General features: G+C 49.2%; 1 protein-coding gene across 1 annotated transcript; it reads left to right on the top strand.

Annotated features, from left to right (window-relative positions):
- Window positions 1–242: 242 nt before the first annotated feature.
- Window positions 243–225,588, top strand: LOC144487246 (kazrin-like; the record flags this gene model as incomplete). The annotated part of the gene is made up of 5 exons (XM_078205330.1): window positions 243–539; window positions 87,139–87,183; window positions 186,824–187,015; window positions 217,391–217,467; window positions 225,393–225,588. Coding segments are annotated over exons 1-5 (673 nt in total), but the record flags the coding sequence as incomplete, so codon positions are not given.
- Window positions 225,589–231,011: the final 5,423 nt, after the last annotated feature.

Consider the following 231,011-nt stretch of genomic DNA (forward strand, 5'->3'; position numbering starts at 1 on the left):
AGAGGCAGGGGGAGAGGCAGAGAGAGTGCCAGAGAGAGCAGGGGCAAGGTGAGAGTGCCGGGGGGGAGGCTGGACCCCTGCTGAGAGTGGGGGCACAGGGTGGTTTGATTGAGTGTGTGGGGAGCTGGGGCAGGCTGGGGAGGGAGTTTGGGAGGGTTTGTAACCACTGGCTTTCCCTGGCTGGGGTTGGTAGTGTCCATTTAAAGAGGCTGGCGTGTCTCCAGCAGCAGCGGCAGCAGTCTGAGTCTGGATGGAGAGAGTGTGAGAGGGAGGGAGAGGGAGAGTAGCTGTGTCTGTGCATGGCACCCCCAGCCCCTGTCAGCTCACCCCCCCCTGACCAACATGTCCTTCTCCACAGGCCAAGATCCTGAGCACCATGGACGAGAATAAGCAGCTGGGCGGCCGGATCGATGGGGCTGTGCAGGCGGCCAGCCGCCAAGTGAGCAGCCTGAGGGCAGAGCTGAGCGCCACCAGCCGCAGACTGAGCCAGCTTAGCGGAGACAAGCCCGCCATGGACAGCACACTGCAGCACAGCGCAGGTACCGGGCCGGGGGAGAGGGGGGGAATGGGGGAGAGGGGGAATCTGTGTGTGTGTGTGGTGTGGGGGGGATGACAGAGGGGGGAATGGGGCGGAATCTGTGTGTGTGTGTGTGTGGGGGGGGGGGGGAATGAGAGAGCGGGGATGTGTGTGACAGAGAGGGAATGAGAGAGGGGATGGGGGAGAGAGAAAGGGGGGAATAGGAGAGAGAGGGGGAATCTGTGTGTGAGAGGGAACGAGACAGAATGGGGAGAGAGGGGGAATGTGGGGGGGGGGGGGGTGGATGACAGAGGGGAGGGGGGGAATGAGAGGGAGAGGATGTGTGTGACAGAGAGAGGGAATGAGAGAGGGGAGAGGGGGGGAATGTGTGTGAGAGAGGGGGGAGAGAGAGGGGGGGAGGGAGAGGGGGGAGGGAGAGTGCAGGATGTGTGTGGATGGGGAAAGGGGGAATGAGGGAGGGGGGGCGAGAGGAAGGGTGTGAGGGGACAGGGGGGAGGGGGGGGAGGATGAGAGTAAACTCAGGAGAAAGATGTTGCAGGAAGAGACACCGGGACAAGCAGAGGAGAAACCGATCCCAGAATTAACTGTGAGGGGGGGGGAGGGGGCTGAAGGGAGAGGGGGAAGCTAGGGGGTGATGGGAGGGGTAAACTGGGGGGTGAGGGGGAAGCTGAGGGGGGTGAGGGGAGGGGGAGGCTGAGGGGGAGTTGGGGTTGAGGGGGAGCTGGGGATGAGGGGGGTGAGGGGAGGGGGGGGATGAGGAGGGGAGGGGGGGGATGAGGGGGGGTGAGGGGAGGGGGGGATGAGGGGGGGTGAGGGGAGGGGGGGGATGAGGGGGGGTGAGGGGAGGGGGGGGGTGAGGGGAGGGGGGGGATGAGGGGGGGTGAGGGGAGGGGGGGGGTGAGGGGAGGGGGGGGGTGAGGGGAGGGGGGGATGAGGGGGGGTGAGGGGAGGGGGGGGGGGGTGAGGGGAGGGGGGGGGTGAGGGGAGGGGGAGGCTGAGGGGGAGTTGGGGTTGAGGGGGAGCTGGGGATGAGGGGGGGTGAGGGGAGGGGTAAACTGGGGGGATGGGAGGGGAAGTGAGGGGACAAACGGGGGGAAAGCTGGAGACTAATATCAGGAAAGGGGAGATGTGGAGGAAAAGTGGGAGAGAAATGAGTGAGGAAGTAACCGGTGTGGTGGGTTCGAGTGAGGAGAGGCTGAGGAAGGTTCAGCTCCGTGTGGAACCGTGGAGCTGGGACTGAGTTCAGTGTCTGCTGAAGAATCTGTGCTCGTGGTGTGACTGAATCTGGGGCAATGTGCGGGGGGGGGGGGGGGTTTCTGGGGCAATGTGCGGGGGGGGGGGGGGGGTTTCTGGGGCAATGTGCGGGGGGGGGGGGGGGTTTCTGGGGCAGCGTGCTGCGGGGGGCAATATTTGAATGTTTTCACCCTGTTGACTAGTACCATCAAAATTAACCTTTTGGCTGCTGAACCCCTTGTGTGTGAACCCCAGCTTCTGATGCAGCGCTCTCGGACAATGTTCTGGTGATAGTCAGGGATTGCTGATGTATTTAGCCTGGTGCCGGTAGGCTTTTCCCTGTTGTGGGTGCGCTCAAAGTATTTGACCCTGAAAGGGTTAAAAAAATAGAAGAGCTGATTAAATATGGCATTAGGGGATGATGGTGGCTTGTATATTTACATGTTCACTGTCTCTCCCCCCGCCCCCCCCCCACCCAGAATATCAGAGGATATCCTCATTCTTGTATGTGTAAAAAATAAATGTTCCTGGAGTCTCCCAGGATTTTGAAAGGAAATCCTATGGAATGGTTGGGAGCAGTTGGAAAGTGCCATTTGGAATAGTGCCCAATGGATGCTGGAATCCAATTGGCGTGTGTGTGTGTGTGTTTTTGTCTCTCTCTGGTGTTGCTGTGGGTTTAGTTTGCTCTCTGCAATGGACACTGCAGTCATTAATGAGGTGTGGGAGTGAGCAGTTGGCGGCGGGGGGGGGGTGGGGTGCGGGGGGTTAGATATCATTACCCTGTGGTCTGCACTTACTGCTGCTCTGAGTCTCTGAACTCCTCCTCCTCCCTTCCCTTTTTGTTTTGTGGGAAAGTGTTCGGAAAAAGGAAGTCACAAATTACGAATTCCAGTGTGCAGAGGGACATTAGGGGACTGGGATTCCATTGTCATCCCCTTCCAGTCCAGACAGCATTCCCGAGTGCCAGCAGTTGCTGCTCACTCGCATGTGGTATTTTTGAATGGGTCTGTACTCTGCCCTTCACCGGTGCCTTTCGATAAGTAGGTGTCCCGCAATTCGAAAGTGAAATGAGGGTTTGTTTAGTAACCCCGATAGCTTATGCCTGCCTTGTTCAGCCCCTTTTTCTGTGTGAATCAGAGAATCCCTACAGTGCAGAAGGAGGACATTCGGCCCATCGAGTCTTGCACCGACCACAATCCCACCCAGGCCCCTATCCCTACAACCCCACCTGTTTACCCTAGCCGGTCCCCCTGACACTGAGGGGCAATTTAGCACGGCCAATCCACCTAACCCGCACGCCTTTGGATTGTGGGAGGAAACCGGAGCACCCGGAGGAAACCCACGCAGACACGGGGAGAATGTGCAGACTCCACACAGGCAGTGACCCACGCCGGGAATCGAACCTGGGACCCTGCACTGTGAGGCAGCAGTGCGAACCACTGTGTTACAATGCCGCCCTGCCACCATGTACAAGGAGACTTTGGAATAACTTTAATAATCCCCAATTATCTACACATTTATATTATGTCTTGCTTCATTTCACTGTGTCAACCACTCCTGCACAGTTCTGACAGTTTGTGAACACTGGAATTATGCCCACCCACTCCCTCCTGATGCACAGTGTTGAGCTCAGAGGAGCTTGTGCCTGTAATGTTTGATTGTTCTGTGTTTGATTATGCAAGTCTGTTTACTGGCAATGCTCACTGGGCTTGATTAGTTAAGCCTGGGTGCAGATTCAGAGAAAGGTAAATAAACTAAGAGAGGCTGAAAGCTAGAACTGTGAGCACGAAGCAGACATTTCAAAGCACTGCGTATAAAACAAACCTGTTACACACGCTGATACTAATGTCATCTCTGCGTAGCTCTTGAGATATAAAATATCTCAGCACCCACCTTTCCCTTAAAGTAAACCACAGTCCTTGTGATAATCTGACCCAGTAGGGCGGCACAGTGGTCAGCACTGCTGCCTAACAGCGTCGTGGAATCGGGTTCGATTCCCGGCTTGGGTCACTGCCTGTGCGGAGTTTGCACGTTCTCTGCCTGGGTTTCCTCCGGGTGCTCTGGTTTCCTCCCACAGTCCGAAAGATGTGCTGGTTAGGGTGCTTTGGCCGTGCTAAATTCTCCCTCAGTGTACCCGAATAGGTTCCGGAGTGTGGCGACTAGGGGATTTTCACAGTAAGTTCATTGCAGTGTTAATGTAAGCCTACTTGCGACACTAATAAATAAACTAGAAGCACATGCCCAGGGTTTAAGGTTCGAGAGCCAGCCCTTCTGAACTAGAGCGGTGTCTGGAGAGAGCACTTTGAGTGGGGAAGTTCCAGCATCTACAAACCTGTCAGTGATGATGGGAATAAGTTAAGGTGGGGTGGGCGGGGTGGTGAAATAAGGGGCACCCAAGAAAATCGCAGAACATTGAACTTACTATTTGACGGTGATCTAATGCAAGCTCTATTGGTCGCAATACTAAAGAAGTCTCCCAAAACCAGGTTAAAATCCAACAGTTTTATCTGGAATCGCGAGCTTTCGGAGTGCCGCTCCCTCATCAGGTGAAGGAGCAGCACTTCGAAAGCTCGTGATTCCAAATAAACCTGTTGGACTCTAACCTGGTGTTGTGAGACTTCTCACTGTGCCCCACCCCCAGTCCAACGCCGACATCTCCACATCAGGAGTACACCAACAACAACATTATGGACGACACAATCTTCCCAGGGACTCAAAGGTCGGCCTTGCACAGTCTCTGATTTCGACGATGGTGAAAGCACTCGCATTGGTGTAGCGCCTAATTGCATCCTTCAAAAGATGTCACGTACAATTAATTCCTTTGAAAAACTCTTCCCAACAATGCTGCAACAAATAGCAATGAGCTGAATGGCCAGCACGTCTTTATTTTTGTCTTATCGATGGAGACAGGCTTGTTGCTCCTCCGATAGCTGCCACGATATTTAATTGGAACAGGCATACTGGGCCTTGTCGCCCCCACCCCCCCTCTCCCCCGGACGACACCTTCCCCAGTGCTTCATCTGAGTGTCAGCCCAGGCTATTCGTTCAGTTCCTACAGTGGGACTTGAAGCTACGACTGTCTGATTCAGATAACCCAGCTACTCGCTGAGCTGAACTGACAGTTGCAAGTGTTCCTTCTGGGCAATGTTCTAGGAGTCTAGAGTTGGCGGGAGGTGGAAGCAGGGAGCAGTGTTCAAGTGTAGACCCACAGCCATCTGAAGCTCTTGGAGGGGTGTGGTTCGCAATTCCCAAAACCAAAAGGGCAGGAATCCCATCTTGCTGGGCTCAGACCTGATGGGTCGCTGGCAAGGTTGGCAGGTCCTGTTGCGGAGAGGGGGCATTCGTCAATGATGCCAGCTTCCTGAGGTCGAGAGCCGTGTGTATGGTATCAACAAGTCTCCCTCAGCGTGCTCAGATTATCTGGACTCGGGCTCCCCAGCTGTTACTGACCTCGAATGTTAGTGATCTTATTTCATAAACCGTGCATTCCTTTGCATTGAGAGAGTTCTTGTTGAAGTGTACAGACTGGGACCTCACATAGTTGTCTGTTTTGGGAGGCTGGGGTAGTTAGCAAAGTGTTTTTTGAAAAGCAATTTTACACCATCGAGGATTGCGTCTGTGAAAGTACGTTATAATTACACCCTGTGTCTGGATGTGCATTTCAATGTACCTCTGGTTTAAAAAAAGTGTGATCGTTCAAATTTGATCTTGCTGCTGTATAATCACACTATTAGTGACAAGCCGATGATTCAGCTAGCACTGAAATAGATGCTGACTTATTTGAAGATTTGAGGACTTTTTTTTAACACTCTTCCCCAATCAGCTTAATCAATGGGGTCACAGTGCTGTTACACACAGAATAACCCCTGTGTGGAACCGTCAATATTACCCTGCTGAATAAGTACCATATCTAAATTACAATTAGTAACTCGTACCCTGCTGAACAAAACAGTTACAGTGTGTACCTTACCCTGCTGAATACACAATCTCTGTACAGTTACACAGTGAGTGATCCTTACCCTGCTGAATACACAATCTCTGTACAGTTACAGTGTGTACCTTACCCTGCTGAATACACAATCTCTGTACAGTTACACAGTGAGTGATCCTTACCCTGCTGAATACACAATCTCTGTACAGTTACAGTGTGTACCTTACCCTGCTGAATACACAATCTCTGTACAGTTACACAGTGAGTGATCCTTTTCCTGCTGAATACACAATCTCTGTACAGTTACACAATGAGTGATCCTTATCCTGCTGAATAACAGTGTCTCTGTACAGTTGCACAATGAGTATTCCTTACCCTGCTGAATAAACAGTCTCTATACAGTTATGCAGTGAGTGATCCTTACCCTGCTGAATACACAATCCCTGTACAGTTACAAAGTGAGTGATCCTTACCCTGCTGAATACACAATCTCTATACAGTTACACAGTGAGTGATCCTTACCCTGCTGAATACACAATCTCTATACAGTTACACAGTGAGTGATCCTTACCCTGCTGAATACACAATCTCTATACAGTTACACAGTGAGTGAGCCTTACCCTATTGAATACACAATCTCTGTACAGTTACACAGTGAGTGATCCTTACCCTATTGAATACACAATCTCTATACAGTTACACAGTGAGTGAGCCTTACCCTATTGAATACACAATCTCTGTACAGTTACACAGTGAGTGATCCTTACCTAGGGGGTTGGTTTAGCTCAATTGGTTCATGGTGCAGTGTGATGCCAACTCCCATACTGGTGAGATTATTCATGAAGGCCTCGCCTTCTCAACCTTGCCCCTCGCCTGAGGTGCGGTAATCCTCAGGTTAAATCAGCACCAGTCAGCTCTCTCCCTCAAAGGAGCCTGTGGTCATTTGGGACTATGGCGATTTTGTTACTTACCTGCTGAATAAACAGTCTGAAGACAGTTACACATGAGCAATATTACTAAATTGCACAGATGCTGGAAGCCCATGAAGTAAAATTGGAAATTGTCAGTTCGGTCGGCTAGTGTAGGCTCACAAATCAGTCAATGGCTGTTTGTTCTGTGAGGGCCCCGTTACAGGATTATCGACAGGTGGAAACTCCCCGAGTGGAATTGTGGAGCTTGGATGCCATTGGTGGGGGTGGAGGAGGGGTTTGATGCCAGGGGTGTGGGGGGTAGCGAAGGAAAGCAGAAGGTCAATATTGATCCAGGAAATGATGACTAGGTGTTCGGTAGTGGTGAGGGGGTGGGGGGTTGATGGGTGTTGTTGGAAATTTGGCTGTTGGGGCCTAGACAAGATTGAGACCTTCCCACTGCCCTTGCCCACCCGGTTTGATAATGATATTTGGATGTGAAAGATGGGCGCATGTTCAAATAGGTTACCATGAGTGAAGGGAGTGACACAGCCACCAACAGCATAGAATCATAGAATCCCTACAGTGCAGGAGGCCATTCGGCCCATCGAGTCTTGCACCGACCACAATCCCACACAGGCCCTATTCCCGTAACCCCACATATTTTGTCTGCTAATCCCCCTGACACTAAGGGGTAATTTAGCACGGCCAATCAACCTAACCTGCACATCTTTGGGCTGTGGGAGGAAACCGGAGCACCCGGAGGAAACTCATGCAGACATGGGGAGAACGTGCAAACTCCACACACACAATGACCCGAGGTCAGAATTGAACCCGAGTCCCTGGTTTTGTGAGGCAGCAGTGCGGGCAGTTGTCAATAGAAGGATCAAGAGAGGGACAGTGGCTCTGTTGGATTGATTTGATTTATTATTGTCACATGGATTGGGATACAGTGAAAAGTATTGTTTCTTGGGCGCGCTATACAGACAAAGCATACCGTTCATAGAGTACACCGGGGAGAAGGAAAGGAGAGAGTGCAGAATGTAGTGTTACAGTCATAGCTAGGGTGTAGAGAAAAATCAGCTTCTCTGAGCTTTCTCTGAAAGGTAGGTCCATTCAAAGGTCTGACAGCAGCAGGGAAGAAGCTGCTCTTGAGTCGGCTGGTACATGACCTCAGACTTTTGTATCTTTTTCTCGACGGAAGAAGGTGGAAGAGAGAATGTCCGGGGTGCGTGGGGTCCTTAATTATACTGGCTGCTTTGCCGAGGCAGCGGGAAGTATAGACAGAGTCAGTGGATGGGAGGCTGGTTTGCGTGATGGATTGGGCTACATTCACAACCCTTTGTAGTTCCTTGCGGTCTTGGGCAGAGCAGGAGCCAAACCAAGCTGTGATACAACCAGAAAGAATGCTTTCTATGGTAGACTGGGGAGGCTGAAGATGAAAGGAAGGATCAAACGTGCAGGTAGGGCTGGGAAATTTCCTGGTTGAAAAGAGTAGGTGCAAAGGGGGCAAAAGGAGAACTCGGCATGATGAGGAGATTGAATTTAGCTGAGGTTAGAATTTTAAGGGAATATAACTGAAGGAAGAGGAGGGAGTGCAGGTAGGGGAGCGGGAATTAAATGTGTTCATCCAGACTCTGCCAGTTACACCATTAGTGTCAACCCTGCAGGAGACGGGCCTGGTATGGTGGCACAGTGGTTAACACTACTGCCTCACAGCGCCAGGGATCCGGGTTCGATTCCCGGCTCAGGTCACTGTCCGTGTGGAGTTTGCACATTCTCCCCGTGTCTGCATGGGTTTCCTCCGGGTGCTCCGGTTTCCTCCCACAGTCCGAAGATGTGCGGGTTGGGTGGATTGGCCATGCTAAATTGCCCCTTAGTGTCAGGGAGGTAAGCAGGTTAAATATGTGGGGTTGCAGGAATAGGGCCCGGGTGGGATTGTGGTCGGTGCAGACTCGATGGGCCGAATGGCCTCCTTCTGCACTGTGGGGATTCTATGGTTCTATGATTCTATGGAATTCCCACTCACCTGAAGAAGGGGCTTGGAGCTCCGAAAGCTTGTGTCGCTTTTGCTACCAAATAAACCTGTTGGACTTTAACCTGGTGTTGTTAAACTTCTTACTGGGATTCTATGGTAGCAGGGAACTTGCAGATGGTAGAATCAGGAGTTGGTGTTTGGGAAAGGGCGTACACTCTTCATCCGACAGTGAAGGACCAAAGAACACCAGGAATTTTCTGAAGGAGCACGGAGGGTTTGGCATTTTGGGCAGGATTCCGGGAATTTCTGCAGAGGCTGCAGGAGTTGGCGGCCTTTTAGAAAGGGCTGCTTGTTGGATGTGATCAAGCTAAGCTTTGTTTCAGGCCCTCGCTCGCACGGGGTGAGTGTCCTTTTGCTGAATTATCCGTCATTTGCGGAACAAGTCAGCAGGTATTCGACAATCTGACTGACCCTCATAAGGTGTAAGAGATGAAAATCTCCGCTCGGTGTACCTCTGATCGGAGGTGCCTTTGCGAGGCTCTTGCTGATGATACTGTACACCTCTTAACTTTAGATTTGACCCTCGCTGAGTTTTGCAGTATTGCCGTCCAAAACCCTTGCCATGCCAGCCTCGAAGCCTCGCCGTTAATCTGCTGCTCGCTCAGTATACAAAATAGGAGTAGGCCAGTCGGCCCCTCGAGCCTGCTAGGCCATTGGATAAGATCATGGCTGATCTGATTGTGACCTGAGCATGTTGTGATGGAAGACTGGAGGTAATGTGGGCCAGGCCTCAGGCTTCGAGGGAGGCCGACTTAATCCGTTTCCTGCTCCCATCTGGCCCTCTGCTCTCCTCTGCTGAAGATCCTGCCTCTTGCTGGGGTGTGGCTGCTCGACTGTGAGGCTAAACAGCGAGAGGCAGCTAGCTATTCGATCGTGGTGCCTTCACCCAGTCCCTGGGTCGCAGTCGGGTCGGGGGACCCTGTCTGATTCTCTTCTCCCCCTCTTTCGAGCTGGTGCCCAAGTCTTGCACTAACAGAGAACCTGGAAGAGAGCAGGGACAAGCCTGGGGCCTTCCTGTGATTAAATCTACTCCTGGAGCTTTCACCACATGCCTTGCCCCCACTCTCCAGCCGTTATTCGGCCGATACATCCATCCGTGTGACACACTGCCTTCCTACACCAAGCGGAAAGCAAAAAAGACTCGTTATCCAATTGGATGATGTTTGATGTCAGCCAATCAGCCCTCTTCCCCCCATTTTTAAGGTTGAAAGTAAACGACAAAAAGAGAAGCATCTTTTTAAACATTATAAAATGAAAACAGAAAATGCTGGGAAAACTCTGCAGGTCTGACAGCTTCTGAGGAGAGAGAAAAACAGAGTTAACGTTTCGAGCCTGTGCGACTCTTCATACAAATCTTTTTGTTAATGCCCCATTGAGGATAGCGGCACGGTGGCACAGTGGTTAGCACTGCTGCTTCACAGCTCCAGGGACCTGGGTTCGATTCCCGGCTTGGGTCACTGTCTGTGTGGAGTTTGCACATTCTCCTCGTGTCTGCGTGCGTTTCCTCCGGGTGCTCCGGTTTCCTCCCACAGTCCAAAGATGTGCAGGTTAGGTTGATTGGCCATGCTAAAATTGCCCCTTAGTGTCCTGAGATGCATAGGTTAGAGGGGTTAGCGGGTAAATATGTAGGGATATGGGCTAGGGCCTGGGTGGGATTGTGGTCGGTGCAGACTTGATGGGCCGAATGGCCTGTTTCTGCACTGTAGGGTTTCTATGATTTCTATGATTCCTCTCCAGAGACGCACACAGCAAGTGTCCTTCCATTCCTGGAGGCGCAGGCCAATCTTGGAGGGGTGGGCAACCCTCGTGCTGAGTTGCGCAACCGTTGCATGGAATCTCTGATCCCCAATCTTCATTCACTATCTTCTGCCTAAAGGTGTGCGGGTTAGGTGGATTGGCCGTGCTAAATTGTCCCGTAATGTCGGGTGGCGGGGAGGGGCGGTTAGCAGGGTAAATACATGGGATCACGGGAATAGGGTCTGGGTGGGATTGTTGTCAGTACAAGCTCGATGGGCCGAATGGCCTCTTTCTGCACCGTAAGGGTTTTACGATTCTATTCTATGATTCTGAAGTATGTGTCGGAGCGTTGTGGGAAAAGTAGACACAGCTAAACTTTGTGCCAGTCTGAATTCCCCTGGGCAGTCGCCGCCCCCATCGAGATATTAGTCTAGAGGATGGCAGGATTTGCTGTGTAATTATGCAGCATTGATCTCTCAGTGATGTCCCCTCTCTCCTCTGTGAAACATCAGCGCCACATTCACCCCGTGTTTCATCCTTAATTCATATCCACCCCGAGTGAAGAGGTTTGGATTATCCGGTTCGTTTTTAACCTGTCCCGTTGCGATGTGAATGTTGACACGCCACGCAGACTGAAGCTGCCTCGGGAACGATCAGCGTGGGGCCCCAGCGATGAGTGCTGTCGTTGAGTCTCCGTGAGCTGAACTTTAGTTCACGGGCAGTTGTGGCTGCAACTGAAAAGACACAGAATCGATGTCTCATTTGAGGACCGTGGTGCCTGCAATCGATCATTTCCCGCTGCCGGGGTTTGTTCCTCCTGCGATGGGTGTGCCCTGGACGCAGCCACCGGAATGATGTGTCATTACCCGAACACGTCCTCAGTGCGGACCTTCTGTAATTAAAGATTAACCCTGATCTCATTGATTAAACATGCTTGAGGGGCTGAAATGCCAGTTCCTGTTATTCCACCCCCCCCCCCCCACCCCGTCCACTGCATCGCACCGTGATGCATCACTGCCCACAATGCATCCAAACTACCTCCCGTCACGGTAATGTAACTGCCTCCCATCATTGTAACACATTGCACTGGTACCTATTCCAAGGTGATCATGTCGTCGTCACTGATTCAGCACTCCTTGCCTTTCGGTGGCACAGTGGTTAGCACCGCTGCCTCACAGCGCTAGGCACCCGGGTTCGATTCCCGCCTTGGGTCACTGTCTGTGCGGAGTCTGCACATTCTCCCCGTGTCTGCATGGGTTTCCTCCGGGTGCTCCAGTTCCCTCCCACAAGCTGAAAGACGTGCTGGTTAGGGTGCATTGGCCATGCTAAATTCTCCCTCAGTGTAACCCGAACAGGCGCCAGAGTGTGGCGACTAGGGGATTTTCACAGTAACTTCACTGCAGTGTTAATGTAAGCCTTGACTCAAATAAATTTTAGAACGGTGTTTATTTCAGGGAACTTGGAACCGATCGCCATTTTGTGTCTTCCGTTGCTCCGTTTAAAGTTTGTGTGGGAGAGATTGCGTCAATCCTGGCTCCAGAGTCAACAATGCGAAGGGAATCTTAATTGTAGCTCCTTTTTTAAATGCTTTATTTTCAAATTAGGGGGTCTCAAATTTCCAGGACTAAAATCCCTTTTGGTTTGACGAGTTCTGTTGACGGCCTCACAGGTGGCTGTATTGTTGGGAGGATTGGAAATGGTTCCACTGGGTTAGCCGGCAGTCTGTGCAACATCCAGCCATTGTGTCCGCGGATTACCAACGGCACAGCAACCGCTTGCTGAGCTCAAGGTGGGGCTGCTCTTGGTCTGAAGGTCAGTGTTGAAGGTCAGAACTATTCACATGTCTGAGAAGCAGCCCCAATTTCGGGATGGTGGGGTGGGCAGGGGGATGGTGGGGTGGATGGGGGGGGGATGGTGGGGCAGGCGGGGGGATGGTGGGGCGGGCGGGGGGTGGTGGGGCGGGGGGACGGTGGGGAAGCAATTTTAATTCAAGCCACTTGTATGGAAACCAATAAGCTCGGGTGCGACATGTCCTTTGCGTTGTATCTGATTGTCCTGCACATTGAAGTTAAAGGGCGAGTTATCGGGTGGGGAACGGGTGTTAAACTGGATTTTCACCCAATCCAATGGGTTTTCCGTCCACCACAATAGGTTAAAATTACCCCCAGAGGGATTGTACAGCAGACAAGCAGACCATGGGGCCCATCCTGCCCTTCCTAGCTCTTTGAAAGAGCTGCTGCAATAGTCGCTCTCGCCGCCTCTTTCCCCAAGGCCCTGCCACTTGGATTATTTCCTTTTTGAGTGGAGCTCACATTCCCTTTCTGAAGAGTGTGATTGGATCTCCTCCCAGCTCCCTGTTACAGGCAGCACATTGCAGGCTGAGAATTACAGCTCGATTACAGTTGGACGGCAGTGTGAAGTGGGAGCCGCAGGTTGTTCCGTGCTGACCTGCCCCGTCCTTCATTGATGATGTAGTTCGCGTCCTCCTGCCTCCAGCGAGTACTCAGCTTCACAAACCGGCAAAGATTCTCCTCCTCTTCCCCACACCGTCACCTCCAGTGTAACCCAGCACTCCATCCCAGACCCTGTCCCCTCACTATCTCCATCTTGGAGATGTCAGCCGGGATTGTACCGAGGCTTGCAGAACGGCATTCTCCGTTAGCCTCGGGCAGGGAGCCTCGAGCGGGCGAGGCGGTAAAATTCCGGCAGTCACCCAGAAGCTTGTGGCTGAAGCAGCCAGCTCTGCTTGTCTGCCTCCTCCTCAAATTGGGACCTTGTGCAATTCCAAATGTCTGTTAGACGTGGTGCTGACCTCGGGCCCGGCGTCGCCGCGTGTCTCGGGCCTGGCGCCACCGCGTGTCTCGGGCCCGGCGTCGTCGCGTGTCTCGGGCCTGGCGCCGCCGCGTGTCTTGGGCCCGGCTCCACCCCGTGTCAGGCCTGGCTGTGTTGGCCTCAGGGTAATGGAACATGAGTCAAATATTCCCACCACATTCCCCAAAGTGGCACCTTGGTCATGCCTACAATACCCAGATGCCACCTGTCATTTTGTCTGCCAGCCACCTCTAGTTCTGCCGGGCGGTGTGGATTTGTAGTGGATTGTTTCACTCCCCAATCTCCACATTGTCCCCTGGATGGACCCTGTTGCATGTTCAGATATCTTCCACCCCTGCTCGGTACACTTTAGTGTTTCTCCATTGTCCCTTCCCTCTGAACGCCTGAAAGAGTGTTTTCCATCACGTTTTGCGGAGCGGTGGAGAAAAGTGAGCTGTTGTCCATGAAACAGTGACACGGTCATCTGAAGATAGGCTGCAGCTTGTCAAACATTTGCGAGTCTCGGCCTCCTGTGTCGCTTTGCGCTGCCAACTTCAGGGCTGGATCGCTGGCTGTGGGTTACAGCGTTGGGAGTTGGTTTTGTCATCACAATCTCTGCTTGTTGTGCTGCTTCAGACGCTAAGTGACGGAGAGTCGTACAGGCCAGGGAAAGGAGAGGCCTAGCTTCTGTCTGACACTGAGGGAGCTGATCTCAGCCAAGACAGGAGCAGCCACTCTGAAAATTCCCTTCAGAGTTGGAATGATGAAAAAAATCAGCACTGATTCCTTCTGTTCTTCACCAGTTTCTACTATCTACTGGATACTGCGGGAATTTCAGATGTAATGTTACTGAGTTTGGCAACAATGTCCTCCTTGGTTGACTAGCTTGGTGGAAACACGGGCTGAGGCTTTCTGTCGCTATGCTGCTTGCAATCATAGAAATCATAGAAACCCTACAGTACAGAAAGAGGCCATTCGGCCCATCGAATCGGCACGACCACAATCCCACCCAGGCCCTACCCCCACATCCCACTACGCATCCCAGGACACTAAGGGACAATTTTTAGCATGGCCAATCAACCTAACCCGCACATCTTTGGACTGTGGGAGGAAACCGGAGCACCCGGAGGAAACCCACGCAGACACGAGGAGAATGTGCAAACTCCACACAGACAGTGACCCAAGCCGGGAATCGGACCCAGGTCCCTGGAGCTGTGAAGCAGCAGTGCTAACCCACTGTGCCATCGTGCCGTGCTTGCAACCTCAATACCACTTCTTAAAATAGAAAAATATAGCGGTACCCCCTCGCCATCCAACGCCAGCCCAATGCACTGTCAACAGATAAGGGGTCCAGACACAATAGTGAAAAGCTGTTGCGTCTCCACTGACGTTCGGGAAACAGTGGATACCTGAGGGAGCCCTGCACCCAGGCCTCAAAGAAATAAAATAGTGGGGATACGTCGCAGGAGGTGGTTGGCTGCTTTTTCATATGCCTACCCATATTTTGGGGAGAGGGTTGGCAGCACCAAGTGTCACCTCAAGGCATTGGGGAGTGTGACAGGGCAGAAGCAAAATGACTAGGAGACAGGATAGTGTAGTACGTCACTGGGTACATTTCTGCCCGCCCTTCTGAGATCCACTGACAGATTAGAATGCAATTGTAGATCTTCCTACCTCAGTTTACACATGAAGAGCCGCAGAGAGATGTCCTAGAGATTGCTTGCCTGATGTCCTTGGAACCGTATTGCAGCTGGAGCAGGTTGAGGGGAAAGTGAGATAACGTTACATTGGATGTATATTTTATATTTCTCAGAGCATCGCAGCGATGCCACTAGATTCTAAATGCACAACAGGTTTATTTACCAGAGTTTTAAAATATCTCTGTATTAACAAAATGTCTGTCTGTTTACTTTGCTCTGAGTCCACACCCAGGCTGAACCAGTCAAGCACGCTGAGCATAGATCTGTTATCAGGCTCACGTAATCAGGCACAGAAAAATTAAACACTGCAAGGATGCCCCGTTGCTAAACTGTGAGAGGAAGGTGAAGGGTGGTAGAAGCAGGAACCCCCTCAACATTTAAGAAGCATTTAGATGAGCACTTGAAACGACGTAGCATGCAAGGCTACGGACCAAGTGCTGGAAAATGGGATTAGAATAGACAGGTGCTTGATGGCCAGCGCAGGCATGATGGGCCGAAGGGCCTCTTTCTGCCTCTGTCGAGTTGACACCTAGAGGCAGGGAGCTATGGGTCTAGACATTCAGCCTTGTCTCTTCTTGGTGGCGAGGAGGGAGATGCGATGGGAACCCTGCCTGAATAGTGAGGTTCAAAGTGCCCCTGTGGGGTGGACGGACGATGGGTAGTTGGGAGGGTGGGGGAAGCGCAGTTAGGATTTGCCAACGCGCAGTCTGAAGGGGTGGTGATTATGGAGTCAGGAGGAGCCTTCAGAAGAATAATGGATAAAGACTTGAAGGAGAAAAGAGTTGCGGGGACACGGGGAAGGAGAGGGGTGCAGGATTAACTAGATTGCCCTTCAGAAGAGCTGACATAGACCCGATGGGCCGAATGGTCTCCTTCTGGGCTGCACTTTTTCAGGAAGGGGTAATTCACGGGGAGGATACGTAGACGGGGCGGAGAAAAGGTTAAATGATCCCTCGCCCACCCTCCCAGCTCCAAACCCCCCCAGTTCCCACTGATCCTGCGTCTGTTGAGTTTGCCCGACAGCTGCAGTGAGAGATTCGGAAAATCTAGACTTGTGTTAACTGGCTCAGCGAAGATTAAGCTGGGATCAAAAAGGCGTTTTTGAAATTTTGAGAGCGTAAATAGAACAGATTATTTCCACTAATCAGTGACTCTGTAACAAGGGCCGTAAACACAGGATTAGAAGGCAGAGCAGGATATTTTTTGAAGAAAGCTTTTGGAATGGAATCTGGAGGCTTAGCTGCAATAAATTGTGAGAAAATATTATCTAAAGAGAGAGGGGTAAAGAGTCTTGGAAATTGTGATTGGTAATCCTGGAACAGGAGATAACAAAATGTCAAAATAAAAGGTCAATGTCCCAAAATCTCAGAGTCAGGCTGGAATGGTATGTAAATAATTGCACAAAGCACTCAAAACCCAATTAGAGAGTTAGGAGCATTAATAGCAAAGGCCTGGGGTGGCGTCGCAGCTATTTCTGTTCAATATGTTCATGGGATGCCGCTTGGCTAGCATTTATTGCCCATCCCTAATTGCTCACGAGAAGGTGGTCGGAGCTGTTTTCTTGATCCGCTGTAGTTTGTATAGTGTAGGTACATCCACTGTGCTGTTAGGTTTATGCAAACTTCGCACTGTCTGTGTGGAGTCTGCACGTTCTCCCCCTGTCTGCGTGGGTTTCCTCCGGATGCTCCGGTTTCCTCCCACAGCCTGAAAGACGTTCTAGTTGGATACGCTTTTGATTTGAATTATTATTGTCACGTGTATTAGTGTGCAGTGAAACATATTGTTCCTTGCACGCTATACAGACAAAGCATACCGTTCATAGAGAAGGAAATGAGAGAGTGCAGAATGTAGTGTTACAGTCATAGCTAGGGTGCAGAGAACGATCAACTTAGTGCAAGGGAGGTCCATTCAAAAGTCGGATGGCAGCAGGGAAGAAGCTGTTCTTGAGTCGATTGGTACGTGACCTCAGAATTTTGTATCTTTTTCCCGATGGAAGAAGGTGGAAGAGAGAATGTCCGGGGTGCGTGGGGTCCTTAATTATGCTGGCTGCTTTTCCGAGGCAGTGGGAAGTGTAGACAGAGTCAATGGATGGGAGGCTGGTTTGCGTGATGGACTAGCTTTTCTCCCTCAGGCACCAGAGTGTGGCGACGAGGGGATTTTCACAGTAACTTCATTGCAGTGTTAATGTAAGCCTTACTTGTGACACTAATAAAATAAACTAAGCTGTTGTCAAAGTGGAAAATACTGTTCAGGCAGGAATTTCAGTACAGTTCCATTGTTAGAGTTGCCCTCTTTGGGACAAAATAAAACAGACACTTCGGGTGGGATTTTCCAGGCACGCTCGCCCCAAGACCGGAAAATCCCGCCTGAGGTCAACGGACCTTTGCACGGTCCGTGTCTCGCCCGCTACAATTCCCAATGACGGGCGGGACGGGAAAATTCCAGCCATCGTTTCTATTTGTTGGAACTTGCTGTGTGCAAATCAAATGCTGTGTTTGCTAAGTTCACTTCTAAAGTGCATCATTGGGCTGCAAGCTGTTTTAGCACATCCCGAGAGGCGCTATACAAATGCCGCCTTCTGTTTTTAGACAGCATCGGTATTTTTCAAGTCAAGGAGGAAAGAGCTATCGTTCAGTTTGGGAAATGAATGTTGGCACGAATCAACAGGCAAGAGGAGCAACTGGGGAACAGACCCCAACAGAGTAGGGTGCAGTATGTTAGCAGAACATGTGGAAGGGGCAAAAGATAAGCCTGCTGGCCTTGGGAAGGGAACTGCTTAGTTAAATAATAAGGGATCTGACCAAAGCAGAAAGGTTAGCAAGTGAGATAATGGATCAGCACCGGGGAATTATTAAATTGTAAGATGGATTGAGTAGAATGAAGATGTATTCCTTTGAGGTATTGTCAAAGAATTGCACTATCTTTGGAAACATAGGTATGGCATCTTCAAAGACAGGCAACCGCTAAGTAGATTAATTAATTAATAAATGGTTTCTTACAAGGAAATAATTATTTACAGGGAGTGGTATAAAGGATCCGGTACCCCACAACTCCAGACTCGTAACTGCAGGGTTCAGGATTCACGCACTCTGCTCCGATTGGCCAGATGGGTCACTTGACCCTCTGAGAATTCACCCCTAAAAGAGACATGCGAGCACAATACAGGGTAGAATATTTGCGTGCACGAGGAGAACTAAGAAATTGTTATCCCCTCTCTGAATTCCTTCTCCAGAGTTATCGGGTAACGTTTTTTAACCTGAGTTCACAATATCATAGAATCCATACAGTGCAGAAGGAGGCCATTCAGCCCATCGAGCCTGCACCAACAGCAAGGCCCTATCCCAGTAACCCCATGGTATTTACCCCACTAATCCCCCCCCCGACACTAAGCGGCAATTTAATCTGGCCAATCCACCTAACCCGCACATCATTGTAGTGTAGGAGGAAACCGGAGCACACAAAGGAAGCCAACGCATACGTGGGGAGAACGCACAAAGTCACCCGAGACAGAGTTCCTGGCGATGTGCCACAAAGTCAAATTCTGCCCGAAAGAGATTAAGCTGAACTGCAGCTTAAGAAAGGCGACAAACCCAGATCTATCAATAATAACGTAAATCTCAAGGAATACAAAAGGTGCAGTGCAGAATGAGAGGTGGAAGGGCAGATTAGAAGGGATTTAAGAAAGGCCAAATGATAATGTAAAAGGAAATAAGTGTTTCTGTAAGGATTTGAAAAGTTGGAGCTGGTAGGATCACTCACTCAGGAATGAAGAGGATAGCTAACTTTAGTAGCTGGAGGTACAGTGGGAATATGTTAAATATTTAATGTCATAAGTGATGGTGGATTTGCGAATTTAGTTATACTAGAGAATGATATGAAACAATTGTTAGATAACTAGAATTGGTTCTGGGAAAAGAAGTAATAGAACTATTTGGCACAGTGGTTAGCACTGCTGCCTCTCAGCGCCGGGGACGCGGGTTCAATTCCGGCCTCGGGGTCACTGTCTGTGTGGAGTTTGCACTTTCTCCCCGTGTCTGCGTGGGTTTCCTCCGGGTGCTCCGGTTTCCTCCCACAGTCCAAAGGTGTGCGGGTTAGGGTGCATTGGCCGTGCTAAATTGCACCTTAGTGTCAGGGGGACTAGCAAGGTAAATACGTGGGATTGCGGGGATAGGGCCTGGGTGGGATTGTTGTCAGTGCAGGCTCGATGGGCCAAAAGGCCTCCTTCTGCACTGTAGTGATTCTATGATTTTATGAACTCAAGTTAGGAAAGTTACTCTTGAGAAGAAAGTCAGAGGGGAGATAACAATTTATTTGCCTTCCTCGTGTAAGCAAGTTATTCCAGGGAGCTAGAAGTAGCCAATATATACTATTGGCAACTGAGGACAATCAGCACAAACTTATTAAAAGCAACAAAAACAGAAAACTGGAAAATCTCAACAGCTCTGGCATCTGTAGAGAGAAAACCGAGTTAACGTTCTGAGTCCTCATGACCCTTCCTCAGAACTGAAGAGAGGAAAAATTGTGATTCTGTATAAGAGAGGGTGGAACAGCGATTAGTGGGAGCTGGGAGAGATTGCAACAAAAGCTTCAGAACAAGTGACAGATGGCCCAGTGAGGGAGGGAGAGGGATGGTTTTTGCATAAGGACCAGAAATGTTTGAGATATTAAAAAAGGTAAAGATGGAGGAGAAAGGTCAGAGTCTCAAGTTGCTGAAGTCATTGTTGAGTCCTGAGGGCTGTAACGTGCCTAATCAGAGGATGAGTTGATTCTCTTCCAACTTCCTGGAAGGGTAGGGGGTTTTAGTTCAGTCGAGCAGCATGGTCGGTGCAGGCTTGGAGGGCCAAAGGGCCTGTTCCTGTGCTGTAATTTTCTTTGTTCTGAGCTTGCATTGGGCTTCACTGGAACATTGCAGCAAGCCAAGGATGGATGTGTGTTCATGAAAGCAAGGTGCTGAGTTAAAATGGCGTGCAACAGGAAGGTTGGTGGTATGTGGGACTGAGAGAAGGTGTTTCACAAAGCGGTCACCCAGACCGTGTTTAGTCCCCACGATGTAGCGGAGACCACATTGGGAGCAGCAAATACAACAGACCAAACGGAAGGAGGTGCAAATGAAATGCTGCTTCACCTGAAAGGAGTGTTTGGGGCTTTGAACAGTTACTCAAAACATTAGCTGTGTAAACTCCCCCTACAGAGGCTGCCAGACCTGCTGAGCTTTTCCCAGCTTTTTGTTTCAGATTCCAGCATCCGCAGTATTAAAAAAATTGGAAGAAATTTGGATTTGGCCAAATGTTGAGAGATTTAACCAGGTTCATATGAAGGAGAGTTTGATTGGATGGCTAATGAAAATGCAGGGAAGAAATGCATTTATATAGCACCTTTCCTGAATGCAAGACATTCCAGAGCACTTTACGGCTATAGGAGTAGCTATGAGATATAGTCAAAGAACAAAGAAAATTACAGCATAGGAACATGTGCTCTCCAAGCCCTCTAAGGCTCTCCAAGCCTGCACCGACCATGCTGCCCGACTGAACTAAAACCCCCCACCCTTCCGGGGACCATATCCCTCCATTCCCATCCTATTCATGTATTTGTCCAGACGCCCCTTTAAAGTCACAATCGTATCTGCTTCCACTACCTCCCCCAGCAGCGAGTTCCAGGCACCCACCACTCTCTGTGTACAAAAACCTGCCTCGTCCATCTCATTTAAATCTTGCCCCTCGTACCTTAAACCTATGCCCCCTAGTAATTGACTCTTCCACCCTGGGAAAAAGCTTCTGACTATCCACTCTGTCCATGCCCCTCATAATCTTGGAGACTTCTATCAGGTCCCCCCTCAACCTGCGTCGTTCCAGTGAGAACAAACCAAGTTTCTCCAACCTCTCCTCATAGCTGATGCCCTCCATACCAGGCAGCATCCTGGTAAATATTTTCTGTACCCTCTCCAAAGCCTCCACATCCTTCTGATAGTGTGGCGACCAGAATTGAACACTATATTCCAAGTGCGGCCTAACTAAGGTTCTATAAAGCTGCAACATGACTTGCCAATTTTTAAACTCAGTGCCCCGGCCGATGAAGGCAAGCATGCCGTATGCCTTCTTGACTACCTGCTCCACCTGCGTTGCCACTTTCAGTGACCTGTTTCCCTGTACACCCAGATCCCTTTGCCTATCAATACCCTTAAGGGATCTGCCATTTACTGTATATTTCCTATCTGTATTAGACCTTCCAAAATGCATTACCTCACATTTGTCTGGAATTACAGCAATTAGTCATTGCTGTAATGTAGACAGTGCGGCAGTCTATAGATACATAGCAAGCTCCCACAAACAGTGATGTTGGTTGAGGGATAAAGCTTGATTGGAACACCAGAGAGAGTACCCCTGCTGCTCTTTGCAATAGTGCCATGGGATATTTTATATTTATTTATTAGTGTCACAAGTCGGCTTACATTAACACTGCAATGAAGTTACTGTGAAAATCCCCTAGTCGCCACACTCCAGCGCCTGTTCGGGTACACTGAGGGAGAATTTAGCATGGCCAATGCACCCTAGCCAGCATGTCTTTCGGACTGTGGGAGGAAACCAGAGCACCCGGAGGAAACCCACGCAGATACGGGGAGAACGTGCAGACACGGGGAGAACATGCAGACTCCATACAGACAGTGACCCAAGCCGGCAATCAAATCCGGGTAGGAATGGGAGGGTCACAAGACAAAGATCCTGAAGGTTGGGGAGGGACAGGAAGATCTGCTGGGAAAAAACCAGAGAATTACTGGAAAGTATGAATGCAGATAGCTAAAGCTATAAAAAAGGGAAATACGTGAATGAAGAGGTAAAGGAAGCTTACGTCTGGCAATAATTAGACCACAGTTAGAATCCTGAATGCAGCTTTACGTACCCTGTTACAGCAAGAATATTGAAGCCATTGAGGGTGCAGTATAGGTTTATCAGGATGATACCAGGTGTGAGAAATGATAGTAGAGGCTCGACAGATTGGCGCTTTCCACTGAAGCAGAACAGCTTCCTTATCAGAGACCATCAGATAGGAGTTTGTAAAATTAATAGCTAAACCAGGAAGAATGAGTCGAGGAGACAGTGACAAAGGCTCATTCGTTTAAAATGGACACAGAACGAGAAAGAGGTTAGGAGAAACGTGTTTACACTGAGAATTGTGAGGAAGTGGTTGAGGTAGAAGCCACTGCACTCGCTAAAGGGACAAAGTGGAAAGTTTAAGCTGAGGAAGATACAGCACGACAGCAAGAGATAGTGGAGCCCAGAAACAGGGGCTGAACGGCCTCCTTCAATGGGGTTTACCTCTGGTTAAAGGAGGATGATAGAAAATGGGCAGAATTTTACCGGCACGTCCACCCGTCGTACGACCCCGCCCGAGGCTGACAGAGAATGCTCTTGTCCGAGCCTTGCCCGCCCCCGGAATCGGGGCGGGTGTGCCAGTAAAATCCCGGCCAATGTGTTTTCTGCGTGGTGATGTTAGGCTGTGGAATACATGACTACCAAGTTCAAAAACACAAAAATGCTGGAACATCTCAGCAGGTCTGACAGCATCTGTGGAGAGAGAATAGAGCCAACGTTTCAAATCTAGATGACCCTTCATCAGAGCTCTGACGAAGGGTCATCCAGACTCAAAACGTTGGCTCTATTCTCTCTCCACAGAGGCTGATAGACCTGCTGAGATCTTCCAGCATTTTTCTGTTTTTGTTTCAGATTCCAGCATCCGCAGTGATTTGTGTTTATATTACATGACTACCAAGTTGCTGTTGAATGAGTCCTGACATTTAAGAAGGGTTTAGATTTGATGAAAAGTATTAAAATGAAAGAGCAGGGAATTAGGGATAGATGGAAACTTGCCAATCGCCGTGAGCCACATTGTGGCCTTCTCTGTTGAAGTGTAATTGTTGGACCTGTTCCCCACACTTACCCACCAGTTTGGTCGATCGAGCAGTGGGTGTTTCGTTCAGCTGAATACAAACTGCTCAGGAGGCCCGTTTACTCCCGGCTTCCTAACTCTCCTCGGACAACAGGATGGAACCTGGCGGCTTGTGGACCTTGTGATCAGACAGCGGCCAGTTCCCATTGTCTGAACTCCCTGAATTGGGTTCAGCAATGTTGTAAAGGGTACTCTATTCCTCAACGCTGCTGGGCACCATCTCGCTCAGGGTAATGCAGAGACATTGAGGCTTGGTGCCCAACTCTGCCATCTTTTTAGGGCACTGCTGATGATCGAGCAGCCAGTCTGACTCATTGCCCCCCCCCCCCCCCCACCACACACACACACACACACACACAAAACGGGGTAGGGCCTATCAGTGCCCACACACACACACACACAAAACGGGGTAGGCCTATCAGTGGGTAAGCACTGGCAAGGTGGACTAGTAATCCAGAGATCCAGGGTAATGCTCTGGGGACCCGGGTTCGAATCCCATCACAGCAGATGGTGAAATTTGTATTCAAATTAAAAAGAATCTGGAATTAAAAGTCTAACGATGACATTGGGACCATTATCGATTGTCACAAGAACCTACCTGGTTCGCTAGTGTCCTTTTAGAGAAGGAAATCTGCCGTCCTTACCCGGTCTGGCCTACATGTGACTCCAGAGCCGCAGCCAATGCGGTTGACTCTCAAATGCCCTCTCGGGGGACATGCTTTCACTTGGCTCCAGATAGCCAAGCCTGGGCCCCAGTGGGCAGGCCGGAAACACGGGGTGCTGCCAAGCTCTATCGCACTAAACTCCAGTAGATCAGCTACGCGCTACTCGAGACTTGCTAAGCATTGACTCATGCACCGGACTCGTGTGGACCTGGGGGCCGGCCGCGTGCAGGGAAAATGTCCGCCATTCCGTATCGGGTGGCTTTCTCGGTGGTTTGGTTTTAAAATCGGGGGCGGCTTCCTGTGCTTGCGGCTGGGCTGACCAGATCATTCTGAGCAGACGCGGCAGACAAATCCATTACCGCAGAAACAGGGCACGTGGCTTTAAGAAACATTAACTATTATAAATGATATCAGTGAGTATAAGATTGTAATTTAATGAGAGGATCAGATGTCAGGCTTCATCACATCATCTCAATTGTTGAATTTGATTACTGGCTGGTAATTCACTGAAGGGTGTCTGTTCATCTCTGTACACTGCCTGGTGTGTGATTTATTATTTATTTTAGGCTGTACGCTTTCTGTGTAACACAAAAGCAGTATTACAGTAACACCTGGCAGATAGTACTTGCAATTAACTCCAAGCTCATCTTAATCATATCTCCCTTTTACCGTGTTCCTTTTCTGTGCTAAGGAACTCTGCTACTGCAGAGCCCTGACTGAAAACAGATTTTCTTTCATCGAAGTTTATTTTCTCCTGTGTTTTTTCTGTTTGTTTTGCTGCTTTTTGGTGACTCTGTTGTACAAGCAGCCAACTGCTATTTCCAAGGGGACCCAGAGAATGAAGACAACAGGAGTGCATTATTACAGTGGAGATCCTTCTGTCTCCATCTCCTGTCTACAACATCCTGGGGGCTACCATTGACCAGAAACTAAATTAAACTAGCCATATACCTGCCGTGGCTACAAGGGCAGACTGGGAAATCTGCGGCGAGTAACTCACCTCCTGACTCCCCAAAGCCTGTCCACCGTCTACAAGGCACAAGTCAGGAGTGTGATGGAATACTCCCCACTTGCCTGGATGGGTGCAGCTCCAACAACACTCAAGAAGCTCGACACCATCCAGGACAAAGCAGCCCGCCCTTTAAAGGGCTGTCCCTTTTACGTTGTCACTCAGTTTATTTGATTTAACTTATCTGGTTTTGGTTTCAGACAAAATAGTTGGCATCCCTTCCACAGACATTCACTCCCTCCACCACTGATGCACAGTGGCAGCCATGTGTACCATCTACAAGATGCACAGCAGGAACTCGCCGAGGCTCCTTTAGGCAGCACCTTCCCAAACCCATGATTCTCTACCATCTAGAAGGACATGGACAGCAGATACCTGGGAACACCACCACCTGGAGATTCCCCTCCAAGTCGCACACCAATCTGACTTGGAAGTATATCGGTTATTCCTTCACTGTCGCTGGGTCAAAATCCTGGAACTCTCTCTCTAACAAGATGATCAGAGGATTAGATAGGTGGATAGTGAGAGCCTTTTTCCTCGGATGGTGATGGCTAACACGAGGGGACATAGCTTTAAATTGAGGGGTGAGAGATATCGGACAGATGTTAGAGGTAGGTTCTTTACTCAGAGAGTAGTAAGGGCGTGGAATGCCCTGCCTGCAGCAGTAGTGGACTCGTCAACATTAAGAGCATTCAAATGGTTATTGGATAAACATATGGATGATATTGGAATAGTGTAGATTAGATGGGCTTTAGATTGGTTTCACTGGTTGGCGCAACATCAAGGGCCGAAGGGCCTGTACTGCGCTGTAATGTTCTATATTCTAACAGTACTGTGGGTGCATCCATGTCACAGAGGCTGCAGCGGTTCAAGAAGGCAGCTCACCACCCCCTTCTCGAGGGCAATGTCCGCTGGCCTAGCCAGTGACATCCACACATCCCATGAACAAAGTTTTAAAAACATATGGAAGATATGGATGGAAATTGGGCAGTGTCCTTGACTTACCCGAGGCTGATGTGTGCCCATTACAACTCTGTGCCCATTCAGCAACTTACTGTGACCACCCTGCAGCGCCCTAGGCATAACCCTCCCCCCTCCACCCCAACCCCAACCCCACGCCATCTTGGAATTTTCTTTTATTCATTCATGGGACATGGGCATCGCTGGCTGGGTCAGCATTTATTGCCCAATCCCTCGTTGCCCTTGGAGGGCAGTTGAGAGTCAACCGTATTGCCGTGGCTCTGGAGTCACAGACCAGGTAAAGATATCAGATTTCCTTCCCTAAAGGACATCAGTGAACCAGACAGGTTTTTCCAACAATCGACAATGGTTTCATGGTCATCAGTAGATTCTTAATTCCAAATTATTTTTTATTGAATTCAAATTCCACCATCTGCCGTGGCGGGATTCGAATCCGGGTCCCCAGAACATTAGCTGAGTTTCTGGATTAATAGTCTAGTGATAATCCCACTAGGCCATCGCCTCCCCTAAATAATATAATAGATCTTTGATGAACGTATCGGGGGGGGAGAGAGTGTAAGGGGAACCGGTGAAGGAAGCAAGATTAGAAGGGTGTCGGAAGCTGTAACTTTGGAAGTGTAACCTGTTCACATTTGAATTGAAATGTGACTGGCATGTTCTCGAGATGTCACGGGCAACGATATTAAGACAGAAATTCAACTCTCAAATTCTGCCAAAGCTCAGAGATTTCTGGAGCTCCGTTATTCACAGAAGCACTTTACTCAATTACCTCCTTCAGTCACTTGCAGCATCCCACTGCGCAGCCTTAAGTCTGGCTGTTAACCCTTTCACTGCTGACAATACTCTTCCATTTTCCCAGTGATGCACAGCCAATGTTTTATCCAGTGCCTAATGATGTTTTCCTCCGGAGCTTGCAAGTTTTTAAAAAGAACGTTTCCAATGGAGCGAGGTTGTACACCAGCACGGCACGGTGGCACAGTGGTTAGCTCTGCTGCCTCACAGGCCCAGGGAGCTGGGTTCAATTCCTGGCTTGGGTCACTGTCTGTGCGGAGTCTGCACGTTCTCCCCGTGTCTGCGTAGGTTTCCTCCCGCAGTCCGAAAGTCGTGCTGGTTAGGTGCATTGGCCATGCTAAATTCTCCCTCCGTGTACCCGAACAGGCACCGGAGTGTGACAACTAGGGGACTTTCACAGTAACTTCATTGCAGTGTTAATGTAAGCCTACTTGTGACACTAATAACTTTAAACCCAATGTTTCATATAGATTGATGATCGCCTTTTTTCATTCATGGAATGTGGGTCTCGCTGGCTGGCCAGCATTTGTTGGCCAACCCTGACTGTCTTTGAACTGAGTGGTTTGCTCGGCCACTTCAAAGGGCATTTAAGAGTCAACCACCTTGCTGTGGCTCTGAAGTCACGTAGGCCAGACCTGGTAAGGACGGCAGATTTCCTTCCCTAAAGGATATTAGTGAAGCAGATGGGTTTTTACAACGATCAGCAATGGTTTCATGGTCATCAGTAAATTCTTAATTCCAGATTTCATTGAATTCAATCCCATGGTGGGATTTCAACCCGGGCCCCCCAGATCTTTCTCTGGCTCTCTGGATTACTAGTCCAGTGACAGTACCACTACGCCACCCCTCAGTGTCCCTATTTATAAAGGCCAGGATCCTGAATGCTTTATTAACCTGCTCTGCTGCCATTAATGATTTGTGTACTTTTGCCCCCTTAAGTCACCCCCCTTTCAAATTGTACCCATCAGTGGTCGGCACTGCTGCCTCACAGCGCCAGGGACCTCGGTTCGATTCCCGGCTCGGGTCACAGTCTGTGCGGAGTCTGCACGTTCTCCCCGTGTCTGCGTGGGTTTTCCTCCGGGTGCTCCGCTTTCCACCCACAGTCCGAAAGACGTGCTGGTTAGGGCGCATTGGTCATGCTAAATTCTCCCTCAAGTGTTACCCGAACAGGAGTGTGGCGACTAGGGGATTTTCACAGTAACTTCATTGCAGTGTTAACGTAAGCCTACTTGTGACACCAATAAATAAAGTCTTAAAAACTTTTTATTTTATTGCCTCTTTCATCTGACGGAAATGAATCACTTCTCAGCTCTCTGCATTAGGCTGCAGCTGTCACTTTCCACCCATTGCACCAGTCTGTCTGTGTTAGACGCCACCCTTCAACACAGTTCACAATGCCCGCAAGTATTGTGTCGTCCTCAAATGTTGATGTAGTGCCCTGCACACCAAGGTGTGGAGCAGTTGTCTTCACACCCACCCCTGGGGAACAATTGGTGTCCGTGGCCCTGGATCTGGGCGTGCGGGGGGAGAGAATCTGCCAGGTTTCCTGCTCCTGATCACTGTATAGCATCTGTTGTTGAGCTCGAAGCATCCTTCATTAGCAGGCTCCAGGACTGTTGGAGATGGAAACACTAAGACAGCTAGCCCCAATGGAACGGTAACACTGATCAATTCATATCAAAACACAGCGTTCCTGAATATTTAATATCGCCCGGCTAGATAACATTCCAATCTGAAGCGATCTGTTGGGATTGCTAGGTGTGCGGCTTCGGGGAATTTTCTTGTGCGTTTGCTTTTCCTTTGATTTCTCACCTCTTTCCCTGAGGATAATGTTTCACGGACACTGTCAGCCTTCAGGATTCTTCGCTTAACCAGCCGGAATATTTGCAATGATTCAGTTGCCACGGGACAGGGACTGTCGGGATGGAATCGGATTCTGTCTCCCTCCCGCACACATGGAGTTTATGGCAGAGATGACTGCGTGGTGAGAGGCAGCGAGAACCCCTGGCTGCTTTCTCCCTCAGCCCCGGCCCAGATAATTATCCAATTCTCTTCCGAAAGCCACGATTGAATCTGTCTCCGCCGCGCTCTCCGACAGGGTGGGCAGAATTCCCCGGCTGAGTTGGTCTGAAAGCCGGAAATTCACGTCCGGCTGTCAATGGGGTTTCACATTGTCCGCAACCCGCCCCAGTGGAGGAGGGGACGGGAGAATTCCGGCCAGTATTCCCAGTCACCACTCATTGCGTTTAGAAAAACCTTTTTCTTCATGTTGCAATTTCACCTTAACCAATGAAGACAAATCAAACCTAGCTTGATTTGATTTATTGTCACATGTATTAGCATACAGTGAAAAGTATTGTTTCTTGCGCGCTATGCCGACAGAGCACACCGTTCACAGGGTCCGGGGAGGAGGAAAGGAGAGGGTGCAGAATGTAGGGCGGGATTTTACGGCTTTGCTCGTCCTGAAACTGTAAAATCCCGGCCAAGGTCAACGGACCTTTCCATGGTCCGCCCCTCGCCCGCTCCGATGCCCGTGGCAGGCTGGGCAGTAAAATCCCGGCTGTGGTGTTACAGTCATAGCTAGGGTGTAGAGAAAGATCAACTTAATATAAGGTAGGTCCATTCAAAAGTCTGATAGCAGCAGGGAAGAAGCTGTTCTTGAGTCGGTTGGTACGTGACCTCAGACTTTTGTATCTTTTTCCCGACGGAAGAAGGTGGAAGAGAGAATGTCCGGGGTGCGCGGGATCCTTAATTATGCTGGCTGCTTTTCCGAGGCAGCGGGAAGTGTGGACGGAATCAATGGATGGGAAGCTGGTTTGCGTGATGGACTGGGCTACGTTCAGAATCCTTTATAGTTCCTTCCGGTCTTGGGCAGAGCAGGAGCCGTACCAAACTGTGATACAACCAAAAAGGATACTGTCTATGGTGCATCTGTAAAGATTGGTGAGAGTTGTAGCGGACATGCCAAATTTCCTTAGTCTTCTGAGAAAGTAGACGCGTTGGTGGGCATCTCAAGTCTGTGCCTGTGTCGGGGGCTAGACCCCAAATGTAAACAGGAGGCCTAAACCCTCATTCAGGCCCCCATTTATGGTTGGTTTACAACTATTGGTTTGCCCCGAGTTCCACTCGGTAAATCCAGACCCCGGGATCACTTACCCCACAAGGCAAGTGTTCTGTATTTGCTTATCTTGAAGGAGCTGAGAGGAGCATTTAAAGAAAGCCCTGGGCCGAATTTTCCCATCTCGCCCTCCACGGGAATTGTAGCGGGCGGAACACGGAACATGCAACGGTCCATTGACATCGGGCGGGATTTTCCAGACTTGGGGCGAGCGCGGCGAGAAACTCCCACCCCCCCACCCCCACCCAACATAACCTCCTCTCTTAAACCACCCTCACCCTGAAACCCTAGAAACCAGCTGATTTTGCTTTAAGTTCAACTTATTTATTAGTGTCACAAGTAGGCTTACATTAACACTGCAATGAAGTTACTGTGAAAATCCCCCAGTCGCCACACTCCGGCACCTGTTCGGGTAACACTGAGGGAGAATTTAGCATGGCCAATGCACCTAACCAGGACGTCTTTCGGATTGTGGGAGGAAACCGGAGCACCCGGAGGAAACCCACGCAGACACGAGGAGAATGTGCAAACTCCACACAGACAGTGACCCAAGGCCGGGAATCGAACCCAGGTTCCTGCAGCTGTGAGACAGCAGTGCGAACCACTGTGCTACAGTGACCCAAGCTGGGAATCGAACCCGGGACCCTGGTGCTGTGAGGCAGCAGTACTAACCACTGTGCCGCCCTTACCGGGTGGGGTTGAGGTGGCGATGTGGCAATATTACGGCAATATTTGGCAGAGGAGATGTAGTGACAGCTCGAGATCAAATAAAACCAGATATTGCAAACAGTCTGGAGTCTGCAGCAGTCTTTAATCTAAAACGTCTATTCCATAATAAAAGGGTGGAGCCCCAACATTTATTCCATGGACACCTACAAATCTGAGTTAACCAGAATGGTTTAATATAAAAGTACTGTTCCGTTTTTGGTTTAGTGCCTTGCAGTTTCTGTACTTTTGTCTCTGACTACCCACACCCTTCTGGCATTGCATGCTGTGTGTACACTCCATTGGCCCACCGTTCTGCTGAGCTGCTAATGCATGATGCAGCTAAATGGTCAGTTCTGTTCCTTGTAAACAGTCCCACACAGTCAGCCTCTGGCCCAGTCTTCCCTGTAACAGCCGGCCCACCGGACATTCCCAAATCCCAGTTATGCTTTCAATTGCATCCACGGTCTGTGACCGTGCGCGTGCGGGTTGTTGAATACTGAGTCTCAGTTCCACCCTGTGGTGATTACCCGTAGGCACCTGAGGAAGGCTGCAGTGGTTCAGTAGGTGAGTGAATTGCTGCCTGTCTGGGTTACCTCACAGACCAGATGCAAGCCAGCATTCCTATTCAGCGCAGGGTAACCCATACTTTTTTAATATTCATTCATGGGACATGGGCATCGCTGGCTGGCCAGCATTTATTGCCCATCCCTTGTTAAGAGGGTAGTTAAAAGTCAGCCATATTGCTGTGGCTCTGGAGTCACATGTAGGCCGGACGGGTAAGGATGGCAGATTTCCTTCCCTAAAGGACACCAGTGAACCAGATGGGTTTTTTTAACAATTGACAATGGTCATCATTAGATTCTTAATTCCAGATTTTAAAAAAAATTGAATTCAAATTCCACCATCTGCCGTGGCGGGATTCGAACCCGGGTCCCCAGAACATTAGCTGAGTTTCTGGATTAATAGTCCAGCGATAATACCACCAGGCTATCGCTATGCTGCCTGTGGTTGAATAGTTCACAGACATGCTGGACTCAGGTGTGGGGAAAGATATCCACGCTTGCGAGGTTCCTGGAGTGTGACAGGTGACTGCTGACCTGTACCCTAACGTGGATTGGCCTCTGTAATTGAGGGCATGAAAGGTCAACAGCATCCTGTGTGGAGTCTGCACGTTCTCCCCATGTCTGCGTGGGTTTCCTCCGGGTGCTCCGGTTTCCACCCACAGTCCAAAGATGTGCGGGTTAGGTGGATTGACCATGAGAAATGTTGGGGGTTACAGGGATAGAGTGGGGGAGAGGGTCTGGGTAAGATACTCTTTGCGGAGCGTCGGTGCAGACTCGATGGGCCGAATGGCCTATTTCTGCACTGTGGGGATCCTATATTCCGATGGTCCACGCTCCTCATGGCCGCCCAATGGCTGCGGTTGGAAAGAGTGAGGACGTGTGGACGTTGGGTGAGGACTGGAATGGGGAACAGCAGGGATTCCAAAGGGAAAGCTGACAGACCTCTGGAGCATTAGGATTCTGTTGAAGTGCTGCCTTTGGCAGACGTTACCGAGTGTGTTTGAAGCTACCCAGAGCATTGGCCCAGTAATCTCAGCACGATTGATCACACAGCAGGATGATCAGCGGGTCGCTCAGTAAATCCAGGATGATTATGATTGATTCAGAGGAAAGAACTTTTTCATGTAGCCATTCATAGACATTCACATTTCTGTAACTTCATTGTGAATGTAGGGTTCACACCCGACTGAAGTGAATGTCGCCTCACCGTCTCTCGGTACCAGTCCCTCCCTGGAGCTGGCACTAACTCTTTTTCCTCAGAATCACTATTGACATCAAGCTTGTTAACAAAGAAAATTACAGCACAGGAACAGGCCCTTCGGCGCTCCAACCCTGCACCGACCATGCTGCCTGACTGAACTAAAACCCCCTACCTTTCCAGCGACCATATCCCTCTACTCCCATCCTATTCATGTATTTGTCCAGACGCCCCTTAAAAGTCACTATTGTATCTGCTTCCACTACCTCCCCCAGCAGTGAATTCCATGTTCTTAACCATGTAAAGAAAAAGTATTTTTCCTTCCTTTACCTTTTCCCAGCTGCTGAAATCATATATTCACCTCTTCTATCTCTTCTCGATATTAGTGTTCTGACTAGCCCAGACATGAGTGCTAAGTCACCGCTGTTTGATTTGATTTATTATTGTCACGTGTATTAACACACAGTGAAAAGTATTGTTTCTTGCGCGCTGTACAGATAAAGCATACTGTTCATGGAGTACATAGAAGGAAAGGAAAGGGTGCAGAATACCGTGTTGCAGTCACAGATAGGATGTAGAGAAAAATCCGATTAATATAAGATAGGTCCATTGAAAAGTCTGATGGCAGCAGGGAAGAAGCTGTTCTTGAGTCGGTTGGTACGTGACCTCAGACTTTTGTATCTTTTTTCCGACGGAAGAAGGTGGAAGAGAGAATGTCCGGGGTGCATGGGGTCCTTGATTATGCTGGTTGCCTTTCCGAGGCAGTGGGAAGTGTAGACAGAGTCAATGGATGTTTGTGTGATGGTCTGGGCTACGTTCACAACCCTTTGTAGTTTCTTGTGGTCTTGGTCGGAGCAGGAGCCATACCGAGCTGTGATACAACCAGAAAGAATGCTTTCTATGGTGCATCTGTAAAAATTAGTGAGAGTCGTAGCGGACATGCCAAATATCTTTAGTCTTCTGAGAAAGTAGAAGCGTCGGTGGGCTTTCTTAACTCTAGTGTTGACATGGGGGGGAACCAGGACAGGTTGTTGGTGATCTGACAGCTTGTTTGAACACCTGTTTGTAAGCTCTGTGGTTACGCTGACCCGTGTGGGGCAGCATTTTTGGTTACACAGGCTCGGTCTCCATTGAAATCCCGCTCTGCACGGCAACCTGTTAGACCCACGTGAAGAGAACGGACCTAAGCATCTGTGGACATGGCGGGAGGATGGGCGGGGTGGTCTTCAGAGAGAGCTGTGTGTGGGACGTAGAGGGTAAGGGCGCCATCCGTCAATCCTTCCGCTGCTGTCTGGGTGGGTACAGTAAGAGTTTTAACAACACCAGGTTAAAGTCCAACAGGTTTATTTGGTAGCAAATGCCATTAGCTTTTGGAGTGCTGCTCCTTCGTCAGATGGAGTGGAAATCTGCTCTCAAACAGGGCACAGAGACACAAAATCAAGTTACAGAATACTGATTAGAATGCGAATCTCTACAGCCAACCAGGTCTTAAAGATATAGCCAATGTGAGTGGAGGGAGCATTAAGCACAGGTTAAAGAGATGTGTATTGTCTCCAGACAGGACAGCCAGTGAGATTCTGCAAGTCCAGGAGGCAAGCTGTGGGGGTTACTGATAGTGTGACATAAACCCAGCATCCCGGTTTAGGCCATCCTCATGTATGCGGAACTTGGCTATCAGTCTCTGCTCAGTGACTCTGCGCTGTCGTGTGTCGTGAAGGCCGCCTTGGAGAACGCTTACCCGAAGATCAGAGCCTGAATGCCCGTGACTGCTGAAGTGCTCCCCCACAGGAAGAGAACAGTCTTGCCTGGTGATTGTCGAGCGGTGTTCATTCATCCGCTGTCGTAGCGTCTGAGAGCAGATTTCCACTCCATCTGACGAAGGAGCAGCGCCCCGAAAGCTAATGGCATTTGCTACCAAATAAACCTGTTGGACTTTAACCTGGTGTTGTTAAAACTCTTACTGTGTTCACCCCAGTCCAACGCCGGCATCTCCACATCATGGGTACAGTACCAGCCCACAACCCCCGCACTCTCATCTCTTTAAGTGAAAGGATGGTAGACCTGTTCTTCTCCTCTGAAGGAGTTTGGTTCTCTGCTGACGTGAGCCAGTCTTGCCCACGCTGCTTAGCTGCTCAGTGATCTTAGCGTGAGGTTGCCCTCCGATTAGCGGCAGCCGCTTCCTCCGTTAAGGGTTGGCTGACAGGAGCTGGGCGCGTAGTTTTTGCCTCACTAACTTCACTGAAGCGCAATGTGTTCTTTCAAATCCCATTTGCCAATCCACGGGTCAATAAATTTTCAGTCTGGATTTCTCATTGTGCTGCAGCTCAGTTCCTGCCGCACTCTGCCCCACCCCCCCCCCTCCACCCGCCCCGCCCCCCACCCCCCCCCCCTCCACCCCCCCTCCCGGACCCTGACTTCAGGTCACCTTGAATTCACCCGACTGATTTCAGAAATGTCATCTGGGACCCTGCACAGAGCAACATTTGCTAAATGATGCCAAATAGACGTCGTAGTCCTGACCCTTCCACCCTCGCTGCGTGGTTCCGTGCTGCCACTGTTATTTGGCCGCTTTTATCTTTTGTTGCAAAGACCAACCACAGCGGAAGAACAAATGGAGGTGCAGGCCATTCCGTAAACTGACGGCTCAGTCTGGCAAAGTGAGAGAGTTCCCCCCCAAAGGCAAATAAATACCTGGATGAGTACTTGGCACGCCATAACATTCAGGGCTATCTCTGGGCCAAGTGCTGGTAAGTGGGATTAGGTGGGCAGGCCTTTCATGCGTCAGTGCAAACTTGATGAGCCGAAGGGCCTCTGCTGCACTGCCGTATTCTACAGATGCTGGGATCCGAAACAAAAACAGAAAATGCTGGAAAATCTCAGCAAGTCTGACAGCATCTGTGGAGAGAGAATAGAGCCAACGTTTCGAGCCTGGATGACCCTTTGTCCGAGTCCCCACAGGCACGATGGATTGAAGTTGAACCATACCCTTTTTACTCATTTATGGTATGTGGCATCGCTGATGATGATGCCAGCATTCATTGCCCATCCCTAATTGCCCTTGAGAAGATGGTGGTGAGCTGCCTTCTTGAACCCCTGCAGTCCCTGAGGTGTAGGTGCACCCACAGTGCTGTTGGGGAAGGAGTTCCAGGTTTTGGACCCCGTGTTGGTGAAAGAACAGCAATACATTTCCAAGTCCGGATAGTGAGTGACTTGGAGGGGAACCTCTAGGTGCTGGTGTTTCCAGTTATCTGCTGCTCTTGTCCTTCTAGATGGTAGCTGTCATAGGTTTGGAAGGTGCTGCCTAAAGAACCTTGGTGAGTTGCCGCAGTGCATCTTGTAGATGGTACATACGGTTGCCACTGTTCGTCGGCGGTGGAGGGAGTGGATGTTTGTGGATGTGGTGCCAATCAAGTGGGCTGCTTTGTCCTGGATGGTGTCAAGCTTGAGTGTTGGAGCTGCACCCATCCAGGCAAGTGGAGAGTATTCCATCATACTCCTGATTTGTACCTTGTAGATGGTGGACAGGCTTTGGGAGTCAGGAGGTGAGTTCACGACATAGCATTGTTGATTGTTACAGCAGAAAGGAGGCCATTTGACCCATCATACTCATGCTAGCTCTTTATTATTCCCACACCCCTGTCTTTTCCTTCCAGCTCATCAACTATTTCTCTGTTAAGTATTTATGTAGTAACTTTTTGAAAGTTACAATTGAATCTGCTTCCAGGCAGGAAGTCTTGTGGTGCAGTGGGTAATGCCCCTGGCTCTGGATCAGAAACTCCAGGTTCGAGTCCCACTCCAGGATTTGCTGGCCATGGAAGGAGCATTTGTAACATGGTTCTAACAGGTTGATAATCGACCTACTAATCCTCCCAACAGTTCCCCAAAGAGGGAAATATTGTGTGTGAAGATATGGAGCGAACAAACCCTTTTGGGCAATGCTCTAAAACCAGTGATAATGGGATAGTTGCAATTCATAGAATCATAGAATCCCTACAGTGCAGAAGGAGGCCATTCAGCCCATCGAGTCTGCACAATCCCACCCAGGCCCTATTCCCGTAACCCCACATATTTACCGTGCTAATTTTCCTGACACAAGGGACAATTTAGCATGGCCAAACAACCTAACCCGCGCAACTTTGGACTATGGGAGGAAACCGGAGCACCCGGAGGAAACCCACACAGACACGGGGAGAACGTGCAAACTCCACACAGACAGTGACCTGAGGCCGGAATTGAACCCGGGTCCTTGGGGCTGTGAGGCAGCGGTGCTAACCACTGTGCCACCGTGCCACCCACCACTGTGCCGCCCATTCATTGCATTATAAATTAAAGACGCACTGCCCCACTCCATTCTCAACTCCTGCCAATGTTCCTCCATCCTGGCCCCTCTTGCTAGCCTCCCCTCTTGCCTCACCTCACCACACCCTGACAGCAATTCCCCGTCCCAACCCCTCCCTCTTTTCCTTTCTGCAACACTCGCTGGGATTCCCTTCCATTCCGTGCTCCCCATTCCCTGTTTCGCTCGAGTGGATATTATTGTGGGTGAGTGGCCTCAGACTATTCAACTATGGACAATGTCACCACTAACTGAATCAAGCCCTCACTTCATCCCGCATGTAGCAGCGGCAACAGAATAGATAATTAGATAATTGGTTCATTGGAATAGTGCTGAGGAGCAAGAATCCCCAGCTTTATATCTCCATACTTAACACTGCCTTATGGACTGTTATAGTCTGCCCTATCAGAGCACCATTCATAGAATCCCTATAGTGCAGAAGGAGGCCATTCGGCCCATTGAGTCTGCACCGACCACAATCCCACCCAGGCCCTACCCCCACAATCCCAAGTATTTACCCTGCTAATCCCCCTGACACTAAGGGGCAATTTAGCATGGCCAATCAACCTAACCCGCACATCTTTGGAGTGTGGGAGGAAACCGGAGCACCCGGAGGAAACCCACGCAGACACGGGGAGAACATGCAGACTCTGCACAGACAGTGATCCAAGCCAGGAATCGAACCCGGGTCCCTGGCGCTGTGAGGCAGCAGTGCTCACCACTGTGCCACCGTGCCGCCCAATCAGGAATCAAAGATCCTGAATTGTCCGATCAGCTCAGGGGCAGAGACCACCCCAATCAGGAGCTGAGCTTATCTGGTTATGTTTGTTACCCTTAGTTACTGTTTGTTGCTCTGTGGTATTGTGTGCTGTCCTGTGCCTTAGTGAATGTACACAGCATTGTGCAGGATACAGCCGCATTCTATACAATACTGCACTGTGCAACTATGGTTCTGATTCTCTATGCGGTGTGTACTATACCTGAACCGACTTTTTAATATTCTTTCATGGGATGTGGGCATCACTGACAAGGCTGACCCAACCCAACCCTAATTTTTAAAAATTCATTTACGGAATGTGGGCACTGGCCGGGTCAGCATTTATTGCCCATTGCAGAGGGCATTTAAGAGTCAACCACATTGCTGTGGCTCTGGAGTCACATGTGGGCCAGACCAGGTAAGGATGGCAGACTTCCTTCCATAAAGGACATTAGTGAACCAGATGGGTTGACAACAATCAATGATGGTTTCGTGGTCACCGTTACTGAGACTAGTGTTATATTCCAGACTTATTCACTTGAATCCCCAGAGTATTAACCTGGGCCTCTGGATTACTAATCCAGTGACATTGCCACGATGCCACCATCTCCCCACGACTCTGTAAATTGCAACCAGTGTAATAAATGATTTAATTTTGTTAATATTTTTAATTCTTCATTTATATTGTAATTAAGCAATCAGCTCAGTCTTGATTAGAACCGTCTGCTGATTTTGACTGTCACTCAGATGGGAAGTGAAGTGTGAGTGTGTATGTGCTTGTGTATGTGTGTGTGTGTATGTGCTTGTGTACGTGTGTGTATGGTTGTGTACGTGTGTGCTTGTGTACGTGTGTGTGTGTATATGCTTGTGTGTGTGTATGGTTGTGTACGTGTGTATGTGGTTGTGTATGTGTGTGTGTGTATATTTATGTTGTGTGTGCATGTATTTATTTGTGGTTTTGCATGTATGTGTATATTTGAATGTATATGAATGTATGTATGAGTATATTTATGCCTTGTGCATATGTATGTGCATATATTTATGTTGTGCGTGCGTGTGTGTGTATATTTGTGGTTGTGTGTGTGTGTACATGTGTGTATGTATATTTATTTTGTGTTTGTGTGTGTGTGTACATGTGTGTATGTATATTTATTTTGTGTTTGTGTGTGTGTGTACATGTGTGTATGTATATTTATTTTGTGTGTGTTTGTGTGTGTGTGTACATGTGTGTATGTATATTTATTTTGTGTGTGTTTGTGTGTGTGTGTACATGTGTGTATGTATATTTATTTTGTGTGTGTTTGTGTGTGTGTGTACATGTGTGTATGTATATTTATTTTGTGTGTGTTTGTGTGTGTGTGTACATGTGTGTATGTATATTTATTTTGTGTGTGTTTGTGTGTGTGTGTACATGTGTGTATGTATATTTATTTTGTGTGTGTTTGTGTGTGTGTACATGTGTGTATGTATATTTATTTTGTGTGTGTTTGTGTGTGTGTGTACATGTGTGTATGTATATTTATTTTGTGTGTGTGTTTGTGTGTGTGTGTACATGTGTGTATGTATATTTATTTTGTGTGTGTGTGTGTGTGTGTACATGTGTGTATGTATATTTATTTTGTGTGTGTGTGTGTGTGTGTACATGTGTGTGTGTATATTTATTTTGTGTGTGTGTTTGTGTGTGTGTGTACATGTGTGTATGTATATTTATTTTGTGTGTGTTTGTGTGTGTGTGTACATGTGTGTATGTATATTTATTTTGTGTGTGTTTGTGTGTGTGTGTACATGTGTGTATGTATATTTATTTTGTGTGTGTTTGTGTGTGTGTGTACATGTGTGTATGTATATTTATTTTGTGTGTGTTTGTGTGTGTGTGTACATGTGTGTATGTATATTTATTTTGTGTGTGTGTTTGTGTGTGTGTGTACATGTGTGTATGTATATTTATTTTGTGTGTGTGTGTGTGTGTGTGTGTGTACATGTGTGTATGTATATTTATTTTGTGTGTGTGTGTGTGTACATGTGTGTGTGTATATTTATTTTGTGTGTGTGTTTGTGTGTGTGTGTACATGTGTGTATGTATATTTATTTTGTGTGTGTTTGTGTGTGTGTGTACATGTGTGTATGTATATTTATTTTGTGTGTGTTTGTGTGTGTGTGTACATGTGTGTATGTATATTTATTTTGTGTGTGTTTGTGTGTGTGTGTACATGTGTGTATGTATATTTATTTTGTGTTTGTGTGTGTGTGTACATGTGTGTATGTATATTTATTTTGTGTGTGTTTGTGTGTGTGTGTACATGTGTGTATGTATATTTATTTTGTGTGTGTTTGTGTGTGTGTGTACATGTGTGTATGTATATTTATTTTGTGTGTGTTTGTGTGTGTGTGTACATGTGTGTATGTATATTTATTTTGTGTGTGTTTGTGTGTGTGTGTACATGTGTGTATGTATATTTATTTTGTGTGTGTGTGTGTGTGTACATGTGTGTATGTATATTTATTTTGTGTGTGTGTGTGTGTGTGTGTGTATATTTATTTTGTGTGTGTGTGTGTGTGTGTATATTTATTTTGTGTGTGTGTGTGTGTGTACATGTGTGTGTGTATATTTATTTTGTGTGTGTGTGTGTGTGTACATGTGTGTGTGTGTATTTATTTTGTGTGTGTTTGTGAGGAGACTACAGGGGGAGTCAGGGTCCTGGTTGGGGATCGCAGCACAGTGGTGAATGGCAGTGGACTGGCGCTGGCCCTGTAGTTGCTGCAGAGACTCACTGAGATTCACTGCTTTTCCCCAACATCACTCATCAGCAGTGCCATGGGTGGGAAGGACATCACCTTTAGCAGGCTTTCTGATGGTGTTTAATGGCCAGTTAGTCCAGTGACGCTGTTCACATTGTGTGAGGATTGTTCGCCCAGCAGAAAGGGGTCACCTGGCTTGAGGAATCAATTAGGATGAAAGTGGGTAATCGCCCCGGGGGGTGGAGCTCTCTCCTGGGTAGAAGACAGTCTGAAGACATGTGGTGGTAGTGTAGGGACTGGGACAGCTGGGCTGGGGGGTGCGGTGCGGGAAGGAGAGTCTGTTGCTCCAAGGCAGCAGCGAGGCTGCCGGACTCTGTACAGTTTTTCCTCGTTAATAAATACCTTTGTGTTCCTGACAAAGTTTGTAGTTTGCATCGTTACACATTGGAAAAATTATCTACCGTTTCCATAATAAAACATAAAGTGGTGGAAAACCCCTGTGGGTCTGGCAGCATCTTTGGAGAGAGAAGCAGAGTTAATGGTTCAAGTCCAGTATTGACTTCCTTGCAGAAGGGCCATATTGGACTCAAAACATTGACTCTGCTTCTCTCTCTGCCAGATGCTGCCAGACTGGCTGAGGTTTTCCAGCATTTGCTTTCCCTTAAATTGCAGATCTCCAGCACCTGCAGTATTTTGCTTTTACTGCTGCCATGAGCCATTCCTCCCAATGATCCTAAGGTTTTCCTTGCCAAATGGGAGCTACACATAGGCCAGGATTTTACAGCCCCACCACAGCGTGTCTTCCCCCCCCCCCCCCCCCGGTAGGTGCGGTGGGCGGTTTAAATTGCCATTTCCTTTGGTGGGACAATAATATCCCACTGGACAGGAGGGGCGGTAAACCCCTGGCCATAGTTACTGGCAGCCCCCATGTGGCCGCTCCCCATGCATTGTCAGGCTCTCTGACACGACCCCTTGTACCTGTTCCACCAATCAGGTCAATTACGGCAGATCTGCCTTCATTCTGTTTTCCTTAATGTCTGCCACTAACAAAAAATCTCAACTTTCAACGATCCCCTGCACCTTGCACCCTGAACCCTGCACCCTGCCTCAGAAGCTTTCTGGGGGGAGAGTTCCCAATTTCCACTACCCCATGTTTGAAAACTACTCTGGCTTTCATTTGCTATTTCTGTTGCTGTTTTATCCAGGAGTAACGCAGTTAGTCATTGGGCAATACCGCTGAGTAATTGAATCATAGAATCAATCCCTACAGTGCAGGAGCAGGCCATTCAGCCCATTGTGTCCACACCGACTCTCCAACAGAGCATCCCACCCAGCCCCTAACCCTGTAACCCCACGTATTTAGCCCTCTAACCATCTTTGGACACTAAGGGGCAATTTAGCATGGCCAATCCACCTAACCTGCACATCTTTGGAATGTGGGAGGAAACCGGAGCACCCGGAGGAAACCCACGCAGACACGAGGAGAATGTGCAAACTCCACACAGACAGTGACTCAAGCTGGGAATCGAACCCAGGTCCCTGGGCCTGTGAGGCAGCAGCGCTAACCACTGTGCTACCGTGCGACACACAGTTGAACCTGCATTCTTCCTGATCCAGCATCATTCACAACTCCTCAGATACTGAAACTGTCCATGTCCAAATGCGGAAAAATGTGGACAATATCCAGGTTTGGGCTGACAAGTCACAAATAACATTCGTGCCACACAAGTGCCATGCAATGACCATCACCAACAAGAGACAATCTGAATGTTGCCCCATGGCATTCAATGGTATTACCATGGCTGAATCTCCCACTATCACTATCCTGGGTTTAACATTGACCAGAAACTGAACTGAACTGAGTCACCTTGACATTAAGGGGCAATTTAGCATGGCCAATCCACCTAACCCACACGTCTTTGGACTTGATGGATTTCATGCCCTTTTTCTAATGAATCCCTCATGTGTGTCCCATCCATTCCATTGTTGAACCTCTTTACTGTAATACTCGACAGCACTATTGATAAATCCAGACTGGCTGGTTTTATCCACCTGCACTCACTTATAAGGAATTCTATATTTGAAACTCAAGATCTTTTTGTTCATTCGAGGGTGTAAGTGATGCTGCAAAGACTATATTTACTTCCCATTCCACATTGCCCCAGTAAGGTGATTTTGAATCTACCTTAACCGCTGCAGTTCCTGTGCTGATGGTGTTGAGTAGAGAGTTCCAGGATTCTGACTCTGTGAGGATGGATGGGGCTGCAACATGTCCAGGTCCTGGTCAGGTTGATGTGTGTGACGTAGAAGGGAGGCAATGATGTTCCTATTTGCCTTTATTGTCTTGGTGACAGGAGGCCATGGATCTGGAAGGTGCTGTTGAATGAAGCTTGGAGAGCAGTGCATCCTGTAGATTGTGTACACTGAAGCCACAGCGCACCGACAGTGGATCACTCCTGAGTCCAGTGGCACAGAGGCCGATCCAGTGAATTGCTCTGCCCTGGTTGGTAAAGAGTTTCTTGAGTGTTTGTTGCAGCTGTACCCGTTCAGGAACGTGGCGAGAATTCCGTCCCGTTCCTGGATGTGCCGAGATGATGGCGGAGAGGCTTGGTGGAATCAGCTGAGCCACTTCTGCTGAAGCTGCTCCGTTTTTCCAGCCATGCTGTTGATATAGGGGCCAGAATTTTACCGGCACGCCCGCCCCGATCCTGGGGGCGGGAAAGGCTCGGAGATCGGCGTTCAACGTTGGCCTCGGGCAGATTGTACGAACCTCAGGCGGACGTGTTGATACAATTCTGCCCGGGGGTCCGGTTAAGCTTTCAATAACTTCTCCACAACCTTCAGTATTTTTCCATTAAGTGAACACTCCCAGTCTTTGGGATTTTCCTGCTGGAAGTCAATGGGCGTTTTGCTGCTTTGCCAAGTTTTACGTCCCACCCGCCTTGGGGCCCCATCATGGGTGGGACTGTAAATTCCATGTTTGTAAATCTCATTCTGATAACCTCCCCACCTCGTCCTGCGGTGGTTCTCATTTTATGGTCATTGCCAGATTTGGACATCATGCGGCCCAAACCAGAATCATAGATACGGACAAGGGAGTGAGTACACCACGTCTAATCCTTTGTTGCCCAAACAACCGCCAAGACTCTATGGCCTCCCTGCGGTGTTTTTCTTGGTGGCAGGAGGTGGCACACCATTGTCTGGTTCCTGGACCTTCTGGTCCCGTCGCTGTCAATGGAATTTCTCACTGATTCCACCCCACGCCGCTGGGATACTCGTGACGGGGGGCGTGTCTTTGGTGAGAGCTGAAGATCCCACTGGTGTAAAGAGCTGGAAGATTGCACCTGACATCTATTAACCTGAAACCTTTGCATCTTATCCATCAACCAACATTCTATCCATAACGCAGCATCCTTACTAATAGCATACTCCTAACTATTTATAAGAAATCTCATGGGTGACATCTTATCAAACACCTTTGCAAATCCATATACAAGACAACCCATTTTACTCTCTCATCCATAATTGCCCACTTTACCCTTTCTTTTTAAACAAGTATTACTTTGTCTCCTCTCCCAAGGACATCATTTGCATATCTAAGGAGTATTGAAAAATCGAAGCCCCTGTTCCGGCTTTCTGAATCTCTTCTTAGCAGCCTGGCTTTCGTGCCATCAGGAAACAGTGACTTATTTAATCTTGGGTTCTGCTAATCTTTACAGAGCCAGTTGTGTTTCTGCCGCTGTCTCCGTCAGTGTTCTCCGGTGCACCCACGTTCTCGCTTCCACCATCATTGGCGATGCGGAATGTGTATTTAATTTCCCTGCCACACACCTTCACAGCCACTGTTCATTGTCATTGTGAAAGGGTCCCACCTTCTCTCCAGCCCTCCTTTCAGATTCAATATGCTTCCAACAGCCCTTTCTACAAGATTTCCTTCTTGCAGTTATCCACAATTTCATATTTCCGTTTATCTCTTCCAATCTCTTTTTCATCCCTTCACTGTCTGACATACTTGTGATTTTCTTTCTATACCAAGTCCTATTTTTTTCACTTGCCTCCTTTTCAAGTTTTGGGTTAGTTTCTGCCTCTTTCTCCATGAGATTCTAAGCTCTGAGGAATTGTCTTTTTGCCTTGTTTTTGGTTTGATTTATTATTGTCGCATGTATTGGGATACAGCGAAAAGTATTGTTTCTTGCGCGCTACACAGACAAAGCATACCGTTTATAGAGTACATAGGGGGGAGGGAAAGGAGAGAGTGCAGAATGTAGTGTTACAGTCATAGCTAGGGTGTAGAGAAAGATCAACTTAATATAAGGGTAGGTCCACTCAAAAGTCTGATGGCAGCAGGGGAGAAACTGTTATTGAGTCGCTTGGTACGTGTTTTCAGACCATTTTGTATTTGTTCATGGGACGTGGACGTCGCTGGCTGGGCCATCATTTATTGCCCATCCCTAGTTGCCCAAGGGCAGTTGAGAGTCAACCACATTGCTGTCGCTCTGGATTCACATGTAGGCCTGGATTCACATAAGGACGGCAGATTTCCTTCCCTAAAGGACATTGGTGAACCAGATGGGTTTTTGCGGCAGTCGACAATGATTTCATGGTCATTAGTAGACAGATCCAGGTTTTTATTGAATTCAAATATCACCGTCTGTGGTGAGGTTCGAACCCAGGTCCCAAGTGATAACCCTGGGTCTCTGGATTACTAGTCCAGCGACAATACCACTACACCACCGCCTTTTGTATCTTTTTCTCGATGGAAGAGGGTATGGGGTGGGGTGCGTGGGGTCCTTGATTATGCTGGCTACTTTCCCGAGGCAGTGGGACGAGTAGACAGAGTTAATGGATGGGAGGCTGATTTGTGTGATGGGCTGGGCGACACTCATGACCCTTTGTAGTTTATTGCGTTCTCGGGCAGAGCAGGAACCCAGACCAAGCTGTGATACATCTGGAAAGGATGCTTTCTGTGGTGCATCTGTAAGAATTGGTGGGAGTAACAAGGGAGTTATAACGGCACAGACTCCATGCTGACTCTGGCGAGCTTTCCAGCTGGCCACATTCCCCTGTTGTGTCCCTCCAGCTTTATTCTCCTCAAGTCCCTATCCAACCTTCTTTTGAAATTATTCCATGTTTTCCGCATCCACCACCCTCACAGGCAGCAAACTCCGTGTCATTACTACTCATTGCGTAAAAACATTCTTCTTCATGTTTCCTCACTGCAAACCGCCCCCCCTGCAAACCAGCCCCTTAACTCTCTTCTAAAAATCTGTGCCCCCTTTGTCTCTACACCAGCAGCCAATGGGCACAGCTTTTCTTTATCTATCTTTTCTAAACCTGTCATAACCTTGTGCCCCTCGATGAAAGGGCCCCTCGACGATAGGGCCCCTCGACGAAAGGGCCCCTCGACCAAAGGGCCCCTCGAACAAATGGCTTCTCAAGTTCCTTTGCTCCCGGGGTAACAACCCCACACAATTGGGGGAAAAAACAGTTCAGACCAGTATTCATATTTCTCCATTTTTACTGTTTATTTTTCCTTCTGGGCAGCTTCTCCAAACTGATCTTGTTGGCAAATTCCCTCATCCCTGGAACCAGTCTGGTAAATAAATCTCCTCATTCTGCATCCTCACGAGGGTTTTCATGTATTGATCTGGTTAATACGTTTTGAACTAGAACATTTGGCTCACAAAGAGAGCTGGCCGATTGAAGAAGGTCCCCTGAGCCATTTGATCTCCTCTCTGCAGAATAACAATGCCCTCAACTCCCTGTTTCAGGAGCTGTGAAAGGTGAGACGGTGTCCTGGCTCCGATGTCCCTTCCTGGCAGGCCAGGCTAACTAATGTGTGTCTGTGAATGTTGCCCAATGTTTGTTCTAAACCTTCTCTTCAAAAGCCTGACCTTGTGAACTCCTGCTTCACTGCCTGGTGTACGGGAAAGTCTTGCTCCTGGGCTGATTCTTTCAAGCTTATTAAATCTCTTTGATAAGGTCTCCACTGAAAGATCTTTTTATTTTTGAGGAAGATGACTGCTAGCTTTTAAAGTTGCACTTCCAAGAGGCTGGGATCATCCTGGTTAGCTCCTCTCTGCAATTCCGTGCCCGTTCTTAAATGTGTACAGCTTGCTAATCAAATCACAGGGAAAAGTCTGGCTTCGCAAAGTGTAGCTTGTGGATTAAGCACCAGGAACTGAACACTGGGTATCTCACTCCAATTCCTTGGGTGTATTCCTCTGTTCCTCGTTTTGTGCTGCTGGAGTTCTGTGCGCCCGGAAGTTTGGAAACCGGAGGTGGGAGCTTTTTAGAATTGGTGGATGAGTCCTAAATCTGAGCAGCGTGCTGTGGCGGCAACCCAGGATCCAGGGCGACGCAGAGTGTTGGCAAGGGAGCCAGCACTAAACACGACGGGATGAATGGCCTCATTCATTCTGCCTTATCTTCAATGGCTGAGAGTGTGGAATTGCCCCATGTTCGAGCTCCTGGTTGATGTATTATTTACTCGATCTGCTCAGTAGCTGAGGAAGTGTGTTCAATTGTGCAATTTGCAATCGACGTGCCCCTGTTCGAAATGAGGAGGCTGCTGTCCTGATATTCTCTCTGACACACAGCAGAAAAATCAATAATAAATGGAGCTTCCAGAAGTGAGCCTCTCCTGCATTAACGCTGTTGGCCTTGTGCTGAATCTAATCCCAGCCAAGGTGATATTTACATTTGTTGCCACTGGGCTAGGGAGTGGGGAAAAGGAAGCCGCGTCAGCCAGAGTCTCTGCTGTTGATCATTAGCCAGTGATTTGCTGGAAAGTATACTTGTAGATATCAGCGGAGGGCAGGATCATCTGTAACACAATAGAAAAGCCCAAAAAAATAAACTGTCTGGAACAATAGAACCCCGACAGTGTAGAAGCAGGCTATTCGGCCCATTGAGTCCGTACCTTACCCAGGATCCCTACACCCCCCCCCCCCCCTCCATCCCCCTAACTCCACACATTTAACATGTCCAATCCACCTAACCTACATATCTAACCTAACCTACATACACCAAGGGGCAATTTAGCATGGCCAATCCGCCTAACCTACATATCTTTGGACTCGATCAGTGGATGGGCAACCTAGGCTAGTGAGTGGGCCGCACGAGTGGCCCTCCTTCATCTCAGGGGGCCGCGAGATTAAAATCGAGCTTGTTCACTAACCATGACCCCATGAATAAGATGAAATACATCCTAAAATGTGCGGGTTAGGTGGATTGGCCATGCTAAATTGCCCCATAGTGTCAGGGGGACCAGCTAGGGTAAATACATGGGGTTACAGGGATAGGGCCTGGGTGAGATTGTAGTCGGGGCAGACTCGATGGGCCAAATGGTCTCCTCCCGCACTGTAGGATTCTATGATTATAACGAGTTATAGAAAATGCTTTTATCTTTTATATATTAGAACTAATCATCGACTTCAAAAACAAAATGAATATTTACACTTTGGACATAGATAGAGTGCACGGTTCTCACAGTCAATGTTGTGAGCAACCAACACACATCTCACTTCACTTACCCTGGCTTTACCTGCAAATCACTTGAGTCACACCGGCAGGAAAAATACTCCAGGGACGGATATCAGTGGAATGTGGTGACCCTGCACTTGGGCAACGGTCAACAAAATGTCTCATGGGCTGCACTCAGAACCCAGATGGGCGGCGTGTGGCTCCCAGGCCACAGGTTGCCCACAACTGGTCTAGGTTCCCAATTAAACTAGAAAGAGCACGGAGAAGATTTACTAGGATGCTCCTTTGAGTTATATGGAGAGGCTGGATAGACTGGGACATTTTTCCCTGGAGCGTAGGAGGTTTAGGAGTAATCTTATAGAGGTCTATAAAATAATGAGGGGCATAGATAAGTTCAATAGTCAACATCTTCCCCCAAAGGTAGGGGAGTCTAATACTGGAGGGCATAGGTTTAAGGTGAGAGGGGAGAGATACAAAAGGGTCCAGAGGGACAATTTTTTCACACGGAGGGTGGTGAGTGTCTGGAACGAGCTGCCAGAGGTAGTAGTAGAGACAGGTACAATTTTGTCTTTTAAAAAGCGTTTAGACAGTTACGTGGGTAAGATGGGTATAGAGGGATATGGGCCAAATGCGGGCAATTGGGACTAACTTAGTGGTTTTTTTAAAAAAAGAGTGGCATGAACAAGTTGGGCCGAAGGGCCTGTTTCCATGCTGTAAACCTCTATGACCTCTTTGGACAGTGGGCATTGAGTGATATCCAAGGATGGCCAATGGCCTCAGAATTGTAACCCGGCACTTTCAGGAGAGGAGGAAAGAAGAGAGCAACTTTAACAAGAACTGTCAATTTAAATAAAGTGTTGGAAACACACCCACGCTGGAAGTAACCATCATTCATTTGGGTTTTGCCAAATTTGACGGGTTGCAGTCCAGCTGGTGATTATTATTGATGCCCCTTTGTCAAGCGTTCATTAGTTTGGAATCTGCTCTTCATGTCGACACAAAACGGGAACGGTGTAAAGCAGCCTCCGAGTGGGACACGAGCTGTACATTGCTGGACAATTAAGAAAACATACACGCACCTTAATATGAAATAGTGAGGCTCTGTGGAATGGGACTGGGAAGTGGAACTCCCAGAGAGGCTATTGTTATCGCGGCGAGGGACTGTTAGATTGTCGCGCCTGCTTGTACTCCATTTTAATAGCTCACCCCCCCACCGCCCCCAAATAATGCTTAACTCCCTGGGCTAACAAAAAGCATTTCATACACCAACTGTCTTTAGAGAGAAAAAAATCTCCTCATCTTTGTTTTAAAGGGAGACTTCTTATTTTTAAACTATGCCACTTAGTGTTAGACTTGTAGATGGTGGACAGGCTTTGGGAAGTCAGGAGGTGAGTTATTCGCCGCAGGACTCCTAGCCTCCGACCTCCTCTTGTAGCCACAGTATTTAAATGGCTAGCCCAGTTCCTTATCAATGGTAATCCTCAGGATGTTGCTAATTAATTTTTAATTTATTTACTATTGCCACAAGTAGGCTTACATTAACACTGCAATGAAGCTACTGTGAAAATCCACACTCTGCTGCCTGTTCGGGGTACACTGAGGGAGAATTTAGGCCGATGCACCAAACCATCACGTCTTTCAGACTGTGGGAGGAAACCAGAGGAAACCCACGCAGACACAGAAAGAATGTGCAGACTCCACACACAAAGTGACCCAAGCCAGGAATCGAACCCTGGTCCCCGGTGCTGTGAGGCAGCAGCGCTAACCACCGTGCCGCCCAGGGATTCAGTGGGGGTTCAGCGATTGGTAATGCCATTGAATGTCAAGGGGCGATGGTTAGATTCTTGGTGTTTGGAGGTGGTCACTGCCTGGCATGATTGTTACTTGCCACTTGTCAGCCCAGGCCTGAAGGTTGTCCAGGTCTTGCTGCATATGGAGGCTGGATCATTAGAAGTATTTAAAGTGCAGGTGGATAAATATTTGCTAGATTGAGGAATAGAGGACTCTGGGAAATGACACAGATAAGGAGCTGAGGCTGGCATAGATCAGCCATGATCGTATTGGATAGCAGGGCAGGCTTGAAGGGCCGAATGGCCCACTCCTGCTTCTATTGCTTGTGGTCTTGCTGCTTATGGACATGGACTATGTCAATATCTGAGGAGTTAACAATGGTGCTGAACATTATGTAATTATTGGCATGTCATTGTGTTTTGCTGTATTTATCCACACAAACGCCGTTGTCCACACTCTCGACACTGGAGAGTTGTGAAACTCTTATCGAACATCTGGAGAATGTGAAAGGCGCTATATAAATGTTTCTGTTCTGGAACTGAGCCTCTGGAGGACTCTGCTCCATCTGAAACCTTTCGTTCCTCGATGCTGTTGCACCATTGAGTTCCGATGATGTAAACACAAAGCTCGGTTTGCCAAAGAAAATCTATTTAGCTTGCATGAGGGCACATCGGTCCCCGGAGTAAATGATGGCACTTTATTGCGATTTTATGTATATAATTCCTGCATGAATTTTAATGACTCTGCTGCATTGCAACTAATGAAATATAACTTCCCATTTTAATATTGGTGATGTGTGAAGGGTTTGCAAATGATTTCATTGTGGCTTGCATAAAGGGTTCATTCATCATTCAGAGTATTTTGATAAGCAGGCATGCATCCTTAATATTCAACTCTTAACTTGCTTCAAGAAGAAAGGAAGTTGACTGACAGCCCAACGCTTCATTAAATGCTCCTGTTTTCTTTTCCCAATGTTTGGAATGAATAGAACACAAGGGAGATGCAATGTGGGACCTTCCTGTCCATAGTCCTTGTAGTCACAGCTGTGAGTATCTGTGGTAGGGAAGGGTTTAAGCATAAGTTTTTCAAAAGATTGGGTTTCTTTTTTTAATGTTTGTGCCCCAATTCCCTCCCACCTTCCCGTCTCTCGTCTCTTTTTCTAAAGATGCAAACTTTTGCCGGGTTGTATAAGAACATAAGAAATAGGAGCAGGAGTAGGCCATCTAGCCCCTCGAGCCTGCCCCGCCATTCAATAAGATCATGGCTGATCTGAAGTGGATCAGTTCCACTTACCCGCCTGAGCCCTATAACCCCTAATTCCCTTACCGATCAGGAATCCATCTATCCGTGATTTAAACATATTCAACGAGGTAGCCTCCACCACTTCAGTGGGCAGAGAATTCCAGAGATTCACCACCCTCTGAGAGAAGAAGTTCCTCCTTAACTCTGTCCTAAACCGACCCCCCTTTATTTTGAGGCTGCGTCCTCTAGTTCTAGCTTCCTTTCTAAGTGGAAAGAATCTCTCCACCTCTACCCTATCCAGCCCCTTCATTATCTTATAGGTCTCTATAAGATCCCCCCTCAGCCTTCTAAATTCCAACGAATACAAACCCAATCTGCTCAGTCTCTCCTCATAATCACATAGACGTTGCCCGAATGTCCTTCATTTCTGAGTGGAGCCAATGACCAATGCAAAGCTCTGGACCACAGCCCGAACCTGCTCTCAGTTGACATCTACATGTGTTAACTTTCCCCTGAGGATCCAAAGGCCCAGTAGGCCGGGAGACCAGTTTTAGCAATCTCTCTGAGACGGGATATCCCAGCCTGGGCCAGGAATCAAATCTGGCACCTTCCCGGTTTATATGGCTCTGTTTCATAAGAGTAAAAGAACTAGAAGCAGGAATAGACCATTTGACCCCTCAGCGGGCTAGCCACTCAATACAATCATGGCTGATATAGCATCCCTACAGTGCAGAAGGAGGCCATTTGGCCCATCGAGTCTGCATTGACTCTCTGACAGAGCATCTTACTCAGAGGCACCCCCGTCCTATCCCCGTTAACCCACGTATTTACCCTGCTAATCCCCCTAACTGACACATCTTTGGACACTAAGGAGCAATTTAGCCAATCCGCCTAACCTGCACATCTTTGGAGTGTGGGAGGAAACCGGAGCACCCGGAGGAAACCCACGCAGACACGGGGAGAACGTGCAGACTCTGCACAGACAGTGACCCAAGACCTGAGTTGAATCCGGGCCCCTGGCGCTGTGAGGCAGCAGGAGCACCGTACTGCCCACTCCCCATATTCCCGAGGTACCAAATATCCCAGCCTTCAATACTTTCAGTGATGGAGCATCCACAACACTCTGGGATAGAGAATTCCGAGGGTGGCATGGTAGCACAATGGTTAGCACTGCGGCTTCACAGCTCCAGGGACCTGGGTTCGATTCCCGGCATGGGTCACTGACTGTGTGGAGTTTGCACATTCTCCCCGTGTCTGCGTGGGTTTCCTCCGGCTGCTCCAGTTTCCTCCCACAGTCCAAAGATGTGCGGGTTAGGTTGATTGGCCATGCTAAAATTGCCCCTTAGTGTCCTGAGATGCGTAGGTTAGAGGGATTAACGGGTAAATATGTAGGGATATGGGGGTAGGGCCTGGGTGGGATTGTGGTCGGTGCAGACTCGATGGGTCGAATGGCCTCTTCCTGCACTGTAGGGATTCTATGATTTCCCCCAGGTCCCTGGCCGAGCTGTGTCTGCTGAGACTTTGCTGAGAAACGTCTCTCAGACCAACTGACCGTCGCAGGGCTTCTGGTCTCCAGAACCTTCAGGCGAATTCGAGTTGGGAGGGCCAAAGAGTTAGATCCCCTGAATTCTAAAGTCCGCATTCCCCAGGGCTTTTACAAGTAACCAGTTGATGATTCTTCGCCCCAGTTAGAGGTTAATCATTCGCTGTCTGATTTTAATTGACACCAAAATGAAAATGTTGAACGTGAAGAGGATGAATTTGTAGCAATTAGATTAGTAAACATGCTGCATTCCCCTGAGCTTTTATTGAAAGCATTAAAATTCAGATAACTGGGGATACATTGGGTTGGATTAGGGACCATAAGATATAGGAGCAGAATTAGGCCATTCGGCCCGTCAGGTCTGCGCCATCATTCAATCATGGCTGATAAGTTTCTCAACTCCATTCTCCTGCTTTTTTCCAAAACCTTTGATCCCCTTGCCAATCGAGGAACTATCTACCTCTTGACCTAAAAACACTCAATGACCTGGCCTCCAAAGCCTTCTGTGGAATGAATTTCACAGATTCCATTGGGTTGAATGGGAGGAGTTAGTGTCCATCCACGTGCTTGCATTGGGCTGTGTTTACCTGCAGCAGTTACATTCTACATGTGGATTTAATAGATGCTTGGATTTTATGAAGGTATTTGATGAGGTCCCACATGGAGAATGGCGTTGGTGGCAGGGCACTGACTGACTGGCTGATGAGGCTGAAAGGTTCCTGTGAATAGGGAGTATCCTCGATGGAGCGATGTGGCACATGGAGTCCCAGAGTGCTCTGGGGTCCGTGCCCTTCAACATTGCAGAGATCTGGAAGAGGGAGGTAGAGGGGGTCACCAAAGCAGGAGTGTTGAAGAGAGTGATGGAAAAGTCCCTAGTAGTTACCTCAGTATCCCTGTGTGCGTATGGATGTGGAATACCAACGGGATTGAGCTGGCCGAGACTGTGATGTCTCCCTCTCTTTGTCACCTGGAATCAATCCCTTACCTACACTCTGATTAACAACAGAAATCGGTTGGTTTGTGTAATAGTCGGGCCATCTCTCTCTCTCTCTCTCTCTGTCACACCCCCCACCACCACCAACCCCCACCCCCACCCCCACGTGCCTCGATGAAGAATGATCATGTGAAGCAGGCTTAGATGAGTAAATTCCTTCAGCTGGGGAAAAGATTGAGACATAGAACATAGAACAGTACAGCACAGAACAGGCCCTTCGGCCCACGATGTTGTGCCGACCTTCATCTGAAACCAAGATCAAGCTATCCCACTCCCTACCATCCTGGTGTGCTCCATGTGCCTATCCAATAACCGCTTAAATGTTCCTAAAGTGTCTGACTCCACTATCACTGCAGGCAGTCCATTCCACACCCCAACCACTCTCTGCGTGAAGAACCTACCTCTGATATCCTTCCTATATCTCCCACCATGAACCCTATAGTTATGCCCCCTTGTAATAGCTCCATCCACCCGAGGAAATAGTCTTTGAACGTTCACTCGATCTATCCCCTTCATCATTTTATAAACCTCTATTAAGTCTCCCCTCAATCTCCTCCGCTCCAGAGAGAACAGCCCCAGCTCCCTCAACCTTTCCTCATAAGACCGACACTCCAAACCAGGCAGCATCCTGGTAAATCTCCTCTGCACTCTCTCCAGCGCTTCCACATCCTTCTTATAGTGAGGTGACCAGAACTGCACGCAATATTCCAAATGCGGTCTCACCAAGGTCCTGTACAGTTGCAGCATAACCCCACGGCTCTTAAACTCCAACCCCCTGTTAATAAAAGCTAACACACTATATGCCTTCTTCACTGCTCTATCCACTTGAGTGGCAACCTTTAGAGATCTGTGGATATGGACCCCAAGATCTCTCTGTTCCTCCACAGTCTTCAGAACCCTACCTTTGACCCTGTAATCCACATTTAAATTTGTCCTACCAAAATGAATCACCTCACATTTATCAGGGTTAAACTCCATTTGCCATTTTTCAGCCCAGCTTTGCATCCTATCTATGTCTCTTTGCAGCCTACAACACCCCTCCACCTCATCCACTACTCCACCAATCTTGGTGTCATCAGCAAATTTACTGATCCACCCTTCAGCCCCCTCCTCTAAGTCATTAATAAAAATCACAAAGAGCAGAGGACCAAGCACCGATCCCTGCGGCACTCCGCTAGCAACCTGCCTCCAGTCCGAAAATTTTCCATCCACCACCACCCTCTGTCTTCGATCAGATAGCCAGTTACCTATCCAATCGGCCAACTTTCCCTCTATCCCACACCTCCTTACTTTCATCATAAGCCGACCATGGGGGACCTTATCAAACGCCTTACTAAAATCCATGTATATGACATCAACCGCCCTACCTTCATCAACACACCTAGTTACCTCCTCAAAAAATTCTATCAAATTTGTGAGGCACGATTTGCCCTTCACAAATCCGTGCTGACTATCCCGGATTAATCCGCATCTTTCTAAATGGTCGTAAATCCCATCCCTAAGGACCTTTTCCATCAATTTACCAACCACCGAAGTCAGACTAACCGGTCTATAATTACCAGGGTCATTTCTATTCCCTTTCTTAAACAGAGGAACAACATTTGCCACTCTCCAGTCCTCCGGCACCATCCCCGTGGACAGCGAGGACCCAAAGATCAAAGCCAAAGGCTCTGCAATCTCATCCCTCGCCTCCCAAAGAATCCTAGGATACATTTCATCAGGCCCAGGGGACTTATCGACCTTCAGTTTATTCAAAACTGCCAATACATCCTCCCTCTGAACATCTATTTCCTCCAGCCTATTAGCCTGTAACACCTTCTCTTCCTGAAAAACATAGCCCCTCTCCTTGGTGAACACTGAAGAAAAGTATTCATTCATCACCTCGCCTATCTCTACTGATTCCATACACAAGTTCCCACCACTGTCCTTGACCGGCCCTAACCTCACCCTGGTCATTCTTTTATTCCTCACATAAGAGTAAAAAGCCTTGGGGTTTTCCTTGATCCGACCCGCCAAGGACTTCTCATGTCCCCTCCTAGCTCTCCTCAGCCCCTTTTTCAGCTCATTCCTTGCTAACTTGTAACCCTCAATCGAGCCATCTGAACCTTGTTTCCTCATCCCTACATAAGCTTCCCTCTTCCTTTTCACAAGACATTCCACCTCTTTTGTGAACCACGGTTCCCTCACTCGGCCATTTCCTCCCTGCCTGACAGGGACATACCTATCAAGGACACCCAGTATTTGTTCCTTGAAAAAGTTCCACTTTTCATCAGTGCCTTTCCCTGACAGTTTCTGTTCCCATCTTATGCCCCCTAATTCTTGCCTAATCGCATCATAATTACCTCTCCCCCAATTGTAAGCCTTGCCCTGCCGTCCGGCCCTATCCCTCTCCATTGCAATAACAAAAGACACCGAATTGTGGTCACTATCTCCAAAGTTCTCTCCCACAACCAAATCTAACACTTGGCCCGGTTCATTTCCCAGTACCAAATCCAATGTGGCCTCACCCCTTGTCGGCCTATCCACATATTGTGTCAGGAAACCCTCCTGCACACACTGCACAAAAAGTGCCCCATCCAAACTATTTGACCTACAAAGGTTCCAATCAATATTTGGAAAGTTAAAGTCCCCCATGACAACTACCCTGTGACCCCCACACATATCCATAATCTGCTTAGCAATTTCTTCCTCCACATCTCTATTACTATTTGGGGGCCTATAGTAAACTCCTAACAACGTGACCGCTCCTTTCCTGTTTCTAACTGCAGCCCATATTACCTCAGTGTGCATATCCCCCTCAAAGTGCTTTTCCGCAGCCGTTAAACTATCCTTGATTAACAATGCTACTCCTCCACCTCTTTTACCAGCTTCCCTACACTTACTGAAACATCTATACCCCGGAACGTCCAACAACCATTCCTGTCCTTGTTCTACCCACGTCTCCGTAATGGCCACAACATCGTAGTCCCAAGTACCAATCCACGCCCCAAGTTCATCCACCTTGTTCCGGATGCTCCTTGCATTGAAGTAGACACACTTCAACCCACCTTCCTGTCTACCGGTACCCACCCTTGACACCTTCCCCAATACCTCACCACCCTCAACACTGACTTCCGGACTACAACTCCTTTTCCCACTCCCCTGACAAATTAGTTTAAATCCCCCTGAAGAGCCGTAGCAAATTTCCCTCCCAGGATATTGGTGCCCCTCTGGTTCAGGTGCACCCCGTCCTGTTTGTAGAGGTCCCACCTTCCCCAGAACGTGTTCCAATTATCCACGTATCTGAAACCCTCCCTCCTGCACCATCCCTGCAACCACATGTTTAAGTGCACTCTCTCCCTGTTCCTCAACTCGCTATCACGTGGCACCGGTAGCGTACCAGAGATGGGGGAACTGTAAAGGATAAAAGCAGAATACTGCGGAGGCTGGAATCTGAAACGAGACCTGGGTGTTCTTGTACACCTGTCGCTGAAAGTAAACACGCAGGTGCAGCAGCTGCAAAGAAGGCAAATAGTACCAAAACAGAAAACGCTGGAAAATCTCAGCAGAGCTGACAGTATCTGTGGAGAGGGAATAGAGCCAATGTTTCAAGTCTGGATGATCCTTTTGGAATGTTAGCTCTATTCTCTCACCGCAGATGCTGCCAGACCCTCTGAGATTTTCCAGCATTCCCTGGAATTGTGAAGGATCCTGGATTTTGTGTTGCTCAAGATCCTATCTTGTTCTGCAAATACCAATCACCATCTGAGAAAATGATTGATAAGACAACAGATTACTGTGTCTGGGAAAAGGGGACCGAGTGGGAAGGTGGGATTGGACTATCAGATCAGTCATGATCATATTGAATAGTGATGCAAGGGTTGAATGACTTATTCTGCTCTTATGTTCTCATTGTCACATCTCAGGCTGAAAAAGCAACATCTGAAGTCACAGATTTAGCTGTCCTTTGATCCACCATTTTGGCTACCATCCAATCGTGTGCTATCTGAGCTTAGTTGACATTCATTGGTATGCACAATACGAGCCAACCCAAGCATCCAAACACACATCCTCTTCTCAATATCAGGTTGAAGTCCAACAGGTTTATTGGGAACCATGAGCTTTCGAAGCTCTGCTCCTTCATCAGGTGAGTGGAGGAGCGCTCTGAAAGCTCGTGATTCCCAATAAACCTGTTGGACTTTAACCTGGTGTTGTGAGACTTCTTACCGTGCCCACCCTAGTCCAACGCTGGCATCTCCACATCATCTCATCACGACATCTCTCCTCTACCAAACTGAACAATATTATCTTTTATTTTGCTTGTGTTTTCTTTCCTCCTTCTTCCAAACAATGGGGTGAATTCTCAGAATCTAACAATAACGCTTCAGTCAAACCTCCACCACACCACTCCAAATTTGAAAATGACATTTACATGCCATTCAAATACTCTTTCATCACTTCCTACTCAGTGGAGCTTTGACTCCATCCCTTACTAAACATGCTGCAACGAATGTTACAACAGGCTTAACAAGTCATTATTTTCCTAACTCTCTGATGGCGAGTTTGAATAACGCATGTTCAGTGCACCACAATTCAGGACACTTTCCGTTCTTTATTCCACTTTCTGGAATTGTTATTCTCCTGTTTCCTCAACCAGCTTAAACCCAACCTCAGAATTGCCTTTCACTGTTTAACTGTGGCGTCCTGTGTGCTGATCATCGCTCTGTCAGCGATCCACCTCAGGATCCACTCTAACTGCTTCCTCCTATACCAGCGAACATCACAAACAGGGAACTCTAATATCACAAGGGCAGTATCCAGCATACACCCTTTTTGTTTTCAATATAATCGGAACACACAAACCTCCGCACATGCTCTGTCTCAAGGTTTGCTCTTTTTCAATTTAAAATCACAAATCATTGCCCCCAAACTGATTTCCAATTCATAGAATCCTGACAGTGCAGAAGGAAGCCATTCAGCCCATCGAGTCTGCAGCGACTCTCCAACTGAGCCCTATCCCCGTAACCCCACATGTTTTACCCCGTTAATTCCCCTAACCTATACACCGGGCGGCATGGTAGCACAGTGGTTAGCATTGCTGCTTTCACAGCTCCAGGGACCTGGGTTCGATTCCTGGCTTGGGTCGCTGTCTGTGTGGAGTTTGCACATTCTCCTCGTGTCTGCGTGGGTTTCCTCCGGGTGCTCCGGTTTCCTCCCACGGTCCAAAGATGTGCGGGTTAGGTAGATTGGTCATGCTAAAAATTGCCCCTTAGAGTCCTGAGATGCTTAGGTTAGAGGGATTAGCGGGTAAATATGTAGGGATATGGGGGTAGGGCCTGAGTGGGATTGTGTTCGGTGCAGACTCGATGGGCCAAATGGCCTCTTTCTGCACTGTAGGGATTCTATGATCCACCAAGGGGCAATTTAGCATGGCCAATGCACCTAACCCGCACATCTTTGGACTGTGGGAGGAAACTGGAGCACCCGGAGGAAACCCACGCAGACACGAGGAGAACGTGCAAACTCCACACAGTGACCCAAGCCAGGAATCGAACCCGGGTCCCTGGCGCTGTGAGGCAGCAGTGCTAACCACTATTAGTAATTGTGCACGTTCTGTTGCCCTCCCTCCACCTTGGGAACAGATTTATTTCCCCTCTGGTTAGATAGCAAGCTGCTGTCTCTGGCTCGGACATCTGGATTGTGGGATGTCAGCTTCCCCTCAGCCCCAACATCTGGTTCATCAGCTGCTGGTCCTGACACATGAAGAATTTCAATTGTACGGTACTCTTCCTGGTGACTGCGGCCTCACACTGTTTCCTTTCTTGGCGATGACTGTGTATGGTTTGAGGTAAAACAGTGAGTCCATCCTACTCAGACTCTCCTGGTTCGGCAGTAATTCCATCACCTGGCATCACTCTCAAGCTCCCCGTTCTGTGGCTGCATCAACCCTTTCCTCAGCAGCGTGATCTGGAACCCCCCGATCATAAGGCCATCAAATATCGGAGCAGAGTTAGGCCAATCGGCCCATCAAATCTGCTCTGCCATTCGATCATGGCTAATACGTTTCTCAACCCCATTCTGCCACCTTTTCCCTGTAACATTTGATCCCCTCACCAATCAAGAACCTATCTATCTCTGATCAACGCAGGTGTCCCTCACCTCTGACATCTTGCTGCGTATTTGGCATCCAGATAGCAGCCCAGCTAAGGTCTTTCCCATCGCAGTATGTGGAGTTGCTCTGTACATGGCCACAGATGAAGTAACACCTTTTTCCAATCCAGACCCTCAGCCTGAGCAATGTTCAGGAAATCGTCCATTTCCCCATTTGCCTTTGGTCACTTCTGAGTCGCTCTGTGATGGTGAGTGCCCCTGACTTGCATATCACCCGCAGAGGGCTGTGAACTGAATTGTGGCCCTCTGTCTGAATGCATAGTGTCTGGTAGACAGTGCTTTGCAAATATTTTAATTACCGCAGACACCGTTTTCTCTGCTGCTGTGAACTTGATCACAAAATACTCATTGTAATAGCTTTAGTAATCAATCACTCATTGTAATAGCTTTAGTAATCAATCACTGGCTGGACTGTGCGGGGGGTAGCAGTAAGCCTAAGAAGTCAACTGCGACATCCTCCCATGGTCCAGCCAGTAATAATAAGCTGTGGACTGCCCCTGATGGATTGGGTCTGCTGACAAGTTGACAACCATGACATGTTTTGACAAACTGCTCCAGATCCTTCTCCATCCTTGGCCACCACGCTTTGTTTCATAAGTTTTGCTTCGCACTAACCTCTCCCAAGTGACCCCCGTGAGCTAACATCACGAGTCTCAGGCCGAAGCTTTTGTGGCCGCCTCTTGGAGCACACTTCCCAGTGGTGTGCGTTTCATCGCGTTTAGCGACGTGCGCCCAGAACTGGCAATTCTCCCAGTTTCCAGCCTGATGTCATCCAATTCTGGACCTTTGTCTGACTCCCATTCAATCTCTCAAGTTGTTATTGCTGTGGAGGTAACGTGAGCTGCCACACACTGCACCGATGGTTCCTTCTCTAGTGAGGGTCTGAGTGTTTGATCCTCCCGCAGTTGTCGTGACAGTGGGCCAGCGATGCCCATCTCTCCAGCAACACCACCCATTGTGGACTTGTACAACACCAGATCCAAAGCCCATCTTTCGATTTGGGCAAATGGTTAGGATGTGGGAAAATAAATAATTGCTGATGGCTTGTGACCTGTCACTAATTGAAACTCAATACCAAACAAGGATGCACAGGATCTTTCATACCCACACCAATCCTGCGTTAATGTCGGAATCGTGCTACAGTGGAGTAGCTGCTTTTAAGTTTGTAATTGAGAGCAGCTTCCATCAATTGGGGAATGATGGCAAGTGAATAAGAACTGGTTCACACTGGGTACAGGGGGGAGGAAACAGGAGGGATCTGTACCTTAACTCTGTCGTCTTGGGAATAAACCTGGATTAAGGAAAAGCCTGGTTTCAGATTCATTCTTTCCTCAATGTGTGGTGATTTTAACATAGACATCTTTCTCTGTCTGAATATATCTCCTTGCCACATCTGTCAGAGACCTCCTCATGCTCAGAGGAACATTGGGGTGCATGTCCAAAGATCCCTGAAGTCTGCAGAACAGATAGATCAGGTGGTTAGGAAGGCATATGGGGTCCTTGCCATTTATTAGCCAACATGTAGGTCCTCAGTGTACATTTGCACCAACACTGCTTCTCACACAACTAGCATCTGCTGTGACTTTTGTGTTGCATTTTGATTTATTTTGATTTGATTTATTATTGTCGCGTATTAATTATACAGTGAAAAATATTGTTTCTTGCGCGCTATACAGACAAAGCATACCGTTCATTGAGAAGGAAAGGAGAGGGTGCAGAATGTAGTGTCACAGTCATAACTAGGGTGCAGAGAAAGATCAACTTAATGCGAGGTAGGTCCATTCAAAAGTCTGACGGCAGCAGGGAAGAAGCTGTTCTTGAGTCGGTTGGTACGTGACCTCAGACTTTTGTATCTTTTTCCCCCGATGGAAGAAGTTGGAAGAGAGAATGTCCGGGGTGCGATTGGTCCTTGATTATGCTGGCTGCTTTTCCGAGGCAGTGGGAAGTATAGACAGAATCAATGAGTGGGAGGCTGGTTTGCGTGATGGACTGGGCTACATTCACAACCCTTTGTAGTTTCTTGTGGTCTTGGGCAGAGCAGGAGCCATACCAAACTGTGATACAACCAGAAAGAATGCTTTCTATGGTCATATCTATGGGATCAGAGTATCCCAGGGTTCAACCAATCAAGCTGTCTTTCAAAGTCCTTCATCCAATCTCAACCGTTCATTCTTTCTGGTCAATTTCTATGGTTCAGTCAGGGTAGCGGATTTAGGGATATACCTCGCACAGTAGTTCACAAGTCCCAGAACGCATCTTTGCTGTCATTTTGTGGTTGATTTGTCGTCTCTGCTATTGCTTCTATCTTGTCTTTGGCTGGATTGGGTTTCTGCCCCGTGAACATTTAGCTCTGTCACACCCAGCAAGCACTTGTCTGCATTTATCCCAAGTCCTGCTGACTGCAATCAGCCAATACTAACCTCTGCCTCTCGCTATGTCCCTCTCCACTGGCTCCATGAATAGTGATGCAATTGAGGGGAGGCGATGGCCTAGTGGTATTATCGCTAGACTATTAATCCAGAAACTCCACTAATGTTCTGGGGACCTGGGTTCGAATCCCACCACGGCAGATGGTGGAATTTGAATTCAATAAACAATATCCGGAATTAAGAATCTACCGATGACCATGAAACCATTGTCGATTGTCAGAAAAACCCATCTGGCTCACTAATGTCCTTTAGGGAAGGAAATCTGCTGTCCTTACCTGGTCTGGCCTACATGTGACTCCAGAGCCACAGCAATGTGGTTGACTCTCAACTGTCGTCAGGCAACTAGGGATGGGCAATAAATGCTGGCCAACCAGCTATGCCCATGTCCCGCAAATGAATTTTTTAAAATCGGAGACATTGGCAGTTCCTGGGGTCCCTTATGGATTTCATGTTGCTAAATCCCTTGTGTGAGTGAACGAAACCATGAGTGACAAAAGTTGTCACCTTCCTTGATTTGGAGTGAAGCTACGGCTGGTGGTATCCCACTTTGGAAAATACCTTGCTTATTGACAACTCTTGGAAGACTTTGTCCGCAGTGGGAATTGGGTGTCGTTCCCTCGCCGCTGCTTCCCTCACCTCTCACATATCAGCATAGACGCTGCGATCACCATTTGCTCTCGGCACAACGGCAACAGGGGCCCGGCTGCAGTGTCGGCCGTTCACCAGGCTCCATGATGTCTTGGCCGACCAGTTCCCCTCGGGCTAAAAGGCGTTCTGTATTCAGGCTGAGGACACGGGCTCCACATTCTCGTCAATGCCGAGTCTCAACTTGTCGACGGTGCAACTTCCCAATTCCATGACAGACTGATCCAAACTCCTCTCTGCACCTCAGGTGTGATCACAGAATTCACTGATGTGTAAGCAGCCCCTCCCCCACCCCGCGAGGCTGGGGGGGCGGCGGTGTCTCTGTTCGGAAGAAGCACGCCACTCTCCACAATCACTACAAACTCTGCCTCTACATTCCCATCCCCGGCTCACACGTCCGCATTGAAGCACCCGACAGTTTTGAAGTGGATTTTTAGATGTGTGAGTTTTCTGACACATTTTTGAGATGTGCGCGTCATCCTCTTTGTCTTCCGTTCCTCCCACAGCGCTCTGTCGGTGACATTGCTGTCACTCTTCCTGCATCACTGCAACTTTCTCACGCTTGCTCGTGTTGACACAAAACATGTCTCCAGGATTGCAGTTCCTGTGCTCGCTCTCTGCAGCTTTGTCTCACGGTGCTGCGACTTTCCTCTCTCTCTCTCTCCTGTCTGTGAATTGCTGGGCTTTGCTCTCTGTTCAGCTTTACCCCTGCACTCCTTGGCAAAATAGTCTACATCCACCCCCCCCCCATTTCCACGTATCGTTCTCTTGGCCGAGCAGCAGTCATTTTTTTTCCTTTGTGCCCCATGTTGTCACATCTGAAACAGTCTCCCTCACGTTTACAGAGACCTCGATTCCGCTCTGCCTCTCGGTTTATTTACCTCAGTCTTTTACACAATGAATGGTAGGACACTAGGAAGTACAGAGGAACATTAGGGCGGGATGCACCATCAATTGAGCAAAGACTAGTTTGTATGCAAGAACAAATAGGCTTTTATTAGCAAAAGACTTGGAGCACACCCATGCCGATGAACTGGTCCAGAGACTGAGGCAGGGGGGTTGGGGAGCAGTCGCCTTTATACCTGGACCAGCGGGGGGAGGAGTCCCGGGCAGGGCCGGCAGGAGCATGTCACACACACACAGGCAATAAGCTAACAGTGGTTTACCACAGGGCGCATGTCCAAAGATCCCTGAAGGCTGCAGGACAGGCCGATCAAGGGGTTAGGAAGGCATATGGAGTCCTCACCTTTGTTAACCAACGCGTAGAATATAAGAGTAGGGAGGTGATGATGGAGCTGTATAAAACGCGCATTAGGCCACAGCGAGAGTACCGTGTGCTGTTCTGGTCATCACTCTATAGGGAGGATGTGATTGCACTGGGTGCAGAGTAGACTCACCAAGATGTTGCCTGGGCTGGAGCGTTCCAGCTATGAAGGGAGGCCGGATAGACCTGGGATTGTTTTCCTTGGAGCAGAGAGGGCTGAGGGGGAACCTGATCGAGTTGTGCAAAATTATGAGGGACATGGATAGGGTAGATACTTTTCCCCTCAGTAGAGGGATCAATAACCAAGAGGCTTAGATTTACGGTAAGGGGTAGGAGGGGATTTGAGGAAAAACCTTTTCACCCAGAGGGTGTTGGGAATCTAGAACTCACTGCCTGAACGGGTGGTGGAGGCGGGAACCCTCACAACATTGAAGAAGTATTTAGATGGGCACTTGCAATGCCACAGCGTACACGGCTACAGACCAAGTGCTGGAAATTGGGATTAGAATGGATAGGTGTTTAATGGCCAGTGCAGACACGATGGGCTGAAGGGCCTCTTTCCGTGCTGTAAAACTCTGATTCTATGAGCCATGTTGTGTTGCTGACAGAGGTGGGAGCTAGTTTGATGCTGCGAAATTGTCCCACCTGCTGCTCCCAATGCAGCTGCGATTTTTCAAAGTGTGATCCAACATTGAGTCACCCGCTCTTTCCAGCAGCCAATGCCTCGCGTACTCGACTGGCAATGTTGGACCAACCAATCCGGTATCTGGTTATTCAGATTCGGCACAATATAATTGCATCCTCTGCCGCCCGCCTCTAACGGGTCACCAATTGCCTCTTGTTTCCCCCCGTGTCTCGTCTGATGGAAACCTGCCTTTGGAATGTGGTATTTGGCGTCACCCACACAACGGTTCCTAAAGCTTCCACTGAACGTTAGTGATCCCCTTTTACCCCGTGTCCCGTGTCGGGCAATGTTTTGAAAGTTTCCCTTACTGAAACGCCCGCATTACCCCACCACCACCCTGTCCAAAAACAGTCAGCATACACTTCGAGCTCCTCCTCCAGCCGCGCTTTCCACTTCATAGAATCCCTACAGTGCAGAAGGAGGCCATTCGGCCCATCAAGTCTGCACTGACTCTCTAACAGAGCATCTTACCCATGCCCACCTCGTCCCCGTAACCCCACACATTTACCCCGCTAATCCCCCTAACCTACACATCTCAAGGCAACTTAGCATGGCCTATCCACCTAACCCGCACATCTTTGGACTGTGGGAGGAAACTGGAGCACCCGAGACATGGGGAGAACGTGCAGACTCAGCACAAACAGTCACCTGAGGCCGGAACTGAACCCGGGTCCCTGGCGCTGTGAGGCAGCAGTGCTAACCACTGTGCCACCGTGTCGCCACCAGGGCTCTGTGAAAGCAAACAAGTTATAGGGGTCCTGTGGGGGAGGGGGTTGGGGAAGAATATCAAAATGGAGGAGAGAGTTCAAAGCTGCTGTGCCGCCCAAAGAAGGGGCTTTGCATTGGCCGGGAACTGAACCTGGGTCTCCCACATGGTAGGCAAGAGTTCTACCACTGAACCACCAATCTCCCGGGATTTTCAGTAATGGCTCTGGGGGCTACACGGAGAGGCATTGGCCGCAGGTTGGGGAAGCTGGCACTAAGCGATTACAGGAAATTTCCAAACATGCCTCCCCCGCCAACCCCCCGACCCTGGCATCTGTGTGCTTGATCAAGAGAATAGTTACCGTGCTGTAGGCACAAAGCTTGTGTTTATATTTCACTTGGTCACATTGGGATCTCCACACAGTGAACAGCTTGTTGGTGCGGTGTGTGTTATTACAGAGGTGAATCCGGCAGCCATTCCGCAGCACTGGCACTGAGCTGCTCACACTGAAGGGATACTGAGCAGGGCGCCGGGAGAGAGCGCTGGATCTGATTCAAACTGTGCTGTGGGATGGTTAATATGCACCGCCACCACCAGAGGAGGAGGACAGGCACGGCTTTAATATCTTACAGAGGGCAGTGTCTGTCAGCATCCCTCCCAACAATCCTCCGTCAACCAATACGCCTCCCTCAATCTGCTCCCCACATACACACACACACACTGTTTCTTTCTCCTCTCTCACACTCTCTCACACACTCTCTCTCACACACTCTCTCTCACACACTCTCACACACACACTCTTTCACACACTCTCTCTTCTCTCACACTCTCACACGCTCTCTCTCACACGCTCTCTCTCACACGCTCTCTCTCACACACGCTCTCTCTCACACACGCTGTCACTCACACGCTGTCTCTCACACGCTGTCTCTCACACGCTGTCTCTCACACGCTGTCTCTCACACGCTGTCTCTCACACGCTGTCTCTCTCACGCTGTCTCTCTCACGCTGTCTCTCACACGCTGTCTCTCACACGCTGTCTCTCACACGCTGTCTCTCACACGCTGTCTCTCACACGCTGTCTCTCACACGCTGTCTCTCACACGCTGTCTCTCACACGCTGTCTCTCACACGCTGTCTCTCACACGCTGTCTCTCACACGCTGTCTCTCACACGCTGTCTCTCACACGCTGTCTCTCACACGCTGTCTCTCACACGCTGTCTCTCACACGCTGTCTCTCACACGCTGTCTCTCACACGCTGTCTCTCACACGCTGTCTCTCACACGCTCTCTCTCACACGCTCTCTCTCACACGCTCTCTCTCACACGCTCTCTCTCACACGCTCTCTCTCACACGCTCTCTCTCACACGCTCTCTCTCACACGCTCTCTCTCACACGCTCTCTCTCACACGCTCTCTCTCACACGCTCTCTCTCACACGCTCTCTCTCACACGCTCTCTCACACGCTCTCTCTCACACGCTCTCTCTCACACGCTCTCTCTCACACGCTCTCTCTCACACGCTGTCTCTCACACGCTCTCTCTCACACACACTCTTTCACACACACTCTTTCACACACACTCTCTCACACACTCTCTCTCACACACTCTCTCTCACACACTCTCTCTCACACACTCTCTCTCACACACTCTCTCTCACACTCTCTCTCACACTCTCTCTCACACTCTCACACACACACTCTTTCACACACTCTCTCTTCTCTCACACTCTCACACGCTCTCTCTCACACGCTCTCTCTCACACGCTCTCTCTCACACGCTCTCTCTCACACGCTCTCTCTCACACGCTCTCTCTCACACGCTCTCTCTCACACGCTGTCTCTCACACGCTCTCTCTCACACGCTGTCTCTCACACGCTGTCTCTCACACGCTGTCTCTCACACGCTGTCTCTCACACGCTGTCTCTCACACGCTGTCTCTCACACGCTGTCTCTCACACGCTGTCTCTCACACGCTGTCTCTCACACGCTGTCTCTCACACGCTGTCTCTCACACGCTGTCTCTCACACGCTGTCTCTCACACGCTGTCTCTCACACGCTGTCTCTCACACGCTGTCTCTCACACGCTGTCTCTCACACGCTGTCTCTCACACGCTGTCTCTCACACGCTGTCTCTCACACGCTGTCTCTCACACGCTGTCTCTCACACGCTGTCTCTCACACGCTGTCTCTCACACGCTGTCTCTCACACGCTGTCTCTCACACGCTGTCTCTCACACGCTGTCTCTCACACGCTGTCTCTCACACGCTGTCTCTCACACGCTGTCTCTCACACGCTGTCTCTCACACGCTGTCTCTCACACGCTGTCTCTCACACGCTGTCTCTCACACGCTGTCTCTCACACGCTGTCTCTCACACGCTGTCTCTCACACGCTGTCCCTCACACGCTGTCCCTCACACGCTGTCCCTCACACGCTGTCTCTCACACGCTCTCTCTCACACGCTCTCTCTCACACGCTCTCTCTCACACGCTGTCTCTCACACGCTGTCTCTCACACGCTGTCTCACACACACTCACACTCTCTCACACACTCTCTCTTCTCTCTCATACTCTCTCACACTCTCTCACACACACTCTCTCTCACACACTCTCCCTTTCTCTGTCACACACTCTCTCTCTCACACACTCTCTTTCTGTCTCTCTCACAAACACTCTCTCTCACACATCCCACCTCAACCACAAAGAAATCGCTGAGATGCTCATTCTGCAGATTGTGTTTAATGAGATGTTGCTTTGATGCCACTTTTATCTCCATAACAATATTTACACTTCAAGACTAAGTAATTGCTTTCGAAGTGTTTTGGAGCATCCTAAGGAGGTATTAAGGTACTGGGTTATTGCAATAGCTGTTTTGCTTTCTGCCTGGGATGTTTGCCCAGTGCTTGTTTGGCCATGAGACCCGTTATGTAGCCTTGGTTAACTGTTGAGACGGTTAGAAGCTGTGTGGGATTTATTGGAACACTGATCAATAGCAGAGCGATGGTTAGAATTTATATGTGTGTTTGAACAATTCCCCTCCCTAAGGTTCACTTGTTTGCACAGACTAATAAATATTATTGGACTGGCCTTGGAAAGAGGCTGCCTCATTCTGATCAGAAGCTAGTGCAGTGAGTGCGGTCACATGGAATTGTTGCAATGTAACATTTAGCCTCGAAAGTGTGAAGGTGCAAAGCGTTATCACAGAGTCACGGACCTTTCGGCCCTGGGGATAGGAGATAGAATCCAAGGGACACTAATGGATGGCGCACCCCTCTGCAGTGTGGCACTCCCAGGGGGAAACATGGCTGTATTCTGAGTTATGGGCCCACAGCACACTGCTAGCTACACTGCCTAGCACCGTCTGCCTTGGTGGTAATCTGAAACAAGTAATTATCACATCACAGGATTCAGTGAGGTGATTCTTTAGGATTAATTTCTGTTGAAGCCATGGGGTGGGCTGGGGGGCGGGGGGGGATGCCTGATCTCCCCTCCAGCTAATTGGACCATATTTGCCTCTCCGTTTGACACTTGGGTACAGCTCATGCCCTGTTCGCAGGTCGGCTGTGGCTCAGTTGATGCCACTTGCGGTGAGCTCCAGGTCCAGAGCTCCGGGCGCAGCTTTCAGACAAAATTCTACACTCGGGTAAAAGATCCCATGTCACTGATCAAAGAAAGCCTGGGGTGGAGGAGGAGGAGGGGGAGGTGGGGTGGGGGGACACACGTACAGGCGCCGGAGGGTAGCGACTCGGGGATTTCCACCTTCTTAAAAAAAGAAGACAAGTTAATAAGTTTTACAAACAACACCACCATCGGACCTGGAGTGCGAATGAAGTAGACAAAAACCGGCACGTCAAAATAAAAATAACAAGAAATAAATCCAAGCAGCCAGGAGACAAATAAAACTCCAGAGATCGCTGAAATGACCTTCCTTCAGGAAAAGTGGAAGGTTTAAAAATTCACAAAAAGAGCAGTCAGGTTCGCCCCAAAACTCCTAAAGTGCGGGAAAAGCACAGAGAGAAAGCTGACAGCTGAGTGAAACAGGATAACTGTCTTAAAGAAGCAATAGCCTTAAAGAGGTAATACCCTTAAAATGGTAATACCCTTAAAGAGGTAATACCCTTAAAGTGGTAATACCCTTAAAGAGGTAATACCCTTAAAGTGGTAATACCCTTAAAGTGGTAATACCCTTAAAGAGGTAATACCCTTAAAGAGGTAATACCCTTAAAGTGGTAATACCCTTAAAGAGGTAATACCCTTAAAGAGGTAATACCCTTAAAGTGGTAATACCCTTAAAATAATGCAATGCACTTAAAGCAGCAACCACAAGAAAGAACAAATGGTTATGGCCAGGAAAATTAGAGTATCGGGCAACTCTTTAAAACAAAGGTCCATAAACAATGAAGACCCCCAAGAAGGAGGCAAGGGAAGACCTCAGAGGAGGCAATGAAGAATTCAGAGGACCAATGAAGACCTCAAGGGTGGGGCAACAAAGACCTCAGAAAGGAGGCAATTGAATGTCCCAAAAAGAGGGCAAAAGACAGACTCCAGATAGAGGGCAACTCTCAAAAAAGATCCATAGGCGGCAAAGACTTCAAAGAGGAGGCAAAAGAGCACCCCGGAAAGTGGGCAACGAAAGACCCCAAAAGGAGGCCCACAAGGGCAATGAGAGAATTGCAGAATGGAAACAAGTCAACATTTCGTCAGAGACAGACCCAATCAACAGAGAAGCCAAAAGGTTTAGCTGAAGTTAAGACGAGTAGAAATGAAGATTCCATTTGTGAAATGTGTGTGTCCAGCAAGAACATGATGGATTCACCGCGGAAGAAATGCAGAAATTAAAGACTTCAAAAGGAAAGGAAATATTGAATATAAAGAGGAATCAGCAAAAAGAATTAAAGCTCTAAAGAAGACATTAAAACAACAAGATGAAATGGCTGGCAGCGAACTTGGAGAATGAAGAGGTTGAAAAAATTCCAAAATGAAGTTAAGAAGAAGAAGGAATTAATAAGACAATTGGATAACGAGCTGAAGTCCCAAGAAAAACAGCCAGAAGATAGGAACACGTCCAGTGAAGAACTGAATCAGAAGAATAAGAGCTTGAGGGAGGAAGCTGGGTAATGAGAAATTAACTGAAGAGATAAAAACAATGAAATTGACAGCAGAATCAGCAATTCAGACAGAAAGAGACTGAGATTGTGGGTGGGATACTCCGGCCACGCTCGCCCCAAACCCGGAGAAGCCCGCCCAAGGTCAATGGACCTTGGTGTGGTCTTCTGTCCCACTCGCCACGCTACCATCCCCGTGGCGGGCGGGACGGGAGAATTCTCCCAACGTGTCCGAACAGGATTGCCGAAACGGTCACACGAACAGAAAAGCCACAAGAAGCAATGTGAGCAAATGATCGATGAAAAAGATGCTGAATTGAAATGCTGGAAAGGGAAGAAATTTTATCTCAGGGCCCAAGTAGCAGGAACAGAGAACCCCGACCATTCCTTCACACGTGACAGACCGAAATTGTGAAAGAACTGTCAAGGCATCAGGCTGTGTGGAATTGTGATGATATGTAGCGGCACGGTGGCACAGTGGTTAGCACTGCTGCTTCACAACGCCGGGGACGTGGGTTCGATTCCCGGCTAGGGTCACTGTCTGTGTGGAGTCTGTACGTTCTCCCCGTGTCTGCGTGGGTTTCCTCCGGGTGCTCCGGTTTCCTCCACAGATGTGCAAGTTAGGTGCGTTGGCCATGTTAAATTCTCCCTCAGTGTACCCGAACAGGCGCCGGAGTGTGGCGACTCGGGGATTTTCGCAGTAACTTCATTGCAGTGTTAATGTAAGCCTACTTGTGACAAATAAATAAAAATTAAATTAATATGCACCGTATACACTATAGTGTAAGGCAGAGCAAGGGTCAACGTGTGACTGGAGAGTGGCACCACACACAGAGTGAAATACGTAGTCACGGACTCAGAGATGAGTCTAGAACAGAACTTGTTAAGCAGCAAGCCTACATGGAACAGTTCCATGCAAAACCACAGTTGGAACTGTACATAGTTAAAGCCTGCCAATAAAAGTGTTTATGTTTAAACATATAAATCTCAAGATTTTATCAATGAGCCTTCATCACTGCAACATTAAAAAAAAAGTCATATTAAATTGCATAACTTGGAACTTCATTCGTGGATCAAGTGATCCTCCGGAATCCTAAGACCAGACGGACCCCTGTCATACCAAAACAGATGTTGAGGGATGGATCATTCATAAATATAAGGATCATTTGAGGAATAGAGAGACTTTCCAGCAGTCAGTGTTGCCGTGAAGAAATGTTTTTGAAACCGTACGCACCAAAGTACCTGATCGACCTGTTATAGACATAACTGATATCTCTGAGGAAGCAAAGATTCACTAGATTGATTCCAGAGATGAGGGGTTTGTCGTTTGAAGAGAGATTGAACAGTTTAGACCGACACTCTCTGGAATTTAGAAGAATGAGGGGAGATCAAATTGAGGTATACAAGATGATAAAAGCTATGGATAAAGGAGACGTGGAGCAGATGTTTCCTCTTGTGGGGCATTTTAGGACGAGAGGTCTTAGGATAAGGGGTAACAAATTTAAAACAGAGTTGAGGAGAAACTACTTCTCCCAAAGGGTTGTGAATCTGTGGAATTCGCCGCCCCAAAGTGTGGTGATGCTGGGACACTGAGTAAATTTGAGGAGTTAGACAGATTTTTAATTGGTAATGGGTTGAAGGGTTATGGGGAGAAGGCAGGAAAATGGGAATGAGGAACATATCAGCCATGATCGAATGGCGGAGCAGACTCGATGGGCCGAATGGCCTAATTCTGCTCTTATATCTTATGAACTTATAAATAGCAATGAACTGCCTGTGCCAGAGGAGGTACCTATTATTGCAATACCTGTTAATGTTGGTCGTGTGGAAGTATCTCAGATTACAGAATTACACAACTTTACAAGAAACAGGAAAACCCCCTCCCAAAGATTCGATTTATAATTGTCCAACTCATGTACATAATGTTTCGTTAACATTTAGCGCCGAGTGAGTTAGTTAGTGAAGATTGTATCAAGGACTTAAAGTGGGAGGGGTGTGGTGATTGTCCCCGGAAAGGACACACAGCAGAGTAAGGGTCACTCTTTTCTCTGCTCCCCCGGGCCTCTGTATCTGGCTTGGTAAAACCGAGCTGGGCGAGAGTGACTAATGAGAGGTCGGAGATGAGAAAGAGATGGAAGGGCCTCATGTTGCGGTTTCTAATTGTGTGCATCTGTGAGCCAGACAATTAAAAACCCCAGTTCACTGAACACTATTCATACCTTCGTTGGGTAATAATTTCCCACTTACCCACTCTGGACAGACATATTCCTGGAGATTTCATCACATTACACCCACATTCAATCGCCCCACCTGGTCAAATAGCACTTTTTTCACCCATTCCCAATATCTTTTAAAATAAACAATCAATGAAAATGATCAAAGAAAATGAAACTTAAAAAAAAAATAACCCAATGATTTTTCTTTAAAGTTTATTTATTAGTGTCACATTAACACTGCAATGAAGTTACTGTTGAAATCCCTAGTCGCCACACTCCGGCTCCTGTTCGGGTACACTGAGGGAGAATTTAGCATGGCCAATGCACCCTAACCAGCACATCTTTCGGACTGTGGGAAACCAGGGCATCCGGAGGAAACCCACGCAGACACGGGGAGAACATGCAGACTCCACACAGTGACCCAAGCTGGGAATCGAACCCAGGTCCCTGGCGCTGTGAGGCAGCAGTGCTAACCACTGTGCTACCGTGCCGCCCTCTCCACACAGCAGAATCCAGGCATTTAACATTTCAACTATTGGAGAGCTCTGGGCAATGTTGGAGTATGAGTAACACTAGCTGGAATTAAGAATCTACTGATGACCTTGAAACCATTGTCGATTGTCGGAAAAAACCCATCTGGTTCACTAATGTCCTTTAGGGAAGGAAATCTGCCGTCCTTACCTGGTCTGGCCTACATGTGACTCCAGAGCCACAGCAATGTGGTTGTCTCTCAACTGCCCTCCAGGGGTAACTAGGGATGGGCAATAAATGCTGGCCAGCCAGCGATACCCATGTCCCATGAATGAATTAAAAAAACGACCGTAGACATATCATGATATGCACTGGGGGGGGGAGAGGGCACAGTGGTACAATGGTTAGCACTGCTGCCTCACAGCGCCAGGGACCCGGGTTCAATTCCCGGCTTGGGTCACAGTCTGTGTGGAGTTTGCACGTTCTCCCCGTGTCTGTGTCCTCCGGGAGCTCCGGTTTCCTCTCTCAGTCCGAAAGGTGTGCGGGTTAGATGCATTGGCCATGCTAAATTCTCCCTCAGTGTACCCGAACAGGAGTGTGGCGACTAGGGGATGTTCACAGTAACTTCATTGCAGTGTTAATGTAAGCCTACTTGTGACACAAATAAATAAATTTAGACTTAAACTGAGGGTGGACAAGGGGATGGCCCATTTTAAGTGAATGGGTTGAAAGCACAGCAGGGCGCGGACGGGCACATAACTCTTCACATCCAATATTCCAACACACTCAATAAATGCAGAAGCAATTGTTTTCCTGTTCTGCGCCTCACTTGCTGCATTCTCCGAAGGCGAACTCTCTCGCACATCACTTTCAGAAGTTTTTTTTTGGTTATTTAAATAAAAGCACTTAAGGATCCTCGGGCCTGGTTAGCAATTACTCCTGTATCATTTCGTGGCCTCACTGTGTCAATTCTACATGAATATTTCAGCTCCACGCTCTATAATTACACCATCGCAAGTGTTCCACAAACCAACCGTGTTAGGATCTCCAGCTCGGAAGCAGATGTCGGAGGAAAAGCATCTCATTTCCAACCCACTTCCGGGCTCACAGATGGCATGTGGCAGAGCCAAGAAGTGCAAACATGTCTGTGTGTGGGAGGGGGATGGGGAGGGGGAGGGGGCTGAGGTGACAGCATTCGATGTAGGATCTGGAGTTTTGTTGGCAGGAACGCTGCCGGGCTTTTCCTTACAACAGGATGGTGCAGGAACATTCCTCGTCCGTCGGGGAATCCTGGCAGATCCACCCCTGCCCCTGCAGGATGGCACTCAGCTCCCGGACCGAGTGTACCATCAGTGAGTGGCTTGAAGACAGAGGTTGATGGATCTTTGGATACTGAGGGGATTAAGGGATGTGAGGACAGTGCAGGAGGGTGTGGTTGAGTCGGAAGATCAGCCATGATCATCTTGGATAGCAGAGCAGGCTCGAAGGGCCGAATGTTCTCTTCCTGCCCCTCTGTCTTCTGTTGTTATTACTCCACACCATTAACACGGAGTTAAAGCGTAACCAGCAGAGAACTCAGCCTCATGTGTCCTGATTTGCTGACCCCCTTAGGTGGAAAAGTCAGCAGCGAGGAGAATGCAGAATGGTTGCAGAGGGAAATAGGTTGAGTGACTGGGTAAGAATGTGACTAGTGGGTGGCACAGTGGTTAGCACCGCTGCCTCACAGCGCCAGGGAGCTAGGTTTGATTCCTGGCTTGGAGTGTGGAGTCTGCATGTTCTCTCCATGTCTGCGTGGGTTTCCTCCGGGTGCTCTGGATTCCTCCCACAGTCCTAAAAGACGTGCTGGTTAGGGTGCATTGGCCGTGCTAAATTCTCCCTCAGTGTACCCCGAACAGGCGCCGGAGTGTGGCGTCTAGGAGATTTTCACAGTAACTTCATTGCAGTGTTAATGCAAGCCTACTTGTGACACTAATAAATAAACTTAAGCTTTGTGGCATCTGCAAATGTTGGAATGCTGCCTCCTGGACCAAGTCCAGGTTAGGAACATGTATTGAAGTGTGAGTTCATATCATGAAAGCAAAATACTGCAGGTGCTGGAAATCAGAAATAAAAAAACAGAAAATGCTGGAAAAACTCTGCGGGTCTGGGCAGCGCCTGTGGTGAGAGAAACCAGAGTTAACATTTTGAGTTTTCAGAGCCCCTGGAGGAGAGTGGTAGAGACTCGAAGCGTTAACTCTTTCGCTCTCCGCACTTGCTGCCAGAACTGCTGGGAATTTCCTGCTTTTATTTCTGATTTGCTCGTGTTTCACCTGATCTGGGAGCTCTGGAGAGAGGGAGGGAGGGAAGGAGCGTTACCTTATACCCAGGTTGCTGCACCTGACCCGTTAAGGGCAGCTGAGCCCTGTGCCCCCCAGTAAATATGAAAGGGAAATAGTTTCTTGCAGAAACTGAGGAGGAGCTGGATTTAAACTGGAGCAAGCCCTGTCAGAGTCCTGGAGGGTGTGACACGGAGCAGGTGGAGTCTTGTCACCGGATACTGAATGCCTGAAGCAGCAGGTGTGTTGAAAGGCCGGTTCCCCGCACTGCATCTTTCAGAGACTCTGTAATCGTCAGACACCTAATGAGATATTAGTCCCAGTACCTGGCACCTGCCAAGCAAGGATCACCTTTCTTTGCTTGCAGAATCTATCGAATTAGACACTAATGAACCTGTTAGAGTAAAGCTCTTGATTCTCTTCTGTCTCTCAAAAATATATCACGCTAATTTTCTATCTACCTGAAGCCTCTGATCCATGGCGTCATGCAGTGGGGCATTGAGCCCCCGGTGGGGCACAGACATGATGGGCCGAAAGGCCCCTCTCTCCCTCTCTGCTGTTAAAGCTCTATGAGTCTAAGGGCGGGTTTATCCGGCCACGTTCGCCCCAAAACCGGAAAATCCCGCTCAGGGTCAACCGCCCTTTATGCCTGGTCCGTGTCCCGCCCACTGCAATTCCCGTGGTGAGGGGAACGGGAAAATTCCTCCCCGTGACTCTAAAACGCTCGCCGTCTGTCTCACCACAGGCTCCACGGGAGTCGGCGCTGTCTCCAAGTGGCCAGTCTTCATGGCGCGAGTGGCAGATAATTCCACCACAAAGAAAGTTAAACAAGCTCCAAACAAACCTGAAACATTTGCATTTCCTCCCCACCTCCCTGATTTTAACCCCCTCTCTTCTCAGCATCAGTCCTTGAGCAGGAAGGCAGGCTCACGGCCTAGTCTCTTCCCATGCTGCTGTGTTGGCACCGCCCTTCAGGAGCTCAGGCAGTGTTGCAGGGCGCATTCCGGGATTACTTTCCCCCGGTTTATAGCAGCCGACAATCTGTCGAGGATTTGTTAATGTGAGGTTGGGTGTCAGCGGCCTGACTACGGATTTGAATCCCGGCTGGTGCTGCGGCATGGGGCCGGAGAGGAGCATGAATCGCAGGCCGAAGCCTGAGGTGCACTTGGCAGGAATCCTGTGGACAAATGAGGCAACTCCATGCAGAGGCACGGGAAGCCAACTCTGAGGCAAGTGAGAAAGAGAGCTGAAGAGGACGGAGCTGCGCAGAGTTATCCCCGGAGTTGGTTCGAATATTCGGCAGTGTCAGATTGGGAAAGGGATGGAAAAAGTCAGAACTGGAATTACAATCCCAGTCAAACCCATGGTTACACTCACAGCAGCACTTGAAACAGTCACGGCGACAGTCACAGCCCGAGTCACGGCAACAGGCACAGCCCGAGTCACGGTGACAGTCACAGCCCGAGTCACGGCAACAGGCACAGCCCGAGTCACGGTGATAGTCACGGTGACAGTCACGGCAACAGGCACAGCCCGAGTCACGGTGACAGTCACAGCCCGAGTCACGGTGACAGTCACAGCCCGAGTCACGGTGACAGTCACGGTGACAGTCACAGCCCGAGTCACGGTGACAGTCACAGCCCGAGTCACGGTGATAGTCACGGTGACAGTCACGGCAACAGGCACAGCCCGAGTCACGGTGACAGTCACAGCCCGAGTCACGGTGACAGTCACAGCCCGAGTCACGGTGACAGTCACAGCTCGAGTCACGGTGATAGTCACGGTGACAGTCACGGCAACAGGCACAGCCCGAGTCACGGCGACAGTTACAGTTGGAATCTGAGCTGTAGCTACAGCCAGTACAGATACAGTCAGAGCCATGGTCACAGTTATTGTCCCTGTCCCTGCTGATGCTGTTACCAGCTCTGACTGATGTGCTCTGTGTTCTGTGTGGTGGGGATTTGACCTGATTTGAGTTTGTTCTCGAAGCCAAGGGCAGTGAAAGGCCTGGAGCTGCGTCTGTCTATTCATCAAAGCCAGCTCCACTCTGCTGGATTTACACAGAGGGCCATCAAGGAATCAAATGATTGCGCTCTGTAAGAGGAGAAATCTGCATTTTTTTTCATCCCTTGTTCTCTGTCTCTCTCATTTGCTGCCTCCCTCTCCACCCACTCTTCAATGCAGCCTCAGTATCTGAAGCTTAGCCCAGGAAGCTGCTAGCTGGGGGTAGAGGGTGACTGCCACCTGTCCTGCCAACCCAGAATGGGTCTCCAGTGCACCCAGCTCAATTAAGCTCTTGTTGGAATGGATATAAATTCTGTGCATGCTTCACAAGCTCTTCATCTCTCCCTCTCCACCTCGCAGTCCTGTGAGCCACATAAGGTTAGATTCAGTTTCAAGTGACACGGCTTTGTTCTGCTGTGTCGCTCATGCTTCCCTGACTTGCAGCCGCCTTAATGTTTGTGTAATTTTTGATTTACGCTTAATTAACGTGGCCTTGTGAGTGAGGCGAGGCACGGCATTGTGGTAATTCTCTGTACATTTCCCTGCGGGGGGGTTCACAGGGTCAAGTATCCAAACGCCTGTGTTCCACTCCACGCCCTCGCCGTGTAGTCAACCGTGAATTAATGACATCTGCCGCTGCTTCTCCCCATTTGCACAGACCAGGGTTGGCGGCCCTTCCCTCAGCGCTAACAGTGTACATCGGCTGGAGGGGGCTGGCTCTCGGATCCTCCTGAGCCTTGGTGTTTCTCCCTCAGTGCCCTGGGCACAGCCTCAGCCGAACAGTGCCCTGTGCCAATGCCCCTTCTTAATCAGCGGATACGGGGGGGGGGGGGGGGGGTAGGGGCAGAAAATTAAGCAGCAAATCCTAATGTAAAGGACACCAATTGCACAGATTCCAGAGAGATTGGCTGATCCATTGGATTCCAGATTCCAGAGAGATTGGCTGATCCACTAGATTCCAGATTCCAGAGAGCTTGGCTGATCCACTGGATTCCAGATTCCAGAGAGCTTGGCTGATCCACTGGATTCTGTGATCCACTGGATTCTGCTCCATGATATCTAAACAAATCAGTTCAAGGGACAGCGTCAGTTCTGGTCACTCATGCATTCTGGGGACTTTTAACTTTTAATTGACTTGATGGACCAAATCCTGGATATCTGATTGAGGGAGGGTTCAGAGACCATTCTCTCTCGCAATTTCTTTCCCCTCTTTCTCTCTCTTCCTTTCTCTTTTCTCTTTTTCTTTTCTCTTTTCTTTCTCTGTTTCTCTCTTCTCTCTGTCTCCTTTCTCCCTCTCTTGCTCCCCTACTCTCTCATTTTCTTTCTGCTCTCTTTCTCTCTCTCTTTCTCTCCTCTCTCTCCTTTCTCTTGCTCCCTCTCTCTTTATATCTCTTGCTCCTTCTCTCTTTCTCTTTTCTCTCTGTCCTTCCTTTCTCTCTCTTTTCTCTCTCTCCTTCCTTTCTCTCTCTTTTCTCTCTCTCCTTTCTCTCTCTCTCTCCCTTACTCCACCTCTTTTTCTTCTTTCTCTTTTCTCTCCCACCTTCCTTTCTGTCTCTCTTGCTCCTTTTCTCTCTCTCTCTCTCTCTTTTCTCCCTCTCTTTCTCTCTCTCTCGTGAATCTTCGAGGCAGCGGAAGTTGAACACCAGCCGCCCTCAGAGTGAGCTTTACAGTGGCTGTAGTCAGGGACATTATAGAATTATTTGGTGTTTTTTTTTGTTTTAAAAGGCAGTAAGGAATAGAATGATCTCAGTGGAACAATGTCTTTTGTGCATTCATTAATTTCATGTAAACAAAAGGGGTTTTGCTGGTCTATAATCATGCCTCACCTCACTGGAATGATTCTGGGTCAGTCTTTTGTAAAGACAGGAGAGCACGCAGGGCGACACGACAAAAGCCTCTTTGTAGCGTTGGTCTGCCGTGATCACTTAACGAGGTTTTAGACAGGAAAGGAACTCTCCAGATCCGAGGGGGCAATAGGTCCATTTACAGCGAGTGGCTGGGGTGCTGAACTCTGGAAAACACTTGCGACAGACTTGTGAAAATTGTAGCAAGCGTCTTTCATTCAGCAATCGCTCGCCAAGGAAAGCAAAACAGCCGGTAATGAGCCTGGAGCACCAGCTCCTGTTTCTCCATGTCAGTGTGTTTTGCTCTGATGCTGCCACTTTGCCTCAAACTTCAGTCAGAGTTGGTCACAAGTCCTGAGAGGGTTCGCTCCCTGAGGTAGTTTCAGAGTGAAAATGTGATGTTGGCTGTTGTGTCGCCCAGTCAGAGAATCATACAATCCCTACACTGCGGGAGGAGGCCATTCGGCCCATCGGCTCTGCACTGACTTGCCAACAGAGCATCCCACTCAGGCCCTGTCCCCCTAACCCCACCAATCTCTGTAACACCACCAATCCCCCTAACCTACACATCTTTGGACACTAAGGGGCAATTTAGCATGGCCAATCCATCTAACCTACATATCTTTGGACACTAAGGGGCAATTTAGCATGGCCAATCCATCTAACCTATATATCTTTGGAGTGTGGGAGGAAACCCACGCAGACACGGGGAGAACGTGCAGACTCCACACAGACAGTGACCCAAAGCCGGAATACAACTCGTAGAGAATGTCATAGAACCCCTACTCGATGGGCCGGATGGCCTCCTTCCGCACTGACTCTTTAACAGAGCATCTTACCCCAAGCCCATCCCCCTGCTCCGTTCCCCTAACCCCACGTACTTACCTCGCTAATCCCCCAACCTCCACATTTTGGGTCACGAAGGACAATTTTAGCATGGACAATCCATCTAACCTGCACGTCCTTGGAGTGTGGGAGGAAACCGGAGCACCCGGAGGAAACCCACGCAGACACGGGGAGAACGTGCAAACTCCACACAGACAGTGACCCGAGGCCAGAATCGAATTCTGGTCTGTGAGGCAGCAGTGCTAACCACTGTGCCACCCCCAGACATTGCCCTGACTGGATACGGAGACCTTTCCCTATCATTAGATTAGGTTTGCTGAGGAGGGCTTGTTGGTGGGGATTAGTGGGGGAGTGAATGCTTCCACATTCCTATAAATATCTTTTTTAACCCCACTTTCTCCCCAGTTCTCTGAATCCTGACTCTGAAAGCCACACAACCAAGCATTTTTTTTTTCGTTGACGAGTCTAGGCAATGACTGTTGGTTGGCTATTCAATTATGAGGGGCATTGCAGCTGAACAAGTTCTACCTTTCATTCAACACCTGCACTTGTTCCAGACACTTAAGTGTTACTAGGAGCTGGAGTGCTGGTTAATGTCATCTCCTCCCCAGCCCCAGGGTGCTGGAACTCCCCTTCGTTACCCCGACAGAGCTCAACTCAGCATAGATCGGGACTCAAGCTTGTGCAGGGGTTCGATTGAAGCAAACAGTTTAAAGGGAGTGCTCGTGGCCACCGGAATGTTCTCTCATCTCAAATCCAGCCAGGATGGATGCTTGATGGACGAGTCCTTAAGGAGTTTAGTGGAAAGATTGGTCACTTCAATACAGATAGATAGCCAGAGGGTCAGAGGTGTCCAATAATTAGCAAAATAACTCTCTCAGTCTGAGTGACCTGGACAGCTGAGAGAATAAGGGAGATGTTTTAAAACAAAGACAGGAAGTTGTTCATGGAAGTCATGTTGAGCCTGTTCTGCAGTACTTTCTCCATGGCAACACCACAGCCAATCAGTGTTGACTTGCCAACCAAATCCGCACCCTTTTCTCCTGCAGTAGAAGTTGTTGTGTTTGTTGGAAATTTGGTATTCTTGTGTTTGTCCTGATGAGCACCTAGAGGAAAGATTTCAGCAACAAGTCTCTCTTTTCCGCAATAACTCTGATGAGGAAACAGTAATGCCAGCCTGTGTTCTCCTGAGATCAGTACAGTCACATTGTTAGGGCCTTATCGAGTGTTGGAATTGTCAGGCTGCCCTGTGAACTCTGTCCTTAATGGACAGGCCGTAAGCCTGGGCTCCAGAAAGGTCAGCCTTAGGCCGTATGTGCAGTACCGTCCAGTCACCCCCCTCCTGAGGGCCAGGGCTCCCTGCTCTGCCTATCCACACCTCCCCGCATTGGCAGCTCACACCCCACACTGGCAGCTCACACCCCACACTGGCAGCTCACACACCGCACTGGCAGCTCACACCCCGCACTGGCAGCTCACACCCCGCACTGGCAGCTCACACCCCACACTGGCAGCTCACACCCCGCACTGGCAGCTCACACCCCACACTGGCAGTTCACACCCCACACTCGCAGCTCACACCCCACACTGGCAGCTCACACCACTGCACTGGCAGCTCCCCCCACTGCACCGGCAACTCATAACTCCCCACACTGGCAGCTCACACCACTGCACTGGCAGCTCACACCACTGCACTGGCAGCTCACACCCCGCACTGGCAGCTCACACCTCCCCGCACTGGCAGCTCGCACCTCCCCGCACTGGCAGCTCGCACCTCCCCGCACTGGCAGCTCGCACCTCCCCGCACTGGCAGCTCACACCTCCCCGCACTGGCAGCTCGCACCTCCCCACACTGGCAGCTCGCACCTCCCCGCACTGGCAGCTCGCACCTCCCCGCACTGGCAGCTCGCACCTCCCCGCACTGGCAGCTCGCACCTCCCCGCACTGGCAGCTCGCACCTCCCCGCACTGGCAGCTCGCACCTCCCCGCACTGGCAGCTCACACCTCCCCGCACTGGCAGCTCGCACCTCCCCGCACTGGCAGCTCGCACCTCCCCGCACTGGCAGCTCGCACCTCCCCGCATTGGCAGCTCACATTTCCCCGCACTGGCAGCTCACATTTCCCCGCACTGGCAGTCACACCCCGCACTGGCAGCTCACAGCCCCCCGCACTGGCAGCTCACACCTCCCCGCACTGGCAGCTCACACCTCCCCGCACTGGCAGCTCACACCTCCCCGCACTGGCAGCTCACACCTCCCCGCACTGGCAGCTCACACCTCCCCACACTGGCAGCTCACACCTCCCCGCACTGGCAGCTCACACCTCCCCGCACTGGCAGCTCACACCTCCCCGCACTGGCAGCTCACACCTCCCCGCACTGGCCCTGGCAGTTTGGTCTCAGAAACAGCTGAGGTGACCTTTCCCTCTGGTGTTTCGGTATGAAGCGTACTGATTCCCCGAGGAGAATGTGGGCCCCACTCGGGAATCCAGGAGAACAGTGGTGCTGGAACCCATCCATTCCCGCAGGTGAAAACCGTTTTAAAGATAAAGTTACGAGAGGGATCCTGCAGTTCCCTGCTCTCCTCTCTGGCACCGGGGGCAGGAAGTTGGCATTAGAGATTTACTGTTATTGGAATAGCGGCCTGCTACCCCCACGGAGATTAGGTGTCTTTCCCCCAGTCCTACATGACCCAGCCATGGGGGGGGGGGGGGGGAAGGGGGCACTGATGGGCATGACCCTGGCATGAGTGCCGGGCGCACAGCCTGTGCCGTGCCTGACCTGGGAGCACTGGGTAGGCCGGAGCCTCACTCTACCCGATCCCCTGTCTCTCTGAGCTGGGAGTGATTGGGACCGAACGCGGTTGTTCCATCCACTGGTGCGGCTCCTTTCCCGATCCGAACACAGACCTCGCTGGAAATGTGAAAGATTCTAATTGACTTGTGTGCCTGTGGTCAGGACCAGCAGAAGGCGAGGCGTGGGCGGCCTCTCTGTGCCTCTGCTACATTCTGACAAGCGGCTTCACGGCTGGAAGGAGAAATATTAGTGAGGGTGGGGTTTTTATGCGACTACGTTTGACTAATTTCTGGCTATTACTGACAAAATGTACCATCCAAGGACACATGCATTATTGAGTAGATGGGAAGGAAGCAGCGGGGGGAGCTGGTGTGTGAACCAGCTTTCAGGCAAACAGCTGCTGGCCGCAGTGCAGCTGACCAGACACGGCAGCTCCCTCCTCACCATCCCTAGGGTAACCAGGTTGGGCCCGGCGGCAGGCTGGGTGGGCGGGGGGATTTATTAAGAACCGTCTCACTCCTCACTCCATAGGCTGGATTTTCACCCCCAGGCAACCGTAACATGTCTCCCCCCCCCCCCCGCCCCCCCCGCCCCCCACCCTCCCAGTTAGTGGGCTGTGTGTGGGGTTGGGACCTTGCGAGCGTCAGTCAAAATGTCACCCACTTTCCTTCCAGAGGATGGAGCCCTACGCCCCCCCCCCCCCCCCCCCCCCCACATGCTCCCCCCTCGACCATAGCATTCATTCCCGTGAGACAGCAATCATTTTTTTTCAGTTTTAAAGTTTATTTATCAGTGTCACAAGTAGGCTTACATTAACTCTGCAATGAAGTTACTGTGAAAATCCCCTAGTCGTCACACTCCTGCGCCTGTTCGGGTACACTGAGGGAGAAGTTAACATGGCCGATGCACCCTAACCAGCACGTCTTTCGGGGCAGCACAGTGGTTAGCACTGCTGCCTCACAGTTCCAGGGACCCGGGTTCGATTCCCGGCTTGGGTCACTGTCTGCGTGGAGTCTGCACTTTCCACCCGTGTCTGCGTGGGTTTCCTCCGGGTGCTCCGGTTTCCCCCCACAGTCCTGGGAGTGTGGGACAGGGGCATCGCTGATTGGCTGCAGAGCAGGGGAGCTGGAAGATAGATAGTCCATTATAATGGGCCGGATATCTCACTGAGGAAATGGGCCTTCCAGTGTGAAGCCGAGAGAAGGTTTAAGCTTTTGGTCACCAGGTAGTGATGAGGTCCAGGGAGCTTTAACTGCCCTTTCCATTGGCGGGCCAAGGATGAGGAAAGTCAACCAGGATGCCAGTTCCTGATTGCGATTGAGTGATCCCAGTTTGGAAAGGGCTTGCATGTGGAGTCCGTGTGAGGCAGCGATGGCCCCTGCAGCCAAATAGCCGGCCATCTTTTACTCTGAATTGGCTACTTGACCACCAGCAAGTTAGGATTTTCTGGAGAGATTGCGGGGAGTGGGAGGGAAATGGTAGGAAAAATTAAAATAAAACCGTGTCGGTAAATAGAGAATGAAAGGCCTTTTGAGCTGGTGGATTTTGGTGCTTCCCCAGTTCCCTGGGCCTCACCGACCTAGAGGGGCAGAGTGGACTGGCAATTTTAACCACCTCCTCTTCCATAGAATCCCCACAGTGCAGAAAGGGGCCGTTCGGCCCATCAAGTCTGCACCAACTCTCCCATCCAGGCCCTCCCTCCCATCCTATCCCCGCAAACCCACACATATATGATAGCCAATCCCCCTAATCTACACATCTCGGGACACTAAGGGGCAATTTAGCATGGCCAATCCCCCTAACCTGCACATCTTTCGGACTGTGGGAGGAAACCGGAGCCCCCGGGGGAAACCCACGCAAGCGAGGCTGTTTGCAGAGGCACCCACTGTGACTGAATTTACTCCCTAACTGTTTAATGTTGTCGTCCAGTTCTGCTGCCAGAGGTGGCCTGACATTCTGGAACCTGCAGTTCAAGGGAACGAGCTTTTTCTTCCGGGTCAGAGCCAGTGCTCCCAGATCAAGTAAATAAAGCCCCATTAGCGCTGGTAGAAGGGGCAGAATCTCTGGCGCCAGGCATTTCCAGTAAAGGTGATCGCCAACTATCTGAGCCACACTGGGGTGCACAAGGATTGATGTGGCCCAGCCGTGATTTTATTTCTGAGGTAATTTTGCAGTAACTGGGTATTATCCATCACGGCCTCTGTGCTCACTCTCTCCTCTCTTGGAAGATGCGGTGAAGAGTTTCCGCAGTGCCCTTTGCCATGGCAACGGGGCCTACCAAGAGATTCTGAGCTGAGCCTGAGGGGAGTAGGCTGTGTGCTGGCAGCTCAGCGCAGTGTGGAATAGGTCAGTCTGCGAACAGTAATCTGTGTGAGGGCCTCCCTTCAAACAAGATAGCCCTGCTTCAAGAAAATCGGCCTGTCCCATTTGTAAATTGCTTCCGTCTCCGTCCAGCTTAGAGAGTTACCAGACGTCAGCACCGCAAGTTAACAGATAGCGACAAAAAGAAAAGGCCAAGTTTCTGTTGGTAACTGAAAAGCATAAAGCCAAATTTTTGTACAGCAGTAAGCTTTTGCAGTGCACTCCTATTTATGAAGAGAAAAACGTATTGATTTGAAAAGCCTTTGAACCGTTAGAACCTTTCCATTGGAATGTATCATTTGTCAATTCTGCAAATGGCTGCCTTTATGGAGTAAATTGTCGGTAATGTGGAAAGAGCTGGCTATCCTTCAGAATAAGAGTTTGAACAACACCAGGTTAAAGTCCAACAGGTCTATTTGGTAGCAAATGCCATTAGCTTTCGGAGCGCTGCTCCTTCGTCAGATGGAGTGGAGATCTGCTCTCCAACAGGATCCTTCAGAACTCATGGCATGTGTCGGTTATTCTGGTTTAATCTCTGGATTTGATAGCTTCTCACTCCTGAAGAGATCTTGCTGGAGGCAATGGTCTTTTGTTGAAAGCATATTTATTTACATTCTATTTCCAAAGGTTAAATAAGACCCAGACTTGGCTGGAGCTACCCTCATAGAATCATGGACTCCCTACGGTGCAGAAGCAGGCCATTTGGCCCATCGAGTCTGCACTGACTCTCTCCAATAGAGCATCTTACCCAGGCCCTATCCCCGTAACCCCATGTATTTATGCCACTAATCCACCTAATCTGCACATCTCGGAACACTAAGGGGCAATTTAGCATGGTCAATCCACCTAACCTACACATCTTTGGAGTGTTAAGCCTCTCAGCTGCAGTCCAGTAATAAAAGATGATGCAAGTCCAGCTTCTTCACAAACACATTTTATTCTCTTTTACAACTCCACATATACACACCCGACACCCAGTGCCGCCTGTAACCCCTTTATATATTCCAGTGAGTACTATTAAGCAATTAACATACAAATTAGATCTAAAGTGGAAGGTTGCAGTTAACCCATTCCTAACACGGACTGTGGGAGGAAACCGGAGCACCCGCAGGAAACCCACGTGGACACGGGGAGAATGTGCAGACTCCGCACAGACAGTGACCCGAGGCCGGAATCGAACCCAGGTCCCTGGCGCTGGGAGGCAGCAGTGCTAACCCACTGTGCCACCCCCGCCCCAGCAAGATGCCTCTCCGTCATCTTCTCTCAGTGAGTGACATCACGGTGACATAGCTCCTTACACACTTGCTCTGTAGCTATTACTAGAGTCAACCGTTTGCTCTACGTTCTTGCCCCAGGTTCACTCTTCCCACAAACTGTTAACCTCATGTACTGTTTACAATTTTGGACTGTGGGAGGAAACCGGAGCACCCGGAGGAAACCCACGCAGACATGGGGAGAACGTGCAAACTCCGCACAGACAGTGACCCGAGCTGGGAATCGAACCCGGGTCCCCGGCGCTGTGAGGCAGCAGTGCTAACCACTGTGCCACCGTGCCTCTTGGCGACTTGGCTCTTCATGACTCTACATTACCCCGCAGCTCACTCAGCCACTGTGATGAGGGTACAATGTCTCTCTTTCACTTTCTCTCTTACGTCTGACCCTTTATCCTGATTCAGTGTGGTGAATGAGACTCCAATTTTATGTGCCAATGTTCCCCCTAATCCAATAAACATTTTTAATCTTTAAGAACATCGGAAAAAGAAGAGGATTTGTTTAGTTACACAGATGGTTGTGTGAAATTGGAATGATTTCTCAGAAGCTGAATCCTTGATTGCTTTTCGAAAGGAAATTACTGCAGATGAAATCTTTGAAGGTGAAGCATTTAAAATGAGATGTGGAGAGAGTGTGGACAATTGCAATAAGAGAAAGCTCCTTCAGAGGGCCAGCACAGTGAGTACTCCAGACACCGGAGATTAGAACTTGGTTAAAGTCCAGGGCTTGAGACGTGTGCTGGCACTGAATAAAACAGCACTCTGTAAGAGGCCTGTCAAAGTGTTACCCCCTCCTCACCCAAGTGAAGCCCAGTGACCAGCACATGGAACAGGAGCAGCCAATGAGCGTACTCTCAGAGTTGAACGTGGGAATGATCTGGTCTGTAACTGGCTTGGACTGGTTAGCCTGGTGTTGTTAAAACTCTTAGCGTGTTGGACTGGTTAGACCAGATGGCCTGTTGATTTTACTATATATTCTACCTAGTGGTGTACCCGGTAGTGTATTTGCCATGTGAAGCACCAGCAGCACTTCCTAACAGTGAGTCCTTGTGTTTGTGTATATGTCTGAATGTGCGCGTAAGACTCTGTGTGTGCACGTGTGTGTGTGCCTGTGTGTGTGTGTGCATGCATGCATATGGGCTTGTGTGTGTGTACACAGGCTTGTGTATGTGCGTACGTGTATATGCAGGTGCGCATGCCTGTGTGTGTATTCATTCAGGTGTTTATTTTGTTGAACACTATTAATAGTTTTGTTTTTCTGTTGCAGATGATTGTGACGTTCGATCTGAGGAGCTGCAGCAACATGTGACAGGTACAGTCAGTTCTTTGACATTCCCAATTCCGTGTTCTGGAAGCAGGGTCACTGCTTAGATCTGGTTGGCGTCCGGTTTCCCTTCAGCAGTCTGCCGAAACCCATTCGGGATGTTTGGTCTTGTTCCCTCCAGTTTTATCTTTGTTAGTCCCCCCACCCCCCCACCCCCCCCCCCCCATCCCCCCGCCACCCGACACCCGCCCCCTCTCCCCCAGAGTGTCGACGGAGGGCAGGTTCGGGACTGTAATAAAAGCAAAATACTGCAGCTGCTGAAGATTTGAAATAAAAACAGAAAATGCTGGATCAAACTCCGCAGGAATGGAAGGCATTGGTGGAGAGAGAAACAGAGTTAGCGTTTCAAGTCCTAAGTTCTTGACCGAAGAAGAGACAGTCAGTGGTTATTGCTGCTGCCTCACAGCGCCAGGGATACAGGTTCGATTCCCGGCTTGGGTCACTGTCTGTGTGGAGTTTGCATGTTCTCCCCATGTCTGCGTGGGTTTCTTCAAGGTGCTCCGGTTACCTCCCACAGTCCAAAGATCTGCAGGTTAGGTGGATTGACCATGCTAAATTGCCCCTTAGTGTCAGGGGGACTGGCAATGTAAATACGTGGGGTTACGGGGATAGGGTATGGGTGGGATTGTTGCCGGTGCTGACTCGATGGGCTGAACGGCCTCTTTCTGCACTATAGTGATTCTCTGATTCTGTAATTCTCTGCTTCCACTTTGAACCAAACATATAGCAGAAGAAGTCCTTGACCAAGGCCTCCACTGGGAACTTTGATGCCCTCTCTGGGCTGCTTCTGGCTTTCCCCAGATCCCCCCGTCCCATCTCTCGGAATTGCTTCCTGGGAGGTGGGAATCCCGGTAGGACAGTCTGTGCAGCTGCAAAGATGCCCCACCCAGGAAATGAGCCGGGGAAGGGCAGATTTAAAGGGACAGGCACAAGCCCCGGTGCTCGAGCTGCCCCGACAAGAAGAATCCCAGCCAAGGCCGACACTTGTAATGGGAGCGCCGACAGCTCGCTTCCTCTGTGTACTCACAGAGCCACGGGAAAGTTATCATGAAATACTCACCCCCTTTTCTCAGCTCAACCTGGGCATTTGCAAAAGCCCTTTGCGGTAAAATTGTCAGCAATGCTTAAAGACTCCAGCGTTTCTATGGCAGCAGTGAGCATCGAGTTAAAGAGACAGGGAGGCAGTGTGTGCATACCTGCTGTATGCACCCGTGTCATTCCATACATCTCTCAAATCAACAATCTCTCTTGAAGACGGAACAATAGATTTTCATTGAGTGAACATCATGATCCAGCTCCAATCAGAATGACTGATCCTCAGTCCATTTCCATGGAGATATCCAGATTTTTCTTGTTAGCAGTGCAGCTAATTCTATCATTTGAATTAATTTGATTTGAGTTGATTTATTATTATCACATATATTGGGAAAAGTGTTGTTTCTTGCATGCTATACAGACAAAACATATTGTTCATAGAGCACATAAGGGAGAAGGAAAGCAGAGGATGCAGAATGTAGCGTTACAGTCACAGATAGGGTGTAGAGAAAGATCAGCTTAATATAAGGTAGGACCGTTCAAAGGTCTGATGGCAGCAGGGAAGAAGCTGTTCTTGAGTCGGTTGGTACGCGATCTCAGACTTTGGTATCTTTTTCCCGACAGAGGAAGGTGGAAGAGAGAATGTCCGGGGTGTGTTGGGTCCTTGATTATGCTGGCTGCTTTTCCCGAGGCAGCGGGAAGTGTAGACAGAGTTAATGGATGGGAGGTTGGTTTGCGTGATGGATTGGGCTACATTCACAACCCTTTGTAGTTCTTGCAGTCTTGGGCAGAGCAGGAGCTATACCAAGCTGTGATACATCCGGAAAGGATACTTTCTATGGTGCATCTGTAAAAATTGATGAGAGTTGTAGCGGGCGTGCTGAATTTGCTTAGCCTCCTAAGAAAGTAGAGTTGTTGGTGGGCTTTCTTAACTATAGCGTATGAAAAAGCCACCTGATGATTCAGTGGGTAACTGCACCATTGAAGGTGGGTCATTCAGACCAGGAAGATGCTCAGTTTCGCCCCCTGTAGGGGTGACTGTGAGCTCTAGGTCCCTGGGTCAGGGAGAGGTGGGGGGTAGGAACACACAAACAGGAGTAGGCCATTCAGCCCGTCAAGCTTGCACCGCCATTTTGATACGATCATCGAAGACTTCAGTGCCCTTTACAGCCACCATCCCCATCCCTTGAGTGCCAAAGGGACCAGGGCCAATCCCATGCTGCTGTACCTCTGTCGCACTGATGGTCGGTCACTGGAAAGGCAGGCGGGGCGGGGGGAGGGGGGGGGGGAGCATCTTATCCGGGGCCACACAGCCTCCTTATCCGGCTGCCTCCACGTGAAATCTGTGGCTGATTCCCCACCCTGGAGAGAGAGAGGATTTATATGCTGCTTTTCCTGACCTCGGGATGTCCCGAAACATTTGCAGCCACTGTAGGGAATGTGGCAGCTATTGGTGCACAGCAAGATCCCACAAACGGCAATGGCCGGATACGCTGCGGTAGGGATGTTGATTCCGGGTTCAACCTTGGTCAGGGCGCCAGGAGGAACTCTTTGAAATGGCGCCCGGGCATCTTTTACCATCCACCCCGGAGGAGAGACGGAGCGTCAGTTTAATATTCCATTCAGAACACAGCGTCTCTGGCAATGCAGCACTCCTTCAGTGATTCTGAGACATGGACTGAGTGGATAAGGAGCAGCTGTTCCCCTTAGTTGAAGGGTCAGTCATGAGGGGACATAGGTTCAAGGTGAGGGACAGGAGGTTTAGGGGGGGATTTGAGGAAAAACTTTTTTACCCACAGGGTGGTGATGGTCTGGAATGCGCTGCCTGGGAGGGTGGTGGAGGTGGGATGCCTCACATCCTTTAAAAAGTACCTGGATGAGTACTTGGCACATCATAACATTCAGGGCTATGGGCCAAGTGCTGGCAAGTGGGATTAGATAGGAGTTCAGGTGTTTCTAATGTGTCGGTGGGAATCTATAGGCCAAAGGGCCTCTTCTGTGCTAAATGATTCTATGATGTGCCGGAATGTCAGTATACAATATATACCCAGGTCTCTGGAAGGGAACTTGAAACCCATCACGTTCTGACTCTGCAGCTGAGACACTGCAGATACCTACTCCACTGATGCTCCCCACAACGGGAGCTAGCAGCACTGGATCACACAAAACTGACCCTCCCCTTCCTTACCTTATCCCTCTGCTCTGAGAAGACTATAACCCCATTTCCTCCCGCTTTCTCTCCTGCGCATTACTCACTCGGGGTTAGTTGCCTGCTGTACCTATCCCGGAAAATGTCAGCAGGATGTTCAACCGTGGGGAGCGTCACAGCCGCGTCCAATCCTGTCGCTGCTGCATTTCACTGTCAGGGGCGCTGGGTCAGAAATGGAAATTACGTTGACACTGAGGGCGGCACGGTGGCACAGTGTTAACACTGCTGCCTCACAGCGCCAGGGACCCAGGTTCGATTCCCGGCTTGGGTCACTGTCTGTGTGGAGTTTGCACATTCTCCCTGTGTCTGCGTGGGTTTCCTCCGGGTGCTCCAGTTTCCTCCCACAGTCCAAAGACGTGCGGGTTAGGTGCATTGGCCATGCTAAATTCTCCCTCAGTGTACCCGAACAGGCACCGGAGTGTGGCGACTAGGGGATTGTCACAGTAACTTAATTGCAGTGTTAATGTAAGCCTTACTTGTGACTAATAAACATACTTCACTTTACTTTACTTCCAGACTATTCCATTGGTTGGAAAACAATTCTGTGGTTGTGAAAGGCTCTATATAAATGCACCTCTTTTTCATCCAATCATGTTTCTGACTCCTCCCTGTCCTCCGAGCTGTGCCAACTCAGCATAGAAACTAGAAGCAGGAGGAGGCTATTCGGCCCTTCGAGTCTGCTCTGTCATTCATTTCGATCATGGCTGATCATCCAACTCAATAGCTTGACCCCCACCCCCATAATCTCCAGGAACTTTAACTTGGGTTTATCTTGTCCAGTCTCCCCCAACCCCCGCCAAGGGCATTGATTTGGCTGCAAGAAACGCTTTAGTGAGGGATAAATCAATGGAGTGGCAGCTTTCACTCTCGATGGGTCTTTCTCCAGCGGCGTGGGAGCCTGCCTCTGGGACCTGTTAGATGGTTGGTGGTGGGAACACAGAGTGCTGCGCAGCTTGAAGAGCGTAGCGTGTCTGTGTCAGCGTGCGACGCGCCTGATGTTCTTTCTTTCCAATAATTGATGTGTTGTTCTTTTAAGAGCTGCAGTTTGCGTATCACTGCCTGCGAGTGTGTTGTGGAAATCAATCCCTTCCATCTCCTCGGTGCCGTCCATTTCGTATCCAGCGCAGCGAGAAATCCTTCAGTTTCTCGGGAGCCTGGCTGTTACAGCGGCTGTCGATATTACAGCATTAAAGCCGCAGCCCAGTTCATATCCAACCGGACTTCAAGCACCGAGCCTGAGGGGCTGTCACTCTCTCCATCTGCGCCTCTCTTGTCTGTCTTCCATTCTTCTTTCTGTCTCACACTGCAGATTCTTCGCTCTTGATCATCTCTCTGAGTTCCCATTGTCAGTTAATTCTCTTAGTGCCGCCTCTCATCCTCTCTCCCATCCTTTCTTCTCCCTCTCTCTATCTTTCTCCCTCACATTTTTCTTTGTGTCTCTATCTTTCTGCTCTTGCTTTTCTCTCTTGCTTTCTTTCTCTCTCCTCCATCCCCATTCCTGTTAAAGTTTGAAGTTTATTTCTTAGTCACAAGTAAGGCTTACATTAACACTGCAATGAAGTTACTGTGAAAATCCCCTAGTCGCCACAGTCCGGCGCCTGTTCGGGTTACACTGAGGGAGAATTTAGCATGGCCAATGCAACTAACCAGCACGTCTTTCGGACTGTGGGAGGAAACCGGAGCACCCGGAGGAAACCCACGCAGACACGGGGAGAACGTGCAGACTCCGCACAGACAGTGACCCAAGCTGGGAATCAAACCCGGGTCCCTGGCGCTGTGAAGCAGCAGTGCTAACCACTGTGCCACCATGCCACCCTGGCTTGGATCCATTTGACTCCCATTCTGTTTGACCACCCCATGCTGCACAGACTTAACACAGCTCTGACGAAGGGTCATGCAGACTGGAAACGTTGGCTCCATTCTCTCTCCACAGATGCTGTCAGACCTGCTGAGGTTTTCCAGCATTTTTCTGTTTTTGTTTTCGATTCCAGCTTCCGCAGTAGTTCCGCAGTTTATCTTAAAATTAATCCATTGGTTGTGGTTGGTCCGGGAGGTGCGCAGCGACGGAACGTTGGCAAGCGGCGGAATCTCTCTGCTCCCTCAGCGTAACAATTCTCTGGAAAATGAATCGAGGGAGTGAGTGAGTTGCTTGGAGGGGGGAGGGGGGTTCTGCATTGCGGAATAACATTAAGGCCACTCTACATGGCAATGGAACAGTATTTCGTATTCGCAATACTGACAGCAATCAGCCTTCCCCCATTGCTATCCTGGCAGCATAGCCGCCTCTATTACTCATTGAGTGGCGTATCCTATACAAAACTGCCTTGAGGAAGTTAAAGTGGCCCAGCAGGCAAGTTCACAGTTCCCCCGACATTTCAATGGGCAAAACAGTGTGTGATGAGATTCTGAACTACACCAAAGTCTCAGATTCCATTCCAATCTGTGCTGGCTCAGCTGGTCTCAGTGTAGGTGTGTTAGGGTTAGGGCTACAATTGAACTTAGTGCGTGGGGACTGAAACATCAGTCAGGGTTCCCACCCCTCGTTCTCCATTGCTCTCTCCCCCACCCTGCCCCCATTGGGGGAAGGGTGGCTGTCTGCCAGTAACAGAGTTGAGGCCCCCGGTAATGGTCCACGTGGATAAACAAACCCGCTGCCTCTGCTTGCTCGTGAAGCTCTCGTCTACATGGCGGTGCCTCCAACAGTGCTGCATTCCCTCAGTACGACACTGCAGTGTCCCGATAGTTTTCCGCTCACCCCGCCCTGGGGAGAGTGCCACGAGGACAGGACCTGGCAGCACTGCAGTACAGGAATGACTTGCCTTCCCCAGCCCAAATCATTCAGAGCAACCATTTGGAACTGGAGAGGGTTCCTGGTGCTGGGAGAATAGTGTTCAAGCATCAACAGCAACATGCAATTACGTAACAACTTTCAAACACTTACAACACTCCGAGAGAGTTGGGGAGTGGAGGTGACTGAAGGAAAGTCAGAGATCATGTTTTAACGAGGCTCTTAGGGGATAGGAGAGAGATGGCAAGGGGGGGGCAGTTTGGTGAGAATGTTCCAGAATTTGAGGCCATGACCACTGAAGACTCCACCACAGGGAAAGTGGAGAAGGGATGCAAAGTAAACCTGGAGTTGGAAGAGAATAGGGATGTATTAATATGTAGAGCTGGAGAATGTTCCAGAAGTTTGGGGTGCGGGGGGGGTGAGGGTTGTTGGAATGGGAGGGTGAAAACAAGAGATTTCAAATTTGACATATTGCGGGTTGGGAAGCCAATGGAGATTTGCAAGGACAGGGGTTCTAACAAAACAGGTCAAGTTGCAGGGAGGGGGTGGCACAGTGGTTAGCACTGCTGCCTCACAGCGCCAGGGACCCAGGTTCAATTCCTGGCTTGGGTCACTGTCTGTGTGGAGTTTGCACTTTCTCCCCGTGTCTGCGTGGGTTTCCTCCGGGTTTTCCGGTTTCCTCCCGCAGTCCAAAGATGCTAAATTCCCCCTTGGTGTCAGGGGGACTAGCTAGAGTAAATGCATGGGGTTATGGGGATAGGGCCTGGGTGGGATTGCAGTCGGTGCAGACACAATTGGCCGAATGGCCTCCTTCTGCACTGTAGGGATTCTATGATTGGAACTCGAGGTCAATGGGGATAGAGTTGGAACAGTTGGACCTGGAGGTGCTAAAGGATTAGCTGAGGATTTCAACACAGTGTAGATTTCCCCAGGAGGTTGCCAGATACGAAGCGATCCAGTTTTGAAAAGTTAGGACATTTTTTCAACAGAGCTAATCTGACAAGAGACCTTCAAGCTCAGGGTGAAGAGTGATAGAGAGTTCAGTAACGAGAGGGCCTGAATTTACAATCACTGAAATAATCAAAGGGGAGGCTGGGAAAATAATTCCTTAGGCAGGGATTGCTGGAACATGCAATTCCCCGTTACAATTAAAGCAAACTGTGTGGAGTTTGCACATTCTCCTCATGTTTGCGTGGGTTTCCTCCGGGTGCTCCGGTTTCCTCCCACAGTCCAAAAATGTGCGGGTTAGGTTCATTGGCCGTGCTAAAAATTGCCCCTTAGTGTCCTGGAATGCGTAGGTGAGAGGGATTAGTGGGTAAATATGTAAGGATATGAGGGTAGGGCCTGGGTGGGATTGTGGTTGGTGCAGACTCGATGGGTCGAATGGCCTCTTTCTGTACTGTAGGGTTTCTATGTTTCTTCAGAGTCTAACGGCTAGTAATTACTTCAAAGATGTTCCTGCTCCACCTTTATACTGCGGACTAAATCGGTTAGGATTGTATTCATTGGAGTGTAGAAGAGTTATCATAAAAATTATAAAATTCTAACAGGATTGCACAGAAAGAATGTTCCCGATGGTGGGGGAATCCAGAACTAGGGGGTCATAGTTTGAGTTTTAGGACTGAGGTGAGGAGAAATTTCTTCACCCAGAGGGTGGTGAATGTGTGGAATTCACTAACACAGAATGCAGTTGAGGCCAAAACATTGTGTGATTTCAAGAAGAAATTAGAGATAGCTCTTGGGGCTAAAGGGATCAAGGGATATGGCGGGGGGGAGGTGGAATCAGGATACTGAATTTGATGATCAGCCATGATCAATATGAATGTTTTTGAAGTTAAAGTTTATTTATTAGTCACAAGTAAGGCTTACATTAACACTGCAATTAAGTTACTGTGAAATTCCCCTAGTCGCCACACTCCGGCGCCTGTTCGGGTCAATGCACCCTAACCAGCACGCCTTTCAGTCTGTGGGAGGAAACCGGAGCACCCGGAGGAAACCCACGCAGACACGGGGAGAATGTGCAGACTCCACGCAGACAGTGACCCCAAGCTGGGAATCGAACCCGGGTCCCTGGCGCTGTGAGGCAGCGGTACTAACCACTGTGCACACCGTGCCGCCCATGTTGGAGCAGGTTCGAAGGGCCGAATGGCCTTCTCCTGCTTCTATTTTCTATGTTTCTATAACCACTGTCTCTGCCGTGCGTCCAGCAAAGCTGCAGATATGGAACAGGAGCGGCTTGGAGCTGATTCGCAGGCTGCAAAATTGTGTTTTTTTAAAAATGAGATGGAATAAAGAAGGCTTCCAGTGGGAACACAACTCCTGGCCGGATTGGAAAGGATTGGATAAATCCCCATCAGTGATCCTGGCTGACTGCACTAAGTGATTCCAATTGATTTTCCGCACTTACCTGAAAATATGTGACGACCCTGCACTCACTGCATTTTGCCAGTGGAACAATCTCACTTTCCTTCTGCCGTGGCTTTGACCGCGGCGACTGTTCACTGGAGAGATTCTGTTTTCAGAGAAAATAGATTTGCTTCGCTGTAAATTGGGCCGTTTGTTGTAAGTTCCACCAAATGTCCCTCCCCATCTCCATCGGAATGACTAGTATCAGCACTCAACTCCGAGGAAAAAGGAATATTCAGGGATGTCAGGAGAGTGGGAATGCACAGGGGCACCTGTGGGGGAAAATAGTGGCGCTGGCTCAATGGACCAAATATCTGGGCTGGAAACCTCCGGCCTCGCCGGCGGCTGGGACTCCCCAGTGCCGCTGCAGTGAATGGAGTTTCGGCTGAATGCCAAATTCTCCATCCTCATTGGCAGTGGGGCCGGGAAGGGGCAGGATCGGAGAATCCCGCCCTTGTGTGTGTCTGCGCCGTGATATTTTCTGCTTCCCTACTACAGAGAGGGCAGTAAGACCATGGCGCCGGTTCAGGTCAAGGGGATTGTAGCCTGGCTGAGAATTGCAAAGACTCTAGCGTTGCAATGAGACAGTGGGTTAGGTCCCAGAGCAAAGTCGAACGATCTGTCGGATGGGGTGATTTATCAGCTTCTCCGAGGAGTAAGGGAGATGCTGTACCCCTGCCGTGCCAACTGATTGCGTCTGCACACAGACACCCGCTTCTGCTAACTCTTTGTAAGCTGCAAATGAACCGGTTGTTTTCAACCTTGACAAATCTAATATTTTTTCCCTTATTATTTAATGACTTGGCCCTAAATTCTGGAATTCCCTCCGAAAACCATTCCGTCTCTCTTTCCTTCTCTAAGAGGGCCTTTAAAACCTAGCTCTTTGGACAAGCTATTGGTCACCACCTGATGTGGCTCATTGTCAAAGTTGACATTGGAACATCGGATTTAGGAGCAGGAGTAGGCCGTTTGGCCCCTCGAGCCTGCTCTGCCATTCATGGCTGATCTGGTTCTGGTCTCGGCTCCCCCCCAGCCCGTCCCCTGCCCACCCACCCCCAGCACCTGCAGAATCCTCAACACCTCCTCCCCTCCCACCCCCCTCCCCGTCCCAGCACCTGCGTAATCCTCAACTCCTCCTCTCCCCCCCACACCCTACACCCCCTCCCCCCCCCCCTCCCGCCTGCCCGCCCGCCCGCCCGCCCGCCAGTACCTATGTAATCCTCGACCGCTTTGTCTATTAAAAACGTGTGTGGCTTTGCATTGACTAAGGTCAATGATCGTAGAATCCCGACAGTGCAGAGGAGGCCATTCAGTCCATTGAGCCTGCACCGACAACAGTCCCACCCTATCCCCATAACCCCACATATAAGCCCCCTGACACGAAGGGGCAATTTATCATGGCCAATGCACCCTAACCAGCACATCTTTCGGACTGTGGGAGGAAACCGGAGCACCCGGAGGAAACCCACGCAGACGCGGGGAGAACGTGCAGACTCCGCACAGACAGTGACCCAAGCCGGGAATCGAACCCGGGTCCCTGGAGCTATGAGGCAGCAGTGCTAATCACTGTGCCGCCGTTGCTTTTTGGAGAAGAGAATTCCACAGACTAACTGAAAAAAAAATCTCCTCATCTTAGTCTTCAAAGGGAGACCTCTTATTCTTAAACTGCGCTGCCCAGTTCTGGCCTCCTCCACAATTTGCTGGTGCTCGTGTTAAGGATCTTGGGTCGGCTTGTGACAGTAAAGGTCTCTATATCAGTGCATGTTGTAGGTGCTTTATTATTTGATATCGACATAGACAGACAAGAATGGAAAGGATGACAATGATTTCATAGTACTGTTCAGAGCTGGTAATGTTACAACAGTCCGAAAGATGTGCTGGTTAGGGTGCACTGGCCATGATAAATTGCCCCTTAGTGTCAGGGGGATTATATGTGGGGATAGGGCGGGATTGTTGTCGGTGCAGGCTCGATGGGCTGAATGGCCTCCCCTGCACTGCCTGCGACGAGGAACATTTAAGAATGCAGAAATCTCAGGAATGAACTCTCCCTCCTCATCCTTCTGGAGCCAGTGTTTCTCCCACCTTGGATTTGTTTCTGATGCACGCCTCTCTGGAAGAGTTAGCAGAAGCGGGTGTCTGTGTGCAGACGCAATCAGTTGGCACGGCAGGGGTACAGCATCTCCCTTACTCCTCGGAGAAGCTGATAAATCACCCCATCGATTCCCCCGTACTCCTGACTGTTGGGCTGTGTGAGTGCGTCAGTGATTCTCATGGGTTCCTGCTGAAATGTCAAACCCTAATTATCTCTCTGATTGGTGAATAGCGCAGTGATTCATACCAGGATTTTGATTAATCCCCGGCGTTTCAGTGACTCTGAATTCCAGGAGGGGACAATGTTTTTTAATTACTTGTGCTAATAAATAGAGCTTCACGTCAGGAGAAGATTGTTTCCATTCTGTATCTTCCTTCTGACACGAAGGATGTTATTCCATTATCTCCTCCGTCGCTGCGCTGTCGTCCCAACCTTTTGTTCAGGGGGATGTTGCTGGGTTTTTTTTGGAATGTTTGTCCTGACGCTATTTACTTTTGCACCTCGATCGAGAACGGGTGAGCTCTGTCCCCCAGGCACAGCATTGTTACATTTGGCCTCAGTGCCCCTGGGCTCAGGAGAGGCAGGGGTTGAGGGAGTTAGGTGTGGAGAGGGTTGTGTAAGGGTTTGAATTGATTTGATTTGATTTATTATTGTCACATGTATTAACATACAGCGAAAAGTATTGTTTCTTGCGCACTATACAGACAAAGCATACCATTCATAGAGAAGGAAAGGAGAGAGTGCAGAATGTAGTGTTACAGTCATAGCTAGGGTGTAGAGAAAGATCAACTTAGAGGTACATAGAACATAGAACAGTACAGCACAGAACAGGCCCTTCGGCCCACGATGTTGTGCCGAGCTTTATCTGAAACCAAGATCAAGCTATCCCACTCCCTATCATCCTGGTGTGCTCCATGTGCCTATCCAATAAATAGGCACTCGTGGGTAGGTAGGTACCCACGAGAGGTAGGTAGGTCCATTCAAAAGTCTGATGGGAACATGGAAGAAGCTGTTCTTGAGTCAGTTGGTACATGATCTAAGACTTTTGTATCTTTTTCCCGATGGAAGAGAGAATGACCGGGATGCGTAGGGTCCTTAATTATGCTGGCTGCTTTGCCGAGGCAGCGGGAAGTGTAGACAGAGTCAATGGATGGGGGCTAGTTGGTGGTAATCCATGAGGTTTCCTGTCCCTGATCACCATCCTAGACGTTGTGTGAAGACAGGATCAGGTACCAGTGATACCTGTGCAGTTCAATAGCCTGCAGCCCTTCACTGTGGGCTGGCAACATGAAGGAGGACAGCTTGAGGACATTTGTTACCATATTCCACTATGGGTTTAGCACCTTTGGGGCGATGGGTGGGGGTGGGGGGAATGACTGGATCAAAGCAGTTTATCTTCATGTTGTTTCTATTTGGTGTGTGTTGCGCCTTGTTGCACACTCAGGTTTGTGCTGATGATGGTGGGTGGGATTGTCATGTTTTGTGGCAGTGGCTGACAGTGCGATCTTCCAGTCCCGCCGCTGTCGACGGGTTTCCCATTCTTCGCACCCTTTGCTGCTGCGGAATCTGCGGGGAAGTCGTGGAATCCCTACTGTGCAGAAGGAGGCCATTCGACCCATTGAGCCTGCATCGACAACAATCCCACCCAGACCCTATCCCCGTAACCCCACATATGTACCCCTTTAATCCACCCAACTTACACATCTTTGGACACTAAGAGGCAATTTAGCATGGCCAATCCCCCATCTTGGGGCTGTGGGGAGAAACTGGGGCACCCGGAGGAAACCCACGCAGACACGGGGAGAACGTGCAAACTCCACACAGACAGTGACCCGAGGCCAGAATTGAACCTGGGTCCCTGGCACTGTGAGGCAGCAGCGCTAACCACTGTGCCACCGTGCTGCCCATGTTGCTGGTAGATCCCGCTGGTAGGAACGGCCGGAAAACTTTGGCCTGTATCTCCATCGTGTTATTACAGGCTGGTCGAGCCCAGTAAATACAGGGAAATGATCCATCCACCCTTTCCCCATGAGAAATGCAAAGTTTCTTTGGGTTGAGTGATCCAGTTGGTGCGTTTAGGGATCAGAGGTAGGGGAGAAGGTGAGACTGAGACTGCGAGTTCAATGAGAGGATGTTAGGCCCCACTGTTCCCCTTCAACACTAACCTTAAGCTCATTGACTGAGGCAACCTCCCAGGTCACAAAGGTCACAGGTAGATACAAGATAAGTCTCCCTCGACATTCTCCCATCAAGCTCTCCCAGGTGACACACAACATTGTCTTCTTTATAAAGTAAAACTCCCCCTACACCGCTGAACCTCAACCTGCAATAAGAATGGTGTCCCCGTGTAACATACTCTTGATTCCTAATGGGGGCCATACCTCCTTGTTCTGTGCCATATTGATGACTCAACTATGGCTCCTCCTGTGGCTGAGTAGTAAAGGTCTCGGAGGATTCCTGGGGCCCGTCCTCTTCGTCTTCTCGCTGACTGCCTTTAACAACTTGGAGAGTGTGGTGTTAGGAAAAGGCTTTCAAGCAAAGATATTTCCAGAGATCACAGTGTGCTTGCCGCAATCCCTCTTTGCATCAGCTCTTGTCCAATAACCTCGAGCAATGCTCCGGGGTTCCAGGTTCGAATCTCATCACGGTAGAAGGTTAAATTTGAATTCTGAAACAAATCTCTTGTGGCCTAAAGGTATCGGCGACTGAACTGGTAAACCACAAACCTGGGTGGTGCCCTGGGGTCGCTGACTTGAATCCCACCATGGTAAATGGTTTCAATAGAAAGAAATTGTCCAACCATACTTGATGCTGATGTCAAGACTCTTAGGCCGTTGGTCTAGCGCAGAGGTTCCCAACCTTTTATATGTTGTGGCACAACTTTATACTGTGAAAGAAATGTTGACGCACACCTCCTATTTTCTCTGTCTTCCCTCTCTGGGAACTTCATTTTTAACATCTCCCTGTGCTCTCTCTCCTGTTTCGTTTTAACCTCTCTCTTGCTTCTCCCAGGGTTTTTGTGCCCTTTTTGAGTTTTTGCTTTTTGTGCAGACACATGGGACCTTTGTCTTCAGCTCCAAGTCCCGTTGGTCATGCGCATGGGCCTCACCAAGGTAAAGAATCTAAACCGCGCACGGGCGGTTCGTTCCCCGCTGGCAATGCGCGGGAAGCCCAAGATTCGCGGGTCTTGGAGGTGGCAACCAGAGAGCTGAAGATTAGTTTTGATTCATTGTGAATCTTTCTTCTTGGCACATTTGGGGGTGGAGTCTTCACGGCACACTGGTTGGGAACCACTGTTCTAGGGGTTCAAAGTTCAGTCCATTTAAGGTATTTTATTACTCCATTCTTAAAGTTACAAAGCTGATGCTCAGAGTGGGCAAGGCAAAAACAAAGAAAATTACAGCACAGGAACAGGCCCTTCGGCCCTCCAAGCCTGCGCCAACCATGCTGCCCGACTTAACTAAAACCCCCTACCCTTCCGGGGACCATATCCCTCTATTCCCATCCTATTCATGTATTTGTCCAGACGCCCCTTAAAACTCACCATTGTATCTGCTTCCACTACCTCCTCCGGCAGCGAGTTCCAGGCATCCACCACCCTCTATGTAAAAAAAAACCCTGCCTCATACATCTCCTTTAAACCTTGCCCCTCGCACCTTAAACTTATGCCCCCTAGTAAATGATTCTTTCACCCTGGGAAAAAGCTTTTGACTACCCACTTTTCCCGTGCCTCTCATAATCTTGTAGACTTCAATCAGGTCGCCCCTCAACCTCCGTCATTCCAGTGAGAACAAACTAAGTTTCTCCAACCTCTCCTCATAGCTAATACCCTCCTTACCAGGCAACATCCTGGTAAATCTTTTCTGTACCCTCTCCAAAGCTTCCACATCCTTCTGGTAGTGCGGCGACCAGAATTGAAGACTATATTCCAAGTAAGGCTGAACTAAGGTTCTATAAATCTGCAACATGGCTTGCCAATTTTTAAACTCAATGCCCGGTGATGAAGGCAAGCATGCCGTATGCCTTCTTGACTACCTTCTCCACCTGCATTGCCACTTTCAGTGACCTGTGTACCTGTACACCCAGATCCCTTTGCCTATCAATACTCCTAAGGGTTCTGCCATTTACTGTATATTTCCTATCTGTATTAGACCTTCCAAAATGCATTACCTCACATTTGTCCGGATTAAACTCCATCTGTCATCTCTCCGCCCAAGTCTCCAACCGATCTGTATCCTCTGATGGTCCTCATCACTATCCGCAAATCCACCAACCTTTGTGTCGTCCGCAAACTTACTAATCAAACCAGTTACATTTTCCTCCAAATCATTTGTATATATTACAAACAATAAGCTCTTAATCCATCCCCTTGCTTGCTCCAAAAACCAATTCAAATTCAAATTGAATCCAATTCAGGGTCCCCACAAGAGAGACAAACAAGATCCAAGCTGACAAGAAAGGGCTTTGCACCCCATCTTGGGCTAGATCCAACCGACTCTTGATCTGAGCCAAAAGACTGAGAAAGCATTTACAGTCGCTTCACACACGTACCAACCAAGAAAACTAGCAAATGCAGAACAACAGGTTAAAACAAAGCTGACAACTGGGCAATGGTCTTGATAAATGGAAACAGACTGTGTAGATGCAACCATCAGTCCCTCATGTTGCAGGGAAACCATAGTGAACACATTTAAGCTTGTTGTAATGGATTTTATTAGCTCTGGACTTTTAAAATAGCTGATTGATGTTGGTCAGTTTTCTTTGCTCTCCCCTGTTCTATCTATCCACAATCTGTTTAAATCAAGGTAGGGTGGTGGTGGTGGGGGTGGTGGGGGTGGTGGGGGGGGGGGGGGGGGGGCACGGCTTAAGACATGGTGAAAATAGCCTATCTCGTTGCAATTTGGAGATAGTGCGTGGCTGTGGAAAATTAATGGAGCTTCCTCTGTAGTGAATGTGTTCCTCAAATTACCGCTGGGTAATGTTGGCCTTGGGTGTTCTGTGGAGAAATGAGGGGCTATTTAAGCGGAAGTTTTCTAATCTGTCCCAAACACAAAGAAATAGGCCAGGAGATAGAAAGATGGTGTACTGATGCCGCACTTTTCATATCCTCGTGACAATCCCAAACATTCCGAGTTTCAGCAAGTACAACGTGAAAGGGGAACTACGTAATCTGTTAAGTGTTTGGGAAGGCGCGAACTGTTCTTCAGTAACGTTTCGCGGTTCATTAACACAAAGACCTGACACCTACTTTAAGTGAATAATTAACAAGTTATTTATTTAACCAACTGGGAACTTTAACCAAACAAGTAACATATCAATTAAAGTAAGGTTCTGCTGGAACGCTGTTCAAATAAATACAAGGTTCTTTCATTAATGAAAAAAATAATAAATTTGTCACTCTCAAAGAAAATATACAACCAGGTTTTGTGGCTTTTGGAAAACCTTTGGAGTTCTTCTGTTGATTCCGCTGTCTATAAGCTCTTTCTGATTTGATATCCTTTTGTTAGATAAATGGAGAGTTCTCTTGAGAGATATTTTTAGCTGGCAGGGAGTCACTCTTTCCCTCTCTAGGTGTTGAGAGGTGCCAGTTTTCCTGTTCAACTCAACTCAGCTAACTCACCCAACTAACTAACTGCAGGCAGGCAGTTGAGTTCCTCTTTTTATAGCTGTGATGACTTAACAATTTTCCTGCACCAGGATTGGTCTGACGTTGTCAACAACAGCAAATTCAAATTTGATAGGCTCCTGATAACTGAGTGTCTTCTTTGAACTGATAGGCTGTCAAAATGCAAAAACCTGCAGAGCCTGTTACCAAGGCAACCCTGATGTTTTGGTCTCTGCTACAAATGTTGCAATCTGTGTACCCTGTATACTTGCATTTTAAACATTCAGGAACTGAACTCAAAACCAGCTTTTAAAGGGACCACACTTCACAAACTCAACTTCACAACACATTCAAACGAAATGAAAATAGTGGGTTAGGCCATCGGTCTGCGACATTAAGGAGCTCCTTAGCTGGGTCGTGTGGTATATCATACACTTGAGTGCAGACACCCATTGTTGTTCAACTTTGCCCCTATCCAGCTCACCTTCTGCTGAAACTCTCATCTGTGTCTTAGACCATAAGACATAGGAGCAGAATAGGCCATTTGGCCCATCGAGTCTGCTCTGCCATTCATTCATGGCTGATATGTTTCTCATCCCCATTCTCCCGCCTTTTCCCCGTAACCTTTGATCCCCTTACCAATCAAGAACCTATCTATCTCTGTCTTAAATACACTCAATGACCTGGCCTCCATGGCCTTCTGTGGCAATGAATTCCTCTGGCTGAAGAAATTCCTCCTCATCTTAGTTCTAGAGGGTCATCCCTTTACTCTGAGGCCGTGCCCTCGGAATCTAGTCTCTCCAACTAATAGAATCATCTTCCCCACGTCCACTCTATCCAGGCCTTTCAGTATTCTGCAAGTTTCAATGAGATCCCCCCCTCATCCTTCTAAACCCCATCGAGTACAGAGCCAGAATCCTCAGACGCTCTTCATGCGTTAAGCCTTTCATTCCCGGGATCATTACCCTGACACTTGACTATTCCTATCTGCTCTTCCAGACACTAATCTCCGTAAACTCAAGATCATCATAACTCACCGCAAGTCCCAATCCCCTATCACCCCTGTACTCATGGACCTACAAGGCTTGAAAATGGGATTAGAATAGATAGATGCTTGATGGCCATTACAGACTTGATGGGCCGAGGGGCCTCTTTCTGTGCTGTTAAACTCTATGACACTATTCATTGGCTCCCAGTTGAGCCCCATTTTGACTTTAAAATTCTCAAGCTTGCTTTCAAATCTCTATCCCTCCCTATCTCCTCCAACCCGACCACTCTCCAAGATAACTGTGCTCCTCTTACTCTGGCCTCCTGTGGATTTTGAAACATAATTGCTCCACCACTGGCGGCCGTGCCTTCAGCTGTCGAGGCCACGGGCCCTTCACCTTCCTGTCCCTCGAGCCTTACTTTCCACTCCAAACCTACCACTCTGGCCAAACTTTTGGCCAGCTGAACGGAGATGTGGCTCGGGGTCATACTTTGTCAGATGATGCACCTCGGGGCATTCCATTGCATTAAAGGTGCTATGTAAGTTGTTGTTGTGTAGTGTTTCTATCCATCGTCTTGAGCTATATATTCAGGGTTTTGCAATGCACAAGCCCTTTGTCTGTGCTATGAGGTAAATCACATCACACTGTGTTGTATAGACATCCCATGTCTGAGTTATGGAGAGGTGCCTACTCAAAGGGACTGGCAGGCTGGCAGATTGTTCTAAGGTTATACAAGGGTGAGCAGAGTTGAGCTGAGATTGTTGATAAATTAGAGGGTGGCATGGTGGCACAGTGCCAAGGATACGGGTTTGATTCCAGCCTTGGATGACTGTGTGGAGTTTGCACATTCTCCCCATGTCTGCGTGGGTTTCCTCCCACATTCCGAAGATGTGCAGGTTAGGTGGATTAGCCATGCTAATTTGCCCTTTAGTGTCCAAAGATGTGTAGGTTAGGGGGATTAGTGGGATAAATACGTCATGGGGTTACGGGGATAGGGCCTGGGTAAGGTGCTCTGTCAGATAGTCGGTGCAGGAGGAGGCCATTCAGCCCATCGAGTAGGGGTTCTATATATCTTCTACGAATTGCATTTGGCCATTGATCCTAATAGTTTGATATAACGAAGGCCCACACTGTGCGGAAGGCACTGGCGATCATGGGGATCGGGTTCCACAGTAGTCAGGCATCATGTGTCACACAAGCTAGGCTACTCGACTAGTCGCAGTTGAGTGTGATTCTGCCCTCACTCGACTGGGTTCAAACCCCGGCTAATTCACCTCTCCAGAGACACTGAGCTAAATCGTGGGATGATAACAACTGCCCAGGGTGGTGGCACAGTGGTTAGCACTGCTGCCCCACAAGCACCAGGGACCCAGGTTCAATTCCCGGCTTGGGTCACCGTCTGTGTGGAGTTTGCACATTCTCCCCGTGTCTGCATGGCTAGGTGGATCGGCCATGCTAAATTGCCCCTTGGTGTCAGAGGGACTAGCAGGGTGGGTTATGGGGATAGGGCCTGGGTGGGAATGTTGTTGGTGCAGGCTCGATGGGCCAAATGGCCTCTTTCTGCACTTTCTATGTTGGAGGGGGGTGGGGGTGCAATTTATCCCGGGGATCAAATTGAGGAGGTTTTAGGGCTGTGTAACTCAGTATCAGACTATACGGTGCATTGCCCAGAGACAGGCAATAGTGTGTGAATGTGGATGGTGCAATGACATGGTGGGGTCTTCAATCTGATTGAGGGGCAGTCAGTCAGGCACGTCCACAGCAGAGCGAGCTAGCAGTGAATGGAGAGGCCAGTTGAGATGTGTGAATGAGGTCTGAACAGCAGCAATGCAGTTAGTCATGGTGCGGCCATAATTACCGGGTTATTGCGAGCGTGCCACGAACACCACAGTCAATAGCTTATTCATTTGTAATACACTGCTTATGAAACGCAGTGTAATGACCGAATGATTAATATCGTAATTAAAACAGATAATGACACGTGCTCAGCGAGTGATGTTCTGGGGTCTTGCCGTTTGGGATTGACGGCAGCGCTTTGTCTCCCGACACTCTTGCATGCAATTACAGTGAGAAATAAAATTACAGCTCAACCACTCTCGAGACGTCCTGTTTAAACTGTCTTAAATTTCACCCACAACCGTCAACAGTCACGCCGCAAAACTGCAGAGCGACATACTGATGCCTGAGACGCCGCTTTAATCTACTCGACAGACATCTTAATTGCTCCCTCACCGCTTTGTGGCTTGTGAAATTACAGTGTCATGTGTGCACTCGACACTCTGTCGCTGTCTCTGCACAGCACGGAGCTGTCCCTCACGCCACTTCATACCTGTACCTTAATATGCCTGCTGCCGCATCAGGTTTTTAGCTGTTTTGCTTCAGGGGCTCTGCTGCCCTGTGTGGATCTAATCAACTCTGGGTTCCCCGGGTACCTCCGTGGCTCCTTTGGCTCTCTCACCTGAGGTAATTCAGGCTACCAATGTTCCTCAGTCCTCAGCTTGTGTTGTGTCAGATTTGATTTGATTTGTTATTGTCACATGGATTGGGATACAGTGAAAAGTATTGTTTCTTGCGCGCCAGACAGACAAAGCATACCGTTCATGGAGTGCATAGGGGAGAAGGAAAGGAGAGGGTGCAGAATGTAGTGTTACAGTCATAGCCAGGGAGGAGAGAAAGATCAGCTCAATATATGGTAGGTCCATTCAAAAGTCCAATGGCAGCAGGGAAGAAGCTGTTCTTGAGTCGGTTGGTACGTGACCTCAGACTTTTGTATCTTTTTCCCAAAGGAAGAAGGTGGAAGAGAGAATATCCGGGATGCGTGGGGTCCTTGATTATGTTGGCTGCTTTGCTGAGGCAGTGGGAAGTGTAGACAGAGTCAATGGATGGGAGGCTGGTTTGCGTGATGGACAGGACTACATTCACAGCCCTTTGTAGTTTCTTGCGGTCTTGGACAGAGCAGGAGCCGTACCAAGCTGTGATACATCCGTAAAGGATGCTTTCTGTGGTGCATCTGTAAAAGTTGGTGAGAGTCGTAGCGGACATGTCGCATTTCCTTAGTCTTCTGAGAAAGTCGAGGCGTTGGTGGGCTTTCCTAACTCTAGCGTTGGCATGGGGGGACCACGTCAGGTTGTTGGTGATCTGGACACCTAAAAACCTGAAGCTCTCTCAACTGGACTGACAATAGAATTGGCCTCAGTGCCACTGGGATAGGAAGGAGGATGTAAATGATCAAAGTGTGTGGTGTGGACTTTCAGTCCAGAATTGGATTTGACTGTGATGCTCACTCACTAAGGACACCCCTTCCCCCACCCCAAAGCCAAGTGTTGGTATGTGAGTGTCTATCCCCCAATCGCCCAGTCTCTATCCCAAGCCTCCAAGCCTCTCCCCAACAAATCTCTGAGGCCCCCCACCCTGAATCCCGGGAGCCCGGGATTGCTGAGAGCTCAAACCTTGACTTTTCCTCTCTCATTTTTTTTTTATAATTCTGATCTAAGTTTATTTATTAGTCACAAGGAGGCTTACATTAACACTGCAATGAAGTAACTGTGAAAATCCCCAAGTCGCCACACTCCTGCGCCTGATTGGGTACACTGAGGGAGAATTTAGCATGGCCCAATGCACCTAACCAGCACGTCTTTCGGACTGTGGGAGGAAACCGGAGCACCCGGAGGAAACCAACGCAGACACGGGAGAACGTGCAGATTCCGCACAGACAGTGACCCAAGCCAGGAATCGAACCCGGGTCCCTGGTGCTGTGAGGCAGCAGTGCTAACCACTGTGCCACCATGCTGCCCTTTAATGAGAACAATTCCCCTGGGAGCCGCGACCAACTCCCTGATTGACCCAACCCTCTCATCCACTCGCAATCAACTCCTGCTCCCTCCTGAGCTAAGCGTCACCCCCCCCCCCCCCCCCCCGCCCCCCTTTCTCCTCCTCCCAGGGTACAGGCCTACCAGGATTGGGGTCTTCACCAATGCCTGCCTCACAATAGAAACCAGGCCTGCCAATCAGACTGACTCTTCCAGGCATTAACCCACCAGTGACATGAGGCACATGCTGGGTACATGAGATTGTGGGTGTGGCTTTGCGATGCCACCCGCATCCACCCTTGCTCCTAATAGGTGAGTGAAGTTAGAATCCAGGTTGCCATCTCCCATGGCTGAAGAGTCTAAACCCAGAGGGCCACAGTCTCGGGATAATAGATCAGCCATTCGGACTGAGGGGACATTTCTTCACTCAAAGAGTCGTGGATCTGTGGAGTTCTCTACCTCAGAGTCTTGTGGATACTCACACTGAATATAGTCAAAATTAGGGCTGATCCATTTCTGAACCTGGAGGAATTGAGCAGATATAGGATTCAGACAGTAAAGTGGAGTTGAGATCAAAGATCAGCCATGATCTTACTGAATGGCGGAGCAGGGTCCGGGGACTGTATGGATTAGAAACATAAAGCTAGAAACTAGAAGCAGGAGTAGGTCATTCGGCCCTTTGAGCCTGCTCCGCCATTCATTTTGATCATGGCTGATCACCAAATTCAATATCCTGATCCTGCCTTCCCCCCATATCCCTTGATCCCTTTATCCCCAAGAGCTATATCTAATTTCTTCTTGAAATCGCACATTTTGGCCTCAACTACATTCTGTGGTAGTGAGTTCCACACATTCACCACCCTCTGGGTGAAGAAATTTCTCCTCACCTCAGTCCTGAAAGGTTTACCCCTTATCCTCAAACTATGACCCCTAGTTCTGGACTCCCCCAGCATTGGTCTAATCCTGTTAGAATTTTATAAGTTTCTATGAGATCCCCTCTCAATCTTCTAAACTCCAGTGAATATAATCCTAACCGATTTAGTCTCTCCTCATATGACAGAACTGCCATCCCGGGACGTAGCCTGGTAAACCTGGATTGAGCAGGGTGAGGGACAGTGTGGATTGAGGGATTGTGTGGATTGAGGGATTGTGTGGATTGAGGGATTGTGTGGTTTGAGGGATTGAGGTCCATTGAGGGATTGAGGTCCATTGAGGGATTGAGTGGACTGAGGGATTGTGGTGGATTGAGGGATTGTGTGGATTGAGGGATTGTGTGGATTGAGGGATTGTGTGGATTGAGGGATTGTGTGGATTGAGTTGGATTGAGGGATTGTGTGGATTGAGGGATTGTGTGGACTGAGGGATTGTGGTGGATTGAGGGATTGTGGTGGATTGAGGGATTGTGTGGATTGAGGGATTGTGTGGATTGAGGGATTGTGTGGATTGAGGGATTGTGTGGACTCTGGGATTGTGGTGGATTGAGGGATTGTGTGGACTAAAGGATTGTGTGGACTCCGGGATTGTGGTGGATTGAGGGATTGTGTGGACTAAGGGATTGTGTGGACTCCGGGATTGTGGTGGATTGAGGGATTGTGTGGAATGAGGAATTGTGTGAATTGAGTTGGACTGAGGGATTGTGTGGATTGAGGGATTGTGTGGATTGAGGGATTGTGTGGATTGAGGGATTGTGGTGGATTGAGGGATTGTGTGGACTCTGGGATTGTGGTGGATTGAGGGATTGTGGTGGATTGAGGGATTGTGGTGGATTGAGGGATTGTGTGGATTGAGGGATTGTGGTGGATTGAGGGATTGTGGTGGATTGAGGGATTGTGTGGATTGAGGGATTGTGTGGATTGAGGGATTGTGTGGACTCCGGGATTGTGGTGGATTGAGGGATTGTGGTGGATTGAGGGATTGTGTGGACTGAGGGATTGTGGTGGATTGAGGGATTGTGTGGATTGAGGGATTGTGTGGACTCCGGGATTGTGGTGGATTGAGGGATTGTGTGGATTGAGGGATTGTGTGGACTCCGGGATTGTGGTGGATTGAGGGATTGTGTGGATTGAGGGATTGTGTGGATTGAGGGATTGTGTGGATTGAGGGATTGTGTGGATTGAGGGATTGTGTGGATTGAGGGATTGTGTGGATTGAGTTGGATTGAGGGATTGTGTGGATTGAGGGATTGTGTGGACTGAGGGATTGTGTGGACTCTGGGATTGTGGTGGATTGAGGGATTGTGGTGGATTGAGGGATTGTGTGGATTGAGGGATTGTGTGGATTGAGGGATTGTGTGGATTGAGGGATTGTGTGGACTCTGGGATTGTGGTGGATTGAGGGATTGTGTGGACTAAAGGATTGTGTGGACTCCGGGATTGTGGTGGATTGAGGGATTGTGTGGACTAAGGGATTGTGTGGACTCCGGGATTGTGGTGGATTGAGGGATTGTGTGGAATGAGGAATTGTGTGAATTGAGTTGGACTGAGGGATTGTGTGGATTGAGGGATTGTGTGGATTGAGGGATTGTGGTGGATTGAGGGATTGTGTGGACTCTGGGATTGTGGTGGATTGAGGGATTGTGGTGGATTGAGGGATTGTGTGGATTGAGGGATTGTGGTGGATTGAGGGATTGTGGTGGATTGAGGGATTGTGTGGATTGAGGGATTGTGTGGATTGAGGGATTGTGTGGACTCCGGGATTGTGGTGGATTGAGGGATTGTGTGGATTGAGGGATTGTGTGGACTGAGGGATTGTGGTGGATTGAGGGATTGTGTGGATTGAGGGATTGTGTGGACTCCGGGATTGTGGTGGATTGAGGGATTGTGTGGATTGAGGGATTGTGTGGACTCCGGGATTGTGGTGGATTGAGGGATTGTGTGGATTGAGGGATTGTGTGGATTGAGGGATTGTGTGGATTGAGGGATTGTGTGGACTCCGGGATTGTGGTGGATTGAGGGATTGTGTGGATTGAGGGATTGTGTGGACTGAGGGATTGTGGTGGATTGAGGGATTGTGTGGATTGAGGGATTGTGTGGACTCCGGGATTGTGGTGGATTGAGGGATTGTGTGGATTGAGGGATTGTGTGGATTGAGGGATTGTGGTGGATTGAGGGATTGTGGTGGATTGAGGGATTGTGGTGGATTGAGGGATTGTGTGGATTGAGGGATTGTGTGGATTGAGGGATTGTGTGGATTGAGGGATTGTGTGGATTGAGGGATTGTGTGGATTGAGGGATTGTGGTGGATTGAGGGATTGTGGTGGATTGAGGGATTGTGTGGATTGAGGGATTGTGTGGATTGAGGGATTGTGTGGATTGAGGGATTGTGGTGGATTGAGGGATTGTGGTGGATTGAGGGATTGTGTGGATTGAGGGATTGTGTGGATTGAGGGATTGTGTGGATTGAGGGATTGTGTGGACTCCGGGATTGAGGTGGATTGAGGGATTGTGGTGGATTGAGGGATTGTGTGGATTGAGGGATTGTGGTGGATTGAGGGATTGTGGTGGATTGAGGGATTGTGTGGATTGAGGGATTGTGTGGATTGAGGGATTGTGTGGATTGAGGGATTGTGGTGGATTGAGGGATTGTGTGGATTGAGGGATTGTGTGGACTCCGGGATTGAGGTGGATTGAGGGATTGTGGTGGATTGAGGGATTGTGTGGATTGAGGGATTGAGGTGGATTGAGGGATTGTGGTGGATTGAGGGATTGTGTGGATTGAGGGATTGTGTGGATTGAGGGATTGTGGTGGATTGAGGGATTGTGGTGGATTGAGGGATTGTGTGGATTGAGGGATTGTGTGGATTGAGGGATTGTGTGGATTGAGGGATTGTGTGGACTGAGAGATTGTGTGGATTGAGGGATTGTGTGGATTGAGGGATTGTGTGGATTGAGGGATTGTGTGGATTGAGGGATTGTGTGGACTCCGGGATTGAGGTGGATTGAGGGATTGTGTGAATTGAGTTGGATTGAGGGATTGTGTGGACTCCGGGATTGAGGTGGATTGAGGGATTGTGGTGGATTGAGGGATTGTGTGGATTGAGGGATTGTGTGGATTGAGGGATTGTGTGGAGTGTTTCTATTTCTTTGGTTCTTTTTGAGCTGATTTTCAAGCTTCGATCTGATTTGCTTCAGTGATCAGAGTTGTTGATTAAGTAGTTTTGAAGGCTTTGTCTAAAACTAACTAATGCGCTGCACTATCGTTGTGTTGGCCAGATTTACTTTGTTTAGGATCATTCCTACTTGCCAAAATCTTTTTATTATAGGATACAATTTGTCCTCAGTCGAATATCCCTCTCCTACTATAACAAAGGCAGTACACTTCCCAGGTGGAGCATAGAATCCCATTAGTGCAGAAGAGGCCATTCGGCCCATTGAGTCTACACCAACTCTCTGACAGAGCATCTTACCCAGGCCCACTCCCCCACCTTATCCCCGTCACCCCACACATTTACCAGGGCTAATCCATCTATCCAATGCATTTCCTCGTTAGTATGGTGGTTAGTATCCCTGCCTGTCACACGGATGACCGGGGTTCAATTCCCCGACGGGGAGCTGCTAGGTTTGGGGCAACACGGTGCACAGTGGTTACCACTGCTGCCTCACAACTCCAGGGATCTGGATTCAATTCCCGGCTTGGGTAACTGTCTGTGTGGAGTCTGTACACACTCCCTGTGTCTGCTTGGGTTTCCTCCGGGTGCTCCGGTTTCCTCCCACAGTCCGAAAGATGTGCAGTTTAGGTGTATTGGCCATGCTAAATTGCCCCTTAGTATCCCCGGATGCGTAGGTTAGAGGGATTAGCGGAACAAATATGTGAGATTATGGGGATAGGGCCTGGGTGGGATTGTTGTTGGTGCAGACTCGATGATCCGAATTGCCTCCCTCTGCACTGTAGGGATTCTAGGATTCCATGATTCTATGATGTAACCTACACACCTTGGGACACTGACGGGCAATTTAGCACGGCCAATCAACCTAACCCGCACATCTTTGGACTGTGGGAGGAAACCGGAGCACCCGGAGGAAACCCACGCAGACACGGGGAGAACATGCAGACTCCGCACAGACAGTGACCCAAGCCGGGAATCAAACCCAGGGCCCTAGTGTTGCGAGGCAGCTGTGCTAACCACTGTGCCACCGTGCCGGCCCAAGGTCCTTGTAGTTCCTTCAGGTTTGTATGCACTGGGGAGACAAAACACAGACTGGGTGACCACTTGACGGAACACCTCCACTCGATTCACAAGCGTGATCAGTGCTCCTGGCTTGCTGTCATTTAAATTCTCTGTCCCAGTCCCACTCAGATCTCTCTGTCCTTGGCCTCCTGCCCTCTTCCAATAAAGCTCAACTGAAGCTGGGACAGCAGTAACTCATGCCTCCGTTAGGCACTTTACAGCTTTCCAGATTCTACATTGAGCTCAACAATTTCACATCATTACCTCTGCGCCAATTCGTCTTGGACAACAGCTGTAGGCCCTTCTCAACTCATCTTTTGTGACTTTACATATCCCGTGACCATCCCCTTTTCCTTGACCCATCACCTTTCCAGGAAGAGAGTTCCCTCTGAGAGAAAAGAAATTCTCCTCATCTCCATTTTAAATGGGCGACCCTTTACCTTTAAACAGTGACACCCCTCCCTAGCTCGACAACTCCCCACAAGAGGAAACATCCTCCCTGTCAAGATCCCCTCAGGATCTTATATGTTTGAATCAAGTCACCTCTTACTCTTAAAATCATAGAATCCCTACCGCGCAGAAGGAGACCATTCGGCCCATTGAGTCTGCACCAACAAGAACCCAGGTCCATTCCCCGTAACCCCATGTATTTACTCTGCTAATTCTCCTGACACGAAGGGGCAATTTAGCATGGCCTATCAACCTAACCTGCACATCTTTGGACTGTGGGAGGAAACTGGAGCACCCGGAGGAAACCCACACAGATTTGTGTGTGGAATCCCTTGGGACTTGGGACATGGAAATCCACACAGACTGGGAGAACGTGCAAACTCTACACAGGCAGTCACCCGAGGCCGGAATCGAACCTGGGTGCCTGGTGCAGTGAGGCAGCAGTGCTAACCACTGTGCCACCATGCCGTCCCCTAAACTCCCAACAGATGCAAGCCTAATCCCTCCAACCTCTCCCCCTAAGACAACCCACCCATTCCTGAGATTAGTCTAGTAAACCTTCTCTGAACTGCTTCTAACATATTTACAGCCTTCCTTCAATAAGGTGACCAATACTGTACGCAGTACGCCACGTGCAGTCTGACCAATGCCCTGTACAACTGAAGCGTAACCTCTGAACTTTTGTATTTAATTCCCCCCGCTAGTATTCTATTAGCTTTCCCAATTTCTTGCTCCTGAATGGGAATTCCTGGACGCAGGCCCCAGAAGTGGAGGTCAGATTGGATATTTGATATTTTTTTGCGTCCGTCTGCAATTCTTACCCCACAACCAAGTTTGAAGGCAGTCCCTGGATGCCACCCCCCCCCTCCCCCCCCTCCCTCCCCAAGCCCGACGTGGCTGAATAGCAGCTGGAGCGGCCCCTCCTATCCTATCAGAGTGATCAACATGCACACTCTGTCCTCCAGGGAGCTGCCGCAGCCAAGTGTAGGCTGAGTGGAGCGACTTGCTGTTGATATTGCTGCACTGAATTGATTTTGCAATCTGCGGCTTTACAGACTATTGACTGCTGGAAGAGCGGTGAGAGGAACTGTCTCTATCGATCAAAATAAATTCGCCAATTTACCCAGTCCTCGTTTAGGGTTGCCAGCTCTGGCTGGACGGATTCCTGGAGGTTGTATCTCTTTCTACCCCGCCACCCTACTCTCCCCACCCTCCTCCCCCCCCGCCCCCCCCCCTCCGCCCTCCCCCATCCCACGCAGTCACCCTTGTGACGTGTGGTCTTCGAGAGTGAACAGGCTCTTTGTGAACTCAGTTTTGGATCATTCCCGACTGTCGGTCAAAAAGCCAATTTTCCCGTCTCCAATATTTTTCCAGCTGAAGAATGAAAATGTTCAGATGAAATGAAAACAGCGTACAATATTTTCAATCCCGCTTGCTCGCAGGGGGACGCGGGAGATTAATCTGTCGACTCCAGGCCGATCTCGGTGGGGTGGCAACCCTGCCCGCCCCCCCCCCCGCTGCTGTTGAGGTGGTGATTGGGGTATGTTGTGCTCAGGACTCCCCCCCCCCCCCCCCCCAGCTCTGCAGGAGGGAGGGAGATCGGGCAGGCTCCCGGCTCCTGAGCGCTAACCAGTGCTCACGTGTATTATGGGTGAGGACTGGTCCACGCTCAGTTGTGATGCCCCTCCATAGTTGAATAGCCTCTTTACACCCGTTGCCTCAGCTGACAAACGGTTAGTTGGGTGAGTGCACCCGTGGCCAGCTCAGTCGGTAGCGCGTGCGACTCTTAATCTCAGGTCCTGGGTTCAAGCCCCATATTGGGCCCCGGTGTTTAAGGCACAGTGGTTAGCATTGCTGCCTCACAGCGCTAGGGACTTGCATTCAATTCCGGCCTTGGGTCACTGTCTGTGTGGAGTTTGCACGTTCTCCCCGTGTCTGCGTGGGTTTCCTCCGGGCGCTCCGGTTTCCTTGCATACTCCAAAGATGTGTAGGTTAGGTGGGTTGGCCATGCTGAATTGTCCCTTAGTGACCCAAGATGTGTAGGTTAGGGGGATTAGCCATGGTAAATGTGTGGGGTTACAGGACAGGGCCTGGGTAAGATGCTCTGTCGGAGAGTCGGTGCAGACTCGATAGGCCGGATGGCCTCCTTCTGCACTGTAGAAATTCTGTGATTCGAAGAGAATTGTAAATATTGAGCAAGAGACTCCAGTTCCCTCCCAACCATAGTCTGGACATCAGCTCATGAAATCTTCGAGATCATCGGCCCTGCGTTTCCTGCCAAGCTTTTTGATTTGATTTATTATTGTCACATGTATTAGCATACAGTGAAAAGTATTGTTTCTTGCGCGCTATACAGTCCAAAGATGTGCAGGTTAGGTTGATTGGCCATGCTAAAATTGCCCCTTAGTGTCCTGGGATGTGTAGGTTAGAGGGATTAGCGGGTAAATATGTAGGGATAAGAGGGTAGAGCCTGGGTGGGATTGCGGTCGGTGCAGACTCGATGGGCCAAATGGCCTCTTTCTGCACTGTAGGATTTCTATGATTCTATGATTTCTATGAAAACATACCGTTCATAGAGAAGGAAAGGAGAGAGTGCAAAATGTAGTGTTACAGTCATAGCTAGGGTGTAGGGCCCATCGAGTCTGCACCAACAACAATCCCACCCAGTTCCTATTCCCGTGAACCCCACGTATTTACCCTACTAACCCCGACTCTAAGTGGCAATTTAGCATGGCCAATCAACCTAGCCTACACATCTTTGGATAGTGGGAGGAAACCGGAGCACCCGGAGGAAACCCACGCAGATTTGAGAGCCGGAATTTTACCGCCCCACCTGCCACGGGAATCGGAGCGGGCGAGAGGTGGACAATGGGAAGGTCCATTGAGTTCAGGCGGGATTTTACGGTTTTGGGACGAGGGAGGCCGTATAATTCCGCCGGGGAGAAAGTGCAAACTCCACACAGGCAGTGACTCGAGGCCGGAATCGAACCTGGGTCCCTGGCGCTGTGAGGCAGCAGTGCTCACCACTGTGCCAGCATGCCACCCCAGGGGCTACTTGATGCAATTTGTTATCTAGCACTCTTATTTAACATTGTCCCCCTTCACTACTTGACAATTCTTTATTTTTAGAGCTGGATAGACTGTATTACATTTCCAATATTCATTAGTGATTATTGACCAAGTAGCCAGGGGTTACCTTGAGCACCAAGGACACGTCCTCCATTATCTGCAGAATGGAACTCATTAGGGTTGAATGATGTGCCTCTGTGTGTTCGCTTTAATATCCCAGAGTTTCCACTCGATTACCATCAGGGAGAAATTTCCACTTTGTCCTGGAAGCTACGGGCTGTTTGCTACACTTGGGCCCTCCTCCCAGGATTCATGCAGGATGTACGGGGCCCATGGATTGAGGAGGCCCCCCGCCACTTCTCTCTCAGTGAGACAAACCCTACAGAGAGAACTCCCCTCTTCCCTCTGCCTCGGTGCTGGGTTTTAGTCATGTGGCCCTTCGAGGCAGTCATTGTGAAACCTGGGACCCTGCAGCAACACACTCTCCACCCCCTCGAAACAAAACAATCTACCTCTTCACAACAGAAGAATCCATCAAGCGTATTTACACTGGTTTTCCGTTTTTTCTTTTTAAATCCCCAATGATCTGCAGCCACATTCCACACCCCTGGTCATCCAGTGGAACTTTCCGGAATTGGGAGAACAAAAAACTCCGCACAGTCAATCAGCCAAGGCCGGAATCGAGCCTGTGTCCCTGGCGCAGTGAGGCAGCAGTGCCAACCTCTGTGCCACCGCTTAAAGATGGCAGATTTCCTTCCCTAAAGGGCATTAGTGAACCACATGAGTTTTTACAACATGGTTTCATGGTCATCATTAGACTTCTAATTCCAGCTCTGATTGGATTCAAATTTCACCGTCTGCCGTGGTGGGATTTGAACCCGGTTTCCCAGAGTGTTACCCTAGTCTAGTCCAGTGCTAGGCCACTGCCTCCCCAGCTTTCTCTGAGGGTTGTCGGGGCTGAGGGAGGTTGATGCGCTATCAATTGGGCAAAAGACTACTTGTGTGCCAATACAACTGTAGGCTTTTATTCATTACAGAACTAGGAGCACATCCCAACAGGTAACCGACCCGAACTGAACAAGGGGGAGGAGACAGCCACCTTTATACTAGGTGACAATGGGAGGAGCCGGCAGGGGATGTGTCCAGGCATGACAAACCACAACAACGGTGGTCCAGACAGGACAAAGGCGCAACTGAAGTCCACCACAGAGGTGACTTACAGAGGGAGAGCAGAGAGGTCATTGAGCTGGAGGAGTTGGTGAAGTTGCAGTGTGAGACTGCCCTGGGTGTGTTTGACATGATCACAGGAATGAGATCCCAGCAGGAACCAGGGAGGGGAGGAGAGAAAGTTCGAGGGATGCGGAAGAGATAAATGTTGACAACGAATGCATAGCAGGCCATTCAGCAGAGGGCTAACGTTCCGGGAGGATTCCTTCATCAGCACTTGTGCCTGTAGATGTTACTCAGTGCGTTTGGCTTTGTACAGTAACATGGGTCTGCCTCTCAGCGCCAGGGACCTGGGTTCGATTCCCAGCTTGGCTCACTGTCTGCGTGGAGTTTGCACGTTCTCCCCGTGTCTGCGTGGGTTTCCTCCGGGTGCTCCGGTTTCCTCCCACAGTCCGAAAGATGTGCGGGTTAGGTGGATTGGCCGTGCTAAATTGCCTCTTAGTGTCAGGGGGGTTAGCTAGGGGGAATGCATGGGGTTATGGGGATAGGGCCTGGGTGGGATCGTGGTCGGTGCAGACTCCATGGGCCAAATGGCCTCGTTCTGCACAGTAGGATTCTATCAGCTCCCCTCACACCATTCACCACCTCTCTCCCTCTCCCCTCCCTCTTTGTTTCTTGTTTTTGCTTTGCCTGCATCTACTGATTTGGAACCTTATAAAGACTTCATTTACAGCCGGAGAGATACTGTTCACACACGGATTAACGAGCTGTCGTGTCACAGGAAGCAGAGCATGAAATTTAATCTTAAACATCTGTGGATTCGAATCTTGGTGTGAGAATGTTTAGCGGGATTCATGAGAATGACTTTACGCGTGGGAAGTTTTCAATTAAATTTTCCGTGCTGGTCGGAGGTGAGGGATGTCAGTGCTGAGAGGAGAACGCTGTCTCTTCCAGTGTTTGCGTCCTGTGTCAGCATCACGCATTCCCTGGTCAGCTACAGCACGGGATAGATAGAGAATAATGGCCCTTCCACACTCACATTCTACAGCATGCTCTCTCATGGTGTTTGCTATTATTGTGGAATTGTCCACCAACTTCTGGCAAGGAAGAGAATTTGATTTGATTTATTATTGTCACATGTATTAACATACGGTGAAAGGTATTGTTTCTTGCGTGCTATACAGACAAAGCATACCGTTCATAGAGAAGGAAAGGAGGGAGTGCAGAATGTAGTGCTGCAGTCATAGCTAGGGTGTAGAGAAAGATCAACTTAATATAAGGTAAGTCCATTCAAAAGTCTGACGGCAGCAGGGAAGAAGCTGTTCATGAGTTGGTTAGTACGTGACCGCAGACTTTTGCATCTTTTTCCCGACTGAAGAAGGTGGAAGAGAGAATGTCCGGGGCATGTGGGGTCCTTAATTTATGCTGGCTGCTTTGCCGAGGCAGCGGGAAGTGTAGACAGAGTCAATGGATGGGAGGCTGGTTTGGGTTGTATGGATGAGATGAGAAGAGGTTGTCTTGGAGAGTGTATACTCAAGGTGAAACCTTCTCCCAGGTTCTCCCAGTTTGGTTAATAGTTTAAAGTACAAGTTGGTTGTATAAGATGGTGAGCTGCATTCTGCTGCACATGGCTGGTTATTAATGGATGGGAGGCTGGTTTGCGTGTTGGACTGGGCTTCGTTCACAACCCTTTGTAGTTTCTTGCGGTCTTGGTCAGAGCAGCAGCCATACGCCATGGGTTACAGAATCATCACCGGCTGCTGGACTGTTTGCCTGGTGGTAACGGCAACTCACTCTCCACCTCCACTTGCAGCTCACTAATTTTGAGCTGAGAATATGGGGTGTGGGGGTTGGGGTCTACATCATGGGGTCCCATGAGGGGATGGCCGACTCCAGCAAATTCAGGGGTCATTAGCTGAGTTGGGTGGGTTGAGAGCAACCTGCCCAGCCTGGATTGCGGGCCATCGTTTGAATGGGGGCTGTTCCACATCCGATGGTGATGGGATGCGTTTGCTGATGTTTCTCTCACTGTGATGCAGTGTCAGCTGTGGCCCAGTGATAGACTCATCTCAAGAGTTGTGGATTCATGGCCCCTCCAGAGACTCGGTCGCAGAAGTGCGGGCTAACACGCGGGTGCGGCACTGAGGGAGTGCTTTGCTGTCTGAGGTACTGTCCTTAAACCGAGGCCCCATCTCCCCCATGAGGTGAGCATGAAAGATCTTGTGGAATAAAAACAGGAAATGCTGGTCTGGCAGCACCCGTGGAGGAACAAATGATGTTTCGAGTCTGTATGACTCTCCCACAGAGCTGAAGAGGGATAAAAATGCGATGGATTATATAGCTGGGAATGGGGTAGACTCGAAGGTCAGCGATAGGTGGGAGCTCAGGAGAAATTGCCCTCACTCTGCACCCCACCAGCCTCCGCATGCAAAGGATCGTCCTCCGCCATTTCTGCCAACTCCTTATGATGCCACCACCAAACACATCGTCTCCTCAACCCCCTCACCATCAGCATTCCGCGGGGACCACTCACCCGTGACACCCTAATCCACTCCCCCATCACGCCCAACTCCCAATCCCCTTCCCACACCATCTCCCCATGCCCATCGCAGAAGGTGCGACCCCTGCCCCTCCTCCCCTCTCCCAACCCAAGGCCACAAACACTCCTTTCAGGTGAAGCAACATTTCACTTGAACTTCCTGCGGTTTGGTCTCCTGTGTTCACTGCTCCCAATGCGGTCTCCTCTACATCAGGAGACTTAAGTGCAGTCTGGGTGATTGCTTTGCGGGACACCTTCGCTGTGTCTGCAAGAAGGACCTGGACCTTCCTGTCACTGTCCGTTTTAACCCACCATCTTGCTCTCAAACCCATATGTCCATCCTTGGCCTACTACAGTGTTCTAGTGAAGCCCAACTGAAGGAGCGGCACCTCACCTTCCGCAGAGGAGCGTTACAGCCCTCACAACTCAACGTTGAGTTCAATGATTTCCGACTATGAAGTCTCTCCTCCATTTTGATATTTTTTCCCCACCACAGGACCCCTATAACTTGTTTGCTTTCACAGAGCCCTGGTGGCGACACGGTGGCACAGTGGTTAGCACTGCTGCCTCACAGCGCCAGGGACCCGGGTTCAGTTCCGGCCTCAGGTGACTGTTTGTGCAGAGTCTGCACAGTTCTCCCCGTGTCTGCGTGGGTTTCCTCCGGGTGCTCCGGTTTCCTCCCACATTTCAAAGATGTACAGGTTAAGTGGATTGGCCACGCTAAATTGCCTCAAAATGTGTAGGTTAGGGGGATTAGCGGGGGAAATGTGTGGGATTACAGAGATGGGGTGGGCATGGGTAAAATGCTCTGTTAGAGAGTCGGTGCAGATTTGATGGGTCGAATGGCCTCCTTCTGCACTGTAGAGATTCCATGACCGTGTCCTGCTATTAACACATTCTGCTATCTTACCTTTATGCCACTATCAGCACCTTCTTTAGTCTTTAACACTCCCATTAACACTCCCTTTGTAATCTGTCGATGACATCCTTGTCAATCTGTCCTTGGCTCCCACCTAGGCCTGATCTAATCTCCCCCAGCCTCGCTTTAGCTATAAAATCCATCACATTTCTATCCCCCTTCAGTTCTGAAGAGTCACGCGGACTCAAAACCTTAACTCTGTTTCTCTCCACAGATGCTGCCAGACCTGCTGAGTCTTTCTAGCGCTTTTTAAAATTTCAGATTTCCAGCAACTGCAGTATTTTGCTTTCATTCTAAAGATCCTATGAAACTATTTTGATGAAGTGCCGGGGACCTATCCCCGATGCACTGGCCAGTATTTATCCCTCAAACCTCACACCCCGTTGCTGTTTGTGCGAGCTTGCTGTGTGTAAATTGGCTGCTGTGTTGACTACATTACAACAGTGACTACACTTCACAAATGAACCTATTGGTTGTAAGGCGCTTTGGGGTGCCCTGCATTGTGAGTGGTGAACACATCTTTCTTTCTGAACCTAGTGCATTTCGGGTTTTTTAAATTCATTCTTGGGACGTGGGTGTCTCTGACTGGCCAGCATTTATTGCCCATTCCTAGTTGCCCTTGTTCAGAGGACGGTTGAGAGTCAACCACGTTGCTGTGGCTCTGGAGTCACAAGTAGGCCAGATCAGGTAAGAACGGCAGATTTCCTTCCCTAACGTCAACCACATTGCTGTGGCTCTGCAGTCACAAGTAGGCCAGACCAGGTAAGAACGGCAGATTTCCTTCCCTAAAGGGCATTGGCGAGCCAGATGGGTTTTTCCGACAATCGACAATGGTCACCAGTAGATTTTTAATTCCAAATATTTTTTATTGAATTCAAATCCCACCACCTGCCGTGGACATGAGCTGAGTTTCTGGATTAATAGTCTAGCGATAATACCACGAGGCCGTCGCCTAGAGACAAGAGTTGTCAAGGTGAGCTGCCCAGCCCTGAGTAATCTTTGTCCTCGTCTGTTCTCCAGCGCGCTCCTGTCACATTTCAGTCGATTGGGGGAGTCAATGAGGAGCTTGGCACAGCTGGAAAGGTCAGCCCACTTGTGACCTTTCCTGCAGAACGTTGCTATTCATTAAAAGAGCTGGCTGCGCTGGCCGCTGCGTGAAGAGTAGGTTGCCGAAGTGTACACAGGCATCAGTCAAATAGAAGATTTTGATAGTTGCACAGAGGCGACGGCGCTCATGTGGAAAGGAGGGCTGATTGATCTTGCTCACTCAGGCAGCCTTTTCAGACCCTCGTGAAAGGAAGCCTCTGCAAATGGATGACCTCGAGCACAAAGTTAATGATAAACCTTACAATTTGACATCAGGCTTACTGCTCAAATAGGTGGCTGAGTGGGGAAAATACAGGACAATGGGGTCAGAGGCCAGGAGGCTGGAGCCTTGGGCCTACGGCCTACACCTGGGCCTTGAGCCTGCGGCCTACACCTGGGCCTTGAGCCTGCGGCCTACACCTGGGCCTTGAGCCTGCGGCCTACACCTGGGCCTTGGGCCTGCGGCCTACACCTGGGCCTTGGGCCTGCGGCCTACACCTGGGCCTTGGGCCTGCGGCCTACACCTGGGCCTTGGGCCTGCGGCCTACATCTGAGACTTGGGTCTGCGGCCTACACCTGGGCCTTGAGCCTGCGGCCTACACTTGGGCCTGCGGCCTACACTTGAGCCTTGGGCCTGCGGCCTACACCTGGGCCTTGAGCCTGCGGCCTACACCTGGGCCTTGGGCCTGCGGCCTACACCTGGGCCTCAGCCTGGGACCTGAGGCTGGGCCTGGGCCCTACTGTATAACCTCTTGTCTGGATGAACTGATCTCTAGAGGGGTGGTAGTGTTTTATAGTATATTCCTTTGGATTTGGACAACACTCACAAGGCTAAGTCAGCTGCATAGTTAGGCGTAGGACAGCACAATGAGGTGCGTGACCTTCCCTCCTTTGGAATAGTTGGGTTTTTAAAAAAAAGAAAGGAACTTGCATTAATTAGCGTTTCACCACCGCTGGACATCCCAAACTGCATTAGAGCCAATGGAGTACTTTTGAAGTTTAGACACTGCTGTGATGCAGGAAACGTGACCCCAGTTTGTGCACAGCAAGCTCCCACAATCAGCAATGTGATATTGACCAAATGCTCTGTTTCAGTAATGTTGATTGAGAGATGAAGATTAGTGAGAACAACAGCGATAGCTCCCCTTGAGCTCTCCTGTTCTCCTGCGAATCTAGCATCATAGGAGAGAAGCCTCATCGGAAAGTTGGCACCTCTGACACTTTCGTACTTCCTCAGTACTGCACTGGAGAGTCAGCTGAGATAGTTGTGCTATCCTGCAACGTTCTGACTCCAAGGGGAAAGGGCCCCCAGCATCACCGCAGCCGGCACAGTTTTACAACAATGTGGCAGCCTCTGCGGTCACCTTTCCTGGTGCGGCCCAGAATTTTACTGGACCGGTTGGACTATACGCCCGGTGCCGTAACCGCAATACTGTTGTACCCGTTTTTCATGGGGCTTCCCTGCTTCGGGACGAGGGGAGAGGAACCTTAGCTGGGGGGAGGGGAGGGGGTTGGAGAGGTGGTCAGCGTCCAGTTCCCTCTGCTGGAATGCCTGTACGTCCTGGGCATGGGTAAGCACAAGGATGGGCTCATCTGATGTGACCCTACCTGGTTGAATTTCCTGCCAACACTTAACACCTTGATTCAGATCAGAAGAGTGGGCACTGGAGGGTGACTGCCTGTCTGGAACATCCTTGCCCCCACCCACCTCCTCTCACCCCCCCCACCCCACCTCCCCTCGCCCCCCTCACGCCCCCATCCCACCTCCCCTTGCCCCCCTCATGCCCCCTACCCCACCTCCCCTTGTCCCCACCTCCCCTCGCCCCCCCCCACTCCACCTCCCCTCGCCCCCCTCACGCCCCCATCCCACCTCCCCTCACGCCTCCCCTCGCCCCCCTCATGCCCCCACCCCACCTCCCCTCGCCCCCATCATGCCCCCTACCCCACCTCCCCCTGTCCTTGCCTCCCCCACCCCACCTCCCCTTGCCCCTCTCACACCCCACCACCCCACCCCACCTCCCCTCGCCTCCCCCATCCATCTCTCTTCGCCCCAACCACCCCTCACCCCCACCTCCCTCAACCACTCCCCCCGACCCCACCTCCCCTCAGCCCCCTATCTCCCCTTGCCCCCCACTCCACCTCCCCTCGCCCCCCACTCCACCTCCCCTCACCCCCCCCCCCCCCCCCCCCCCACCTGCCCTCATGGTGGGCATAGCTTGTGTGGTAACCCTGATGGCATAGCAGCAATGGCGGGTACAGAGCCTCGTGTACAATGTAGGGAGGGAGAGAGAGAGAGACCGTGGACCTCACCCCACCCCACACCCAACCCCCCATCCCCCCAATTCCCCGATCCATGGTCCAGGATCAGGTTGCATGTCCACAGTGACGAAAGCTGTTTTCATCAAATCACTGAGGTCGGAGAATGATTGTTATCCAGGCCATGTTTGGAATAGCAGCCCCTGGTTAACAATTACCCTCTCATTGTGGTGTACCGCACTTTGGAGATCATGTGGAGCTGCACACCATCGCTCCCTGCAACCTTTAAAACACAGAAAATATCACAGCATCAAACAAAACCGCCCAAGCTAAAAGTAATAAATTTATATTGGAGAGTATATAATGCAGAAGCAGCAAAACATAGTCAGATACTAAGTGGAATAGCCAGAAAGAATGGAACTGGAGTCAGTCTGTACAAGGATTGGAAAATGCACCTTAAGAATCTATTTTTTTCCATACGTCACCTGGGGGGGCACGGTGGCACAGCGGTTAGCACTGCTGCTTCACAGCGCCAGGGACCCAGGTTCAATTCCGGCCTCGGGTGACTGTCTGTGTGGAGTTTGCATGTTCTCCCAATTCTGGAAAGTTCTGCTGGATGACCAGAGGTGTGGAATGTAGTAAGTCGGGCAGCACTGCTGTGTCTCACAGTGCCAGGGATCCGGGTTTCGATTCCCGGCTTGGGTGACTGTCTGTGTGGAGTCTGCACGTTCTCCCCGTGTCTGCGTGGGTTTCCTCCGGGCGCTCTGGTTTCCTCCCAGTCTGAAAGACGTGCTGGTTAGGTGCATTGGCCGTGCTAAATTCTCCCTCAGTGTACCCGAACAGGCGCTGAAGTGTGGTGATTTACACAGTAACTTCATTACAGTGTTAATGTCAGCCTACTTGTGACACTAATAAATAAACTTTAAACTGAGCTGCTGCTGCAGCTCCTGGACCTTGGCCAGAAAGCAGCAGAGACTACTGAAGATCGCATTTGCATTCAGCATTGCTGCTCAACACAACAGCACACAGCCATTCCCTAAGGACCATCCAGATATCCCTTCCTTTTTCAGGAATTTTGGAATGAACCAGTGCCTGGTAGATGTTCCTGATCCAGTGTTGTACGTCGATGATACAAATACCTTCTGCATCCAGCTAGTTCAGATCCCCACTTCGGAGTAAAGAGGTCTCCAACGCGCTTCATGGGTCACATTGCAGAGAGTCATGAGCTCAGACACGCTGTGAGCTGGACTGCAATCGCCCAGCTTTTACTTGCAGGCTTTTCTCTTTAATGCTTCAGCCAGTAAAAACGTGTGCGGTCTTCTCTTGTATCCTGTCAATCTACGCGCGCTAGCATTTCAATTTGTCGCTCTTAGATCCAATGATCAGAATTAAAATCACTCGTGTCAGCTGGGAGATTGAACTGCAAGAGAACAGCTCCTGCATTTTGAACGAGCCAACCATTAGTTTCCCTGGAAGAACAAATGGTGCTGGCGCTTTGGCCCACTTTCCAGTGCAGATTCCAAGGAAGCACTTGAATTCCTTTAAACTATGTTGTACGGTCCACATGTTGCGATGTGACCACAGCGCAGGATAAGTGGAACGGAGTGTCCTTTCCAGAGGTTGTAAGGATGTGACCATATCTGATAAGATTTCATATTTAATGTCCCGATGTTTTGTCTCCTGAATTGCTGGCAGCAGTTTCCTGATTTTTGCTTTCTCAAGACCTCAAGATAAATCGGGAAGGTTGATAGCCCCAGGCCACCGCTTCCTGAATTATTTTCCAATATGACCCTTTTACACTGTCAGAGACCATCTCACACAATGGGCGGCACAGTGGGTTAGCACTGCTGCCTCACAACACCAGAGACCCAGGTTCGACTCCCGAAATGTACAGTCACTGTCTGTGTGGAGTTTGCACGTTCTCCCCGTGTCTGCGTGGGTTTCCTCCGGGTGCTCCGGTTTCCTCCCACAGTCTGAAAGATGTGCTCGTTAGTGCATTGGCCGTGCTAAATTCTCCCTCAGTGTACCCGAACAGACGCCGGAGTGTGGCGTAACTTCACAGTAACTTCACTGCAGTGTTAATGTAAGCCTATTTGTGACACTAATAAATAAACTTAAAACATTCAGAATGACCATAGTTCTTATTGTCTGAGCTGTACTGATGGGTCGTGACCCCTCCGCCTGCGTATCAGGCCCTTGTGCCATACGTGGTGATTGGACAACTGACTCACAATCAGCCGCCATGATAAGAAAAAGAGGTAGGAATTGGTATTGACATTGGCATTGACAGGGCAACACGGTGGCACAGTGGTTAGCACTGCTGCCTCGCAGCGCCAGGGACCCGGGTTCGATTCCCGGCTCGGGTCACTGTCTGTGTGGAGTTTGCACATTCTCCCCGTGTCTGCGTGGGTTTCCTCCAGGTGCTCCAATTTCCTCCCACTGTCCGAAAGATGAGCAGGTTAGGTGGATTGGCCATGCTAAATTGCCCCTTAGTGTCAGGGGGACCAGTTAGGGTAAATGTATGAGGTTATGGGGATAGGGCCTGGGTGGGATTGTAGTCGGTGCAGACGCGATGGGCCGAATGGTCTCCTTCTGCACTGTAGGATTCTATGATTCTTCTACCTTTCCTGATGTCAGGCCGTTTCCCCCCAGTAGGGGGTCCATTCTGTTCACATTGCTGGTTCCAGAGGTGAGAGACCCTCGCTGTCTGCACCCGGACTGAACTCTGCTCTCCCTGCTGAGGAGGAGATACCATCGTGACTGAAAACTCAATGGCTGCTCACAGCGCACGTTCCATCTGACCTCCACCCCCACCCCCCACTCCACCCGCCAAGAGAACCCAAGCAGCTGGGGACAGTTGGAGGAGTTGTGGAGACGATTGGGATGGTCACATCTCAGGAGGTTCCAGGAGATTGTACAGATACTGCCTGAGCTGTGCTGGAGTGGAGGAGATTTCAACAGGGACTAACAGCTGAGGGCGTGACATGTTGTGCTACCAGTCTTTCCACCCTTAGACTGCGTGACATAAACTGTCACAACAAAGAGGAACACTGCTGCAGCAGCCCGAGAGCTGTTACCCCAGCGTCCTGTCTGCGCCCCTCACTTCAGTAACCCCGCTCCGACACAGACCTCAGGCCAGAGCGGAATCTTAATCTCCCAATCGAGAGCTCCTCGTAAACAGCCCTTGGCAGCAATCAAGGGTTGCTGGTTCTCCCTCGCCAACTGATTCTCCTCTCTCAAGCTGCATTTTGAGAGGGGTGAAATGTAGAGCTTTCCAGTGATGCCTGGTCTCCTCCACCCCCAACCCCACCAACATCCCCCCCCCCCCCCCCCTCCCCCCACCCCCCAACCCCACCATCTACAGGGAACATGACAGCTCTGGGGAATCCAGCAGAGGAGAACAGGGTTGCTGTGGCGATATGTATAAGAAGAGTCTCTGAAACCATCGTGCAATTCACCAGGATGTTGCCTGAGGTGGAACATTTAAGTTATAAAGAGAGGTTGGATAGACTTGTTTTCTCTGGAGCAGAGAAGATGAGCAGCGGCCTGCTTGAGCTGTACAAGATTATGAGGGGCATGGACGGGGCATGGACAGGGAGCAGCTGTTCCCCTGAGCTGAAGGGTCAGCTACGAGGGGACGCAAGTTAAAAGTGAGGGGTGGGAGGTTTAGGGGGGAATTTGAGGAAAAAACCTTTTTACCCAGAGGGTGGTGAGGATCTGGAATGCGCTGCCTGGGAGGGTGGTGGAGGCGGGATGCCTCACATCCTTTGAAAAGTACCTGGATGAGTACTTGGCACGCCATAACATTCAAGGGATTAGGTGGGCAGGTCAGGCACCGGTGTAGATGGGCTGAAGGGCCTCTTGTGCACTGTAGGATTCTATGATTCTATATCTAGAGATGTTCCATTGGATGTTTACGGAGCTATGTAAATAAAAGTTGTTGCTGTAATTGTAATAGTAGCAGGAATAATATGGATAATTCTATCGGTGATTCTGGTAGTTTTGATTCAAGGTTCAAGGTGAAGGGGGGGAGGTTTAACACAGATATCAGAAGGACATATTTTACACAGAGGGTGGTGGGGGCCTGGAATGCGCTGCCAGGCAAGGTGGTGGAGGCGGACACACTGGGAACGTTTAAGACTTATCTAGATAGCCATATGAACGGAGTGGAAATGGAGGGATACAAAAGAATGGTCTAGTTTGGACCAGGGAGCGGCACGGGCTTGGAGGGCCGAAGGGCCTGTTCCTGTGCTGTATTGTTCTTGGTTCTTTGATTTGATTTATTATTGTCGCATGTATTGGGATACAGTTAAAAGTATTGTTTCTTGCGCGCTATACAGGCAAAGCATACTGTTCATAGAGTGCGTAGGGAAGAGGGAAAGGAGAGGGTGCAGAATGTAGTGTTACAGTCACAGATCGGGGCTGGAATTCTCCCATCCTGCCCGCCACTGGAATTCTAGTGGGCGGAAGGCGGACCACGTGAAGGTCCATGGAGTCGAGCGGGAGTCTCTGGTTTTCAGGCGAGCGCGGCCGGGGAATTCTGCCCGAGGTGGAGGGAAAGATCAGCTTAACGCGAGGCAAGTCCATTCAGAAGTCCGACGGCAGCAGGGAAGAAGCTGTTCTTGAGTCGGTTGATACGTGACTTCAGACTTTTGTATCCTTTTCCCGATTGGAAGAAGGTGGAAGAGAGAATGTCCGGGGTGCGCGTGGGGGTCCTTGATTATGCTGGCCGCTTTTCCGAGGCAGCGGGAAGTGTAGACAGAGTCAATGGATGGGAGGCTGGTTTGGGTTGTATGGATGAGATGAGACGAGGTTGTCTTGGAGACTGTATCGTCAAGTTTCTTCAAGTTTGGTTAATAGTTTCAGGTACAGGTTGATCGTACAGGGTGGTGAGCTGCATTCTTCTGCACATGGCTGGTAATTAAGATGTAAACATTAAGCTTTTGGAAGTAAGCACGGCTGGTTGTATTCTTGCTGGTGACAGCGAGCTGGAGCAGTGACATACGGTACAGGTTGGGTGGCAGCATGGGCTCCCGTCAGTATCAGCTTCGAGGCACGTGAGGCATTATCAGCTCCTGTCTCACCGCCCTTGCTTCCGTCTGTTGCTTCTGTGGAGAAAGCTGTGAAAGTGAAATGACAGATCGTTTATACACAGCACAGAACGTGCCCTCTGGGTAAGTCGACACGCCAGTTCCACCCAGCCATGCCTTGCTGAAGCTTTCTGTAAGCATGAGGGGATTGGGAGCTGGTGATGGCTACATTCCTGCGTCACTCGCAGCTGTCACGGCCTATCAAGCTCCTCCATGGAGCAGTGCTGCTGAAGCGTTACTGATTGGGGAGATACAGATCTCCGCGTTTGAGACTGCTACTGGGTGCAGTACCTTGTGGGAAGGAGGGTGAAGGATTGTCATAGTGAGAGGCACTTGGAAGGTCGGCTAGGGACAGTGCCCCTCTCCACATCCGTGACCATAAAATCAGCAGAGTGCAGAAGGAGGCCAGTCGGCCCATCGAGTCTGCGCCAACTCTCCGAAATGGCATCTTACTCAGAGTTGGAGGGGGTCTGTGCCGGGTGGGAGCCCCCAACCCCCAGCACCCCCCCCCCCCCCCCCCCCGCCCCCGGCTCTTTCAGCCCTGGTTGCACCCTAGATGCTGATTTCCCACCCTTGCTGTTAGACTGCTTATACTCTGCTGACTGAGTGCAGGGGCTTTGTGTCCACAGGGTTCCACAGCGCGAAAGGGCTAAAGAGAGAGTGGAATTAGGTGGAATTGAGGGTGGCACAGTGGTTAGCACTGCTGCCTCACAGCACCAGGGACACGGGTTCAGTTCCCGCCTTGGGACACTGTCTGTGCGGGGACTGCATTTTCTCCCCGTGTCTGCGTGGGTTTCCTCCGAGTGCTCCGGTTTCCTCCCACAGGCCAAAGATGTGAGCATTAGGTTGATTGGCCATGCTAAATTGCCCCTTAGTGTCAGGGGGTTAGCAGGGTAAGTAAGTGGGCGAAGGGGGATAGGGCCTGGGTGGGATTGTGATCGGTGCAGACTCGATGGGCCAAATGGCCTCTTTCTGCACTGTAGGGATTCTATGATTCTAGGTCAGGCAAGAGTATATTGCTGCACACATGAGGTTAGTATCCAATTCCCCTCTCCCTCCAGGATCAAGGATTTAAGTTATGAAGAGAGGTTGGAGAGACTTGGGTTGTTTTCATTGGAGCAGAGAAGGTTGAGGGGTGACCTGATCGAGGTGTTCAAGATAATGAGAGACACGGGCAGAGTGGAGAAGGAGCAACTGTTCCCCTTAGTTGAAAGGTCAGTCAGGAGGGGACATAGCTTCAAGGTGAGGGGTGAGAGGTTTAGGGGGGATGTGAGGAAAAACTTCTTTACCCAGAGGGTGGTGACGGTCTGGAATGCGCTGCCTGGGAGGGTGGTGGAGGCGGGATGCCTCACATCCTTTAAAAAGTACCTGGATGAACACTTGGCGCGTCATGACATTCAAGGCTATGGGCCAAGTGCTGGTAGACGGGACTGGGTGGGAGTGCTTCACGCGCCAGGGACACGGGAATCCCACCCAAGCCCTATCCCCCTTCGCCCACTTATTTACCCTGCTAACCCCCTGACACTAAGGGACAATTTAGCATGGCCAATCAACCGAATGCTCACATCTTTGGCCTGTGGGAGGAAACCGGAGCGCCCGGAGGAAACCCATGCAGACACGGGGAGAATGTGCAACACGGTGTTTCACGCGTGTTGGTGTGGACCCGATGGGCCGAAAGGCCTCTGCTGCGCTGTACGATTCGAAGATACAGATCATCCTCTCCTCAGTTTAAAGGGGGTGGGTGCTGAGACTGCCAGCGAATGACCGTCTGCGTGAGCTTGCCTCCAAACTGAATACCAAAGAGCAAAAGAATAAGTGGGACTGAATGACAGAGTGAATATGGAACAGAAGGATTTGAGTTGCAATGCGAGAGAGAGGGAGGGGGAGTTCAGTGAAATTGGGGGAAAGTGTAATTAAGTGAATAAAAAGACAGGGAGATTGAGTGTGAGGCAAAGAGGGAGGTTGAAGAAGTAAGGAAGAAAGTGAGGGTGAAATACTGAGTGAGTGAGTGAGAGTTTGAGTGAGTGAGTGCGGAGAGAATATGTTTGGGTGTGTACGGGACCACACTATATGAGCTGTAACCAGGAAACACCGCTGCCTGCAACATGTTTTAGCCTCAGTACCCGCATGTCCCACTCGCCCTAGCACTGTCTGGGCTAGGGTGGGGGAAGGAGCAGTTTAAATTCAGTTCTTACCGGCTGTAGCACATGACAGCCCAGATACGGCACTCGACTGCAGCTAAAGCTCGGGGAGATAGATTCAGAATTCTCCCTGCGGCTTATGTACTGAAATAACAGCAGTGTTTTAGGACTTTCATTATCGTTCAATGTCATTTACTCTTGTGCTAGCTAGCGAGTATCATCGCTGACAACTATTTTGGTATGTATTGCAAGTGTTCCTTTTCATGATGGTACATGTGATCGGGGAGTCACAGTCACTGGCTCGTGCAGGCAACCTAATAACCGGATGCCGCGGAGACCTGGGCCCCTGACGGCGGGTTTAAATTCGCCATCAGGCAGGATTATCGGCCCCGAAATCTCCCCTCATTAGATGGTTCTTGGTGCCTCCAGAGATGGCAGCAGCATCTCATTACCTTGCGCGTACAGTCCAGGAGATGCCAGGCAGGTAAACTGGCCTTTACTAATTGGCTTTCCTGCAGCGCTGGTTTAGGAGGTCACAGAGGCTTAAGCTGGCTCTACACTCCCCCATGCCATTGTACGTGCCTGCCATTCCCCACCAGTGTGCAACCAGGCGTGGATAAACCTGAAGAGAAACCATTTCTTTGACGCCATCTGTCTTTATTCTCTTCCCCCTTGGACAGCACATGTCCTAGTTTATTGCCCCGTGTGGGTGGGGAATTTACTAAGTCGGTGACCTCCGTGACCCGACTCCCCCTCCTGGACATTTACACATTTACATTTGAAATTCCAGGGTGCCGGCTCAGAATTTGCGGTGAATTTGTTGAGGTTCTCCGTCTGTGTTCTATTCTGCAAAATGCAAAATGTAGTGAATGTACCAGGCTGCAGCGTTGCAGCATGTAGGACACAGCGCAGGAGCAGCATTGAGGCATGAATCACACAGCGCAGGAACAGCGCTGCAGCGTTGCAGCATGTAGGACACAGCGCAGGAGCAGCATTGAGGCATGAATCACACAGCGCAGGAACAGCGCTGCAGCGTTGCAGCATGTAGGACACAGCGTAGGAGCAGCATTGAGGCATGAATCACACAGCGCAGGAACAGCGCTGCAGCGTTGCAGCATGTAGGACACAGCGCAGGAGCAGCATTGAGGCATGAATCACACAGCGCAGGAACAGCGCTGCAGCGTTGCAGCATGTAGGACACAGCGCAGGAGCAGCATTGAGGCATGAATCACACAGCGCAGGAACAGCGTTGCAGCATGTAGGACACAGCGCAGGAGCAGCATTGAGGCATGAATCACACAGCGCAGGAACAGCGCTGCAGCGTTGCAGCATGTAGGACACAGCGCAGGAGCAGCATTGAGGCATGAATCACACAGCGCAGGAACAGCGCTGCAGCGTTGCAGCATGTAGGACACAGCGCAGGAGCAGCATTGAGGCATGAATCACACAGCGCAGGAACAGCGCTGCAGCGTTGCAGCATGTAGGACACAGCGTAGGAGCAGCATTGAGGCATGAATCACACAGCGCAGGAACAGCGCTGCAGCGTTGCAGCATGTAGGACACAGCGCAGGAGCAGCATTGAGGCATGAATCACACAGCGCAGGAACAGCGCTGCAGCGTTGCAGCATGTAGGACACAGCGTAGGAGCAGTTTTCTCTGTGGGAAAGCTGGGCTGGACAGACAGGTTTAGGGTTTGATTGCAGGGCACCTCACCCACAGAACAAGATGGCAACATGAAGGTATCTGCGTTTAAGGGCCTTGCTGCCCCAGGGTGCTGTGCCAGTGATGGCTCTTGAGAAACAGCCTGGTGCAGGGGGTGGTTGGTCTGTGTGTGTGCACACAGGTGTGTACACAGGGTGTGCGTACGAGTGTGTACATGGATGTGTGTGTACATGGATGTGCGTGTGTGTGTGTACATGGGTGTGTGTGTGTGTATGTACACGGGTGTGTGTATGTGTACATGGGTGTGTGCGTGTGTGTGTACACAGTTGTATGTGCGTGTGTGTGTACATGGGTGTGTTTGCGTGTGTGTGTGTACATGGGTGTGTGTGTGTACATGGGCACGCACATGGGTGTGTGTGTGTATACACGGGTGTGCATGCGTGTGTGTGTACACGGGTGTGCGTGTGTGTACACGGGTGTGTGTGCGTGTGTGTACACGGGTGCGTGTGTGTACACGGGTGTGGGTGCGTGTGTGTACACGGGTGTGTGTGTGTGCGTGTGTGTACACGGGTGTGTGTGCGTGTGTGTACATGGATGTGTGTGTACACGGGTGTGTGTGCGTGTGTGTACACGGGTGTGTGTGCGTGTGTGTACACGGGTGTGTGTGCGTGTGTGTACATGGATGTGTGTGTACACGGGTGTGTGTACACGGGTGTGTGTGTGTGTGTACACGGGTGTGTGTGCGTGTGTGTGTACACGGGTGTGTGTGTGTACATGGGTGTGTGTGTGTACATGGGTGTGTGTGCGTGTGTGTGTACATGGGTGTGTGTGCGTGTGTGTGTACACGGGTGTGTGTGTGTACATGGGTGTGTGTGCGTGTGTGTGTACATGGGTGTGTGAGCGTGTGTGTGTACATGGGTGTGTGTGTACATGGGTGTGGGTGTGTGTGCGTGTGTGTGTACATGGGTGTGGGTGTGTGTGTGTGTGTGTGTACATGGGTGTGTGTGTGTACATGGGTGTGTGTACATGGGTGTGTGTGCACATGTGTGTGTGTACATGGGTGTGTGTGTGTACACGGGTGTGTGTGTACATGGGTGTGTGTGTACACGGGTGTGCGTGTACACGGGTGTGCGTGTACACGGGTGTGCATGCATGTATGTGTGTGGCATGTGTTGCATGGTGTGCTGTGATACATGCTGCTTAATGTGTTTGCTACATGACAATGCTGTCTCCATCTCCGGGAGTGTGGGAGGCAGTCGCTATACGAGCTATAATCCACGGCAGCCCCAGTGCTCTCCTGTGTAGCTGCCCCACTCACACTCGCACCGTCCGGGCTGAGCTGGGAGAGGAGTCGCTCAGATTCCGGTTCTGACCGACTCCACCACCTGACAGCCCAGGTGTTGCACAGGATTTCACTGCAGTGACAACACAGGGAGGTCGTTCCTGTAAAGTCCCTGCGGCGAATGTACTGAAATAACAAGCAGTACTTTCGGACTATCAGCAGCGCTCAATGTCATTTTCTCTTGTGCTATCTAGTGTGTATCATTCTGACAACTATTTTCATGTTTATTGTGTGATCCTCTTCCTGATTTTACACATGAGCGTTTTGAGCTGCCCAGTGATTGCAGTAAGGCACCATATAAATGCAAATCTATATTTTTCTGTTTGCTGCCTGCTGGTTTGCCTCGGTGCTGTTGTTGCAGGCAGGGGCAGCCCCACTGCGTTACATTTGGAGCGGCGAGGGACTGAGCTCCACAGTTGATGCTGCAGTGCGCTGTGCTACGTGCAGTACATCTCTACATGGAGATGTCCTGAGCCTGCAGACGGGCAATTCATCATCGCCTGATGCAACCCGCAGAGCAACCACTGGCGTCCTGGAGCTGCCTGGCATCCGCAGCGGCATCACTGCAGCCCTGAGGGCTGAATGGCCTTTTGGGCACTGTACGACCCGATGACTCCATCGAGGTTTACCGCATGGAAACAGGCCCTTCGGCCCAACTTGTCCATGCCGCCCCAGTTTCTTTACAATTAAGCTAGTCCCACGATTCCCGTGGCGGGCGGGACGGGAAACTTCCACCTCCAGAGACCCAATCCTGGTGATGGACAGAGAATAGCAGCAAATGGGATTTATGTGTTGAGGGCGGCACGGTGGTTCGCACCGCTGCCTCACAGCGCCAGGAACCCGGGTTCAATTCCACATTTTGGGTCACTGTCTGTGCGGAGTTTGCACATTCTCCCCGTGTCTGCGTGGGTTTCCCCTGGGTGCTCCGGTTTCCTCCCACAATCCAAAGATGTGTGCTTTAGGAGCATTGGCCATGATAAATTGTCCCTTGGCGTTCAAAGATGTGTAGATTAGATGGATGATCCATGGTAAATGTGTGAGGTTATGGAGATAGGGTGGAGGAGAGGGCCTGGGTAAGATATTTAGAAAGTCAGTAAAGACTCGATGGGCTGAATGGCCTCTTCTGCACTGTAGGGATTCTATGGAATCTGAATCCAGTGTTTTTCCTGATTTATAAGGAGGCATAGCTTTGTTATCAGGGTAACAAACACATCAGAATCACTCCATTTTTTGCCCCATAACATACTTTGTGTTTTTTTAAATTAATGTTATACTCGATTGCAATATTCAGTCCCCCCTCCCCCCTCCCCCCCACCGACCGTTCCTGCTTCACTACCGTGTTTGACCTTCTGTTAATGAAAAGCATCAAATGCCAAATACTAGGTAATAAAGCACAGGTCAGTCAGTAGCTGAGAAGAGATCAGGCATGTTATAACATGTTCATCCGCAATGCTGAGTAACCTGCTTCCTGCGTCGCCTCTGTGCTGTCAGTCGACATTTTCTCCCTTCCGCACGTTTGGGGACATTCCAACAGCCCACTAAAATGCCCACCTCCCACCGAATCATAGCATCTCCCAACGTGGCTACAGGCCATTCAGCCCATCAACAGGAACAGGACCAGGTCATTGAGCTCACCAAACCTGCCCCACCACTCGGTGAGATCTTGCCTGACCTGTATCTTGGGCCGCAGCCGGGAACGTGGGAGAATCATCTTCACCCAAGCAGGGGTGGGAATGTGGAACTCGCTCCCACAGGGAATGGTTGATGGGAAAACTATGGATGCAGCCAAGGCGGGAACTAGCCAATCAGAAGTGGCGGGGGGGGGGGGTGGAATAGAGGGTTACGATGGTAGATTTGGATGAGAAGGGTTGACAGGAGGTCCGAGTGGGGCCGGATGGCCTGTTTCTGTGCCTGTTTATGATCCTGTATAATCCATACACTTGCTGTTGCTCCATATCTCACACGTGAGTGGCATGGCGACACAGTGGTTAGCACACTCCTGCCCCAAAGTGCCAGGGACCCGGGTTCGATTCCCGGTTTGGGTCACTGTCTGTGCGGCGTCTGCACGTTCTTCCCGTGTCTACGTGGGTTTCCTCCGGGTGCTCCGGTTTCCTCCCACAGTCCGAATGACGTGCTGGTTAGATGCGTTGGCCGTACTAAATTCTCCCTCAGTGAACCCAAACAGGCGCCAGAGTGTGGCGACTAGGGGATTTTCACAGTAACTTCATTGCAGGATTAACGTAAGCCGACGTGTGACACTAATAAATAAACTTTAAAACCTCTTTAATATAAAAATTCCATCGCTCTGAGCCTTGAAAGATCCAATTGATTCAACATCCACAGAGACTCTTGTGGGGGAGGAAGAGTTTTTAAGTTTTCCTGTGGTTTGGTTTGTGGGGCAAGGGGGCAGGTGGCACTGAGGAACAACACTGTAATGGGTAACAGTCCCATCATTCCCAACGCTAACGTCAAGTGCTCTCTGCACACACAGAGCGGGATTTCTCTTTGCCTCCCCTCTCACTCCGGCTTTTGATTATCAAACCCAGCACGCAGAGAGCCTCTCCATCTTCCACTGTCATTCTGAGCAGGCAGACTGCGTTGCTATGGAAACTGCAGCCCCCACCCCCACCCCCCCTCCAAATGCTGCCAGTAAATCCTCTTGATCTACGAGCACGACATGGAAAGGAGATTGGAAGGCACTTTCCCTCAGCTGCTCTCTCCGCAGAGACTGGCTCTTCAGGGAGCTGAGGTGGTTCCTCCAGGTCGAGGAACTCCCAACTCGGGACAGAGGACCTTCCAGAAATATCTCTCTCGGGTGAGAAGAGGGGGAAACTGTTCCCACCGGCCAGAGAGCCGGTAATGGGAGGGCATCAATTGCAGATCTTGGACGAGAGAACCAGATGAGGAATGTGTGTTTTATTTTTCAAAACCCAGCGAGCTCATAGAATAGAATCATAGAATCCCTGCAGTGCAGAAGGAGGCCATTCAGCCCATCGAGCCTGCACCGACAACAGTCCCACCCAGACCCTATCCCCGCAACCCCATGTATTTACCCTGCTATTCCTCCTGACACTAAGAGGCAATTTAACACGGCCAATCAACCTAACCCGCACATAGAACATAGAAACCCTACAGTACAGAAAGAGGCCATTCGGCCCATCGAGTCTGCACCGACCACAATCCCACCCAGGCCCTACCCCCATATCCCTACATATTTTACCCGCTAATCCCTCTAATCTACGCATCCCAGGACACTAAGGGGCTATTTGAACATGGCCAATCAACCTAACCCGCACATCTTTGGACTGTGGGAGGAAACCAGAGCACCCGGAGGAAACCCACGCAGACACGAGGAGAATGTGCAAACTCCACACAGACAGTGACCCAAGCCGGGAATCAAACCCAGGTCCCTGGAGCTGTGAAGCAGCAGTGCTACCCACTGTGCTACCGTGCCGCCCAACATCTTTGGACTGTGGGAGGAAACCGGAGCATCCGGAGGAAACCCACACAGACACGGGGCAAATGTGCAAATTCCACTCAGACAGTGGCACAGTGATTAGCACTGCTGCCTCACAGCGCCAGGCACCCAGGTTCAATTCCAGCCTCAGGTCACTGTCTGTGTGGAATTTGCACGTTCTCTCCGTGTCTGCGTGGGTCTCCTCCGGGTGCTCTGGTTTCCTCCCACACACCAAAGATGTGTAGAGTAGGTGGATTAGCCATGGTAAATGCGTGGTGTTACAGGGAAAGGGCAGGGGGTAAACCTGGGTACGGTGCTGTTTCAGAGAGTTAATGCAGACTCGATGGGCCGAATAGCCTCCTTTTTGCGGTGCGATGGAGAAGGAGTGGTATCAATTGGATAGTCCCCTCAAAGAGCTAGCACAAAGACGATGGGCTGATTGACCACACCCCGCCTTCTGCGCAATATCACTCCATGGAATGGGCCAAAGAGGCTTTTCCGTGTGAACTGAGATTGCAGGAGCAATCTACTGGCTGGGACTTTTATCTTGTTTAAAGACTTATTGCCAGGGTGGGATTTCTGAATATTAAGATGTATGATAAACCACAAGGGATAGAAATTGATCATGTGTGATGGTGCAATGCCAGTGGGCAGTGCCCGCTTTTGAAGTTACTGGAGATAAAAATGGGTGGGGGTGGGTGCCCCCTCATTATCGCCCTCCTTACGCCGCTGCACTAAATCTAGAATCGACCCCAGGGATTTCCCGTTGGCCTTTCATCAAACTCACTGCAGCCGACCCTCTCTACAAGGCCAGTCTGTCGCCTGCAATATCCCCCTAAAGTTGCCCCGAGTCTTGCTCACTATGCACCTTCGACAGGTGCCAGCAGTTTGTTTCCCAGTCTCTCATCCAAAGGGGATTTGAACACACACACCACTGAGCGGTGCAATTGAGGGCCCGCTGCTCAAGGTGATTTGCTGAGCACCAAGAGAGCCGGCTTAATTGTAAAGCCCCACGGTGCGATATACCAGAGGCGCAGGGAGGCGAGGGCAAGCAAAAGACTTGCCCCGCCATGCTCCCTGCCCTGCGCTGCCTCAAACACAAGCCGGAGATGTGCCACTCTTTCAATTAGGAAAGTTGTCTCCCGACGGGACGAGTCAGAAAGAGCAACAGTCCCCACTGGCCCGAACTCCGGAGATATGACGGAGAGGAAAATCAGCCAGGAACCCAGCTTGGGAGCATGACATTTGCTTTGGAAACTAGCAGGTGACATGGGTCTCTGAGGCTGTGTTCCAGAGGGCCCCGGGGGGGGGGGGGGTTGCAATCAGTATTGTAGGTGAGATGGTCTGCAGGTTATTTCCTATCCGGGTCTGTCTGGGCGCTTGCTCAGGATGAAAGGCTGAACTTGCCACCCAAACAGCTTGGTCCATTTAACTCCACACTTTAACCAATTAGGAGACATCAGAGGGAAACTTGTCAGAGAAATCTATCCCATTAGTCTGTCTGAATTCTGTTTAATGTGAGAATTCAAAGAGAATGCAATATTCAGAGAGCGTAATCTCACACTCGCAATAAATTGGAATCACTATAAAGCACCGTGATTTGCCGGTGGAGGGTGGTTTAAAAAAAAACCAATCCATTTCTCTTTCCAGAGCTGGTACTGAAATCGGGACAGGGCAGACGGGAATTAACTTCCTGTTCACTGTATCACTATCTATCACTCTCTCTTCTCACTCTCTCCACCCTCTCTCTGCCCTCCCCTCTTTTTCTGCCTCTCTCTCTCTGCTCTCTCCCTCTCTCCTCCCACCCTCTCTCTGTTCCCTCTCTCTTTCTCTCCTTCCATCCTCTCTTCCTCTTTTTCATTTCTCCCCTCTCGCTTTCTCTTTCTTGCTCGGCCAGTCTTTCTTTCTCACTCTCTTTCTTTCTCTCCCTTTCTCCATCTCTTCCCCCCCACCACCTCTCTCTCTCCCTCTCTGTTTTAACAGCTGTAAAGCTGGATGGTTAACAATGTGGGAAAACGGTGGGTTGGGTCCAGCTGAGGAGTAGACATTTTGAAATTGCCAAGCACAATCCCAAACCGATCGCTTCCAGATTCAATGACCATGATCGCTCCTCTCACCTCTCCATGGTCACATCCCTTCCCCAAGTGAAACGATGGGGCGGATTTTCCTGTTCCGCCCGCCATGGGGATCGGAGCGGGCGAGGGGCGGACCATGGAAAAGTCTGTTGACCTCGGGTGGGATTTTCCGGTTTCGGGGTCAGCGCAGCTGGAAAACCCTGTTGAGATGTTTCTGTCTGCTTCCTCTCATCCTTTTATCTTCGCCGCTTCTCTCAGTCGAGCCCTTAGTCATCGTGTTTTTGCTCACAGAATGTCCCTTGTACTTCAGTGAGATCTGAAAGGTTAATTTTGTGAAAACTCGCCTGGATGCTCCCCCAGTGACACAATTGGCTGTGGCAGTAAGTGACAGAAACACAGACAAGACAGAATCCACCCCGCCACCCCCCCACCCCCCACAGCGCCAGGGACCCGGGTTCGATTCCTGTTTTGGGTCACTGTCTGTGCAGAGTTTGCACATTCTCCCCGTGTCTGCGTGGGTTTCCTCCGGGTGCTCCGGTTTCCTCCCACAGTCCGAAAGAAGTGCTGGTTAGGGTGCATTGGCCGTGCTGAATTCTCCCTCAGTTGTACCCGAACAGGCGCCGGAGCGTGGCGACTGGGGGATTTTCACAGTAACTTCATTGCAGTGTTAATGTAAGCCTACTTGTGACACTAATAAATAAACTAAAACTAAAAATGACCAGGGGCAGAGTCAGTCCCTGTCGAGGTGTGGGAGTGGGTACGGGGGAATAGACTGTAACCTATTGAGGTGTCCCCTGGGGAAGCCTCAGCACAGGGGGAGAGAAATCCTTAAATTAAGAATAAAAATTGAGTCACCGTTCTGTTCAGGATGCTGATTCCACGTGTACTCCAGTCTCTGTCCTCCCCCTCCTATGTGATTTGCAGTTCGCAGTGTGTACCATGTGCTGCACTATCAGAGAAGAGTTATGTGATGGAATCTTACGAAATCCCACTTGTCAAATCGAAGTCAGGTTCAGGATGAATTGGCCACTTATCTCCGCTGCATTGTGCTGTCAATACGGGACTGAAGCAGAATGGTGATTACAGACCATTCTGCCACTAAGGCTCTGTTCATCTCTCCCTGGTACAGCCCTTGTTCGGCTTCAGTGCTGGGGGCACTTTGCGTCTCCAAGGACCGCCGCTCAGATATGAAGAGGATTGACTAACCCAGATGGGAACATACGAACCAGGAGCAGGCCATTCGGCCCCTCGAGAATGCTCCGCCATTCCACAAGATCACAGCTGGCCTCAACTCCACATTCTGCCCACCTCCAGTGACCTTTGACTCCCTTGTTGGTCAAGGCTCTAAATATGTCGACCTTAAAAGTATTCAATGACCCTGCCTCCACTGCTGTCTGGGGCAGAGGGTTCCAAAGATTCACAACCCTCTGAGAGAAAAAAAATCTTCTCACCCCCATCTTAAATGGGAGCTCCCTTATTTTAAACAGAAGCTGTTGACTCCACTACCAGTTGTGTATCCAACAGATGATTTTAGAATCACATTTGTATTGTATTTTGTTATAATCTGGCCATTAACTTTTTTAAATTGCTGAGGTTTAGACCCTAGAGGTTTAGGAATCACATGACCATGCCTCTGTGTTCCAGTAAACACGCTCGCCAATATTGTGTGAGTACGGTGTCACTCTCGAACAATCAGATTGGTCAGTTTGAACCACCCATTCCAATGTCACTTTCCATCAATTTCACCATCCAACACAAATCATGTGACCTTGATGTTGAGTTCTATCATTCTTATTGGCCGATAATAGTCATGTGGACGAGTATTGCCAGCAGCCTCAACAATTGATGGTCATTTGTTGGCTTCTGGTTGGATTGATGTGCCCGCACCAATGAGCTCAGAGATAGGGGCGAGAATTAATTGGGGTTCGACGTGTACAGAATGAGAGCGACCCAGCAGGGTTGTGATGAATCCACTCCTCATTGCCCCTGGTGAATCAGGAATTCCTCCAAAATGGCGCCTCGCCTGCTCCATCGCTCCTTTTCGGTAACTTCATTCTCCAAGTTTGATCGGGGTAGAGCATCGGTCAGCCATTTTGAAAAGATTTTTTTTCTGTGAGGAGGGAGTGAAAGTGGAAGACTGCGGAGACAAAGGAGACTGGAGACGGGCACAGCAACACAAGGGATTGGGCCCAGCATGGGGAGTATAAACCGCAGAGGGCTGCAGAAGCTGGGTCATTAACTATGTTCCAGGCTGAGACAGACAGATTTTCCATCAGTACGGGGGAATCGAGGGCAAGGCCGGAAAGTGGAGTTGACGATTTTCAAATCAGATCAGTCATGATCTCATTGAATAGCGGAGCAGACTCGATGGGCTGAATCTACTTCTACTCCAACTCTTATGGTCTAAACCTGCCTCAACCTTCACAAGTGATGCCATGGCAGGCACCCCAACAAGGAGAGATGGGCTAATTCTGTAGGATTCACTCCCGCATGGAGGGAGGCAGGAAACTGGCACAGCAATATTATAACTCCTTTTCTGTTACCTCATTCCACACGAGCAGGCCCTCAAAATTAACCCCAGTGTACATCACCCGCCACCCTTTTTACCCAAATTCTCATTTCCTTGCACAGAAGTGGTGACTTGTGCTGGGGCATCGGCACCAAGAACCAACCTGTACCTCAACTGAAAGGAGATTCTGAAACTCTTGAGACCCAGTAGGCTTTTAAAACTATCTGAACATCACACTGAGGTCAAAATCCTGCCCCCAACCAACTCACACTTCTCGGCCTCTTGGCCAAGGTCAAATGAAATGTGGGATCAAACCCAAGATCAAGTGTAATGTCTTTTCTTGTCAGCTTGGATCTTGTTTGTCTCTCTTGTGGGGACCATGATTTGGGTTCAATTTGAATTTGAACTGGTTTTTGGAGCAAGCAAGGAGATGGATCCACTCTGCACATTGGCTTTGTAACTCTGAGAAAGGGAACAATTTTTAAAAAAAACTTATGGTTATATATGCATGCACACACACTCAGATGCACACACTCATTCGCATTCACACACACGCGCGTGCTAAATCTGTTTTGCGTGCAGATGCGCTCTCACACCCATATACATACATGTATACACAAGCACACATTTTCCAAAGAATACTGAGCAAGCAGGGCTGAAACTGCTCGTGGATGGGTGCAGTGAGGGAATTTATCAGCAGAATCACATTCCCTACATCCCTGGGGCACAGGCTGAGGCTCAGTGGCACTGCAAATTCAACCTGTGCCGCTGGCCGGCTCGCAAGCCAGGAGGCTGAAACTCCGACACAGACAGTCACACCTCACGGTGAGACAGTGGCAATCACATCACCGCCGGCAAGCGTGAAATCAGCCCCTCCGCCTGGCTGAAGACTGCTGCCTGAAGTAAAACACTGGAGCCCTGGCCAGGCTCTGAAAAGATCACCAGGGGACAAGGGCAAACCATTGGAAGGAAAAGATTTTCGTTGACAAAATGGGTCAGGAAATGTCTAATGCGGCGTTTCTGCGCCCTTCAAATGTCTTTGCACTTCTCTGAATTAACGGACATCAGGAAATTCTACACGCATTGGACAAATTAGATGCAAATAAGATTCCTAGAATCCCTATTGTGCGGAGGGGGCCATTTGGCCCATCGAGCCTACACCGACAATAATCCCACCCAGGCCCCATCCCCGCAGCCCCACATATTTACCCTGCTAGTCCCCCTGACACAATGCGGCAATTTTTTAGCATGGCCAATTCACCTAACCCGCACATCTTTGGAATGTGGGAAGAAACTGGAGCACCCGGAGGAAACCCACGCAGACACGGGGAGAATGTGCAAACTCCACACAGACAGTGACCCGAGGCTGGAATTGAACCCGGGACCCTGGCACTGCGAGGCAGCAGTGCTAACCACTGCGCCACCATGCCACCCATAAGCTTTTTACTGAGCACAGAATTTAAGTACAAGTTTAAAGTTTATTTATTAGTGTCACAAGTAGGCTCATGTTAACACTGCAATGAAGTTACTGTGAAAATCCCCTAGTCGCCACACTCCGGCGCCTGTTCAGGTACACTGAGGGAGAATTCAGCATGGCCAATGCATCTAAACAGCACGTCATTCGGACTGTGGAAGGAAACTGGAGCACCCAGAGGAAACCCACGCAGACACGGGGAGAACGTGTAAACTCCACACAGACAGTGAGCCAAGGCTGGAATCGAACCTGGGTCCCTAGCGCTGTGAGACAGCAGTGCTAACCACTGTGCCATCGTGCTGCCCTAAGGTGTCATACTTAGAAATGGAGATCAATGATAGGACTATAAAATGCAGAAAGATGATTTTTACGAACAGAGTAGTGAACGGTAGGTTATCAACCTGAGATTGGAACAAGAAATCCTCACAAATTCCAAAAGATTGGTTGACAAGAACCATTCGGGGTGACTGGAAATTCACCAAGGGAAGACTGTGGATAGGTTGGTTAGATGGACTGAAGGTCACCTCCTGACTGGAACTGTCTGATGGAGTTATTGTTGCACAGTTTTTACCAGACCTTTTCTGCTGTAAAGAGGGAACTGATTCTTCTAGCTGAGTAGCATTCCAGAAAGCTCCCACAGCACAAAATCAGAGTGAAAAAGCCTCCAATGCCAACTGGCAATCTCCCAGCACTGTTCAGGTGCATTTTAATCCTTTTGACTGTGTCAGCGAAAGAGCCTTGAACATTTAGTCACTCAGCATTCTGAGCTCCACAGTACGGCCACTGGCACATCAAACTCTGGGTGATTGAATTAGAAAGAGAATTGGAGAGATCAACTCTTAACTCGACAGTGATTAACAAGACGTGTTGATGGCTCCTCGCAAAATGCTCCGCCGTTTCAGAGCTGTTGTCCCAGCTGATCCAGATTCAGGATGATAATAATGAGTTATATCGAATATATTGAAGATTAGTGCTAATTTAGTGCGACAGGTGTTAACTAGATTGATTCCTGGGCAGAGAGGGTTATCTATGAAGAGAGATTAAATAGAATGTACCTATCATCTCTGAAACATCGTTACACAGAAACTAGAAGCAGGAGTAGGCCATTCGAGCCTGCTCCACCATTCATTATGATCATGGCTGATCATCAAATTCATTATCCTGATCTCCCCGTCTCCCCACATCCCTTGATCCCTTTAGCCCCCAGAACTATATCTAATTTCTTCTTGAAATCAGACGTTTGGCCTCCAACTACACTCTGTGGCGAATTCCACACATTCACCTCCCTCTGGGTGAAGAAATTCACAGCACCAGGGACCCGGGTTCGATTCCCGACTCGGGTCACTGTCTGTGTGGAGTCTGCACGTTCTCCCCGTGTCTGCGTGGGTTTCCTCCGGGTGCTCCGGTTTCCTCCCACAGTCCGAAAGACATGCTGGTCAGGTGCATTGGCCATGCTAAATTCTCCCTCAGTTTACCCGAACAGGCGCCGGCGTGTGGCGACTCGGGGATTTTCACAGTAACTTCATTGCCGTGTTAATGTAAGCCTAGTTGTGACTAATAAATAAACTTTTCTTTAAATTTATCTTCTCCTCAGTTCTAAAAGTTTTACCCCTTATCCTCAAACAATGACCCCTAGTTCTGGACTCCCCCACCATTTGGAACATTCTTTCTGAATCCATCTTTTCTAACCCTGTTAGAATTATTTAAGTTTCTAAGAGATCCCCTCTCACTCTTCTAAACTCCAGTGAATATAATCCTAACCGACTTAGTCTCTCCTCATAGACCTGCCATCCCAGGAATCACCCTGGTAAACCTTTACTGAACTCCTTCTATCGCGAGGGCATCCTTCCTCAGATAAGGACACCAAAACTGCACACGATACTCCAGGTGTGGCCTCACCAATGCCCTATACAATTTGCAGTGATTAGAAGAATGAGGGGTGGTCCCATTGGAATTGGTAAGACTCTAAGAGGTTGAAGTAGGGTAGATGTTGAGGGGCTGTTTTCCCCTGGCTGGACCATCAAGACAGTGAGAGATTTAACAACACCAGGTTATTATTTGTTAAAACTCTCACTGTGTTTACCCCAGTCCAACGCCGGCATCTCCACATCATGGACCATCAAGAATCAGGCATCATTGTCTCAGGATAAGAGGGTGACCATTTTGGACTGGGATGAAGAGAAATTTCTTCGCTCAGAGGTTTGTGAGTCTTTGTAATTTTCTACCCCAAAGGGCTGTTGGATGTTTGGCCATTGAGTCTATTTAAGACTGGGATTGAGAGATTCTTGGGCTCTGAGATGTGGGGACTGAGGAGAAGTGAAGTTGAGGTTGAAGATCAGTCACAGTTTTATCGAATAGCGTTTGTTCATGTTTATATTTCTTATGTTCTTTTCTTTCTGTAGTGTCCTTTATTCGCACTCTTCTTGCTTCATTAGAAGTTGTTGACTCTTGGTGGATGCACAGAAGCTCAGCTAATTCTCCCTAAATGAGGGGCATTAACACCAATGTTAATGAATCAACTGGTGTTCCAGTTCAGTACAGACTGTAGACTGAGCCTCGTAATTCCCTAACCTGCTTGACAAGTGCTTGCTAGATAAACACTTGGGGGGAGACGATGGTGTAGTGGTATTGTCACTGAACTATTAATCCAGTGACCCAAGGCAATGCTCTGGGGACTGGGTTCAAATCCCACCACGACAGATAGGGAAATTTGAATTCAATAATCAAATGATGACCATGAAACCATTGTCGATTGTCATAAAAACCCGTCTGGTTCACGTAAGTCCTTTAGGGAAGGAAATCTGATACCTAACCTGGTCTGGTTGATCTCTATGGGCAGCACAGTGGTCAGTATTGCTGCCTCACAGCGTCAGGGACCTGGGTTCGATTCCCGGTTGGGTCACTGTCTGTATGGAGTTTGCACATTCTCCCCGTGTCTGCGTGGGTTTCCTCCGGGTGCTCCGGTTTCCTCCCACAGTCCAATGATGTGCAGGTTAGAGGGATTGGCCCTGCTAAATTGCCCCTTAGTATTCCAAGATGTATAGGATAGGGGGATTAATGGGGTAAATCTATCCCCAGGGTTACGGAGATAGGGTGGGGGGTGGGCCTGAACTCTGCTGGAGAGCCAGTGCAGACTTGATGGGCCGAATGGCCCACTTCTACACTGTAAGCAAAACACTGCGGATGCTGGAATCTGAAACAAGAACAGAAAATGCTGGGAAAACTCAGCAGGTCTGGCAGTGTCTGGAAGAAGAGAGAAACAGAGTTAACAATTCAAGCCCTTTTGGCTCTTCATCAGAACTGACGGGAGGGAGAATGTGTGTTGGTCACCCTGGCACTGCTTCTTTTCATCTGTATCACTCCGATGCTGCCACTGAGTGCAACACGTTTAAAGAGCTATGTGGATAAACAGGCATTGGTGTGGCCCGTCTGTAACACTACATGAAGCAAACATTGCATTTCTATTGGTGGGTGGCACAGTGGTTAGCACTGCTGCCTCACAGCGCCAAGGACCCGGGTTCAATTCCAGCCTTGGGTCACTGTCTGTGTGGAGTTTGCACATTCTCCCCATGTCTGCATGGGTTTCCTCCGGGTGCTCCGGTTTCCTCCCACAGTCCGAAGATGTGCGGGTTAGGTGGATTGGCCATGCTAAATTGCCCCTTAGTGCAAGAGGGACCAGCTAGGGTAAATGCATGGGGTTACTTGGGTGGGATTGTGGTCAGTGCAGACTCGATGGGCCGAATGGCCTCCTTCTGCACTGTAGGGATTCTATGATTCTATTCTATGATAGCACCTTTTGCAACCTCAGGATGTACCGAAGCACTCTGCAGCCAATTGTAACCACTTTTCCAATGTAGGAAATGCAGCAGCCAGTTTGTGCACAGTAAGCTCCCACTAACAGCAGTGTGGCAATGCCATTGAACCTGTTAATACAGCCTCCCCGGGAATAGGAGCCTTCAGGATACCGATCATATGGCAAAGCAAGGTATGCAGTGCACCTCTCTCGGCAGATGCAAATACCAGCGGGCGGGCATGAATAGTCCCTGTCACATCCTGGCCCCCCACCTCCACTTCCCCCAAAACCTTGGGAACACCTTTCAAAGCAGAGGCAAAGCTGAAAGATAAAAGAAGCAGCCACAGAGGAGTTAAACCGCAGCAAGAAAGAACAAAAATGTTGCAGTACAATTGGTGCAGAAGTGGCCTGATGGATTTACATGCAATGTCCTTTAAAATTCCTCGTGCGTACAGCTCAAGGCCTAGCAACCTAGGCTTCCTATTATCTCTGGGCGTCATGACGATTTGGCACTGGGCCAGGTCAATGGTCAGGGAATCACAGAGTGACTTGTCATTTCCATCATATTGTAATTTGGTCCCAGCCTATCTGAGGTGAGGATTTCACTGCCTCCAACCCCAACCCCTGTTTAAACCAGGGTGCAGGGCCAGAGAATTATCTGCCCTCGATTACAACATCCCCACATCAACTCCTGGGATATAACCGAGCCTAAAAGCGAACCAAAAGATCATAGCATCTCGACAGTGCAGGAGAGGCCATTTGGCCCATCTAGTCTGCATCGACTATCTGACATAGTGTACCCCAGCTCTCTCCCCCACCCTATCCCTGTAAGCCCACACATTTACCATGGGCAATCCACCTAACCTACACATCTTTGGACTGTGGGTCATTGGCAAAGCTCTGCAGATATTTTTTAATCCCTGGAAACACTTCATGTTGAAATTGTTAATAAGTTTGCTGGAGGAGCCAGGGTGAGGGGGTGGTGGAGGCAATGAAAATGCCTGAGGCGTCCTGAGCTCCTGGACCCAAAGGAAGACTCCTTAAACCCCAAAACTAAACCCCAAAGATGGAGAGACAGAAAACGGGAGAAGATTCTGGAAATTCAGGTGATGCTGAGTGATCCTGCCCAGTTCAAAGTTGAAAGGAAATTGGCTGAAAATGTTTAATCGTGTTTCAGCTGGTTGGTGCAAAGCTAAATCGCGGGCAGAATTTAACATTGTCCTGCCGGCAGGTTTGTGGATGGGGGGTAAGGGGGGTCTAGGGGGTGGTGGCGACTATAACGTTTCTCGGAGGGCCTACCTGCCAGGCCGCCCTGACCTCTCTTTCTGCTATTTTACGGTTGGCCGGGTGGGACCTAGGCCGGCCTGCTCACCCTTGCCTCTGCTGAGCTCCTTATGTCCAATTGTTGACCACTTAAGGGCCACTTCCCGCCCAGCCTCCATTTTTCAGGCTGGCGGAAGGAGTTCAGGGGAGGGGAGGGCAGTGGGGAGGTTCGACACTGAACCCTGTTCAGGCCTCAGGCGAGATGGGAGGGAGTGCAGCTCTGTCAGCAGCCCTCTTTTCACACTGCACGCCCTCAGCCCCCTCTCCCAGAACAGCCAACCCCTGCAGGGAAAGGAAACCCTGCCATCCTAAAATGTCCTGGTTCCCAATTCCGATTAAATTTATGGCAGAGAGCTGGGGGTACAGATTACTAGGTTACAAGTGTCCTCCAATTAAAATAAAGATCTGGGTGCAGTGATCTTGGTTCAGTCAGAGTGTGTGTTCGTGCACATCTGTGTGTGCATGGGTGTGCTTATGAGTGAGTGTGTGTGTGCACTCGTGAGAGTGAGTGGATGTCGATGTTTGTACTCAGATATTTAATTCTGTACAAAGCACGACGACATCATGAAGTTAACACATTGCGGACATTGGATATCACCATGACGATTTTATCATTCAAATACTCAGTGGTGTGTTGTTTCCAAAGAAGTTACTGGATGGCTCTATAAGCAGGGGCGGGGGGCGGAAGGACACAGGTTATAGATATCCCTGAGCCAGGCACTGAGAGAAACCAGTTGGTGCAAACCTCTCAGAACAAAGGGAGCAACACAGAACAGCAAGGTGCACTGTCCACTGTCTCAACGCCCAGTCCAACGCCGGCATCTCCACATCACTGTCTCAGTGACAGGGCGCTGTCTGCCCCCATACTCCAGCCGTTATTCGGCCAACACATCCATCCGTGTGACACACTGCCTCCCTACACCAATTGGAAAGCAAAAAGACTCGTTATCCAATTGGATGATGCTTGACTGTCAGTTGAAGAGCATTTTTACCAATATACCTGGTAGAGAAATGTTCAAAGAAAATGGTTTAAAAAAGCACAATCCTTTTTAATATCTCCATTTTCTTTCTCTAGGATTGCACACGGCAGAATCATAGAATCCCGACCCCATTCCCGTAACCCCATATGTTTACCCCACGAATTCCCCTAACTGACGCATCTTTGGACACTAAGGGGCAATTTAGCACAGCCAATCCACCCAACCTGCACATCTTTGGAGTGTGGGAGGAAAGCCACGCAGACACGGGCAGACTCCACACAGTTACCCAAGACTGAAATTGAACCCGGGTCCCTGACGCTGTGAGGCAGCAGTGCTAACCAGTGTGTCACCGTGCCGCCCTAAATCCTGGAGATTAATCGTTGATTCCTGGAGACTCTATGATTCCATGAGTCCAGGCCAAACCCTGACGGTTAGGCAACCCGATCTCCAATTAGTGTCAGGTTACTTCCTGCTGTCTCTCATTCAAATGTAAACAGGATTCGGAGGCATGCCAGCGATCCCATTGGCCCTCAAAGTGCCTGCTTCCACATTCAAACTGGGTGAAGCATTCACTTGCCGTCCAATCAGTTTGTAGCTTTGTGATGTGTCTGTGGTGTAATAATTGTATTCCTGGTGGTGCCTCTGTTGCTCTGTTGGTTTATGGTGAGGTTGTTGATTAGGACTGTTTGCAATGCAAGGTTGAACACTGGCATTGGTTGCTGTTTTCAGCACAGTAATAGACTTGTTCATTAAACAGTGCGCTTTCTGTACCGGCCCTCGCACAGAGAGGGCCTTTGAGACCAGGCCACAGATGAAAGTCTGCATTGTTGTTCCCACAGTCCCTTGTTCAAATGTTTCACAACCCACGCCACACTGGAAACGGGAATGCCGAGACCACGGAGCAGTTGGGGAGGCTTCACCTTTCCCAGTTTGTGGGTGAAGTAATCTTGTTTGCTAATCCTATCTGCATGAGTTGCCATGACGACAATGTGACAGACGCGCTGCAGAATCTTTTCAAGCAACGGATTGAGGCATTCTTTGCAGGTCCACACTCTCCTGGGGTCCCCTTCAAATATCATAGAGTCTCTCCAGTGCAGAAGGAGGACATTCGGCCCATCGAGGCTGCACCGACCACAATCCTACCCAGGCCCTATCCCCATAACCCCACGTATTAACCCTGCTAATCTCCCTGACACAAAGGGGCAATTTAGCATGGCCAATCCATCTAACCCGCACATCTTTGGACTCTGGGAGGAAACCGGAGCACCCGGAGGAAACCCACACAGACACGGGGAGAATGTGTGAACTCCACACAGACAGTGACCCAAGGCCAGAATTGAAGCCTGGTCCCTGGCGCTGCGAGGCAGCAGTGCTAACCACTGTGCCACCATACCGACACACTCTTATCGATCCTGCGAGCATCTATAAAGATCCATACCCTCTGAGCGTCCACCCGTGAACAGGCTTCACAGAAACCGCTGTAAAGATTGAAATAGTCCCAATGCCCCCTTAAACTATTTACATTAATGACCTGGAGGAAGGAACAGAATGTAAGGTTTCCAGATTTGCCGATGATATGGAAATAGGTGAAAGGGCAGGTTGTGATGAAGGTATTGCGATTCTGCAACAGGATGTAGATAGATTGGGCGACTGGGCAAAACCCTGGCAAATGGAGTTTAATGTGGGAAAGTGTGAGGTCTTTGGTAGGAAGTATCAAAAGGCAGATTATCTAAATGGAGAGAGGCTGCAGGTGAGCGAAGTACAGAATCCATGTGGTTTACTGCATGAATCACTAAAATCCAGCCAGCAGGTCCAGCAAGTAGTTAAGTAGGAAAATGTCATTTTGGCCTTTAATGTAAAGGCGTTGAAGTTTAAAACATGGGAGGTTTTGTTGCAATTGTTCAAGATGTTGGTGAGGCTTCACCTGGGAATACTGCATACCGTTTTGGTCCCCTTAGCTTAAAAAGGCTATTGTAACATTGGAGGCAGTCTAGAGGAGATTCACCAGGCTAATTCCTGGGATGAGAGAGGGTTGTCCTATCAAGAGAGGCTAAATAGTTTGGGTCTGTATTCCTCAGAGTTTAGAAGAGTGAGGGGTGACCTTATTCAAACATCCTGAGGGGGGGCTTGACAGGGTAGATGGTGAGATGTCTTCACTAGTGGGAGTCTCAAACAAGGGGACGTAGCTACAAGATAAAGGCATTTAAAACTGAGGTGCGTAGAACTTTCTTCTTGCAGAGGGTAGTGGAATCTCTGGAATTCTCTGTCCCAATGAGTAGTGGAGGCTGGATTATTAGAAGTATCCAAAGTGCAGGCGGATAAATATTTGATAGATCAAGGAATAGAGAGCTATGGGGAAATGGAACAGAAAAGAAGCTGAGGCTGGCATAGCTCAGCCATGATCGTACTGAATGGCAGGGAAGGCTTGATGGGCCTGGTAGCCTATTCCTGCTTCTATCCCTTGTGCTCTTGTGTACTCCCTACAATGGTGTTGGCTACCCAACAGCAAAGATGTTTCATTAACACTAATCAATCTCCTGCACATTTGAACAGGGAGGGGCAAGACCATCAACATTATTCTGCTCTCACAGGGGGTGGTCATTAGACTAGGTGAAGAGTGGGGGAATAAAGGAAATGAATGGGGGCTGCGGTGAGAGAGGGATGGAGACAATGAAGAAGGAGAGAGGGGAAATGGGGGAAAATGGATAACGGAGGGTCTCAGAGGGGAGAGAGTGAAAGAGGGGAAGGATTAAGATTGAGCAGTTTAGGTCTATACATTCTCGTATCTGCTGCCCTTGTCCTTCTAGGTGGTAGAGGTCGTGGGTTTGGACGATGCTGCCTAAGGAGCCTTGGTGAGTAGCTGCAGTGCATCTTGTAGATGGTACGCACTGCTGCCACTGTGCATCAATGGTGGGGGGAGTGGAAGAGGTAGCAATCAAGCGGGCTGCTTTGCCCTGGATGGTGCCAAGCTTCTTGGGGGTTTGTTGGAGCTGCGCTCATCCAGACAAGTGGGGAGTATTCCAACACACTCCTGACTCGTGCCTTGTGGATAGGCTTTGGGGAGTCAGGCGGTGAGTTACTCACCACAGGATTCCAAACCTCTGACCTGCTGTTGAAGCCACAGTATTTATATGGCTGGTCCAATTCAGTTTCTGGTCAATGGTAACCCCCAGGATGTTGACAGCGGGGGATTCAGTGATGTTAATGCACTTGAATGTCAAGGGACAATCATGGGTATCTGTGCGAGTGTGGACCAGATGGTTTGAAAGGCATCTGTACATAACTATTAGAAAAGGAGAAAATGGAAGAGAAAGAAGTAAAAAACAGGCCATTCTGTCAGTGCTTCTCAGCTTGTGACTCATAAATTGAGATCGACTGATTTGAACTTTGAATCCCTCGATCAGTTTTGAGCTGATAGCTACCTGACTGTTGCTGGCGAGAGGCTGTAATTTAGTTTTATTGGAGAGAATTTCATTTGGAATGTTTGGTCTCTGGAGATCATTCTTTGCGGAAAGCTTTTCATTCATTCTTTTTTTCTCCCACTAACACAAATCTACGCGTGAGTAGAATAAAACCTTGCTCAGAAACACCATGGCATCTGCAGCAGCATCGCCTGAGAGACATTTTAACTCAAAAAGGGTTTTGGGGCAGAAATCGGGCTCCTGACCACGTTTCACGTTTTCCCAAATACCGTTCCCCCGCCCCCATCCAACAACCCCATTGTCACCCCAACCAAGGCTTCTCAATCTGATCTCAGGATTTAATGCTGCGTTCAATCAAACGTTGAGGATTGATGTTGGGCGTCACGGTGGCACAGTGGTTGGCACGGCTGCCTCACAGTGCCAGGGACCCGGGTTCAATTCCCAGCTTGGGTCACTGTCTGTGCGGTGTCTGCACGTTCTCCCTGTGTCTGTATGAGTTTCCTCCCACACTCCAAAGATGCGCAGGTTAGGTGGATTGGCCATGTTAAATTGCCCCTTAGTGTACCAAGATGTGTAGGTCAGGGGGATTAGCGGGGTAAATAAATAGTGTTACAGAGATAGGGCCTTATTTTGGGGGGGGGGGCGCTCAGTGTAAGCTTAATGGGCTGAATGGCCTCCTTCTGCACTGGAGGGATTCTATGATTCATCCTGATTGACCTGTTCTATCCCGCAGTTAAATCATTTGCAAACAGTTTTCAAGATAGGCACAAACTCCATGCAGGGCAATAGAATCATAGAATCCCTACAGCGCAGAAGAAGGCCACTTGGCCATCGAGTCTGCACTGACCACAATCTCACGCAGGCCCTATCCCCATAACCCCATGCATTTACCCTAGCTAGTCCCTCTGACACTAAGGGTAATTCAGCATGGCCAATCCACCTAACCCGCATATCTTTGGGAGGAAACCAGAGCACCCGGAGGAAACCCACGCAGACACTGGGAGAATGTGCAAACTCCACGAGACAGTGGTCCGAGGCTGGAATCAAATCTGGGTCCCTGACGCTGTGAGGCAGCAATACTGTGCCATCCTGCCACCCTGAATGGAGTATAAAAGCAAAGAGATCGCTAGAACTTTATAAAACATTGGGAAGCCCTCGGATGGATTACTGGGGACAATGCTGGAAATCACACTTCAGGAAAGTGATAGAAGTATAACAAAAGGTCAAGAGGAAATGACCAGAACATCGCCAGCAATGACGGTCTTCAGCTGTGAGGAGAGGTTGGAAAAGGTAGAACTGTTCTCCTGGGAACAGAGAAGGTTAGGAAGTTGCCTAATTGAGGAGTTCGAATAGAGTAACTGGGAACAAATATTTTCTCTGGTCAGTTGGTCAATAAATAAAGGACATGGATTTGAAATCATTGAGAACGATTGAGGGGGAGCTGAGAAATTATTTCACCTGGAGCAACCATGAGACATAGGAGCAGAAGTAGGCCATTCAGCCCATCGAGTCTGCTCCAACATTCAATGAGATCATGACTGATCTCATTCGATAATCCTCAACTCCACTTTCCCGCTTTATCCCTCGATATCCGCTATTTATCCTTAGATTCCCTTACTTATTAAACATCTGTCTATCTCAGCCTTGGATATACATAATGACCCAGCCTCTACAGCCCTCCACGGTAAAGAATTCCACAAATTCACTACGTTCAGAGAGAAAAAAAATCTGTCTTAAACAGACCACCCCTTACTCTAAGATTATGCCCTCTGGTCCTAGACCTCCCACAAGAGGAAACAACCTCTCAGCATCTACTCTATCAAGCCCCCTGAGAATCTTGTATCTCTCGGTGGCACAGTGGTTAGCACTGCTGCCGCACAGTGCCAGGGACCCGGGTTCGATTCCCGGCTTGGGTCACTGTCTGTGCGGACTCTGCACGTTCTCCCCGTGTCTGCGTGGGGGTGCTCCGGTTTCCTCCCACAATCCAAAGATGTGCAGGTTAGGTGAATTGGCCATGCTAAATTGCCCCTTGGTGTCAGGGGGAATAGCTAGGGTAAATGCATGGGGTTATGGGGATAGGGCCTGGGTGGGATTGTGGTCGGTGCAGATTTGATGGGCCAAATGGCCTCCTTCTGCACTGCAGGGATTCTATGTCTCAATAAGTTTTGCCTCTCATTCTTCAAAGCTCCAGTGAGTACAGGCCCAAACTACTCAACCTCTCCTCGTATGAAAATCCCTCCATATATGGGATAAGCCTAGTGAACCTTCTCTGGACTGCCCCCAATGCCAGTATATCTTTCCTGACTTGGGATCTGGTACAGTCTGCCTGAATAAGTAGCGTAAGTTGATCAACTCCATAAATAATTGTAAAGGGAAGGACAACTCTTTTTAATATTCTTATATGGGATGTGGGCGTTTGCTGGCAAGGCCAGCATTTGTTACCCATCCCTTGAACTGAGTGGTTTGCTCGGCCACTTCAAAGGGCATTTAAGAGTCAACCACATTGCTGTGAATCTGGAGTCACAGGTAGGCCAGACCGGGTAGGGACGGCAGATTTCCTTCCCTTGAAGGACATTAGTGAAGCAATGGAATTTTACAACAATTGATGATAGTTTCATGGTCATCATTACGGAAACTAGATTTCAATTCCAGACTTTATTAATTGAATTTAAATTCCACCAGCTTCCACGGTGGGATTTGAACTCTGGATTACTTGTCGAGTCATGATGTGGAGATGCCGGCGTTGGACTGGGGTAAACACAGTAAGAGTTTTAACAACACCAGGTTAAAGTCCAACAGTTAAATAAACCTGTTGGACTTTAACCTGGTGTTGTTAAAACTCTTACTGTGTTTACTTGTCCAGTGGCATTCCCACTACACCACCATCTTCCCGCCCCCCCCCTCCCCCGACGTGGGGATGAGGGGCCCACAGGATAACGGCCCCCTCTCCCATATTCCTACTGCCAATCCTGAGCTTGCCACCAATGCCACTCTAGCCCCTGAAAACACTCTGGTTTTAAAGGGGCCAGCTGAGATTCCCATTGCAACAGCTAACGTCCGTAAGCGCTGGACACTACCAAGGTTAAAGGGGAAGTGAAAAATCAGGATAAACCGCCAAGCAATGGTTAGCTGACGGCAATCTTTGGTTTTGAAAGCAGGTTGTAGCAGAGAGGAAAGATTGAGGGGGTGGGGGGGGGGGAGGTGGAGGAGGGATAGGAGTTCCATTGAATAGATACCCTGGGAAAGAATGATTGTGATGAGTTTTCCATTAAGTGCAGGGATCAGCTGGAATGGAGATGGTATGTTTTAATAATTAAAAGCTTTATCTTTTAGCTTCCCCTTTTAAAAACGTTTGGCTATAAACATTTCACTTTGAATGTGAACCAATAGGTGAAGGTATAGTAAGCACCACCATTGCAAAAAATAAACTCAGGTGATGTCCAGACCTCCCACAAAACAATGACTCACAAGAGCATAATCTGTCCTCTTGTGGGATATGTAAATTAGATGTGCTATTATCTCACGCCCACGTTATGTTGTCATAGATTACCTTGCATGGAAAAGATGTTCCTTAATGGGCCACTCCTACCTCACAGCAAAGCATGCACTTAATGAACTGCGGGGAGCTGGCATATTGCTTCTGGTCTGGTGTGTTTGTAGCAAAACTGTCAAAGCCTTCAGAGATTCGAGGTCTTGGGGGACAAAGGGACTGGAGGAGGCAATCCAGCCACTCCAGCCTGTTCTGCAGTTCAGTTGGCCCTTTTAGTTTAATGTGTGAAGCGCTCTTTGTGTTTGAAGGTGCTTTCACTCTGACTCCTGACACACTGATCCCACTTGGCGAACAGTCAGTGCTATTAGCATCAACTCCACAGCTGCTCCTGAATCTCCCACAAACCGCCCTTGTAATCCGAGTGCTTCTTTCCCGCAGCATTCGTATTCCAGTGGAAGTGGGTCAGTCATTAAGTTCCTCAAGTCTCTGACCTGCCACAGTAGCAGATTCAAAGGCAGCAAACTGTACATGCCGAAGGACGTTTGTGACCGTAGCAACTTGTCGTATCGCTCAGGAGGAGTAGCATAATGTTTCTGCATAAAATAGAATTCTTTGAAGGGCGTTTTGATTGTGTCGGTGAAGCAGCAGCCATTTTGTGAACATCGGTTTCACAGAACCATAAAATCATAGAAACCATACAGAGCAGAAGGAGGCCATCGGGTCTGCACGAACCACAATCCCACATAGGCCCCATCCCTGCAACCCCACACATTTACACCGCTAATCCCTCTCAACCTACATATCCCGGGACACTAAGGGGCAATTGAGCATGGCCAATGCACCTAACCCACACATCTTTGGACTGTGGGAGGAAACTGGAGTACCTGGAGGAAACCCATGCAGACATGGGGACAACATGCAAACCCCACACAGACAGTGAGCCAAGCACGGGAATCGAACCCAGGACCCTGGCGCTGTGAGGCAGCAGTGCTAACCACTGTGCCACCGTGCCGCAAGAAGCAGCCTCGGCTGAGAGAGCTGGACTCCTGCCCTGTGTAACTGTAAACCAGAGTGGCTGGGGCCTTCACTCACTGCGCGGCTGGGGCCTTCACTCACTGCGCGGCTGGGGCCTTCACTCACTGCGCGGCTGGGGCCTTCACTCACTGCGCGGCTGGGGCCTTCACTCACTGCGCGGCTGGGGCCTTCACTCACTGCGCGGCTGGGGCCTTCACTCACTGCGCGGCTGGGGCCTTCATTCACTGCGCGGCTGGGGCCTTCACTCACTGCGCGGCTGGGGCCTTCACTCACTGCGCGGCTGGGGCCTTCACTGCGCGGCTGGAGCCTTCACTCGCTGCGCGGCTGGCTGCACTGTCTTACTCTTGTCACATCACAAACAATCTGGTCAAAATAAGAGAACATTCCAGAAGCCTGCGGGAATGTTTGAGTCAGGGAATTGTCTGTGAATAAGGGGCAAATAGTGCTGAAGCAGTGTACTCTCTCGGAGTTCACAGGTAAACCTGGCTCTGGGCCCTGTGTATCGCCAGCATTTCACAAACTTCATTAGAAAAACAAATGTAACGTCACCTGAGGCTGAAATTCATTGCTCAAGACTGAGGAATGACGGATGGTAATTTAATTTTCTTTAATGGTTTTAAATGTACGATTGGTCACTCATCAACTCGTTATCCTATCCGTGGAATGTCAGTTTTGTTCCCTCGGTGCCTCAGTCTCAATTGCAACAAGCTCTCTCGCACCCCAATCACACGGGGACTTTTCTTCTGTGGTGAAGACCTATTGAGGAATGTCAGTGTCAGTAATCCATTCTTCCTGGTGAGTCCAGGGGCAGCGAGCAATGACTGTTCTCTGGTTAGGTGCGACACGCTTCAGTACAGTTTGGTACACTGCCTTGGTACACCGCACTTGTCTGTGTGGAGATTGCACATTCTCCTCGTGTCTGCGTGGGTTTCCTCCGGGTGCTCCGGTTTCCTCCCACAGTCCAAAGATGTGCGGGTTAGGTTGATTGGCCAGGTTAAAAAATTGTCCCTTAGAGTCCTGAGATGCGTAGGTTAGAGGGATTAGCGGGTAAAATATGTGGGGATAGGGCCTGGGTGGGATTGTGGTCGGTGCAGACTCGATGGGCCGAATGGCCTCCTTCTCCACTGTAGGGTTTCTATGATTCTATGATTTCTATGAAAAGTCCCGAAGGACAGGGAGTTCGCCTGCTGTACTGGTCAGCATTTGCCTCGGTCATGTCAAAAACAGATGAGTTGGCCATTTTGATTTGCTTGGTGGGATGTTACAGTGTGTAGAATGGCTGCCAGGTTTCCCTGCCCAGTGGGATAAATCCTCGCTTTGTACGACGGTGTGAAAAGGAGTGAGGGCGGGAATAAAGACAGAAAATGTCGGATAAGCTCAGCAGGTCTGGCAGCATCTGTGGAGAGAGGAACGGAGTTAAGGTTTCGGATCTGAATTATCCTTCCATAGTGGCACAGTGGTTAGCACTGCTGCCTCAGAAGAAACTGAAAAATATCAAGAACAAGTACAGCACGCAAAGGTGGAAATCAATAATACAATGAGAATTTCAGAATCAATCGATTCATGTCCAAAAATTGAAAACTTTGATGCTGAAGTAGCTTCTCCTGATGCAAATTAATCTAAGGTTTTTGTATTAGCCAGGGACCCGGGTTTGATTCCCGGCTTGGGTCACTGTCTGTGTGGAGTTTGCACATTCTCCTCGTGTCTGTGTGGGTTTCCTCCGGGTGCTCCGGTTTCCTCCCACACTCCAAAGATGTGCGAGTTCGGTGGATTGGCCATGCTAAATTGCCTCTTTGTGTCTAAACGTGTGTAGATTAGGTGGATTAGCCACGGTAAGTGTGTGGGGTTATGGGGATAGGCCTGGATGAGATACTCTGGGTGACTCGATGGGCCAAATGGCCTCCTTCTGTAGAGATTCTACGATTCCGCAGTGAGTTAGGAAACCATTTTAGATCTCTCCAGATTGTTATCACCTGTTTTAAACTAATTACACGAGGTCAAAAGCTACCACAATAGTTATTACTCAATTCAAAGTAGTTTATATGTGTGAAGTGCTTTGAGACATTCCTGAGAGACGAGATAAAGTGCTGGATGAGTTCAAGTCTTCCACACCCCGCCCCCCCCCCCCTCTCCCCTTCTCCGCCCAGCATTTCATATTCCAATCCAAGTCTTCAGTGTTTATATATTTTTTCCTCTCTGTCCTTTTGTGACTCATTAAGGGAATTGCATAAGCCTCACACGTAACAGGTCAAACAAACCAGTTCCACGTTGTTCAGAATATTTAAAGAGATGCTCTTTCTTTGGCCCTCAAGCACATTTCACTCCATTCATCCAAACTTTAACTGTGGCTTTATTAAACGCAGTTTCGCAGCAGCCTTTATGTTCAGTTCCATCGAATTGTGTTCCTTTCTCTCCCGAGGTGCTGGCACAGACTGTGGTCGAGTTCCATGGGCAACGGGATAAACACACACTGCTCAAATGGGGCGGCACGGTGGCACAGTGGTTAGCGCTGCTGCCTCACAGCGCCAGGGACCCGGGTTCGATTCCCGGCTTGGGTCACTGTCTGTGTGGAGTTTGCACATTCTCCCCGTGTCTGCGTGCGTTTCCTCCGGGTGCTCCAGTTTCCTCCCACTCTCCAAAGATGTGCGGGTTAGGTGGATTGGCCATGCTCAATTTCATTTCAATTTCTCAAGTGTCAGGGGGATTATCAGGGTAAATGCGTGGGGTTACGGGGATAGGGCCTGGGTGGGATTGTCATCGGTGCAGACTCAATGGGTCGAATGGCCCCCTTCTGTACTGTAGAGATTCTATGACTTGCTTCTGTACATCTTTTAGTGTAGCAAAATATCTTAAGATGTTTCAGAAAAGCATAATCAGACAAAAGAAAATTGACACAATGCCACAGGAGACGTTAAGGGTGGGATTGTCTGGTCCCACTAGCACTGGGCCCTACCCCACGCATGATGAAGACCCCCACCATGGGACTGGAAATTCCTGGCCAAAAACCTGACCAAAGAAGAGAGGTTTAAGGAGCACCTTAAATAAGAAGGAGAGAGGATTAAGGATGGATTTTTTATTTTATTCATTCATGGGATGTGGACATTTCTATCTGTAACATCCTCCCGCCCTACAACCCCCTCGGAGAGAACTGCATTCCTCTTATTCTGGGATCTGGGCGTTGCTGGCTAGAACACCATTTATTGCCGATCCCTAATTGCCTTCCAGAAGGTGGTAGTGAGCTGCCTTCTTGAACTCGCTGCGGTTCACATGCTGTAGGTGCACCCCCAGTGCTGTTAGGGAGTTATGATTTTGAACCCAGCGACACTGAAGGAATGCCAATATTTTTCCAAGTCAGGTTGGTGAGTGACTTGGAGGGGAACTTGCAGGTGGTGGTGTTCCCAGGTATCTGCTGCCCTTGTCCTTCTTGGTGGTAGAGGACCTGGGTTTGGAAAGTGCTGTTGAAGGAGCCTTGAGTTTATGGCGTTGAGAGCTATAGAAACTGTCATCAATGGTACAGCAAAGGGGAGGGATGCTCAAACCATCCTGACTTGGAAAGATATCGCCGTTCAGCATGGTGAGTGGGTTGGAGGGGAACTTCCAGGTGGTGGTGTTTCCCTCTATCAGATCTTCTCTGAGCCTTCTCTTCTCCAGTGAAAACCGTCCTAACCTCACCAACCTGTCTTTACAACTGAAGCTGTAACATGTCCACCTAGAGCAAAAGGACAAGAGCAAATGGAGTCCGCAGTCATCTGAATCTTGTGATACAGCATGTTTGGAGCAGCACACCCAGGATTGGAAATTATTCTCCTCCTCAGTACACCGGAGATCACAATGATATAAGTCTGTGAAGGGATTAAAATCACATTCCTGTCATGTATTACCTTCAGGACATTAGGATGAGACAGCTTTTTGCACATTTGCATGATTCAGTGATGTACGTCTATGGTCCAGATTTCCAACAACAGTCGCTGAGTTGGGATCTCCGTCCAGAATGGCGGAAGCTCTTCTCGGCCTCACAGCAGCCCAAGAGCCTATCACACCTGAAATGAAAACAGAAAATACTGGATAAGTCCGTGGAGAGAGAAACAAGAGTGAGCGTTTCAGGTCGAAATGATCCTTCTGGAAGGTTCTGTCGCAGGGTCATTTAGACGCGAAACGTTAACTCTGTTTCTCTCTCCACAGACGCTGCCGGACCTGCTGAGTTTATCCAGCATTCTCTGTTTTATTTCAGATTTCCAGTATCCATAATATTTTGCCTTTTAAACCAGACCTTCCAATGACCCAAATGTTGGGAATATTTCGGATCACTCTCATTGTCGTGGTGTCCGACCTGTTTCCAATTTTCCACATCGATCAGCATGCTTCCTTTACAGCCGACAATTTGTATTCAGTTTTAAAATGGGATGAGGAAACACGGCTTCCATTTTACTTTGTGGTACTTCTGAACAGTGTGAGACATCTTATCGGAATCTCCCCGTTGTACCTTAAGATAATCCTGGTCGACAGAGGAGGGAGCTGACGTCGCTTTATTGCGTTACTGTTTGGAATGTTTCAACAGATTTAGTTTTCTTCTTTCATGGGATGTGAGCCGTTGCTGTTAAAGGTCAAACTTTCTCGTCCGTCCCTAATTGTCCTCGGGTAGGTGGTGGTGAGCCACTGCCTTGAACCGTTGCGGCCCATCAGGTCCACCCATAGTGCTGCCGGGAATGGAAGTTCCAGGACATGGACCCAGCGACAGTGAACCAATTGTCTATGTAGTTCCAAGTCAGGATGGTGCGTGTGACTTGGAAGGGAGTTTGGTCCCGTGTGTCTGCTGCCCTTGTTCCTTCTAGATGGTAGAGGTCAGAGGTTTGGAAGATGCAGCAAAGTGGGTGGGAGGGGGGGGAGGCAGGCAAGGGATCTTGCCCGTGGCTGGGATTCTCCAGTCCCGCTGCAAGTAAACGGAGTTTAGGCTGAGCGCCAAATTCTCCGTTCTCGCCGGCAGCTGGGATTCTCCAGTCCCGCTGCCGTGAATGGAATTTAGGCCAAGCGCCAAATTTTCCGTTCTCGGTGGCAGCTGGGATTCTCCAGTCCCGCTGCCATGAATGGAATTTAGGCCGGCCAAGTGCCAAATTTTCTGTTCTCGCTGGCAGCTGGGATTTTCCAGTCCCGCTGCCGTGAATGGAATTTAGGCCAAGCGCCAAATTTTCCGTTCTCAGTGGCAGCTGGGATTCTCCAGTCCTGCTGCAGTGATTGGAATTTAGCCGAGTGCCAAATTCTCCATTCTCGCCGGCAGCTGGGATTCTCCAGTCCCGCTGCCGTGAATGGAATTTAGGCCAAGCGCCAAATTTTCCGTTCTCGGTGGCAGCTGGGATTCTCCAGTCCCGCTGCCGTGAATGGAATTTAGGCCAAGTGCCAAATTTTCCGTTCTCGCTGGCAGCTGGGATTTTCCAGTCCCGCTGCAGTGAATGGAATTTAGCTGAGTGCCAAATTCTCCGTTCTCGCCGGCAGCGGTGGCAGGACTTGCGAGACCGGAGAGTTCCAGCCATAAACTCTGTAGAGCCAAGCCAGTGTTTAAAGGGTTATCTCTCTCTCTCTCCTTTTTGTGGTTTTGGCTTCTGCTTGTACGCAGTAACTGTTGCTCCACACTACGACAGCAAGATGTATCAAATGACTTAAACTGTGTAGCTTCCTCGTGAAACTGTGTAATACCTGCTGGCACTGTGCCTCCTCCCTGTAACCTGCTCCCTCCAGAAATCTCAGGAGCTCAGAACTCAGTTGTGGGACTGTGTTTCCCCCGTCATGCTGCAAGCCTGCAGAGGTGCCCGTAGCTGTGGAGGTGTCGAGGCTCACACTGCGGGTCCCGCTCCCCATGTTTTGCCCTCACAGTGGCTACTTACCATGGGCATGATTGGATTATTTAAAACAACAGCAGCAGGTGGAGTCAGTGGAGTTGTCTCATTCACTCTTACTTATCATGGGGTCATTTGCCTCCGCCCACCCCGCCCCGCCCACCGCGGGACTGAGCAAAGAATTTCTCTTGTGTTTTTATTTAATTATTGCTCCTTCAGCCACGGGGCGGGGGGGAATGGAACCCTTTGTCTGTCAAAGCATTTTCCATTCTCAGAAGCGCTTCACGTTTCAGAGATTCTAGGGTTGAATCTTTGCTCTGGGGTTGGGAGCCCGGACATTGGGTGTGTTCCCAACCCCTGACCCCCTCGCCCAGCAGGCCGGTTAGTGTCCAGGGTTACGCCACCACCTCCGTGGCTGCAGGGCCAATAGCATTCCATTCCAGCAGTGACAGATCAGAGGTGGAAGCCGCTCATGTAGTTAGGAAAGAGAGAAGGTCCCTGAAAATGGAGGCATTCTCTGAAGCTGCTTTAAAAACTCAAGCCACAGCTGCCAGGCTCTTGGGGTTAACCCCCTCCACAGGGCTGCAGCTGTGGCCATCTTGCAATCGTGGTCATGGGGGCGGGGGGCGGGGGGGGGGGGGGGGAATGAAATACGGACATAGTTCCTGCAGTCTGGTAATGAGAACCCAACGCCATTCATTGGCCAGGATTTGAATTATGGAATCCCTACAGTACAGGAGGCTATTCAGCCCATCGGGTTTGCACTGACTCTCCGACAGAGCATCTTACCCAGGCCCTATCCCCCTAACCCCACACATCTACTATGGCTAATCCTCCTAACCTACACATTTTTGGACGCTAAGGGGCAATTTGGCATGGCCAATTCACCCAACCTGCACATCTTTGGAGCGTGGGAGGAAACCGGAGCACCCGGAGGAAACCCATGCAGACACGGGGAGTACACCACACGTACAGCCACCCAAGGCCAGAACTGACCCTCGGTCACGCCCACCCGATGTCCGGCTCCCCCTTCACCCAACCCAAACTAATCCTTTGATTCCTAGCCTCTGGTTTTCTGTCCGTTAACAAATCCTCAGTCCCCTTGGCCCTACTTTTGTGCAGCACCTTAATGTATTTTTCTAAGTCCCAGCCACTATATCCACTGGTTTCGCGGGTCTCCAGCCTAATAGCTGCTTCAAAAATAAACAGATTTTATGTCGCAACATTTTTCTTTCATAAACCTGGGTTATGCCCAATCATGTCCCTGATAATAAATTCCTTTTTCTTCCATACTATTGATGTCAGGCTAACAAGTTTGTATTTCCTTATTTACTCACCCGCCTCCCCCCCCCCCCCCCCCCCGGCCAATCATCGCATTGCTAGCTGTGATGTTTAAAATGGCTACCGTGTTTGTAGAAGATTGGCCATTGCGTTTCAAAGGTAATTGCTTAGTTGTGAAGTGATCTGGGAGGGTCCTGAGGCACAAAATAAGTATAATCATCATCCTATTAGCCCAGATGGAATTAGAGCCCAGTTTCCCCAAGAATTTCTTGATTTCCTGTCGTGACTTTAGCAGATATCCCAGAGAAACATAAGCATTGATGTCATACCCATTGCCTAACTGCTGGCATCGATACTTGATCCTTTAGCTTGAACTCTGTGTATTGTTGTCTTTGGCAACAATGGGCGGTCAGTGGCATTGACGTTGTAAATAATCAAATGGCAATCGTATTGAACTGATTTCAAGTTCAAGCACAAATTGAAAAATCTTTGACTATGAATAGGGATGGCAAATGGAATGTTGGACTTTATTTCAAAGGGAATGCAGTATACAAATAGGGAAGTCTTGTTAAAACTACATGAGGCACCTAGTTACACCATACCTGGGATACTGTGATCAGTTTTGATCCCCTTATCTAAGGAAAGATAGACTGGCATTGGAGGCAGTCCAGAGAAGGTTCACTATGTTGATCCCGGGTAAGGAGGGATTTTCTTATGAGGAGAGGTTGAGGAGGTTGGGTCTGTACCCACTGGAGTTTAGAAGAATGAGAGGTCACCTTATTGAGACATATAGGATTCTCAGGCATCTTTACAGGGTAGATGTTGAGAGATTGGGCGAGATCTTCTGGCTCTTCATGTTGGCGGGCTCTTCTGGTCCCATCAATGGCGCACCCCCACCATATGTTTCCCAACAGTTTGGGGTGGAATCAAAGGGAAATCCCATTCGCAGAGAAAAATGCTCCGGGGAGGCCAGAGAACCCAGAGGCCAGAAATGTTTCCCTTGTGGGAGAGTCTGGGAACAGAGGGCGTAATCTCAGAATAAGGGCTCACCCTTTAAGACAGAAATGAAGAGGAATTTCTTCTCCATGAGCTTAAAGTTTATTTATTAGTGTCACAAGTAGGCTTACACAGTGATTAGCACTTCTGCCTCACAGTGCCAGGGACCCGGGTTTGATTCCCGGCTTGGGTCACTGTCTGTATGGAGTTTGCACATCTTCCCCATGTCTGCGTGGGTTTCCTCCCGGTGCTCCGGCTTCCTCCCACAGTCCAAAGACGTGCTGGTTAGATGAATTGACCATGCTATATTCTCCCTCAGTGTACCCAAACAGGAGTATGGCAACTAGGGGATTTTCACAGTAACTTCATTGCAGTATTAATGTAAGCCTACTTGTGACAATAATAAATAAACGTTAAAACTTTAAAGTTATTGTGAAAATTCAGAGGGGAGTGAATCTGTGGAATTCTTTACCGCAGAGGGCTGTGGAGGCTGGGTCATCATGTGTGTTCAAGGCTGAGATAGACAGATTTTTAATCGGTTACGGAATCCAGGATTATGGGGATAAAGCGGGAAAGCGGAGTTGAGCATTATCCTATCAGATCAGTCATGACTTCACTGAATGGCGGAGCAGACTCAGTTCTGCCCCTACGTTTTGTAGTCTTAAGATTTATGGGTATATTTTGAAATGACCAGTCCACAAATGCGACAATACATGAAGAAAACTTTGCATGTCCTCACACTGTTACACTCAAATTAACCCCTTGGCCAGTTTGATACACTGTTGGAATTCCCTGAATATTGGGATTTCTGGAATATCTCAGACTTGCAGCCAGGCAGCTCTCTGAGCGAGGAATTGACTTCATGTTGGAAAATAAATTTCAGCCCCTATGACTGTGCGGCCAAATTCCCCTCCAACTCGATTTTCAAGTTTGCTGACGACGCCACCATAGTGGGTCGGATCTCCAACAATGACGAGACAGAGTACAGGAATGAGATAGAGAATCTGGTGAACTGATGTGACGACAATAATCTCTCCCTCAATGTCAACAAAATGGAGGAGATAGTCATCGACTTCAAGGAAGCGTAAAGGAGAACATGCCCCTGTCTACATCAACGGGGACAAAGTAGAAATGGTTGAGAGCTTCAGGTTTTCAGGTGTCCAGATCACCAATAACCTGTCCTGGGCCCCCCATGCTGACACTATAGTTAAGAAAGCCCACCAACGCCTCTACTTTCTCAGGAGATTAAAGAAATTTAGCATGTCAGTTACGACTCTCACCAACTTTTACAGATGCTCCATAGAAAGCATTCTTTCTGATTATATCACAGCTTGGTATGGCTCCTGCTCTGCCCAAGACTGCAAGAAACTACTAAAGGTCGTGAATCTAGCCCAATCCATCACGCAAACCAGCCTCCCATCCATTGGCTCTGTCTACACTTCCCGCTGCCTCGGAAAAGCAGCCAGCATAATTAAGCACCCCACGCACTCTGGACATTCTCTCTTCCATCTTCTGCCGTCGGGGAAAAAGATACAAAAGTCTGAAGTCACGTACCAACCGACTCATGAACAGCTTCTTCCCTGCTGTCATCAGACTTTTGAATGGACCTATGTTGATCCTTCTCTACACCCTAGCTATGACTGTAACACTACATTCTGTACTTTCTCCTTTCCTTTCTGTGAACGGTATGCTTTGTCTGTATAGCGCTCAAAACAATACTTTTCACTGTATACCAATACATGTGACAATAAATCAAATCAAATCAAGGTGGGACCTTAAACCGAGGCCCCGTCTGCCCTCACAGGTGAACATAAAGATCTTGTGGCGCTATTCAAAGTAGAGTAGGGGAGTCCTCTCCAGTATCCTGGTTAACATTTATAGAACCATAGAATGGTTACAGCACAGAAGGAGGCCATTTGGCCCACAGAGTCTGTGCTGTCCTTCTGCAATAACAACTCACCTGGTCCCACTCCCTTGCCTTTTCTCTCCATGTTGCCCCACAATTTTCTTCTCTTCAGCCTCAATTGGAGCATTGCCTCCAGTCCTGGGCACCGTACCTCAGGAAGGATATGAAGTCAATAGTGAGAGTGCAGATACGAGACGGCACGGTGGTTAGCACTGCGGCCTCACAGCGCCCAGGGACCCGGGTTCAATTCTGACCTCAGGTGACGGTCTGTGTGGAGTCTGCACGTTCTCCCCGTGTCATAGAATCATAGAAACCCTACAGTGCAGAAGGAGGCCATTCGGCCCATCGAGTCTGCACCGACCACAATCCCACCCAGGCCCTCCTCCCACATATTTACCCGCTAATCCCTCTAACCTACGCATCCCAGGACTCTAAGGGGCAATTATTTTTTTAACCTGGCCAATCAACCTAACCCGCACATCTTTGGACTGTGGGAGGAAACCGGAGCACCCGGAGTAAACCCACGCAGACACGAGGAGAATGTGCAAACTCCACACAGACAGTGACCCGAGCCGGGAATCGAACCCGGGACCCTGGAGCTGTGAAGCAGCAGTGCTAACCACTGTGCTACCGTGTCTGCGTGGGTTTCCTCTGGGCTCTCCGGTTTCCTCCCACAGTCCAAAGACGTGTGGGTTAGGTTGATTGGCTATTCTAAATTGACCCTAGTGTCAGGTGGATTAGCAGGGTAAATGTGTGGGGTTACTGGAAAAAGGACCTGGGGTGGGACGTGGTCAGGACAGACTCAATGGGCCTCCTCTGTACTGTCGGGATTCTCTGATTAGAATGGATTCAGGAAAGAGAAACTTTCAGTTACGTAGAAAGTTGGGCCTGTTCTCTTTGGGGAAGAGAAGGCTGAGAGATTTGATAAAGGTATTCAAAATCATAAGAGGTCTAGACAAGAGGAGAAATTGCTTCAATTTGTGGAAGGTCCAAGAACCAGAGGGCAGCGATTTCAGGTAATTGCCAAAGGAAGCAACGGAGACATGAGGGAAAGTCTTTTCACGCAGCGAGTGGTTAGGATATGGAATGTGGCGGAAGCAGGGTCAATTGAGGCTTTTTCAGGGAGTTGGATCATTTTCTGAATCAAGAAAAACAATTATTGGGCCACCCGGAAAAGACACTGGAGCGATGTGAGGTGAATTGCTCCTTCAGAGAAGCAGTAAAGACAGCACGAGGCAAAGGGCTTCCTTCTGTGCTGCAATCATTCTATGATTCTGAGATAATCATCCAATTCCCTTCTGGAGGCCTCGATTGTACACTCTCAGACAGTGCATTCCAGGTATTAACCACTTGCTACGTAAAATTCCTCAACCAGCGTTACTTAAAAATGCAGGTTATCTGGTTACTGCTGTTTGTGGGGCATTGGTGTGCATAAACTGGCTGACATTACAACAGAGGTTACATTTCAAAAATACTTAATTGGCTCTAAAACAATTTGGGACATCAGGGTTGTGAAAGGTGCTATATAAATGTAAATTCTTTCTTGCTTCGACAAAGATTACCGGGACACTGGTGTCAGCAGGCTATCTACCAGCGCTTACCTCTGCCAGTTCCACTGAAAGCTAGGACCGTGAGCCTGCTGTTGGAATTATTGACAATAAAAACAGAAAATGCTGGAAAATCTCAGCAGATCTGACAGCATCTGTGGAGAGAGAATAGAGCCAACGTTACGACTAACATTAGCTCTGTTCTCTCTCCACAGATGCCGTCAGATCTGCTGAGAATTTCCATCCTTTTTCGGTTTCAGTTTCTGATTCCCCAGCATCCGCAGTAAAGTTGGGCGGCACCCGCAGCCTCACAGCGCCAGGGACCAGAGTTCGATTCCCGGCTTGGGTCGCTGTCTGTGCGGACTCTGCACGTTCTCCCCGTGTCTGCGTGGGTTTCCTCCGGGTGCTCCGCTTTCCTCCCACAGTCCGAAAGACGTGCTGGTTAGGTGCGTTGGCCATGCTAAATTCTCCCTCAGTGTACCCGAACAGGTGCCGGAGCGTGGCGACTTGGGGATTTTCACAGGAACTTCATTGCAGTGTTAATGTAAGCCTACTTGTGACACTAATGAATGAACTTTAAGTCGCTTTTATGCTGAAATTGAGTTGTACTTGACCCAAACCAAATTTAGACACAGACAGAAGGCTTATAAAGCAGCTTAGCCCTCTGAGGCTGGGCTTAAAAAGCGGCGGGTAACTGTGCTGAGAATGGTAAGTGGCACCTGTGAATGTGGACCCTGTTGGCTAGTATGTGAGAGTTAGAGCTCCTTGTGAGAAATACAGATCAACATCACCTGGGTGAAGAGTGGCCTGGAACCTGAGACAAAGAGACAAGGTTGTGGGATCCAATTACCAGCACTATATATAAAAAAGGAGCTCTTGAATGAGGGGAGGGAGGGGGTAAAATCCCTTGAGGTGCCAGCTGCAGCCAGTTCAGAGTCTTCAGTCCTGGTGTGTAACATTAGACCAAGAGTTAGTGGTGGTGCTGAGAGACAAGAAAAATCTCTCAGTGTCAAACTTTTCACCGCCTCCCATGACATCATGCTGGAGTAAAGAGAGAGAGAGCGAGAGCAGAAGCTGCCAGGGGGTCAAATTCCTGGCAGCACAGGTAAAGTTCAGCCCTGCTGAGCTGGGAGGAGCAGAGAGAGAGACTGAGAGAGGCAGCAGCAGAGACAGAGAGGAGGAACCTTCAACAACAACACACTCACCATGAAATCAGACAGGGAAGACTGTAAGTGCAGCTTTGTCCAGGTTGTTTTCTGTTCCGGCTCGCCTTGGTTATTGTTGTTGGGTGCATGGTGTTTGCAGCTTGTGTGTCAGTCAGTCAGAGGAGCAGGTTGCAGCCGCCGGCCCAGGCGTTAGCATGGCAACCGGGCCTAGCTGCCGGCTGTCAGCCTGCGCCTCCCGCCTCCTTCGCTCTCTCTCTGACTCTGGGCAGCCGGCCTCAGGTGGCCTAACCTTTCCCTCCCCCTCGCCCTCCTCAATCTCTCCCTCTCCCCCCTCCTCAATCTCTCCGTCCTCAATCTCTCTCTCCCCCTCCTCAGTCTCTCCCTCTTCCTCTTCAATCTCTCCCTCCCCCCCATCTCTCCCTCCCCCTCCCTCCTCAATCTCTTCCTTCCCCCCTCCCTCCTCAATCTCTCCCTCCCCCCTCCCTCCTCAATCTCTCCCACCCCCCTCCTCCATCTCTCCCTCCCCCCTCCTCCATCTCTCCCTCCCCCCCCTCCATCTCTCCCTCCCCCTCTCCTCAATCTCTCCCCTCTCCCTCCTCCATCTCTCCCTCTCCCTCCTCAATCTTTCCCTCACCTCTCCCTCCTCAATCTCTCCCTCCCCCCACTCCTCAATCTCTCCCTCCCCCTCCCTCCTCAATCTCTCCCTCCCCCTCCCTCCTCAATCTCTCCCTCTCCCTCCTCAATCTTTCCCTCCCCCTCCCTCCTCAATCTCTCCCTCCCCCTCCCTCCTCCATCTCTCCCTCCCCCCTTCTCCATCTCTCCCTCCCCCTCTCCTCAATCTCTCCCCTCTCCCTCCTCCATCTCTCCCTCTCCCTCCTCAATCTTTCCCTCACCTCTCCCTCCTCAATCTCTCCCTCCCCCCACTCCTCAATCTCTCCCTCCCCCTCCCTCCTCAATCTCTCCCTCCCCCTCCCTCCTCAATCTCTCCCTCCCCCTCCCTCCTCAATCTCTCCCTCTCCCTCCTCAATCTCTCTCTCCCCCTCCCTCCTCAATCTCTCCCTCCCCCTCCCTCCTCAATCTCTCCCTCCCCCCACTCCTCAATCTCTCCCTCCCCCCACTCCTCAATCTCTCCCTCCCCCCACTCCTCAATCTTTCCCTCACCTCTCCCTCCTCAATCTCTCCCTCCCCCCTCCTCAATCTCTCCCTCCCCCCCTCCTCAATCTCTCCCTCCCCCCCTCCTCAATCTCTCCCTCCCCACTCTCCTCGATCTCTCTCTCCCCCTCTCCTCAATCTGTCTCCCTCTCCTCAATCTCTCCCTCCCCCTCTCCTCAATCTCTCCCTCCCCCTCTCCTCCTTCCCCACTCATTGTGGGCAAACTCATTTGACTTCTTTACTTGGCGGCCGCTTCCCTCAACAAGACCATCTCAGCAAGCTCCTCATTGAAAGGTTGTGAACCATTCTGGGGAGACGAATCTGCCAGAGTTCCTTTTGTCTAGGATTAGAGGAGGCCATTCAGCCTCTCTAACCTGCTTGCCTCTCCTGTCCAATTCAGAGCTGACTTGTAGCTTAACTCCATTTACCTGCCTTGCTTGTTCAGCAAGGTAGAAAACACTCTGAGATTTCCATTTGCATGCCTCGCTGTTTCAAAACTCTGAGACAGAAGCACTATAAATAGGAGTCTTTATTCAATAATCCTGCTCAACAATTTTGTTTAAAGTTAACCTCCCTTCCCCTCTAGTGCCCGAGCCATTGCTGCCTCACAGCGCCAGGGACCCGGGTTCGATTCCCAGCTTGGGTCACAGTGTGGAGTCTGTACGTTCTCCCCGTGTCTGCGTGGGTTTCCTCCGGGTGCTCCGGTTTCCTCCCACAGTCCAAAGACGTGCAGGTTAGGTGCATTGGTCATGCTAAATTCTCCCTCAGTGTACCCGAACAGGTGCCGGAGTGTGGCGACTAGGGGATTTTCACAGTAACTTCATTGCGGTGTTAATGTAAGCCTATTTGTGACATGAATAAATAACAAAAAAGGAGGGACCAAAGGGTTACCACGCTTTGTGTGAAGTGCTTCCTGACATCACTTCTAAATAGCTTGGTTCTAATTTTAAGGTTATTCCCCCTTGTTCTGCACTGTAAATAATTTCTCTGTATCGATCCCATCAACAACGCCTTTCATCATCCTAAACACTTCAATTAGATTCTCTCCCCCCATTTCCTATACTCAAGGGAAATCAAACTGTGCAACGTGTCCTTGTGATTTGACCTTTTTAGCCTTGGTATTATTCTGATCGCAATCTGGTCACCTTTCCCCCTGGAAAAAAGTGTGTGATGAAGTTGGGGAGCAGGCTCACTCTCAGCTGTAATGCCATCTGTGGTTAAATATCCCCCTGATACACCTAAACTGACACGTGAGGTACATGGGGGAAGTGGGGGGGGGCGGTGGGGAGTGGGTGGTGAGGTGGTTTGGAGGTTGGGTTGGTTGGTGTGGTTAGTAACTGTAGCTGTGGCACTTCCCCAGGAACTCACAAGAATGTCAGTGGAGGATGTTATTAACTTGGGGGTGCCTTGTGGATAAAAGGGAGCTACTTTTGAAACAAGAGCTTGTGTGTTTTTAAATGTATGTGGAAGACAACGCAAGGATTGAAGAGATGGATGCTACTTTTTGAAGGCATCCTATGCTGCGGCATGGTGTCACAGTGGTTAGCACCGCTGTCCCACAGATCTAGGGACCCGGGTTCAATTCCGGCCTTGGGTGACTGTGTGGAGTTTGCTCGTTCTCCCCGTGTCTGCATGGGTTTCCTCCCACATCCCAAAGATGCGCGGGTTAGGTTGATTGGCCATGCTAAATTGCCCCTTAGTGTCAGGGGGATTAGCAGGGTAAATACGTGTGGTTACGGGGATAGGGCCTGGGTAGGATTGTCGACGGTGTGGGCTCGATGGGCTGAGTGACCTGCTTTAGGGATGCAATGATTCTGTATGTTAGAACATAGAACATAGAACAGTACAGCACAGAACAGGCCCTTCGGCCCACAATGTTGTGCCGAGCTTTATCTGAAACCAAGATCAGGCTATCCCACTCCCTATCATCCTGGTGTGCTCCATGTGCCTATCCAATAACCGCTTAAATGATCCTAAAGTGTCTGACTCCACTATCACTGCAGGCAGTCCATTCCACACCCCAACCACTCTCTGCGTAAAGAACCTACCTCTGATATCCTTCCTATATCTCCCACCACGAACCCTATAGTTATGCCCCCTTGTAATAGCTCCATCCACCCGAGGAAATAGTCTTTGAACGTTCACTCTATCTATCCCCTTCATCATTTTATAAACCTCTATTAAGTCTCCCCTCAGCCTCCTCCGCTCCAGAGAGAACAGCCCTAGCTCCCTCAACCTTTCCTCATAAGACCTACCCTCCAAACCAGGCAGCATCCTGGTAAATCTCCTCTGCACTCTTTCCAGCGCTTCCACATCCTTCTTATAGTGAGGTGACCAGAACTGCACACAATATTCCAAATGTGGTCTCACCAAGGTCCTGTACAATTGCAGCATAACCCCACGGTGACACATGTTGACAAAGGCAGTCAAGCCTGTGGTTTAGTGAACACGCGAGAACTGCCTGCAGCTTGTGTCAGGTTAACCCTTAGAAAGGGTGCGGGGAATGCTGTGTTGTCCAATACAAACTCATCCCTTTCAAGGGTTAACTTGATACAAGCTGCAGAAAGTTTCGCTTGTTTGTTGAACTGGGTTGATGTGCCTGTTACTAGATGTACCTTGAACTCTTGTGCCATTGCTGAGTGTGCAACTACACACATGGTTATTTCCATTTGTGTGTCTAGTCATTGTGCTGTGGCCCTTTCAATCGGTTGCAAAATTGTTGAGTAAAAGAGTGCAGAACCATAAAGCACTAGAAGGCAGACTATTGGCTCTGCATCAATAATAGCTGGGACTATACCAGGTCATTTCCTCGCTCACTTTTATGTATGCGACAATTCATTTTTTTTAAACACAAAATATTACCCTCACAACAGTACAAGTAGATTTGATGAATTTTCCCATGCAGTGCAGTTTCACATGATGGGGTTGTGTTATCAGGAGTCTAAGGTGGCTCTCAGTGTGCTTCACACCATGTCCATGAAGAGCAGAAACATCATGCAGGGTCACCACCCACGTTCCCTGTGCGACGTCTGCCGTGCAAAGGTTGCTAACGGTGCTAATTCATAAAATAAGTCCCATGCGCTGGGTTAAGTTTCTCGGGAGAATGACTGTTGAACATTTTCTCAGTGGTCGGTCCTGTCGTGGGCCGACATTGTTCGACTAAACCTCTCAGCTGACCCCAAGTGGCTCAGCTGGAGAAGTGCTCCGTCCGCCTTGGTGGTCAACTATTCCGACAAAAAGGTTCCAAGTTTTCAGTGCAGCTCCGTGCTGTCAGAATCCCCTCCCTTGTACTGTTCACAGACACAGTAACGATTTCCTGAAGCAGTGGTTTTCAGCGTGTGGTCTGCAGACCCCTGGTTATCCATGAAGGTCCGCTGGCTGGTCCAAAATGTAAGTCAATGATGCACAATGCCACAGTAGAGGCCATATGAGAGAACAGACCAGGACCCTCATCCCCACCACTCCTGTAGCGTCACACATGCAGACCAGCTTCCATATGGCCATTAACAATGGCCATATGGAAGCTGGTCTGCATGGAAGCGGCACGGTAGCACAGTGGTTAGCACTGCTGCTTCACAGCTCCAGGGTCCTGGGTTCGATTCCCGGCTCGGGTCACTGTCTGTGTGGAGTTTGCACATTCTCCTCGTGTCTGCATGGGTTTCCTCCGGGTGCTCCGGTTTCCTCCCACAGTCCAAAGATGTGCAGGTTAGGTTGATTGGCCGGGTTAAAAATTGTCCCTTAGAGTCCTGAGATGCGTAGGTTAGAGGGATTAGCGGGTAAATATGTGGGAGGAGGGCCTGGGTGGGATTGTGGTCGGTGCAGACTCGATGGGCCGAATGGCCTCCTTCTGCACTGTAGGGTTTCTATGAATTAATACGGCAGAAGTAAATATACAGTAAGCGGTAGAGCCCTTAGAAATGTGAGCATACAGAGGGATCTACGGATGCAGATCCACAGTTCCCTGAAGGTGGCAACTCAGGTGAACAAGGTGGTCAAGAAGGCGTATGGCATACTGGCCTTCATTGGTTGGGGCTTGAGTATAGGAATTGGAAAATCATGTTGCAGCTGTATAAGACTTTGGTTAGGCCGCATTTGGAGTATTGTGTACAATTCTGGGTCTCCACGCTACTGGAAGGAAGTTGATACATTGGAAAGGGTGCAGAAGAGATTTACCAGGATGTTGCCTGGTTTGGAGGATATGGACTATGAAGAAAGGTTGAACAAACTTGGATTGTTTTCATTGGAGCGTCGGAGGCCGAGGGGGCACCTGATAGAGGTTTACAAGATTATGACAGGCTTGGATAGAGTGGATAATCAGAGTCTTTTTCCCAGGGTCGAAGGGTCAATTATTCGGGGGCATAGGTTGTGAGCGAAAGGGGGAAAGTTTAAAAGATGTGAGGGGCAGGTTTTTCACACAGAGGGAGGTGAATGCTTGGAACGCGCTGCCGGAGGAGGTGGTGGAAGCAGATTCTATAACAACGTTCAAGAGGAACCTGGATAGATCCATGAATAGGCAGGGAATAGAGGGATATGGAACATGTAGAGGCAAGAAAATATTAGATTAGAGAGGCAATTGTGTCGGATAGACTTGGTGGACCGAAGAGCCAGTTCCTGTACTGTTCATTGTTCTAATAGTTTTCTCATGATATTTAAGAAAGAAATGCATTGATTTATTTTATTTCATGAAAAAGCAGCAGAATATTTTGATTTTCTGTGAAATTCCTATCAAATCTGATCCTTTTTTTGCGGACTGGTAGGTGGTCTGTGAGGCTTTTTGCCCCACCTAAGTGGTGTGGGAGAAAATGTTTGAGAAAATGTTTGAGAAGCGGGTTCGATTCCCGGCTCGGGTCACTGTCTGCGTGGAGTTTGCACATTCTCCTCGTGTCTGCATGGGTTTCCTCTGGGTGCTCCGGTTTCCTCCCACAGTCCAAAGATGTGCGGGTTAGGTTGATTGGCCAGGTTAAAAATTGCCCCTTAGAGTCCTGAGATGCGTAGGTTGGCGGGATTAGCGGATAATATGCGGGGGTAGGGCCTGGTTGGGATTGTGGTCGGTGCAGACTCGATGGGCCGAATGGCCTCCTTCTGCACTGTAGGGTTTCTATGATTTCTAAGCACTGCCTTAAAGGGTTAAGAGTTGGGCCGTTGGCAGCAAGGCTCGTGACTTAATTAAACAGAAGGCTTTGGCTGGAACCTGTGCCATGTTCAGCTCTGCAGGCTTTAGTCTTGCCTCTATCCAGGAGAGAAGACTCCAAGTGGAGCCGGCTCCAAGTGGAGAGGATCTCCAAGAAGATCGCGCACATCGACAGACTTCTTACTGTGTCTATCCAGGAGCACAGCACTGTCACTAACATAACTTGAGGTACGGGGGGATGGGGGGGCGGGGGGGACGGACATTTCAGCCTGTGTCAACTGTACAATGGGGGAAAATATCAATATAGTTGATGGAGCATCTCCAAACCTCTGGGGTTGAGAATTGCAAAGATTTACACCCGTTTGAATGAGGTCTCTCGCCGTCCTTCTTTGAATAGGGGTGTTGCATTTGCTAACTTGCAATCTGCTGGGAATATTCCAGAATCTAGGGGATGTGGCAAATCATAGCCAGCGCATCCACTATCTCTGCAGCAAACTCTTTTAGAATCCTAGGATGTAGGCCATCAGGTCCCTGGGTATTTTAGATCTTTGAGTTTCTCCAGTACTTTTTCTCTGCTGATATTAATGACTTCCATTTTCTCACTCTTATTAGCAGCTAGCTCAGCACTTCGACTAGGCTTCTTAGGAAGTCTGGGTTAGGATTCTGATGTGCCAGTTGTTCTGGTTGGGACAGATTAAAGGTGTCCGCGTCTGGATCTTCAGAATGAACCAGGTGCCAGATGGCTGGGAATCTCCTTGTGTGTTAACCTGCCTGGAGCTGGTAACCATGTCACATTGGTGATGCTTAACTTGTGTCCTTCGCACAGGTGACCTGGGGCGGCACGGTGGCACAGTGGCTAGCACTGCGGACTCACAGCGCCAGAGACCCGGGTTCAATTCCAGGCTTGGGTGACTGTTTGGAATTTGCACATTCTCCCCGTGTCTGCATGGGTTTCCTCCAGGTGCTCCGGTTTCCTCCCAAACTCCAAAGATGTGCGGGCTAGGTTGATTGGCCATGCTAAATTGCCCCTTAGTGTCAGGGGGATTAGCAGGATAAATACGTGGGGTTACGGGAATAGAATCTGAGTGGAATTGTTGTCGGTGCAGGCACGATGGGCCAAGTGGCCTCCTTCTGCACTCTAGGGATTCTATGCAACCACTTACATTGTGGTCTTCACTACCAAGGACCGAACATTGACCACCAATGCCAGATCCTGTTGCAATTCTATTTGTTCTCTGTCCTATCCAGACTGGTGATGTATTGGAGGTGCCGAGGATGAGGGGTGCAGATATGACCAGTGAAAAGGTCCTAGTTGGATTAGTTCACAGCATGGTCCTTATTCACCAATCCTCAGGCACTCATGTTAGTTTTGGCAATTCTTTGCCCTCCCTAAGCACAGTGATCCTTCTGTATTACACAGGCAGAGGGAGTCTTTACTCTCAAAGTCCTCACAATGGATAGCCCCTGTTCTCCACTCTGTCCTCAACCAGCAGGGTAAATATGTCCCACAAACCTCCCAGCGGGGTGTACCAAGTGGTGAGGAACGTAAATGCTTCTTCTCGCCCCCTATCCCGTAGACCCTGAGACAATATCTGATGGGGCAGCGAAACCTTTATAGTTAAATGGAAAATCGAAATCCTTTGATCAGATTGATATGAAGAGCAATGCCTTGGATTTGGTGAGGGAGTGGCGGTAGATGGTCTGGAGGGCTAACTGCACTTCAGCACAAATCTGGGTTTTGTGGCCAGACATGATGTGGAGATGCCGGCGTTGGACTGGGGTAAACACAGTAAGAGTTTTAACAACACCAGGTTAAAGTCCAACAGGTTTATTTGGTAGCAAATGGCATTTGCTATCAAATAAACCTGCTGGACTTTAACCTGGTGTTGTTAAAACTCTTATTTTGTGGCCAGGACAGGAGGCTGGAAACTTAAACAGAAAATTAGACTGATAGTTTCTATTGGGGCAGCACGGTGGCACAGTGGTTGGCACTGCTGCCTCACAACTCCAAGGACCCGGGTTCAATTCCGGCCTCGGGTGTCTGTCTGTGTGGAGTTTGCATGTTCTCCGTGTCTGTGTGTGTTTCCTCCGGGTGCTCCGGTTTCCTCCCACAGTCCAAAAGATGTGCAGGTTAGGTGGATTGACCGTGCGAAATTGCCCCTTAGTGTCCCAAGATGTGTAGATTAGATGGAATCGGCCATGGGAAATGGTTACGGGGAGAGGGCCTGGGTAAGATGCTCTGTCAGAGAATTGATGCAGACTCGATGGGTCGAACGGCCTCTTCTGCGCTGTAGGGATTCTATGTTGGTTGTGTTTTGCAGTCAACGAAAAGCAGACTTGGAAAGCATCTTATCACATCTCTGATATTAAAAAGAAATTCAGAACATTGGATGTGGAAAAGATTGAAAGGATGCAGAGGAGATTTACAAGGATGTTGCCTGGATTGAGTGGCATGCCTTATGAGGATAGGCTGAGGGAGCTCGGTCTTTTCTCCTTGGAGAGACGTAGGATGAGAGGAGACCTAATAGAGGTATATAAAATGTTGAGAGGCATAGATCGGGTGGACTCTCAGAGGCTTTTTCCCAGGGTGGAAATGGCTGCTACGAGAGGACACAGGTTTAAGGTGCTGGGGGGTAGGTACAGGGGAAATGTTTGGGGGGAAGTTTTTCACACAGAGGGTGGTGGGCGAGTGGAATTGGCTGCCGTCAGTGGTGGTGGAGGCAAACTCAATAGGGTCTTTTAAGAGACTCCTGGATGAGTACATGGGACTTAATAAGATGGAGGGTTATAGGTAGGCCTAAAAGGTAGGGATATGTTCGGCACAACTTGTGGGGCCGAAGGGCCTGTTTTTGTGCTGTAGTTTTTCTATGTTTCTATGTAACATTTTACGTACAATGCAGTACCTCCAGGTGCAGTGATTATATAGACAAACACAACATTCATTTTGTGCACAGGAAGAGCCAATTAATAGGACAGCCCAAGCACAGCACATCACACAGAGCATCACTGCCTTAGTAAATGGAAGTTTCTCTTTAATGCTGTGTCAGGCTAGATTTTCTGATCAAATCGTTGAATCTGCAGCATTCTGACACAGAAATTGCTACCACTGAGCTGATCTTTAATATCAGCACTCGGCCGATTTGCAGGGATGTGTAATTTCGCGTTTGATTATTCAAAGTTTCTAGAGCGCAAATCGCAGGAGCAGAATTGAAGGAAATGTGATAGCCATCACTTCACCTTTACATGGCAGGCTCTCTCAACATGAATGCGTGGGTGTCACTTTACATTAGATGTGATTACTTGGGAAAACCTTTCAGCAAAATCGAGCTCCCCATGGACATTCAAAGCCAAATATTTGCAGAGGATTAGAATTTATCTACCCACCCTTTTTTTATTGTGGAATATCACACTGGGTCACAGTGCGAGAGAGAGGGGAAATTAAAGAAGCTTTTTGCCCAGATGAATGGTTATCGACGTGAGACGCACAGCCTGTTTCTCCTTGCCCAGCCCCCTGGGTTTCCTTGGTTTTGTGAGCCCCTGCCACAAAAAATACCACCTTTGTCACACCGTTAAACACAATGAACCCTGATTTTAACTTGACCACCTCAGCAGTGTGAGTCAAATGCCCATTTTAACACACTGCTTGATCGCATAGACCTTTAGACCTTCAATGGGCTGTATAGACCTTTAATGGGCTGTAAATTGGGTATCTGCCTTGAACCAACCTATTTGCCACTTAATGGGTTAGATTAAAATCTCCTTGCATGCACACACACACACACACACACATGCAATGTCATGCTGCTATCATGCCATTAGCCACGGATGTACAGGTTACGTTCTTGTGTTATGGACATGTACTGTCTGCGAGTCTCTGGGCCCAGGGAGAGGGACAATCCCAGTGAAGGAGAAGGGGAGGGTACCGTGCACAGGTTGTGAGCCTCAGGTTGACCACTGCTCTCCCGTGACCACAGCCTAAACGGACAGGTACTGAACTTGACACAGCTACTGCCCTTTATCCAGCTACCCTCCCCCAAACACCTGTGCTCTTACTGGCAGCAGGGCAGGGTGGGCACCTGCAGAGATTGCCTGCTCATGCCCCGATCAGCCAAGGTAGAGCCACCTCTGTAGTCTTGCAGCCCCGATCTTGGCACAAGGTACGGCCCGTGCGACTGAAGCGACTTTACGGCCTGTAGCCTCCCTGACATGAGCGGCAAATATTTAACTAAAGTTGTCCCCCTCCCACTTTGACCTTTCTGCCTTCAACCTCCTGCTCTCTCCTAATGAAACTCAGAAGAAGCCGAATAAACACCTCACCTTTTGAATAGATTGTTTCTAACCATCTGGATTCAACGTAGAATTCAACAATTTCAGATCATAACTACTGCCCCCATTTGTTTTTTTTGGACAGCAGGTGCTGGGCAGGATTCAGCTCGTCACTTCTTTTGTATCGTTACTTGTCCCACTACCCAAGGGTGGCAAACCTTTAGAATTCTCTGGCCCAGAGGGCTGTGGATGCTCCATCGTTGGAAACACTTAAGGCTGGGACAGACAGATTTTTGGTGTCTCGGGGGGGGGATTTAAGCGAAATGGGGAGTGGGGTTGAAGCCCAGGATCGGCTCTGAATGTATTGAATGGTGGAGCAGGCTCAATGGGCCAATGACCAATTTAACATGGCCATGTGATCTACTCCTGCTCCTATTTGTTGTGTTCTGGTGTACCATCAACTTTTGCCTTGCACCATCACCCCTTTCATCATTTGATTGCTCTTCAGCCTTCCACCCAATCACAGACCTTCACTCTGTACTTGCCAGCAATTAACAACAGTCACATCAGTAAAGTTTTTCCTTTCTGGCGACCGGTTATCGACCTGCAAGATGAACTCTGGGTTCTCGCTCCTTAGCTGCTGCCTGACCTGTTGAGTGTTTCCACCATTTTCTGTTTGTTACTCCCTTGCTTATGTGTTTAGCAAAAATAATTCCTATTTCAGCACTGCAGATCCGACCTTTTGGCAGGTTTGAAAGGTTTGCTTTTACACGTATCGGGATAATTTATTTGATATCAGGACAACCGAAGTTGCTGTACTTTTTATGAAGTGTAGCAGCCATTTTGCGCACAGTAATGTGATAATGACCAGGTAGTCATATTGCTTCAGGAATAAACATTGGCCAAGAGACTTGGGCGGGGGGGAGGAAGATTGCACCTCTGATGGTGCAGCACTCCCTCAGTACTGCACTGCTGCTGAGATTAGGTGTTCAAGTCTATGGGGTGGGACTTGAATTCATGAACCTCTGACTTGAGAGGCGAGAGTGCCACCCATTGAGTGACTGCGGATGTGTGGAGCCTGGTTACGAGTGAATCTTTGGCAGGCAGTCGTGTGTTTAACAGTCCACTGCCAAAGCCCTAAGATAAGTCTTTTTTTCTTGCTGAAGATTCCCTTGACCCCTGTGCCTTACACTCCCCATCTTTGCTTCCGTTACAAACGGGACAGCTGTGATTTCCCACAGCTATAATTGAGGGTAATCCAGCGCTATAGTTTAAATTTCAAATCGAACTCTGGGTCTTTGTCGGCAGCTGGTGCAAGCATCGATATCAATAGGAGATCAAACAGAAGGATGCTTTATTGAAGCCACGGGGTTTATTTGAGTAATTCTGGTTTGGTATTGAGCCACATTTTGCTTCTTAGCTTAACTGTCTGATGGATTTCTTTTTGGAAACTCCCGGGCAGCTTTGCGCTGACAGATCGTAGGTTGGGGGGAGTGGCTGGGGGCTGGGTTGGGGGAAGGAGGGTAGACCCCAGTTCTCGATTTTGGCTTTGGGGGTGGGCAAAGGGTTGATTTTTAAAGACGTGGATTTTGTTGAATGGCTCTTTGCTTCCCCCAGCTAATGTAAGATTGATGACATTCTATGTCTTCTTCCTACTGGACCTTTCCCAGCTATTAGACCGATTTGACCCAGTGATTCGGGCAGGGTGAGACCGTGATGTATGGGAATATTAGCTGTGATGCTTCACTTCAGTCCACCAGCCACTCCCATCAATTTGCTGACAGTGCAGCATCCAATCCTACTGGAGGGAGTTGGGCCTTTGATTTTCTTCTCTTCCCTCTCATCTGGCTTTGCCCTTTAATTGGAAATTTACAGAATTGTCTTTAACACTCAGAAGGTTTTGATATACCGACACTGGCATTGATATAATGCCTTGTGTTATTATTAAAGGCTCTCAGAATGTTTCGCACAGTGGTGTAGCTTGACAAGCAGTAACTGACGTTCTGTTGTAGGGAACTGCAGCAGTCACTTTATATATCCTGTCAACGCTCAAACACGCACAACTGCCAATTAAGTGAGGTTCCATTGGCTGCATTCAAGTGGGGGAGGAAGGCAGACGCTTGGCAAGAGTGAAAACAATGGATGTGACCAGACTAGGGATATTCTCCCTTCTCTCAGTTTCCCCTTTGTCTTCCTCTCCTGGAGGTAGAATTATACAATCCCTGCAGTGCAGAAAGAGGCCATTTGGCCCTTCGAGTCTGCACCGACTCTCCAACAGAGCATCCCACTCAGGCCCCATCCCTGTATTTACCCTGCTAACCCCCCGCTACCCTACACATCTTGGAACATTGAAGGAGAATTTACCAAGGCCAATCCACCTGACTTGCAAATCTTTGGAGTGTGGGAGGAAACTGGAGCACCCGGAGGAAACCCACGCAGACACGGGGAGAATGTGCAAACTCCACATAGACACTCACCCAAGGCTGGAATTGAGGCAGCCGTGCTAATCATTGTGCCACCATGTCGCCCATTGTGGGGATCGTTTCAAATGTGTCATTGTGCTTAATGGGCAGGATCAGTTCAGCTGTCCATAGCACTGTGCAAACTCTTTAAAGGAACTATCTAGTTGACCCCGCTGCTTCCCTATTGCCGTGCAAGTCTTTCCTCCGCAAGTGTTCTTCCCAATTCCTTTTTGGAAGCGACTGTGGAATCTACTTTTCAGATCACAACACTTTGCTGTGTCTCTCCTGATAACATCTCTTTCCGTTTTCATTTCCCTTGTCTCCGTGCAGGGAAGGGGAGTTCAATGTTCTGAGGTGGGACCACCTGCTGCTAGCACAACCAGAGCACCTTACCAATGATCCCTAATGGATTTTAGGAACTTCCTGCTGGCCAAGCCTGGCACGTAGAATCATAGAATGCCTATAGTGTTGAAGGAGGCCATTCAGCCCATCGAGCCTGCGCCGACAACAATCCCATCTGGCAGCTTGGCACATCTTTTTTTTAAAGTTTGTAAGAACATAAGAACTAGGAGCAGGAGTAGGCCATCTGGCCCCTCAAGCCTACTCTGCCATTCAATAAGATCATGGCTGATCTTTCCGTGAACTCAGCTCCACTTACCCGCCCACTCACCATCACCTTTAATTCCTTTACTGTTCAAAAATTTATCTATCCTTGCCTTAAAAACATTCAGTGAGGTAGCCTCAACTGCTTCACTGGGCAGGGAATTCCACAGATTCACAACCCTTTGTGTGAAGAAGTTCCTCCTCAACTCAGTCCTAAATCTGCTTCCCCTTATTTTGAGACTATGCCCCCCAGTTCTAGTTTCACCTGCCAGTGGAAACAACTTCCCTGCTTCTACCTTATCTATTCCCTTAATAATCTTATATGTTTCCATAAGATCTCCCCTCATTCTTCTGAATTCCAATAAGTATAGCCCCAGTCTACTCAGTCTCTCCTCATAAGCCAATCCTCTCAACTCCGGAATCAACCTAGCGAATCTCCTCTGCACCCCCTCCAGTGCCAGTATATCCTTTCTCAAGTAAGGAGACACAGTACTCCAGGTGTGGCCTCACCAACACCTTATACAGCTGCAACATAACCTTGCTGTTTTTAAACTCCATCCCTCTAGCAATAAAGGACAAAATTCCATTTGCCTTCTTAATTACCTGCTGCACCTGCAAACCAACTCCTTGTGATTCCTGCACCAGGACACCCAGGTCCCTCTGCACAGCAGCATGCTGCAATTTTTTACCATTTAAATAATAGTCCATTTTGCTGTTCTTCCTACCAAAATGGATGACCTCACATTTACCAACATTGTACTTCATCTGCCAGACCCTCGCCCACTCACTTAGACATTATTATTAGTCACAAGTAGGTTACATTAACACCACAATGAAGTTACTGTGAAAATCCCTTAGTCACCACACTCCGGTGCCTGTTCAGGTACACTGAGGGAGAATTTAGCACGGCCAATGCACCCTAACCAGCACGTCTTTCAGACTGTGGGAGGAAACCGGAGCACCCGGAGGAAACCCACACAGCCACATGGAGAACGTGCAGACTCCGCACAGACAGTCACCCGAGGCCGGAATCGAACCTGGGTCCCTGGCGCTGTGAGGCAGCAGTGCTAACCACTGTGCCACCGTGCCGCCCTCAGTGTCTCTGTGTTCAGTCTTAGTTGCTGAAGACCTGAACTGGTGCAGAGAAAATCCCCAAAGCTGAGCCTCCGTGGAACAAACCTCTTATTCCTTACCACGCAAAAGGAGGTGAATGGGAGGAGATGATATGAATGTAAATAATACACGAGGTGGAACACTAAAGGTCAAACTTGCAAGGTAGGGAGAGGCTTAAAGGAGGAGAAATAAAGTAAAGAGAGGGGGAGCAAAGGAACTTGGAGATGTCCAGAAGGCTGTAATTAGAGGAGCGCAAAGATTTTTGGGGGCAGTGGGACTGAAGGAGGTTAGAGGGAGGGGGGGAGGCTACAGTGGGATTTGAACACCAGAATGAGAATTTTAAAATGGAGCCATTGCTGACCCGGAACCAGTGTACGCCAGCAGGGTTGTAGTTGAACGGGATTTGTGTGAGTTAGGATGCAGAGAGTATAGCCGTGGGTGGGTGAATAGCAAGTGGGAGGCCAGCCAAAGGAGCCTGGACCCAATGAAGGAAGAAACTGGATCTGACTTGGCTGTGATGCCAATAATCTGCCAGTGCTCACTGTTATATAAAAGGAACGTTCGCCCAACAATTCTGTACCTAAGCTGCAACTCGGTGCGATACCACAATTAGTGATGTGGTATCAGCACTGCTCCAACTCCTTCAGGTGAATTTCCTGCATTCCTACTGGTCTCGCGCATGTCGGAGAGGTTTAGAGATGGTCGTGTGGATCCATATTAAGTCTATTGCTCTCAATTTGCCATTTCCAGAGCGGTCAGCCTGATACTGAGGTGTTGTGTTTGGTTTGTTGACAGTGCTCCTACGTGAGGAGGTTTCTCAGCTACAAGAGGAGGTGCAGTGGCTGAGACAGATGAAGGAAATGCTGACAAAGGAGCTGGAGGATTCGAACGCGGGGAAATCGGCTGAGATCCTATCGGTGACCGAGCTGAAAGTGCAGCTTGCTCAGAAGGAGACCGAGCTTTCCCGAGCCAAAGAGGCCCTACAAGGTGAGTGGAACAGCTAAGCTTCACAGTGTAACATTGGAACAATGAACTCCCACTAAGTGTGTGTACCTGGCTTTCAACTTTCAGTTCAGCAAACCATTGGCAGTAACCTTTCTACAGTCCCGGGTTTGATTCCCAGTTCGTGCAGAATTAGCTGATCTGAGCCAGGACAGTGGTCGGAGCATTATTGTTAAACTTTAATGTCCTTAGAGAAAGGATAGTGTTTTGGGGTTCACTCTCCAGGTTACTGTCCAGTGTCTGCGCGTGTGGGAATCCAGCTTGATTGTAATGCACTCCCCAAGGTCGAATAGCCACCCAGCAAGGAATCAGTGACGTCAGAAGAGGACATAGCAATGTTTCCATGCTGTAAACCACTATGACTCAATGTATGAGCAAAGGGGAATGTGTCCTTACAGCTGTGAGGCAGACTGGAACACCCAACTTACACTTGTTTTGCCTTGAACTGAAAGCACTAACTTTAACAAATGAATTTGCAACTTTTCAAGGTAAAGAATATTCTCTAGCTGTTTTGTGGTAACTCCGCATTTCTGTGATTCTTTACAAATGGAAATGTGTCTCTTAGTTTCAGCATTTTTCAGTCCGAAGTGGTATTATTAGGAGCCAATAACCTTGTCACTTGAGGGATTTCTAATTGTCCAAATGTTTGCCTATTTGTTTCACTGATCCACACTGGCCTTTTGTTTACTGTCAGTGCAGTGGGAGGTTACTCTGAGAGCAGTTGCAGGTGAATGTGACCTTCCGCCGTCGATGCCCCTTCTCCCGAGGAGCAGAACATTCAGCCAAAGAATTGTGAAAGGAATCCACCGCCTTGTATTGTAGCAGTGGCCCCTGGAGTCCCCTCAGTTAGAGTGTGGTGCCTGGTGAGAAGTGCAGCCCAGGAAAGCCTCGGGTTACTCCTCCAGCCTGTGCTGTAATGGCAAATCTTAACTGGGTCAGTAAAACTGAGCACAGCAGGGGCGGCACGGTGGGTTAGCACTGCCGCTTCACAGCGCCAGGGACCCGGGTTCGATTCCCGGCTTGGGGTCACTGTCTGTGTGGAGTTTGCATGTTCTCCCCGTGTCTGCGCGGGTTTCCTCCGGGTGCTCCGGTTTCCTCCCACATTCTGAAAGACGGGCTGGTGAGGTGCATTGGCCCGAACAGGCGCCGGACTGTGGCGACTAGGGGAATTTCACAGTAACTTCATTGCAGTGTTAATGTAAGCCTTACTTGTGACTAATGAATAAACTTTAAAAAGCAACTGTACAAGTGGGAAGAAAAATCAATTGGAATAGTGAGATAATTGCAGGAAAGTAAGTGTATATATGTAGTGTGCACATGGGTTTGTGTATATGTCCATATATCAATATTGTTTTGTGTACATGGGTTTGATTTGATTTGATTTTTATTGTCACATGCAGTGAAAAGTATTGTTTCTTATGCGCTATACAGACAAAGCATACCGTACATAGAGAAGGAAAGGAGAGAGTGCAGAATGTAGTGTTACAGTCATAGCTAGGGTGTAGCAAAAGATCAACTTAATGCAAGGTAGGTCCATTCAAAAGTCTGACAGCAGCAGGGAAGAAGCTGTTCTTGAGTCGGTTGGCACGTGACCTCAGACTTTTGTATCTTTTTCCCGACAGAAGAAGGTGGAAGAGAGAATGTCCGGGGTGTGTGGGGTCCTTAATTATGCTGGCTGCTTTTCCGAGGCAGTGGGAAGTGTAGACAGAGTCAATGGATGGGAGGCTGGTTTGCGTCATGGACTGGGCTTTATTCACGACCTTTTGTAGTTTCTTGTATATATGTATTTTGTGTATATGTCCATAAATTAATATTGTTGTGTGTACATGGGTTTGTGTATGTGTCTATATATAGGCATTGGGTTAAAAAAAAATTGAATGGTTAAGCCTCATTGCTTCCCATGGTTCAACATCACACCCACTCCCCCGTCAAGTTCTCACCTGAAGAGCACCATGAGTATTCATTGTCCATGGAACTCTACCCCAGCAAGAGTCAGCGCCTTCAGGAAAAGAGAGACAAAGTTGGTGAATTAGTTTTGAAACACTGTAACAGGCACAAAAGGTGCCTCTGTTGCCAACTGTCCTTCAAGTTTTTTTTGGTGCTCTGCCTGCACAAGGCAGCAAAATCTCAACAGAGTGGGAGGGTGGGGGGGGGGGGGGAATAACCTTGAAGTACTTCTCCTGAGAGCCACCTTCTCCTTTAATCTCCAACAATGTCTGTACTTAATGGGACAATCTCCTCATTTATTTTCTTTTTATGGGCGAAAGAAAAGGTTCAAAGGAAGCTAAGAGCAGGGAAATCCAGTTTGATGGCACTTGCAACTTCAAGGACACATTCCTGGCACTGGGGGCGGGATAGTCAGGTTAGCGCCAATATTCATCCAAAAGCTCAGTTTGTGAATTTAGTGAGGAGCTGAATTTTTCCTGAGCAGAGGAAACAGGCTGGAACGATGCAACATCCAACAGGACAGAACTGGATGTCCAGCAGCAGAGTTTTAGAGAGGTCTGTGTAATACCTTGGACAGAAATCATGTGCTTCAGTCGAAGTAGCATGGCTTGCAGAGTGGGACTTTTCATCAGGCAGTAGTTGGACAGAGGATGCATGCACTTTCAAAAAGGTGTATGAGCTTGGTTCTGGCTTGGCTGTGATTCTCCCCCCTTCTCCCGGGCCCAATTATTTTTATTTATTAGTGTCACAATTAGGCTTGCATGAACACTGCAGTGAAATTACTGTGAAAATCCCCTAGTCGTCTCACTCCGGCGCCTGTTCGGGTACACTGAGGGAGAATTTAGCACGGCCAATGCACCTAACCAGCACGTCTTTCGTACTGTGGGAGGAAACCGGAGCACCTGGAGGAAACCCACGCAGACACGGGGAGAACGTGCAGACTCCGCACAGACAGTGACCTAAGCCGGGAATGGATACCGGGTCCCTGGAGCTGTGAGGCAGCAGTGCTAACCACTGTGCCACCGTGCCGCCCCATAAAGTTAAATAGTTGACTGACGCTCATGGGCGAGGCTCACACATAATGAAGTCACCGGAGTAATAATCCAGCAAGAGTCCCTGCCTTCAGGGGAGGAAAGGAGAAAACCGGTGGCACCTTCACTGTGATAAAACGTCCCAAGGCACTTCACCGCAGTATTATAAAACAACCTATGACACTGAGACACGTGGGGACATTTTGGGTCGGATGACCAAAGGCTTGATTAAGGAGGTAGGTTTTGAGAAGTGTCTTAAAGGGTGAGAGAGAGGTGGAGCGGTGTAGAGAGGGAATTCCAGAGGTTGGGACCTAGGCAATGGAAGGGATGGCCGCCAGCGGCGGAGGGATTAAAATTGGTGACACTCAAGAAGCCAAATATCTCAGAGTGTTGTGGGGCCGGAGGAGAGACCAGAACCCAACTAGTTAGGTGCAACAAATCTCAGCAGGTCTGACACCATCTGTGAGGAGAGAATAGACCCAGCGTTTGGAGTCAGGATGACTCTTTGTCAGAGCCCTGTTCCCTCTCCACAGATGCTGCATTTTCTGTTTTTGTTTCGGATTCCAGCGTCCGCTGTAATTTCCTTTCACCTCACGGTTGGTTACGTGCAGCTCCCTATTTGGGAGTCAGTTGCCTCAGTCCTTCCCCGTGCCGCAGTCTCTGACTCAGTGCTGAATCTACCTGAGGTTCTGGGTACGCCCTTGCTTTGCAGCATGACCTTGGTTTCCTTTAATGGCTGCAGAACTTCCAGTTCGCAGCCTGCCATGGAAAGTCGCAGGAGTGACAGTGGATCAAGAAGCCTGGGCTCATTCCCTGTCACCCAGTAAGCTCTTGGCTGACAGCTGGGTTTACTGAAGTGTTTTAACATCTCGCGTAATCAATGCAAGACTTTAAAAACAGATTGATCCCATGTGGCTGTGAATGTATTTGTTTTCATTTACAAAATATAAGTAGCTAGCCGTAATTAACAGTAAGTTGTAGGGATGTGTGATTCTACAAATACCCTTTCCTGGTCATAGTCTTTCCCTGTATTTTTGCCGATAACTAGTGACTCTGCATCTGAAGGCAGTGCTTCATGCTGAATAGAGTTCCACAGCTCGCCAGCTACTCCCCTCAGATAGCCATTCTTTATAGGTGAATATCAATGGGGTATTCATCCAGAGGGGAGCATCATATTTTATTTGATTTATTATTGTCATATGTATTAGTATACAGTGAAAAGTATTGTTTCTCGCACACTATACGGGCAAAGCATCCCGTACATAGAGAAGGAAAGGAGAGAGTGCAGAATGTAGTGTTACAGTCATAGCTAGGGTGTAGAGAAAGATCAACTTAGGTCCATTCAAAAGCCTGATGGCAGCAGGGAAGAAGCTGTTCTTGAGTCAGTTGGTACGTGACCTCAGACTTTTGTATCTTTTTCCTGACGGAAGAAGGTGGAAGAGAGAATGTCCGGGGTGCCTGGAGTCCTTAATTAGAGTCAATGGATGGGAGGCAGGTTTGCGTGTTGGACTGGGCTACGTTCACGACCCTTTGTAGTTCCTTGCTGTCTTGGACAGAGCAGGAGCCATACCAAGCTGTGATACAACCAGAAAGAATGCTTTCTATGGTGCATCTGTAAAAGTTGCCAACTCGATTCTGTCTTCCACACACACGCATTTTGCAGAGGAGCTCATTTGATAACATCTAGGACTGGAAAATCTGATTACTTCCCGCCTCCCCCGCCCAACTTCAAACAGGGCACTGAGGACAAATGCGCCTTCCCAGCTGAGATCAACTCGCTTTTGATCCAAATTTCATTCCTGTCATGATCTCTATTATGTAGACAATATTAATCTTATCATTATTTAAAACATCTTGATGAGGTTTTGCCCCAAGGATATCCCAGCAGAGTGACCCAGGAGCCGTTCCTGGCCAGGGACACCGAGTGATTTAACAGACTGCGGCCCACAGCCCAGCAGGCACTGGTCTGTGGCGACTAATCCTTTTGAGGACGTTCAAATAGAAATGTTAAAGGAGGAAAAGGAACTTTGCTGACGTAAAACAACGTTCTATTTTTGTTTCCCCAGTGGGCACTGCCCTGTGTCACACAGCATGGTGAGATCCCGGGTCATGTGTGGCATCTTCCAGTAATGCTGTTGGGGTAGACTGATTGACCCCAGTAGACTTTCACATTCTGGAGATGGAGCTGAACTAGCGTCAGCGTCAACAGTAATTAACCTCCAGTGAACTGTTTATCTCAACAACGCGGGTGTTACTTCAATTCCCTCACACACACAATCCATCTGAAAAAATGGCCATGCCTCTAATAAAGGCTGAGAAAAAATTATCAAAATTGCCAACTGTTAAGACATTAAGACACATTCTTCCATCCCGCCTGCCACTTGAATTTTAGCAGGCAGGTTGTGGAGAACATGAACGCCATTGACGGTCGAGCGGGAATTTCCGGCTTTTAGACCAGCGCGGCCGGAGAATTCTGCCCTGGGTCTTTGCATTCAGTGTGGAAAATTGATTATCAGGAGTAAATTTGAGGTTTATCAATACAACAATAGTCTAGTTCAAAAACAAAAAATGCTGGAAAATGTCAGCAGGTCTGGCAGGATCTGTGGAGAGAGAATAGAGCCAACGTTTCGAGTCTGGACTAATCCAGTTCAGATGTATTCAGAAGAGGAAGATCCAGGCTGATCAACATCCTCAATTCCTTCTTTTGGGAAGTGACAACCCAAGTAGACTGTGGTTAGCCCTGTGATATACATACTTTAACTTTCAAAGCTAAAGTTCCACCTGAAAGGCTATTAGTTAAACTTGAAGCTTGTGGGGATTTGTGGTAAGTGAGAATGACTGAGAAATTGGCTGAAGGGTTGAAAAGAATAGTGTATTCACTGGCGGTAATCAGTGGTGGGTGTGGGGGAGTACTGAGTCGGGGGGGGGGGGGGGGTTGCTGGGAGAGGCCTGGGCTTAATGTTGAGACCGTGAATCTGCAGAATGATTTATAAAGAAGCGTGTGGTTGGTCAGAACAATGAACCATTTGGCTAAGATAGAAGATTGCAAGTCAGAGGAAGTCGTGTTCAATCTGTATGGTGCCGTGGTCAAACCACATCTCAAGTGTTGTGTCCTTTGAAGTTCCCAAACATAAGGGAGACGTTTGTGAACTAGAGGTTGTGCAGTGAGGAGCCGTGAGGCTGATTCCCCAGTGTCAAAGGACTGAATTTCGGAGGAAAGATTGGGGAAACTTGGGCTTTTCAGCCTTTGACACGGGGGTCTATAGAACTGTTCACTTTTTCCCTTGCTTTATCTACGTTATATATGGAATATTACTTCAGATTTAATTGCAAGAGTATGACTAAATAACACATTCGGTGAAGTGAAAATTAAACTGAGATTAGGATGTCAGGAAAAGTTCCCTTCGTGTGAAAACTGTAGTTTTGACATGGTGATGATATAAACTGGGTGATACTCAGTGACACAACATAGAAACGAGGAGCTGGAGAAGGCTATTCGGCCCTTCACGCCTGCTATGCTATTCAATATGATCATGGCTGATCCTCTGTCTCAATGCCATAATCCTGCTTTCTCCCCACACCCCTTGATGTCATTAAAATCTAAAAGAATTACCTATGACCAACGTGCTTGAAAATCAGGAGCAAGGTATAAGGCGCGGTTGAATTGATATTCTCCATTGTTCTTCAAAATCAAGATCACCCCCAAAGAACAATCAACGTATGACATAGACTTCCAAGAAGAGTGCTGTAGCACAATCCCTGGAATCATTTGGATTCTACAGTGGGCAGGGGAGACTTGAGCATGACTGTATTATGATGGGCTGATTAACTTTCTTTTTTAAAGTTTATTCATTAGTGTCACAAGTAGGCTTGCATTAACACCGCAATGAAGTTACTGTGAAAATCCCCTCGTCGCCATCCTCATCCATAATTATCCAATGATATGACGCGAGTTGCTATTTGTAACAATCGCCTGCCCCAGGTCAGTAAGTCCGCCATTGAGTTTTGTACTGAGACATACAGACATGGAAGGTTCCCAGTTGTGTCCTTGGTCTGTGCTGGGCCAGCAGTTGAAGACACAACACCAGTGGGCTGGAGAGGAAATAGCCAATCTGAGCTGCCGCTGCTAACTCCAGTATATCCTCCCTTCTGGAAAGTGGGTGTCGATGTTTTCCAGCGCAGAAACCGACCATTCGGCCCATCAAGTTGGTGCCAGTGTTTCTCTTCACGTCAGCCATTTCCCTTTCCACACCGCAGACTGTTGAATATTTCTCTCTCTCAAGCAATAGCATAATTTCTTTATATAACAATTGAATGGTGATTTTGGAGCGCAGAATTCCAGATTTTAAAAATTCATTCATGGGATGTGGGCAGTGCTGGCCAGGCCAACGTTCACTGCCCATCCCTAATTGCCCTCAAAGGTGGTGGTGAGCTGCCTTCTTGAACCGCTGCAGTCCCTGTGGTGTAGGTACACCCATGGTGCTGTTAGGAAGGGTACTCCAGGATTTTCATCCAGCAACAGTCAAATAATGGTGATATATTTCCAAGTCAGTATAGTGAGCAGCTTGGAGGGACAGATTCAGGTGGTGGTGTTCCCATGCGTCTGCTGCCCTTATCCTTCTAGATGGCGGCAGTTGTGGGTTTGCAAGGTATTGTCCAAGGAGCCTTGGTAGGTTCCTGTAGTACATCTTGTAGATGGTACATACTGCTGCCACTGTGCACTGGTGGTAGAGAGAGTAAGTGTTTGTGGATGTGGTGCCAATCAAGCGGGCTGCTTTGTCCTGGATGGTGCCGAGCTTCTTGAGTGTTGTTGGAGCTGCACCCATCCAGGCAAGTGGGAAGTATTCCATTACACTCATGACTTGTGCCTTGTAGATGGTGGACAGACTTTGAGGAATCAGGAGGTGAGTTACTCGCCAGCTTCTGACCTGCTCTTGTAGCCACAGTATTTATCTGGCTAATCAAGTTCAGTTTCTGGTCACTGGTAACCACCGGGATGTTGATTATGGAGGATTCAGTGATGGGTAATGCCATTGAATGCCATGGGACGATAGTTAGATTCTCATTTGTTGGAGATTGTCATTGCCTGGCGCTGTGTGGTGTGAACGTTACTTGTCAGCCCAAGCCTGGATATTGTCCAGATGATTTGGACATGGGCTGCTTCAGGAGTGGCAAATGGTAACGAACATTATGCAGTCATCAATGAACATCCCCACTTCTGACCTTATGATGGAAGGAAGGTTGTTGATGAAGCAGCTGAAGATGGTTGGGCCTAGGGCACTAACCTGACAAACTCCTGCAATGATGTCCTGGAACTGAGATGATTGCCCTCCGACAATCACAACTATCTTTCTTCGTGCCAGGTATGACTCCAACTAGCTTAGAGAATTCCTCCTGATTCCCATTGACTCCAGTTTTGTTAGGGCTCCTTGATGCCACATATCGGTCAGATGTTGCCTTGATGTCAAGGGCAGTCAGTGTCACTTCACCAAACACCATTGTTCTATTATCCATTCTCGTACCACTTGCAGTTGTCTGAAATTATTGCCCTTTGTACCCATCTCACTGACCAGTAGAAACGACCTCTCAATAGTTTACACTATAATAATCGGCTATAATCCTGGAGATTCCCATTGGGAATCCCCTTGTTGGCGTTAATGGAGCTTCAGAGGAAAAATAAGCAGCAAAAACAATTGGTGCAAAAGCTGCTGAAAACCTGAGTGACAGCTGGAAAAAAGAGAGCTTTATAGTCTATTCACTGTTCTTCAGCTGCGTGACCAGAAAGCCTTGAGTCAAATCAATGTTACTGTGCTAACTGAGATGATTAATGGAAGCCACTTATTATACAAATCAATCCACGGAACGTGAGCAAAGACTGCCCGCAGATAATATAGCGAGCTGTAAAAAAAATTGCATTACCTTGTCGTAATTCTGCAGTATCTTTATTGCAGTGAAGGCCTGAGGCCCTGCATCAAGGGCATCAGCAAGAGGATAAAGCAGAGGTAACAGGATGTGCTACCCCTGCCTGCTCCATCACGTTTATTCAATCACTTTCTTTGCCTGCTTCGTTTTTGAATTTTTCCAGACAGAAACAGAGCCAGCGTTTTTCCCTGTCACTCCTGCATGACCTGTCCACTAATCCATCACCTTGCTGTTAATATAATCAGCCTCATCATTTCCCGTGTTGGTTCAAGGTCCCTTTCATCCCTTTCATTAGTCATCCTTCATGTCCAGCTGATTGTCAAGAATAATGGCTGCAGCAACAGCCTCAAACATCTCTGCTTGTTTCCTTCAGGGTCCAGTTTTCGTGTCCGTACGATACTGCTGAGGACATGGGCTTTATTTACAGAGGTTAATATAACTCCCAGCGTCCTGTGCGACTTACTAACTCCTCGCAATCAGCTGCCGCTGTGGTGGAATAGTCAACACTCGCTGGGTTTACTATCCTTTTCATTTCCTTGCTACCTTTCCTTTCTGATGTTGCATTTCCACTCTGCTATGCCATATGCGATGATGTGGAGATGCCGGCGTTGGACTGGGGTAAACACAGTAAGAAGTTTAACAACACCAGGTTAAAGTCCAACAGGTTTATTTGGTAGCAAAAGCCACACAAGCTTTCGAGGCTCTAAGCCCCTTCTTCAGGTGAGTGGGAATTCTGTTCACAAACAGAATTTATAAAGACACAGACTCAATTTACATGAATAATGGTTGGAATGCGAATACTTACAACTAATCAAGTCTTTAAGAAACAAAACAATGGGAGTGGAGAGAGCATCAAGACAGGCTAAAAAGGTGTGTATTGTCTCCAGACAAGACAGCCAGTGAAACTCTGCAGGTCCACGCAACTGTGGGAGTTACAAATATTGTGACATGAACCCAATATCCCGGTTGAGGCCGTCCTTGTGTGTGCGGAACTTGGCTATCAGTTTCTGCTCAGCGACTCTGTGCTGTCGTGTGTCGCGAAGGCCGCCTTGGAGAACGCTTACCCGAATATCAGAGGCCGAATGCCCGTGACCGCTGAAGTGCTCCCCAACAGGAAGAGAACAGTCTTGTCTGGTGATTGTCGAGCGGTGTTCATTCATCCGTTGTCGCAGCGTCTGCATAGTTTCCCCAATGTACCATGCCTCGGGACATCCTTTCTTGCAGCGTAGAGCCTCGAAAGCTTGTGTGGCTTTTGCTACCAAATAAACCTGTTGGACTTTAACCTGGTGTTGTTAAACTTCTTACTATGCCATATGCGACCCAGAGAGGTTTATCTTCCCCTCTTGCGGGCATTAGTCAGGTGATTCTAACAAGGGCCGTCACATATTAACCCAATCCTGTCTGTTGTCATCATCATCGCGTGTACAGTCCCCCCCACCTACCCCCAGGGATCGCCACGTGTACGGTTTCCCCCACACATCGCCACGTGTACACTCTCCTCCCCCCCCCCCCCCCCACCCCCGCCAGGAATGTATACCGTTTTCCCCAGAAATAACTACATGTACAGTTTCCCCCAGGAATCACCGCGTGTACACTCTTCCCCCAGGAATCGCCGCGTGTACACTCTTCCCCCAGGAATCGCCGCGTATATACTCTTCCCCCAGGAATCGCCGCATGTACACTCTTCCCCAGGAATCGCCGCATGTACACTCTTCCCCCAGGAATCGCTGCGTGTACACATTTCCCCGGGAATCGCTGCGTGTACACTCTTCCCCCAGGAATGGCCGCATGTACACATTTCCCTGGGAATCGCCGCGTGTACACTCCTCCCCCAGGAATCGCCGCGTGTACACTCTTCCCCCAGGAATCGCCGCGTGTACACTCTTCCCCAGGAATCGCCGCGTGTACACTCTTCCCCCAGGAATGGCCGCATGTACACATTTCCCTGGGAATCGCTGCGTGTACACTCTTCCCCAGGAATCGCCACGTGTACACTCTTCCCCAGGAATCGCCACGTGTACACTCACCCCCACACATCGCCACGTGTACACTCCCCCCCACACATCGCCACATGTACACTCTCCCCAGGAATCGCCGCGTGTACACTCACCCCCACACATCGCCACGTGTACACTCCCCCCCACACATCGCCACGTGTACACTCTCCCCCAGGAATCACCGCGTGTACACTCCCACCCCCCCCCCCCCACCCCCCAGGAATGTATACCGTTTTCCCCAGAAATCACTACATGTACAGTTTCCCCCAGGAATCGCCACGTATACACTCTCCCCCCAGGAATCACCGCGTGTACACTCTTCCCCCAGGAATCACCGCGTGTACACTCTTCCCCCAGGAATCACCGCGTGTACACTCTTCCCCCAGGAATCACCGCGTGTACACTCTTCCCCCAGGAATCACTGCGTGTACACTCTTCCCCCAGGAATCGCCGCGTGTACACTCTCCCCCAGGAATCGCCGCGTGTACACTCTCCCCCAGGAATCACCGCGTGCACACTCTTCCCCCAGGAATCACCGCGTGTACACTCTTCCCCCAGGAATCACCGCGTGTACACTCTTCCCCCAGGAATCACCGCGTGTACACTCTTCCCCCAGGAATCACCGCGTGTACACTCTTCCCCCAGGAATCACCGCATGTACACTCTTCCCCCAGGAATCACTGCGTGTACACTCTTCCCCCAGGAATCGCCGCGTGTACACTCTCCCCCAGGAATCGCCGCGTGTACACTCTCCCCCAGGAATCACTGCGTGCACACTCTCCCCCAGGAATCGCCGCGTGTACACTCTCCCCCAGGAATCAATGAACAGCAGTCAGGAACAGGAACTCTGCTGATCTTTTTCCCCCGGTTGTCAATTGCCACCGCAGCTGAGAGCCCCGCTTTCTCAGCACAGGCTCAAGAAGGGAGCTGCAAACCCCAACCCCCTCCCCCATCATTCACACAGGTCTTGGTTTAGCTGCTGAAGAACACTTGAGGTCAAGGACACTGTGGGAAACAGAAAACCTGTTCCTAATTTGAAAAATGTATGAAGTAAATGATTACTCTGGAACTATTCAAAACATGGCAGCATCTACCTTGGGCTGAGTGGTATCCATAGCAACCCAGGAGGTTTGTGGTGCCTCAGTAATGGCGCAACAGCAGCATTCAAAATGAACAATTATAACCTACTCCAAGCATACACTGTTAAAGCTGCATTGTGGCAGCAACAGGTAGCTCCAAACTTTAAATACAGGCAAAAAATAGTGTTTACATTGATAGATTGCATGCTGTCCTTAACTATACCCTTGTTTCATTGCGATGGGAGTTCCTACACTGGTCTATGACCAGCTCTTCAAGCCTTTCTGTCCTAATAGAACGCAAGACTTGCATTTCTATAGCACCTTTCGTGTCATCAGGATGTCCAAATTCTTTACAGACTGCGCTGTACTTTACATCTCTGAAGTACAATCAATGTTTGACATATAAAACATAGCACACAGTTTGCAAACAGTAATTTGATTTGATTTATTATTGTCACATCTATTGGGATGCAGTGAATAATAGTATTGTTTCTTGCATGCTATACAGACAAAGCATGCCATTCATAGAGTACAGAGGGGAGAAGGAAAGGAGAGGGTGCAGAATGTAATGTTACAGTCATAGCTAGGGTGTGGAGAAAGATCAGCTTAACATAAGGTAGCTCCATTCAAAAGTCTGATGGCAGCAGGGAAGAAGCTGTTCTTGAATCGGTTGGTACGTGTCCTCAGACTTTTGTATCTTTTTTCCGACAGAAGAAGGTGGAAGAGAGAATGTCCGGGGTGCATGGGGTCCTTGATTATGCTGGCTGTTTTTCCCGAGGCAGCAGGAAGTGTAGGTGGAGTCAATGGATGGGAAGCTGGTTTGATCGATGGGACTGGGCTACATTCACAACTCTTTGTAGTTTTTTGCGGTCTTGGGCAGAGCAGGAGCCAGACCAAGCTGTGATGCAACCAGAAAGGATGCTTTCTATGGTGCATCTGTAAACATTGGTGAGAGCCGTAGTGGACATGCTGAATTTCCTTAGCCTCCTTAACCATCCCCATTGATGTAGACAGAGGCATGTCCTCCACTACGCTTCCAGAAGTTGTTGACTATTTCCTTCATTCTACTGGCATTGAGGGAGAGATTATTGTCATCGCACCAGTTCACCAGATTCTCCATCTCTTTCCTGTACTCCATCTCATCAATGTGATCCTGTCCAGAGAGATAAAGCAAGGAGACCAGCAAGAACTCCTCTGCTCAACTTTGAATAGTACCATGGGATGTTTTACATCAACTTCGTAGAATCCCTACAGTGCAGGAGGAGGCCATTCGCCCCACTGGGTCTGCACTGACCACAATCCCACCCAGGCCCTATCTCCATAACCCCACATATTTACCCTGCTAATCCCCCTGACACTCAGAGACAATTTAGCATGGCCAATCAACTTAACCTAAACATCTTATTTTTTATTTTATTCATTTATTAGTGTCACTAGTAGGTTTACATTAACAGTGCAATGAAGTTACTGTGAAAAATCCCCTCGTCACCACACTCCGGTGGCACCCGTTCGGGTACACTGAAGGTGAATTTAGCATGGCCAATCCACCTAACCAGCACGTCTTTCAGACTGTGGGAGGAAACTGGGGTAACCGGAGGAAACCCACGCAGACATGGGGAGAACGGGCAAACTTCTCACAGGCAGTGACCCAAGCTGGGAACCGAACCCGGGTACCCTGGCACTCTGAGGTAGTCGTGCTAACTACTGTGCCACCGTGCTGCCCTACTTAACTTGAGAGAAAAGATGTCACCTCCGACATTCAACACTCCCCTCGGTATTGCATCAAAGTTTTGTTTAGTTGTACGTTAATTTACGTTGGCAAGTCGCTGGAGTGCGACTTCTGACTTAGGGGGAACATTGGTGCCACGGTGCCAGTGGGTAGATTTATTTCATCAACAATCGCACCTGCATCGAGAGGGGGTTAAAAGTGACGCAGAGCGTGGCAGCTTTGTGAAATGTGGGATACTCATCAATCCATGTCCGCTGCGAGGAATTAACACGATTCTGAGCTCAGCCCTAATGTGTCTGCTTTGCCAACAGCCTGTGCGCTTCAATCAGGAATTATTCAGATTCCCGACCGAGGCCAGATTGCAGCATTTGAATTCCCGTCCAATTCAATCATCCTGCTGCTGTCTCTTTCTGAATGACCATGCTTGCCTCATGGAGCTGCTTCGTCACTCACTATGAAGTGTACCCGCTCTGTACAGCTGCGACAGTGACAGCATCTGGCATCATCCCAGCATTTCCCACAGGAGCACCATTTGGAACAAGTACCTCCGTGCTGGACCAGACACCAAGCATCCCAACTTGGGAAATGTTAGATTGAAGCTTTGAAAAGCAGAACCCTTCCTTAATTAAACCACTAAGCTTGCTAAAAGTGTGACCTCCGTAATTTTTCCCTTTTGAATTTCTTATCGAATCATTGAATCCTTACAGTGCAGAAGAGGCCATTCAGCCCATTGAGTCTGCACCAAGTCTCTGACAGAGCATCTTACCCAGGCCCACTCCCCCACCATAACCCCACACATTTTTCATGGCTAGTCCATCAAACCTACACATCTTGGGACACTAAGGGGCAATTTAGCATGGTCAATCCATCTAACCCGCACATCTTATATCATAAGATATAATGAGGGGAGGTTTAACACGGATATCAGAAGGACATATTTTACACAGAGGGCGGTGGGGGCCTGGAATGCGTTGCCAGGCAAGGTGGTGGAGGCGGACACACTGGGAACGTTTAAGACTTATCTAGATAGCCACATGAACGGAGTGGGAATGGAGGGATACAAAAGAATGGTCTAGTTTGGACCAGGGAGCGGTGCAGGCTTGGAGGGCCGAAGGGCCTGTTCCTGTGCTGTATTGTTCTTTGTTCTTTGTAAGACAAGAACAGAAACCGGAATCTGCTTATCTTTTTGTGTTATTTATTCTCTGATGGCATTACCGATGTTGTGTTGATTGTCCATTTACGCTGCTAACTCTGGTTAGATACGTTAGAGAAGGTTTGACACTTGACCTGCCTCCTACTAACTCACCAAGTCTAAAACAGCCAGTTTTTCACATTAAAAATAATGACTAATACCTGAAAGCATTGGAAGAAAATCAAAACACTATTTTAAGTGCACAACTCTTTAAGTGCCTTCCTGCAACTGGACACGTTTGGTAATTTAAAGGGGCCAAATTGTGATGGGGCTTTCAGGCAGAGGCCACACAGCTTATGAGAAATGTAGTCCAGGACAGTCCTGGGGGGGGTTGGCAACCATACGTCCATTCCTGTGTGTCAAAGTTTGACCAATTGCTCTCCTGTTGAAATGGGATATTTTATTACATTAAAGACACTCAAATGTGTGTTGTTCCTGTAGTTAGTTACCCAAGAAATTTGGTCTTGGGCCTTTTTCTTGAATCATTATCGTCCGTGTAGCGACGGCACTCCGATTATGGTGTTAGGCTGAGAACTTGTGGCATCGAAGGGAGAAGGCTTGGGAGGGAGACATTTAAAAATGTCTTGACGGTGATGGACCATCGCAACAATGGGGGTTGGTGGGGGTAGGGTTGCAGTGAGTGGGTCGGTGGGTGGGTGGTGAAGGAGAGAATAGTAATTGTTCAAAGTACTTTCCTTTTGCACACTGAAAAAAAGAGTAGCAGGATCTGTAAACCCCGCTCTCTCCTCGACACATTTGAAGAGGAGCTGCCCTCAGCGGCATTGTTAAAAAGAACGAAAGACTGGAACTGCTCCAGAAGTGTCCAAGCCCATGATGCCACCTGGATACACTTCACTGGAGCCCTTTGATGCACAGGGCAACCTTTATCACTGATGCCACACACACAGCAAGCTAGCAGGGAGGATCTTTGTGCAGGTTAGAAGATTGAAGTGGTTTTTTTTTTAAGCAGAAAATGTCAAACCAGATTTGAGATGTCCAACAAGTTTCCATTATAAATTAATGCTTGAATATCAAAGGGCCTGTCATGTGCTTTAGCAGGTGGCAGCCATTGAGGCTCTCTGAGGGATCCGCGAGCTACAGCTTTTTAAGCTGGCCCCAAACATTAAATGAGACAGTTACTACCTGGAAAACATCGAGGGGAATGCTCTTGCTTCATGGTTGGAGCCTATGGTTTGCCATGTAATGATTTTATTTCAGTGTCATTGGAGGAGTGTGACCTCCACAGTTCAAATCCATAACACAACTAACATGAAATGAAATGAGCCAGTGTCCTGATTATCTTGTCTGATTAATTCTTTATCCATTTTATAATTTGGTTTGATCAATGGACTATGTAATTATCAGGCCACTTTCCAACCACTGTACAGTCCATTTAGAGATTCAACCACAGCTGCACTTGTGCTCTATTATGGAGACCGTCTATCTATAATTGGATCTGGTAGATAGGATGTATAATTAGTTGAGATTTTCCCCCCTAACGACTCCACAGCCCATTAGTGTCAGGGAACAGACATTGTTTCTCTGCCTCTGCTCCATGCTGTGTGTTTTTGAATGGTTACACAGCGGCATTGCGTTCCAAGTCATCACTCCCATTGATCCAAATCTATCAAATGAATTTTAAACTCTATGCCGAGTTTGCCCAGATCTATTTGAGTTTCGGGTCACCCACCCCAAGATGATGGAGTGCTATTTATTTTTAAAAGCACTTTTTTTCCTGATCCAATCTCCCTGCTCCTCCCCTTGTCCGTAACGCTGGCACTTGCTGCAATGTGGACATTTTTCATGTCTTGGCCTATACAATAGGTGTGTCGTCCAGCTATTTGTTTGTGGTGGCCTCACCACTAGAGGCCAAAACAGTTTACAGCCACGCATGCACATGCATTATCAACAGCAACAATGGCGCTCATTTATATGTTGTCTTTAACATAAAAGCAGTATGTATGATTCATATATGTAGTATTTATATCGCATCTTTCACCACCACTGGACATCCTGAAGCACTTTTCACAGCAATGAAACATTTTTGATGTGTAGTCACTGTTGTAATGTAGGAAACACAGTAGCCAATTTGCTCACAGCAAGCTCCAACAATAATAACCAGACAATCTGTTTGTGTGATGTAGATTGAGGGATACATTGTAACCGGGACACCAGGGATAACTCCCCAGCCCGTCCTCAAAGTAGGGCATGGGGATATTTTACATCCACCTGAGAGGACAGAGGGGACCTTGGTTTAATGTCTCATCCAAAAGATGAGCACCTTTGGCAGTGCAGCACTCCTTCAGCGCCGCACTGGGATGTCAGCCTTGCGTTTTGTACTCAAATCCTGAACCCACAACCTTGTGACACGCAGAGGTAAGAGTGCTGCCAACTGAGCCATGGCTGGCACACAAAGGCACAAGGGGTATAATAAAAAAAACGGATGCCAAGCCAAAGGAGTTGAAATCAGGAGAGCTGACCAAAAGCAGAGACAGGTTTTGCAGATGAGCAACAGCTGGAAAGGCTAAAGGATTTAGGATGGCACTGCTACCTCACAGCGCCAGGGACCCGGGTTCAATCCTGGCCTCGGGTCACTGTCCGTGTGGAGTCTGCACATTCTCCCCATGTCTGCGTGGGTTTCCTCCGGGTGCTCCGGTTTCCTCCCACAGTCCAAAGATGTGCGGGTTAGGTGGATTGGCCATGATAAATTGCCCCTTAGTGTCAGGGGGATTAGGAGGGTAAATATGTGGGGTTACGGGGATAGGGCCTGGGTGGGATTGTGATCGGTCCAGACTCGGGCCAAATGACCTCCTTCTGCACTGCAGGGATTCTATGATTTAAGGCAGAAATTTCAGAATGTCAGGCTGGGCAGCTAAGGAATCACTATTAATGCGGGGGGGTGGGGGGGGGGGGGGGGAGGAGGAGGAGGAAGATGGGGACAGGGGTGCAAAAGAAGCGCCGTTGGTGGAATGCAGAGTTTGGTGGGATATATAGTTTGGGGATGATGGAGATGAGTGACTTGGAGGAGTGAGGCTTTAATGGTATTTAAATATGAGAATGTTAAAGGTTTACCTTTGCTGCCAGTGCGGTACATGTGCAGTTGTACCATTTTACTCCAAGATTGGCAGTGATGGAGATCAGAATCAAAACCAAAAAGAAGTTAAACCACCTTCCCAAAATATAACAAATGCACGCAGGTTAACTGAAGTAAGTAGCCCCCCAAAAAACTTGATACACAAAATTCAATGTAAGCCAGAAACTAGACACATTTACCACTTTCCCCTCAATCTCCAATTTGATTCAACACAACAGGTGTGTCACAGCAGTTATAGATACAGCCTGTGTCATTCAGGGTTTTTCTTTTACTCTGTGCCCATGTAATCGGGCAGGAAAAACAACGTTTCTCTGTTTTAATATTTCCCTCCCCTCTATCACAGCACGGGAAAAAAAGACAGCTTTTACCAGCACTGTGTCTCTGGTCAGTGACGTCTGGGATTTTCTGTGCATGCGTGGACAGGTGCACAGATGGGTATTCGCAGCCATCTTGCGTTGGCCAGGGAACAGGGCGAATTTTAAATTTGAGGCATTTCTTTGATAGCCACTGCATTCGAGGGCTGATGGGGTGAGTGGGGTTTGGTGCGGGCGAGGAGACAGACGGTAAAACGTTTGGATGGGTTGGTGTTGATGGAGGATGGGAGGCTGACCAGGAGAAGGTTTGGAGTAACTGAGTGTGCACGCCCACCCAGGCCTGGGAACATACAATCATTCCTCCATTGTCAATGAATATAGAGTGAACGTTCAAAGACTATTTCCTCGGGTGGATGGAGCTATTACAAGGGGGCATAACTATAGGGTTCATGGTGGGAGATATAGGAAGGATATCAGAGGTAGGTTCTCTACGCAGAGAGTGGTTGGGGTGTGGAATGGACTGCCTGCAGTGATAGTGGAGTCAGACACTTTAGGAACATTTAAGCGGTTATTGGATAGGCACAAGGAGCACACCAGGATGATAGGGAGTGGGGTAGCTTGATCTTGGTTTCAGATAAAGCTCGGCACAACATCGTGGGCCGAAGGGCCTGTTCTGTGCTGTACTGTTCTATGTTCTATGAATCATATCTGGAACTCACTCCCTGACAGCACTGCTGGAGTACCTTTAGCACACGGGCTGCATCGGTTCAAGACGGTGGCCCAGCACCACTTTCTCAAGGGCAATTGGGGATTAGTCCCATGAATTCATTTTTTTAATGAAAAGAGAGTTTCAATAGCATGTAGGCTGAGGTAGGAGCCAGAGCGAGTGGTGAAACTGTCTGCCTACTTTTGAATGGGGGCTGTGGAGGGGGATGGAATAGGTGGCAAGGCTGCAGCGCTTTTACCAAGGGCCTACGGGGAAAGCTTTAATCCTCCCAGTCCTCAACTGGAGGAAACTGCGGCTCCTCCAAGACTGGATGTCGGACAAGCAGCCCGACAACTGAGATAGCAGAGACGGAGCTAGCTGGGTGTTGTCAGTGTGCATATAGAAGCTGATCGCATGTGTGTGAATAGTATTCCTCCGGGACAGCACGTAGATGGAGATGAGGAAGGGGCACCAATGATAGACCCATGGTTCAGCAGGAAGGGGGGTGGTCTCGGGAAGAGCAGCCATTGCTGCAGATTCTGTAGCTGCAATTGGAAATGAATGGAACCAGGTGAGGGCAGGCCACTGGGCTTAACGGCAGAGGAGGGACATTGGAGGGGGGAGGGGGGGTTGGTGGTGGTGGGGGGGCGGGGCTGATATGCTCATTTGTGTCAAAGGCTGAAGAAACACCAAACAGAATGAGGAGGGATTTTGCATCATGGTGGCAGTCACAACTTTGCAATGCTGTGGCTGGGGTAGATACTGAGCTGGAGGGAGCTATGAGGACACTGAGCGTTTGGGGTAACTGGATTGCAATTGCAAACACAAAAAATCTGCCCAAATTGATTGACGCAGACTGAGAATCGAGCGAGGGAACTGACCTGATGCCACACCATGCGTTGCATTTATTCAAATTACTTAGCAGTCCAAAATCTGCAGTTGTACTAAAAACTCAAATCGGATTAAGGAGGCAACTAAACCCAGCTCCAGAGCTATTTGTACAAATCCTTTTTTTTTGGTAAATGAGATGCACCGGGTCTGACTAATCGGCTCTAACGAGTAATTTAATCTGCATCACCAATTACTCAATAGGAACATCTGTGACCAATAATCAGGAGCTAAGGCATTATACAGGCTGTTGCTGGTCATGACACAGACCCGACACCACAGTGACTTGTGGGTGCCTCGGGCTGTCCTGTCCGTTCCAACACTGGAAAATGAAGCAGGGTTTAAAAAAAACTAGCACTGCGGGTTGGGATCGTGGCCTGGTTCCCCATTCATACCTCAATCAGCTCCATGACCAGTGCTCTCTTGGCTGGTCTCCCATGATACACCCTCCATAGACATCAGCTCATTAAAAACTCTACTGGCTATTCCATACCAAGCCCTGCTCACCCACCATGCCAAGGTCCATTGACCTCGGGCGGGATTTTCCGGTTTTGGGGTGAATGTGGCCGGAAAATCCCACCCTATCCCTTTGTTTGGCTTGGTGTCCATATTGTTCATTACACGTCCAGATAGTGCTTTGGGACAGTTTTGCGCGGTAACAGTGCTGTATGGTTCAGATTGTTTTATGCAACAGTCATTGAAATTTTCGATCACTAATAAAAGGATGAGGGGGGGAATCTTACAGGATACTGCGAGGCCTGGATAGAGTGGACGTGGAGAGGATGTTTTCACTGGGGTGGCACAGTGGTTAGCACTGCTGTCTCACAGCGCCAGCGACCCGGGTTCGATTCCGGCCTTGGCTCACTGTCTGTGTAGAGTCTGCACGTTCTCCCCATGTCTGCGTGGGTTTCCTCCAGTTTCTTCCCACAGTCTGAAAGATATGCAGGTTAGGGGCAATGACCTGAACAGGTGCCGGATTGTGGCGACTCGGGGATTTTCACAGTAACTTCATTGCAGTGTTAATGTAAGCCTTACTTGTGACTAATAAATAAACTTTAACTTTTAACTTTAACTAGTAGGAAAAACTAGAACCAGAGGGCACAACCTCCGGCTAGAGGGGCGTTCCTTTAAAACAGAGATGAGGAGGAATTTCTTCAGCCAGAGAGTGGTGAATCTATGGAACTCTTTGCCGCAGAAGGCTGTGGAGGCCGGGTCATTGAGTGTCTTTAAGACAGAGATAGATAGGTTCTTGATTAATAAGGGGATCAGGGGTTATGGGGAAAAGGCAGGAGAATGGGGATGTGAGAAATATCAGCATGACTGAATGGTGGAGCAGACTCGATGGGCCGAGTGGCCTAATTCTGCTCCAATGTCTTATGGTCTTATAACCACTCCATATTGGGAGAGTTGGCAGCAAGTGGTAAAAATGGATAGATCTTTGAAAATGCAAACGTTGGATGCCAGGACTCCATCTCCACAACTCTGGTCGGACCACTCAACACAGGACGGTCTGGATAAGGAGCAGGCAAAGTGGTAACCCTCCCTACCTAATGATTTTAGTTACTGCACCAGCTAGCTGGGGTCTTTGAGAGCTGCAGTTGTCTGTAGCTTCCTCCTCTTACACTGACTGATACAAGTGTTATTCACTCGGTTTCAATGCCTCCTTTAATTTCTGACAGTATGCTTGGTGTAAATGGAAGATTATACAAGAAGCTGTTCAGAACACAGCTGCTGGTGTCTTACTTTTCGCGCTGAATTGTATTCTGTGTTGCAGTTAGTTTTCCCTGTTCTCACACAGATGTACAAGTATGTTACAGTTCATTCCATGATCCCTCCCTCATCTCTGACCTCCAACCTCTCTCTCACACACAACCTTCCTGGCCTCCCTATTGCCAGTCAACGCTGGTACAGCCAGCGCTTCTGTGAACTTTTCTGTCTTGTTTCTCTTGGCAAGAGTGGATGAAAGGATCGAGGCTGCAGTGTCGTAGCCCTAACTCTGACCCATGGACCCTTCTGAGTATCACACCTCTGCGTGGAGCGTTGGACCACAGAGTTAGGTCTGCAATGTGAACTTCAACAGGGCAAACAAAAACCATGGCAGGACACCATGAGGGTCAAAAAGAATTGAAGAGACGATGAGGTGAATCAGGAAGCAGGGGTTACGTGATGCCAAGCTCACATTTTGAAGGCCTGGTGTGTTAAATCTCTGAGTACTGAGGTGTCTTCTCAAGAATACTTCACAGCCAGGCATCAGGGAACTCAGATTTTTATTCAGTCTACTCGCTCCACACTCCAAACGTTGACTGCCCACTCAGGGCGGGGGGTTCCCAACCAGCTTACCCACGCCCCAGGTCCCTTAAAGGGGCTTTGCCCCAATACACACGACATGGTGCTTGTGGAAAAAATACAAAATTGAGATCCTGAGGAAGGACAATTTACAGTAGGAGGCAATGTCTTGGCGATAACACGGTGAGGGTCCAGGGAAACATTTGTAGTCTGATGTATTTCTAGCTGAGGAGAGACAAAAGAAGAAAGTTTAGAGGGGCTCTGAAGAAGCGTCAGATGGAGCTGAAACGCGAGCTCTGTTTCTCTCCCTGCCTGCTGAGCTTTTCCAGCATTTTCTGTTTTTATTTCAGATTTCCAGCATCTGCAGTATTTTGCTTTTAGCAAGAGTCCAGAGGAGGACCTAGTGCACTGGCACTGATATCAGAGAGACCAGCAAGGGTGTGATAGGGAAGGGATGGAAGGTGGAGGTCAGAGAGGAACCCGCTAGCAGATGGCCAGCTTTCTTTCTACATCTTGCTCAGGAGTGTGAAGGAGGGGTTTCATAAAGGATACCCAGGAGAATGGGTGGAGGGTTTTCAGAGCCACTCTAAGAGTTTTAGAGAGGATTTAGAGGAGTAATCCACGGATAGGAAGGGCTGGAGCGACTCTTAGTACAGGAAGATGATTCAATTTTTGGGCACACTTGTGCTTTATAATCCACATCTTCAACAACATGGGAATTCCATTGGAAGTTACAAGAAATAGGAAGTGTGAGGCCATCCGTGAGGGAATCGAGGGTTATGGGGATAAGGCAGGAAAGTGAAGTTGAGGATTATCACATCAGATCAGTCATTGAATGGTGGAACAGACTTGATGGGCCGAATGGCCTACTTCTGCTCCTGTTTCGTACTGTCCTATCAGTAGATGAAGAAGCAAAGATGTAACCTTCAAATGGAAGAGTTTGAAATTCTTGGCTGGATTTTTGAGGGAGGTTGTCGGAGTTAAAGCAGACAGTCTTCATTGCGAGGATCACAATGTACAATTAACCCACCCCTGTTCATTGCAATGCAGGCAGCATTTCAACTTGATGCTCATTGAATTGTCTCTTGTTCAGCCAGCACGAACGCCATTGTTCATCAGCTGGACGTGCCGCTTGAAGCTAGCCTGCGCCTCTCTCGCTGAATTATTACTGGAGCAAATGCAAGGAATCGCAGCTGCAGAATATCTGACCTGGGGAAGAGTGAGGAATGGGACAATATGGGAGAGAGAGGGAGCTGCGAGGTTTTTGGATGCTCTAGTGGGGACCTTGGTGGAGGAGGTAGAAAGTAGGAGAGATGTCGGGTATCTCCAGGAGGAAGGATGTTCCCCAGATACCTGATCAAACGACAAAGGGAGCAGATAGCTGTAGAGGTCAATACCAGAAGTCAATCCTCGAGGACCTGGATGGAATGCCTCAAGAAGTTTGCTGATTTATTATGAATGGTCAAGGTTATTGAATAAATCTTCACTTGCCATATCACACTGCACAATTGCCCATGATTACACACCGGCTGGAGGCTCAAGGAGTGGAGTCCCACTGTTCCCAGTGTAGGGCAAATCTGACACGAGGCATCCGCTAAGTGATGTGCGTGGAATCACTGATACCCTGCGCTGTGGAATCCGAGCAAAGCCACGTCCTCACTGCATCTGCCTGACTCTCACTAGAGAGATTAAAATGCAGCAACTCTCTTTGAATGGAGAGCTTCACTGCCCTCTCTCCATTACACAACAGTGCAACTCAAATGTTGCTAATATTCCCAGTTCCAGCCTGGGAGGAGCCAAATGCCTAAAAATTCATCATCACAGTCACCTCACCGCCCCCAGCGGGGACATCCTTACTGAGGCACAGACACCTCACTCATCATTCCTCGCTGAGAATACTCTCCTGAACACTCTGGGCAATGCGGCCTCCTGCTGAGATCCCTTCCTCCCCAATACTCCTCCTCCTCCTCCTCTTCCCTCTTCGGCCTCTTGTCCTTTCTGTGTGGCCTCTGTACATTTTCCAAGCTGGGCTGATTTGCAAAGGGAATGTCTGCTAGTACATCCATGTCTGGGAGCAACTAATTGGTGTGGAAGCCTTGAAATCGGCAGTAAGTTGATGCATGACAAGTGGGATCATTACCAAAGTCTTGAGTAGGATTGGCTGAAGAGCGAGGGGTGAACAAAATGGAAGAAGGGACTGAGCCTTGAGGAATCCTTGGAGTAATTGGCAAAGGGTCAGAGGTGCACGATCGGCTACAGCGCAGACAGAAATGTAAGGGGCAAAAACTTAACTGCGGTGGGAGGCCATATAATGTTAACCTGTGGGTGCACCGTCTCAGACCCTGTTAGTGCCTTTGGAGATGCCCCAGGCAACAATAGGTGAACCCCCAAAATGTCCAAGTGCAGCAGTCCAGGCCCCTAAGGCAGGCAGTGAGATCACTAAGGAAACCACCATGTTAAGAACAGTATTGACAACAGTGGATTGGGATAGAACATGGAAGGTCATGTATAATTTGGGAGTTAATGGACTTTAGGAAGTAAAAGCAAATCATCAAAGGGTAAAATGAATCATCTTCCTTACGGATAAAGTGTAATGAAGGAGGTTTTTCAGGGAACATTGAAGTAAGAGCGGCAACGCATGGTGGATCTGCACTATTTGGATTCCACCCTTAATTCTTTTGAGTTGAAGGTGTAGACAGCAGTCTGGTTGTGATGCATTGCCAGGCAGTGTGGGCGGGCTGAGGGCTTTGCCTGCTGGAAAGCAGGCAAAATGGCAGCCCCTGCCCCTGGAGTCGGTGTTTGTTGCCTCAGCCAGGGGCTTTGGCAAGGATGACGGAGCTGAGGCCACCTCATTTACCCTGCAGCGAAGGATCTCAGACTGTACAGATCTGTAAAATAGAGGGCTAAAGCCACAGGGAACACCAGTGCAGCAAACAAAAGGGACAATTCACATATTAATTCTGCTGATTGGGCATCACTTGGGATGTTTCATGCTGCTGCTTGTACCACAAAAAAAAAAGACATGTTCTAATTTCCTAAAACTTACATACCTCGTTTTGATTAGCACAAAGGTCCCACACAAGGGGGAGAAAAATAATCATCTACATCTGTCATTGTATAAACATAAGAATTAAATTGGTTACATTGGAGACTGCAATTCTCAGTGCAGCAAAGACCTGTGCCAAACGACAAAGTAAATTTGTAGGAAGCAGGTTATTGTATGTTTGCCGCAGTGTGTTGAAGCGCAGGAAAAGGCAGCGGCGGCCGCAAGCTGTGCCCACGTCGTGTTCATCTGCGGTTTCTATCATGCGACGGTGCCTCGGCACCCCTGAAGAGCCTCGAAGGCTCTAACATTGACCCGAGTGCCTCTGTCACGCTGACGGGCTCACTTCGGATGAGATGACAGCTGGCTCCCCTCAGCCCCCTGCTGCTCGCACTCGGGCTGTGGCTTACCAGATGTAGCATGAAATGTTTGCCTTGTCGGGCCACTCTTTTGGAACTGTTGTCCATCAGCGAATCAACTGAACAGAACACAGTCACGTCAGAAAGGCAGGTCGAGCGACGCATTGAGAATTCTTGTTTGGTCGCAGACAAACAGCTTCTATTCTCAGGTTCCAATAAAAGAGACAGTAGTTGAAACGCTGCCCTAAAGGGGAGGATTTTTAATCTCGTTTGGGATCAAAACTCAACAGCCTTGTCTCTTCCCAGCCTCCTGCTGAAGTTCAAAGCCCCTAATTCTTTCACCTTGATTAGCATTTCCTCACCAACACAGGATTCTCGGATAAGGTGTCCGTTTTTGATTTGTCTGAAGGCCAATGAAAATGCAGAAACATAAGAGATAAGTGTCTGCGGTGTGAAAAAGGCAGAGGTGCCAAGGATTACCATATTGATGCACGTATAGGCCGCACACTGAACATGAGCGCTCAACCTGGCAAAACTTTGTTAACTGGTGCGCAAATTAGTATTGGTAATGGTGGCAATTAAAAACTAAGCAGCTGTTGTAAAAACCTCTCTGGTTCACTAATGTACTTTGTTGGAAGGGGGTAAAAATCCGCCGTCCTTACCCAGCCTGGCTCAATGTGACTCCAGACTTGCAGCGATGTGCTCACTTCAATGACCCTCGGAAATGGTTTGATCGGTCACTCCGTAGTATCAAACCACACACAGGGAAATATAATGAGAATAAAACTGGACGGATCACCTGGTATCCACCGAGGCATGGACACGACAAAGACACAGCCAGCCCGGTCGACCTTCTGTCCACCACAAGCGTGCCAAAATTGAAAAAGCGGTCCAATTGACTAATCAAGTGACAAACCTCATATAGTCCTACACACAGAATCATAGCTACCAATCAGTGTCCTGCCCGGGACAAAGCAGCCCGCTTGATTGCGCGTCCCATCCACCAGCTTAAAAAATCACCGCCTCCGTCACCGGTGCTCCGTGGCTGCTTTGTGTACAAGTTGCACTGCAGCAATTCGTAAAGGTTTCTTCGACAGCTCTTTCCAAACCCTCTTCCAACTGGAAGAACAAGGGTCGCAGGCGCCTGACCACCCGCAAGTTCCCCTCCAAACCGCACACCATCCTGACTTGGAACCATCTCACCCTTCCTTCAGGACGTCACTGGGTCAAAAACGTTGAAACTTTCTCCGTAAAGCTCTGCGACTCTTCCCAAACCCACATGGACTGCAGTGGCTCAAGAAGGCAGCTCGCCACTACCTTAAGGATAATTGGGAGCGGACAACAAATGCTAGTCTTGCCAAAGATGACCAGAGCCCATCAATTTAAAGAATTTACATCCCGTTTTAAATCAATTATTTTTGTTTGAACAAAGAGAGCTTAATATGAATTAATGGGGGGGGGGCGTATTTTGCAGTGCGCTTGGTGCTTTCTCGTCTAACACTGTCATCTTTTTGTTTTGTTTTTCGCTCCCAATATTGTCCAGGCAGATTGCAGGAGGATTATCCTTCAACCACGTGCACAGCCCCTTGCTTCCCTGAGTGGAGTCTGATTCAGCCTTTTGAGATGGTTGCATATTTCTGCCAATCCTCTCCCGCCCTCCCCTTAAGTACTTTTGTGCCCCCCTCCTACCCCCCCCCCCCCCTTACCCATGCCACATCCCCTCAAAATAGAGGACATCTTGGACATGACAGTGCAGCTATGTCTGGAGCTAGAGTAGACGTTTGAGAGGTTCTGTTAGATTTTGGATTCGCACTGGTAACTAGAAATGAGGTAAATCAGACAGCGAGAGTGTTTTTAAAAAAAATAAATAAAGGTCAGCTTTCTATACACACTGCCGTGCTTGTGATGTGGGAGGCATTAATTATTGAAGTGATTGAGGCTTCTGGTGAATATTCATTGTCATCAAAGCAATCCCTGAGTCTGGACCATGCCAGACCATGCCGTCCGAATTTAGACCCTGGAAGAAAGTGGCATCCCTCGGGGCAAGGGCTGGTTTAGGGAAAGTCAAACTGGGTCTGAATCAGTGACGTGGCGGATCAGGAAACACAGCGAGTCAAATTTGCAACCTTTGACTTTCAACAGCCTTTATTGGCACAGGTGGCAAAGGTCAGATAACAACACTTATCCTCGTGGATTCTCCGGCGTTTCCTTGGTTACCACTGCTCTGAACTAACACAGCAAACATGAGCCTGGGCGACCTGCACGTTCTGTTTATAATTAGTCAAGTGGAATTGAATTAGAAAACCTTTCATCCAGTTATTTCACATCTTGAAGGATTTGTTTTAATGTGTTCGCACAGTAATGACTAGGCCAAGACCCGGGTTTCTTATTTGCTTTACGTTGCGGAGTGAGGTTTAAATGCTAATTCTGCTTAACTCGCGTGGAATTTAAACCTTTTGGGTCATAAAAGTTCAGTCAGTCCTTGTCCTCCCGCTCCCCAGCCCCACCCCCACGTCAATTGGTGAGACAAGTGACATTTTAAAGTGTGCTCGGAATTTATCCTAGCGCCGCACACATTTTAATGGGCTGAAGAATAAAGTAATAAATATTCCAAAGGAATATCAGAGGAAGGAACCAGGACAGAATCTTAACTGTGATCGGAAAAAGGAAGGAAGGGGAAGGTTAAAACGGTTAAAAACCTGTGTCTGGAAACATTGCTTAAATGTGAGCGACACACAGCCCCTTCCTCCCTCCCTTCCTTCAACAGAAGGCCAACAAATGAATTATTCCGTTGGGCTTTTCACTTTTTTCTTTGTTGCCATTTTTCCACCACCGTCCTGCAGGCTTTAGGAAGGGAACAGGAATGTGGGTGCAGGAGGGGAGGGGAGGGGGGAATCTCTGCACAATCCATTGATGATTTGGCCAGCCATGTTATAAGACAGTCACAGTTGCACCCCTTCCAACAATGCTGTTTTAATTAAAGTTTAAAGTTAAAGTTTATTTATTAATGTCATAACTAGGCTTACATTTACACTGCAATGAAGTTACTGTGAAAATCCCCTAGTCGCCACACTCCGGCGCCTGTTCGGGTTACACTGAGGGAGAATTTAGCACGGCCAATGCACCCTAACCAGCACGACTTTCGGACTGTGGGAGGAAACCGGAGCACTCGGAGGAAACCCATGCAGACACGGGAATGATGTGCAGACTCCGCACAGACAGTGACCCAAGCCGGGAATTGATCCTGGGTCCCTGGCACTGTGAAGCAGCAGTGCTAACCGCTGTGCCACCGTGCCGCCCCTCTGTGGTAAGCTACAGCTCTCCGGGCTCGCTGACACATGCCTCTGCCTACAGACTGTATCAGTTAGCTATTTCGACCATGAAGAGCATCACAGCTAAGCCCGCACTTAACAGTTTCCTGCAGAGGCCACTGGATAAGGAGTGGGACTACCAACTGATTTTTTTAAAAAAATCTTCTCCCTAACGCAGAAAAACTAAGATAAAAACACAAAGTGCTGGATAAACTCAGCAGGTCTGGCAACACCTGCAGAGAGAGAAAGAGAGTTTATGTTTCAGATCTAAATAACGCTTCTGCTGAATGGCATCTACCTGTTATATATAAAGCTGATCTTTTCCTACAGCCAAGCTGTGACTGTAACACTACATTCTGCACCCTCTCCTTTCCTAGTCCCTTCTGTACTCTATGAATCATAGAAACCCTACAGTGCAGAAGGAGGCCATTCGGCCCATCGAGTCTGCACCGACCACAATCCCACCCAGGCCCTACCCCCACATATTTTACCCGCTAATCCCTCTAACCTACACATCCCAGGACTCTAAGGGGCAACTTTTTAACCTGGCCAATCAACCTAACCCGCACATCTTTGGACTGTGGGAGGAAACCGGAGCACCCGGAGAAAACCCACGCAGACACGAGGAGAATGTGCAAACTCCACACAGACAGTGACCCGAGCCGGGAATCGAACCCGGGACCCTGGAGCTGTGAAGCAGCAGTGCTAACCACTGTGCTACCGTGCCGCCCATATATGTATGGTTTGTCTGTATAGTGGGCGAGAAACAATACTTTTCACTGTATCCCAATATATGTAACAATAATCAACCAAATCAAAGTATTTCAGAGTTGGGGTGAGTCATCCTGACTTTCAGCAAAACTACGAAGAAACTTTTGGATAAGTTCATGGAAGTTAGTGAGATAGAGGGTTATAGGTAAGCCTAGTAGGTAGGGACATGTTCAGCGCAACTTGTGGGCCGAAGGGCCTGTTTGTGCTGTAGCTTTTCTATGTTCTATGTTCTACTGTGGAAGAATTGTTCAGATCCAAAACATTAACTCTGTTTCTCTCTACAGATGCTGCCAAACCTGCTGAGTTTTATCCAGCAAGTTCTATTTTTAATTTCATATTTCCAGCACTGCAGTATTTTGCTTTTGTTTGCCAGAGGGACTAAGTGCGGTTGAGTTGTAACATCTCAGACCGGTCACCCTTGCATAGGCTGGACAGCGAAGCTGGCACCCTTCCCCTCTGCGCACTTCACCCGTACATGGGGACCGAAAGCTGTTGGGTCCCGAGGTTTCTCAGATTGTACTAGATTGCAGGATGGATCTCGAGCTGCCTGTGCCAAGCCTCTTCTGGCCGAGGGTTGCAGCAGCAGGCTGCGGGAGCAGCAGGGAAGCAGGAAAGTGTTAGGATCACTGAGCTCGCTGCCAGGTAGCCGCACCAGCTGGCATATCTGCGATTTTTGGTTCCACTTTTCCAGAACCCCGGTCTGCTGGAGGATTTGGCACAGGAGGCAAAGGCCCTTTGCAAGGAGGAACCAAAAAGCTGACAAATTCTGTGAGACTGATATCCAAACCACCCCCCTTGAGGAGAGTATACACCAGCAGGGACAGACTGCTGGGCCTCTGCACGGGGAACCTGGCGAAGGATATATTTGATGCCATGTGGTAGGGAGCTGGTTTTTGGCCCAGAGAATCTTAACCCTAGCGCATCACGATATTTACATTGCAGAAGCAAACCATTCCACCCACATGAATTGGTTGGGTGGCACGGTGGCACAGTGGTTGGCACTGCTACCTCACAGCGCCAGGGACCCGGGTTCAATTCCGGCCCCAGGTGACTGTCTGTGTGGAGTCTGCAAGTTTTCCCCATGTCTGCGTGAGCTTCCTCCGGGTGCTCCGGTTTCCTCCCACAGTTCAAAAAATGTGCAGGTTAGGTGGATTGGCCGTGGTAAATTGCCCCTTAGTGTCCAAAGATGTGCAGGTTAGGGGGAATAACCGAGCAAATACGTGGGGTTACGGGAATAGGGCCTGGATAATATGTTCTGTCCGAGAGTTGGTACAGACTCGATGGGCCGAATGGCCTCCTGTACTGTCGGGATTCTATTCTATTCTATGATCTGTGCTGCTGGCTATGCTCCACTCCAGCTTCCTCCCACTCGATTTCACCAAACCCTGCCAGAAAGTACATTATCTTTTTTTTGCATTCTCTGTGCTGCATGAGCAAACTCCTCGCCTCAGATGTTTCGTTTCTGCTGAGGACAGTGCAAAAAGAAACATGAATTTTGGATAAAGCAATCGTGAGGAAGTCAGAAGGAAGCCGAGGTGGCCGGTGAAATCACACACCATTTCCTTTATCTGCAGGGTGTTTTTTTTTTAAAGAGTGGGAGTGGTGGAAAGTGGCTAACATGGAGCAAATCCTCGACAGAAAAGGGCACAGTCAAGGTGGGAACTGAAGCACACTGATACTTTGGGGTATAGAAATGGTGGGAATGGCGTCCAGCGGAACGGCATTCAAATGTTATTATACTTGGGAAGAGTTCGGGTGAGTTATCCTGGTTCTCAGCAGCAAAAACGCTAAACATAGCCTGGAACTCCAGCGTCACCTTTATCTCCAGCGAAGCTCATTGACACAGCTCAGCTATTGTGCGGCCTCACTGCTGATAGGCTTGGGTGTGATGCATTCCATGGCTGAATAGCCTGCCCCCACTCATTGCCCTCGGTTCAAACCAAGTGTGGTTACTTGGGTAAGGCACCCACGGCAAGAGTTGGGATGGCAGGGAGGTCATTTTGGGAACAGTTATGAGCGTAACGCAGCTGACACCCACCCCGAGTGTTAATCCCGCGTCACTGTGACATCTAGCACCGAGAGACTAGCAAAAAATTATTCATGTATCATTTAGATTCATCAGTTTGAATATTTATGAAGGTCCCAGTTCCTGAATGATGCGCTGAGCAGTATACACATGTATTAAGATAATGGGCAGATCTTAACCTATTCAGGGCTGACTCTCTCTAATGGGGTCCCACAGTGTAGCATGGAATGGGAATCTTATCATATAAAAATTTCATAAGAAAAATACATTTTCACAGATTGCACTATTTAATGTCTGTTTTGATAATGAAATTCAGCCACGGCGAGGACAAATCGGTCTACCCCTGAGATCCGTGGGCAGAATTATTCATGATAAATAAAGAGCTGATGTCTATCTCCACGAGCAGTGCAGTAACAGAGACTGTGTCCTATGAAGCAATTTAATTTAGTGTAAGGGCATGAGGAGTTCTCGCGTTTTAGCTCCTTATCCCATCAAAATGCCCGCAAAACACTTGGCATGAGTTATTCCGAGGGACAATGACTGTCGGTTATCTCGGCCATTCTGTGTCAACGGCATTCCACAAATAAGGGAACGAGGGAAAAACCAGTTAAAATGTCTTTTCTGATGTTGGCCGAGAGAGGAATATTATTTTCAGCTGCCCTCTGTGGCAGTGGGCCACACTGAGAACATACAAAAATGATGGGCAGGGAAATTGCCATTCGATCTGTCAAGCACGTCCCACACTCATGGTGCCTGCTGCGTCACGGCTTGGTGTACCTCATGTTAGCTGTGTAATCCCCTAGGTTAGGCAGAGATAAGGAAGAGGGGGAAATTCTTCTCCCTGCATCCCCTCAGGCAATGAATCCAGGAGATTTATATTGGCCATGGAACTTAACTATCCAGGAATGTCCCAGGTTCTAAGGCCTATTCATGCCGTATCAGCTAATCTCAGCTGGGTTGAAAAGTGTGGGGCGACAGTAGCAAGAAGATCGCTTCTCGGCCTTTTGGCTAAGATCAAGTGTAGTGTCGGCACCCCATTGTCGGCTGCACTTGGTTGAGGTCATTGGGTTGCGCTGAGGCTTCATATGTTTCATATGAAGCAATTTTTAAAAGCGGCATCTCGGCCTTTTGGCTAAGATGCAAATGAGCTCAAGTCTTGGAGGAGGATCCTCCCCCTTCTCCAATCAGTTTGACTCATGTAGATCAGACCCAGGACTGGGTGGTTTTGGTCTCCCGTCCTGTCTTGTCAGTCTGGATCTGAAATGTCTCAACTTGTTGAGACTCTGAATTGGATTTGATTTGATTGAATTGGAAAAGTATTTAAAAAAAAGATCGCTAATGTACAGATCGTGAGATCTGAACAGCATTGGGCTCAGCTTCATTGAATCCCTACAGTACAGAAAGGAGGCCATTCAGCCCATCAAGCCTGCACCAACAACAATCCCACCAAGGCCCTAACCCCTGAGCTATTTGCCCTGTGAATCCTCTTGACACTAAGGGGCAGTTTAGCCTGGTCAATCAACCTAACCTGCACACCTCTGGACAGTGGGAGGAAACCGGAGCACCCGGAGGAAACCCACTGGGAGAACGTGCAAACTCCACACAGACAGTCACCCGAAACCGGAATCGAACCCGGGTCCCTGGTGCTGTGAGGCAGCAGTGCTAACCACTGTGCCACCGCGCCGCTTCACGAGTTAATAGTCTGCAACACTTGCTCATCTCCCACTCAAATGGGTAGGCACTGGGATGAAGTGAGGGAACACCGTCAGTTGTCTGACACAAGTTAGTTCTTGCAGGAGTGAGTGAAGGAAACAAAATTACACAAAGGGGAGAGATTTGTCCCTCAGGTTTGTGGGTCAACATCTCCAGTGCTTTTTAAAACTCACTTTGTTTCTGCTGCACCCAAAATGTAAACATTCCAGCCTTGATTGATCGATTGATTCGGAAGGCAACTAAAAGCTATTTAGAGGATCTATTCGGGGCGATATTGTCTGGTGTAATACTGACTCATCGAGGCGTGAAGGTTGCATGTTCTGTCCTGACCCTGTGCCCAGTTAACTTGTCTCAGCCATGGCATTAGTTGGAACAGTGTTATTGGCCCAACATTCTTGGGCCAGGGAGAAGAACAAGTTGGCCAGCAAACCTGCTCCTGATGACTGTTCAATGGTTCCACGTTGGCAAGTGCGTGCATGAAAACCATCAAACTTGTTCTGCCAGGAAGATTTTACCTCATGATCCAATGGCAGCAATTTTTTTTCCCCACCTCAAAAATTGGCCAAGTTATTGCAGCATCCCTGGCACCGAAGGAATTGGAGCCCAACAACAAGTCAAAAGAACACAGGACCAGCAGAAGATCCAAGGTGAAAAATAAGCTAGCAAAACGGGAGAAAAACCCTTTGGAGTGTTGTTGGTAACTCACCCTTCTGTTTAAGTTTATTTATTATTGTCACAACGAGGCTTACATTAACACTGCAATGAAGTTACTGTGAAAATCCCCTCGTCGCCACCCCGGCGCCTGTTCGGGTTACACTGAGGGAGAATTTAGCATGGCCGATGCACCCTAACCAGCACGTCTTTCACACTGTGGGAGGAAACCCACGCAGACACGGGGAGAACGTGCAGACTCCGCACAGACAGTGACCCAAGCCGGCAATCGAACCCGGGTCCCCCGCACTGTGAGGCAGCGGTGCTAACCACTGTGCCGCCCCATCAGCCTCAGCCCAGCAATCTCATCAAATTCTCGGCACCGCGAGGGGACCCGAGCTCACCGATATGTTTAACCGGGCAAAAGCCATCGTATCAAGGAACGGTCCGGTGAATTTACGGTAAAACTGGATTCACCAAGTGGGTGGTGGTGTGGGCTCTCCTCATTTGGGCACAGAAGTGATTTAGTGAGGCGGCTCAGTGTGATTGCGGTCGATGTGATTCCTGTTGCTGAATGATGACTCACTTGGTTTGCTTGCCTCGCAGTGAGAACAGTGTCTGGATTAATGATTCCAGTTCGTTGAAATCAATTCCCAGGCCTTTTGAGACACGAATATTAAAAGTTCTTCGGATAATTTAGTTTTCCCCGAGCTCATTGATAACTGGGACATGCGACAAATGGGAGGAAGTAACGGTCTGGCAAAGAGAAGGTGGTGAGAGTCTAAAGGTGATTCTGGAGTGGATTGTTATCCACTGAGATTGGATTTGATATGATGACCTACCCATCCTTTTCCTGCCTGAGCTTTCGGATCACTGTCTGGAGGGTTTTTGTTTATTTTTTATTGGAAAGTATGTTTTGACAAACTACTGGGACCTTCAGGTAGTGAGCATGCACGTTTGACTGGTGTGGATAAGCAGGCTTGCAATGCATTGAAAAAGTCAAGCCCCCAAACTAGTGTGACGCTATAACAGGATACGTGGGGCTACAGGGATAGGAGCTGGGTGGGATTGTGATCGGTGCAGACTCGATGGGCCGAATGGCCTCCTCCTGCACTGTAGGGACTCTATAACTATTCAGAACACTCAATATGCTAACTTGAAGGTCATTGTCAAAAAGTCATTGTCACAGTCTGAAGCATATAGAGCTGAATTTTCACCATGGAATCATAGAAGAACCATAGAATTCCTACAGAAGAAAGCCATTCGGCCCATCGAGCCTGCACCGACAACAATCCCACCCAGGCCCTATCCCCGTAACCCCATATCTTTACCTTGCCAGTCCCCCTGATGCTAAGGGGCAATTTAGCATGGCCAGTCAATCTAACTCGCACATCTTTGGAGTGTGGGAGGAAATCGGAGGAGGAAACCCATGCAGACATGGGGAGAATGTGCAAACTCCATACAGATAATCACCCAAGGCCGGAATTGAACCCGGTCCCTGGCGCTGTGAGGCAGCAGTGCTAACCACTGTGCCACTGATAAATCAGCCCTCCAATTTCTGAATTGGCCTCCTGTAAACAGACCTTTTGTGCGTGCGGGTGAGTGGAGATCACCGAGGTTCCTTCTGTTTAATCAAGAAAAACATAGGCCTACGAAGGGACCTTGAGCTGGCGCATTGCCTTGTGGCCAGATTCAATTTTATGTAACGAACAGACTTAGACAACCAAGGGTCAGGGGTGGTATCAGGAAATAAATTTCAGAGGCTCAGCCAAATCTTAGCCACCGTCAATAATTGAAGGTAGGCTGGAAAGGTTAGATTATTGACGGTCAGTGACTGGCGCATCAGGAGTCACTAATATCTTGGACACGTTCAAGTATCATTTAATGAGGTTCCTGGTGTCAGGTCAATACTGTTCCGTGCGATTGCAGATTTGCAGAAAGATTGATAGCTGCTCTCAGATGTGTCACCATGGCAATATGGAGTAAGTGAAATGAAAGATTTCAGCTTGACCTGCCCAAGCAAGGACCCCTACACATTGTAGAGAGAAGCTGCAGGGAGGGGCTGCCTAATCAAAGCCAAGACCTTTTCCTCCATTGTCGCTCTGAAGAAGCCTCAAGAATCCCGTTCGTCAGAGGGAGGGAGTCCTGTCTGCGTGACTCAGTGATCGGATCGTTCATCTCGATCAGACGTATGAGCAGTGACTTTGTGTATCAGCATCAACATTGGGAGGCACCAGCTGGCCTTAGGATAGTGAGAACCCCACACACGCTGTCCTCCACAGTGCGAGATTCTGACTCTCACCTTTAATGGCGAGACACAGACACCCGTTCAGGACAATAAACTACAGACCAACCCCACATCCCCTTTCGACAGTGAGGGACTCACTGGGTCATTCTCAGGTTGGCAGGCTGTGACAGAGGAACATAGAAGCAGCAGTAGGCCATTTGGCCCATCGAGCCTGCTCCACCTTTCAAAACTGATCATCCACCTCCATACCATTTTTCCCCACAATCCTCATATCCACTGATGTCATTAGTATCCAAAAACCTGTTGATTGAGTTTCCACAGCTCTCTGGGGTGGAGAATTCCAAAGACTCACCACCCTCTGAGAGAAGGAATTCCTCCTCATCTCTGTCTTAAGTGGGATACCCCTTATTCTGAGACTCCGTTCCCTGGTTCCAGACTCAGCAGCTGGGGGAAGCCATCCTATCCACATCTACCATAAGAATTTTGCAAGTTTCAATGAGATCACCTCTCATTCTTTGATACCCAAGAGAATAAAGGCCCAGTTTATTCAATCTCTCCTCATAAGGCAATCCTGCCATTCCAGTCTGGTGAACTCTACTGCACTCTCTCCATGGCAAGTATACCCTTCCTCAGATAAGGAAACCAAAACCGTAGTACTGGTGCGGCACGGGGGGCGGCACGGTGGCATAGTGGTTAGCAATGCTGCCTCCCAGCTCCAGGGCCCCGGGTTCGATTCCCGGCTTGGGTCACTGTCTGTGTGGAGTTTGTACATTCTCCCCGTGTCTGCGTGGGTTTTCTCCGGGTGCTCCGGCTTCCTCCCACAGTCTGAAAGACGTGCTGGTTAGGTGCATTGACCCGAACAGGCGCCTGAGTGTGGCGACTAGGGGAATTTCACAGTAACTTCATTGCAGTGTTAACGTAAGCCTTACTTGCGACAAATAAATAAACTTTACAATGTCTTTCTTAAATGGTGAGAGGTTGGGAAGTGTTGATGAACAAAGGGATCTGGGTGATCTTGTTCATAGGTCACTTAAAGCTAACATTTAGGTGCAGCAGGCAATTAGGAAAGGAAATGATATGTTGGTCTTCATCACAAAGAGAATTTGAGTGCACATGAACATATGAATTAGGGGCAGGAGGAGGCTACTCGGCCTTTTAAGCCAGCTCCGTCTTTCAGTAACATCATGGCTGATCTGATTGTGACCTGAACTCCACATTCCCAGCTACCACCAATAACCTTTCACTCTCTTGCTTATCAAGAATTTATCTGCCTCTATCTTAAAAAGAAATTCACAGACTGCTTCCACTGCCTTTTGAGGAAGAGAGTTCCCCAAGATTCAGGAGTAAAGATGTCTTGCTTCAATTGTATAAAACCTTGGATTAGACCACACCTGGAATATTGTGTACGGTTTTGGTCCCCTTGCCTAAGAAAGGATATACTGGCCATAGCGGGAGTGCAGGAGAGGTTCACCAGACTGATTCCTGGGATGACAGGATAGTCCTGTGAGGAAATATTGAGGAGACGGGGCCTGTATCCTCTAAGAGTTTAGAAGAATGAAAAGTGGTCTTGTTGAAACTTGCATAATTCTTAAAGTGCTAGAGAGAGTAAATTTGGAAAGAATATTTCCCCTGGCTGCGGAGGGTGGTCTAGAACCAGGGGACGCAGAATGAGGGATAGGCCATTTAGGACCGAGATGAGGCAGTTCTTCACTCCGAGGGTTGTGAATCCTTAGGCTGTGGAAGCTCGGGCATCAAGTATGTTCAGGAGAGAGATCAATAGCTTTCTAGATTCTAAGGGATAGCACAGGAAAGGCATCGAGGTAGATGATCAGCCATCGTCTAGTTGAATGGCAGTGCAGACCTGAGGGGCTGAATGGCCTGCTCCTATGCCCCACCTTTAATAGCGGGGCACTAACACACCCTCCCTCACAGTGAGACACCATTGGGCCCACTCTCATTGGCGTGGAAGTGGCTTTGAGCTGCTCACAAAGATTTAGTCAGCCCAGGCCCCAGATGACTTGAACCTGACCAGTGAATTCTCTGCTTCCCTGAGAGGTGAATATCTGCTCTTCGTTCAGCCTAGCCCTGCTCACCCTGGACACAGGCGCCGATAGTTTCACCGCAACGGGAACCCATAGCCACAGCCGGCAGCAACCTTTCCATCTCCCAGACCAACCCCTTCAGCTACAGCCCCTGTGCTACATACCACAAGCAGCAACTGAGTTCAAAAGGATGATCATCGCCATAACACGTAAAACACGCTCCTTTGTATGTGTGCCGCATCGTTACATTCCATGGCCTAACATATTCAATATTTATGCTTTCCTTGTAATTTAAACCCAGGCCCTGCATTTCTGCTCTGGTTCTTGTTAAAGATTCCATTGAACTGTCCACAGTGCTATGTGCTTTTCTGGCTATTTAGAATCGTAGAATCCTACAGTGCAGAAGGAGGCCATTCGGCCCATCGAGTCTGCACCGACCACAATCCCACCCAGGCCCCATCCCCATAACCCCATGCATTTATCCTAGCTATTCCCCGTGACCCTAAGGAGCAATTTAGCATGATTAATCCACCTAACCCGCACACCTTTGGACTGTGGGAGGAAATCGGAGCACCCGGAGGAAACCCACGCAGACACGGGGAGAATGTGCAGACTCCACACAGACAGTGACTCGAGCTGGGAATCGAACCCAGCGCTATCCCGGGTCCCTGGCACTATTGGCATTTGGCCAACGTTCCTCCCTAATTTTGAAGCTGGTTATCTGTTTCCCTACAAAATGGCAGCTAAATTTCACCACTTGATACAGTTCAAAGTAAATGGTCATGTGAATCCCTTAGGACCCTTCAATGCAATACAGATGCCCTTATTTGCTTTAAAACTGTACTAATCACAGTGTTATTTGCAAAAAGGATATCAATGATATCTTTTAAAAACATTTTTACTCCATTATTAAAGTTACAAAGCCAATGCGCAGTATGCACCGGGCAAACCCAAACCCATTCCTTGCTTGTTCCAAAAACAAAATTCAAATTGAATCCAATTCATGGCTCCCACAAGAGAGACAAACAAGATCCAAGGTGACAAGAAAAGGCATTGCACCCCCATCTTGGGCTTGATCCGATGCCTGATCTTAGCCATTAGACATTAACATGGGCTTCATTCAAACAGCACGCCTGTTTTGGGTGGGCGGGAGTAGTGAAAGGGATGATGTGCTGAGGAGCTCTGTTGCCTGGTGGGCTATGCGTGTGTGAGCTCTGTCGCTTGGTGGGTTATGTGTGTGTGAGCTCTGTCCCTGGTGGGCTATGTGTGTGTGAGCCCTGTCGCTTGGTGGGTTATGTGTGTGTGAGCTCTGTCGCCTGGTGGGTTATGTGTGTGTGAGCTCTGTCCCTGGTGGGCTATGTGTGTGTGAGCCCTGTCGCTTGGTGGGTTATGCGTGTGTGAGCTCTGTCGCCTGGTGGGCTATGTGTGTGTGAGCTCTGTCCCTGGTGGGCTATGTGTGTGTGAGCCCTGTCGCCTGGTGGGCTATGTGTGTGTGAGCTCTGTCGCCTGGTGGGCTATGTGTGTGAGAGCTCTGTCCCTGGTGGGCTATGTGTGTGTGAGCCCTGTCGCCTGGTGGGCTATGTGTGTGAGAGCTCTGTCGCCTGGTGGGCTATGCGTGTGTGAGCTCTGTCGCCTGGTGGGCTATGTGTGTGTGAGCTCTGTCCCTGGTGGGCAATGTGTGTGTGAGCTCTGTCCCTGGTGGGCTATGTGTGTGTGAGCTCTGTCGCCTGGTGGGCTATGTGTGTGAGAGCTCTGTCGCCTGGTGGGCTATGTGTGTGTGAGCTCTGTCGCCTGGTGGGCTATGTGTGTGTGAGCTCTGTCCCTGGTGGGCTATGTGTGTGTGAGCTCTGTCCCTGGTGGGCTATGTGTGTGTGAGCTCTGTCCCTGGTGGGCTATGTCTGTGTGAGCTCTGTCGCCTGGTGGGCTATGTGTGTGTGAGCTCTGTCGCCTGGTGGGCTATGTGTGTGTGAGCTCTGTCGCCTGGTGGGCTATGTGTGTGTGAGCTCTGTCCCTGGTGGGCTATGTCTGTGTGAGCTCTGTCGCCTGGTGGGCTATGTGTGTGTGAGCTCTGTCGCCTGGTGGGCTATGTGTGTGTGAGCTCTGTCCCTGGTGGGCTATGTGTGTGTGAGCTCTGTCCCTGGTGGGCTATGTGTGTGTGAGCTCTGTCGCCTGGTGGGCTATGTGTGTGTGAGCTCTGTCCCTGGTGGGCTATGTGTGTGTGAGCTCTGTCCCTGGTGGGCTATGTGTGTGTGAGCTCTGTCCCTGGTGGGCTATGTGTGTGTGAGCTCTGTCCCTGGTGGGCTATGTGTGTGTGAGCTCTGTCCCTGGTGGGCTATGTCTGTGTGAGCTCTGTCGCCTGGTGGGCTATGTGTGTGTGAGCTCTGTCGCCTGGTGGGCTATGTGTGTGTGAGCTCTGTCCCTGGTGGGCTATGTGTGTGTGAGCTCTGTCCCTGGTGGGCTATGTGTGTGTGAGCTCTGTCGCCTGGTGGGCTATGTGTGTGTGAGCTCTGTCGCCTGGTGGGCTATGTGTGTGTGAGCTCTGTCGCCTGGTGGGCTTTGTGTGTGTGAGCTTTGTCCCTGGTGGGCTATGTGTGTGTGAGCTCTGTCCCTGGTGGGCTATGTGTGTGTGAGCTCTGTCCCTGGTGGGCTATGTGTGTGTGAGCTCTGTCCCTGGTGGGCTATGTGTGTGTGAGCCCTGTCGCTTGGTGGGCTATGTGTGTGTGAGCTCTGTCCCTGGTGGGCTATGTGTGTGTGAGTTCTGTCGCCTGGTGGGCTATGTGTGTGTGAGCTCTGTCGCCTGGTGGGCTATGTGTGTGTGAGCTCTGTCCCTGGTGGGCTATGTGTGTGTGAGCTCTGTCCCTGGTGGGCTATGTGTGTGTGAGCTCTGTCGCTTGGTGGGCTATGTGTGTGTGAGCTCTGTCGCTTGGTGGGCTATGTGTGTGAGAGTGATTGATCTATATCAAAATTGTCAATATTGAAAAATCAAAAACGCTCCTTGAGCAGCAGTGGATCCCACCTCAGCGCCACCAATTATCAAACCGATAATTTGGAATTGGGTCCAGTGCGTGGTATTGTTTAATTAAGCTGCTGTTTGTGAGGTTGGACACCCATATTTAGGACCTTTCTCAGTGCAGTGTTCCTAGTATATTAACTGTTATAGGGTAGGAGAGCAGTGATATAAAGGAGCTACCTGGGAACACACGGAGAATGAAGTGATGAACCTGCGCGATCCCATTGCTCTCTCATGGCAAAGCTCCAGAAATGTGGAACTGAGCGAGAGAGACAGACACACACCATCCTGGTGCTCTGGACAGTGGAATTGATGTTCGTGTCACCAGGAGGCAATAAGGTTTGGTCCACCACTCCAGGAAATGAGGTAGACTTATCTTGATAGGCGTAGGAACAAATGGGGAACAGAGGGATATAAGCAGTAGGTCTAGATAGGACAACGTGATAGGTGCAGGTTTAGAGGACCGAAGGGCCTGTTCCTGTGCTGTATTGTTCTTTGTTCTTTGTAGGAGAGAGGGCCAATATCCCCGGAATCTGAGTAATGGTCACTGAGTGGAATTTCCATGTTGCTCTGAGCCGTGACAATCTCCTATCGGGGCTGCTGTTTCTTCGAGCCAGGTCTTGTAGCTTTGAACTCATGTGGAGCTTCATAAGGGCAGGAATGTGTACTCGGCCGAGAGGTTAGAGCATTCCATAACATTTTCCATCCCTTTCTTCTTGTGCAGAAATCGTGCAGGACACATTGACCTCGCCAGTGCAATTCCCGATTGGCGATCCCACTGCTCAGGGTGTACAGCTCTTTGACAGGGAGCACAGATCATAGAAATCATAGATCATAGAAACCCTACAGTGCAGAAGGAGGCCATTCGGCCCATCGAGTCTGCACCGACCACAATCCCACCCAGGCCTACCCCCATATATTTTTCCCGCTAACCTACGCATCTCAGGACTCTAAGGGGCAATTTTTAACCTTTCCAATCAACCTAATCTGCACATCTTTGGACTGTGGGAGGAAACCGGAGCACCCGGAGGAAACCCATGCAGACACGAGGAGAATGTGCAAACTCCACACAGACAGTGACCCGAGCCGGGAATCGAACCCGGGACCCTGGAGCTGTGAAGCAGCAGTGCTAACCACTGAGCTACCGTGCCATCTAATATTAGCCCTTTTGTGCTCTCAAACTTGGGCCATGTCTGAACAGAGCGTTTTCAGCTGAATACAATTACAGTGAAATATTAGTGGGTACATAATCTTTCAGTGTGTAACACTGGGGTACAGGGTGGTGGATAGAGATCTGTTGCTGTACAACACTGGGGTACAGGGTGGTGGATAGAGATCTGTTGCTGTACAACACTGGGGTACAGGGTGGTAGATAGAGATCTGTCACTGTATAACACTATGGTACAGGGTGGTGGATAGAGATGTGTCACTTGTACAACACTGAGGTAGAGGGTGGTGGATACAGGTCTGTTACTGAATAACACTGGGGTACAGGGTGGTGGATACAGGTCTGTCACTATAGCACTGGGGCACAGGGCAGTGGATACAGGTCTGTCACTATAATACTGGGGTACAGGGTGGTGGGTACAGGTCTGTCACTGAATAACACTGGGGTACAGGGTGGTGGATACAGGTCTGTCACTGAATAACACTGGGGTACAGGGCAGTGGATACAGGTCTGTCACTATAATACTGGGGTACAGGGTGTTGGATACAGGTCTGTCACTGAATAACACTGGGGTACAGGGCAGTGGATACAGGTCTGTCACTGAATAACACTGGGGTACAGGGTGGTGGATACAGGTCTGTCACTATAATACTGGGGTACAGGGTGTTGGATACAGGTCTGTCACTGAATAACACTGGGGTACAGGGCGGTGGATACAGGTCTGTCACTGAATAACACTGGGGTACAGGGTGGTGGATACAGGTCTGTCACTATAGCACTGGGATACAGGGTGGTGGATACAGGTCTGTCACTGAATAACACTCGGGTACAGGGCGGTGGATACAGGTCTGTCACTGAATAACACTGGGGTACAGGGCGGTGGATACAGGTGTGTCACTGTATAACACTGGGGTACAGGGCGGTGGATACAGGTGTGTCTTTTAACACTGGGGTACAAGATAGATCGGCACTGGTGATGGAGCAGAGTGAAGGGCTGAATATTGTGGATACACAAAATTGAGTGACTTGGCTGAAGCCTGGCCTACCTTTCTCTTTTCTGCTGTCACCCAATCGAGTGAACGAGCTGTTTTTATATTGGCTGCAGGGACGTTCCTGACAGACACTGGGCAGCCAGTCTGGAGTCAGAAACCTTTAATCGTAATGATCTGATCTCTGGACACACATGTTTTCCTGGGCTGGGAGCTGCCAGGGTCTCTGGTTAACCCTGAGATCACAGATTGGAGAGTCACCCCCTTTTGTACTGATGGGGATCAAGCATCTCTGGTCTGGCCTAAGAGCAGCAGCGACAAGGAAAGCACAGATGAGAGTGCACCATACAGTGACTGGACTGGGAGTAGGAGTGGGGGGGGGAGGGGGGGGGTTTGGGAGGGGGGCAGGAGGCAGGGGAAGGGGGGCTTTCTGTCTCAATTCGCCTGGGCCATTTAAAAAAATAA

Source organism: Mustelus asterias, unplaced genomic scaffold (genome assembly GCF_964213995.1).
Source record: "Mustelus asterias unplaced genomic scaffold, sMusAst1.hap1.1 HAP1_SCAFFOLD_672, whole genome shotgun sequence".
In the NCBI taxonomy this organism is placed as follows: Eukaryota; Metazoa; Chordata; class Chondrichthyes; order Carcharhiniformes; family Triakidae; genus Mustelus; species Mustelus asterias.